This window comes from Globicephala melas, chromosome 13 (genome assembly GCF_963455315.2).
Source record: "Globicephala melas chromosome 13, mGloMel1.2, whole genome shotgun sequence".
NCBI classification, from domain to species: domain Eukaryota; kingdom Metazoa; phylum Chordata; class Mammalia; order Artiodactyla; family Delphinidae; genus Globicephala; species Globicephala melas.
The window spans coordinates 67538479-67783887 of record NC_083326.1 but is presented as its reverse complement, the minus strand read 5'-3'; the positions used below and the strand labels follow the sequence as shown (position 1 = coordinate 67783887).

Genomic DNA, 245409 nt, shown 5'->3' with positions numbered 1-245409 from the left:
TAGCCTATTCCCAGGGACTCCCAAGGACCTCCCCCATCACCTCAAGTCCTCAAGCCTTCGGGTGACTGTGAGGGAGTGGGGATCGGCAGTGGGAGGCGGGCACCAAGGCCCACCCCTAAACAGCCACAGACAATATATAAACACATGGCAGCTTGTATGCCAATAGAACTTCATTTATGGACACTGAAACCTGGATTTTGTATAACTTTCACATGTCACCAAAGTATTCTTCCTCTTTTTTGACTCTCCTCCAATAATTAAAACATGTAAATACCATTCTCAGCTCGGGGGCTGTAGGAAAACAGAAGGCAAGCCCACAGGCCAGCCCCTGCACCATGCCAACCGCTTTTCATCCTTTTGAATGCTTACAACAGCTGGATGGGTTAGACCTCGTTATTATCCCCATGTGTCGGATGAGGACACTGAGGCTCAGAGAGGTTAAATAACTCACTCAAGAAGCACAGCAATCGGGACTTGAACCCACCCCCAAGCCTGTTTGCTTTTCTGAGAGACAAGCTGGGTGAGTTTAAATTGTGGAGAAAGGGAAGGAAAAGGTGCTGGTGGGGCAGAAAGGGAGACCCTAACACACAGCAGCGCTTGCCCCCTGGGAGCACAAGGGAGGGCGGGGTGGGGATAGGGGAGGCTCTTTGCTTGAAAGGGCTGCACTGCAGGGGTGGCGACCAGTTTCCTCCTGAGGCCCCAGATCCACGACAGCTGGTGGCTCTCACATTGTTTTGCGTCTCCCAGGTTCTCTTAATTATAACTAATTTGCCACCCTCAGCAATGCCTTGTTCTCCTTTGCTAATACCCATGAGTTGGAACCATGAGCCAGACTCCCAGCCAAATGTTGGGCAAAAATCACTTCCCTTTCCCACGTAGGGAGCCCCAGTCTCTTAGAAACTGGCCTTCTCAGTGCCGCAAGGCGGGCAGGGCGGCCCTTTTGCATGTGGCCTTGCTTGGCTGAGATTTGCCATCAAATCTGTCAGCAAAGGGGCTTAGCAAAGAATCTGCTTAACTTTCTCCAACCCCTTGGCTCCCCGGCTGACTCTCGGGACAGGAGACTGGCTGCACGGGTGGCCTTTCTCTTTGGTGCTGTTCGCCTTTTCTCCATTCCCACCGAGTCATTTGCAACTTGGGCCCAAGTCTTGGGAACCCTCTACCCCAGAAACACTCCGGGCTGTGCCTCTGTCTTGTTTGGGGTGACAGGGACCGGAAGCTGGGACTGAGGAAGGCGGCCGCTGCTGAGGGGTGGGGGAAGGAGGCAGGCTTGCCAACATACCTGTGTAGGTAACCCTAGCCAAGCCACCTGGCTTCACCGAGGAAGCCTTGATTCCTCATCAGAGGAGCATTAATACCATGAGCTCTGAACTTGTGGGGACTGGGTTTAATACAGGCTCTGCTGTCACCAGCTCCCAGACCTCAGGCAAGTTATTTTACCTTTGTATCCTCAGTTGACTCATCTATAAAATAGGTCTAACAGTAGTTTTCTCATAGAGTTGTTGTGAAGATTAAATAACGTAATAAAGGTAAAGTGTTCAGCTCTGGCACTGGCATTTTAATGATTTTCATCAGTAAACTAAGGGTGGTGACACTCTAACCACACAGGTCTGGAAAGGGTCAGCATGTCAAGGGCCTGGTCCATAGTCCCAAACGGGAGCGGAATCACACGGTTCTGCAGCCAGACCTCCCGGGGACCACCAAGAGCATGGGACCTCAGATGCGCCCTGCCTTTGGGATTGAAACTCTGTTTATCAAATTCTAAGCACACAATGCACAAAGGGCAGTTCACTCCTTAGAAAAATAATTCCTGACTCGGTTCCTTTAAGTAGCTAATTTCCCCCAATATGTTCATTGTATGGCCCTATTTTATAAAAATATCTACTGACCATCACCTTCTCAGTAACGTTATCTATTGGGTGAAAATACCCTTCTCCTGCAGGCCTCCTGCCTGCAGTGGATTTCTTCATCTGTTGCTTCAGGTCAGGAACAAATGCAGAATTTTGATGTCCTTTTATTTCCCTCCTGGCCCCAGGTGGGCAAACAGGCAGGCTAAAACCCCAGGCCCAGCTCTTTCTCTGCTCGCCCCGACTCTGCCTCCCACGCCCTTGCTTTCATGGCAGGAGCCGCCCCTGCGCAGCCTTGCTCACCAGCGCTGCTCAGTGGTAATATCTGAGTGCTGCGGCAGAACATCAGCCCTGAACCGCCACCTCCATTGCTCTGGGCCCTAACCCTGTTGACTAACCCAGGGCACTCTCTCTCACCACGACAACTAGGAGCTCTCGGATTCTCAAAATGTCTGCTCAGAAGGCGAGTCCTCTGCGCCCTGACCCCACGGGACCCAACAACAGGAAGATCTTTATTTAAGAGCATCCTTTTTGTCTGCTTATAAAAGGAACACACCCCATCAGCAGGTACGTGAGCAGATGAATTATTCTACTTCCATACCATGAAATTCTAAGTCACTGTGCAACACATTTTATTTGATGTGTTTATATGTAGCTTGAATCTTTTATATTATTGAATTACATGTGCAATTTGGGGGGGGGGAAGCACATTGATTATTTTTTTTTAAATGGAAAGTGTAAAAAACAAAGCAACATTTGCCTCTCACTGGCATACCACTCAGAAGAAAGCAGTTCGTTCTTCTGTCTCTTCTGAAGAGTCAAAATGCTGGGGTGTGTGTTTCCAAGACAGACTAAGCCTGAGAGGTAGCACTTCCCCTGCTTGGGGAAGTCACCTGGGCTCCCAGGGCCGGGCTGAAGCTGCTAGCCTGCCCCACCCCAACCTGAGCCACCCCCAGAGGCACCTGCTTGTGTAGGGGGCACCTCCCAAAAGGTTCTCCCTGAGGCCAGCAGAATACTTGGGCCACAAGCCAAAAGGTTCTTCTCTTTGTTAACTACAAAATAAACAACTCAAGCCCCCCGGGCTACTTGCAGTACAAATGTTTATGCCTTTGGAAAGAGAAAAAAGAAAAACTCTTGAGAGTTCTGGAGCAGATGGGCGCCAAGTTTGTAATTAACCCTTAGCAATCGGGGTGTCTGATCTTCCGCCAAGGGGTCTGCAGCAGTTTGAGGCGGGTGGCTGATCTGGGCTTCTGCTATAACTTTGCTATTGATGGGCTTTTGAGGCCTTGGAATGCTCTCTGGAAATGACACCGGCTACATCTTTAAAACTCTGAATTAGGTACTAGAGACTCACCCTGAGAAAGAGCCTGACACCACAGCACCCGCTCCAGGTGAAGGGTTGTGAGCAGCTACAGCATTCAAACCACTTGGGGCAAGACCCCCTGATGATGGGTGTGTACAGAGTCAGGGGGAGCAAGGCCCACCCACCACGGGGCTAACATTTGCTGAAGAGCAGGTACTTTGTCATATCAATGGTGGACATTGATTAAATGCCCGAGGACCAGACTCTCTGCTAAACTCGACACACTTCATATTATTTCATTTGATCCTCCCAACCACCCAGTAGGGTGGGTATGGTTATATTCACATTTCACAGATGAGGAAATTGAGTCTCAGAGAAGTAAAGTCTGCTTTATTTTTTTTTTGAGTCTCATTTAATCCTGGCTGCTTAGGTCCTCCTCTTCAGATGATAGGTGTCCCTTGCCCGAGGTCATCGACCTGGTGAGTGGTGGCAGAGCTGGGACTGAAACCCAGGGCTTTGCAACTTCATAGTCACCTCCGGCCATCCCTGTCCATTTGTGTTCACTAACACAAATGACGGTTATCACCTTTCAGACTTCCAGAAGCAATGCTGAACTCAAAGGAGCTACCTGTGGGAGCTGAGTGCACAGACAAGCTCGCCACTTAGGGGTACCCAGCGGGAGTGAGAGGGGCAGCTGTCAGCCCCCAGGTCCCAAAGCCCATCATGAGAGGCTGGGGGATCTCAAAGGATCATCCTCCTCCATCTTTCCAATGGGGAAACTGAGGCCCAGAAGGCGGAATTCATGCCCAAGTTGCTACTATGACTTTGCCTCCACAGTCTGTGCTTTTCCACAGCTGCATGGAGCTTCCTGAAAAAAAACTGAAGGTGGTGGCAAGCACTGGACTGGGAAGATGGGGAGAAAGCTGATCTGGCATGTTCCCTGGGCCCTCGGTTTAGATGGAGGGCATCACCCAGTTGCCAAGGGTGTTTCTTCCTTTATGCAAAGTCAGCCGTGGACTGCTTCCATCTTTAGCTCCAGTATCTTGTGGATTCAAGGCACCCTTAATGTCACAAACAGGCAGGGTGGGGAGTGAGTGGGCAGAGGATCTCCAGGAGATTTTAGAGGCAGGACCCAAGAGTATACTCCTTCACTGTACTTCACTTCCTCCCACATCCCATTGGCTGTAACCAGTCACATGGGCTGGGCTGGATACAAGGGCTTCTGGGAAGTATAGTCCTCCTGCCGGGGAGGCGGTGTGGGAAATGAAATTGGTGAATCCACAGCACTGTCTCTGCCATAACTATTCAAAATCTCACAGTCGTGTCAGGGCCTGAAATGCCTCAAGATCTGAAGGAAGGTCCAGTGTGAGTGCTGTTCAGCATAGCATGTAGGAGGAGCAAGTGGGTGAGGCTGGAAAAGTGGGCTGGCCCAGCTTGAGAAACACCAGTGGAAAAGTAGCAGGGAGAGAGGGTACTGATCTGCAACCAAGCCCCACGTGGCTAAAGTCCCTGACATCAATTCAGCCACGGCAGGAGAGGGACATGATGGTGCCAGACACATATATACAACGGAATATTACTCAGCCATAAAAAGAAATGAAACTGAGTTATTTGTAGTGAGGTGGATGGACCTAGAGACTGTCATACAGAGTGAAGTAAGTCAGAAAGAGAAGAATAAATACCATATGCTAACACATATATATGGAATCTAAAAACAACAACAAAAAACTGGTTCTGAAGAACCTAGGGGCAGGACAGGAATAAAGACACAGACGTAGAGAATGGACTTGAGGACACGGGGAGGGGGAAGGGTAAGCTGGGACAAAGTGAGAGAGTAGCATGGACTTATATATACTACCAAATGTAAAATAGATAGCCAGTGGGAAGCAGCCGCATAGCACAGGGAGATCAGCTCGGTGCTTTGTGACCACCTACAGGGGTGGGATAGGGAGGGTGGGATAGGGAGGGTGGGAGGGAGATGCAAGAGGGAGGGGATATGGGGATATATGTATATGTATAGCTGATTCACTTCGTTATACAGCAGAAACTAACACACCATTGTTAAGCAATTATACTCCAATAAAGATGTTAAAAAAAAAAAAAAAAAAGATGGTGCCAGAGCAAGAGGCAGATGAATGTTAAGGGAAACCCAATAGCCCTGAAGATGTCCAGAGGAGGCCACACCAGCCAAGAGTCCTGGCTAGCTTTCCAGAAAAGAAGAGGATGCAAGGGGGAGCTGGAAAATGAAAATAAAGAACAGAGGAGAAAAGCAAACACAAGGCACTGGAGAGTTCTAAGACAACAGGGACTGGTGCCAGCAGGGCCCGCATCACACAAAGGCTACCTCTGCGGTGACACAGGGCCACACGTTCAGAAGGGTCCTGTGCTCGGCTCTGCTGTCACCATCTTGAAATTCTTAATAATTGTCAAAGAAGGGGCCCCATGTTTTCATTGTGCATTGGGCCGCACAAATTATGCAGCCAGCCCTATGTCTAGCGGTATCAGCATGATGACCCTGCCTCCAGGGCAGGGGTGCTGCTGAAAGAGGCTGCTTTCCAGCCTGATGGGATAGCAGGGCAACAGGAGATGGATCTAGAGGAAGATGGGGAGTGGGGGCTGGTCAGCTCAGGTGTGTCTTGTTCCTTAGTGTTCTCAGGTATAAATATTTAGGAGAGACTGGTTTCAGATTCCACTTGCTCAGGGAGCCAGATTAGGAGGAAACAAGTGCTTGCCGGTGAGAGATTTTTTTAAAAATTGAGAATGATGAGCTCTGTAAGAGATGTGATGTTGAGAATGACAGATGATAGATGAAGTCCAGGTGCCCAAATGGGGAAATGGGGACATTGGATTAAAGTGAGAGGGAGGGGCATTAGACTAGGAGACTTGAGGTTCATCCTAACTTTAGGAGCCTCTACCTTCATAGACAAAGAGACATTCAAGGAGGCCTGCCTGTATGTTTTTTAAAACCAGTCCTGGTGTTGGAGACATCACAAAATCAGGAAATAGGTTAACTAGTCCAAGATGGAAATGCCTGTGGATGGTGGTGGTGGGGATCCTCTTCAAGTCAAAGAGGGATTCAGACACAGCTGGCAAACTGATGAGACCAGCCCTCCATTGCATTACCTAGAACAGCCCACAGCCTAAGGGAAGAAGGAACCTAGTACAGGGAGCTCAACCTAGATACAAAGCTTGATTCCAAAGGAGAGGAGTGACTAATAACCGTGCCTTCCTATCATTTGTTGAGTACACGCAGTGCCAGACACTGTGCTGCACACATATATGAGTTATACTCTGCTGTATAACGTACCCCACAGTTCAGCAGCTTAAAACAATGAAAATGTATTATTGTCAGTTTCTCTGGGTCAGGATTCAGGAGCAGTTTAGCTGACTGGTTTTGGTTTAGGGTCTCCCACAAGGTTATAATCAAGATGTCAGCCAGGGAGGCCGTCATCTGAAAACTTGTCTGGGGCTGGAGGATCCATGTCCAGGATGGTGCACTCATGCAGCTGGCAAGTCGGTCCTGGCCCCCTCAGTTCCTTGCCTCTTAAACCTCTGCATGGTACTTCTTAAGCATCCTCAAGATATGGTAGCTGGCTACTGGAGCATGTGATGCAAGAGAGAGAAGGATGGAAGCCTCAATGTCTTTTATGATGTAGCCTCAGAAATCACACTTAGTCATTTCTGCAGTGTCCTGCTGGTACAGAGATCAGACCTATTCGGTGTGGGAGGCAACTACACAAGGGTGTGAATACCAGGAGGTGAGGATCATTGGTGGCCACTGTGGGGGCTGCCTACTACAGCATGTTGCTTGCATTATCTCATTTAATCATGACAACAGAGTTGGTAATAATATTTTCCCCTACTCGGAGGAAGAAAGTTTGTTCAATATCAAAGAACTAATAGCAGAGCTGGGATTTGAACCCAGCTGTCCCTTGGATATGTCTGAGCTCTATGGTGAGCAGGGATGATGTAAGCGAGGACTGACAGAAATGCTCACAAACCCTGTTAGACCCTGGCCTCCAAGCAGGAAGATGTTGCATTTCTCTCCTTTGGAGAGTCCCAAGTGGGAATGGCATCTTCTCCCCGACTCTCCCACAGGCCATTGGGAGCTTTGGCCCCGGGAGGGCACCAGTGAATAAGAGGTAGAGAAAGGGGCTGCATCTCTCCAACCCCTCCTCACTTCTCCCCAAGAGAGGGGGCTGCTACTTCGAATGAGTCTGATTCCAGAACAGTGACTGAGTAGAATTTACTAGTCACTGTTAGAAGATCTTTCACATACACATACACTACACACATGCACACACACACTGTCTCTCCATACACACCACATGCATGCATACAACCACACATGCACAAGCATGCCCACACTGTCATACAAATGTGCTTATCATGCAGGTGCACATCTGACACACACACATGCACACACACCACACACTCTTCTCTTAGGCTTTCTGCCTCTAAGTGACCACATGGTTCATTTTTTCCATAAATATTTATTGAGCAGCTACTTATGCCTGGCATGGTGCTGGGTACAAAGGATACAGTGGCATTAAAAATAGGTGTGGTCTCTCCTAGCTAATGCAATAAGACAAGAGAAGGAAATTAAAGGTATACAGAGTGGGAAGGAAGAAATAAAACTGTCTTTGTTCACAGATGACATGATCATCCATGTAGAAAATCTGAAAGAATCAGTAAAAAAAAACTCCCAGAACTAATTAGTGATTATAGCAAAGTTGCAGGATACAAGATTAATATACAAAATTAATTAGTTTCCTATATACTAGCAGTGCACAAGTGGAATTTGAAATTAGAGAAATAGTACTGTTTACATGAGTACCCCCAAAATGGAATACTTAGGTATAAATCTAACAAAATATGTACGAAATCTATATGAAGAAAACCAGAAAACTCTGATGAAAGATATCAAAGAATAAATAAATGGAGAGATATTTCATGTTCATGAATAGAAGGACTCAATATTGTCAAGATGTCAGTTCTTCCCAACTTGATCTATAGATCCAATGCAATTCCAATTGAAGTCTCAGCAAGTTATTTTTGGATACTAAAAAACTGACTCTAAAGTTTATATGGAAATGCGAAAGACCCAGAATAGCCAACATGATATTGAAGGAGAAGAACAAAGTTGGAGGAATGACACTACCTGATGTCAAAACTTACTGTAAAGTTATGGTAATCAAGACAGTGTGGTATCAGTGAAAGAACAGACAAATCAATCAGTGGAACAGAATAGAGAACCCAGAAAAAGATCCCCATAAATATAGTCAACTTCTCTTTAACAAAGAAACAAAGACAATATAATGGAGCAAAGATAGTCTTTTCAGCAAATGCTATTGGAACAACTGGACATCCACATGTAAAAAAAAAAAAAAAATCTAACCACAGACCTTACACCTCTAACAAAACTTAACTTGAAATGAATCAGAGACATAAATGTAAAATGTGAAACTATAAAACTTCTAGAAGATAATAAAGGAGAAAACCTAGATGACCTTGTGTATGGTGATGACTTTTTTAGATATAACACCAAAGGCATGATCCATGAAAGAAATCGTTGATAAGCTGGACTTCATTAAAATGTAAAACTTCTGCTCTGCAAAGACATATCAGGAGAATGAGAAGACAAGCCACACACTGGGGGAAAATATTTTTTTCCCCCAGACAAGCCACACACATCTGACAAAGACTGTTATCCAAAATATATTTACAAAGAACTCTTCAAACAACAATAAGAAAATAAATGACCTGATTTTTAAAATGGGCCAAAGACCTTAACATACATCTCACCAAAAAAGATATACAGATGACAAATAGCATGTGAAAATATGCTCCATGTCGTATGTCATCAGGGAAATGCAAATTAAAACAATTAGATACCACTACACACCTATTAGAATGAACCAAATCTAGAATACTGACAACACCAAACGCTGGTGAGGAGCAATAGGAACTCTCATTGCTGGTGGGAATGCAAAATGGTACAGCTACTTTGGAAGACAGTTTGGTGGTTTCTTACAAAACTAAACATGCTCTTACTATATGATCCTTGCAGTCATGCTCCTTGGTATTTACCAAAAGGAATTGAAAACATGTCCACATAAAAACCTGCACTCAAATGAGTATGGCAGCTTTATTCATAATTGCCAAAACTTGGAAGAAACCAAAATGTCCTTCAGGAGGTGAATGTATAAATAAACTGTGCTACATCCAGGCAATGGAATATTATTCAGTACTGAAAAGGAATAGTCCATCAAGCCATGAAAAGATGTGGAGGAAACTTAAAAGTGTTTTACTACGTGAAAGAAGCCAATCTGAAAAGGCTACATACTGTATGATGCCAACTATATGACATTCTGGAAAACGCAAAACTATGGAGACAGCAAAAAGGTCCAGCAAAAAGACAGCAGGGGTTAGTGGGGAGGGAGGGATGAGTAGGCAGAGCACAGAAGATGGTGAAAATACTCTGTATGATACTTTGATGGTGGATACATGTCATTATACATTTGCCAAAGCCCATAGAATGTACAACACCAAGAGTGAACTGTAGTGTGAACTTTGGACTTTGGGTGATAATGACATGTCAGTGTAGGTTCATCGACTGTAACAGATGTCCCACAACCATCTGACATGCTTGAGGCAGGTCACAACTTTCTTACCTCATCTGGGACCCCCGGAGGTCCCACTGTGTTCTCTCAGTGAAACAGCACACAGCAAGCCACAAATGCCAGAGCAGACAGAAGGAGGGATGCCCCAAAGGAATCCAGCCCTGGTCGCAATATGTTTTATCATCTGCACAAGCACATAAAGCCTTGTGTGGCTTGCTCAGGATCAATGGCCATAATCATTTAATGGCAAAGCAGGACTTGTCACTCGGTGACATCAAAGGCCCCCAAGACCAGTGCGGGCTCCTCTGAGACTATTCCAGAACCAAGTTATATATCATTTTTCTGTTTGTCAATGTCTTGGTGTGTATATTTCACTGGGCAACCTCACAGGAAGCAAGATTTGGGCACCCCGGACCTCCCTTCCGGACACCAGCCCTGAGGACCACAGTCCCACCATGCCTTCAGCCACAGGCTTTTGGCACCACTGGGCAGCCTGGGCACCCAGCAGAAGACAAGGGTAGTGGGTGAGAACAGGTGGAGTGTGCACCTGGTGGGCAGGCCCATGCATGCATGTAAGAGAGCCTGGAGGCCCTCAGACAGCACGTTGAGACTTTGAGGGAGGCTAACCACCCCATCTGTGGCCCAGGCCTGCCTAATTTACCTCTGGTTACAGATGCTTTCCTATATGCCAGGACCAAGTAATTTAAGTCACAATCTGGAATGTCTGTCAGAGCTGGAGGTCGTGCTCTGTCCAAGTGCAGGCACCCCCTGTAGCATCCTTAGCAGGTGGCCCTTTACCCCTGCGTTCACCTTCCTGCGGCAGGAAGCTTGTACCTCTGCAGGCAGCCGCTCCTGCACTTGACAGGTGTGACTCTTACCTATCCGGCCCTTGGACTCTTGTTGGCCCAGAAACGTGGGCCTTGTCCCAACCTTCCTCTCAATCCCATCTACTGCCCTTTATCCCTCTGCCACTGCCAAGGTCAAGCCAAAAACCACTCCTTGCTGGGTGACAGCAGTAGTGTCCTTGGTGGTTTTCCCTCTCCCATCCATTCTCCACCCTCCCACAGGGGGGCCCTCCTAAACCCAGGGCTGACCAGCTCCTTCCTGCCTAAACCCTTCCATAACCGAATACCAGCCCTAAGAACCCCAGTGCTCCCAGGATAACGGGGCTTCCTGGGCTTTTATGATCTGCCTTCAACTGACCTCTCTAACCTCATTATTAAGAAGAAGAAGAAGAAGAAGAAAAAGAAGAAGGTGATGATGATTGCCAACACTTAGCACCTACTGAGCTCCAGGCACTGTTTAAATGCCCCAGACTGCCCTGGTGACACCTTGGTTTTGGCTCAATGAGACCCATTTCCAACTTCTGACCTTTAGAATGGTAAGAGAATGAATTAGTGTTATTTTAAGCCACACAAAATTTGCGGTAATTTGTTACAGCAGTCATAGAAAACTAATACTCCTATTAGAAATTTAAATTGAGAACTTAAAAAATCTATTAATTTGTTTAAAAATAACAGTAAGTATATTTTTTGTTAGCATAAAACTATTTTTATTTTAAAGTAACTATATTTTAAAAAATATTAGTGAGAAGATGGCTTTTTAAAAAATATTTTCGTAAATCTTTTCATGTCTGGCTCCACAGATGATAGCTGGATTCCCATGTCTGCTCTTGCATTCTCTCTGTTGTGGTGTATTGTTTTGGTTGAAAATATGAAGAAAATTCAACCTCATACAGATAGGAAGGTGGAAAAAAAGAGGAGCATTTCAATAGCTTTTTCAGACAACAATGGCTATTCTTCTTTGATATAAACTAAAACACAAAATTGGCAGTTTTTCAAAGGTTAGTTGCAGTGTGGAATCTGAAACCATATCAATGGTCTTTGTTATGACGGCCTTTGAATGATTCTGGCCTTGATGCCCCTTTGCTACACAGAGGAGCTGACAGTCCCCTTGCTGGGGAGCCCAGGAAAATGCTGAAGGTAACTCAGCCCTAGTAGGAGCTGGGCCAGGGAAAGGACAGAGGTGACAATGGGGTGGAAGTGGCAGAGCAGTTTAGGACAGTGGCATTGGACACAGCCAGCTGAGACCTTTAGAGGCTGCCAATGACAAGCTGACACTGCCCCGTCCCCTCCCCATAGCCAATTACAGCTCAAACAAAACCAACCATAAGCTCCAAACCTTTGTGCATGTTGGAATTAAAATAGCTTCTTTCTAAATCTTCTGCTATCTTCTAGCCAGATTCTGGCTAAGTTTGTCAAAGCCCATCTCTGCTAATTGCTCTGGTCCTTGGGTATCCAGCCTGCTGGGAGTTAAGACAAGCTGAGTATGAGTGCAGGTCCTGCTATGCACCAGGCCTGTGGCCCTCGGTGTCCTCCTCTGTACAGCAGGTATCTTAACACCAGGGTTGTGAGGACCCTGAGATGAGGCTTGTGAGGCATTTTAGCCAGCGCCTGGTGAGTGCAAGTTCAAGTTTGCTGTTATTATTGCAGGAATGCAAGTGACCTTCCAGGTGCCTCCAACTGGCCCCTGCAGCCCAGATCTTTCAGCCAGTGCCCAGGGCTTAGTGAGGTTGGCTGAACTGTCCACTCTCTCCCCAGCTCCATAACCTGGGGTTTCCCTGGAAGCCTCAGGGCTGGGGATGGAGGTGTTGATGAAAATAATCAACAAACCATTTATAATAAGAATAGCAAAGAGTTTTATTTGAGCCAAACTAAGGACTATAGCCAGGAAGACAGCCTCTCAGATAACTCTGAGAAACTGCTCCATAGAAGCATGGTTTTCAGCACAGTTTTATGTCTTGTCAGAACAAAGAACATCAAACAAGTCAGGGATACATTCCTTCAAGTTTAAAAAAAAAAAAACAGATCAGCATGTACACATCAGGTCAGTATGGCCTTGGCACCTGGGAAGGGAGTCTTAGCACCAGAGGAGTGACATCCCAGGAGGGAGGCATTTAATCTTTATTTTTAACATGGGCATTCTTTACTTCTGGTCAAAGTGCCCCTTTCTTGAATCAAAGCAGATGTACAATGTATGTTTAATAGGCCACAAACGGGCTGTACTAGTTAGCATAAAATTCAAGTTAACTCATGTATAAGCCAGAATGACTTCCCCAGACCTCAATACATGAACATTTCTTTTATCAGAGGAATACAAGGAAATGTCTCAAACACAAGCAACTTTTCCATTTCCTCTTCCCGCAGAGCCCAGAACCACTGCAGCTGCTTCCAGAAGGATAGGATCTGGGAGGCCAGGGGGAGGAGGGGAGCAGGTCAAGGAGGCAGCACACTTGTCCCACAAACTTGAAGCTTGGGGTGGACACTCTGAGGGGGACTGTCCAGATCCCCCTTCCAGGCCGGGGCACCCAGAGCTCATCCCAGCAGCCCAGAGCTCATCCCAGCAGCCCGCCCCAGGAAGCGGGAACACATGGCTGGATGTCCTCATTGTCCTCCCTTGGGGGACCTGGTCTGCCTTCAGTGGCTCACTTTGCACAAGTCCAAAGGTCCATACCAGCAGCAGAGTCCCAGTGGCCAGCCAGCTCCCCCTGCCTAAGCCTGCCTTCCTGAGAACAAGCTCTTATAACCTGCTCTCAGATCTGGGGTCTCTGAGCTGCCCTCGGGGAGCCTGCCAAGGGACCTGGGTCCTGCTGGGTGGTCCAGGTGAGCCCCTCACCCTTCCCAGTCTCAAGACCTCCCGCAAGGGACTGGAGGAGCCTCTAGTTAGGAAGGGAATGTGCAGCCAGTGGCACATATGTCACACCTCCTTAGCAGACCCCTCCGCACCCCACCTGAGTCAGAGGCTGAGTCAAAGGAGAGGAGGGAAGTCTCCTTGAAACCTCCCAAGCATGCGGGGGAGAGGGGAGGGATGGAGACAGAGATGGGGATGGGGCCTCCTGCCCTTTCTGCAGACTTTGGGGACAATCGGCAGAGTGCTTGTTTCTTCTATCCAGCCTTTGCATCTTAAGGGGAAGAGAACCCTAACCTTCCCTGGTGGTAGAATGCCACCCTCAGCTGCAGATTTTCGGGAGGGGGTCTCTGAGGTATGGTGGTTTTGCCCGAAGGGGCAGTTCTGCCCCTGGCACAGGGAGGTGGACAGGGGAGCCAGGGCAGCCCCATGGATCTCTACTGAACTAAAAAGGGGAGTTCAGAAGGGAGATGGGTCAGACTACCCTTGGTTTCCAAGGGTTGGCCATAAAAGGCGTTGCAGTGCCTGCCTTCCTCTCTCTTGGATCACTCGCTCTGGGGAAAGCCAGCTGCCGTATTGTGAGGACACTGAAGCAGCCCCATGGGAGGCCTGAGTGATGAGGAACTGAGATCTCCAGCCAAGAGCCATGTGAGCAAGCCATCTTGGAAGTGGGTCTTTCAGCTCCAGTCAAGTCTTCAGGTGATGGTAGCCTTAGCCAATATCTTGACCTCAGTCTTATGAGTGACCTGAGCCAGAACAGCTCAGCTAAGCTGCTCCGGAACTCTTGACCCACAAGAGCAACAGATAACTAATAAAGAGTTCCTCAGAATTTGGAGATCTAGGTGTGGAGGAAACAGGTTCTGCTCCAACCTTTGTTGGTGGTTGGATTCTTCAGCCCTCAGATCCTCGGGCTGTGGCCTCTTGGCTCTGCCAGGAACCAAAAAGATCTGCATCCAGCTCTGCAGACTGGCTGAGGGTATGACTGGGCCACCTCCCTCGATGGGTAGAAAAGCTTGTGTGTGTGTGATGAGGGGATGAGGGGTGATGATTAATTTGCTAGGGCTACCATAACAAAATACCACAAACTAGGTGGTTTAAATAACAGAAATGTATTTTCTCACAGTCCTGAAGGCTGAAAGTCCAAGATCAGAGTGCTGGCAGGTTTGGTTTCTCCTGAGACCCTATTCTTGGCTTTCAGATGGCCACCCTCTTTCTGCCTCTCCACATAGTTGTCCCTGTGTGCATGTGCATCCCTGGTATCTCTTTGTGTATCCAAATTTCCTCTTCTCAAAAGGACTCCAGATTCGGGTCTACCCTAATGACCTTCTTTTAACTTAATTACCTCTTTAAAGACCTTAGGTCCAAATGTGGTTACTTTTTGAGATACTGGGAGTTAGGACATCAACATATGAGTTTGGGGGTGGGCATGGTTCACCTGATACAGGTGCTGAGAGCTTAGTTTTGTCTGAGCCAAGGGGCTGCTGGCAGTGGGGAGGAGCATAAAAGAACTGGGTGTGGGAACAGGACCCATGATCTGAGGAGGAAGAGTGAGGCTCAGGGTAGGCTGCCTGCCACAGATAACTTTCTGGGAAATAGAGGAGCCAGGACCCAAACATATAGTGCCTGTACCCCACCTGAGTGGACACAGAATCCAGTGGGGGGTCTCTCTGTGGCCAGAGTTTCATTGGTAGGCCCAGTGGCCACGTCAAGGCCTGGGGCCTTGATGAAGGTGGAAATTGGAACTTGGGTATCAGCCCAGCCCAGCAGGGGGGACCTGTGAAGGAGATAGCCAGGGAGGCGGCCATGAGGGCCACAATGCAGACAGGCCCAGGGCCAAGATGACATTGAACCTGCACCTCCCTCCTGGACCTCTCCTTGCCAGAACCAGGTGTTTACCCACAGACCCTGGACAGACCACCTCTGTACAGCCTCAGCCTTCCCTATGACTGAGAAATATTCCTGCAGTTTCTGCAACAACCCTTGACCTCTTCACTGCCTGGACTCATTCAGGGTTTTTCCACACTCTTTTCAACTTAACTGACATTTATACAACTTCCTACCCCAAAATAGCAGAATGCACATGGAACGTTTACCAAGATAGACCATATTCTGGGCTATAAAACAGACCTCAATGAATTTTAAAGGATTGGAGTGAGCTTTCGCCTTAAGAAACTAAAAGGCAAGAAGAAAAAGGAGAAGAGCAGAAGGAGGAGATGAAGAAGGGGGGTGGGGGAGGAGGAGGAGGAGATTAGTGAGACCCCAAGTAAGTAGAAGAAGGGCATAAAAATCAACATGGAAATCAAACAAATGGAAAACAGAAAAATAATAGAGAAAATCACTGGAAAAAAAAAACTGGTTCTCTGAGAGCAATAAAATTGATTAACCTCCAGCCAGATTGGCCAATAAAAAAGAAAGAAGACACACTACAGAAGTGACATCACTATAGATTTTATAGATATTTAAAAAACAAAAAGGGAATATTTTGAACAACTTTGTGCCAAAAATTTTGGCAATTTAGATGAAATAGACAAATTCCTTGAAAAGACATGATTTACCAAAGATCATTCAAGAACCAAGAAATACCCTGAATACCTCTTTATCTATTAAAGACTTTGAATTTATAGTTAAAATCCTTCCTACAAACAAAACTTGAGGCCTAAATGGATTCACTGGGCCCGCAAATCCCCCCCAATATTTAAGGAAGAAATAATACCAATTCCATACAAACTTTCAGAAAATTGAACAGGAAGAAATATTTCCCAATTCATTCTATGAGGCCATTAATTCAACTGATACCAAAACCAGACAGTAGTATTTTAAGAACAGAAAAATTACAATATCACTCATGAACATAGAAACAAAAAATTCTTACCAAAACGTTGGAAAATTGAATCCAATAGTATACAGCAAATTCTCTTGTTTTATTGTCTATCTGGGGATGTCTTTATTTCACCTTCAGCTTTGAAAGATAGTTTTTGCTGGATATAAGATTCTTGGCTGACATATTTTTCCTTTCAGCACTTTGCCTCCATTGTTTCTTTCTCTTTTTTTTTTAAATAAATTTATTTATTTATCTATCTATTTATCTTTGGCCGTGTTGGGTCTTTGTTGCTGCGTGCAGGCTTTCTCCAGTTGTGGCAAATGGGGGCTACTCTTCGTTGTGGTGCTCACGCTTCTCATTGTGGTGGCTTCTCTTGTTGCGGAGCACAGGCTCTAGGCATGCAGTCTTCAGTAGTTGTGACACATGGGTTCAGTAGTTGTGGCTCACGGGCTCTAGAGTGCAGGCTCAGTAGTCGTGGCACACAGGCTTAGTTGCTCTGCAGCATGTGGGATCTTCCCGGACCAGGGCTCAAATCAGTGTCCCCTCCACTGGCAGGCAGATTCTTTTATTTTTTTAATAAATTTATTTACTTTATTTATTTATTTTTGGCTGTGTTGGGTCTTCTTTGCTGCGTGCAGACTATCTCTAGCTGTGGTGAGCGAGAGCTACTCTTTGGTGTGGTGCACGGGCTTCTCATTGCAGGGGCTTCTCTTGTTGCAGAGCACAGGTTCTAGGCACATGGGCTTCAGTAGTTGTGGTGCACAGGCTAGGTAGTTGTGGCACGTGGGCTTCAGTAGGTGTGGCTCTTGGGCTCTAGAGCGCAGGTTCAGTAGTTGTGGCACACGGGCCTAGTAGCTCCACAGCATGTGGGATCTTCCCAGACCAGGGCTTGAACCCATGTCCCCTGCATTGGCAGGTGGATTCTTAACCACTGTGCCACCAGGGAAGCCCTGCCTCCATTGTTTCTGATGAGAAGTCAGCTACTAGTCTTATTGAAGTCCTCTTGTATGTGATGATATACTTTTCTTTTGATGCTTTCAAAAATTTCTTTTTGTCCTTGAACTTTTTTTTTATTATGATGTGTTTGGATGTGGATCTGTTTTCATTTTTCCTACTTGGAGTTCATTAAGCTTCTTGTATATGTAAATTAACGTTTTCATCAAATTTGAGGAGTTTTCAACCATTATTTCTTCAAAAAGTTTTTCTTCCCCCTTTTCTCTCTCCTCTCCTCTGGTGCTCCCATTATACATGTGTTGGTGCACGTAATGCTGTATCACATTTCTCTAACTCTCTGTTCATTTTTCTGCATTCTTTTCTCTCTCCATTCTTCAGATTGTATAATCTCTGTCAGTCTATCCTCGTTTGCTGATTCTTTCTGATCTGAAATGGGTGGGGGAGGGAGGGAATGTGCCATGTCTCAAATGCTACAGACTCTTGCTGTTCTGAGATTTACTAAATTTTCTTGAATAAATGTTTCTTTGTTTGCTGTATGCCCTTAAGGCAATTTCCAGAGACTTTAAGTGTGTTTTTTGTTTGTTTGTTTTACAAATAATTGTTATCAATTATAGTTGTTTATCTGGGGTGAGGGAGCCACAGAGTTCCTCACACCACTATTCCATAAGCCATCTCTGAATATATGACATGTAAAAAGAGTAATACATCACAACCAAGTGAGATTTCTCTAAAGAATGCAAAGTTGCTTTAACATTGGAAAATCAATCAGTATGATTCACTGTATTAATAGACTGAAAAATAAAAACTGTAAGAGCATCTCAATAAATGCAGAAAAACATGCATTCCTGTTAAAAAAAAACTTCAAGCAAACCAAGAATAGAAGGGAAATTCCTTACCTAATAAAGGACATCTACACAAAAAACACCAAGCAACAACAACAAAAATCCTACAGCTAACATCATCTTTAATGACGGAAAACTGAATACTAGCCCCCAAGGTCATGAACAAGACAGGCCTGTCTACTCTCACCACTTCTATCCAGCATTGTACGAGAGGTTCTAGCCAATATAATCTGGCAAGAAAAAGAAATAAAAGGCATCTGTATTTGAGAGAAAGGGGGGAAACTGCCTTTATTTGCAAATAACATGTATGTCTACATTGAAAATCTGATGGAATTTACAAAAAAGCTATGAGAACAAGTAAGTGAGGATGAAAGATACAAGATCAACATACAAAAATCAATAGTATTACTAGCAACAAACAATTGGAAATTTAAAAAAATTTATTTACAATAGTACAAAAATATGAAATACTTAGGGATAAATACAACAGAAAGTATGAAGCATTGTACAGAACATTGTTCCGAGAAATTTAAAAAGTCTAAATAAGTGGAAAAGTATGCCATGTTTGTGGATCGAAAGACTTAATATTGTCAAACATGTCAATTCTCCCTAAATCAATCTACAGATTCAACATAATCCTAATCGAAATCCCAACAGGGCTTTTGGTAGACATTGACAAGCTGATTCTAAAATTTATATGGAAATGCAAAGGATTTAGAATAGTCCTTTCAACAACTTTTTAAAAGAACAAAGTTGGAGGACTTAAATGCCTTCAAGATATTATAAAGCTACAGCAATGAAGACAATGTGACATTGGTATAAAAATAGACAAGTGATTTAATGGAACAGAACAAAGAATCCAGAAATAGACTCATGTATGTATATGGTCAATTGACTTTCAACAAAGGTGCAAAGGCAATTTCATAGAGAAAGGGTAGTATTGATATTTTCAACAAATGGTGCTAAAACAATGATAGTGTGCTGAACCTCCACCCCCAAGATACGTCCACATCCTAATTCCCAGAACCTCTGAATGTTACCTTATTTGGGAAAATGGTCTTTGCAGATGTAATTACATTAGGATCATGAAATTGGAAGATCATCCTGGATTATCTGAGTGGGCCCTAAATCCAATGACAAGTATGTTTATAAGAGACACACAGAGGAGAGACATACAAGGGGAAGGTGGTATGAAGTCAGAGGCAGAGATGGGAGTGATGTGACCAAGGAATGCCAGGCAGCCGCCAGAAGCTATAAGATATGAGGAAGAGATTTTCTCACAGAGGCCCCGAGGGAGCACGGCCCTGCCAATGTCTTGCTTTCAGACTTCTGAACTCCAGAACTGTTAGAGAGTTGTTTTAAGCCACCAAGTATGTGGTAATTTGTCATGGTATCCTCAAGAAACTAATGTAGACATCCATATGCAATTTTCTTTTAAAAAGAATTTTGATCCACACCTTGCACTGTATATAAAAATTAACTCAAAAATAGATCATAAACCTAAATGTAAAACCTGAAACTATAAAACTTCTAGAAGGAAAGATAGGAAAAGAAAATCTTTGCAACCTTAGGTTAGGCAAAGATTTTTTATTTATATGCTCCTGCATATCCAACACCGAACCTGAACTCGGGCTCCGAGTGGCCACTCAGCAAACGTGTGTGTGGGAGGAATGAGCCATTCCCTGTACAGGCCCGGGATGCTCAGGCCACAGAGCCAGCATTGAATCTCCTGGGGATTCAAGTCAGCCACGTTACACCCAGCAGGAAAAATTCAGAGCTGACATTAATTCAGACCCCACATACATGATTCTTACTGAGTGAGGCATTGAGACAATCTCGCCCTTTGTCAGAACTGTGGGAGTCTTACTTACACGTAGAGAGAAGCCAGTCTAAAATCAGTCGCTTTTTGAAACCATCAACTCAAGAAATTAAGGATTCTGTCAGCGTGCCCTGAATTTCTGAGCCCAGCAATTAATTCCTTCTAGATTAAAGGATTGTTGTGTTTCTAATACATTATTATGCGGAGTGGGCTTGCTGTGAATTTTAAAACTTTAGCTAGAATCCTCATTAACTGGGACCTTTTATCCGTGTGCAACTTCTAGAAGAGGCCAGTGGCTAGAAAGTGAGCTGACACATCCAAAAAGAAAAAAAAAAGCATCCAAGGGGGCGTCCCAATGCACATTCAGCCCGGGCAGCTGTCGTCTCTCCTAACGGTAACAGGGCCATTTCCTCATAAGGCACGAGGCCCAGGCTGGACATTGTACACCACCCCACGAATCCTCGCCCGCCCTGTCAGGTGAACACGGTTGTTGTTATCTCCAGTTTACAAATGAGGAGACTGGCTGCTGAAGGGAGGTGAGGACCCTTGCTCAGGCCCGTGGTGGCCCAAGTCTGCCTAACCTCCAGGCTCCATGCTTGGTCCCATTTTCCACTGCATCCCCTACTACCTGGACTGTGAAGATCGCTGTGCAGAAGGATGACCCCAAGGCCTTTTGAGTCCACCATCCACCTAAGAACCATTCCATTGTGGAGTGGTACCCAGGGCCATTTACATGCTGGGAGGGAGCCATGGAAATGCAGCCGTGCATGAGGCGGAGGGTGACCCAGAGGCCAGGGTCTCCATCCCATGTCTGGGAACCTCGGGATTCTTTCAGGCAGGGTCCAGCCTGGCTGCACTTATGGCAGAACCTGAACTCAGATGCAGCCCTTGAGGGGAGATTTCTAGGACCTGGGTCAGACGCTGGCTGAGCCACCCCACATTAACCTGGGTCCCCTCAGTATTTTAGTCAATCCTCGTTTTTAGTTCACACGGGTTCATATACATAATGTGTGTGCACCCAGCCATCTCCTCACCCCACCCCAGCCCCCGGCAGGCTGGGAACCAGTGCCCACCTCCCCTCAGTCCAGTGCAGGTCCCTGGAACCCTGGGGTCTCCTCCTAGAAACTTTAGAAACTCACAAGGGAGCGGGTCAGGAGCTCCAGCCCCCCTAATAAAATGCCCCCTTCCAGCTCCCCAGACGAGAGGTCGGGAGACAGGCAGCCCCGAGAGCAGACCCATCCGAGGGCCTCCTTCCTCTGGGCCCACGGCACCTACCTAAAGCAGAGGGGCTGCTCAGCACCTCCTGCCATGGTGGCTGGAGCTCACCACCGCACAAAGCCGCTCACAATATTCTTGTTGTGAGAAATAAAATCTAAAGGAAATTCCGATACATGCTGCAACATGGATGAACCTTGAGGACATTATGCTGAGTGAAATTAGCCAGTCACAAAAAGACAAATACTGTATGATTCCACTTATATGAGGTCCCTAGAGCAGCCAAATTCATAGAGACAGAAAGTAGAGTGGTGGTTACCAGGGGCAGGAGGGGAGGAGGGATGGGGAATTAGTGTTTAATGAGGATGGGGTTTCAGTTTTGCAAGATGCAAAGAGCTCTGGAGATGGATGGTGCTGACAGTTGCACAACAAATATGAATGTACTTAATGCCACTGAACCATATACTTAAAAATGGTTAAAAAGGTAAATTTAAATAATGTATATTTTACCACAATTTTTTTAGTAAATTTATGTATTTTATTATTTTATTTTATTTATTTATTGTTTCTGGCTGCGTTGGGTCTTCGTTGCTGCACATGGGCTTTTCTCTGGTTGAGGCGAGTGAGGGCAACTCTTTGTTGCAGTTCCCGGGCTTCTCATTGCGGTAGCTTCTCTTGTTGCGGAGCACAGGCTCTAGGCGCACAGGCTTCAGTAGTTGTGGCACATGGGATCAGTAGTTGTGGCACGTGGGCTCAGTAGTTGTGGCTCGTGGGCTCTAGAGCACAGGCTCAGTAGTTGTAGCGCACAGGCTTAGTTGCTCCACGGCATGTGGGATCTTCCCGGACCAGGGATTGAACCCATGTCCCCTGCACTGGCAGGCGGATTCTCAACCACTGCGCCACCAGGGAAGCCCTACAATATTTTTAAGTTAAAAAAAATATCTAAAATTTCCCTTCATCAAGCATCCTGCTATTCCCATTCTCCCACTGAATGCTGGCAGCAACATTTGGAAGTAACTTCTACTATTATTCTCATTTAATAGGTAAGAAAACAAAGACAAGGGAGGTGACATGAGTGGCCTGAGTTCACCCAGCAAGTAAGTGTAGAGCTAGGGCTTGACCCAGGGCCAGACTGCAGGACCTGCTGTCTCCCACCAGGAGCCCTGGCCACAAAGGGAGCCGCCCCTCCCTGATTACTTGCTACAGCTCTGCTCTGATTCCCCTGCCAGGGGCTGCAGACAGGATCCAGATGGTGGTTCCCCTGCTGACCAGGATGGGGCCGAATTGGAAAACCCCTCCTCCAGTGTTTCCAAATGCATCCCGGACTTCTGTCCTGGAAGCGCCTGGTGCCCTCTTGCTGGGACAGTGGGGGGCAGAGGGGCAGCCGAGCCTGGCCACTGGCCTGGACGGTGACTGTTGTGGACGACAGGGGTTGGCACCAACCCAAGTACCCCTACAGGCCCTGGAATGCCCAGTTTCCTTGGACCGTGAGACTCACCTTATCCTCACCTGAGTTCGTGCCCTGGGGCCGCAGTAACAAAGTATCACAACTGGAGGGTATAAACAACACACTTATTGTGTCACAGCTCGGGAGGCTGGGAGGCTGGGAGTCTGCAGTTGAGGGCTCAGCAGGTGCCTTTGTGGATTGGGAGGGAGAATCTGTTCCATTGCTCTCTCCACCTTCTGGTGGCCTCAGGCGTTCCTTGACTCGTAGGTGGCCTTCTCCCTGTGTCTTCACATCATCTTCCCTCCATCTGTCTCTGTGTCCAAATTTCCCCTTTCATAAGGACACGGCCGTAGTGGATGAGGACCCACCCCAATTACCTCATCTTAACTTGATCATCTACAAAGACTCTATTTCTAAATAACATCACATTTCAAGGGGTGGGACTTCAACATCTTTTAGGGGGACACCATCCAACCCATAACTCTGTTCCACTACGCTCTTACTCCTCTCAGCCTCCCTGGAGGCCAGTGGGGAAGGTTCTGAGGGTTGGGGACGTTTGCAAAGTGAAAGGGTATTTCACATACTCTCTAAGGTTTTGTGAATTTATAACCATCATCGCATGTACTGAATACTCACCGTGTGCCAGGCACTGGGCATACACATTCCCCCATCCTTAGCTGCAGGGCAGCTGTTACCATCCCATTTCACAAGTGGGTGACACAGCCCTCAGTTGAAGGAATGAAGCTTAGATCACTGCAGTTGGAGTAAAAGGCAATGCCTGGGAATTCGGGCAGGAGAGGCGGTGTGAGGGGAGGTTATTTCTACCTCCTAAAAATCTTCGGATCTGGTGACTTCTCTCCATCCCCACGTGCCTGCCTGTATCTGTGTCCTGGGGCTGCTGTAGCAAATGACCATAGACTTGGTGGCTTAAAACAACAGAAGTTTATTCTTTCACACTTCTGGAATCCGGAAGTCAAGATGTCAGCAGGGATCCCTCTGAAGCCTCTAGAGGGGATCCTTCCCTGCAATGTGCAGCTTCTGGTGGCTCCAGGCATTCCTTGGCTTGTGGCTGCATCCCTCTCCGATCTCTGCCTCTGTCTCCACATGGCCTCCTCTTCTCTGTCTCTCCTCCAGTGTCCTTTATAAGGACAATTTGTCCTTGGATTCAGGGCTCACCCAGGTAATCCAGGACGATGTCACCTCAAAATCGTTAATTACATCTGCAGAGAGTCTTTTCCAAATAAGGACACATTCACAGCTTACAGGACGTGGACATATGTTTTGGAGGTCACCATTCAACCCCTTCTTATAGTCCCAGCTGCCATCATCCAAGCTGGGCCACTGCAACTACCCCGTCTCCCAGCCTCCAGGGCGCACAGCCAGAGGAATCTTTCAGAAGCAGAGACCAGACCCCAGTCCCTTCCAAGTGAAAGCCTCACAGGCTCCCAGAGCCTCAGGAAGCTCCCTTGGCCGGGCCCTGCTGACCTCTTAGGCCTCGGGTCTCCCTGCTCCCCTCCCCACACCCTGTTCCCACCACACTGACCTGCCCTTGGTTCCTGCAAGCGTCCACACGCGCTCTTGCCTTCAGGCGTCCCCCGTGCGGTTACCGCCGCTCCCTCTGCCTGGGACTCTTCCGGTGAGCTTCACCTGGATGACTTTTGCTAGTCTACCAAGTCTGTTTAGAGAGATTCTCCTGCACTCCCCTTGACAAGTGAATCAGGGGCCTGAGTTCCCACAGCCTGTCCCCGTCAAGTCGTCCCAGGGGGTTATAAGGTGGGTTCACCTGTCTTTGGTCTCCGGACCGCGAGCTCGGCTGGAGCAGGGCCCACCTCACCCACATCCATCCTGCTCACTGCAGAATGGCCGCCACCCGCCGCAGGGCACAGCTGGCATCCTGCAGTGTGTCTGGGGGAGCATGGGGATCAGACAGGGCTGGAACTTTCCTCCCACCTCCCACCCTTGCCCATCTTCCTTCCTCAGAGTCTTTTTTCCCACCTTTAAAATCAAGTTCTGTTTGAATGTATGTATGTGTGTTTTCTATATAATAGCTTTATTGAGATATAATTTACATACCGTACAATTCACCCAAACTGTACAAGTCAATAGTTTTCAGGGTATTCAGAATTGTGCAAGCATCACTATAATCAACTTTAGAACATTTTCATTATCCCAAAAAGAAATCCTATGCATATGAGCAGTCACGACCCATTTCCCTCTGACTGCACCCCTTCCCCAGCCCCAGCCTCAGGCAGCCACTAATCTCTCTGTCTCCATGGAGCTCCCTATTCTGGACATTTCATACCAATAGAATCTTACAGTACGTGGCCTTTTGTGTCTGGCTTCTTTCACTTAGCATAATGTCTTCTAGATTCAGCCACGTTGTAGCATGTGTCAGCACTGCATTCCTTTTTATTGCCTGAATAATATTCCATTATATGGATAGACCACTATTTATCCATTCGTCAGCTGATGGACATTTGGGTTGTTTCCACTTTGGGGCTATGATGAATAGTGATGCTGTGAACCTTTGTGTGCAAGTTTCTGTGTGGATATATGTTTTCATTTCTCTTGGGTCTATACCTAAGTGTGGTGAATGTGTTTTTCTTAATTAAAAATAATTTATATTTTAAATTACAAACACAAAACACGAGAGATCACGGAAGCCACAAATTAGAAACAAGAAAATACAGACACACCCATAATCCCTACAAACAAAGATATCTGGTGTCCTGCCCTGGAAACATCCCTTTGCTCTTGTTTACTTATATGGATCGTGAACGGGAGGCCGTGTATGTAGAAACTGTGACAACTCCTGGCCCTTGCATTCAGCTTCCTCTGATCTCTCGTGTGACTATCAATAAAGAACCATGCAGCGCAGATTAGAAATGAAACCAGCTTTAACTTCAAAGGACAAACAGCTAAGAGTTTAGCTAACAGCTAAGAAAGAAGGAGGATTTTCAGCTGTCTGGAGGTGGGGGAAAGATTTTCAATGGGGCTGGAACTTCTCATTCTTTGGCCAAAAAAAAAGCACTAAAAAGAAGGGAAACCCAAACCCCAAACAAAAATCTAGGGAATCATTACATCAAGATAGATGGATTACAAGTGATTTATTTTCTTTTTCAAAAAATTTAATGATATTATATTATTATAATGTTTTACCACTGAAAAGATTCTAAGAAGGCTTTGAGGGATTACTGATGAAAAAGAGTGATTTTATAAAACCCAGCAATTCTTAAGGAGAGTGCAGCCAAAAAGGCCTTTTTTGTTCTTTTATAGTTTCTTCCAAGAACGGGCTCACTGAGACAGAGGCCGAGTGAGCAGACAGCCGCAGACTTGAGGGAAGCTGTGAACATCTCAACTCCAAGAATGAGAGTTGCCTGTGCGCACATAGGAAAAAGCAGGTAAGAAAAGGCATTAAAGGTGTCTCTCTTTAAAACGATTGTGGGGGAAAAATGGAAATTCTTAACTATTCATGACCGGTAAGAAAGGCTGAAACTTCATGTTTGCTTTCTTAAATATCTTGCTGCAAACCTTTTCCCAAACTATATGTTCATTATTACAAAAATAATTCTTATAAGCATCCCTTCTTAAGCAGAGATTAGTAATTCTAATATTCATGATCACGTGTTTTAAAGATTTCCACTTATTCTGAAAAGTATCATTAAACAGAAACACATTCTTGTCTACTCAGAAGCACAGTCTAGAGGCGGCTGGATGCCTGGCACAGAAGCTGCTGTTTTCCACTCCTTCACCCAGGGTAGACATTGCTAAGTGATCACAGCACTCTTTTCCACCAAACTATAGACTGTCTCTGTATCCCTATCTATTCTTCTCAAAAGGTAACTTCTAGGAGTGAATCAGAGGGGGCAAAAAACCAAAAAACAAAAAACACTCATTAATGTGCAAGTACAAACCCAAGGCTCCACCTAGTGGCAGAGCTTCCTAATTGCAGGCAGAGTACAACAAACTATCCCCAGTTTTAGAAAGAACCGGATCCCTGGGCCAGCAAAGCCAGTCACGATGATAGTAAATAAACTATTTAGTCTAGTCTTGAGTAAATACAGTAGCCCTCCTAGAGAAAAGTTTTGTATTTCAACATGGGTTTTCCTTGCTTTAGCCCAAGAGATTGGCCAATAGAAGAATGTCAGGCAACAACTAGTAGCAACAAAGGGCCTTTAGAAAACACCAAATTCTTCCCCAATATTCTCTTTGCCAAAGACTGACTCTTCTGTCTGTCAGGTTCCCAAGCTGCCCAGATTTCTCATTCTGCAAACTACATACACCATGCCTCAGAGTCACGTGGGTACTTTTTCCTGAGCAGAATATGCCAGGCCCTGCATAAGGAGCTCATCTGAATTCTCCTCTTAGCAACCTACCCTGAGACAAATGCTGCTATCCCCATTTTCCAGGCAAATACACTGAGGCTCAGAGAGGGGAAGCAACTTGGCCAATGTCACACAGTGAGGAAGATACAGGCAGGATTGAAACGTCCTCCTGGCCAAGCTGGGGTTACAGACCCCACAATGTCAGCCCCTTCCTGACAGCAGGCTGCCCTTCTTGCTGGAGGAGTCTAAGCAGGTCAGCTGTGCTCCTGGGAACGTACCACTGGGGCAGGGCACAGGCAGCCCAGATGGGCCAACGGGCCCCGTCAGGAGGGGGCTGGGCACAGTGCAGGCTCCCAGGGCCAATTTCGGACCTGGACTGTCCCGACCACCTGCTCCAAGGTTCTGCAGCAAGACATTGAGTCGCCCTCTGTGGTCACTCGCTGTGCAGTTTATCAGCCTCCCTGGCCTCCCTTTCCTGGGCAGAACACCTCTGCATGGGCAGCTGTGATAATGCATGCCGTCTGCAGGCACATAGATACAGGCTCAGGGCTGACTCAGTAGAAGACAGGTCATTTCTGCCCACCCCACTCCCCCTGCTCCTGTCCACCATCCTGTCCTCCTGCTGTCTCTCTGCTCTCTCCACATCGCCGTCTGCCTGTGTGGCTACTCTGAGCCCCACCTCTTTCCATGTCAGTCCCGGCTCCTCCCTGCTGACCGCAGGGCTCAGTCTCTCTGTCTCTGTGTGTTTATCTCTGTCTCTAACATTCTCTTTCTCTCTCTCTCACCCTCCTTTTCTCTATCTCTGTCTTCCCTCCCCTTCTCTTCCTCTTCTTCCCTCCCTGGGATCAGGGGAGGACACAGTCAACTTCAGCTTCTCGTGGCTCCAGCAGGCAGACATGGGGGGCAGCCCCGGCTCTCTGTCAGGTCCTTCCCTCTGGCCAGGGCCCCCACCTCCCCATCACCTCCCTGAACAGCCTCCACTCAGGTGTGTCATGAGTAACCAGAATCCTTGGGCCAGGCCTGCTGAGGACAGGGGCACAGGGTCCTTCCCGGGAGGGGAGGGAGGGGCCGCCTCCCAGGGTACAGCTTGTTCAGAGGCGCAGCTCCTGATCCAGCCCTGGCCCTTGTGGATCCTCTGCCTGCCCAGAGGTGGAGATCCAAAACTTCACCCCAGCACCCAGGGGCCCTCCCAGGATGAAGGCAATAGCAGCTTCCAGAGCTGGAATTGTAAGAGTTGCCATTTCATACGTGTGCATGAGCGGGCACACACACACACGAATTTAATTCTTAGGGCAGAGGGTGAATATAATATGTATACTTTTTGGTATTAATTTTTTTCAAACCATGCAAAAGGATTCACAGTGAAAACTAACACCCTCAGTCCCTCAGTTCACCTTCCCAAAGGCAGCCAGTTAGCAGTTTCTTGTGAATTCTTCTAGAGAAAGTAAGTGCATGATCTGAGTACTTACGGGTAGATATTCCTGCAATTTCCCCCCAGTGGCAGCATCCTTTACACACAGCTGCACTTACTTTTTTCACTTAACAACTGATCTTAGAAGTTCCATAATCTAGGGACTTCCCTGGTGGCACAGTGGTTAAGAATCCACCTGCCAATGCAGGGGACATGCATTCGAGCCCTGGTCCAGGAAGATCCCACATGCCACGGAGCAACTAAGCCCGTGCGCCACAACTACTGAGCCTGAGCTCTAGAGCCCGTGAGCCACAACTACTGGGCCTGCGTGCCACAGCTACTGAAGCCCACGTGCCTATAGTCTGTGCTCTGCAACAAGAGAAACCACCACAAAGAAAAGTAGCCCCGCTCGCTGCAACTAGAGAAAAGCCCGTGCACAGCAACGAAGACCCAACGCAGCCAAAAAAAAAAGTTCCATAATCTCCCTCATCTTTACATATGTAAATATATATATAAGCCTCATCTTTATATGTATATGTATGTATAATTCACATGCCACAAAACTCATTCTTTAGTATGAACAATTCAGTGTTTTTTAGTATATTCAGAGTTGTGTAACCATCGCCACTAATTTTAGAACATTTTCATCACCCTAAAAAGAAACCCCATACCCACTAGCAGTCACTCCCCATCCCCTGCCCCCAGCCCCTGGCAACCACTAATCTATTTTTTGTCTCTAGGGATTTGCCTATTCTAGACATTTCATATAAATACAATATGTAGCCTTTTGTGTCTGGCTTCTTTCACTCAGCATGATGTTTTCAAGGTTCATCCGTGCTGGAGCATGTATCAGTACTGTGTTCCTTTCAATGGCTGACTAATATTCCACTGTATATGTATGCCACATTTCACTTATCTCTGTTCTTTTTACTGGCAATACAGCATTCCACTGATGGGTGTACCTTAATATACTAGTCTCCTGCAAGGGGTATTTAGGTTGTTTCCAGTCTTTTGATACTACGTATAGTACTGCAGTTAATTTCCTTCTGTTCTTTGCAAATATACATGTAAGAGACTTCCTCACTGTGGAATTACTAGGTCAAAGGAAGACACATTTTACCTTCTATTACATATTACCAACTGTGCTCCAAAGAGGGCATATGTGAAGTGACAATTTCTCCACATCCTTGCCAACTCATTTTATCAAAGATTTTAAGTCCTTACCATCAGTTTTGGAAGGTGCTATCTCATTGTGGTTTTCATCTGCAATTTTTTCTTTTGAGTGAAATTGAATGCCCTTTCATTCTGAGTTGTCTGTTCATAACTTTTGTCTATTTCTCTATTGGGTCATTGATTGATGTTATTGATTTGTAAGAGCTCGTTATATGTGGAGGAAAATAGTCTTTTTTTCTGATTGATATGTTGAACATTTTTTCCACAGTTAATCATATTATTCTTTTTAATGCAGAAATTTTTATGTACCCAGTGTATCCTTTATGGCTTCTGGGGTATGTAGTTTTCTTAGTACTCTTAGAAAGATTACGGAAAGGGCCCAACATCTATTTATGATCCATTAGGGGAATCAGACAAATCAACAGATGGCTCCTGCATAGAACACTGTGAGTGGAGAAGCCCAGTGGACATGTGATCCAGTCTTGGATCCAGTCTTGGTATGGGACACCTTCCCAGAGGCAGGGAGGGGGTGATGTCTGAGCTGTGACAGAAGGGGGAGTGGGCATTGGTAGGCAGAGGGGATGGGATGGGATGGGAAAGCCCTGCAGTCCAGCTGGAGAGCACAGGGTTGGCTGGGAGGATGGAGACTTGCTTTGGTGTCCCAGGGTCTGGGACACAGGGAGGATGGGCAGGCCAGGACACATTCAGTTCCCACCCTGAGGGCAGCAGGGACACTGAAGGTTTCTCTCACAGGGAAATACCTCCAGTCACCTTTGGGAAGATCCCAAAAGACTGGAAGGGTCAGAGAGGAGGTAAGAAGCCACCAAGGAAACTGAGGCCACATCCCATAGATGGTGGGGAGGCTGGAAGGGACAGAGCCGAGGAGTGGGCAGATGGAGAGGATCCAGGCTTGGCACCGCAGGGCTGGACAGGAGGGCAGGGCAGGGAGAGCCTGGAGTCCAGGTGCTCCAGGGGTGCACATCCCCCATATGCTGTCCATCCACTTATGACTCCCTGGGCCAAGCCACAGGCTAGAAATCCATCTCTTCTGGGTCCAGCAGCTCCATCTGCCTAACAGTGCTTCCCAGGCACAATTTATACCAATGCAGGCAGCCCAGAGCCCATTGGTCAGCCAGTGCCAGGCAAGGGCAGCAGATGGCAGAAGGACCAGCTCCTGACTCTTAGGGGTTTGGGAGTGTGGGTCTGAGGGAGGCAGAGCCTGTCGTGCAGAAGATGGTGCTGGGCTGGCACCCTGGTCCTGCCCCCTCTGCCTGGTCCCCACAGGAGCTGAGACCAACAACCTGGGGTCCTCTTCCCCAAGTGCTCTTCTCTCTGTGTCTGTCTGTTTCTTTTTCTGTCTCTCTGTCTTTCCATCTGCCTCTCTCTACATCTCTCTGGCTGACATCTCTCCCTCTGTCTCCAGCTTGCTGGCTCTCTTTCTCTCTTTCTGAGTATCTCTCTATATCTCTATATCTCTCTCTGACTCTTTCTCCCTCTCCTCTTCCTCCTCAGAATCACTTCCTCAGAGTGGAACCCATTCATCCTGGGGGTGTCAGGTGGGGCAGGCCCACATGCTCCTGGCCCAGCAGGCACCTCCTGGGACTGGCAGGGCTGGCAGGCAGCTCCAGGGTCTCCGCTCTAAGTGGCTCCTCTTGCCTGTCCTTCGTGCCTGCCAGGTCCATCTAAACCACATGGACTTGTGGCCACCACTCCAGATGCGTCCAGCAGGGGGTGGGTTTCACCTCACTGTGGCCAGGAAAAGGACATTTTCCCACACAGAAGGCCCTTTCACTTGGCAGACCTTGTTCCTAGATCCTTGGTCACCAAGCATCCCCCTTACTAGCCTAGAAGTGATTACTAGCCCACTACTAGTGATTTAGGGTTTAAATGAGGAAGAATCCCTGTTAACTGGGCCCCAACATTTAACAACACTCAATATATCAGTCATTAACACTCTAGTGTAAATGAGCCAAACTCTACCCCCTCCCAGCTAGGTGGATGTTGCCTAAGGAGACCTCATTAGTCTGTTTTTGCAGGAGGAGAGATGTGGAAAAAGAAGCAGAGCCAGGGATACCCAAAGAAGGGAAATAGGGCAAAGGTGGGGGGCAGAAAGGAGGGGATTTGTGGGCAAGGAACCAGAGGAAGGGAAGTGGGACAAGCATTGTTAAGGAGAAGGCCTCTTATCTGTCCATTTCTTCACAGTCAACAAAGCACAGTCACAGGAAAGTCCCCAAGTCTTGTATCCCTCCCTCCCCCGGTTTCCAGATGGGGGCACTGAGGCCCAGAGAGAAGGGACTCACTGTAGATCACGCAGACATCCAGGTGTCCTAACTCCAAATACAGGTGCCCTGGTTGCCACCCTGTCGTCCTCCCCTGACCCAAGGTGCCGGTCTCTCCCCCTGAGGATTCCTGAGGAGGGCAGGAAAGCCCTCTCTCGGAGCCCTAATTTATGATTTTCCGACAGCTTCCTTCCTCCCATCACTCCTTCTAGCTCCCGTCCCAGCTTCATGAAGAAGGAATGAACTGGGTGAGAAGGGCAGCTCCATGGAGCATAATTAACTTGGCTGGGCAGCTGCAGGCTCTCTGGGTCCCCCAGCATCCCCGCCCTGGCCCAGTGAGGGGCCGCAGGGCCAGGCCTCCAGATCAAAGGCACAGAAAGCGGGCATTGTTCCCTAACCTGGAAGGCCGGCCCACTGGCCCTGCCCTTTGTCTGGGCAGAGGCTTCGATGGCGCTGGCGCTGACTGGGCCCCTGGGGGCTGCCGCCACAGGCTCCGGTACCCCCAGGCCTCTTGGGCTGCTCCCTCCCCTGTAGAATGTGCACGACATGGGTACAGATCAACTGGGGCACCTGGACTCACACAAGCTGGTGTGCAAGCAGGGCTAATTTTATGGGTCCTCCCCCACCCCGAGCTGGGGAGACTGTCCTTGGGACATAGGCAGAGGGAAGAGGTCCTTAGCACAGGCTCCAGGGGCAGTTCACAGGGAAGGGAGGCTGCGACCCAGGTTTGTTTGCTATTAGAAGAACAGCATTTCCTGTTTGGATTAGGCTGGCTGGATGTGTCAGTGAATACACACCAGAAGGGCTGTGTTTCCCAGACCCCATGGCCTGCTCCCGGTGGGGTGTGTGTGTGTGTGTGTGTGTGTGTGTGTGTGTGTTTATGCATGTGCTCCCTCTCACGGGAGTCTAAATCTGAGCTGAGTTCTCTTTTTGCCCAAAGAAACACCCTTGCAGGGTCAGAGGGCAGCAGTGTGGCCTAATGGGTAAGTGCAGAGGCCGGCACCCATCACTCACCAGCCGTGGGCCCCGCACCTGGGGATAATATGGAGGCCTCCCGGGTTTGGGAGAAGAGGGCAGGCGACAATGCAAGCAAAATGCTTAGCACAGCGCCTGGCACACGGTCAGCGCTCAGACCGGACCGGAAGCTGCTGTTGTTACTGGCAGTTGTGGTTCCGTCTTGGCAGCTGAGAAGATCAGCCCCCCAGGGAAGAGGCCCCACCCACAGGGGCCTTGAGCCAGCGGGCCCCTCTCCTCCCCATCTCAGCAAACACTGAAACCTCAAATGACCAAACCCAGGCCCCTGCAGCATTTCCTGCCCTTCCTGCTCAGTGGGGAAAGAGGACCAGAAAATAAGCTGATATCCACCAGGACAGTGCGCCCTCAAAAGGGGGCTTCATACTGTGCCCCAGGACCACCGCGCAGAGACCCAAAGCATTAAAAACTGCCTTGTTTTTTGTTTGTTTAATTGAAGTATAGTTGATTTACAACGTTGTGTTAGTTTCTGGTGTACAGGCAAGTGATTCAGTTATATATATATATTCAGATTATTTTCCATTATAGCTTATTACAAGATATTGAATATAGTTCTCTATGCTATACAGTAGGACCTTGTTGTTTATCTATCTTATATAAAGTAGTGTGTATCTGTTAATCCCAAACTCCTAATTTATCCCTCCCCCGCTTTCCCCTTTGGTAACCATAGGTTTGTTTTCTATGTCTGTGAGTCTGTTTCTGTTTTGTAAATAAGTTCATTTGTACCATTTTTTTAGAATCTACAGGTAAGTGATATCATATAGTATTTGCCTCTCTCTCTCTGACTTACTTCTCTTAGTATGATAATCTCTAGGTCCATCCATGTTTCTGTAAATGGCAATATTTCATTCTTTTTTATGGCTAAGTAATATTCCATGGTATATATGTGCCGCATCTTCTTTATCCATTCATCTGTCGATGGACACTTAGGTTGCTTCCATGTCTTAAAACTGCCTTGTTTTTTCAGGCAAGGAAATGAGGCTCCGAGAGGGGAGGTGACTTGTCCCGAGTCACACAGTGTCCAGTGGTTGCTCTGGAATTGACACCTAGGCCTATGGGGTGCTGAGCCTATGTGGTAACCACCAGGCTGCACTAGCATGGGGGTCTAGCTGTAGTTTTAAATAAATACCCTGGACCAAGGGACCCCAGCCTCAGTAAGGATAGGACCCTTTCTGATGTCCAAATGTTGATAACAGCTTTTCCTGGGAGCATCCATTGCTGGAGAAATTTGCAGTGGCCTGGAGCGCCCACGAGTTTGGTGATAAAGGAACATGTATGCCATTCATCACAGGAGCATCTCAGACACGTTGCAAAAAGATGTGGTAGTGCCTCCTCATTCTGTGGCCCTCCTGAGCCTTCCCAGGACAGAAGCCACTGCCCAGCACTTCCCCTTCCTAAAGAGCTGCATACCCTCCAAAGTGCCCTTTGGGGTGTTGGGTTTTGATCGTGGCCGCCTGACCAGGCCTCAGATGGGCCTGGGACCATCTCATGAGATGGCCCCTTGAGAGTGACAAGTTATCTAGAGGATTAAGTAACTGATCTAGTTGTGTCAAAAATAAGAGCTAACCAGAGAGGTGCAAAGCTGCTTTTCTTGGGGGTCAGACAGATGGCACATAGAGGTGCCCAAAAATCACAGGTGGAAGGGAGGGAGCTCCCCTAGGGGGGCAAAGTTGGCACCATGATGATGTGATGATGTTGTTGGAGGATGTGAGGAGCCCTTGGGGGAACCACGTGAAGCAGGGGACTGTGGGGGTCAAGGCATATCTCATTCCTGCACACACCCCATAAGGAACGTGCAACTGTTCTCCTTACAAAGAGAAACTGAGGCTCAGAGAGGGGCAGGCCTTGCCCAAGCTAACACGGGCAGAGGGGGCAGAGGGAGGGTTTGAACCCAGCTCTCACTGCCTGCCCCCTCGGGGGACAGGAGTCGGCTCTCTCCACTGGCACACCCTCCCCCCTCTGACTCAGCCCAGGGCCCTGTGCTGCTCTGGTGAGTCTAGGAGAGGTAGTCCCAGGAATCAGAGGTCAGGGCCAGCATGCCCTTCTTGCTGGAGTGTTTCTAGCAGAGATCCTAGATCTGGACAAGCCACAGCAGGATCCCGTAGGACAGGTCACCGGTGCACTGCCGGGGTGGTAGGGGCTTCACCAGCCTGGGACTGCCTGCTGCCCATCAGTTCTGGCAGAAGGGGGTGGGGGGGAGGTCAGAGACTGTCCTGGAGTTTGGGGAGGGTCTGGATGCCCTCTGATGAGAACATAAACATACTCTCCTGTCACAGACACATACACCACACACATGCATACAGGCATCACACATTTCACATGCCCCCATCACACCTGCACACATATGTATCACACACACATACCATACTTTCATACTCTTTGGTGGAATTCACATGTACCCCAGATGAAGTAACTCCACTGTAAGCCAGTCCTTTCCTTGTCACTGATGGGCCCAGAGCAACTGATGTCTGCACTCTTCCTTAATTGTGCTAAAGAGCTGACACCCCCTCTGAAGTCAGGAGACCTGGATTTGAATCCGAGCTCTTCCAACCACTGATGGGGTGCTTTAGGCAGATGACATCTCCTCTCTGCCTCAGTTTCTCCATCTGTAAAATGGTGATACAAGTGGACACTGACTTTATGGGGTCAGCCCAGGTCTTCTCCCAGGGGGACTACGAGTGCCTGGGCCTCCTTTTTTCTCTCTGTAAAATGGGGATAATTGTGCCCACCTCACCCAGAGTGGTTTGAAGATTAAACCGAGAGAGGATGTGAAGCGGAGGTGAGGTGCCCTGCACACAGTGGCGTTCACTGCTCAGGAAGCCTTTGTTGCATGGATGAACTGTCCCTCGTGGCTCGGGAACTGGAACCCTCAAAAATGTCGAGAGGGGATGAGGCCCCCGCATCATTAGCCCAGGCTTGTTGGGTTTGGGTCCTGGCTGCGTCTGAGACCATGGCCCGGCTTCAGCTCCCCACTTGGCAACACGTGGGAGGGCACCTCGAAACTGGCACTGCGCCCCCAAAAGGGCCACGCGGCGCAGGGCGCCAGGCTCAGGTGGGCACCTGGTGGCCTTCCTGGCGGGGGCGCCCGACCCCCGGGGCTTCTTCCGGGTTGGCAGCGGCGGCGCAAAGGGCGGGGGGCCGCGCGGAGGGGCCGGGCGAGGCCGGGAACGCGCGCCCCCGCCCCGCGCCCGCCTCCTGCCCGCCCTCCCGCCGCTGCGCTGGGAACCGGGATCCGCGCGTCCTGGGCGGCTGGCTGCGCGGGCGGGGACGCCAGGCTGGAGGCGACGGCGAGGGTCCGCGCGCGGAGGGCGCCGGGCGCAACATGGGCGGCCCGCGAGCCTGGGCGCTGCTTTGCTTCGGGCTCCTGCTCCCGGGAGGCAGCGCCGCGTGGAGCGTTGGGGGAGCCCCGTTCTCTGCACGCAGGTAAGGGCTGCCCCTACCCCCCGCACCACCTCTGTGCCCTGCCAGCCCGGGGTTGGGGACAGGGACTCCAGGAACCGCCCCCCTACAAACTCCGTGCAAGCCCGGGATTGGGAAAGGGACCCGGTTCCCCACCTCATTGCCAGCCCGGGTTGGGGCAGGAACCCTGGGCCTCCTCGCTATCTGGCAGAAGCTCCAGGCCCTGCGGGGGTCACCTACTTCACGTATACAGAGCCGGCAGTCCCCCGACAGCGTTCTCCACCCCCCACCACTTCACCTCCAGAGCCCCAGGGGGTGGTTTCCCCCGAGGGAGGAAACCACCAAGACTTCCCCCACCCTTTCCCTAGGGCCCCCTTCCTGCACATAGGAGAAGCCCAGGACATCCTCTAGCTGCCACTTGGGGGACCCTCCCCGCTTTACTCTGCTCCTGGCTTTTTTTTTAGTATCCCAGCTATTTATTTCTCTCAAAGGAAGAAGACTGGGGTGGAGTTTCACAGACCGAGGGTCAGTGTCGGCTCCCAGGGAGCTAGCATTTTGGACTGCGCTGGGAGCAAGTGCTCTGTCTTCCTGCTGCTCTCTCAGGAGCAGGGAGCATTCTATCTGGTGGTGTTTATGGAGCATCTCCCAATACCAGTGAGGGGGCCCTTTATGTGCAGTGTTCAAGGATTGAATGAGGTAGGGAACACTTGTCCCCATTTAGCAGATGAGCAAACTGAGGCCCCAGAGAATTAACATGATCTTCTAGGCTCATTGACCATTAATAGAAGAACTGGGATTCAAATCTGTGTCTTTCTGGCCTTGGTGACTCTGTTTGGACCTACCCAGGCCCCTGTTCTGGCTGTAGCCCCTGCCCCTGCCCCTGCCGGGGTCCTGTTTCGAGGGCCAGCCTCCGCTGTTGTCTGAGGCAGACAATACGGAGTAGCCAGGCCTCTCCAGGCCTTTTCATCCCATTCAAAGGCCTGCCCGGCCCCCACCCCCTACGGGCTCAATTCTTTAATTCTTTTCAGAAATTCCCTTTTCCCAGTGGTCAGGGGCCAGTGTGCCCCCTCTGGGCTAGCAAGAGCAGGTGACATGGGCAGGGCTGGAGGGCAGAGGTGGCCGTGGCATCAGAGGCCAGAGGAGCAGTTGTTTTGAGACAGGGGCTGACGGCTGGCAGATGTCACAGCCACCACCATGCATGCTGACCTGGGCTGGCGTTTCACCTGTACCTATACCCTCCAGAATCTTCCTAACTGCCATGGGAGGCACACATTTTTATGGTCCTCATTTCATAGAGGAGGAAGGTGAGGCTCAGAGAGGGGACATGACCTGCCTAGGGCAAGGATGTGAACCCCCAGGGTCCCCAGTGTCAAGCTCAGGATGATGGTTGAGAAGGCATAAGGCTTGGACTGCCCTTTAGCCAGTCCACTGCCTCCCAGCCTGGGCTCCTTGGCCCCCCAGGACTTGCTATGTGGGAGCAGGATGGTGTCTGTGGGCAGGTATCTGGTGGTCACGGGGGACTGTCACCCCATCTGGTCATAGAAGGCTCACAGTGGCCTGAGCATCACAAAAGCTCTGTAGGCAATGCTGTTGCTCCCATTTTACAGATAAGAAAACCAAGGCCAAAAAAAAAAAAAAGAAAACCAAGGCTTAGAGAGGAAAAGACACCTCAATCTAACTCAGTCAGTTTCCAGATCCAGTGTACTTTTCACTCCAGCAGCTCTCCTGGAGGAGGGCGAGCTTTTGTCAGCTTGGGGAGCTGAGAAAGGTTTGCAGGTCATGGTTAGGAATTAGGGGCTCTGGCCTCAGGTAGAGCAGCGTTTTATTCCTGGCTCTGTCACCCACTCAATGTGTGACCTCAGGCAGGTCTCTTCAGGGCCCCAGGTCTCAGTTCCCCTCTTTCCTCCCCTCATCCCCTGCACACAGGCCTGTTCTGAGGACAGTCCCCCACAGGAGGAACCAGTGCAGGGCCTGATGTACAGTGGTTCCTGCTATGACCAACATTAAGTGAGGGGAGGGACCCGTAGCCAGAGGAGTCTGGTTCTTGGCTGCGAGGACCTCCCCTTGTGGCCCCGTCCCAGCATCATTGGAGACGGCATGGGGATGTTGCTCCCCATCAGCCCTCCCTCCACCCCTATCCCGGTGCCCCAGGCACCCCTTGGCAGCCAAGAGACCAGAGGGAGAAAAGAGGCTTTGTGCCTGGGGAGGGGGAGGCCCGGGAAGGCATCCAAGGGGCCGCCCCCAGGCCCAAGAATGTGGCAAGACTTTGAGACCCCTGGAACCAGGGTGTCCAGGGCTGTGCAGAGCTGCCTTGTCTCGCCCTTGCCCCTGTCTGCCGCCCCAGTCCCTGCTGGGGGTGCTTCCTGCCCCTCTGAGGGCCCTTCCAGCCTTTAATGACCCATCTCAGTGTCTCAACGCTGTGGCTCTAGAGTTGAAGCCGTCACCGGTGTCCTGGTCCAGGCTTCTTTCCCTGCAGTACTGGCTTCCTTTGGGCAAATCTAAGAATCAAGGAGAGTGGAGAATTTTCTTCCCCACCCCCTCCGTTGGGAGCTCAGATCCCAGCGCTATACCCACAGGGGTGACCTGGGTAGGTGACTTCTCTTGGGGCCTCAGTTTCCACTTGGTAGAATGCAGAGCCTGACAATCCCTATCCCAAAGTCAAGGGGAGGACCTTGTGCGGAAGGTACAGTGCTGGTGTCCCTCAGGGAAGCCCCTGGACCACAGCCGCCTGGTGTGGGCCGTATGTCACGGTCCAGGAACAAGAACTACCAAAAGCCGTCAGCGCTGCGCTAAGGGCTTTACGTGAAACCTCCCTTGCAGGAGGAGTGTCTGCTGTCCCCATTTGCAGATGGACAAAGTGAGGCCCCGAGCGGGTCAGGGCCTTGTCCAAGGTCACCAACTTAGGAAGCAGCAGAGCCAGTGTGTGGGGTTCGCCTCTGGTGTGGGGTTCTGGCTCTGTTCACCCCACCCCCACCCTGTGGGTCTTCTTTCTTTCCTCTCCTTTTCATAGCGGCCCTTGGCCCCCAGCCCGCTTGGCTGCCTCCTGCAATTAGCCCCTATCACTGTTCCGGATCACAGCCCTGGGCCCCGTGGAGACAAAGTCCCCTGAGCTCCTCGTGGCAGGGGGTGGAGGGCAGATGTGGGGGGCCCCCTCGTGGGGGCGGCCAGTGCCAGGCCGAGCTGGTCTGGCCTGTTTTCTCTCCTCCCGGCAGCCTCTGGAGGCCCAGGAGGTGCTGAGTGGGCAGAAGTGGCAGGCCCAGGAGAGAAGTGCTGCCTCCTCCCAGCCCCTGCCATTGTCCCATCCCACAGGAGGTAACCCAGCGTCATCGGGTTCCTGGGCGGCTTATCACCAACCACGTCCCAGAAAAGAAGCTCCCAAGGGCAGCAGGATGGGGGCGGGGCCCATCCTGGGAACCTGGGTCTGCGCCCATCTCTGGGAACCTGGGTCCCGGCTCCTCTGCCCAGGGCCACTGTCTGTTCTCAGTCATTCAGCAAACCTCCCTGAGCGCCCCCGGGCTGAGCCCCATACTGGCTTGGTCCCCGCCAGCGCCCTCCCCCAGCGCCATCGGGGAAGAAAAAGCTCAGGGCTGCTGTGAGTGGCTGAGGGGGGCCCGTGCAGGTGCCCAACTGTGCCCAGATCCTCAGGACTGAGACCCAGAGGATGAATAGGAGTTTGCTGGAGCAGGGAGAGGGCTTTCCAGGCAGAGGAAATCTCCTATGCAAAGATCTGAGGTGGGGAGAAGATGCGCATGGGAGGGAGGGCAGGAAGGAGGGAGAGCAGCAGCGCAAGTGTGCAGGACCCAGCGGTCAGGGCGACGGGCAGCGTGGTGGGCTGTGGACTTCAGGCCAGCAGCGCCCCTGGAAAGTGGGTGGGTGGTGGAGCCAGGCTATGATCCTGCGGAGGAGCTCGGGCTTATCCTGGCAGCAGTGGGGCTGGGTCTTCAAGGCCAGGGAGGGGCAGCGTGTAATTATTGGTGACCCCCCAGGTGGAGGGCACGAGGGGCTGACCTTGAACCCCACCTGGCCAGAGTGTCCCCTCCTGTCTAAAATGTCTGCTAGCCGGCCATCAGCTCCGTGTCTCCTAAGCAGGGGATTCAAGCAAACTCCAGCTGGTGGGAAATAAGCAGGGAACCAGGCAGCAACTCACATGGGGGAGATTTTAAGTAAGAAAGAAGAAAAAAACTGTTTTCTCTGGCTCCTCCGTGGTCAAAAGAATTGCTAGGGCAATTTTGGGCAGTCACAGGCCCGCCTCCCCCAGTCCAGTCCAGGGGCTGGGCATGGGGTGTGTGTGCACACTTGTGTGTGAGGGTGCACAGCTCTGTATCTGCAGGTTTTGGCCCGAGTGCAAGTTGGACAGTCATTTCTGTGGTTATGTGTCCTGCTAGATTGACCTTGGTCTGATTGCGTGCTGTAGTGTGTGTGTGCATGCACACACTTATGTAGATCTGTGTGTGCACATGGACACGTGTGTCTGGAAGTTGTATATGTGAGCGTGTCTGTGTACTTTCATGTCTGCATGTGTGTGTGCATATTGATGTGTATGCATGTGTGTGAGTCTGTACACTGGCATGGAGTCTTCAGTCCGTGCCAGGGCCCTCCTCCTGTGTCCCATGCTCTGGCCATCCTCTGCCCAGGTTGCTCCCTCCCTCCCTCCTTCCTCCACTCACAGAGCCCCTGGGCTAGCCTGGGGGACATCACACAGGCTCAGGGAGCCCCTGAGTCCCCCTGAACTTGTACCCCACATTTTATGCATTTTTGGGGGGAGGAGCGACAACTCACATCAGTCTCCAAAGGGGCTTATGTCCCCCCAAACAAGATCCCAGTGGGTTTTAAACCACAGCTCTGGGGACCCAGAGGCTCTCACGGGTGGGGGACCTTTTTTTTTTTAACATCTTTATTGGAGTATAATTGCTTTACAGTGGTGTGTTAGTTTCTGCTTTATAACAAAGTGAATCAGCTATATATATACATATATCCCCATATCTCCTCCGTCTCGCGTGTCTCCCTCCCACCCTCCCTATCCCACCCCTCTAGGTGGTCACAAAGCACGGAGCTGATCTCCCTGTGCTATGCGGCTGCTTCCCACTAGCTATCTATTTTACATTTGGTAGTGTATATATGGCCATGCCACTCTCTCACTTCGTCCCAGCTTACCTTTCCCACTCCCCGTGTCCTCAAGTCCATTCTCTACGTCTGCGTCTTTATTCCTGTCCTGCCCCTAGGTTCTTCAGAACCATTTTTTTGTTTTTTAAATATGGAATGCTTCAGGAATTTGCGTGTCATCCTTGCGCAGGGGCCATGTTAATCTTCTCTGTATCGTTCCAATTTTAGTATATGTGCTGCTGAAGCAAGCACTGGGGGGCCTTTTTGAAATGCATCTTTTTAAACTTATAAAATCCCCACTTGCTCATTAGGAGAAACATTTCCAGCCTGTGGTTAAGAGCACAAGCCCTGGGGTTAGAAGAAGCTGAGTTCCAACCGTGACTGTGTCACTCATCGTGGGTGCCCGGGGCACATCCCAGACCCCAGAGCCTCAGTCTTCCCATCTGTAAAGTGGCACTTATAATTAGGTGTGTGGAAGGCCCTGGGCACAGCTCCTGGCATGGTAAACGGAGGCTGCTGTGAGCACAGGGGACTGAGTGGATGGAACTCATCTAGGCATGTGATTTTTCCTCACTTAATACACACATAGGGAATTCCCTGGCGTCCAGCGGTTAGGACTCCGTGCTTTCACTGCCAAGGGCCAGGGTTCAATCCCTGGTTGGGGGACTAAGGTCCCACAAGCCGCATAGCGTGGCCAAATAAAATTAAAAAAAAAAAAACACACATAGCTTTATATGTACATACATTTACAGTCTTTTGGCTTTCTCTGCTTTTCATGTATTAATAGAAATGTCATTGTCTTGGTCCACACATACTTTTTCCCCCTTAAGCAGGCACATGGAGACCTCGGACTCTGTCACAGCACCTGGTTCTCTGTGTCTAGGGGTCCCACTTAGGCTGTTCCAGTTTTGCGCCATTCCTGACAGTGCTGTAACAAGCGCCTGGCACCTCTGCTGTGGGTTCCCTGGCCGAGGGCTCTTTTGAGTTCCTGCCCCATCACTGGGCTGATCAGAGCCACCCTTCTCTGGCTTTCCCACCTCCGTGCAGTCGGCCAGGGTGTTTCCTCCTCCTGGACTGATTTCAGCGTGACACAGAACCGTGAAGGGACTTCTGCAGAGTCCCATAGTGAGTTTGTCAGCTGGTCCCCGCCAAAGATTCTCCTTCAGGTGGGCTGGGTGGGGGTGGGGCCGCAGCTGCAGGGCTGGGTTTCCGAGGTGGCAGGCACCTCCGTGATGGGTGGAACATTCCAGGTGCTCACCGGCCCTCAGCTCTGCATGGGGTCACGGGCCTGCGTTCTTTTGCTGGTGCTGGGAAAGGAGTGACCGTTTCAGGTGACCCTTCTCAGCTTGAGCCCCCACCCCACCAGACTTTCCTTTGTGGCCTGGAGCCCAGGGTCAGCAGGTTCCCAGGCTGAGGCCTTCACAGAGCCACAGACCGTGGCTCAGGAGGTGGGGAGGAGACGGGAGCTGACGGGGCCTCTGGGATGGAGGTGGGGGCCAGGCTGAGCCGTCCACATTCCTGGGTTCAAATCCAGATCCGCCATGCACCAGCTCTTTAACATGAACAATTGTCTTCCCCTCCCTGAGCCTCAGTTTACCCCTCTGTTAAATGGGGGGGGGGCGTTTCCTGGTTCTCTGTGGGAAGATGATGTAAATACCTTTAGCGTACAGTAGGTGCTCAGTACGTGCAGTGCAAGGTGATTATTTGTTGGCATTTGAAGAAGTCAGTCCTCCATGCTTGGGATATTGATTGTGCATCCCAGCTGTCACACAGAGGGGACCTGAGGATAAGTGAGACAGAGCTTCTTTCTCACATGCCTCAGGGAGGGAGAGGGCAGATGTGAATCACCAGCTTAATTCAGCATGACAGGGATACAGAGAGCTTAGGATCCCAGGCAGGGAACCATCGCTTCTACTCAGATGGGGGTGGAGGTGGAAGAGGACAAGGGAAGAGGTGACAGCACAGCGGGGCTTTGAAGGTAGGAGGTGTCAGGAAGAGAAATGGGGGAAGGGTGCTGCAGGCATCAGGTCCAGCATGAGCAAAGGCCTGGAGGTGAGGGATCCACAGCAGGAGTGGGAGCAGGAGACTTGGAGGGCTGAGGGTAGGGCTAGGCAAGGGACACCACCGCCAGGTTTCCATTGTCTGACCCTCCCTCTGGGGAGAGAGTGAGGGGAAAGACACTCACTCACTTCCCTTGTCCAGGTGGGAGGTGGGAGGCAGTGGTGGCCTGGAGGGGTCAGGGTTGGAAAGGAGATGCTGAGGAGGAAGAGCCCCAGTCAAGATGCCCTGCTCCCGTCTGGGCCCCTGCAGCTCATTCCCCAAGACCTCTGAGAGCACCCAGCACAGCTGTCCCCTCCAGGGTTCTGGAATTCACTGCTCAGCCACTTCAGCTCAGAGACTCCCACCAGGGTCCAAAGAACTTGGAGAGCTTAGGGGTCTCCCTGCCTGGAGACTCGGGGCTCCCAGAGAGAACATGGGCTGCGCGTGGCACCTGAGCTTCCTCTCTGCTGGTCTGTTTCAGGAACTGGTGCTCATACGTGGTGACCCGCACCATCTCGTGCCACGTGCAGAATGGCACCTACCTGCAGCGCGTGCTGCAGAATTGCCCCTGGCCCATGAGCTGCCCTGGGAACAGGTGAGTGAGACCGTGTGGAGTAGGAGCTGCTGGCGTTCCCACGGTGGGCACGGCCTGGTGGAAGAGCTGGGGCTGGGGCTGGAACCCTGTGCAGGAGATGCCTGGGACCCCAAGGGTGGGCGGACAAAGGGACCATTGTCCATTCCCAGCGCCTCCCCTTGGCTCTTGGGCCTTCCTGGGGGAGGGATTCCAGCATTCACCTGCACGCCTTCGCTCAGTGAGCGTTCACCGCTGGGGACAGTCTAGCCCAGCTCGCAGGGGCTTCCTGTCCAGTTGGTTTCTAGATCCCCCCGGCTGGGGGCTGGGGAGGGAATGGAAGGGCTGAGGCCCAGAATGCATAAGGAAAGAGGCTCCAGAGGGACCTGGAGGTGGCAGAGGACCCTGGAGGCTCTGGGCTTGTCCCCATGGATGGTGGGAGGGGTGGCGGAAGGCCCATCTGAACCGGGCCCCCTGGGCGCTCTTTCAGCTATAGAACCGTGGTGAGACCCGCATACAAGGTGATGTACAAGACAGTGACAGCCCGCGAGTGGAGGTGCTGCCCTGGGCGCTCGGGGTCGAGCTGCGAGGAAGGTAGGACTGCCCCAGGCGCAGCCCAGGTGCCTCCCCTCAGGTGTGTGGGAGGGAGCTGTAAACCGTAGCTGAGTCGGTAGGTGCTCAAGGGCGCAGCACCACACTTACCAGGGCTGCTGCACAGAGCTGCTGGCCAGACGCAGCTGGGCCACAGTGGGTGTCTGCTCTCCCACGGGTGTTGACCACCTGCCTCTTGGGACACTGTCAGGACCCCTGGAGGAATTTCATACATGCTGGGTAGCTCACGTCTTAGGTCACACATCCCAAGCCTTTCCTCCAAACTTGGGGACATTTCCATGGGAGGTGGTAATGGTGCAGGGAAGCAAAGCACCACTTAGTGCAGTGGGTCAGCAAGGTCGGGATGGCTACACCCAGTCTGCAGGTGAGGAGAACAAGGCTGTGTGATGGGCACACAAGGGCGTGTGATGGGCACACAGCTCCTAAGTGACAGGATTCAAACCCAGGTCTGCCTGGCTTCCCCCAGGCCCTCAGGGATGGGAGGACTCAGCTGGGCACCCTGTGTGCGGAGTGTGTCCCAGGCAGAGGCCCCCCTCTCTCCCCCCACCTCCTCTGCGTGCAGCTTGGTGGTTTGGGGCCAAGCACCCAGCAGGAGCGCAGAGGAGGCAGCCCGCCCCTCCCCTGGCCACACAGCTACTGGCAGTGCCGTCTCCTCGAGGGCGCCTACCTCTGCTGAGGGGTCCAGGCTGCATCCACCCTCACTGCCTGGCTGAACCCAGTGTGCTCCGAAGAATGACCAGAAAGAGGATGGACTGGCCTAGAGCCAGCCTGAGAACCAGGCCCGTAGGCCCCTCAATAGAAAGAGGCATTCGGGGCCCCCAAGTAGCACATTAATGTGACTATCGGTCGAAAGATGCATTCTGATTCCAGAAACACCGATGTGTGAAACACAGCCTCCGAATCAAGGGAAGGTGAGGCTTATAGCGCCATTCATAGGTGTTTCTTGAGAGATTTACACACTTCACCTCCCTGGGACCCCACAGCAGCCCCAGTTCACAGATGGGGCAACGCAGGCCCAGAGAGGTGAAGTCACACGGGGTGGGGGCAGACTCCCCATGGAGTGGGGCAGGGAGGGAGCCTGGTGGTTTCCATATGGGGTGGGAGAGCCCCCAGCACAGCGGGGGAGGAGCAGGGCGGCCAGAGGGAGCGGGGAGCTGCTCGAGGTCCAGCAGGGGTCCGGTACAGAGAGGCAGCCCTTTTTACGGATGGAGAAACTGAGGCTCAGAGAGGTGAGGGGGTTGACCTGCGGTCACGCAGTATGTGAGAGCTGGGACTGGGACCACCCTGACCAAGCATCCATGTGTCAGTGCCTCCAGGCCTTGGGGCTGGATGGCAGGGAAGGAGACTGGCTGAGACTCTCACCAAGGCAGATGTGGGAGGCTGGGAGGGGCAGACAGGGAGGGAAGGGAGGGGGCCAGGAACAGCGCCCTCCCCTGCATGCTGGGAGGAAGAGGGGCAGGCAGAAGGGCCCCAGGGGCAGGAGGGGAGCCAGCCAGGAGGGACTGTTGCCAAGGAGGCCACAGAGGAGCTGGTGGTAAGGAGGGGGCGAGTCCCCAGGGTACGGGGGCCCCCTGGGTGCAGAGCACCTGCCCATACATAGGCCACTCTGTCCCTGGCTCCCCTCCCAAGGGCAAACCTTCCCAGGTCTATGGGGCCGTCGTGGAGCAGGTGGCGGCAGCGCCCATGCCCTTGAGTGCAGCCGCTGTAGGCTGTGCATCCACGACCAAGCCAAGGGCTGTGGCTGTGCCGCGGGGGTGAGGTGGGGGTGCGAGACGAGGACTGGGGCCGGGCCAGCCCTGACGTCTCCCTCGGCAGGGCCTTGGGGTTCCAGCCTGGGGACAGCTCTGCCGCACACCAGCTGTGTGGCCTTGGGCCGGGTACTCCCCGTGCACCGTGCGAGTAGCTGTGCAGGGGTATCGGGCCGGGGGGCGGGGAGGCTGCAGTTCAGGCGGCACTTGTCTCGTGCCCTCTCAGAGGGAGGGGCACCTTCTCTAAAGGGCACCAGGCTGCCTTGTGCTCTTGCAACACCTGGGGCTCTCCTGCCCTGGGCCTCAGTGTGCTCACCTGTGAAATGGGCAGGATCATACAGTCGGCCTCCCAGGGATGTTGCAAGGGTGAAATGAAGCAGGTGGCGCCGCAGCCCATGGAGGGCAGCACGTGGCGTGATGCCCAGTGGGACAGGAAAGGAAGGGCCTCTCCACACCCATGAGGTTGGAGCCGAGTAAAGGGATGCCAAGGCCTGGATATTCTAGAAAACTGCTTTGCTGGGGCCCTGGGAATGGGGACGGGGAAGCATGAGGACATTGCTGACCCACGCCGGGCCCTGCCCTTCCTATGACAGCCAGCTTCAGGCTGGGCTCCCCCAGCTGTTTTCCCTGCTGGTGACTGCCCTTGCAGTCTGTCTGGTGTTGTGACATGACCTGAGGTCAAAGAGCTCCGTCACTAGGGGCAACAGGGCCCAGAGTGAGCTGAAGAGGGAAAGGAAACACCTATCATTCCAGAATCCAGCCTTGGATCAGCTGTGCTCTGCTGTGTGACCTGGGGCAAGTCACTTCACCTCTCTGAACCCCGTCTCTATCTGAAAGTCACCTCAGATGGAGAAGTGCCTGCCTCACACCTTATTATGAGGACCAGAGACATGCCTCCAACATAGCTACTGAATAAATGTCTTCCTTTCCCCTTTGGCCCCCTGTGCTGGGGAGTCTGCCCTGCCTCCCAGCTCTGAGACCCGATTTCTCAGTCAGCTGCTCAGCAAACAGGCCTCTACTCTCTGGACTGGATGTTTGTGAGGCGAGCAGACTTCATGACTTTTAGTTCTGGTTTTCCCATCTGTACAGTGGGAGTGTTCACTCCGTGATAATGAGTGAGGATGGTTTCTCTGATGTTCTTGACAACCGTGAGGAAGGGGCTAGAATGGGTCCCTTTTTACAAATGGAGAAACTGAGGCTCAGAGAGGTGAGGGGGTTGGCCTGGGGTCACTCAGTATGTGAGAGCCGGGACTGGGACCAGCCTGACCAAGCGTCCATCTGCCAGTGCCTCCAGGCCTTGGGGCTGGATGGCAGGGAGGAGACTGGCCCAGGCTCTCACCTGGCTGCCTGCTACCACCAGAAACAATGGGCAAGGAATGGCCAAGGCCAGAATGCATCATGTGGGCTGGTCCTGATCCCCTGAGTGGCCTGGGCTGTTGGGCTCTGCTGAGGGTAGGGCTGTAGTGATCACCCTGCCTCTAGGGGCTCCCTGCAGACCGATCTCTCACCCAACAACCCCATTGTCCAGATGATGAACGTGAGGCTCAGAGAGGGTATAGGTCTCACACAAGGTCACACAGCAAGTAAACATCATGGCTGGGATTCTCCCAAGGGCTCTGACCTGAGGTCTACGATGTCGCCCTGCCTCAGACCCTCCTGCAGTCATAATGATGTAGACTTTATGACTGCCACTGACATAAAGGGGGAGGAAAGCTGCCACTGTCCTCTGTGCTGGGCACCATGATTTGTACTCACCTGCATCGTGCCACCATGTTGTGGTACAGAAGGTCCAACTGTGGAAACTGAGGCTGGGAGAGAGGAGTGCCTTGCTCTGGGTTACAGCTGGATTCAAAGCCCTTCAGTCTGACCAGAGCCGAGGTCTTTCCTCTGCAGCAGCGCTGGCCAAGGACTTCGTGGGGCACGTGTTCAGACAGCTGGGACTGACGGAAGCCAGCCTCAGCCCCAGCTCCTCCCAGATAGAAAGATAGAGGAGAGGGGACTCCCTCACCTTCCCCTCCCCATGGGCTCCCCCAGAGCCGGGCTGCCTCCACTTACCCCCTCACTATCCCCATCTGTTCCTCACACCTGTGCCTTCCCCATCCATGGACCCCCACAGCCCTTGTCTTCTGTGGTGGGGAACAGCAAGGGAAGAAGTTTGCCCAGGGTCACATAGTAAAAAAGCTTAAAAGCAGACGGAGATTCCAGCCCAGCACTTCCTGGGCCCCTCGGCCTCTCCACCGTCCAGGGCTTGGCCCTTCCCAAACATGGCTCTTGTGCTCTAACCAAATGCCAGGTGCAGTGCCAAGCCTGTGCCTTACTCTGCGGATTCAGAATCCTGCAGGTTAAATGCTGTTGGAATTTGCCCATATCTGCCACCCGTCTACTCCACTCCTGTCTGGGAGGCTTAGTGGCCCCCACCTCCGACTCCCACCAGTGTATTCTCCACCCCCAGCTGGGAGGCTCCCCCTCTGCCCTCCCAGCTGCCCCAGCGAGGTGCCCCAGCTTTGCCCTCCCTCCGTTTTACCCGGGGCCCACTATGGCCTTCTCTCCCACCCCAGAGCCTGGGCAGTGGCTGTCCTCTCTGCCTGTAACCTTCTTGGCGCTCCCGCCTGGCTCCGAGGATCCCCACCCTTTCATCATTAATCCTGTCTCTCTGGTTCCTGGAACGGGTCTGGCGTTAAGTGGGTGCATGGGAAATGAGTGGGAACCTCATTTTACCCGCAGAGGGACCAGGACAGACACAGACCAGGGCTTCCCAGAGGGCTGCTGGAGAGTTCTTGGAGCTCCCAGCCCCAGCCCTGACCCCAAACCCTGACTCAGGCCAACAGTAGCAAATATTTACATTTGCAAAGTAAATTCCAGGGAAGGGAGCTGGGCAGGGGCAGGGGAGGCTGCGCTCATGTGGTCTGTGGTCACTGGACCCAGCAGACCTGGGGGGAGGGCTATGAAGGAATAAGCCCCTCAGAGAGAAAGTCAAGACTGGAGCCCAGGGACACCGCCAACGTCTCACACCCCTGTTCCCAGCTGAGGGTGGGATTTAAACACCATGCTCTGCTCCCCTCTTCTCCTGCCCTGGTCCTGCTGTGTGGACGGGCAGCCTCTTCTCTCTGGGCCTCAGTGTTCTGATGAGGATCTGTTGAGACGGAACATAAGACACTGGGCAGAGGGAAGGGCGGCTGCTTAGGGGGCACAGGACTAGAAACTGCAGATGGCACTGGCCTTGTGGAGGTCAAGATGGAGTGATGAGAGCTTGTTGGTGGGGGGCTTTGGTGGGTACCCTGGTCTGTGCAGGAAGGCTTTCTGGAGGAGGTGACATGGGGGCAGTGGCTGTGGGGATGAGGAGGCAGTGCGCGTGTGTGTGTGTGTGTGTGTGTGTGTGTGTGTGTGTGTGTGTGTGTGTGTGTGTGTGTGTGTGTGTGTGTGTGTGTGTGTGTGTGTGTCGGGCTGGCTGGGACCTCCCAGATGGTGGGAAGTGGCCCACAGTCAGGGTCCCAGGGTGGAGCCAGGGTTTATGGTCCTGGGACTAGCGGGGAGCTCCTTGGAGGGTGAGGTTGGGGCTGGGGAGGGGCCCTTCAGGGTGGACCACCAGGCTGGGGTGAGGGGGGCTCTCAGCCCACTGGGGCCCGCTCCAGGGGCCCTGACTCAACACCAGTGGGAGGGATGTGACATTTTTATCCTACAGGAGACCTCCCCCAGCCCTAGACTTTTTACGTACTGGAATTTTGTGTGGTATAGGGCCATTTACAACCTGGTTCATCCCTTAAAGTATTTCTGTCTGTTTCTTAGAATTTAGGGAGAGCTTGGGGGGCCATTTTTTGTGAATCTTGAATCCAGAACCAATATTTTCTGGTCTTTTTGACAGTTTTTGTTATTTAAACTTCCTTTTTTTTTTTTTAATTTTAACTCACAATTTCTTTGAGTCAGTTATGTCTGCACTGCTGGTCAGACCGTGCTTTCATTAGTTTTTCTAGTTCTCTCTGGCTCCCAGTGAAATGTCCCAAAGCAAGTGGGTTGAAAAAGAATTTCCAACCATATGTTCACAGATTAAAAACTTGGGGACCCCCTGGCGTGACATTAGAACCCTTATGTTCATTTTCAAGACAGTCATGTCTGCCGTCCACATTATTTTGCCTTTTATTTTGTTTGCTTGCTTTAAATTCATTTTCAGCCAGTGATTCATGCATTCCTCAACAAGAGGTTTAGTGAAGCCCTGAGGCCCTACTGCGCGCGGGGCACTTTCCCCAGCCACTCGCAAGACGGACAAGGTCCCTGCCTGGTGGAGTTCACGTTCCAGCCAAGGAGGGCGGAAGATCAGACCGGGGAACTGGCAAGCAGATAACATGTTAGAGGGTGGAAAGTGCCATGGAAAAAATGGAAGACGATAGCAGGGTGGTGCGGAGGATGGGCAGGGCGGACGCTCTGCCCAACTTCATCCCAGAGAAAACCCAAACTTCCATGGGGTTGGAGGGACGGCCTCTTCTTTTGGTTGACTTCCTGGAAGCAGTCATCCAGTGGCCTTTTACATCTTCACCTGGGAGCAAAGGAGATGCGGAGGGCTTACTGAGGTCGTTCTTCTAAGGAACCAGCATTCTTGACGGGCGCCAGGCCTCCCTGCCTCTGCCAAGGGGAACCTGGGGGACTTGCAGTGCCAGGTGGCCCAGGAGAGAGGAGGACGGGCCCTGGAGTTAGACTAACTGGGTTCCAGTCCAGGCTCCAGCCTTCAGCTGGGTGACCAGTCTCTTTACCTCTCTGCCTTGTTTCCCCCCAAAGGGAAATACTCATATTCACTCATCCATTTATCTGAGCACGGGGTGGGGGGGCAGAGGAGTGATAATACCAAGCTACTCTGTGCCCGTTTCCCCATCTGTAAAGCAGAGGGGTTACTAGCACCCACTCACAGGGCTTCGTGAGGACAGTGAGTTAAGACTGTTTATGAGAAGTGCTTAGAATGTGCCGGGCCCAGCATAAGTGCCGCACAAGCATTGGCTGTTATTATTATTACCTACCTTGTAGGATCGAGCTGGGCTTAGCACCGGGCGTGGCTCATGGTGGCATTATCACCCCCCCACTGCTGTTGTTCTGCCCACAGAGCCCCTAACCCCTGCCCCAGTCTTGGGCTGCCAACCCCCTTCCTCTATCCCAGGTGAGATTTACCCCCTGTGAGAGGGCAAGTCTCAGGCCCCCAGGGAGGGCATGCTGGGGATGCGGGCCCAGCCTGAGCGAAGGCCCCGTGGTGGGACCTGGAGAGGGTCTGGCAGCCACCCTGCTGGGGGTTGGCCAGAGGGACCCGTCTGGTTTGAATTCCCGGCGCCTCTCACTCCCTTCACCAACCCACAGCCTGGCTCTGAGCTGCCAGGCCCGTGCCTTATTTGGGTCTTGTCTCCCCCCAGGCAACACTTTGCGGCCTTAAAAGGCAGGCCGGGGCGGGGGGTGGGTGGGGCAGTTGCCACTGGTGGCTTCAGAGCCCCTCCAGCTGCACAACCCCCCCCCCCCCCCCGCCCCTGGCTTGGCCAGCCCAACCCTCCAGCTATGGAGAGAACCTGGTCCCCAAAGCCAGACCAGCCAGGATGGCCTGCTCCTCATAGGGGTGGCTGCAGGGGTGGCCTCCTGGAACAGGCCCCCCGTGCCCTCCCAGGCAGCCAGCCTCCCTCTGGTTTTCATTTAAAACCAGAGCTGGATCCACTTCAGTGTCTTCTTACCAAGTGGGGCAGGGAGAGGGTGGATGGTGACGTTGCTGTGTTTATTGAGCACCTACTGCATACCAGGCCCTGTGTGTGCTCATTAAGCCCTTTGCATGCATGTCCATCCTCAGGCCTCACGCCAGCCCGGGAGGTGTAGAGACCTTATGATCCCATTTTACAGATGGGAAAATCAGCAGGTCCAGGGAGGACAAGTCACATAGGTCAGCAATTAGCAGGGCTGGGACCTGACCTTGCATCTGTTGACTCTAAGCTGTTAACCCATGCAGCTTGCTGGGGTTGTTGGAGAAGCCCCCAGCCTCACCCATGGCCCCCACCCATTGCCAGCCCCCCTCCCCAGCCCCATCAGGTTGATAGCCTTGTCCCAGCTCAGCCCAGTTCATGCTGTGTGACCCAGGCAAACTGCCCCACCTCTCTGGGCCTCTCTCCCTTGCACTAAGGGGAGTAGGGATCCCTCTGTGACTGCAGTGGCAGGTGGGGGGCGGGAGGGGGACAGAACAAAATGTCACAGCCAGCAGGGCTCTGACCCTCACTGTCCCTCAGTTGTAGGCTCCTCTGGCTTCGTGGAGCCCAGGTGGTCGGGCAACACCATGTGGCGGATGGCACTTCGGCCCACAGCCCTGTCAGGTGGGTCCTGGGGCAGCTGCTTGGGGTCCCCCTGGGCTAGGGGAGGCTGGAGGGGCTGGTGGTGACTGTCCTAAAAACCAGCTGGGCCCAGCAGTGGAGGGTCAGGGATAGCACCCTGCGCTTGTCCACTGCAGGCTGGAAAGAAAACTGGAAGGTGGAGGAAAGGCCCCCAAGGGGAGTCTGACCTGGGCCCAGGCACCTGAGACCCAGGACCCCCAGAGTCTTGCAGACATGGGTCCAAGCCCCCACTTTCCTTTTTTTATTGAAACGACACTTTTCTGAGTGTCTGTAGGATGCGGGGCACTGTGCCAGGAGCTTTCCATAATCAACTTGTGTAAACCTCACCCCAGGAAGGCATCATTGTTGCCACTTTAAAGAGGAGGCTGAGGGTCAGAGAGGGGACGTGCCCTGCCGGGGGCCCCGCAGCCAGGAAGGGGCAGCGCGCTGGGCCTCGACCCAGGGTTTTTGCCTGTTACACACTCACTCCACCCTTGCTCTGAGCTCAGCCTTCCCAGGTGTGAACGGGGTGACACTTGTCCTAACACGCAGGATCATGGTGAGGACCGGAGAGGCGAGCTTGTATCGTGCTCGGTGGCTGCCCGGCACTGTTATGAATAACGTTGGGGTATCAGTGAGGAGGCCAGGGAGCTGGACAGTGGTTCTGGAAGAAGGGTCAGAGCGTGGCACCTAAGGCCATCCCAGTCTGGACTGTAATGTGTCGGTCCCCAAAGCTTCAAGCCGAGGCCAGCCCCGCCCATGTGGGATGCAGTCGTATTGGATGAGGAGTCAGATCCCTGGTCCTGCTCTGAGAGAAACAGTCCCCTTGGAGGCTCTGGAGCCAAAGGACACCCACAGGGCATGGCTCACCTTGGACAGGCTGTGACTCTTTAGCTCCTTCCCTGTGATGGGCTATCTCATGGGTTAGGGTCATCAGGTATCTGTCCCCTCCCTCCATCCTGCCCCCAGGGGCTGAGGGGCTCCAAGGGGAACCTGGGAGCCCTGGCCCAGCCTGCTTCCTCCCTGCAGGTTGTCTCAACTGCAGCAAAGTGTCGGAGCTGACGGAGAGGCTGAAGGTTCTAGAAGCCAAGGTGGGTGAACAGCTTCCGGGCCAGGCAGGCACCACCCTCCCATTCAGCTTTCTCAGCTTCCCTTCCAGCGCCCACCCCGGGAAGCCTGCGCACAGTCAGGCAGCCTGGCCTGCTCTCCTTCCAGGAGATCCATGAGGTTCTCCTATCCCCATCCCACCCAGAGACTCCTAGACACCCCCCCAGAGCTCATGGCTGGGTCCCCTCATTGCCCCGTCACCTTCATCCTTTATCCCACCCACCCATAATACCATCTTCCCAGTTCCAGAAAACAAAAACATCTATTGCGTGTCTCAAATTATCTCAAGATAAAAAGTTTTTAACCATTAAAAAGTAAGACATTCTAAATTTAGAAACATGAAAAACTCAGCACCATGAAAAAACCTACCAGAAAACCATTGGCCTCTGTCGCCTGTGCCCCCAGAGAGAGCGATTGCCAACATTTAAGCGTCTTTTCTTCCAGATTTTCTAAACACACATAGATGCATTTACATTAATCTCCATATCCATTCCCTCCTCTGGGAATTTATCTTAGGAAGATTAGTTGCAAAGATGTTCATCCAAGTGTTAATTAAGAGGGAAATTTGAAAACCAAACAACAGAAGGGGTGGTTGTATAATGAGCAAGTGTGGCTCAGTGGAATACTGGACAGCCATTAACAACGCCTCCATTTTCCAACACGAAAAGATGCCCCTGATCTATCAAGTGGAAAAACCAAGCTTCTAAACAGCATGGGTTAAAACCCCCGTTATGAGGTGTGAGCACCCTAGGAACCCCACCCTGCTCCCCAAGCTCCCTCCCAGGGGAAGCCGGCATGAGGGGCAGCTCAGCTCAGATCTGGGGGCTGGGTCTCAGTTCCGGGTCAGCTTCTCTCTGGGCACGTCTACACGGCCCCCCACTTCCTGGTCTGCGGACATTCCGGCCTCTCTTAATCCTCAGTAAGTGGCTCAGGGGACACCGCTGACCCTTCAGGCTCTCCCCTCCACTGGGTTTAAAAGTGGTTTTGTACACACCTCAGCACCTCTGTTTCATGCCAGACCCTCCCAAATTTCCCTTCAAATTTAGTAAAAATCCGTGCAGCCTGTGGTGCTTTAAGAGACCAAGAGAAGTTTAATATTATGTATGCATCTAAATGTATATAAATGTACTTATTAACATGCAGGTAAGCATAGGAAAAAGCGCAGGGCCCAGCACACACGAGGACAGCCTCAGAACTCAAAGTGGGTGACTGTGACGGTGTGTGATGACTTTTCTACAATGAATGTGATGAATTGTGCATTTTGAAAACCATGGTCACTTCTGATGAAGTTCGGGGCCCCTGTGAGTCCGGGTCTCCACTCCAGGCTGGGTTCTGCCAGCCACGTGGCCTCCTGCCCCCCAACACCAGGGCCCCGAGCTGGCCTGACCCTGGTGAGACCCTGGTACCCACCCCATCCCTATTGTCCTCTTCCTCCATAGGTGGCGGTGCTGACTGTCACTGAGCAGGCAGTGCCCCCGACCCCAGCTGCCCCTGAGGACCCCGCCCCGCTCTGGGGTTCCCCAGCTGCCCAGGGCAGCCCCGGGGATGAAGGCCTCCAAGGTGAGTGGGTCAGTGGGGAACACGCTCCCGTGTGGCAATGAGTTGGATCCAGCCCCCTCCCTGCTGCTGACTCCCAGCTTGGCCCCCTTGTGAGCCTCAGTCTTCCTAGTTTTCCCTTGGGCCTGAGGGGATGGTCTCCAGGGGCCCCTGAGCACTGGAGTCCTGGGAGGCCCAGCAGCTGGTGGAGCAGGGGTAGGAACTCTAGACACCACTGACCCCTGCCTACCTCTCCACCCCAGGGCTACCAGGAACCAGAGAAAACGTGAGGGCCCCTCTGCTCCCCCGAGATGGTAGGTGCTAGCGGGGCGGGCAGGGCCGGGGGCAGGCCAAGCGCAAGGCCGGAGCTGCGGAGCTGATGAACTTTCTCCCCCAGATCGAGTTGGTGCCCGGGGGCTTCCTGGGCCCTCTGGCCCCAAGGGAGACCCTGGCAGCCGGGGCCCAATGGGGATGAGAGGCCTGCCAGGTGAGTGCCCACAACACCGGCCCTTCCAGCTCCCCTGGCCAGCCCTGCTCAGGTGAGCCCAGGCTGGGGCCTTCCTTACCAGACCCTGCCCTCCTGGAGCTCCCAGATCATGAAGGCTAGTGGGGGTGGGCCTAGTAGGCAGGGGAGAAATAGCAGTGCCCACCCCATGTGACCAGGGTTCTTATGGGGGACGTTGCAGCTAAGGGAGCCCTAAGGAGGGAAGCCCAGACCCAGCCTGGATGGAGTGGGGGACGGGGAGGGCTTCCCAGTGGGAGCTACACCTTAGGTGAGGCCTCAGAATGACCAGAAGTGCACACCAGGCAGCGCCAAGGGAGGACTGATAGAGGGAGCAGCTCGTGCAAAAGCCTAGAAGAGAGAGGAGAGAACATTCTGGAAATCAGCGTCTGCTAGGCATCTGTTGTGTACCAAGTGTCCACTGTCCTGAAGCCCCAGGGGAGGGATGTGTTCATCCCCCTCATAGACGGCCAGGGAGGGAGTCTGGCCTGTGGCCTCTGGAGCCATCTCGTACCTGCTGCCCCTGGCTGCCTCATCCCTGGGCCACCCTGGGCCTCCCTGCCTCTTGCACACCCACCAAACCCCCTGGTTCCATTGCAGGTCCGCAGGGCCCCCCAGGGAGCCCTGGGCAGGCTGGAGCTGTGGGCACCCCTGGAGAGAGGGGACCTCCAGGCCCCCCAGGGCCTCCTGGCCCCCCAGCCCCACTTGGACCACCCTACGCCCGGATCTCCCAGCATGGTGAGTCCCTTGGGGTCACAGCAGGTCCAGGTGGTGATGGGGTGAGGCTGGCATGACCATCTGCCAGGCACCTTCTGTATACCAGGCTTGGCCTTGGGCCATAAGTCACCTGATCCTCCAGTGGGCGCTGTTGTCACTGATGAGGAAAACTGAGGGCCAGAGAGGGGAGATCACACAGCCAGGGCACAGGGGGGCCGGCTTCAGATCCATGAACCCTCCAGAGCCTGTGCTGGGAACCACCAGCATCAGGCCCTCCCACCAAGCCTTGGAGCTGGCCGGGATCCAGCCCTCAGAGCACTGGGAAGCTCAAGGCCTAGCAGCAGGACGTGAGCCCTGAACTCCCAAGGCCACAGCCCTGCCTCTGTGCTCAGAGAGGCCCTGCCCCTTCCGCCCAGCTGGGCCCTGACGCGCATCCTTCACCTTCTCCAAAGCCTGACTTGCACGCGCTGCCAGGGGTCAGCGCTTGGAATGCCAGGTTCAACCCCATCTGCATCATACCTTTGGTGCGTGACCAGGCACCATTCATTCATTCTCTCTCTCCAAGGGACTTCCCTGGCGGTTCAGTGGTTAAGACTCTGCCCTTCCAATGCAGGGGGCACGGGTTCGATCCCTGCTCAGGGAACCAAGATCCCACGTGTGGCGGGGTGTTGCCAAAAAACAACAACAACAACAAAACATTCTCCATCTCAGAGCCTCAGTTTCCTTATCTGTATGACACCCATGCACAGAAGCTTGGCACAAAGTAAGTGTCAAAAATGGTAACTTTTATTATTATTCCCATTAGGCACGTGACAGTACAGGCTCAGCAGGGTAGACACTTGCTGGATGTCACTGGCTAGACTCTGGCAGTGTCTCCCTGCTTCCTGGTCCTGCATGGCCAACAGTCTCCTGACTCCCCACCCTTGGAGTGGGTGCCTGGTGGCCCCAGCCATGCTGCAGGCTGTCCCACAGGGCAGTCAAAGCTGGCTTGGCAGAAGTGACAGGTTAAAACTGACTGCCCGGGCTTCCCTGGTGGTGCAGTGGTTGAGAGTCCGCCTGCGGATGCAGGGGACACAGGTTCGTGCCCTGGTCCGGGAAGATCCCACATGCCGCGGAGCGGCTAGGCCCATGAGACATGGCCGCTGAGCCTGTGCGTCCGGAGCCTGTGCTCCACGGGAGAGGCCGCAGCAGTGAGAGACCCACGTACTGGAAACAAACAAACAAAACAAAAAAACTGACTGCCCCACTCTGCCCCGCCCAGCCCAGCCCTGCTCACTCATCTTTCCTCCCCCAGGGGACCCATTTCTGTCCAACACCTTCACTGAGACCAGCAGCTACTGGCCCCAGGGACCGACTGGGCCCCCAGGCCCCCCAGGACCCATGGGTAAGTTGAGTCCAGGTCTAGGGTAAGGGGCAGGGTTGAGGGATGGCAGAGAGACTAGGGCTGGCTATCAGGAGGGAGCTGATGGTGGACTTCCTGGCATTGTACTGTTGAGGGCATCATGTCTTATTCCAGGTCCTCCTGGACCTCCTGGTCCCATGGGCATCCCTGGGAATCCTGGACATATAGTGAGTATTTCTCCAAGTACTCCCACTCTTCTGTCCGTCCATCCACCCACCCCCACCCCCGCACCCAACCCATCCATCCACTCACCTATCCACCCACCCACCCACTCAACCACCCATCCATCCATCATCCATTCATCCATCCTTTCATTCATTCATTCAAGCATTTATGGAGCACTTAATGTGCAAGATACTTTCCGTAAATCTTCTTATTCAGTCCATGTAACAAGAAGCAAATATTGTTATCACCTAAGGCCAAGAAAGGTGGAGATTCTTGCCCTAGGGCTGTGGCCAGCACATGGCAGCTTCCAGATCAATGCAGGGACTGTCTGACTCCAAGGCCATCACTCTGAACACTGAGCTGTATGCACTTCCTGTTGTGTGCTAGGCATTGGGTGTGTGGTGAAGGGCCCAGAAGCCCAGGGCAAGCTGGGGTGCCCTTCCCTACCCCTCTGCCCCCTAAGTCCCTGCCCCCTCTACCCTGCCCCAGCACACGGCTGAGGCCCTGTCTTGTTGCTCAGGGACCCCCAGGCCCCACTGGACCCAAAGGAATCTCCGGCCACCCAGGAGAGAAGGGCGAGAGAGTGAGTATTGAGGTGGCCCTGGGTGGAGGATTCTGGGGAGTCCTGGGCACCCTGGGTCAGACCCTCTGACAGCGCACTCCATTCTTCTCCTCCCTCCTACAGGGACTGCGTGGGGAGCCTGGCCCCCAGGGCTCCATGGGGCAGCAGGTAAGTGATGCTGCCCACCCTGCAGCACCCCCTCCAGGATCCCACAGGCCCAGACCCCTGCTATGGCTCCATCTCCTATGGCCAGAGCCCCTGTCCCTCCCTGTCTGGTCCAGAGCAACCTCCGTCTCCTTTCTCACCCCCCGTCTCAGGGTTCCATAGCCTCTTAGGATCAGGCTGCCTCCATCTCCCTCGCTCTCGCTCTGTGTCTCTGTACCTGTTTGTCTTTCTCTATCTTCCCTCTGCGTCTCCATCTCTCTGACTCTTTGTATTTCTCTCTTTCTCCATCTCTCCAACTATGACTGTAGATTTGTCTATTTCTCGCTCTAGTTTGGTCAGTTTTTGCTCCATGTATTTTGAAGCTTTGTTATTAGGTGCATACACTTTCAAGATTTTAATGACTTCTTGGTCCTTTTATCTGTATGAAATGAATATCTTTCTCTCTGGTAATACTTCTTGTCTTGAATTCTATTTTGTTTGATATTAAAATAGCCACACCAGCTTTCTTATGCTTGGTGTTTGCGTGATATATCTTTTCCAATCCTTTTACTTTCAACTTGTTTGTCTTTCTATTAAAAATGTGTCTTGGGCTTCCCTGGTGGTGCAGTGGTTAAGAATCCGCCTGCCAATGCAGGGGACATGGGTTCGAGCCCTGGTCAGGGAACTGGGATCCTGCATTCTGCGTGGTGCGGCCAAAAAAAGAAAAAAGACATACTTGAGTCTTGCTTTTTTTTTTTAAACAGCCTAACTATTGAGTTCATTTACTTTTTTTTTTTTTTTTTTTTTTTTTGGCCACACTGCCCAGCTTGCAGGATCTTAGCTCCCCAAAAAGGGATTGAACCCACGCCCTCGGCAGTGAAAGCATGGAGTCCTAACCACTGGACCACTGGACCAGGGAATTCCCCATTTACATTTATTTATTTATTTGGTTGCAATGGGTCTTAGTTGCAGCAGGCAGGCTCCTTAGTTGCAGCTTGCAGGCTCCTTAGTTGCAGTTCGTGGTCTCCTTAGTTGTAGCATGTGAACTCTTAGTTGCAGCATGCATGTGGGATCTAGTTCCCTGAGCAAGGATCGAACCCGGGCCCCCTGCATTGGGACCATGGGAGTCTTTTTTTTTGTTTTTTGTTTTTTGCGATACACGGGCCTCTCACTGCTGTGGCCTCTCCCGTTGTGGAGCACAGGCTCCGGACGCACAGCCTCCGGACGCGCAGGCTCAGCGGCCATGGCTCACGGGCCCAGCCGCTACGCGGCATGTGGGATCTTCCCGGACCCGTGTCCCCTGCATCGGCAGGCGGACTCTCAACCACTGCGCCACCAGGGAAGCCCAAGGGAACATGGAGTCTTAACTACTGTGCCACCAGGGAAGTCCCTCCATTTACATTTAGTGATGTATATTATTATTGATATGGTTCTGTTTAAGTCAACTATCTGGCTATTTGTGTTCTACTTACCCCAATGTCTCCTTTATTTCTTTTTCTCCCCTTCTTTTCCTGCCTTCTTTTTTTTTATTTTAGATTTTAAAAAAAATTTTATTGGAGTATAGTTGATTTACAATGTTGTGTTTCAGGTGTACAGCAAAGTGAATCGGTTATACATATACAAATACCTGCTCTTTTTAAGATTCTTTTCCCATATAGTTCATTACAGAGTATTGAGTAGAGTTCCCTGTGCTATACAGTAGGTCCTTATTAGTTATCTATTTTATATACAGTAGTGTGTATATGTTAATCCCAATCTCCCAATTTATCCCTCCTCCCCCCTTTCCTCCCTGTTAACCATAAGTTTGTTTTCTACATCTGTGACTCTATTTCTGCTTTGTAAATAAGTTCATTTGTACCTTTTTTTTTAGATCCCCTACCTTCTTTTGGATTGAGAATTGTTCTGTGTTGTCTCTACTAATGACTTTTTCACTATACCTCTTTGTGTTACTTTTTTCATGGTTGCTCTAAGGATAACAATATGCATCCTTTTACTTGAATTAGTATTATACCTCTTCATGTATACATAAGAACGTTACAACAGTATAATCCACTCCCTTCTGTCCTTGTGCTATTGCCATCATATATTTTACTTCTGTATTTGTTATAAATCCTCAATACATTGTTGTTATTGCTTTAAACAGTTGACTTTTAAAGAAGTTTAAAAAACAAAGAAAAATAGTCTTTTATATCTCATGATGTATTTATCATTTCTATACTCTTTATACCTTCCTGTAGATCCAGATTTTCATATAGTATCATCTCTCTTGAGCCTAAAGAACATCCTTTAGCTTTTTTTGTGGTGTGGGTCTGCTGGCAACAAATCCTCACTGCTTTTGTTATCTCAAACTGTATTTAACCTTAATTTTTGAAAGATATTTTCACTGGATATAAAATGATAGGTTGGCAGTTTTATCCCCCTTTATTACTTTAAAGATGTTGTTCCGTGGTCCTCTGGCTTATGTAGACAATTACAATTTCTCATGAGAAACTGACTGTCATTCTTATTGTTTTTCCCCTGTACATAATATGTCTCTTTTTCCTTTGGCATTTAAGACTTTCTCTTTACCCTTGGTTTTCATCAGATTGATCATGATGTGGATGGCTGTGATTTTCTTTGTGTTTATCCTGCTTTGGGTTGGCTGAGATTCCCGGATCTGTAAGGTTGCTGGGTTGTGTTTTTCGTTGGTGGTTTTGTTTAATGAATAAAATTCTTTTTTACAGCATTTTTTGAGTTCACAGCAAAATTGAGTAGAAAGTACAGAGAATTCTCATATACTCCGTGTCCCCACACGTGGATAGCCTACCCCACCATCAACATCTCACATCACAGTGGTGCATTTGATACGATTGATGAACCCATATTGTCATGTCATTATCCCCCAAAGTCCATAGTTTACATTAGGATTCATTCTTGGTGTTGTACATTCTATGGGTATTAATAGATGTATAATGACATGTATACACCATTGTAGTATCATATAGAATATTTCACTGCCCTAAAAATCCTCTGTGCTCTGCTTATTCATCCCTCTCTCCCTTCTAACCCCTGATCTTTTAACTGTCTCCACATTTTTGCTTTTTCCAGAATGTCATATAGCTGGAATAATACAGTATGTAGCCTTTTCAGATTGGCCTTTTTCACTTAGTAATACACATTTAAGGTTCCAGCGTGTCTCTTCATGGCTTGATAGCCCTTTTTTTTTTGAATAATATTCCATTGTATGTACCACAGTTCATTTATCCATTCACCTACTGAAGGACATCTTGGTTGCTTCCACATTTTGGCAATAGTGAATAAAGCTGCTATAAACATCCAAGTGTAGGTCTTTGTGTGGACATAACTTTTCAATTAATTTGGTTAAATGCCAATGAGTGCAATTGCTGGATCATATGGTAAGAGTATGGTTAGTTTTATAAACTTTTTTGTAAGTTTTTGTAAGAAACTATGGTCACCATACTATATCTTAGATCCTTAGATTAGAACTTAGTCATCTGGGAGTTCACTGGCAGTCTAGTGGTGAGGACTTGGCACTTTCACTGCCATGGGTTCAGTCCCTGGTCGGGGAACTAAGATCCCTCAAGCTGCACGATGCAGCCAAAAGAAAAAGAAAAAGAACTTAGTCATCTTATAACTGAAAGTTTGTACCCTTTTACCAACCTTTCTCCATTCCTTCCCTCCCCACAACCCAGTCCCTGGCAACCACCGTTCTACCGTTCTACTGTTTCTCTGAGTTCAACTTTTCTTTTCTTTTCTTTTTTTTTTTCCGCATTCCACGTATAAGTGATACCACACGGTAGTTGTCTTTCTCTGTCTGGCTTATTTCACTTAGCATAATGCCCTCCAGATTCATCCATGTGGTCACAAATGGCAGGATTTCCTTCTTTTTTAAGGCTGAATAATATTCCTGTGTGTGTGTGTATAACCCACATAGTATTTATCTGTTCATCAATCAATGGACACAGGTTCTTTCCATATCTTGGCTATCATGAATAATGCTGCAATGAACATACCTCTTCAAGACAGTGATTTCCTTTCCTTTGGATAGATAACCAGAAGTGGGATTGCTGGATCATACAGTAGTTCTATGTTTAATTTCTTGAGGAATCTCCATACTGTTTTCCATAATGGCTGTACCAGTTTACATTTCCACCAGCAGTATACAAGTGTTCCCCTTTTTCCACATTCTCACCACCATTTGTTATCTCTCATCTTTTTTTTTTTTTTTTTTTTTTTTTTTTTTTTGTGGTACACGGGCCTCTCACTGCTGCAGCCTCTCCCGTTTCAGAGCACAGGCTCCGGACGTGCAGGCTCAGTAGCCCTGGCTCACTGGCCCAGCCGCTCCGCGGCATGTGGGATCTTCCCGAACTGGGGCACGAACCCATGTCCCCTGCATCGGCAGGCGGACTCTCAACCACTGCGCCACCAGGGAAGCCCTCTCTCATCTTTTTGATAACAGACATCCTAACAGGTATGAAGTGATAGCTCAAGTTGTGGTTTTGATTTGCATATTCCTGATGACTAGTGATGTTGAGCATCTTTTCACATACCTATTGGCCATTTGTATATCTTCTTTGCAAAAATGTCTATTCAGGTCCTTAGCCCATTTTTTAATTGGCTTATTTGGGGGTTTTGCTATTGAGTTGTATAAGTTCCTTATATATTTTGGATATTAACTCCTTATTGGACATGTGGCTTGCAAATATCTTTTACGATTTCATAGGTCGCCTTTTCATTTTGTTGATGACATTTCCTTTCCTGTGCAAAAGCTTTTTAAATTGGGTTGTTTGTTTTCTTCTTGTTGAAGTTTAAGAGTTCTTTGTATATTTTGCATATACAGAGATACACCTTTGTACACCTTTATCAGATGTATCTTTTGCAAATATTTTCTCCGAGTCTATAACTTGTCTTCTAATTCTCTTGACATTCACTTTTGCAGAGCAGAAGTTTGTAATTTTAATGAAGTCCAGCTTATCAATGATTTCTTTCATGGATTGTGCTTCTGGCATTGTATCTAAAAAGTCATCATTAAACCCAAGGTCATCAAGGTTTTCTTCTATGTTATCTTCTACGAATTTTATAGTTTTGCATTTTACATTTAGGTCTGTGATATATTTTGAGTTAATTTTTGTGAAGAGTATGAGGTCTGTGTCTAGATTCATGTTTTTGCATTTAGATGTCCAGTTGTTCCAGCATCATTTGTGGAAAAGACTACCTTTGCTCCATTGTATTGCCTTTGCTCCTTTGTCAAAGAAAAGTCAACTACATTTATGTGGGTCTATTTCTGGGCTCTCTATTCTGTTCCATTAATCTATTTGACTATTCTTTAGCCAATACCACACTGTCTTGACTAGTGTAGATTTATACTAAGTTCCCTCTAAGCACTGCTTTCACCATCTCCCACAAATTTTGCTAAGTTGCATTTTTATTTTCTTTTTCTTTTTTTTTTATTTTTTCTTTTTTATTTTTTTGCGGTACGCGGGCCTCTCACTGTTGTGGCCTCTCCCGTTGCGGAGCACAGGCTCCAGACGCGCAGGCTCAGCGGCCATGGCTCACGGGCCCAGCTGCTCCGCGGCATGTGGGATCCTCCCGGACCGGGGCACGAACCCGTGTCCCCTGCATCGGCAGGCGGACTCTCAACCACTGCGCCACCAGGGAAGCCCTGCATTTTTATTTTCATGTAGTTCAGAGTATTTTAAAATTTCTCTTGAGATTTGTTCTTTGGTCCACCTGTTATTTAGAAGTCTTTTGTTTAATCTCCAAGTATTGGGGGAGTTTCCAGTTATCCTTTTTTGTGAGGGGGGCTGTGCCTCGTGGCTTGTGGGATCTTAATTCCCCGACCCGGGATCGAACCCATGCCCCCGGCAATGGAAGCTTGGAGTCCTGACCACTGGACCGCCAGGGAATTCCCTCCAGTTATCTTTTTGTTAGGGATTTCTAGTTTAATTCCATTGTGGTCTAAGAGCATACATTGTATGATTTTTATTCTTTTTAATTTGTTGAGTTATATTTTATGGGCCAGAATGTGGTCTATCTTGGTGAATGTTCCATGTGAGCTTGAGAAGAATGTGTAATCTGCTGTTGTTGGATAAAGTGGTCTATAGATGTCAATTTTATCTGGTTGATTAATGGCATTGGCGGATTCATATATTTCTCTTTGCAGTTCTATCGGATTTGGCCTCACATATTTTGATGCTCCGTTGTAAAGTGCATACACATTAAGGATTGTTATGCCTTCATGGAATGCTGACCCCTCTATGTCCGTGATAACTTTCCTTGCTCTGAAGTGTGCTCTGTCTGAAATTAATATAGCTACTCCCACTTTTGTTAAAAAATTAATTTATTTTATTTTATTTTTGGTTGCATTTGGGTCTTTGTTGCTCCGTGCAGGCTTTTCTCTAGATGCAGCGAGCGGGAGCTACTATTTGTTGCAGTGCGCAGGCTTCTCATTGCCGTGGCTTCTCTTGTTGCGGAGGATGGGCTCTAGGTGCGTGGGCTTCAGTAGTTGTGGCACACAGGCTCAGTAGTTGTGGCTCGTAGGCTCTAGAGTGCGGGCTCAGTAGTTGTGGTGCACGGGCTTAGTTGCTCCGTGGCATGTGGGATCTTCCTGGACCAGGGCTTGAACCCATGTCCCCTGCATTGGCAGGCGGATTCTTAACCACTGTGCCACCAGGGAAGTCTGAGGCTCTGTTAATTTTTTTTTTTTTTTTTTTGCGGTAAGCAGGCCTCTCTCACTGTTGTGGCCTCTCCCGTTGTGGAGCACAGGCTCCGGACGCGCAGGCTCAGCGGCCATGGCTCACGGGCCCAGCCGCTCCGCGGCATGTGGGATCTTCCCGGACCGGGGCACGAACCCATGTCCCCTGCATCGGCAGGCGGACTCTCAACCACTGCGCCACCAGGGAAGCCCTCTGTTAATTTTTTTAAAAATCTTTCTTCTCTCTGTGCTTCACTTAGAATTATTGCATTGACCTGTCAAGTTAGTTGATTCTTTCTTCTGTTATGGCACATCTTCAATTAATCCCAGCTAATTAATTTTTTATTTCTAGTATTATCATTTTTATTTCCAGGATTTCCATTTGATTCTCTTTTCATAATTTTCACATCCCTCCTGAAATTCCCCATCTCATCACCCATTGTATCAATTCCACTAGATTCAATTTTTTATTTTTGGCTGCGTTGGGTCTTAGTTGTGGCAGGCGGGCTCTTCACTGAGGCACGTGGGAGCTTTTGTTGTGGCACGTGGGCTTTTCACTGCAGTGCGCGCGATTCTAGTTGTGGTGTGCGGGTTTTCTCTTCTCTAGTTGTGGCATGCGGGTTTTCTCTTCTCTAGTTGTGGCATGCTGCCTCTGGGGTGCATGGGCTCTGTAGTTTGCAGCGTGCAGGCTCTCTAGTTGAGGCATGCGAGCTCAGTAGTTGTGGCATGCAGGCTTAGTTGCCCCACATCCCCTGCATTGGAAGGTGGCTTCTTTACAACTGGACCACCAGGGAAGTCCCTCCACTATATCCGTTAACATAGTTGTCACAGGTATTTTAATCTCCATGTCTGGTAATCCCAGTACCTGGGTTGGTTATGGGTCTGTTTCTACTAACTGATTTTTCTCTTGCATATGGGTCACATTTTTCCATTTCTTCACATGTCTAATAATTTTGTATTGCATCCTGGACAATATAGACAATATAGTGAAGACAGTCTTCCTCTGAAGAGTGTTGAGTTTTGCTCTATGGTGTGGCTCCAACTCAGCTCTGTGACTTTAGCATGGGCATTTCACGGACCATCCAAGGATTAGAGTGGAGTATTTATACAGATTTTGCTCCCCTACTGTGGCTCCCTGCTTTCCAGCATTTCCCCTCCGTTTCCTCCTTCTTTGTCAGTCTTGACCCCGACCTCTGATTCCTCAGGCCAATAAGACTAAAGCTTGCTGCTTGAGCTGTTTGCCAGGCAGAGGGGGTTGGGATGAGCCCTCAGAGGAAAAGCCATAAATATACTGATGTTACCCAGTGCAGTTCCCTTCTTTCTAAGGTCAGATATCCTTCAGTTACTGGCTGCTCTTTATCACTTTCCATTGCCTTCAAACAGTTGTTTTTTTGCATTTTTATCTCGCCCAAACGAGCTATTCTCTGTCTCACCCTTGCTCAGCCTCTCTTCCTCTCTCTATCCTCGCCTCTCTCACTGTTCCTACCTCTCTCTCCTTGCAGGGAGAACCTGGCCCCAAAGGAGACCCTGGTGAGAAGAGCCACTGGGTAAGCCACTAGCCCAGCACTGCCCTCCCGCTGCCTCCCCGCCCTGGACACTCAGGAGATTATTTGGGGGTGGGGGCACCCCATCCAGATCCCCTTTGCAACCTGGTCTCCAAGTGGGGAGCCTTGCCAGTTCTCAGCCCCAGCGTCCTCCCCTATCCTGTCCCTCCCCAGTGGGCAGGGCCAGCCGTATCAGCAGACCCTACATTCTTTGCCTCTGTCTTTATCCCTATCTCTGCCTTCCTTCTGCGGCCTTTCCAGGCCAGGGTGACCCTGCCAGTTCCTCCTGGGCAGTTTGGGCTGACCCAGTCCAGACTGCATCCCCTGCCTCCATAGCCCCCTCCCAGCAAGGGCTTTGGCTTCTGCTCCCCTGTCTGCAAAAGAAAGGGAAGCATGAAAACAATATCCACACAGAAGAACGGGACAGGAGGCCTTAGGAGAGCCATGCAGCAGAGGAAGGGAGTTGTAGAAACGCTGAGGTACACAGGAGCGCTTCGGTAAAAGGGACAGGGCACTAGACACCACCATACACATAGGAATCCGTGAATCACAGGAAGGGAGACCTGGAAACCACCGTGGACACGTTGTACATGGTAAATGAGGTCAGGGGACCTAGATCCATTGTACCCAAAAGACCTATAATTAACATGAGGTCCCAGACACCATCACATACACAGGAGACGCATGAGGAGTGGGAGGAGAGGCCTAGAAACTGCCATACGCACCAGAAAACCATGGAAAATGAGATGGGGGATCTGGAAACCACTGTACACAAAGGAAGCCCATGAAGGCTGGGAAGGGAGGTCTAGAAACTGTCACATACACAGCAGACATAGAATAAATGGGAAAGGGGACCTAGAAACCACATGTGGGATCCTAGAACCTTCACATCACGAGAGAGACTTGCAGTGAATGAATTTCAGGGCCTAGAAATCACCCACCCAGGAGACATGGGGGGAGGACTAAAAGCCCCACGGTGCAGGGACCTGGAAACCATCACTGATATAGGACACATTTGGAAAACTGGATGGGATGGGGGCAGACAGGAGAGGCAACTGGGGAGTTCTTTTGGAGGCTGGTATTGTGCCTCCCTCCCTCGTCCACCCCTCTCCCTGGTGCAGTCTGGCTGGGATGCCCTACTTCCTGGCAGGCATTAGTTAATGAAGACATGGGAAGCACCCAGCGCCTGCCCTGCCCTCTCTGCTCCTGATTGTGGGGTCAGTGATGGATACAGCCGTGGGAGCCCCCCACCCTGCACGAGCCCTCCCCCATGTCTTTCCATGACTTCTGGGGTCCTGCTACCTCTCGGGCAAGCCTCTCCCAGCCCTCACTGCCACCCCTCTCCCTTACCCACCCTCTACCCACTAGTGGCTCCAGAGCCTCTTAAGCATACTGCCTGCTTAGGCATGAGCTGGGCTGGGGCTCAGCTAGACCCATGTGATCCCAGCCCTCTGCCGCCTCTAGGCCCCTTCACTGGCCTCTCCCAGAGGCCTTTCATTTGGAAACACATTTTTCACCCCGCCTAGAGGAGGTGGGAGAGGTGGGATGAAGGCTGAATTAGGCTGGGGAGCCCCATCCCTATATGGGGGTCCCAACAGGAGAACAGATGCCTGAACTCTCCCAGAACAGACTTCAAACTCAGGACCACCTGTGGGAGGGGCCCCCACAAGAGGTAGCAGGGCCCCTGCCCATCCACCTGCTTTCCACTTACCCACCTGCACTTCTGCCCCTGCTTGCCGCCTGCCTGGGATGGGACCCGCTGGGCTGGGGGCTGCATGAGGCTTTGGGGGCTGGGGGAACAGCTCTGTTGGGGGCAGGTGGGGATGAGGTCTGTGTGGGGAAGAGGCCTGAGGGCTCCTATACACACTCCACCTACCAACCCCCACTTAGTGAAGCTTTTGGAGCCACTGACCTGGCTGTGGCTCAGCATTGACACCCAGTGGTCATGAGGATGCACTGCAGGCACTGCCTGGGAGTGACGGGGCTCAGCTGGCCCATCTAGACCAAAGCTCATACCCCTTATTCAGACAGGAAAAACTGAGGCCCAACTCCACAGAGTGAATTGTTGGCAGAGCTTGAACTGAAGCCCAGGCTTTTCAGCTCCCAGGACTGGGGGAGCCAGCTAACTTTCCCCAAGCGCCTCCTTGGTGGGTGCCAGGCCCCAGGCTGGGCACTGTGGACATAGATGTGATTTGGACACAGTCCCCATCCTCAGGGTGGTCACAGTGGGGTGGGGGGAAACAGACCAGTAACCAGCAGTGACAGGACAGGGGGAGCTCAGCTATGATTGTGGAGGGGTAGATTTAGCATCTTCTTGGATAAGGAGACCCAGGCCGAAGCCTGGCAAAGGGTGTTCACGCAGAGGAGAGGAAACATCACATGCAAAGGCCCTGGGGCAAGAGTGGGCCCAGGGTGTTTGAGGAGCTGCAAATACTTGGAGTGACAGAGTGTGACAGGTAAGGAGTGAGACAGAGGTCATAGAGGCTTTTAGGACTTGAGAGGCCATGCTGAGGAATTAGAACTTTGTTCTATGGGCAGTGGGGAGTCATTGAAATATTTATAAGTAGGGAAGTGACATGGTCAGATTTTTGTTTGCAAAAGATCCCTCTGATTGCCATGTGGAGAAAGGATGGGAGAAGGGAGCAGAAAGAGAGACTAGACAGGAGGCTGTCCTGGTCACCCTGGCAAGAGGCTGTGGGGGCCGGAACTAGAAGGGGGACAGTGAAGAGGGACAGATGTCAATGGAGCTGAGAGACACTTGGGTGCTTGTCTGGCTATGGAGGGGGGAGCGAGAAGTTAAGGGAGATGTTTACAATAGTAAAAGAGAGAAGAGAGCCAGGAGAAGCTGGCCTGCTGAGTTTTCTCCATGGAGAACGGGGAATGTCTACATGACAGCCGAGTGGGGGTGTCCAACAGGCCCTGGACACTAAGGCCAGGATTGGAGGGCACTGGGACGTCATTGGTGCAAGCAGCAGGCCACCCACCCAGAATATTTTTTTGGCATTTTCCCCCATATTTTTACTTTGAAAATTTTCAAATATATAGAAAATTTGCTACAATGACTATCCTTGTACCCTTCTTCTAGACTGACCAATTATTAGTATTTTGCTGCCTTTGTTCTTTCGCTCTTTATATATCTATAGATCTTTTTTTTCTAATCCATTTGAAAGTAAGTTGCAGACCTCATCCACATCTCCCCTAACACATCAGCATGTGTCTTGAAAGAATATGGACATTCTCCCAAAGAGCCACAGTAACACTGTCACACCTGAGAAAGCTGACATTAATTCAGTGAAATGATGCCACTTAATATACAGCTTATATATAAATTTTACCCATTGTCCCCAAAATGCCTTTTGTAGCTAGTTTTAAAAAAAAACAAGATCAATCAAGATTCATGTGTTGCATTTGGTTGTCACATCTCTAGGTTCTTTTTTTTTGCGGCACGCGGGCCTCTCACTGTTGTGGCCTCTCCCGTTGCGGAGCACAGGCTCCGGACGCACAGGCTCAGCGGCCATGGCTCACGGGCCCAGCCTCTCTGCGGCATGTGGGATCTTCCCGGACCGGGGTACAAACCCATGTCCCCTGCATTGGCAGGCGGACTCTCAACCACTGCACCACCAGGGAAGCCCTCTAGGTTCTTTTCATGTAAAATAGACCCCCTGCCCTTTTCTTCTTTCTCTTGACTTTGTCATTTTGTGACTATCCCACTGTCTAGATTTGTCTGACTGTTCCTTTGTGATGAGATGCAGGTTAAATACCCTTGGCAGGTGCACTAACTGGGGATGTGGTGCCCTCTTATTGCATCTCATCAGGAGGCTTATGACATTAGCTTGTCCCATTGTCGATGCTGGCAGTGGCTTAATGTAATTTTTGAAGGTCATCCATGCTTAGATGGGTGTAATACTTGAAGAGAGATTACTTTAGTGTGACCCGGTGACCCCCAGGCCCAATGGCCAGTCAGTGGCCCCATCCATGTGATGTGGACAGGACAGCCAGATCATAAGGGACAGTCTCAGCATGGCCACAGTGGGCTCACTCAGAACAGACATGTTGGGAGGACTCTTGATTGTTAGACGTTTTTGTGGGAACAGCTTCCTTGAAGGTAGTAATTGTACCAAGATGCATATTATACCTCATCCCTTCATTTAATCTGTACTAAGTGAAGCACTCTGAGAGACTCCCAGATGTGTCAGGGCGGGAATAGTTCTATTGCTATCCTGGTGCTCTGTCAGAATTAAGATATCTACATTCCAGAAATAGCTTTAGTCTGGACTCGGAAAGAGGAAGGAGTGAGGGAGTGTGGAGTTTTGGCAAGACCGCGGACCCTATGCTGGGGGAGGAAAGGACAGACAGACAGACACTGGGAAGAAGTGAAGGTGAGGGCCAGCTGGCGGTCCCTGGCCAGCACCGGCACCACTTGAGACAGGAGACCCCAGAGCAGGGAGGCCTAGGGGAGGGGTCTGAGGGCCACTGCCGCATCCCCGGGCCTGGGTGCTGGAGACTCAGCTGAGAAGAGAGGGTGGGGCTGAGGGCTGGGCTCCGGGATGTGCAGCACATGGACCTGGAGTAGTCAGAGCCCAGGGAGGGATGGGCTCAAAAGGGCTGGGGCAGGGGCACCTGGGCCTGAACTTCAGCTTTGCCGGCATTTTAAGCCTGGCTTCCCAACAGCGATGCCACACAAACATTTTCTGATTTTACTCTTACATGTTCATTTGGACATGAGTGGGAAGGATATCGGTAAGTAGCCTGATCCCACCAATGGAGTTAATTAGGGTGAGACAAATACAGTATTTAAGGCAAAATTGAGTCAGTTTAAAGACTGTTAAGTAAAGAAGAGTACAAGTGGCCCAGGGATGTGGCAGGAATCATGCAGATGATGTGAGACCAACTGGTTTCAGGCAACAGAGATGGAGGAGGGGCCGGGGCTCTGCGGCAGCGTCTGGGCAGGTTCTGTGGCAGGCTCTGGGACAGCAGTGCTGCCCCTGCAGACTGGCCTCCGCCCGCCCTCAGTGCAGCAGGATTTGCAGGGGTGTGAGGAAAGAGCAGCCAGCTGGGTGGGATCCTACTGAGGAGGTTGCATCTGCCTGCCTTGGCCCCCTCCCATCCTCTCCTGGTCTTGTCCCTGCTGTCCGTGGGCCCTGGGCTGTGGCAGGTGGTGTGGAGCTGCAGGTGCATGTCCAGGGTGGGGCATGGGCCTCCAACAAGCTTTGCAGGGCCCCCTCCCCTGCCCCCTTCACGGCTGCATCTGTCTCTTTCCTCCACAGGGGGAGGGGTTGCACCAACTACGCGAGGCTTTGAAGATTTTAGCTGAGAGGGTTTTAATCTTGGAAACAATGATTGGGCTCTATGGTGAGTAGAGACAGACAGACGGACAGACAGCCCAGCCCCCGCCTGCCAGGCTTCCCCAGGCCCTCCAGGGTGGAGCTGCCCGGGTCCAGTCAAGAGGCTGGATAAGGTACCTGCCCTTCTCCAGGTGGAGACCTGAAAGGTCAAGACCACCCATCTCTCAATGACTGGTCCCTTGTCCATGGGTGAAGGGGGGGGCCCTAGAAACCCAGGCCCCCACCCCTGTGGTAAGACCTGGGGCTCCAGACATTGTGGGTAATGTGGTTTTCAGGCCTGCAGGGGAACCAGAGGTGACAGATTTCAAGTCTGAAAGGAATTATGGGCAATGGAGCCAAACTCCAGAACTGCAGGGGACTGTGGGTAACAGAGCCAGACTGTAACAGTGCAGGGGGTTGTGGGTAATAACGTCAGAGCCCAGGCCCCCAGGAGGATTATGGGTAATGAATCCAGACCCCAGTCAGGCCTCAGCTCAAGAGAAATTGTGGGGAACAGAGCCAGTCTGCAGGCCCACAGGACAACAGGTCATGGGGCTAGACTCCAGAAGTGCAGGGGACTGTGGGTGACAGAGCCAGGCTCAGGTCCCAGGGGACTCTGGGTAATGTACCACCCACCAGTTCTGACCCCAGAGGCTCTCACTGGGCAGGCCATCCTGGCCCCAGGGTCCCCCTTTAGTGGCCTGAGAGACCCTCCCCCAGGCATTCACCCACCAGTTCTCCACCCATCTGGTCACTTGAGGAGACAAGTGAGCCCCATCCCCACTTAGAAGGAGCAGCCAAGGTCCCAACAGAGACTCACGCCCAGGCTCCTGCCCGGAAGCCAGAAGGAACTGGCCCCGCCCCCCACCCTCGGTGCCCAGCCCAGCCCCTGGAGGCCGGACACGCACCGTCTGCTCTTCTCGATCTCCCATCAGGCTCCTAGCTTACAGAGCTTCCTGCAGCAGCAGGCTCAGCTGGAGCTCCTGGCCAGACGGGTCACCCTGCTGGAAGCCATCATCTGGCCAGGTAACGGCAGGGTGGGCAGGCAGGGGCAGCCCCTGCCAGGAAGGGCCTGGGAAGGGCCTGGGGACACAGAAGGCACCTCCCAATACTGGATCCAGACTAGCAGACAGCCACTCTTCAGCCCTTCCATCCAGCCAGCAGACGGTGTCTGGCACAGAGGAGGTTCTGGTAACTAGTTCTTGAGTGAATGAGCACCTGCTCTGTGCCAGGTACCTTGCTGACACAGGCTCCAACAGATAAGACAGACAGGGTCCTGCTCTCATGGAGCTTAGGGTGCTGGGGGAAGCCCTGGAACTGGGCGTTAAACCTAGGGTGAGGAATACGACAGTGGAGTGAATACAGGTGGCCACCAAAGCCCACAAGTGCTCCTGATGCAGGCTGGGGGGTGGTAGAGGGCATCTCAGGAGGGCTTCCTGGAGGAGGAGGCATCTAAGTGGAGACCTGAAAGGCAAGGATCGGGGGCAAGTGAACAGGCAGAGGAACAGCATGGACAAAAGCCAGGAGACCAGAGAGAACCTAGAGGGACAGTTCCGTGAGGTTGCTGAGGGTGAGAACAGAGGCTAGAAGATCTGGTAGGGCCCCATTTGAGAAGGTCCTCGAAGGTAGGTCAGGGAGGCATGGAAGGAGGTTAGACACCACCTGGCTGTCACAGTGGGCCTAAGGAGGTCTCTCCACGTTAAACTGGAGCCTGTGGCTGGCCCTGGAGAGAGTCAGGGATCGGCCACCCCGTTCCTCACCTACCCGTGAAGAGGCCCCAGCCCTTCTCCCAGCTGCCCCATCTCTCAGCCCAGTCCTAGCGCATCAGTGCACACAGCCTCAGACATAATGTCCAACCTCCCATCTATTTTACAGATGGGGAAATTGAGGCCCCCAGCAGGAAGGAGAGCCAAGGTTAGAGCCAAGCCTCCTTCATTTGGCAAAACTGTAGGGCACACCTACTGCAGGCTGGGTCTGAGGCAGATCTCAGGGTACCCACCTTGGGGAGCTGCCCATTGGGTGGTGGGCAATCCTCAGCATCTATAGAGATGAGGGCCATGGGGTACAGGAGCACCAAAGGATGTGTGTGAGGAGAAGCCTTCCTGGAAGATGGGACCCTTGCGTTAGTCATAGAAGGTCCCTACGAGTGTGCCAGTAAGAAGTGGTGGGAGGGCAGCCCCCATGGGGACAAAGGCCTAGAAGTGGGAAGGTGTGTGGGTTCTGCTTCCAAAGCTGCTCTCGCCATGCCACAGGGCTTCCCCAACTTGTGAAAACTCAGACCATCTCCCAGACCTCCTCCCCTCTCCCAGAGGAAGGACCAAGGACCAAATCCCAGGTGCTCAGCTCCTTGTCAGGTGTCCCCCGACTCCCCTCTCAGGAGGATTGGGAGGGGAGCCAGAAGGGACACACTGTGGCCTTGGATCTGTGCTCCGCTCCCCTCAGCTGGCTCTGTCTCCAGCAGCCCAGGGAGGAAGTGCCAGGCACCTGGCAGTGTGGCCAGGAGGAGGGGAGTAGAGGAGATGGAGCCTTCCCCATTGGCCCATCATACACAGCAGGTGCTAACAGAAGACCCAGATGGGGCTCATGTTTAGATTATAATCAATAATGATGATAATAGTAACAGCTGTCACACATCCAGTCCACCTGGGCCGGGAAATTTACATCCATCATCTCCAGTCCTTGCAACAAGCTTTCTAGGTGGGCGACACTGTGCCCACTTCACAGATGAAGAAACACAGGTTCAGAGGGCTCGTGTGACTCCCCCGGGACATAGGGATAGTAGTGGTGAGGCCAGGGGTCCGCCCTAGGTCAGGTCTCTGAAGCACCAGCTCTTTGGGCTCCATCGGCAAAGGTTCCCTGACCCCTCTGCTTTGCTAGGCACTGAGTGGGGCCCGGGGGAAACCAAAGCCCTGAATTTGATCATGTCAGAACAGCATCTCATGACTGATTCACAGTGACCAGACCTGCAGGAGCCCTGGGTCGAAAACACACCAACCTAGTGACCATAATAATCCAACATTTACTGTGAAAACCACTTTCCACTCTTGGTCACATTGAACACTCTGCAAGGGTGTGACAACAGGAGTGTCATCCCACATTCCAGATGAGGCTTAAAGGTTCTGGGACTTGCCCAAGGCCACATAACTGGGACATGATAGGGCCAGGACTTGGCCTGAGCTGATGTTGGAACCTGAGCTTTGAGCTACCCTCCTCCTATGCTCCCTGTTTTAGGGCATGAAATGTTCCTTGGCTGTGATTGCAGATACCTGTCTGCCCCAAGGGCGCCAAATCTCAGCCCAGAGGTGCATGAGACACAGGGTCAGAGTGCTAGACAGTTATGAGTATGAGGGTATAGCTCCCTCCCTGGCATTGCCTTCAGTGGGAAGCTGGTGCTCACCAGAGTCAAAGTGTCTCTCCTGTGAACAGTGTTTCGAAGGCTCAGCCAAGTCCTCCATCCTGGGGCCCTCCCCCTGGAAAAACAGCCCATCCTTCCGAGCTGCCTAACCCCTCATTTAACGTTGAGAGGGACTGAGGTGATAGTTACATAAGGCTTCCTGGAAGAGGTAGGTCCTGATCTGCATTTTAAAGGTTGAGTAGTTTTCCAGGTGGGAAGAATGCCAATTATCCGGTTTTACTCTTGGGGGCCAGCTTATTTGCAGGTTGGGGCATATCTCACCATAGCTAAATCGAAACTAACTTCAGTAATTACTGGAGTTGGCCAGGGCCTCTGTATCTGGAACTGTCCCCCTGGTTTTAGAGATGAGACAGCTGAGGCCCTGACAGAGGTCCAAAGCCACACAGTAGGTCAGTGGCAGAGCCTGGCCTTCCTAAACCCTTCCCCACTACAGGTGGCCTAACCTGAAAAGAGAGGAAGAGTGAGGCTGATGCCTGGCCTTAGTTTACCCAGCTCTGAAATGGGAATGATTCAGGGCACACCTCTGCTCCAAGATATGTTAACGAAGAAAAGAGCTATACTGTTTATGGAGCATCTGCTACATGCTAAGCATTTCAGAAACATGGTGGGTTCATTGATCCCCACTTGACAGAGAAAATCAAATAGAGGCCCTGAGTGTTCTAGTTGGGTTAGGGGCTAATAAATCCTGCGGGGAGGGGCACTAACCAGCTTTGCAGACCCCCTTCTTTCCCACACCTCTGCCTCTTAGACTTGGGCAGAGCCCCACCCCCCACCCCCTCAGAGGGCCAAGGGAAGGTGGGCACCTCACACAGACGTCACTAACCTGGCCTCTTTCCTTCCCTCCCGCAGAACCAGAGGGGTCAGGGGCAGACCCTGCCGGCACGGGCACCCCCAGCCTCTTGCGGGGCAAGAGGGGAGGACACGCCACCAGCTACCGGATCGTGGCCCCCAGGAGCCGAAACGAGAGAGACTGAGTGTGGTGGTGGCCCCTTGGTGAGGGCCAGGCCAGGCTTCCCTTCCCAGCCTGGACTTGGCCAGCTGCCTCCAAGGTCCGCCATCCGTATTTATTAATATCCTCAGGGTCCCTTCTGCCACCTAGGCCTTTGGGGTGGGCATGTCTTGGTCCTGGCAGCCCGTGTGCATCTGCCTCCTATGAGGCTGAGCCGGGACTGGAGCCTGAGAGGGAGGTGTGGTCCAGGCAAGAGGCGAGGCTTTGCTCAGGGCCGTGGGCCTCAGTTTCCCTCTGTGAAATGGGGTGATGCAGGCCTGTGGGGAGGGGCGGCAGGTTTGGAGCTTCTGTCTTCTCATCAACTGCCTGGCCATCCAGGCCCCAAGCAACTGAGGGATTTGGAAGCTGGGGCTCTGCCCGGCCCTCAGCACACCCAGGGATGATGAGAGCGGGCAGTCTCACCTCCCCACTCCCCAGCCAAACCTGGGGGGCCCACCTGTACCCCTCGTCTCCTTGTTTTCTGGTGCTGGGTTCCTGACCCTGAGGTCAAGCTACCTGATCTGACTGGACATTCAGGGCTCCTTGTCTCAGTTCTGACCCCTGAACCCTCAGTCCTTCTCATGTCCCAGGCGGAGGGGGCATGGAGAGGGAGGGGCCACCTGCTCCCACAACGGCTTGTGACAGACACCAGGAGGTAGATGTGTATTGGCCAATAAAGGCCCCCAGCCTCACTGCCCACCAGCCTGGTCTCAGTGTGTGCTTAGATGAGGGGCAGCCGGGCAGGGCCAGCAGCCTTTCTTCTCAGTGGCCTTCACTATCCACCTGCAAAGCACAACTGTGAGGCCAGGGCTCCCCTGGCCATCACCTGGGCAGCTGGGGAATGGGGGTAGGTGAGCAGAACAGAGGCTCAGGCCATCCCCACCCCCTAGCCAGGTGTCCAGCAGGAGCTACCAGACCTCAGGGCAGCTTCCCTTCTCTGAGCCTGTTTCCTCACCTGTAAAATGAGGCTGATGGTGTAGTCCTCAGGTTTCCCAGTCTGTTTCTGGCCCCTGGCTGGTGACCAATGGCAGGGTCGGTCTCTGTGGCCCCTCCACTCTGGCCCTGGCCTGGGGTACAGCCTCACGGGTGACCAGAGCACAGGCCAATCCGGGGCCTACAGCCCCCTGTACTGCCCCTCAAAGTCCAGCTTCCCGGCCCCTCTGCCTTGCAGAGTTCCCATCGGTGACTCACACCCATGCCCCACCCTCTGTCCTCTAGGCTTTGGCTACACCTCCCCTCCCTGGGAGGGGGCAAGGACTGAGAGGGGCCAGGAGGGAGGAGCTGCTTCTACAAAGCTGAGGAAGCTTCTCCCCCACAGCACGCCCACATTGCTTCCTGCCCCCCGCCCGCCCCCCCCCCCACCGCAGGGCCCAGCCACCAGCCTCAGAGCCTGCCCTGGGGCTCTGGCCCTTGTCGCACTGAACTGGCCCTTGTCCAGCAGGGACACAGGGGGCTGTGGGCGGTGAAGGGATGCTGTTCCTGGCGAATCAGGGAAGGCTTCCTGGAGGAAGGTCTCCGTGTAGGCCAAGACCTGAGGATGGGTAGAAATTAGCTGGGAAACAGATGATAAATGCTCCTTGGCAGAGGGTCCAGCCCAACAAAGACCCTGAGGCGGAAGCTCAGTAACACTGTGTCTCTGGACATCAGGGAGCTGCTCTCCTGCAGTCGGCTGTTCATTCACTGCTCGTTCATTCTTTCATTCATTCATTCATCCCCCTGATGCTAATGTAGAAGAGTCAGACACAACTGCTGCCTCCAAGGAGGTCCAGGTTGAAAAGTGAACTGGTTTTTATTCTAAACGGTACCAGGGCAGGATGCTGGGGGGCCTCCTCTGAACCCACCCTGACTCTCAGCAGACAGGGCTGGGCTCTGACTTCCCACCCACAGGCCAGGCTTCTCACCTGAGAGCCTGCCTGTGCTAGGGGGGCCCAGGACCCTCAGGGTGGGTGGGCCCACCCCTCCCCTGAGTCACCAGCGCCTCGGTGCCCACATCCCCGCCGACCAGCAGTGACACGGCACCCTCCACACGGCTTGTGGCTGCCAGGGCCACCACCGCCTGCTCCGTGGGGAAGCCCATGCGCTCCAGTTGCTGCAGCCTGTGGGAAGGGGGGACAGGGAGGGAGTGTCAGGGCCGCTTCCAGCCCCCACACCAGGGGACCCCACCCCTACTTACCCCACCTTACCGCAGGGAGGAGACGGAGGACTTAGACAGCCGGAGTGGGCTTTCGGGACCCTGGACTGGCCCCTCGAGGAGTGAGGCCTGGATCCCCTTCTGCAGCATCTGCTTGTCTAGGGCTGCCCACAGCGGGGTCCCTGGGGGGAAGCTGGGCCCAGACCAGGCCAGTCCCACCTCTGAGGAGCCCTCCCAGAGCGGCTGCATAGGCCCCAGGCCTGGCGGGAGCGGGGCTGAGCCTTCTCTGAGGGGCCAGAGGCTAGGGGAGGCCATGTAAGGCGGTCCAGGGGTGGGCGGCCTGGAGGGGCAGAAGCAGAAGGCCTGACTGCCAGCCACCGGCATGGCTTCCACCAGCGGGGCCAGTGTCCTCGGCATCACCCTCACCTCACTCCGGCAGGATGGGTGACAGGCAGCTCAGCCAGGCCACCTGGGGTGGGAAGGAGCTGGAGCGGCCAGCACCCCGCCAGGGCCCTGCACAGGACACCCTCCTGCAGTGCCTGCAGCCGCTGCTCAGAGATCTCCAGCCACCGGAAGGCCCCAGCCGCGTCTGTCTGCCCAGGGCAGGGCGGCGGGTCAAGGAAAACCACATTCAGCCAGGGGTGAGCCTGCGCCACATGCCAGGCCCCGTGCCAAGTGTGTGATGGGAATTCCCTCCTGTCTCCTCACTGTGGCCCTGCCAGGGAGGTGTCATCACCCTCGTCAGCAGTGGAGGCTCAGAGAGGGAAAAGGGCCCCTGCCTGAAGCTACCCAGCCAATGAGAGGCAGAGCCAGATGTGCCTCATCCCAAAACCTGTCTCATCCCCATTCAGCTGCCCCCTGCCCGCTGTCCCCTGAGGCCTGTTGCTGGCCTGCTCAGGCCTGTGACCCCAGGCCCACCCCTGGGCCCTGCCCCAGCCAGGGCGACATGCTCCCCTCTCCAGGATTCAGCCGGGTGTCCCCAATCCTAAACGACTCCAGGGTCAGCCTGTACCCACTGTTCCCTCTGACTGCACTGTTGTCCCCGACAGGCATTAAGCATCTTTGGAGCAAAAGCCTGTTTAACACACCTGCACCACCGGCCACAGGTCGTTCCCCCTTTTGGTGCCAGGAGAGCCGCAGGCTCACGCTCACCCTGGTCCTTAACACCCTCTGTACTGTCTGCCAGGCCCGTGCTCTCCTTTTCCACTTCTCGTCACCTGAACCCCTCCTTCTGCATGGTCTCGGCGTAGACCCACCTCCACTGGGACGTCCAGATTAAGTGCCTCCTTGGGCCCCTCAGCTCCCAGGCTCTCCTTTAAATTGTAATTGGTACCTCTACATGGCCACAAGCCCCCAGTTCCCAGCCCAGAGCCAGGCGAGAGGAGGACTTGGAGACGCTCCTGGGATGTGTGTGAATGTGGGGGCCCGACCTCTTGTGCCAATTCCTTCCCAGGCACCCTGGGGGCCCAGCCACAGAACCCACACGTCCACATGAGCCCTGGGTCCAGGCAAAGGATACAGGCCAGGCCAGCCAGGAGGCCACAGAAGAGCTGCAGGAAGGGCGGCTCGGAGCTGAGCAGTGGTGTCAGGGCGAGCAGCAGCCACGGCAGGAGCCATGGTGGCAGTGCCCCACGGGGCCGTCTAGGGTTGTAACCCTGCCCCGCCAGCATGGCCAGGTGGACAGGCATGTATCCACAGCCCCCGGCTGCACTGGACACCCCGAGGCCTGCCAGCAGCACAGCCATCAGCCCGGAGGCCAGGGCAAGGAGGGTGGAGGCATGCAGGAACCGCAGTGTGCCCAGGTGGCACTCCTGCCGCCAGCCCAGCGTGGGCAGGAGCAGCAGGCTCAGCAGCAGCCCTGGGAGGGCCTTGTGGCCCAGGGCATGTGTCAGCAGCCGGTGCGCTGGGAGAGAGAATGGGCTTATGTGCCAGGTTAGTGGCCCTAACCCCCAAGGCTGGCCCCGGTGTGCCAGATGGGGAAACACCCTCCGCCAGGGCCGCCCACTAAGCCAGCACCCCCTCCCCGGGAGCCAAGGTCTGCCCACTGCCAGTAGTTTAATCACTGGTGGTGGGGACCAAGGGCTTCCAAACACTGTGACCGGCCCCCTGCTGCTTTAAGTAGAACAAGCCAGACCCAACACTCGGTCTTCTTAAGAACAACCAACCATGGATAGGTCACTTCACTTCTGTGAGCATCATTTGGGTTCCTCAAATGTAAATGGAAGCTGTCATTCTTGGGAAACAGGTGTTCAGCTGGGGTTACTCTTCAAACCCCTAGTGCCTCCTTCCTGTTCTTGGGCTTAGCTGAAAGTCTTAGTTTATTTTAAGGGAAAGCCACCCGAAAGGGGAGCCGTCTGAAAAGAATTCCTACTCACAGGCTCCCACCCCTGTGCTGGCCCCTCTGCCCAGGTCCTCGGCCCTCCCTTCTTGGCTGTAGTTGAGCTGGGCATGCTCCCGTCCAAGGCTGACCTTCCCCGGGGCCCTGGGTCCTGTCCTTGCCTGACAACTGCAGGATGCATGCTGCTCCTGCCAACTGGTCTCAGGCCCTACAGCAAGTCTCCTGCCTCCTCCAAGGGCCATGTGGCCGGCCCTCACCCTGCCAAGGGTCCAGCAGCAGCTCTGGGGCCAGGACAAGGCTGGGGCCAGCTCCCAGCAGCCACAGGCTGCTCATGAGCAGCATCAGGACAGAGGAGGCGAGAGGCAGCGCCGGGGTCAGTAGGCCAGGGGGACCTCTGGCATGCATAGCTTGTCTGAAGGTGATCAAAGGTGGTCTTGGGGCTGTGTGCTAGGGGTAAAGGAAAAACAATAACAAGTTATTATTGCAGCTTTTATCTGACTTCCTTTCGGCTACCATACCAACAGTACCATTTTACAGAAATAAAAACTGAGGCTGGAGAGGCGGGTGCAGCAACTTGGCCATAGAGGACCTCAGAGCCTAACCATGTGTTTAGCCATCTTGCCATCCCACTGATGTGTGAGGATGGGAAGAGGCCAGGCCAAAAGGTCCCTGAGCCCTGATGGGCCTGGAAAGGGGCCTGGAGTGGGAAGCACAGGGAATGGGAAGTTGAACGGGAGCCCTGGACTCCCAAAATTTTTTGGATTTGTGCAGCCCCCCAGGGCAAATTCAGAGCCATCTCCAGCTTTCCTCTGCCTCCCTCTTCCCTCAGGCTACAGACCAGCTACCTTCCTCCCTCCCTCCTCCCCTCCACTGACTTAGAGCTCCAGGTGGCCTGAGCTGCCCTTGACAGAGGGGGTAAGGCCAGCCAAAGGGCAGACAGATTAGGGAGGGGGTGGAGCAGAAGGGTTGGAGGAGAGGCAACAGGAGTCTCACACCCTGAGTGCACACAGTGACACTGGACAGAGACGTCCTCTTCCTCAAGCCCCAACCGCAGCCCCTCTGACCCTACCCTCCCTTTCACAGAAAGGTTTCAGTATCCACTCCACTTCTTCCTGCTGTTATCTCTCCCTGGGCAAATCTGGAGCCTCTCCTTCCTCATCTGTAAATTGGGGATTAAGAAAATCCATTCCTCATAGAATGAGAAAAAGGAATGGACTCAGGCAGTCCCACAGTTCCTGCTGGATAAACTGTAGCCATCCTGGCTGTCCCCAACAAGGGGAAGCCTGAACATGGAAGCAGCTGCTCCAGCCCTCAAATGTGCCAATTTCCTGCCCATGAGGCAAGGCTTTCTCTCCCATTCTCCCTCCTCACATCCAGCCTGTCCTCTAGGCCCTGCTGGAATCTCCTCACTCCTGTACCCTAGCCTGTCTCAGGACTCCCACTGAGCTGATTTTATAGGGCAGGAAGCAAAATCCCAGAGACAAGAAGGCTGCTTCATCTGCTCCCTTGTCATGGGCATCCTTGGCATCAAAACCCACCCGGCAGTTTCCTGCAGGAAAAATATAGGAAACTCCTCTGCCTGCGACGTCCTTCCCTTCATCTCTCTAACAGCAAACTCCTATTCACCCACTGAAACCCAGCTCAAAGGTTCCCTTCCCCTCCTCTGGTCCCTCCACATCTTGGAGCCTACCCTATCCAGTGAGCACCGCTTGGCCTATTTTTCTCTAGGCAGGTGGTCTGAACTCTGGGAGGAGGGGTGCTCCTCCTACTCATGGTCAAGTTCCCCAGGGTGCTCCTAGCACACAGCTTGTGCTTTATGTGTCTTCACTGAAAGAAAGACACTAGCTTTGCTCCAGGTCCCGCTGAAGGATTTGGTGAGCCCTGCCCTTCGCTGGGCCTGGGCACCTGCCTAGGGAGACTGGGTTGAGTCCAAGAAGTCAGGCAGGTGCAAGCCTTGCGGGGAGCCAAGGCACCCACTGCCAGCCTTCTCCTGCACCTTCACAACCATCCCGCCCCCCCACCCCGTGTACTTTAGCAAGAGTGAGAGACTTGCCCATGGACCAGCAGAACTGGGATCTGAACGCCCCAGGTCGCAGTCTCTTTATCTATAAAACGGGGCTGTGCAGCATCAGGCCCTGCCTACCTTACTGGGAAGGCGGGAGGACAGAATGTGAAGACAGGACGGGGACAATTCTTCCGGGTGATGGAGAGTGTGTGGGGGGGTGGGGGTCCCAGGCTGTGGGTGGGGCTCAGCTTTGTGACTTTAGGAAAAGTACCCCAAGTCCTTGGGCCTCAGTTTCCCCTTCTGTAAAAACAAGGATGTTAGATGAGAGGTGATTAAAGGGTCTTCTCAACCTCGACCGTTACTGGGGGGCTCTCGGGCCGGGCGCTACGTTCGGGGCCTCCCATCCAGCCCACCGGCCTTGGGCCCCTCCCCCGCGGACCGGGCCACGTGTCTGGGGTACTCACAGCACAGCGCGCCCCCCGCCCCCATAAGGCTGAGTGGAGCCCTTGGCTGGGAGTCCGTACTCTAGCTTCCCGCCGACACCCGAGCGCCCCGAGCCCATTCTGCTCGCCCTCGGGCGCGTGACCCGGGCCGACCGGTCGGCAGGCCACCCCCTCCTCCTCCGCCGCCGCCCGCCGATTAGTCAGCAGTTGTTCTAGGCCCCGGTCCCTTCCCCCAGCACTCCCGCCGGCCTCCGTTTCCCTCCAAGGCCGACTCTTCAGAGACGGTCCCTAGAGCCAGCGGGAGTAACCATTCCAAACAACCTAGCATCAACCGGAGAATCACTCCGACTTGTTACCAAGATCCGCTCGCCAGCCGCTCCCGCCCCTGCGGTGCTATTTTGGCCCACACGTCACATCCGGTGCTCTTTAGAGAGGATTAGGACTCGGTTTGCGGGCGCGAAAGCTGTGGTTCGTCCCTCCCTCTCCCACCCCCGTGGCCTGGCCCGATGGTAGCGCCCGAGGTTGCGGGTTTCGCGCCTGCGCAGTGCGGCGCCTAGAGGGAAAGCGAGAGGGAGACGGACGTTGAGAGAACGAGAAGGAAGGAGAGAGAAAATGGCGTCCACGGGTGAGTGTGGTGGAACTGCGGTCGCTCCGGCGACGGCCGGGATGCCCAAATTGGGGGCCGCTTGTTTCTCGGGGTGGCCGGGATGACTGAGTGGACCTGCCAAGAAGGGCGTGAGGTACCCGTCGCGGCTCGAGAAGCTCGAGGGCCGGCGTCTCCCTCCGCTCCCTCCCCTCCCCCAACTGGGCAGGCCGGTTCTGGAACCTTCCGGCGCCCCCCGCGCGCGGGGGGCTCGAGGCGGCGGGTACGCGCGGGGCCTGCTTTGGTCTCCATTGTGTGATGGCCGTCGGGCCCCGCGCCCTGGGCAGCCCGCCACGTGGGCGGGGCCTGTGGCCTCTGGGCCCCCGCGTGGGGGTGGGGGGAGGGTTCGGCTAGGCTTCGGGCCCGGCACCCCGAAACCGGAGGTGGGGGGGGGCCGGCGGCGGCTCGAGAAGCCGCAGGCCCGCTGACCCTCTGATTCTCCCCACCCCAACCCCATTTCCAGGGCGGTAGCCCAAGCCCGAGCGCTTCCTCTGCCTCACCGAGAAGATGAGGGAAAAAAGCAAATAAACAAAAAAGGTTTCGCGGATTTGTGAGCCGAGGGGCGCCGACCTATGAGCGGGAGCCCCGTCATTCTTAAAGCCGGGTCGGCTGGGGCATCCGGGGCCGCAGAGCTGCGTCTAAGGCGGGATCCAACTCCCAAGCCGAACTTCTGCCCGAACTGGGGTTTAGACGGAGTGCCCCCCCGCTTCTTTACAGCCCCCCAATCGGCTGCCTCTTCGGGATTCGGTTTTTACCGTTATTAATTCTCCTTACCGCCCCAAAAGGCAATTCCCAGAGCCATTTTTCAGCAAACGCCGAGGGAGATTTTTTGTATAAGGCCAACCCGGATCGTGTGGCCAGAAATCCCCACCGAAAGAAATTTCTGGCCTCTTTGACTTAGGGGAAACAAAAGGCCCCAGTCGGCGTTTGAATTATACTTAAGTAATCGTTTCGCACGTTTATTCGCTTAGGTTAAGCCGAGAGGCTTGTTTATTTCGTGGACTGATAGAAGAGAGCGGAAGGAGGCGCGAACTGGACTTTGAAAGCCCGGGGTGGGAGCTGGAATATGATGTCTGGGGTGGTCCTTGACGCCCGGAGTGTGTAAGAGAGTAGCCTAAACGTGACCTGCGGTTTGCAGCCTGTTCCTGCACTAACTTGTGGTTATTGGTTGAGTGGGGCATTTTTGCCTCCGGGGGTGTTCTTAGGCAGCCTGACTCTAGGCCTTAAGAAGCAGTTGGAGAAGATGGAAGATGGGAAAAGCTCTGGGTCCTTCAGAGTTTTAATTTGAAAAGGGTCCAGAATCCAGCAACGGAATGACAGTTTAAGAACTCTCTGCAACTATGTAGTCAGTAAACAAGCAGGTAGATGCTGGCTGTTAGTGCCAGGGTACAGAGTGCCCCTAGAAGGAAGAACTCTGAAATAACCACAGTCTTACACACATCTTGGTGGGAAATGGTTTCCTCAAAGCCCTTTCCACCTTCCTCTTCCCTGCAGTGTTAGGATTTTGTAAGGAGGAGTGCTACTCTCCCTTCCCTGTTAACGTTTGGGGAGTAAATATGAGTGTTCAAATTTGTGTGTGGCTGGACTTGCCCCTTTTTCGTTCTACTTTGCTCAAGCTCTTTTTACTGGTAACCACCACATACTATATTAGAATTACAATTATGGATTATGAAGACACACAGTAGTAGGCCTGGCTGGGGGCCCTTTGCTGGGGGGGGGGGTCACTAACTTATCTGGACTTTGGTTTCCTTTCAGTCCAAATGAAGGGGTTAGGCTAGACCTTTTAAGAGCTTTTTCAGCCTTTAGCTTCTGACCTTACAGCAAAGTATTTTGGCTCCCACAAAGTTGTCCCATAGTGACTTGAACTCATGATGTTAGTCTGAAGCTCTAAATCTCTGCAGTTTCTTGATCGTGACTGCCTTAAAGTATCTAAAAGCCACCACCTTCGGTAATGTTAGTTGTTTTTCCTCCTCATGTGTAGCATATATAGAAAAGTACCTAGAGTATATGTCCACTTTATCGAAGAATTACAACGCGAACTCCCAAGTGACCACCATTCAGAGCAAGAAATAGAACATTGTCAGCACTCTGGAGGTCCCCCACCCCCACCCCAGTCACAGCCCCTTCTCTCCTCAACCTGTCCTGTATTTTTAGTGTAGTCTTCAGCTGCAGATTTGGTAGTTAAAAAAACAAAACAAAACAAAATAACTGCTAAAAAATCTGACAAATGTGTAACTGTAGATTTTTGAGGCCATATAATGTTTGTATGCTGTAGGTAGATAACGTAAGTTCTCATGAAGCACATTTGCCACTTCCTGTAGCCCACCAATATGGGGCTAAATCAGCTGGTTTCCCATGGATCTGAGATCATTCCTTGTTCATGTCAGCTTCGCCACTTTGATGTTTTACATAACTGTTCTTGTGTAGCAGTCCTCTTGCAGACATTGAGCTTACATGTCAGCTATTTAGAATCATTTCTCATACAGAAGCCTCTGCAGAAGGTAGTTTGAAGTATTTGATTTTTGATGCTTCATTGGTATGTTTATTCTGTAACTACAACATGGAAGAAGTGATTTGCATTTAGTTTTTTATATGTCACATACAGAGCTAAGATTGTCTTGAACAAATCAATTTGTTCATTATACATAGCCTTTGGCCGTTGATTTGATAATGTTGATGATTCAGGGTTCTGAGTTAAGGGTGTACAGAGGAAGGAAAGTGGTCAAGTGAAGTGTAGAGAGATGAAAAATGAGCTAAGTTAAAGAGATGGATTCAGCAAAATGCTCTGGGGGCAAGCCAGGTGAACTGTGAAGCAGGCTTTGAATGGAGTGGGGTTAGAAACCCCTCCACAAAGAGCTGTCAACTGTTACTTTCAGGTGAGGGACTATTTTCTGATTGGAGAAGAAAGGACCCTTTGGTCTGCCTTAATGACAGTGTTGCCTTATAGAATAAGATACATAGTTCTTGTGGAGAGCAAAGAATTGGACAGAAAAAAAAAAGAATTGGGCAGGATTTTTTAAAAATAATTACTTTAACTTCTTTAAAAATATATGTTTGATTCAGTAGTGCCATGAAAACCTCTTAACCATTTTGTTCTCTGTTTTCACTACTTGCAGACGCCTCAGTGGACCAGAGGGGTTTTTTTGTTTTCATTTTTAGTCCTTTTTTGTGCGTGTTGTAAATTTCTTATGAAAAGGAAAGTTGTAGGAAGCTTTACTTAGAGAGGAGAGGGGAAGATAAGTTGTTTTGTTTTTTTTAAGTTGAAATCACTTGAGTTTAAAAAGATGAAGTTACCTAAAACCAAGTTATTCCCCCAAAGATTAAATGCTTTCTTCTCTGCCAGTTATCATGATTCTGCCTTGACTGCTTCACTTGTACTTACAATGTGTCTAGTTTTTTAATTATTCTACAGATGTAGCCCTCATATAGACAGCAAACCCTTTAAAACACTGGATTGAGATGATTGTCCTCTTGTTTTCTGCCATTTCATTTCACAGTCCTCCTAGGGAATTATGGTTGGTCTAACTTGCTAAAGTGAGGGAGTGATTTTTTTTTTTAACTAGTTTTTGAGGAGATGTAGCTACTGGTATAACCATTCTGGTGTTAAACATTGTTGTATTGTTGCATGCCTCCTTTTTATATGAAGGTAAAACTTCCGATCCTCTTGAGTTTATCTTGTTCTCCTGTTAGTTTTAGGATGATGATCATATATTTGAAATGACAGCCTACGGTTAAGGGAAGTTTGTAGTCATGGGAACATGCAAAGTATCTTTGCCAAATCAGATGATCTTGACCTCATTAGCTGGCACTTTGTTAAAATTTTCTGTTTAACTGGCTCAGATTTTTTTAGTTTGGTGTTGAAAGATAAGAGGTACTCATTTGGACCTGTGTTGTCCTGTAAGTCCTCTCAATACCGTGTTTTTTTTTTAATATATTTATTTTATTTATTTATTTTTGGCTGTGTTGGGTCTTCATTGCTGTGTGTGGGCTTTCTCTAGTTATGGTGAGCGGGGGCTTCTCTTGTTGTGGAGCACAGGCTCTAGGCACACGGGCCTCAGTAATTGTGGCGCACGGGCTTAGTTGCTCCACGGCATGTGGGATCTTCCCAGACCAGGGCTCGAACCCGTGTCCCCTGCATTGGCAGGCGGATTCTTAACCACTGTGCCACCAGGGAAGTCCCTCAATACAGTTTTTAAAATTCATCTTCCTGCCACCTGAATTCCTTCCCCCCTTTTTTCCTTTCTCCTTGTAAACGTTGGCTTCACACTATTTTCTCTCCTTGTTTTCTCTAGATTACAGTACCTACAGCCAAGCTGCAGCCCAGCAGGGGTAAGTCGAACTTTTACAGCAGTACCTTGGGTGTGATTCGTTGTTTTTTAGAGTACAGAGCCTCCTTTAATTGTAGAGGATTTAGTAATGGAATCTGGATTTCTATATTCAGTTCTTGCATTTAATTTCTCTTACAGCTACAGTGCTTACACCGCCCAGCCCACTCAAGGATATGCACAGACCACCCAGGTAATCTTTAAGATAATTATTTGTGGCTGCATCCCCAAGTTAAATATTTCCATCAGCCATTGAAACAATAGCTAGCACAAATCTTTTTCAGAAATTAGGTAGTAGAAGAGTATAATGTGCTTGTAATCATAAAATACACAGGTGTTTAAACTTTCACAGTGGGAGTGCCATTGTAATGAAACCATCCTCAAACTGGGAGTTGCTAGCTCTCCTTTCCTCCCTAGTATGGTTTCTCAAGTTCGGTGTTTTGCTCCATGCTTGTTCCTTCTACATATTTTGTGTTTAAATTTATTTAACTTAATCATACAGCAGTTCTGCAGAGGAAGGTGATATTATGACATTTTGCAGATGAAAAATTGCAGTGCATAGATATTACACCATTCGCCACTGGTCACACATTAAGTGATGGGTTAACTCTTATGGGTGCCTAACTATAGGGCTTTTGAGCTCTTTCTAGTACGTGAGTCTATTCTAAAGTCTAGGCTAACAGATACTAGAAATTAGCCACCTAGTGTTCTCAATATCATCTCAAGTTCTGAAATGGTCTGTGGCATAAAATGGATACAGTAGCTCTGCCATGGAAACATTATAGGACAGGCAGAATGTGATGTCTCTGGCTGATCTTACATAACTGGTCATTCACATCTAGAATGTGATCTTGCTAATACCTGAAAAAACAGTTCATTCCTTGCCAGGTTTTAAGTATTACTGATGTCCAGGTTCAGAAGACAGCAGTCTTGCTGTCTTAAGAAGACATGCAGCGTTCTTGTTCATTTTCTTTGAAGTGGTATGATAATTTTAAAAATTTTGTCTCAAGCTGAAAATATAGTTTTCAAGATTGTCTGACAGATTTTAGTCCCATTTTCATTTTCGTTGTTCATTTTATCTTCCTAGCATTTGTTTCCGTTTGCTAAAACTGCTACACTAAGTGCTGGCAATTATACACCTGTTCCCTCATTGTTAATCATTTGAGGGCATCTTGTTAATCTCCTGTATCGTTAAACTGTGGTTTTGCCTGATTATCTCAGGAACTTTTTTGTAGTTTATGAAAATATGAGTGGATTAGATAAGGAGAAACAAGCATTCATGATACTGCGATCACTTGTCTGGTTTTTTTTTAACCTTTTTATTAGAAAGCATATTTTTGACTTTGGTTTTCCAATTTAGGAACTTAGAAGTCAGTCCATTTTATTGCTAAAATGCAAGATTCATATATGAAGTTCTTAAATCCATTTTCTTTGAGCAGGCATATGGGCAACAAAGTTACGGAACCTATGGACAGCCCACTGATGTCAGCTATACCCAGGCTCAGACCACTGCAACCTATGGGCAGACCGCCTATGCAACTTCTTATGGACAGCCTCCCACTGGTAAGACTCTAGAGAGACTTTGGGGTTACATTAGCTAGGGTGTTTGCTAAGAAGCTTGTTACTTGTGCTCTTGGGTGTATATTCTGGTTGATACCTTGGTGTTTGGGAATCCTTTATTCTTAGGAGGAGCTGGGGGTTTTTGTTTTGTTTTTTTCCTTTTCATTATATTCTCCTTGAGGGATCTCTAATAGAATGTGGGTGGGATAAATTCCAAGGGAAAAAAGAACTTTTCATGCTAGCTATTTTATACAGTGTATTGAGTAATCTCACGACAAAATAGAGAGTATATAAGAGATTGTGCTAATGCTAATACTGGGAAAGAATGAGCCTTCTTAAACTGAGCTGCTTAAAAATCAAACTGATTTTCACATCTGTTTGCTTCATCTGATAGTGTGCCCTCTACTTTTTGTTTTGTGCTTTCCACAGTAGAAGGGACCAGTACAGGTTTGACTATCCTGCTCATTCTTGCATGGGAATTGCTTTCCATCTTGTCTAACCCTGTAATGTTAACCCTTTAGGTGTTTTCATTTGTTTAACCCTCAAACTTTCTAACATCACACACAATAAGGTGCTAATGGAAAACTGCTTCAGGTGCCATTCGCAGATTCATGTCCCTTTTCTTTATGTGATTTTGGGAAAGGTTTCGCTTTTTTATTTTACATTATTTTGTGTCAAGCCTTAATAATAGTTGTTCACCTTCTCAAAGGTATTTCAGGTGACTACTCCCCAGCTGATTTCCCCCTATTCCCTGAAGGATAGATTGCATGATTAGATTTATTCAGAGGAACAGATTGCCACCTTGCATGTATTATGTTTGTCTGTTGGTTGGCTTCCGGTCCAGACACATTTTATTGTCTGTTTAAATGTTAATGAATTATTTTAATCCATAGTATGTCTTAAATATATATGTAACAGCATTCCAGGGAGCAAAAAAAAAAATTATTTTAAGAATTAGAATAAATTGTATCCTAATACTGGGGTTGAAATGGAGCCTGTGAAAATTTTACAATAACTTTTTTATGTTTGGTGCTGTGTGACATTTCAGGATCCCTACCTTTAAGATGTAAAAACTTTGATTTTTCAAACTATCTTTAATCCCAAGTTATATATGGTCTATCAGAGTCATTAGTAGGGAGAAACCCACCTGTAATTTATCTCACTTCGTGACAATGTCCTGGATTTGATGGGAAGTATTTCCTAATCTATCTCATTAATGCATATCATTGAATAGGATGGGAAATGTTTAAACTTTCTGTGGGTGTTGGCAACTGTAGGAAGAGCTGGAACTGAGACTCTGCAGTTTGTATTTTTAGCACAGAATTTTGAAATTGTGAGATGAACTTTACATTTTCAAGCTATTATGTTTTTAATGAGATGTAATTGACATATAACATTAGTTTCAGGTGTACAACATGATTCAATATTTGTGTATGTTGTGAAATCACCACAGTAAGTCTAGTTAACATGAATTACCACACATCCTTTTGATGAGAACTTTTAGGATCATCTGTCTTAGCAACTTTCAAATATACAATACAGTATTGCTAACTGTAGTCATCATGCTGCACATTACATCCCCATGACTAATTTATTATAGCTAGATGTTTTGTATCTTTTTGACCTTAACTAATTTTAAAAATAGTATCATCTGAAGTAATACAGCTTAGATCTAGCCTTTGGAGCCTTTGGATCATTTTATAAGAACATGATAAAGTCATTTATAGGAAATACAGTAGTCTTCTAGATTCTGTGGAGCCATGTTTTCACTTTGTAGTTTATGGAAGACCCTTCATATCTCCCCAAATTCTTCCATCAGCTCTTGGAGTGTAGGAACTAAAATTAAACCTAGTGAGCAGATTGAGGCTGAACCAAACCAAGCAGGACCCTGACAGTAGTAAGTAGGTTCAGGAACACTTAATGCTTTTTTCCTTACCTCTTACTGTGTTTACACATAAAAGTCATTGGATAGGGCTTCCCTGGTGGCGCAGTGGTTAAGAATCTGCCTGCCAATGCAGAGGACATGGGTTCGAGCCCTGGTCCGGGAACATCCCTCATGCCGTGGAGCAATGAAGCCCATGCGCTGCAACTACTGAGCCTGCGCTCTAGAGCCCATGAGTCACAACTACTGAGCCCACGCGCTGCATCTAAAGCCCGCGCGCTCTAGAGCCCGTGCTCTGCAACAAGAGAAGCCACCACAATGAGAAGTCCGCACACCACAACAAAGAGCAGCCCCTGCTCCCTGCAACTAGAGAAAGCCCGCACACAGCAACGAAGACCCAACACGGCCAAAACTAATAAATAAATTTATTTTTAAAAGAGTCATTGGATAATTATTGAAAGAAATATATAAAAAGACACTTATAGAATATTTTAAAATTAAGATTCATGAGAGGGAGCTATATAAATCTCAACTCTTAATTGGAATAGAAATCTTAGACTTTAGTTTTTACCGTTGAAGTTGAACAAAAATTCTGGTTGGTTTGTGTGATGTTTCTTACTACCCTTTTCCTTAAATTTATCAACACATAGTAGATATGTTGTCTTTTTGCTATTGGTCTTTTTTATTGTCATTAAATCATTTTGCTCTGTTAATTTTTGCTCATTTTGATTGGCTGCTTGTGCGGGTACTACAATTAAAAGATTATTAATTTTTGAAAAAGATGATTAATTAACCAGTGTCTGTGTAATCTTTAGCACTGCAAGGCTCTGTTGCTGGATACTTCTATGACACGAGTTACTGCCCTTGTCACTTTTTTTTGTTGTTGTTTTTTAATTGTTCTTCTTATAAATCTTTTTTTTTTAACTGTATTTATTTATTTTTGGCTGCATTGGGTCTTTGTTGCTGCCTGCAGGCTTTCTCTAGTTGCCGCAGGCGGGGGCTACTCTTCGTTCCGGTGCGTGGGCTTCTCATTGCGGTGGCTTCTTTTGTTGCGGAGCACGGGCTTCAGTAGTTGTGGCTCGCGGGCTCTAGAGCACAGGCTCAATAGTTGTGGTGCATGGCTTCGTTGCTCTGCAGCATGTAGGATCTTCCTGGACCAGGGCTCGAACCCGTGTCCCCTGCATTGGCAGGCGGATTCTTAAGCACTGCGCCACCAGGGAAGTCCTCTTCTTGTAAATCTTATAGATGGCCTGTCATGTAGGGGAAAAAAAATCTGTGTAGGAGTAATAGGGTAGGTGGAATTAGATTCCAGTTAAATAAATGAGTGCTTTATGTGGTTGACATTAGGATTCTGCAAAGAACTTTTAAGTTAAATAAACAGTTCAGATGAATAATATGCCAACTTGAAAAACTTCCAGTGCTTGGGGCTCCCTGTTTGAGAAGGAAATATGTGTATAATTAATTTCAGAATTTCCCTAAAATGTTTGGGATGGAGAAGAAAGTAGTATACTCTGTGCTACAAAAGATGACACTTTAGATTGTACAAAGAGAAGTTGGTATTTGTTTTTGGCTATTTGTTGGTATTTGGCTAAGTTGGTATTTGTATTTATTTTTGTGTGTATAGTGAGGACACTTTATTCTAACTGAAGTTTAAGTACTAAAACATTTTTACTTTAGTGAGATTTGGGTTTTTCTTTGATGGACATAAATGCTGACAGCTAGACCCAACTTTTTATTGCATGGCTTACTTGTGCTCGTTGACCGTGAGGGAGGAGTAGGAGGGAGGGAAGCCAAGCACCAGGAAAGGTTATAATACTTCTTGTAGAAAAGGGACGCAAGTTAGGAGCTGCAGGTCCAGGGGTGGGAGTTGTCACATTCCAAGCCCAAGTTCCAGATGAAAGGGCATGGATCCCAGAAATTCCCTGGCAGTCCAGTGGTTAGGACTCCAGGGACTGGGTTCAGTCCCTGGTCAGGGAACTAAGATCTTGCAAGCCGAGCAGTATGGCAAAAAAAGAAAAAGGCATGGATCCTGCCTGGTTTGGCAGAGGCAGGAACTAGGGAAAGAGCCTAGCTTGGTCTCTGCACACCTGTGACAGCAGGTCTGTAACATTTGGTTAGGGAAATAGCAAGGGGGCTGCAGAGTCCATCTCCAGTATTGCTGAGCAGGAAAAAGACTCATTTGCTTGCGGTGGGTAAATAAGAAATGGGGTGGGTAATTTGATGACCGGCTTAGAATCTCAAATGGTTTTATTATGTGAAAAACATTTACCTTTTCATTGTTTATTTTGGGAATGTTAACTTTAATTTAAAATAATTTATCAGAAAAGTTAAATAGGGAAAGCCTTTGTTGGTCATGTACATAAGCAAATATAATTTGTAGTATGTCTTTATTACTAATGTGCCATTTCAAATCTTAGTGCCGGTAACAAGCATTTTCTTAGTTGTTTGTTACCGGAAACAAAATTAGCAGTTCTTAGAGTGTTTAATCAATTGTTAACATCTCACTGAAAATTAAACACATGTTCTCTGCAATTTCCAGTTTCCTTAAACATGAACTGCCCATGATGCTTGGGGTTGAAAGCAGATAGTTCCAAATGATAGGTTTTAATGCTAAAACTTGTACCTGGATCATTATTCTATAGCTACTTAAAGATGTTGTGTCATTTGCCTTTTACCTCCCTTTCTGTGACATTTTATTCCTGTTGGATTATAGAATTAGTGAAAGCAGACTTGTCCCCTATTGAATGCTTTCGAGGTGGGGGCAAAGGGAGCCCTTTTTTCTATACCAGCACTTTCTGTGGCCTACTCTCTCTCCTTTCTTTTAGGTGTGGTTTAGAGCAAAAGAGACAGTGCTTTGCTGAAAACTGAGTATTTTCAGAGAACTTAGGCTTTAAATATTGGTTTGTTGCTATTTTTACTGAAGGGGAAATATTTAAAGGAGCTAAATATCATGATGGTTGAAAGTAGGTGGTTTACAGATTGTCCTGTTAATGAGTGTCTAGGCAGGTCTCTGAGGAGCCAGAAATCTAACGTAGCTCTCCTTTATTCCAGGATATTCTACTCCAACTGCCCCCCAGGCATACAGTCAGCCTGTCCAGGGGTACGGCACTGGTGCTTATGATACCACCACTGCTACAGTCACTACCACCCAGGCCTCCTATGCAGCTCAGTCTGCATACGGCACTCAGCCTGCTTATCCAGCCTATGGGCAGCAGCCAGCAGCCACCGCACCTGCAAGGTAAGGCCCCCTCACCTACTCCTAACACAGCATCCTCAGGCTTTCAGAAAAGAGAGCAAGCCTCACTTAGAGAATGTATGACTTGGTTCCTTTGTAATGCTTACTCACATACTTAGGTGTTAATTAATTGTTCTTCACCCGCTACAGTCACACCACAAACAGTACTCTTCATTTAGTAGAGAAATGGTGCCATCCAGGGGCCAAAATGAGGAATGTCACTGAGTGGGTTGTCTAGTTTCAGAAGAGTGGACTTTTCGGTAGGAGGAAGCTGGTTATTTACTTTGCTAAACCCAGAAGAAAATTGAGTGTGGTTTCCTCACAACAGAACAACTGATAGAATTGTACTTTGATGCTTTTACCTTTGGTTTTATTGACCCTGTAAATGGGTAACACCTTTCTCTTTGGGAAGAACACTAGTTCACAGTTGGGATGGGGGTAGAATCATGTGGTTCAAGAAATAGTCACACGATCCAGTTGTCAGTAAAGGGTATATCCATATCCAGAAGTCAAACGTCGGTGACATGATTTTCTCTGTATTATGTATTGGGTTGGTAATCTAACTATCCCAGGCAAGTATAAATTCTTAACTGGGTGTCCTGCTATAGGGTGAATATTTGAGCAGAGTTCATACTCCGTGACTGATTAGCAAGTAAACAGTATTAATTATTACTTAACAGAAGATTTCAGGTCTTTGCTTTAGGCAATGCACTTAGGTGGCTTCTGCATACAGTCTTGAAGGAACATTGAATTCTGGTTTGAAAGAAGACTTTTTAGGGAGTAAACAAGAGATCAACTTGTAACCTAGACTTTTTGTCTGCTGTAGAGGTAAGAAATTAGCTCTGGCAAACACTCATGAGATTACTTCTAAAATGCACAGTGAGTAATCAGAGCTACTTGGTAATTTACCTCTTCTAGACAGCCTGTGCAGTGGTTAGTGTTAAGCTGATTCCTGTAGGGTCCCAATTCAGTTGACCTAGAGTGTTCTCAGATGTTTGAAGTCCCATTTGATGCTCCATTGCAACAGTATATCCAAGCCATAGCTGGGGGGCGGGGGTATATACTAATTGGTCTTTGAATAAATCATCCTTTTTGATTCCTTTTAATTTTTCGATCGTTAACACTTTATAACAGCTGTCTTGTGATCAGTGATAGCTACTCCCTTTTCCCCTAGAAAGAGGGGGCTTGTGACCCGTTTCAGCTCTTTGGAGAAACCAGTGCTTCCACATCCTCCCTGGTCTGCCTGCTGATTCTTGGGCTTTGCTTAAAATAGCATGTGCTCACTTTGCTACAACCCTGTTATAAACTGTTAACGTAAAGGGATAATAGAAACCTTTTTTTTTTCCTTGGGATTAAGATTGGTTTTCGTCATTTAACAAGGATATTTTCCAGTTCACCTGAGCGTGAGAGGAGTGTGTGTGTTTGTCTGTCTCCATCCCTATGTGTGTCCCTGCCCTACTCTGGTATTTCCATTATGGAGACTGAGGCAGGGTTAGATTAATTTATGGCAGTTCAAGTTAGGAAATGTTTTTTTCAGGTCTGTTCTTAATAGATGAGAAACATAAAAAGAGACATAAACCCACAGATTGTCCAAACTTATAAATGCCATGGACTTTTGTAAATGTTAGTCTGACCCAGAATTTGCATTATTGTTAAAGTTTCTTGTTTGTCTTTAATGGTCCTTTTTGAGAAAAGGCATTTTCTTACCGAACAAACCACGTCCCCTCCCACATCTCTTAAATGGGCAGCACAAAGTATTGTAACTGCCTTTTTTTTTTTTTTTTTTTTTTTTTTTGCGGTGCGCGGGCCTCTCACTGTTGTGGCCTCTCCCATTGCGGAGCACAGGCTCCGGACACGCAGGCTCAGTGGCCATGGCTCATGGGCCCAGCCGCTCCGCGGCATGTGGGATCTTCCCGGACCGGGGCACGAACCCGTGTACCCTGCATCGGCAGGCGGACTCTCAACCACTGCGCCACCAGGGAAGCCCGTAACTGCCTTTTGTAGCTGCTGATATGGAATGAATGGAGCATGTTGATGTCTCTTCTGTGGATGAGATTAAGTCTCCCCCATCTTTAGTGTTGTCTTCCAGCAGAAACAGTTGGACCGACATTGGGTTTTGATGTAGTTCGCTTTGCAATTGTATATATTTCCAAGCTCAATACTAACATTGCTTATTGCTCATAGATTGTAGAGTTCTTACCCAAGAATTTTGTGGTTGAGAAAAAAGAAGTCTCACTTTTTTATTTCTCCTTTTAGACCGCAGGATGGTAACAAACCCGCTGAGACTAGTCAACCTCAATCTAGCACAGGGGGTTACAACCAGCCCAGCCTAGGATATGGACAGAGTAACTACAGTTATCCCCAGGTACCTGGGAGCTACCCCATGCAGCCAGTCACAGCACCACCATCCTATCCTCCTACCAGGTCAGTCTTCTCATTCTTGTTCTTGCGTCCAGTGAGCTAGTAGAATAACAAAACAGATTTTTTTCAGGCTGACCAGCTTGCTTCTGCTTCCTCAGGTGGGCTATGTTATCTGACTCTCTCAGTGATAAGCCTGACCACATATTGTACATTAAAACCTCAGTCCTAAGTTCTGATAGCAGTGCCTGACAGTCAAAAACTCTTCTCTCTAAATACGTTTTTATCACTCTAGGTTTTTTCTTTGAATTTTTTTCTTTTAGTTTATTCAGTTGAGAAACAATGAAAGCAGGTAAACAGAACCACAGAAGCCACATTCTCCGATGCATTTGAGCTGGGTAAAGTGCAGGGCATTATTTTTTCGAAAAAAAGAAAGTTCACCTTAATCATTTTATATTTGAAGGTCCATTTATGCAGCAGGCTTTTTTTTTTAATAAATTTATTTAGTTATTTATTTTTGGCCGCATTGGGTCGTCGCTTTGTGCGGGCTTTCTCTGGTTGCAGCAAATGAGGGCAACTCTTAGCTGCGGTGCGCGGACTTCTCATTGAGGTGGCTTCTATTGCTGCTGAGCACGGGCTCAAGGCATGCAGGCTTCGGTAGTTGTGGCTCGTGGGCTCTAGAGCGCAGGCTCAGTAGTTGTGGAGCACGGACTTAGTTGCTCCACGGCATGTGGGATCTTCCCAGACCAGGGATCAAACCTGTGCCCCCTGCATTGGCAGGCGGACTCCTAACCACTGGGCCACCAGGGAAGTCCATGCACCAGCCTTTTAATGGTTAGGCCAAGGCCCTTCCTTTTGACTAAGAGTTTACTTGTTCTGTATTTTGTCTTACATTAACCACACCAGAAGCTACAATGTCCAGTTTTGGTTTCTTTAAAGTAGAGGAAGAACTGCAAGTTCTCACATTTAATTTGATGCAAGTTTTCAAATGAATTGTCTGAATTGTGTCCTAAAGTGTTAACTTAGTTTTGGTAGAATTAACAGTTCCCCTTTTTGTACTCATTTCATTGGTTTATACATTAAAGTACAGCAGACATGAGCAGGTTTATGAGCCAATACAGCTGACTGGTAAGTGTCTCTGTTCAGCTTGGAGCAGCAGTGGGCAGGGCTCTAGCAGTTCTTCCACAGGGCCCACCCACAGCTGTCATGCTGAGAGCACTTAATCTGGCTAGTGGAATAGGTGCACTTGGTGTGAAGAGAGGCCTTTGAATCCTTACAGCTGTGGTGAGGGAGGTGGTGATACTTAAAATTGTTGTTCTTAGAATTAAAATTGTAAAATGTGTTGTCTTTTTGGTTTTGCATTATGGTTCATCCAGAGTTTAATACCAGTTCTTTCAAGCTTTATTTCTGTGTAAGAATGTATCTTTGTTTAGTTTCCCTGACCTGTAGTTGACATGTGTGAAGATGAATATCAATGTAATAGTCATCTTTCATATAATGCCTTGATAGTGACGTTTCCTTGTCCATCTTTTCTTTATTAATGCCTGGATTTCGTAGATGATCAGGCATGTCTGAAAGTTTGAAACTGTATACATACCAAAGCAGTTTGAAACTTCGACTTATCCTCAAGAGAAAAGTGGCCAAACACACACCAAGTGGCCTTTTAGCTTCAGAAAAATTGTCATCACTCAAGGGAATTATTGGAGGCAGCCTTAGGACTGAATACCGCACTTAACTGCCTCATTTTTCTCAGTGCCTTTTTTGCTGGGGCAACCTTCCCTGGCAGCACATCTGCATATTCTCCCCTTAATACAGGAAGCACCTAAACTCCCCAATTTGCCTTGAATTTGGTTGAGAATAACTATTGTTTTCATGAGGCTGGGGGTAAAGGAGAGGCTCTAGGGTTATACATTTTATAAATGGGTTGTTTTTAATAATATCCCCTCCCTTCCATTCAAAGTTTTATTCTGAATACAAAAATATTTGCTTATTTTAAATTCATTGTATGTTAATATGTAGAAAGTAACTGCATTTTTAAGGATTTCTATGTCATGTACTATTTATGTCTCATGTTTAGGGGACTAGAAAAAATAACAAGTCTCTCCTTCCTAACAAGCTCTTTGTTGTGTTTTTTTTTTTTTTACTTTCAGCTATTCTTCTACACAGCCGACTAGTTATGATCAGAGCAGTTACTCCCAGCAGAACACCTATGGGCAGCCGAGCAGCTATGGACAACAGAGTAGCTATGGTCAACAAAGCAGCTATGGGCAGCAGCCGCCCACTAGTTACCCCCCCCAAACTGGATCCTACAGCCAGGCTCCAAGTCAATATAGCCAACAGAGCAGCAGCTACGGGCAGCAGAGTGAGTTGCTAAGAGAGAAAACCAAATAAGAATGGTTATGTTTGGAGTTTCTGAAATGGGGAAATGCTCTTTACTATTGTGTACTTTTGAACTCCAGGATGCATCTTGAAGGTATCATATCCTGGCTTTTCTCCAATTTAATTGTTATTAGTATGCCTTACAAGAAAAGAGAGTTTGTAACTGACCAGAGAAAATGTTGTAGACTGCCAGCCCTGCTCTCTTTGGGGAGGTTATATGCAGTGAGTGAAGCCAGCATTTCTTATGGCCTGCCCACCCCAGCTTATTAAGAGAGAGTGAGCAGGTAGCTATTGAAGACTACTGCAATTTTGATAGTTAACAAAATGCTATGTTTTGTTTTTATTTACATTCATAAAACAAACCAAAAAAAGTTTCACAGAATGCTTACAGTTTTATGTGGAAAAGCAACCAAAAACTCAAGAAACCGTCTTCACAGTTTAATCTCTTACCTGGATTGTTGTTGTCTTTTAACTAAATTCCATCCTGAGTATGTCTCATTATGACAATGAGATGAGTAGTGCTACTTGATGGAGACTACCCCTTAGCAACCCCCAAGAAACATGGCTCCATTTTTGTTTCTTGAGTGTGGTTTAAAGAAGCAACTTTTTAAAGACATCTTAGGATACAGAACCCTGTAAACTGTTGACCAGAGTCCTTTTTTTGTTTGGGAGTGGTTTATTCTAGATGAACTATATGAGGTTACTTCAGCCTTAATGAGCCAGTTGTTCTTGTTGAACTTTAAAAAGATCAGGGGTGCTTAATCAGGTGTAAAGAAGATGGTACCTTGGTTTGTGCCTTGCAATTGAGAATTCTATGATTCCAGGAGAAAGTACAACAGGCAGTGGTGTAAATGCTGGTCCACGGCTTACAGATGTGACTCTTTCCTCAGGTTCATTCCGACAGGACCACCCCAGTAGCATGGGTGTTTATGGGCAGGAGTCTGGAGGATTTTCCGGACCAGGAGAGAACCGGAGCATGAGTGGCCCTGATAACCGGGGCAGGGGAAGAGGGGGATTTGATCGTGGAGGCATGAGCAGAGGTGGGCGGGGAGGAGGACGCGGTGGAATGGGGTAAGAGCAAACCTTTTCTCCTTTTACCTAATTTTGTTTCATCCATAGGATTTTCAATGGAAAGAAGGGACTGAAAGACATAAGAAATTTATTTCTGCATTTCCATGGATAATCTGATGAGCCCAAGCCATCTTCCAAAACATGGAAATGTCATCTCTGTGGCATATCTAGAGGCAGTTTGCTTTTTTCAGTGCCAATCTACTTGGTTGGGATGGGGAGAACAAAGAATGGTTTTGAAATTAGAGCTTTCAGTTCCCTTCATGGTTTCCAGAGGTCCAAAGCCTCTGTGGGTAATAGACTTGGGATGGAACACACACAACTCTTAAAACAACCCTAGGTATTTAACTAATTGCTTCTGAATGGTTGTCTTGAAATACCTGGTATATATACTGCAAAAAAGGAATGCAGCTGTCTTCCACGATGTTTGTCCCCAACTTCTGTTTGTACTCGGAACTGTTGAACATAACGGTGAAGATCTTGGTTCCATAACCCTTGAACTATGGCCTGAGGTGCACCTGGTACACAAGAAGTCCAATAGCTTTTTGAAGAGTAATGTATATAATTATGGGATCACTCTTCCCATTGGAGATTTTGAGAAGTCTAAATCGGTTTGACCATTTTAATTGGTGGCACAATCTGGTTTAGAAAACTTTGTTTAGATCAGTAACATAACCCTGCTACCTGTGCCTACCCTTCCCCTCCCTTCTCCCATACCCTCTCCCCTTTCTGGTGTCTATACTTTGATGAAGGTGAGGTATAATGTTGGTTAACATAATCCAGAAGGCTTAGTTCTGTGTGTGTTCTGTCCCTATATAAATAGTAAAAAAGTTATGCAGAATGTTAATGTAGGTATAAATTGGATTTGGTGCCACTGTAGGTTCAAGGAAAAACTGAACAGAATTTCTTTAGAAATGTACTTCAAGATTAAAAAGTTGGTCTTTATTTTTTACATTAGCAATCTGTTTACTATTGAATAATACTGGTTTAAAATACTGTTTTGCATATTCTGCATAACTTAAAACGTCTTCAGTGAAATCTTTATTGGAAGAAAGTCATTTTACAAGAGCAAAAACTTCCGAATAATTTGGTATAAAGTAAAATTAATATTCTGATTTGAAGAATGTCATTCCATTATAAAGGTTTCACCTTCTTTATGGATGTTTTAAATAGATGTAGACACTTGAAATCACTATCATCACGTTTCCAATCACCTAGAATCCTAGTATTTTTTGATTGCAAAACCAATTTCAAGTTTATTCATTTTAATTCTCCAGAAGTAATAATTCTACTAATTTTGCTAGACTTTGCTAGTAGAGGGGTTCCCTCTTTCTGGGTGAGAAGTCTCTCCTGAAGCCATAGAAAACATCATGGCTTTCCTCATAGGTTTTTCAACAGACTGTGAAGCAGTCGGTTGGATCCTTTGGGGACAGGACAAGGGCTTTCCCCTCTCCCCTCTTTTTTATTGTGGTGTGGTGATGGTTTTCAGTGTCTTCTGCAGGTAAGGCACTCAATGTTGTTAACATGCCCTTTTCATTGCCTCAGTATTTTGATATTTTCATTGGCTGTTAAACGTGGAAACTTTTTAACATGCTTTGTCGCATTTATATGCTACAGGTTACAAAGTGAGAGCCTTGTATACACTTCAATACTTAAAAAGTACCCGTACTCAGTACTCAGCCGGCAGCATAATGAAAAGTGGGACTAGACACGGTGTCCATATGGAGAGGACAAATATACATAGAATATTTTTAACAAAATGTATTCATTGTATAAATGGAATCCTTCTGTAACTTTGGTAACTGCATACTTGTTGTTTGGTAATGAACCAGAGGAGGTATAATACTCTAGAATTGTGTAACATTAAAGTGTAAACTTTTGTGTTTAAAGAGAGAGAACATTTTATGGTGTGTACTTTTAAAAAGGAAACAAAGCTGCATGCAACAGCTTGAAATTGTATATTCAGGTATTAAAGGTGCAATACTGGTTAGAAAAAGCTCAGGGCCTCCCACTGAGGAGCTGCCTTTATTTAATTTTTTAAAAAAGAAACAGGCCCAATTCATATTTCTTCTCCCTTTAAAATACGTAAGGCGGTGATTTTATACTGCCATTGTCATTGTTTTCAACTGATATGTCTATAAAGTTGCACCCCCATTCCGTGGAGCCTTGGTATTTGTTGTAAATTCTCCTTTCACAGCTATTGTTAAACCCATTAGTGCCCTGAAATGTATGGCTTTATGCTGAAGATCGGCTGGATGCGTCCTCTGGTGTGTGTTGTAGGCCTTTACTTTGGTGTCTCCTGCTTTATTATACTGTGACTTGTTAGGAAGCCCAGGGCCTCACTTGGCTCTCCCCTGGGAGAGGTTGAGGGTGCACCTTTATGAACATGAAAAGATTCAGTTACCCCAGCTTGCTACTTCTCTCCACACCAAGCTCTCCCTGTTTTTCAGCTGACGACGGGGTGGGTGTTTGGGATGTATTTTTCCCCCAATTTGCCAAGTATTGCACTATTAATACCAGCCCCCCGAAATGAAAGGAACCAACCACAGTGGTGTGTACAATCAGACGAGCAAGGTTGTATATAAAGGAAATTTGAGCGAGCTGCCCTGAAGAAAGGCATAGTGACAAGATGAGAGAGATGCATTGTTTGGAGATGTGTTTAGCCAGTGCCCTTCTTCCCCACGAGCCCCCACAAGGCTCAGAGCGGTACTGGCTTTTAAAGGGAAAGGCCTTCATTTCTTCGTTTATCCCCCCAGCAGCGCTGGAGAGCGAGGTGGCTTCAATAAGCCTGGTGGTAAGTTTTTGAGTATTACCATGGATAGTGTTTAAAAAAAATACAGTCAGTATTTAGAAAACTATAATTTTATATTAGTTTCATAAGCGGTTTAAAAATGATCTGTACAAAAGAGACTAATGGGTACTGCCGGCATTGTCTTAGGGGTAATAAGGTTAACCTATGGTTACAAAACAAAGGGTAACTTGAAGTATTGAGCAACTGCTTCTGTAATATGGGGGAGAATACAGTTTTAAAGTTTGGTTTATTTGGAGGAAAAAATTTGACTTAAATTTAACACTAATTTGGCACATAAGCATTGAGAGTGTATTTGGTTAATGGTTTAAAAGCAAACCAAAGAAAAAGCAAACCCTAGCAAACCTTTCACAGATGTTAAAGGGGCACTGCTCCATTTTAGCAGTGCGGGTCATTTTGAATTTAATGAAGCCCCATCAAATGGTGGTGTAGTAGATAGCTATGTGTGTTTGTAAGGTTTGTAGCTTGCAAGACGTGCACTAACAGTATTTTATATGATCTTTCCTGGTTGGCAGGACCCATGGACGAAGGACCAGATCTTGATTTAGGTAACTCCAAATTCCTGATTTTTATATTGTGCTTTATAAATGAATAGCACAGAAGCAAGTGCGTGTTGGGGTTCAACAGCCTGGTAAATCAATGGGATTACTCTTGCTGTCAAGAGCAGTTTGGGGCTTCCTTTATGAAAAATAAACCAAGAGTTCCATGTCATTCTTATTAGTAAGGTTGGTAGTTCTCTTAGCACCAGTGGGCAGTAGTGACCATTGGTTAATAAGCCCTAATGGATACATGACAATAACTCCCTTTGTCTACTTTTCTCTGGAAGGCCCACCTGTAGATCCAGATGAAGACTGTGACAACAGTGCAATTTATGTGCAAGGATTAAGTGACAGTGTGACTCTAGATGATCTGGCAGACTTCTTTAAGCAGTGTGGAGTTGTCAAGGTAAGTAAAAGCGTGACCATGTGATCTGGCAGATCTTGCAACCACTTCCTTCTGGACTGTCCATATTGTGGTTTGCTCCTTAAAATACAAAAAGCAAAAAACAAAAATTTTTTATAGAAAAGAAATGCTAAACATGATTTAAGCATACTTGATAACTCAGGGTCATTTTTATAATTATCATGTTAATTGTAAGAATACTTAACACGAACATTACTTATTGTGAAATATAGAATATGACATAGTTTTAAAAATAACACTTACGTATCCATATCCCCAGCATAGGAAGTACGGCTTTATATGAGTACCTTTGAAGTACCTGGTATATGTCTTCCCAGTTTTACCCCTTCTCTCAACTCCCATCCTGAAATTTATCATTCCCTTTCTTTACTTTATAGATGTGTCCTCAGTAATATTTTGTTTTACATAGTTTTTGAAGAGTATTTATTAAACACTATTGTAAGGCAGTATACTGGGAACAAACAGATAAGAACCCTTGGAGTTTACGTATAGTGGGGAACATATTGTAAAAAGGAATATAGTTGTACTATGTTCAGTGATCGTGATTGTTAGGGAGGAAAATAAATACAGCAAGATAGAACAGGGATAAAATGAGGAACAGAGCCACTAGGAGCAGGGAAATAATTTCAGAATAGTGGAGGGAATAGTGAGGCAGGAGCTTGCCTGGTAAGCTCAAAGAAGCTAGTGTGGCTAGAATGGTTTGGTCTGAGCTGGTGTAATGGTGGTGGGGTTATTAATTAGATGAGGAAAACTAAGAGAAACTGGGATTTTGAGAAGGTGGGGGGTCCCTAGGTCAAAATTCCACAAGTCTGGGCATCTGTATTTCATTCATAAATACATCACAAGTTATTCATAAATTCTCTTAACAGGCTGTTTCTAACTTTTTAGTTTATAAGCCATGCTCCAGTGAATGTCCTTGTACCTGTCTCCTGGTGTGCTAGTTTCTCTATTGTGTATATACTTGATTCTTGTTATTCATGGTAGTTAAAATCATTATGCTGAGCCACTGTCCCCGGGGGAAGTATGTACAAATACACACATCTCACATATATTATAATCATAAATTCTAAAAAAATTCATCCTGATAGATCTACTCACTTCATTTTACAAAGAAAAAAAGATTCAGAAATGTGACTTGCCCAAGTTGGTATTCATATTCATCTATCTAGTCCCAGAGCCAGAACTTCTTACAGAACACTGCCCCATCCTCCCAGTCTCTGTCCTCTGGTCTTCTAGAGAGAGTTAGAATGAGAGGGGGAGAGCATCATCTTGTTCCTTCTCAGCTGGGAACATGTGCATCTGGCAACATGTGTTTCACGCTCTGTGCACGTCTGCAAGTAACCACAAAAAGTGCCCCAAGTGTTGATTTTGGTAGGCAAAATACTGATGAGTAGGCAGATTTGCAAATTTGAATCCACGGATAATGAGACCCCATTATGTCCAGGTGTAGAACTGCTGGTTCTTAAGATGTGTACAGTGTTTAACCTCAAAATAACTGTCTGGCTGACCAGCTTAGACTCCCACTGGCACTCTGACTGCACACCTGCCACAGCCTCACCGGGAATTGCCTTTTTTTTAACTTGGGTTGTTTGTCCTTTGTTGCAAATACAGGTCTCCCAGTTTGTGGCTCACTTTTTTCTTTTTTTTGGCCGTGCCACACAGCTTGCGGGATACTAGTTCCCCGACCAGGGATTGAACCTGTGCCCTCAGCAGTGAAAGAGCAGAGTCCTAAGCACTGGACCGCCAGGGAATTCCCTGTGGCCCACTTATTCATTTTTTTTTTTTGATGAGTAGAAGTTCTTAATTTTACTGTGGTTGAACTTAGAGGTCATTACCTTACTGGTTTGTGTCTTTATTTTTTTCCATTTGCAAGAGCTTTTATTCCGCAACATCTTTTGAAAGAGCCATCTTCTCCCTGGTGGTGTATAATGCTTTCACATAGAAAGTACACCTCTACCTGAAGCTGTTTCTTGGCTGTTTTGTATACTTGGTTAATTTGCATGATCCTATGCTAGTAGCACTGCTAATTACTCTATGCTCGATATTGATACCTAGTAAGGCAAATTCTTCTGTTTTATCCTTTTTCTTCAGAAATGTTTACTCCTTGCTCTATACATTTTATATATATATACATTTTAGAACCAGTTTATGAAGTTCCTTAAAAAACCCCAATTGGAGGAATTCCCTGGCGGTCCAGTGGTTAGGACTCCACACTTCCACTGCCGGGGGCACTCGTTTGATCCCTAGTCAGGGAACTGAGATCCCATATGCTGTGCAGAGCGGCAAAAAACCCACAAAAACCTATTGGATGTTTACTGAACCTGTAAGAATTTTATTTATTTTGGCTGCATCGGGTCTTCGTTGCTGCATGTGAGGGCTCAGTAGTTGTGGCACACGGGGTTAGTTGCTCCATGGCATGTGGGATCTTCTCAGAGCAGGGATCCCGAACCCGTGTCCCCTGCATTGGCAGGCGGATTCTTAACCACTGCGGGGAAGTCACTGAATCTATAAGAATTTGACCCATTAACATTGTATTTCTCCATTTATTAGGTCTTTGGTAAAGCCAATCTCCTTAAAAGTTTTGCAGATCTTTTTAGATTTAGATTTATTTTTTAGTTAATGGTATATTTTGAATGGCATTTTCTATCCAGCGATTTTGGTAAATCTTAAATCATATAAGGAGATTTCTCTCTACTTGTGAATATGTTTATTTGGGTATGTGGGGTTTATGCGTAGTTAAGAAAGCAGTGTTTACTATCAAAGTTTTGTAAAATTACAGATTTTAAACTGACATACCCCATCATTCATACCACTATTTCGCCACATTTCCTTTCAGTGTTTATGTGTATGTCCTTTATAAAAACATACGTATCAGCATACATATATATATATATATTATATATAACATATATATCGTAATTTATCTATAAATGCAGATAAGAGTTTGATCATATGCAAAAAACACATAAAGCCATATTCTTGTGCAGTGTGGCTCTTGAAGTCAAGCCACTTGCATCTGGTGTTGAGCTGAAAAACTAGCCATCTGTTCTGTCTCGAAAAACTGGCTGTGTTGAACTTGAGATAACCAAGATCCTTTTAGAGCACTCACAGCCCTGTATGTTGTACTTAATGATAGTAATTTTTACTTTATGTGAGATGTGTCTTATATGATGGCATCAAAGCCTGCCTGAGTCCTAAGAGGTGGCTGCTCACTGGGTGCCTGTTAGTGTGACCTACAGGGTGTTGGGGCAGGTGCAGGGACACAGGAAGGAAAAGGTGGCTGGGGAGGAATGGGACCTGAAAAGTTCATTTACACAATTTGGAACTTTGGTTTTATGATAAAACCTATTTTGGTTTTATGATAAAACACATCTAAGGGAAAGTCTTCTAAGTACAGATTTGTGGTAGCTATTTAGGAAATAAGTCACCCATAATTCCACCACTCAGATAAACTATAACATCCTTCTGAATGTGTGTCTGGAAAATTGACTGCTTTTTGACAGTAGAGAACTTGGATGGAAAAGAAAAAGAAGAATTTCACATGGATTTTCCCCTGAAAACTATATTCTGGTCACAGCTTCATTATGCTATTTTACGCCTAGATAAACAAGAGGACTGGACAACCCATGATCCATATCTATTTGGACAAGGAAACAGGAAAGCCCAAAGGCGATGCTACTGTATCCTATGAAGACCCGCCAACTGCCAAAACTGCTGTCGAGTGGTTTGATGGTAGGAACCCTAGGTCAACAAGGGTGTACTCCTAGCCTTCTTAGCTCTGCCTCCTCTGGGGCACACAGAAGGTCTGGTAGCAAGTGTTGCCTGTGTCAACTTGTGGGTAAAGAAAGGGTCTTGCTCTGATGTATTAATTCTGGCTGTTAAATGTTGTTCTCTTAAAGTGGTTCTAGGGACCGGGGACAGATAGGTTCTCCCTCTGTGTGGCTATAGGACATGGCAGGAAGGAGGACCTCAAGAGCCAGAGGAGCAAGAAGACCCTCTGTCTGCTCCTGGAGGAGCACTGGATGGCTGCTGGGAAGTGCTTGTCACGTGCTCCCCTCAGCCACGTGAGGGCCCGGGCGCTGACCATGGGTTAAGAGATCCCTTACTTTCAGTCATTGTTGTTCAAAGCCTCATGCTAAAGTTGTAATTCTTCTCTAAGGATGTCAGAGGTGCAGAAAGTCCCACAGACACCTCAGCCGTATACATTTGCGTTTACATATATATGTGGCTTTGACATTGATCCTGGAATTTCACTTCGCACAAAAGTGTCAGAAAGTTCTGCCTCTCCTATTTTTTTGTTTTTCTGTTTGTTTCTTTTAAAGGCTTTTCTGGCCTTGCCTAAAAATCTTAGGGAACATCATGGGTGGGCACACTTGATGAAGCAGGAATGGTTGGTTTGATATAGGGGGCGGGGTTGGTGAAAGGAGTCATCTAACCTTGCCTGGTCCCTCAAGGGGACTAAGAGTTGGAAGGTTGGGAGTAATTGGTGTTCTGTTACCTTGTTTCAGGGAAAGATTTTCAAGGGAGCAAACTTAAAGTTTCTCTTGCTCGGAAGAAGCCTCCAATGAACAGCATGCGGGGAGGAATGCCCCCCCGTGAGGGTAGAGGGATGCCACCGCCGCTCCGAGGAGGTATTTACTGGATGCTGTCTCTGGGCTCTTTCTGTGTTGCTTTGGAAGTTTTTTAGTACACTTGTCTTTGAGGAACTTGGTTTCTAGAGTGAAGGCAAGCCCGTTAGCAATACTGAAAAGGTATCTAGATCGATGACTATTGGGAACCACACTGCCTGGGGTTTAGCCCTCTTCATCTGCCCTCCTCAAGTTGTTGTGGAGCTAACTGCAGTGACTAGCCCTTGGGCCTGTGGGAAAGTATGGGCCAGGTGACGGGGCAGCGAGAGCTGTGATCTCTATTTCTGTTTCCCTTCATGAGATGTATGCCTGTAGCAAATCTGGTGCTGCAAAGAGGTGGTTTATGCTCATTGCAGGTCCAGGAGGCCCGGGAGGTCCTGGAGGACCCATGGGTCGCATGGGAGGCCGTGGAGGAGACAGAGGAGGCTTCCCACCAAGAGGGCCCCGCGGTTCCCGAGGGAACCCATCTGGAGGAGGAAACGTCCAGCACCGAGCTGGAGACTGGCAGTGCCCCAATCCGTATGTACTTCTCGGGGCACACTGATAGCCTACTAGTGCAGTCTCCCTACATCTTGCCCCATTCCCATTCTGGGGAGGCCTGCTGGATTCTTTTCATCCGCAGGAGCGTAATGATGACCATGATGGCTCTGCTGGGGGCGGTGGTGGTACTCGGTCCTTTACTGGCTTGGAGCCTTAGGGAGACGGTCAGAGTCCACTGGACTCAGGCCCACATGGTTTGACTTTGCTGGATCAAACTCTGGTGCTATGTGTGTTGCTGCCTGAGGCTCAAAAGCCGTTTTCTGTGGACTCAGTGATTATGGTGGTTTCTGCTCAGGTGGTGCCTTTACTTGTTCACTTAAGTGATACTGTTGTGATGTAACTTTATGCAGGGGGTGTGGAAACCAGAACTTTGCGTGGAGAACAGAGTGCAACCAGTGTAAGGCCCCAAAGCCTGAAGGCTTCCTCCCACCACCTTTCCCACCCCCGGGTAGGTACCCTCAATTGGCACTAACCTCTTGTGTTGCCCAGACCAGGTTGGTGATTTCAGCAAGTTCAGCCCTGGACACTGGGGCTCTTTAAGTTACACGGTTGACCCTTGAACAGTGCGGGGGTTGGGGCGCTGGGCCTCTGTGCAGTCAAAAAAAATCCACTTAGGGGCTCCCCTGGTGGTACAGTGGTTGAGAGTCCGCCTGGTGATGCAGGGGACACGGTTCGTGCCCCAGTCCGGGAAGATCCCACATGCCGCCGAGTAGCTGGGCCCGTGTAGCTGGGCCCGTGAGCCCTGGCCGCTGAGCCTGCGCGTCCGGAGCCTGTGCTCCGCAGTGGGAGAGGCGACAGCAGTGAGAGGCCTGTGTACAGCAAAAAAAAAAAAATCCACTTTCAGCCCTCCCTCCACATCCTCAGATTCTACCAACCTCAGATTAGTACTGTAGTTTATATTAGTGGGAAAAAATCGATGTATAAAGTGGACCCATGCACCTCAAACCTGTTGCTGTTGTTCAAGGGTCACCTGTAGTTCCATCAGTTCTAAACTGTGACCCCAGCAGATCCTGAGGGGACCTCTGCGTTCACCCATTCTCTCTGTCCTCTCCTGTACTTTCCCTTACCTTAGGCGGTGACCGTGGCAGAGGTGGCCCTGGTGGCATGCGGGGAGGAAGAGGTGGCCTCATGGATCGAGGTGGTCCTGGTGGAATGTTCAGAGGTGGCCGTGGTGGAGACAGAGGTGGCTTCCGTGGCACCCGGGGCATGGACCGTGGTGGCTTTGGTGGAGGAAGACGAGGTGGCCCTGGGGGACCCCCTGGACCTTTGATGGAACAGATGGGAGGAAGAAGAGGCGGGCGTGGAGGACCTGGAAAAATGGATAAGTATGTGGTGGTAGAAACAGCTGTGGAGCACAGGGCCCATTGGGCGGCAGGTCTCACCTGTTCTGTGGGAATGAGGCAAGCAGCTCAGCTCAGGGCTGTGGAAGGGCTTCCTTTCCTCTCCCCATTTTTAACACATTGCCCCTTTTTCCTTTTTGCCCTGCAGAGGTGAGCACCGTCAGGAACGCAGAGACCGGCCCTACTAGACGCAGAGACCCCGCAGAGCTGCATTGACTACCAGATTTATTTTTTAAACCAGAAAATGTTTTAAATTTATAATTCCATATTTATAATGTTGGCCACAACATTATGATTATTCCTGTCTGTACTTTAGTATTTTTCACCATTTGTGAAGAAACATTAAAACAAGTTAAATGGTAGTGTGCCGAGTTTTTTTTTCCTTCTTTTAAAGATGGTTGTTTAACTAAAAGACTAAACAATGGGAATCCCTTGTGAGCATGCTCAGTATCATTGTGGAGAACCAAGAGGGCCTCTCTAACTGTAACAAACAATGTTCATGGTTGTGATGTTTTTTTTTAAAAATAAAATTCCAAATGTTTATAAACCGTCATCCTTCTCGGCCTCTGTTCTGCAGCCACCGCACATCTACTTGGAGCATGTCCCCAACTCCCCAGATCACAGCTCATTCAAGCGTCATGTGTGAGGAAATCTGTACGGTCAAGATGTGACACTGCAGTGTTGGTCACGGTGCTGCTGGCAAGGAAAGGGGGTTCGAGTGTCACTTTGACCCTGAGCCGTGTCTCAAGGGGACGTCATAGCCCAGGTCTGTCGATTTGCAGTGGGGGGGGGGGGCACTGTGTTGGGTATCCATGGCTGGGAGCCCTCTGAGGGAGCTTTGGGTCACAGGGCCCTCTGAACGCCCCTCCCAGCAGTGGCGGAGTTGGTGGGCCTCTGAGCCTCCACACACTTCAGGACGCAGGTCTGCCTTAGTGACAGTAAAGGAGGGGAACCGTTTTTATATTTCCTACTTAAGTGGTAGTGGTTATTGTGCTTCCTTGATGTTATGGGGTTAGAGTTTTAAAGTTAGGTAAACAGCCTAAAACTAAAATGGAGGCCTTGGTTAAGACTGCCTTGGTTGCCTTGTGTGGGGTCAGAGCACATTTCTGTTGTCGGGGAGGAGATGTGAAGAGCCGTAGACCCATCACCTGTTGGCCTTGTGGTCAGTCTGGTCTCTTCTTGGAGCCGCATGAAGGTAAGTATCCAAAGCAGGCCAGTAGGTTTCAGTCATTCAAAGATCCAAGGCTCTTATCACGTCCATCTGGGAAAAGCCATTTTCCAGGTAAGCAATTGTAACTTAGTCCATAAATGTGTCCCCAGGCAGATGCTCAAGAAACAAACTTAACACACCCACCCAGTCAAAGACAGCTAGTGTCCTAAGGCTCAAGGAGAGATTGTCACCTTCAACCAGGGGAAGGGGCAAGGGTTTGGAGTGAATTTTCCCTACCATCCCCTGCCCAGAGAGAGCAGGGCCTGGGGAAGTGGGTACACTGCTCACAGCACCCTACTGGCCCCACGGTCTGACCATTCACCCCGGGTCTTCTCTCTCCCCAGCCCACCTGGACGTACTTTACATACAACTAACTCTGGTTTCCCGTTTCCTCTTTTTCTGCATTACCAGCCCATTTCCCAAATGAATACGCATTGCGCTTGCACCTTTGGAAAACCCTCCCTTACCCCTCGTTAATCCCCCTCCAGCCACCAAGCCATTTTACTCTTTCCTTGGCATCCACCTCTTCTCCCTTTCTAGAAACCACTTCCAATCGGTCTTGCCTCTGCGGAGACAGTAGCAACCTCCATGTCACCAGATCACTGGTGGTGCCTTCCCAGCCTCTGCTGCCCTCCTTCTCTGCCTGACCTCTAAATACAGGGGCTCCCAGGCTGTGACAGGGCTCCTCTGACCCCTCACTGCTTGGCTGACTGCCCACCCTTCTCCCAAGTGCCAGCTCTTCCCGGGATCTGATGGGCTGAAAGGGCTGGATCCTGCCCCGCACCTCCCTCCACCCCATTCTCAGCAAGTGGAAGAGTTTGTTCCCTCATCCTGAACCTTGGAGTTCCTCATTGACTCCTGTTCTCTCAGACCCCAAAGTAAACCATCAGGCTCTCCAAGACGCAGCACCAAAAACACCCATGCCTCCCACGGCCCTCTCGCAGGGCTCCCAGCTTCCCTCCACCCCTCTAGCCCTTACCCCATGGAGGCTGACCGACCTCACCATTCTCAAAACCCTCCGGAGGCTCCTGCCACGCTGGCTATGACCCATGAGATCTGGCCTCCCTCAGGCCCCCATGACCCGAGCTGCCCTCTCTGCCTTCCTCCCCGCAGCCCCGCCACACAGGCCAGTGCTGTTCTTGCAAGGAGCCAAGGACGCTCCCACCTCAGTCTTGGCAGGTGTCAGAGCCAGAGTTCACACTCCTGAGGCCTGAACGCACCCACGACATCACCGGGCTGCATCGTGCCAAGTGCACATCAGCCCCTGAGGCAGTGTGAGCACCCCGTGGCTCAGGTGAGGAGATGGGACTTGCCTTCAGGCCCGAGGGGGCTCCTCAGAGCTCTCCCCCTGCGCTCTCCCCCTCCTGACCTGCCGCCCACAGGCATCCTATTTCTAAAGGGCTGGGTGCCCGGTCCACCCCCTCCCCAGCCTGCAGCCCAAGCTAGGGGATCATGAGCAGCCCTCCCAGCAGCTGCTGCAGGGACAGCCACGGAGTGTGACAGGCGTTGCCTAACTCCTGCCCAGAGCTTGAGGACCCCGCGGGGGCAGCCTCGCGTCCCTGGCGCCTAGGCCCAGGGTGGAGGTGCTTATGTCAGGCAGGCCAGGTCCTCTCAGCCAAAAGAAACGTCTGGACTGCACTGACCTCAGATGCCCTCAGGAGGCGTGGGTTCCAAGCCCTGTCTCAAAGGGCCGCGCAGAGCTGGCTGAAGCCTGGGGATGGGGTGGGGAGTGGAAACCGGGTTCCTCACGCTGCTCCCAATTCTCAAGAGCCCCTGGTCAGTCACACTTAGGATAAAAATTTTCCGCACACCCTCGTGGTCCCACAAGGCCACACCCCGCAGACCCAGGCCAAGGCTCAGGGGTCAGTGGGAGACCGATCTCTGCCCCTACGCGTGGACAAAGGCTCACAGGGAGTGGCTCACCTCCAAGGGAGGAAATTGGAGCCAAGGACAGTGCAGTGACAGGGCCTCCCCTAGGCCCAACCACGGGCCCTGGAGCGCCCCATCCTGCCCCGCTCCTGACAGAGCTGCTGGGCGCAGAGTGAGCATGAGCAGAGAGATGGAGGCTGGTGGGAAAGCGGGCGTTCCAGGCTTTCTGGTCCTGCTTCTCCGGGGCACAGGAGGCAGCTCAGGGGAGCTTGGGGTCACTCACCCCGCAGCCGGGGCAGGAGCAGTCGTCATGATTGGACCCACATCTGGACAAAGCATCCTGAAGCCCCCGGCGGGTCACCAACTCATCCTGGGCCATGCTCACAGGTCAGTCTAGCCCAGAGGGCATCGGATGGAACCAGCCAGGATCTGAGCTGCCCAGTGCCAGGGCTGGGGCCTGCCGGCAAGCCCATCGTCCAACCTCCGGCTGCAACCGAGGCCAGCAGGCTGCACCCTAGCACCCAGCAGCTGAGGCTGGAAATCCAGCCATGTGCCCATCGCCCAAGGGCCAGCCCGAGCCTGCACTGGAGCCACAGCATTCTGTACTCAAAGGTGGCCTGTGGGGTCTGTGGGGATGGGCTCAGGACAACCATAGCCCAAACCTCTTGTCCCACCAGTGGTGTCTGTACTTCCCTTGGTCCTGCCAGGAAGAGGAGAGGACGCCTTACGATACAGGGGATCAAAGCCAAGGCCCTCCATGGCCTGGGCCGTGGGTCTGGCCACACCAGTGGGAACCGCACCTGCCATGTGTCCTAGAGTCAGAATATTGGAGTCTCTGGTCTGCAGTGGGCCTCTGTGATGGCAGGCCACAGCTCAGGGGACTGGAGATAGAGAGGAACAATCCCCCCTCGGCTCCTCCTCCTCAGAGGAGCCGTGGATGTATGCCCTGGCTGCACTCGGCTGAGTAATAACATTTTCACAACTCTGTGGTGTGACTGCTGTTGTCCCATTTTACAAACAGTGCAACTGACTCAGGGAGCTTAACCATCTCACCCAATGACCAACAGAAGGGCCTAGGTTCAGTCTGACCTCTCCTGTGTCCAGGGCCCTGCAGAGACACGAGGTAGATATGAGCAGGGGTCAAATTCCTACACAGCTGCTGACCACACACATCCCTTGCCCTCTCTGGGCCTCAGTTTCCCAAAATTGTAAAAGGAGAACACAAAAAAGCATGGAGAATTTAATTACTTAGTTTCCACACCCTGATCTTCCCCTGCCCCATCTGCAGCAATCCTGTCCTCCCCAGGTATCAGCAGCCCCAAACCTGTAACTCTGTCCTCACCTTCACACCCGATTCACCAGCATATTCTATCCGCTTTCCCCTCAAAATACAGCCAGAATCCAACTCCTCTCAACACTGGCACCACCTGGTTTCCTCCAGGGCCCCTGCCCTGTCCACCACAGTACCACAGGGAACCTGTTATGACCTAAGTCAGGTCACACCCCTCCCCTGCTCTAATTCCCTCCCTGGCTCCCAGGTCCCTCAAAAGAGGTGTGGCCCTTCAGCCCCACCTCCATCTGCCTCCATCCAGCCTCACAGACCCCCTCCCTCTTTCTTGAACACACCAGGCACCCGCCTACCTTGACCTTTGCCCTGGCTATTCCCTGAAACTGAAACACTCTCTTTCCAGATATCCACACAGCTCCCTCCCTCACCTTTACTGTTCACTGATCAAAAATTACAGGCCTGGGACTTCCCTGGTGGTCCAGTGGCTAAGACTCCGTTCTCCCAATACAGGTGGCCCGGGTTCAATCCCTGGTCAGGGAACGAGATCCCACATGCCACAACTAAAGATTCCGCATGCTGCAACAAATATCCCTCCTGCCGCAACTAAGACCCAGCGCAGACAAATAAATATTTTTAAAAAAACAAACAGGGACTTCCCTGGTAGCACAGTGGTTAAGAATCCGCCTGCCAATGCAGGGGACAGGGGTTCAATCCCTAGTCTCGGAAGGTCCCACGTGCCGTGAAGCAACTAAGCCCATGAACCACAACTACTGAGTCTGTGCTCTAGAGCCTGTAAGCCACAACTACTGAAGCCCGCGCACCTAGAGCCCATGCTCTGCAATAAGAGAAGCCACCGCAATGAGAAGCCCTCGCACCACAATGAAGAGTAGCCCCCGTGCGCGGCAACTAGAGAAAGCCCTCGCACAGCAACGAAGACCCAACGCAGCCAAAAATAAATACTAAATAAATAAATTTAAAAAAAAAATTGCAGGCCCATCCCACCCCCACTCCTGCTCCCCACTCCCTTCTCCCCAGTGCCTTGTCCCTGTTGCAGCCCAGGAGCCACCTCTAGACTGTGAGCCTGGGAGCTGGCTCTGTTTTGTTCCCTGCTTTTTGCTCTTGGTTTTGCAGTGCCAAAAGACACAGCACCCAGTAGGCTCCATGTCAATGTCAGCCGTTAGTTACTACTTCTAGACACGGGCCTTCCTCACTCTACAGTGGATGGAGTGGGCTGTGGAGAGGGTAGAGTGGGACCTGCACGACCTGGGTATTGGGGTAAGAGCCCACCTTTTGAAAGGTCACAAGGACTCAGTGAGATGATGTGAGCAGCCTGCCACCAGGAGGTCAGGCACATAGTAGGTAACAAATGCCCCCATCCTTGAATGAAGGTATTCCCATAATAGTCATTGTTCAAATCCCTGCGCCACCAGCTACTCTCCTGACTCAGCCCAAGTTTGGGCATGAGTGTCCCTCATAGAGGTGACTCATTGTTTCCTTCAGGTCAAGGGCACACAGCTGGCCTGGCACACAGTAGGAGCTTTATTAAAGCTCTGAGCATTGGGCGGTTGGTGGTGGTGCTTCCCCGCAGCAGCCCCGCCTGGCCAGTGAGGCTGCTGCCCAGCCAGGCCTGGTGTCCCCGCCCAACGGCAGCAGGGGCAGGATTTCCCGCTGGTCCCAGCCAGGTCTATCCTGTGCAGCTTGAAAAGAAACCAGTGGGTCTTAACTCTCCAGAGCCAGGCTGCCGCCTAGCCTCTGCCGTTTATTCCATGGCCCACCCCGATAGCCAGAGGTGGTCCAGGACTGGCCTGTCCCCACTGCAGTGTATGGGCCGCAGCGTCAGAAACGTGGGCCTCAGCCACGGATTCCCCTAACCTGAGGGAGCATTCGATAAGGAGCCAGTGGTTAAGTGGGGGTAAAACGGAGCCATCCTCCCCCTCCCCCAGGCCGGCGTTGCTGATAGGAAGTCCGACACCCAAGGCTGGACGGCCTCATTTATCTGAGCTAAGGAGGTCCACTCCAGCCGGAGGTGACTTGCGTCCCCGGGCCCCTATCGCTTCCTGAGTTCGTCTTGGGAACTGCCCGTTTGTGCTCACCCGGGGAGGCCACTATCTGGGGAGGCAGAGCAACTAGAAACACCCAAACCCCTCCCCAGGAGACCAAGGAGGGTGGAAGGGACCGTGGGGACTAGCCTGACTGGGGATGGGACTTCTGGGCTGGAAGGGTCGCCTGGGGGCCGTGGTCCCGCCTCCGCTCAGGGCTGGGCCGAGTCCCTGGCCCGCTCCGCATCTGGAGACTCCAGCCCCTCCACAGGCCGGGAACAGCGCGTCCCCTTTAAGAGAGCGCGGCCCCGCCCACCCCCTCCGGCCGGATCCAAATTCCAGAGAGGCGGGGCGGAGACTGCAGGCGCTGAGGACGCGGTGGTGGGACAGGGATCCGCTGTAGCTCGGGCGGCGCCTCCCTGCGGCGGCCCGGCCCGGCTCCGGCCCCGCCGGGGCGATGCTCCCCGAGGCCGCGGGATGAGCCAGGTGAGCGCGGGGACCCCCAGCACCCACTGCCCGGCGCACACTGAAGGGGACCTGGCGGCGGCAGCCGCGGGCCTCTGTTCCCCAGGGCTGTGTGACCTTGGGCAGCCCCGCACCCTCTCTGGGCCGAAGCCCAGAGGACAGCCAGGACTGGCGAAGGCCCTTCTGAGTCCCGGCTCACAGGCACCAGCCTGGGGCGCTAGCGAGGCTCCTTGGAGGAGGCGGGCGGGCCAGCCGGCTGCCGGATCAGCAACGCGGGCAGGTCGGCCCCGGCTCCGCCACCCACTGCTCTGTGACCTTGAGCGAGCTCTGCGCCTCAGTTTCCTCATCTGTAAAATGGAGATAATATCACTGCACGCTCAGACCTGGCCAAGGTCACTGCGATTACTTTACTACTGCTGCTGTTCTGTCGTTAGAATGACACAGTCCTTACGGAAGGGAGGCTGAGGGAGGACCTAGGATCTTTCCGGAGGAAGTGGGATCGCCACCAGCCCTCAGCAGTCGACCTAACCCCTCTCTGAGGTCGGACCGGGGTTCCTACTGTGAGTCCAGGGCCGTGGGCTACATCTCTCTAGGGCTCATCTCTTTACCTATCACAGGGGCAGTAAGGATGGGTGCCTCCCTGCCTGGGCAGGAGGACTCTGCCAAGTCTTTCAATCCCCCCTCCCCCAAAGAACCAAGCAGCAAACACTTATGGACACTAAGTCATTTATAAAAATCATCCCATTAGTTCCTATGAGGAAGGTACTATTATTGCATCCATTTTGCAGATGGGAAAATTAAGGCGAAGAGTTTCTCACAGCCAGGGCTCAAACCCAGGCATTTGGTCTGAAACGACAGGCGGGTGCAGGTGGTCAGCGGCATAGCCTGTACTGAGCGCCTGCTGGGTCCTCACAGCCATCCTGACCCGTGTCCCTGCCCACAGTGACTCGGCTGGCCTGGGCATGGCAGACCCCGTGGTGGGCATCGCGGGCTCGGCAGCCAAGAGCGTGCGGCCGTTCCGCTCAAGTGAGGCCTACGTGGAGGCCATGAAGGAGGACCTGGCCGAGTGGCTCAACGCCTTGTATGGCCTGGGTCTGCCCAGCGGTGGCGATGGCTTCCTGACGGGGCTGGCCACGGGCACCACCCTGTGCCAGCATGCCAATGCCGTCACCGAGGCCGCCCGCGCGATGGCCGCCACCCGCCCAGCCCGTGGGGTGGCCTTCCAGGCACACAGCGTGGCACCCGGCTCCTTCGTGGCCCGAGACAATGTGGCCACCTTCATCGGCTGGTGCCGCGCAGAGCTGGGTGTGCCTGAAGTGCTCATGTTTGAGACCGAGGATTTGGTGCTGCGAAAGAACGAGAAAAGCGTGGTGCTGTGCCTGCTGGAGGTGGCGCGGCGCGGGGCCCGCCTCGGCCTGCTGGCCCCTCGCCTCGTGCAGTTCGAACAGGAAATTGAGCAGGAGTTGTGCGCCGCGCCCATGGCCCCCAACGCCCCCAGTGCCGGGGAGGACGCTGCCACCGCTGCTGCTGCTGCTGAGATCGCCACTGCCCCGGGGGCTCCCTCCCGCGGGCCCCGCATGACACCCAGCGACCTACGCAACCTTGATGAGCTGGTGAGTCCCCGAGTGCGTATGCCCGGCGGCCTGGCTTACTCTCCCTTTACCCAGGGACCAGACAGCAGGGTGGTGCCTGCAACCTCCGGGGGCCTATCCTCGTATCTGCAGGACAGCCTGCCCCATGGAAAGAGTGCTTATGTTGAGCACCAAGTGGATACCTGGCCCCAAGGAGTTGAGCAGGCCCAGAGAGGGAGAGGTGCTGGGTGAGGTCACAGGGCCCAGCACGGCCTGGGAGAAAACTCGGGTCCCATTGCACGATCTCCCTGCTTCCTTTCTGTGGTAACCATGCACCAGATAAGTGCTAGGTGTTCCTTCATCCTGGGGGCCGTGTGATTTGAGCCCCTCCTGTATGCCCTCCCTGCGCTCAGCTGCTAGACATTTGCATTCACACCATCACTGAGCTCGAGGTTGAATGGGTGCCTGTGTTGTTTGGTCCTGGGCAAGGCGCTTGGCACACAGTAGGTGCTCAGTGAGTGCCTAGGGAAGCTCCCAGGGGCTCTGCAGGTCCCTCCTTCTCTCCAGGGCCCTGCACACATCACTTATCTGGGAACCCAAGCCTGGAGTAGCTGCTGCTACTGGGGGCTAAAGTCCTTTCAGGAGCTGCAGGATTAGTTCTACCCTGAGCATAGGAGGTGCCAGACCATGACCCCAGCTTCCTCCTCCTCTTCCCGGGACCTAGGTGTCCCTAACACCCACACAGCCGGGCCAAGAGTTTCCTTCTTATCAGGAGGTTAGAACATGATGTCCCCTTCCTGGAGGCGGGTAGCCGGATGGCTGTGGGCAGAGGTTGCCACCCCACCCCATCCTGCACCAGGGTCACCAGAGGCTCCACCTGCTCATTTTCTCAGCAGCTCCGCTGTGGGCAAGGAGGCAGGCGGGCCGCCCACACAGCCAGCCTGGCAGCTCCCAGCCTGGGGGAGCATGTGGGCAGATGTATGCTAGCTGGGCGGGTGGCCTGGTGTGCACGTTGGTGTATGCGTGTGCCCCATATGTCTGTGGCACTCCTGCCTCCATGGGGTGTGGGTCCTGCCTCCACCCCAAACCTGGCCTCTCTGTGGCCTGCCTCCACCCCACACCTGGCCTCTCTGTGGGTCTCAACATTCATGTCTGTGAAGTGGGCGAGGGGGAGTGAGGACTCCCCCAGGGCTCAGGGACTTGAAGAATGTGCCTTGTTGGGGTCCCAGGCCCTGGCCCAACCACAGTCCCTCCATCTTTTCCTAGTCAGCTCCCTGACCCCTGGTAGCCAAAGGGGAAGGAGAGCTTCCAGAAGGACTTAATTCCTTCTGACCCTGGAGTTGCTGACATTGGGCCAGGGGAGGAGTGACCTGACCCCTGACCTCCAGCCTCTCTCTGGCTTCAGGTGAGAGAGATCTTGGGGTGCTGCACCTGCCCAGACCAGTTTCCCATGATCAAAGTCTCGGAGGGGAAGTACCGCGTGGGAGACTCCAGTCTGCTCATCTTTGTGCGGGTGAGAGCCAGGGGCTACCTGAGCAGGTGGCAGCCTGGGAGGTGGGGGGGCAGGCCGTGACCTGCCCACGCTGGGCTGCCACAGGTGCTGAGAAGCCACGTGATGGTGCGCGTGGGCGGCGGCTGGGACACGCTGGAGCACTACCTGGACAAGCACGACCCCTGCCGCTGCTCCTCCACGGGTCAGTGCCCACGGCGGGGGCGGGGGGGGGGCACCTCTGTGGCCCCACCTCTCATGCGCCACCCGTCCTCTCTCCCTGCAGCCCACCGCCCACCCCAGACGAGGGCCCGCACCTTCTCCCCACAGCGGGTGTCGCCCACCCGAAGCCCCCGAGCTGGTAGCCCAGCCTCCGGGGGTGAGCGCAGGGGCTCCCGCCCGGAGGTGACACCCATTAGCTTACGCAGCTCGAAGGAGGGGCCCGAGACCCCGCTCAGGTGAGAAGCAGGAGGACGCGGGGTGAGGGGTCCAGGGGGTGGGGGTGGGGGTGCCCGCCCTGGCCTGGATGACTGTGCTCCGTGATTCACACCCTGGGAAAAGTTCCCGGGGGTGGGGAGGTGGCGGCAGGCCCGGCTTCCCGTCTCCATGGCAACCCAACCAAACGAACAACACAGCTGGGCGGGCCTTGGGGGCTGGGTGGTGGCCAGTCCAACCCTGCTTCCCGATGGCCTGCCCAGGAAACTGGAGGCCCGGGGAGGGGGAGCTTAGGGCCTTACTTCTTCTGCTGCCTTGGGGCGGCGGGGGTGGCCGTGGCTGCAGGAAGCTGTGGCAGAGCCTCTCACTTCTCCCTGGAAGTCCCCAGGGCAACAGACACCCTTGGCACTCCCGTCACCACACCACAGGTGCCTCTCCCACCCCCCGCCCCAACCACGCGGCTGCTGGTTCCTTACTCTTCCTGCCCTTTCTGCACGCCAGTCCCCTCCGCGTTGCCCCAGCTCGCTCTCTTGCTCCCCTGCCCCAGGGCCCGGGACCAGCTGCCCCCCCACCCCCGCTCCCGCCGCTACTCCGGGGACAGCGATTCCTCAGCCTCCTCAGCCCAGAGCGGCCCCCTTGGTGCCCGCAGTGAAGACTCAGGCACTGGCCCCCGACGGGAACGGCCCAGCCGTCGGGTGACCACAGGCACTCCGGCCTCCCCGAGACGCCCCCCCGGCCCGCGCAGCCAGTCCCGAGACCGGCTGGATCGGGGGCGGCCGCGTGGGGCCCCAGGAGGCAGAGGAGGCCAGCTGTTGGGCCCCAGCCCTGCCCGGCGGGCCCGGAGCCAGAGCCGTGAAGAGCAGGCTGTGCTGCTGGTGCGTCGGGACCGAGATGGGCAGCACTCATGGATGCCACGGGGCAGGAGCAGCCCCCAGACTCCCCGTGCCCACAGCCCCGCAGCCCCCCGGCCTCCCCGGGTCCCCAGCCCCAGTCCAGAGTTGAGCACCACCCCGGCCAGTGTCTTCCGCACACCCCTGCAGCTTGACCCAAAGGAGGAGCAGCAACTATTCCAGCGCCTGGAAGAGGAGTTCCTGGCCAATGCCCGAGCGCTTAAGGCTGCTGCTGGCGGGACCCCGACGGGACCAGCCCCTGACCTGGTTCGGGCCCCAGACCCTCCAGCTCCTGACTCAGCCTACTGTTCCTCCAGCTCCTCCTCTTCGTCCCTCAGCGTTCTGGGTGGCAAGTGTGGCCAACCCGCAGACTCTGGCAGGATGGCCAATGGGCTGCCCGGGCCCCGAGGCCCAGCTCTGTCTAGCTCTTCCGATGAAGGCAACCCCTGCCCCGGTGTAGGGGGCCCACCAGATGCACCTGGGAGCCCCATGGCCGGCCCAGAGCCCCTGAGGACCTGGGCACGAGGCCGGATGGACACACAGCCAGACCGAAAACCCTCACGCATCCCCACCCCGAGGGGCCCCCGCCGCCCATCTGGACCCACGGAGTCCAGGGCCTGGCATGCCCTGCAGTCAGTCAGCCCAAGGGCTGAGCCAGATTCCTGGATGTGATGGACCAGCCCAGCTGCCCCCAGTCCCCCATTCCTTCTCCTTTTCCTTTGTGGCCTTAACCCCTCTGCATCAGGGAGTCCCCCCTGCCTCTTGGGGACCAGACCTCATGGGACCAGACCCCTTGGGACCACATGGCACAATGGGACCTCTGTTGTACATTCCGGTTGGGGGATGAGCATTGCTATTTAATTACTAATATTATTGAATGCCTTAGAGGGGGCTGGGCCAGCCCAATAAGGACCCTTCCTGCGGTCCTGTGGCCCTGCAGAGCCTGACAGTAAAGTTTTGTTCCAGCTACTTGCGTCTGCTTCTTGGGGACTCAGCCTTGGGGCCATCACACCCATTTGGGGGCCCTCATTACAGGTTGGATTCTGGAGTTAATTGCCAGGGGGCAACGCCTGGCAGCTCTGACCTTCACGCTTAAGATTATCCTGCCATCCCAGAAGTGCCAGGTGCACTTGAGTTGTTTCCCCCTTTATTTCCTCCTGAGAGGCGGGATTTAACTGTTTGTCCAATGGAACTCCAAGAGCAGTCTGAGAGCTTCCAATCAGATGCATAACCACGTCCCTTCCATCCAATGGGATCGTGACCCAATGAGGTCCCAGAAAGGACTGTCCAATGGGGCCTAGCTGGGTCCAATGAGATTCAAAGAGAAGCCTGTCGCCCAGGAGACTGGGTGGGAGTGTTCCTCAGCCAATCAGAGAGGAGGCTGTCCTGTCCAATCCGAGAGAAGTTGGGCAATCTCGTCCAATCCGGGTCCCCAGTTGTTCCAGTCAAATGGAGGACCCCTCCCCGCCATCGGTCGTGTCGTCCAATTCAATCACATGAGGCTGCAGCGCGCCGGATGCAGCGCACCCTGCAGGCGCAGAGCCGGATGCGCAGGGCGTGCGCGCACCAAAGCGCAGCGCAGCAGCTCGCGGAAGAGACGCAGCACGTGCCAATTGTACTTGGCCGAGCACTCGAGGTATCCACAGCGCCAGCCCCTGCGCACTAGCGCAGCCAGTGCGCGCCGAGGCCCGAACCGCAGCCGCTGCCGGTCCCGCTTGTTGCCCACCACAAGGATGGGCGCCTCGGGTGCGCCCGCCGGCCTGGGGGCCAAATGGGAAAAAGGGTCGCGGTGCCACGGACCCCATGGCCGGAGAATCCCCCCAAGTGGGTATATACATTCCCCTCTTGCGGCCAGAGACCCCCCAGCAAATTACCAGAACCACAAAGACACAAAGACCCAGGCCTAAAGACCGCATAGGGCTAGAGGCCAGGCCCGGAAGGCCTGAGACCAGGCCCAAGATGGCGGAAGAACCCCCTCACTCACCTCAGGCAAAGGCCTGGCCAGACCCGCAAACACTCCCCTCCGCCCCGCTGCTCACCTACCTGGTCTCCGCGATGCGCTGTCGCAGCGCCTTCACATAGTCAAAGCTGTCTGGGCTGCAGATATCATAGACGAGCACGAAGGCGTCCGTGTCCTGCAAGCTCCAGTCTTTAGGGTCCGGCCACTCCTGGGGGCGGGAGGCAAGAATTTGCCGGAGCCCCCCCTTCCCACTCTCCCATGTCCAGTCCTCCAGCAGGGGCCTTGACGCTAAACCCACTGTCCTTACGGACGCTGGGGTATGAATTTCAAAACCGTGCCTGAAGCCGGTCAGCCCTCAACCCTCTTTCACTCTGGGTCTCCTCTCCCCTCACTCCTATCTTCTTCCTCCTCCTCCAGTTTCCCACAGTTCAACTCGGGACAAACCCCACCCCTCCCCAGACCCCCTCCTTGGTAGTTATGCCTCAGCCTAATTCCAAAGCCCTTGGCCGGTGTTCCCCCAGCCCGCAGAGACCACTAATTAGCGGCAGCTGTACACGTTTAGGCCTTTGGCCTAAGCACATGCTGCTCTTTCCACCTGGAATGCTTCCACTACTTCTTTTCATCAAAAGTTCACTCATCCTTCCAGGTTTAGCCCAAATGCCACCCCCTCCAGGAAGCCCTGCTTAATCCTGCCTGCTCCTTCCTCTTCACCTCTCGAAGGCATCAGCTCCAAGGATTCAAAGTCTGTCCTGGACTTTGCAAAATTACTAGACGAGTCTTTGCTGCAGGTCACAGGAATGAGGGAACAGAGAATGATCCCCCTAGAAAGTACACCACTATGTCTGGCTTCAACCTCTCCCAGTGCGGCTCTGCTCAAGGCCCCAGACCCACAACGCTCACCCTCAGGGAGGCAGGACCATGCTCCCCCACGCACGGATCCCCACCCACCAGCGGAGGCAGGCAAATAGAGAGGCACTTAAGCGAGCTAGAAAAAGCCACCTTGCAAACTCGCCGGGTCTCGGGCCTGATTTTGGGCAACTTCAGGCCAGCAGAAGGGGTGAGACACACAAACGCAAGGACACACATTCATTCTTCGGCCCATGAACACAGTCGGGCACCCCTGGGCCGTCCACGCGGACTCGCACGTGTGTACCGAGCACCCACACACATGCTGTCACACGCCCCTGCCCACTCCTCGAGCTGCTACCTCTAGCCCCCCGGGGCTCTGACCGGGGCCAGCACCGTCGCCGTCGCGGATGCTCAGGTCGTAGACGGCGCCGTCGAGCAGCACCGCGGGCCGGTAGAGGCGCGGCCCGTCCGTGGGCCGGTGGCGCTCGGGGTAGTCACCGAACAGGAACTGGCGGATGATGGCTGTCTTGCCCACGCCCGGGGCGCCCAGCACCGCCACCCGCAGGCTGCCCCCCATGGCCCGCGCGTGCTGCCGCGCCCCGCGCTGAGAAGCCTCATGGGCCGACGCCGCTCGGCGCGCGCCGCGCGCACTGCCCGGTACGCCCCGGCCCTGCCGCGCTCCTCATCGCCCCTCGGAGCACCCGGGGCCCAGGGAGGCCAGGCCGGAGGACGCAACTGGCGGTGGGCGGGCAGACAGACAGCAGAGCAGGCCGACGGAAGACGTGAGAGCAGCTCCGGCGGGTGCCAAGCTCGGAAGAGAACAGACCGAACGCGCCGCGCACAGACACGGCCTCCTCTCGCAGCGCGACTGGAGGCGCCGCCCGCAGCGCGGGGCACCGAGGTCGGACCCCCTGCTTGGGTCCCGCGGCGGAGAGGGGCGCTGGGGGCGGCACTGCCTCTCGGCGCCTCCGTCCCTCTGTCCTTATCTGGCTCCGGCGCCCGGAGTCGCCGCCCCAGCCGGCGGCGCGAGAAAGCGAGCGAGCGGAGCCTCCCGGAGGCGGCGATGAGGTAACCGCCTGCCCGCCCGCCCCTCCCACCTCCCCCCTACCCGCCCGGGACGCCCCTCCCGGGAAGGGTCGCGGGAAGGTGACTGGGACTCGGGGAGCCCGGGGAGGGACCCAGCCCCCTCTGCGTTCCGCACTCCTGTCACCCGCTCCAAAATAGAAGTCCCTTCCCGCCCACATCCTTGTCCCCTCCTCCAAACACCGCTCCCCCAAGCTGGCTCCTCACAAATCCGGCCCGCTGGAGTCAGGGCGCCCGGGTCGGATCCAGCCCAGCTGTGTGACCTTGGACGAGTTGCCGCACTGCGCCGGCTCTGCTCCACATCCATCAAACGCAGACACCGTTTCTTGAGAACCTACTACGTGCCAAGCCCTATACTAAGATATGTGATCCTTGAATCAAAGCCTCAACCTGGTGTCTCTGAGAGAGGAAAAGAAAACTAAGGCTGGAGAGGGGACTCTCCGAGGTTGGGAGGCAGTGGGTGGCCCCTGACCCGCCGCCCTGCGGTCTCTTCTGAGGAGTTCTCCCACCTCCCTCCTGCCCACAGGGGTAAATGGCCAGCACTAAATAACATGTCAAATGGCATCATGGAGGGCGGCGTGGGACAAAGGGTGCTGAACCCGGCATGCACCAGGTCCCAGCAGCTCAGCCCCAAATCCCTGTCCCAACAATGCTGAAAGATCCAGAAATTGGTCGACACCACTTTCGTCATAGCTAAGGCCAAATTTTCTGCCTATGTCTCCACTGTAGCTTCCCTCAAACCCTGCAGCCTCCACGCCAGATTCTCAGAGCCCAAATCCCTCCCTGGAGCTGGCCGGAAGCTCCTTCCCCATCAAGGCTTGGGAAGTCTGGGTTTACCAGCCCCATCCTCTGCCTCTGCTTGCCTACCCCCTACAGTGGGGGGCTCCCACATCTCTGATGCCCAGGTACTGGGGGAAATGCACAGGCATGTCTGTTTCTGCACTGAACAAGGGTTTTTCTTATCTGTCTCTTCAACAAACATCTCCAATCTTACTGCTTGCCAGGATGCTGAGATAGGTTTTTTAAAAAGTCCTGCCTTAAGAGAGAACGTTCTAGGGATGGGATGCAGGAATTGTAAGAGCACAGACAACATGCCCACCCTAGCCTGGGAGAAGTGGGAGAGGGAGAAGGAGCTGAGTCTTGAAGTGGAGAGTGGGGTTCATCCTCCTGGGAGCAGGCGATGGTACCTGGATCAGGGATATGGGTCTGCTCTCACTATTCTTCTCAGCCACTAGGGAGAGCAGAGCCAGAGTTGTGGCTACATCTGACAGGTGTTCTAGGTCTTCAGGCCCAGTGAGTGGGGACCCTTGGCTTTATTTTACTTTCTGCTGTGATTTTTCCCTTCACCCGATTTCCCCTCTGACTTTTTAACTTTTCAGGCATCTGGGTTTTGTGAGCCGCCTCAGTTCCTTTGGGGAACAAGGCAGGGAGTAAATAAACTAGGCACCACTTTCCCTGTTGGCACTCAGCAGGGTGTGGGGCTGACATCATTATGGTCTTCCTTGGGGCACTCGGGACCACCAACCCCTGCCTGGAGCACCCTCCCTCCCACACGTGGGAGCCAGCTCTGGGTGTCCTGGAAACCTTCCTTGCTTCACTTTCTGACAGAGAGCCCTTTTCTTGGGTAGGGCTTCTTTGGGAACCACAGACAGGGCTGTGTGTGAGGCATCTCAGGGACCTAGCGTGTGGTTTTTGGAGTGATGGAAGACACTCTGGACAGAGTACGTCCAAAAGCTCCCACAAAGTCGTCCACACTCCACAGGGGTGACACATTCCCAAGGGAAGTCTCCCATCAGTATCACTAGCAGCCATTCCCATTTATCAAGGACCTGTGGGGAATTCCCTGGTGGTCCAGTGGTTAGGACTCCAAACTTCCACTGCAGTGAGCATGGGTTCGATCCCTGGTCGGGTCGGGGAAATAAGATCCCACAAGCCACAAGGTGCAGCCAAAAAAAAAAAAAGGACCTGTGATGTGCCAAGCCTTGACTGTAGCTATGCTCATTGAGGCCCAAAGGGATGAGCAGGAAAGTGGCAGCACAGGGACCAGAACCCAGGACCTTAGGCCACTGAAGCTGACTTTCTGAGAAGCCCAACTTCATTGGGGCTCAGAGACCAGAAGGGCTTCAGGAGGAGGTCAGCTGGAGCCTAGGGCCCTGTAGGGAGGGACTCTGAGGAGGCCCCTGTCACTGTGGGAGCTGAGCTGAGACAGAAGTGGGCCGCCCAGGGCCAGGCTTCCCAAAGACTAGCTAGCCAGAGAACTCGGGCTGCCTGTTGGCCACTGCCTGACATTTGCCCAAAAGGTTTCTTCCCATCCGGCCTGATTCCAGACCTTCTCTGGGGTTGAGCACCGTGGACCATGTCCAGCTCCCAGGGGTATTTGCTCTGGACTCCTCTCACCCAGCCATCTGCGTCAGTCCACTGACCATTAATCATAGTCTGTCCTGCCTGTTAATCACTTGTCCCAGCTTAACTCACTCCCCCAGAGTCCTGATGGGGGGAACCCTTACCATTTGGATGCCTCATGCACAGTGGGTCCTTGGTGGCCATCGTAAGGCTGCCCATTGATTGTAGCCAGTCAGCTCCTTGAATGCCATGGGGTTTTATAACCATCAGGACACAAGGAGGCAGCACAGGGCAGGGCTTCCAGGCCTCTGGAGTGAGACCTCTAGGGTTTGAAACCTCCTTCCTGGAGGGGTGTCATCTGCACAAGTTATTTAAACTCTCTGAACCTCAGTTTCCTTCTCTAAAGGGGATAATAATGGTCTTGACTTCATATAGTTGTTGTGGGATGAAATGAGATGATACAAAGAGGAAAACAAGACAATTTAGTAAGGCTGGTGGGGGGACTAAGTTTGTACATATAAAATAATTTCATTTTATATGCTAGTTTACAAACTATAACGGAGGCATATGTGTGTACACACAGGTAAGTATGTAGACAGATATTTCCTAGTTCTGTCTGCCGAAAGGGCCTAGAAGTGCCACCCCAAGAGCAACACACACACCCAGCACCCAGATCTTGGTTTCTAATTCTGTTCTCCAGGCTTCCTGGAAAATGGCTGATGCTAGGGTTGGAGCAGGATGAATAAAAGATGAGCCTGGAGCATCTTATAGTACTGGAAAGTAAGGAAGTGCTCAAAAGAAGCCAAAGGATGGGGGCATGTCAAAGAGACACAGAGCCTACTTGAAAGAGCTCCCAATAGCCAAAGCTTAAAAAATTTAAGCAAAAAAAATAAATAATGCACTTTTGGATTAAACCCAAATTATAAAATAAATATCCATGAGTCCAGACTGATATAAAATGATTGAATTAATACATAAATGCAGGAGAAGAAACAAATTTTCCTTACAGAAGAATTCCAAACATTTTATGTAGCTGCTCCCTGCCCCCACGCTCTTTCCCAGAGTGTAGGCTGCACTTCGTGACTTGCTTCTGAAGAACAGTGTGTGGAAAGGGGAGAAAGTAACTTCGCAGTGGAGACCACTGGAAACACTACCTCGGCAAAGTGATCCAGGCTGATGTGACGGCGATAACTCACGTCGATAGTGTGGACCCCTGATACGATGGGACGAGAAGGGCGCCTCCCTTGTCTCCTTCCTAAAAACCTGTAACCCCAGTCTAACTGTGAGAAAAACATCAGACAGACCCAAGTTGAGGGACAGTCTACAAAATACCTGACCAGCACTCCTCGGAATGGTTAAGGTCATGACAAACAAAGAAAGTCTCAGAAACTATCACAAAACTAAGGAGACTCAGGAAACATGACAACCACATGGAACGTGGGATCTGGGAACAGAACGAAGACATGAGTGGGAAAACTAGTGAAAACTGAATAAAGTCTGGAGTTTAGTTTTAAAATTATATGTTATATAATTTGTTATTTATTTTATATTATAAATATATATTATTCTTATTCTTGTGTATTATATATTAATAAACATTTACATCATAAACATATATATATAGAAAAGAATAGAAAAGATCCCATTTACAAAAGGAACAAAAAAATAGAAAAAACTCATGTATCTATGAAGAATAAATGTGCATGCAAGACTTTTTTTTTTTCTGGCACACCACAGCTTGCAGGGATCAAACCCGGGCCCTGGCAGTGAAAGCGCCAAGTCCTAACCACTGGACTGCCAGGGACTTCCGCATGCGAGAACTTTTAAATGAAGAAAACTTAAAAGGTTATAAAGGACTTCCCTGGTGGAGCAGTGGTTAAGAATCCACCTGCCAATGCAGGAGACACGGGTTCAATCCCTGGTCCAGGAAGATCCCACATGCCACGGAGCAACTAAGCCTGTGCACCACAACTACTGAGCCTGCGCTCTAGAGCTCGCGAGCCACAACTACTGAGCCTGTGCTCTAGAGCCTGTGCTCCACAACAAAAGAAGCCACCGCAATGAGAAGCCCATGCACACAATGAAGAGCAGCCCCTGCTCGCCGCAACTAGAGAAAACCCACGCGCAGCAACAAAGACCCAACGCAGCCAAAAATAAATAAGTTTATATATAAAAAAAAAAAGGTTATAGAGACGTAAAAGAAAGCATGAACCAATGGAAAGGCATCTACTCCTATATTTGGATGTACAGAGTAATACTATTATTATTATTTGTTTTGGGTTTTTTTTAAAATTTATTTTGTTTATTTGTTTGTTGTTCCACGGCATGTGGGATCTTCCCAGACCAGGGCTCGAACCCGTGTCCCTTGCGTTGGCAGGCAGATTCTTAACCACTGTGCCACTAGGGAAGTCCAGATTAATATTATTAATATTATTATCCTCACATCGTTTTGAGGATGTCAATTCTCCATAAGTTAATATAAACATTTGATGTGATCCAAATAAAAACAATACCATCATTAAAAAAAAAGAAACTTAGTTCTAAAGTTCAAATGGGACCAAAAGGGTGAATAAGAGGGTACTATAAATTATGAAAATATAAAGGTACAATACTTTTTAAAAAACTCAGTGGTGGGGAGTTCTCTGGTGGCCTAGTGGTTAGGATTCTGGACTTTCACTGCCATGGCCTGGGTTCAATATCTGGTTGGGGAAGATTCCGCAAGCCACACGATACAGCCAAACAAAAACAAAAACAAACAGAAACAAATGCAATGACCGATGAATAGACAAATTCTCTGGTACTGAACAGAGTCCAGAAAAGCACTGATATATATGTGGAAATTTAGTATATGATACAAATGATATTTCAGATCTGTGGGGAAAAGATGAATTATACAGTAAATGGTGTGGAAACAACTACGTAACCATCTGGGAAAAGAAAGTTGAATCCCTACCTCGTTCCTAACATAAAGCCCACATGGAACAGGCTCAAAATGCAAAAACTGAGATGAGACAAGCACTGGGAAGAAAGAAGAGATTAGGACTTCCCTGGTGGTGCAGTGGTTAAGCGTCCACCTGCCAAAGCAGGGTACACGGGTTCAAGCCCTCGTCCAGGAAGATGCCACATGCTGCAGAGCAACTAAGCCCGTGTGCCACAACTACTGAGCCTGAGCTCTAGAGCCCGTGAGCCACAACTACTGAGCCCGCATGCCAAAACTACTGAAGCCCACACGCCTAGAGCCCGTGCTCCACAACAAGAGAAGCCACTGCCACGAGAAGCCCGTGCACTGCAACGAAGAAGTAGCCCCCGCCTGCCGCAACTAGAGAAAGCCCGCGCACAGCAACGAAGACCCAACACAGCCAAAAATACATAAATAAATTTATAAAAAAAAAAAAAAAAGGAAGAAGAGATTAAAAGAAGACAATGCCCAACGCAATTTCAGCATGGAAAAGTAAAAACAGTAACAAAATGGGGAGAAATAACGACAAATCGGGAAGAAAAGGACCAATAACCATGTCAAAAAAGGGCAACAAATAAGAAAACGGCTCACAGAAAAGGACACACAAATGGCTCGAAAACACACGAACGGAGGCATGTTTAAAACACAGTAAGGTACAGTTTTTTGCCCGTCACTTAAACACACCGCGATATGCTGAGTGTGTGAGGGTGTGGGGAAACAGGCTTCGCATCTCTGGTTGGTGGGTGTGTAAACTAGAGAATTTTTAGCAGTAGCTATCAAAATGATTAACGCACCTACCTTCGAACCAGCAATTTCAGTCTGAGGAATTTACCGACATGAAAATGAATGTTCTTTGCAGTATCAGTTGCACCAACACCACCAAAGACACAATTAAGAGGACATCACGGCGAGGACTGGTTCATCATGGTGCCTCCATTCAATGGAAAACCACACGGCTGTTATATAAAGGCATGAGGCCGCTCTCTATAATGGGCTAATAATGGAAAAGTCTCGAAGATACAAGTACGATGCAGATCGGGGTGTATTCCATGCTACTCTTTGTGTATAAAAAGGGAAAAAATCGTATTAGACGTCATTGAGTCTCTTTGGAAGGTAACACTGGTCCCTTTAGGGAGAGGAATGAGAAGGATTATTTCACTTCTACATTCTTTTTGCCTTTTGGATTTTGAACCATGTGAATTCATTACCTTTTCAAAACAAGAACTAAAATTTAAAATGTGAAATGCTTATACCCTCTGGTCCAGCAATTCTGGGGCTAGATCCTATAGCTGCATTTGTGTCTACGAGCAAGGATGTCTAGAAAGATATTCACTGCACCTTTGCTTGGACTCCAGAAGATGGAAACAGCCAGAATGTCCGTCTGCAGACACCAGCCCATCTGCACAAGAAATTCCAAGGCCTATTTGTACTGATAGGTAAATAAAGCAAAGTGCTGGTAACATCTAGGGTGTGCTATTTATTTAGTAAACACGTTCCTGGATTTGCTTTATACAGGCACAGAATTATTCCTGGAAAACCAAAATGTAGCAACGAACTTTGCCTCTAGGGGGGAAAATAAGAACTGAGGAAATGTGGAAGGGAGAACTTTATCCTTTGTGTGACTGATCTCACCGTGATCCAGAATCACTCTCTCCATAAAACAAACCACTAGTTGAAGATAAAAAAAATGTACAATGAGGTCACGCCGCAGGCCTTGGCAGGGTGTCTGGCACACAGGGAACCCATCAGGCCCCTGGGTGTTTGTTGGACCCTCTCAAATAACTGGTTGCTGTGTTGAATTCCCCGACTGGCTGGGAAGGCTCAGGACCCTGGAGAATCTTCTGCAAGATGCCAAGGCCCCTGAGAAGCATCGAGAGCTGAGAATAAGGACACCTGAGCACACCGGGACTGGGGAGAGCACGTGATGGGTGTCACTGGGGTGAGGGAGGCACAGGAAAGCTGGAGAGGGACAAAATCATGGTAAGTTTCCTCCCACAACCGCCTGAGGCCCGAGCACATGAACCCAAGGTGTCTGATGACAGTCCAAGGGCCTCTGTCTGGCCAGGACAGCGTTCCTCACTGGCATTTCCCCCTCACCTGAGGGGCTTGGTCCTGGGCCTCATCATCGCCCCACTGGGGAAAGCAGTGCACTCACAAGGCTGGGTGGGCGTTGGGCCTCAGCAGGTCAGGACGGCAGGCGACAGGGCAGGCTGCGGTGAGTCCACAGACGCAGGGGACTCCAGCTGCGTTTGTGTGTGGCCTTCTGAGCTGGGGACTTTCAGATGAGGCGAGAACTGGGGTTGTACGGTCAGGGGCCTTGGTTGGTTCTAGACTCTGGGGTCCCAGGGCAGTATGGTGACACCCCAGGGGTCAGAGGTGGGGCAGTGGAAGGCCAGGTGCCCCTGCCAATGCCTACAGCAGTGTGTCCAGCATGGGCAGGGTGCAGGGAGTGGCCATGGCAAGAAGGGGCTGAGGGCCCACCAGCCATGAGGCACTGAGAACCCACTGGCAGCTCTGCCCACAGAGCCCTGCCCAGAGTCCCCCCACCTCCCTCCCCACCCCGGGAGCCAGGCCAGTGCCAGAACTGGGGCCACATGAGGTGTCCCTGGTGGTGGCTGGGGAGGCCGCTGCAGATGCAGGGCGGGGAACAGCCCGCCCAGACAGGCCTGGTGCTGGGCCTCCCTGCCGCTCCCAGGAGCTGAGGAAAACCAAGATGCACTCGGCCCTCCTAGCATCTAAAGGCAAGACGGCATGGGCTCGGGTGGAGCTGGGGTCAAGGGTGGGAGAGGTGCTGGGAGACCAGCAGGCCTCAGCAGGCAGTTTCCAAGGACAAGAGAGGGAAAGGTACTGTCAGCAGGGCTAGGCAGGGGCTGACACAGCTCAAGCCCTTGACCCTGGACCCCAGGAGATCCAGGACCCTGCCCAGAAGAGCCTCAGGACCTGACACACTGGCCAGGGACACACTTGATGTCATCATTTTTATTCACTTTCTCTTTTTGAAAATAAGAGTAAACATACAATATATAGTCTCTATTTATATATATTAGACATCGTTACTGCAGGGCTCAAGAAAACCATCCTCAACCACTTGGAAGCAGTTTTTAATTCTGACATTCGGTGGAAGAGGAAAAAAGTGTCCGTGATTGCCAAAAGCAGAATCTTTCTTTATTATTAAACAGCAGTAACAGGAAAACCTAATGCTCTGTCAGACACAACTGAAGGAGGCCAGGAGGGGGGCAGCAGATGCTAAGGAGAAACCCCAGACAGGATGCACCACGCTCGCCCACATGCCCCACCTCTCAGCCGTGTCTCCGCTCCAGGAACCCTGGACACATCGAGGAATGTATCAGAGGCAGAGACCGTCCTCGCGGGCAAGAGGGGGAGCGGGCGGGCGTGTCTGCCAGGGGAGCAAGAGCCCGGGGGGGCTCTGGGAGCTTCCACATGGTCTTCCCCGAGCGGCTCAGTGCTCGGGAGGGTGGGGTTGTAGGCCCTGGGAGCCCCAGGCCCTGACAGAGCAGCTCTCCTGGTACCCAGTGGACCCTCCACACACGCCAGGATGCCTGCCAGGGTCCATCCCAAGAGAGAGGCGGTGAGCAGGGCACCACCAAGAGAGACTAACACCAGCCCAAGAGAGACTGGGGCAGGGGGCTTCCTGGGCTGGGAACCGAGGAGGGAACTGCGTGCTCGCCCTCAGGTGCCGGGAAAAGCAAGAGAAGAACCCTGGATCTCCCCGTCCAGCTCTTGTGCCGCTCTGGCTCCTTTGGTCCCCTCCTCACCTGACGCTAAACGTCAGCAGCAATGGAAAGAGGGGGGTCTCAAGCACGCGAGTATCCTGAGGACCCAGGCAGGCCCTACTGTCAGGACCAGGGAAGCCTGTGGGTGCCAGGAGCCTCGCCCGGTCCCTCCCGGGAGAAGGAGGTGCTGCCACCTCCCAGGGGGCTCCTTGACGCGGCTGGTGGAAGGCTGGAGCGGATGCTGGATGGGGCCTCAGTTCTTGAGGATGGTCTCATAGGCCTGGTACACGTGCTGGGACACCTCCGGTGCTCGGCACTTCAGGGACAGCTGCAGGGAGAGAGGGGTCAGGGGACAGGGAGCGCTCATTCCCGGAGCTCCTCTCCAGGGCTGGGAAGGAACAGGCGGGGAAGGCAGAGAAGGAGGGAACCAGATGGGAGAGTGTGGTGCGCACACGTGGCCTGGTGGCAGCAGTGGCTGGGGCTGTTGTGTGGTTTAGGTGAGGGGGCGGCCGCTGCAGCCAGCCGGGTGGGGACCAAATTTACTCGCAGCCCACATGCCTGCTGTCCGCCCACCACCATGGCCCTCTGCAGCGTGAATCACGAGCCCGAGGCTGCCAGGCAGTGCTGGCTGCACCCTGCAGAGCTGCCAGGCCCCCCACAGCCCATGGAGGGCGGAGGAGGTTTGGGGCCAGGAGGGAGGCCATGGGGACGCTGGGTGGTCTTTCTGGTTTCTTGCACAGGAAGCAGGCACATCAGACTTGGCTCGGCTCTAACTGTGGGAAGAGCCTGGAGAGCCCTGGCAGCGGAGACAAGCGCAGCCACCCCTCCTGCCAACATCACTGCTCTGAAGGGGGCCGTTGGGAAGGGGGAGGGGCACGTGGCGCTCTAGCAGTCAGGGCCCCAGTCTCCTCTGAAGGGCTCTGTGCACACTGACTGTGGGAAGTGAAGGCACCAGGCTGGGGAGCACAGGGCAGCCAATTCCCCTGCCTGCAGCCTGCATGCGTGTCTGCCCGGCTTTGGGGAGCAGCGGGGTGAGGCCAACTCAGGAGAGCCGGGCCAAGAGATGGGGTGTGCGAGGTACAGCTGGGAGGATGGAGGGGAAGAGGAAGAGAAAAGCAATCCGCTAACCTCCAAGTCCTGCACCACGGGCACCAGCAGGGAAGGTGGACATGCAGCAACCGAACACAGGGAGACGGAAATTACCACCACCGAAGCCACCGCCGAGGCCCCACCCGACCTCTGCACCCACACCACCAGCGGAGCCCAGGGAGCAGCCTCTGGAGGGTCATGCCTGCCCGAGACTTGGGTGCAGGGAGAAGCAAAGCCTGGGCTCTCTGGGGCCTGGAACAGCAGCTTGGCCTCTGGGAAGCCAAGTCCTGACTGAGGTCTGACTCAAAGGTCAGGAAGGATGAGTTGCTCGGAATCCACATCCTCCCAGGAGGACACTCAGGTGGGGAAGAGACGGAGGGCCAGGGCCGGGGCCCAGCGGAGCCACTTCCCAGTCAGACGGGCCTTGGGCCAACTGGGCCGCCTCACAGGGCCCAATTTTACAGAATCTTCTGGTCCAACTCACTGTTCTGAGACCCAATTTGGTGTCTTATCTGAGAAACTAGATGGGACTGAGTTGAAAGCTTTCTAAGGTCAGAATTCTGATGCTCCTCCAATGCCAGGCTCAAAGGGATCCCAGCTCAGCTGGGCTAGAGTGCCCCCCGATCAGGGCCGACCCCTGGCCCGGGAAGGAGGGGAACGGGAGAGGCTGCCCAGACAAGAAGGCAGAGGCCCCATGGCAGGCAGGCAGGAGCGGGGGCCCTCACCATGAAGCTGGGGTTGCCGGGCTGGATGCGCAGCTCCGCCAGCACCCAGATGCCATTGGTCAGCTTGAGGGACTGGTAAAGCATGTCCTGGCCCTCCACGTTCCTCTTGGCGATGGTGAAGATGTTGCTGCTCTGCAGCCTACTGCTCACGGCCTCTGGGGGTCAGAAGGCCCCCAGTCAGAGATGGGGAGGCCTGGGGCACAGGCGAGGGGCAGCATGGAGTGCGGGCGGGGCTCAGGAGTCCTACCCGCATTCAGGGGGCAGTCTCTGATCTGGAACTGGGCTTCGTTCTCATTGGGAATGTCCTTCCACGTGGCCAGGAACATCTGCCGGTCTGGAGGGGTAGAGGTGGGATCCTGATACACCTTTGCTCCCGCTCAGTAACCCTCAGCAGGAAGTGGGTCGGGGGGCAGTGCCACCTTGCAGCTGAGGACAGGACTGGCTCTGCCACAGCCCCTCCTGCTTCCCTGAGCAAACCCTGAGCTCTGTGAGGGTGGCCACTTGTGCTGTTCCCAAAAGACCCAGGGTTCCTGCCTCTGGGCCTCGGAGCTCTCCCCACTACCACCCAAATCCGACCTCCTGCTGCTCTGGAGCCGAGCACCCTGCTCATTAGTCACAGCGGTGTTACAGAGCTTCTGATGTGACAGAGATGACGTGGGCAAAGCGCTCCATGCCCTATGGGTGCTGGGATGAGTCTTCCCAGGGGTTCCAGCTGGGGCACAGGGGATGGGCATCAGGTGTGACACATGGCCGAGGCTCCCTGCCTCGGGGGGCCCATGCGACGACTGTCTAGAGGCTGCAGGCAAGACTGAGGGGCAGAGCTGGCCAGATAAGACCCTGGGGGCCCCGGTGAAGTTGTGACCCTCACTCCAGACTCTGCAGGGGAGCCGGTGACTCATGGAGTCTATCGTGGGGCAAAGCCAATCCATCTGTTCTAGGGATCCCAGGGGCACCCTCATGACTCACCCATCTTCCCATCCTCCACAAAGAGGATGTGCAGCGGGTACAAGGTGCTGAAGTAGAAGACGTCAATGTTGTTCTTTACGGCCACCTAGGAACAAGGGGGTCCCCGATTAGTCCCTGATGCTCGACACCCTGAAGGCCCCAGGAAGTGCCTGCTCCCTGTGAGCCCACCTGAGCAGGTTCCCTCTCATGACTTCCCCGGTAGCCATGCCCAACACCCCCTCCCACCAGCCTCCCCCACTCCCCATCCCTGCCCCCAGTCTGTGTCCAAGAGCAAGATTCCACAGACAGCCCTTTGCCAGCACCAGCCAGGCCCCAGACGGTTCCCCCAGGCTCCTCCCCGGGGCAGGTGGGTAAGGACTGGGGTGCCAAGCCCTGCCTGGAACATACCTGGAGGTTGTTCAGAGGCTCCATCTTCATGACTGAGCCCACCGTGTTGAGAGGCAGGGAGATCTCCACAGTCTGGTTGGGGCTGAGCGGCGCATGGACCTGGAGGGGGGCGGCGGGGGCCAGGCCAAAGCTGGGGAGAGACAAGCCCCCGTGGGGGTGGCAGGGGAACAGGTGCTGACACAGGACAGGTGGGCTCCTGGGGCTCCGGAGCCTGGGCAGCAGCTGGCGAGAAGCCTCTCCAGTGAGCCGGCCTCATCCCAGGCCCAGACCCAGGCCTGAAGGACAAGCTCCTGACCCCCACTCCCCAACCCTCAATGGCCACAGGAACAGGAAGAGAAATCTGGGACAGCTGAAGGCCTGAAGCCCATCTCTGTTCCTCTTTCTCCTCTGGGTGAGGTGCTGGGCAGGCCCAGGTAAGAGTGCCCCTGCCCTGCCCTCAAGGAGCTCCATTTAAAACCAGGGGAAAAAACGACAAAACAAAACAAAACAAACCAGGGGGCCTTTAAGCTTCTTTTAATTTGAAAACTCTGTGACTGCCCAACTCTCAGTGACCGACCTCCATCTCCCAGGAGGGATGTGACCATCCCAAACGAGACACTGGGTTTTACTGTCTGGGCCAGAACTGGCTAGATCATAAGATGGCCACAGAGATTCAGAAAAGCCCTGCTTCTTGGTATAGCAGCATGTGAGCAAATCAGGAGGATGCCCAAGAGCGTAAGAGACACTGGAGTGTTTCTGTGGCCTCTAGGGTCTCCCTGGTCTGACAGAGGGTCGGAAACCACTGGCCCACAGGCTCACCCTGAGGAAACAGCCCCTTCAGTCAACTTCTTAGAGGCTCAGTTTGCTCATCACTAGAGCCGCTCAGGAAGAAGGATCATCAGGAGAGGCTGCTGGGGTCCCCCAGAGAGCCCTGGACTAGCTGGCCTGGTCCATGAAGACCCTGATGGTGCCAGACAGGAGAACTTCCCTGGAAGGGGACCTGGTAGGGGTTAGGAGCCTGGAGCAGCCACCATTCACAGAGGCCCTGTCTGGTGGTTTAATCCTGCCACATGGGGGAGGCTGGGGGGCAGGCCCACTCCCCATCCTCCTTCTTAGAGACTCCTGAGACAGGAGCTGCTCAGATCTGGAGATTATGTCAGTAAAATGCCCCCGGGGCAGTGGGGGAAAGCAAAAATAAAGGGAGGTGCGCTGCCCCTCCACCTCATACTTTGGTGTCCACATAAAGAGGTTACTGTGGGGAAAAATCACTGCTTTAGAGAGTTTTGGCCTGAGATGTGGTTGTGAAGAATATCCTCCTTCACCAGAAAGAGGCTCCAGGCCCACAGCCCTCAGCACCTGCCTGCAGTCACCAGCGTGGGCTCTCAGCAGGCTGGCCTCAGGGAGCTCACCTGTTGCGGTTGAACTGGATGGCAAAGTCGGTCATGACCTGCAAGGCCTTGTTGGTCAGCTGCAGGTCCATGGAGATGGAGCCCACCTGGCGGGTGAAGGTGCCTGAGATCTCCAATCCTTTGGCCTTCATAGCTGGGAGCCAGACCTGCAGGGAAGACGATGGGAAGGGGGCTGGTGTTCACCATGTCCCCAACTCCATAGCCCACGTGAGGGTCCTTCCCCCACCCCCCCTTCCCTCACACCTAAAGGGGCCTCTCAGATGGATCACACCTGCCTTTACCATCAGGGGACGACCATGTGAACCGTAGGAAGGGAGGAAGACTCCTGCACAGCCTGCCCAGGACCCCCGAGCCGTGTGGCCACGTGCTGGAGCAGCACAGGGCAGGGAGGAACTTGGTGTGCCCAAGGCTGAGCCGAGTCTCCGGAGGTCAGAGGATGACTCAGAAGCAGGGTTGAGGAAGGCGATGAGACAAGCGGGCCCTGCCAGCCTCCTGACGAGCCAAGGAGAGTCGAGAGCCAAGGGCACTCTGGGCCTCAGCCAGAGCCTGAGGCCTCCCTGGCTGTCACAGCCTGCCCTTCCTCGCAGAAGGCAGGGCTGGCCTTTAATTGTACAAACTGGCCTGACCAAGGACAGTACTAAGAGCACCCCTCGCCTGGCAGGTCTTCTGCTGCTTGCTTGGCTGCCCTTGTCATCCGAGTCTCAGCTCAAGCCCACCTCCTCCTGGAAGCCTGCCCCCAGGTTCCTTCTCCAGGCTCCCGCTGCAATGACGTTTTAGCAAATAAACTGTCTTCTCGGTCCCCAGACAGCTCTTCGAGGGGAGGGCTCTGCTTTTCTGTCTTTGCATCCTTGGCTCGGAGCCTCGTGTGAGATTGGTATGCAGGGAACGTTTGCTAAGCGAACAGCATGAATTAAAAGCTGTGCCCGTGAGGGACACCAGTAGGGGCCATCCTGTGGACGCGCAAATGCCTCTCAAGTTGCCATTCTCACCAGGACAGCTCACAGCCCCGCCCCAGGCCAGCTTCTCCAGGTGCCCTGTGTCAGTGAACGCCCCACTGTCTCTCAAGTCGCCAACACCAGGAACCAGAGCATCTGGGCACCAGCCCTCAGCCCACCCATGACCCCCATGGTCATGCAGCTCAGGTCCTGTCAACACCACCTCCTCCCATCTGCCACCACGTTCTCTGCTCTCCCCTCTCCACAGGCACTGCTTGCGTCTGAGCCACCATCAGAGATCCCCAGGTAAGATGGCAGCCACCCGCATAGCTGCCCAATTCTTCTATCCCCAATTTCCACAGCAGCCAAAGCCATCTTTTAAAATGCAAATCAGATCACAGCACCCTTGAACCCCCTCAATCCTGCAATGCTTCCACTGCCCACGGCCTCCGAGGCCTGGTGCCCTGCTCTCTCTGGGCTCTGGTCCTCACACACACACTGTTCTCCCTCTGCTTGGAAAGCATGCCTCACCCTAACCCCGTCCTAATTGCTAACTCTGATCATGCTTTGCTTCCCCCAGACAAATCTGTGAGAGCAGAATCTCATGGCTTTAGCCATGAGCTGTGATTTGGCACACAGCACTCAGAGGGCTCCCACGGTGACTTCCCTGCTCCCTGCCCTTCCAAGGAACCTGGCTTCCTTTCCCAGGTTCTTGCAAAACTGGCTCTTTCTGGCACTGTCACCATCCTGACTGCCGAGGGTGGGGACCTCATCTCTCTTGGTCATTGTAGGTTCATGGAGTCTAGAACTGTCAGCATCCACTGGCCCAAGTGCTTGAGGAACTCCAAGTTCTTGTACAGAGAGTCTCATTCCCCTTGACCAAGAGGAGCGGGGAATGCACGCAGGACAAACTATTCGAGGTAGTCACAGCGCTGTCAGGAAAATGTAGCCCGCACGCCACTGCTTCTGGAGGGAGAGCACACCCACATCCCAGAACCCGCCTGTGACTACGGTAGCGGGAGGGAGAAAGTCCTGCCCATGTTGCAAGGACTCCTCCTCCAGGCAGCCTGCTCTGATTACTCCTAACCTGGGATCCCTTCACCTCTCCTTCCAGTTGGTACTCTCATCTGGCCCTCCACTAAGACAAAGCAGTGATAATACCTGTTAAAATGAACCCACATGTAGAGGGCAAGCTCCCTGAGGGCCAGCTGATTCTGACAACCCCTGACATTAAGATAGGCACACTGAGGTCCTTAAACACTTTAAGATCACATAAGGGGGACCTCCCTGGTGGTGCAGTGGTTAAGAATCCGCCTGCCAATGCAGGGGACACGGGTTCGAGCCCTGGTCCGAGAAGATCCCACATGCTGCGGAGCAACTAAGCCCGTGAACCACAACTACTGAGCCTGGCTCTAGAGCCCGCAAGCCACAACTACTGAAGCCCGCGCACCTAGAGCCCGTGCTGTGCAACAAGAGAAGCCACTGCAAAAAGAAGCCCTCACACCACAACGAAGAGTAGCCCCCGCTCACCACATCTAGAGAAAGCCTGTGCACAGCAACGAAGACCCAATGCAGCCAAAAATAAATGAAATTAAATCTTTAAAGAAAAACAAAAAGATCGCATAAGGGTTGGGGGCAGAGGCTTTGGTGCCACAGCCCTACATTAGTTCCAGACTCTGTCACTTACCAGCTATGTGACCTTAGGAAAAAGCAATCAGATTTCTCAATTGCAAAAATGGGAATAACAGCATCATAAGGCTGCTGGGAGGACTTAGTGGGATGGTGGCCATGCCATGTTCATGCAGTACCCGGCACGGAAGTGTGTAGTTGCCAGCACTAGACTTGCCGTCTGCTGGGGGCCCCTCAGGCCCAGATCCTGCCAGGAATCCTGGCTGGGGGCTCTGGCCACCACCACTGTGGTGTAGTGGGCAGGGCAGGGCAGGTGCTGGCTCATAGCTCCCCAGTCATGAGGGAGATGTCCCTGTGCCCCTGAAGCCCTGCTGTGTCTTGCTTTGGGGAGGGGACCTTGGAATAGAGAGCGGCTCTGGCTGGGAACGAAGCGGCAGACGTGGTGTGTGACCTGAGTGTCGTGAGGGATCAGGCCACATCTGTCCCCTCTGGCAGCTTCCTTGAGGCTAAAAGCCTGGCCCACACTGTGCTCTCCTTAGTGCCAGGCCCACATGTTCTCACACCCCGAACTCAGCTCTCCTTCCCTCATCCTGCCCCTTGCCCACTGTTCCAGCTGGAAGCCCCCTCCCCGCCAGCCCCATGTCCTGCCACGTCCTGCTACGCCTGCCTCCAGTCCAGCCTCCTTTCCACCCCTACAAGTGCCTTGCTGTCCGGCAGCCATCAGCCAACTCCTGCCAGTCTCCCCACCGGCTCCTTGCTTCTGCTCTAGCCTTTCCAGTCTGGCCTCCACATGGTGGCCAGAGGATCGCTATCAAGTGCAAATCTGCTTCATCCCTGCTTAAAACCTTCCAATGTCTCCTGCTGCACCAGGATCAAGAACAAAGGCTCAAAGCTGGTGCAGCCGACCTTGCCAGCTTCCTCCCTCCTCAGCTCTGGTCTAGGCAGGAGTCTGGGGGTAGGGGTACTGCCCTGGGTGGCCCAGTGGGCATTCTGAGGCACCGCCAGGCAGGCAATGGTGGTGGTGGGGGGACACACTGTGTTTAGTGGGCTGGGGTCAGGGATGCTGCCTTGAGGACAACGGTCTTCACAATGAGCCACTGTCCTGCAGCCCTTGAGTATTTTCTGCATGGTTTCAACATGCCCTGAAATTTCCAGGAAACTAATGATGGTGAAAATCAAGGGAAGCCTGTTTCTTGTTTTGTTTGGAACTTAACTGGAAGTCAGTCACCATTTCAGAAACTAATGGCACCTCTGGCCACATCACTCATGGCACGTGAGCTACAAACACTCTCTATAGCTGTGGTGTCACTGTGACTCTGCACTGCTGCCAGCACCCAACAATGTGATCAGATCTGGGGCGGGCATGCCCAAGCCTCCACAACACTGAAATACATCATTTTACTCTCTTCTTTTTAAGTCTCTCTCTCTCTTTTTTTTTTTCTTTTGCTGTACACGGGCCTCTCACTGTTGTGGCCTCTCCCGTTGCGGAGCACAGGCTCTGGACGCGCAGGCTCAGCGGCCATGGCTCACAGCCCAGTCGCTCCGCGGTATGTGGGATCTTCCCGGACCGGGGCACGAACCTGTGTCCCCTGCATCGGCAGGCGGACTCTCAACCACTGTGCCACCAGGGAAGCCCTTAAGTCTCTTTTATGCGATGACAACATCTTACCATTTTTGAAATTATATGTATAGGTAGGATGTACAGTCCACAGATCTCATTTATTATTAAAGGAGGGGGCATTAAAAAACCCCTGTTATCAATTAGGAGCATTGGGTAGGACAGCACTGAGAACCACTGACCCAACTAGATGGGACTTTTGCCAGTTTTCTGGAAGGTGTGGGCTTTCCCTCAACTCTGGGCCTGGAGCCCGCTCCCCATTTTTGCCTTGCTAATTCTGACTTGATCTGAAGGCCTGAGCTCCAGCAACACCACCCTCTGTGAAGCCTTCCCCAGGCCTCCACGCCTGACTTAGCATCCCTTCCCTGTGCTCCCTGCTGCCCTCAGCATCGTGCTGGCCAACTGCTGCTCCAGGAGCCCATCCTGGCCGGCCAGGGCCGATCCCACACAGTGGGCCACTTAAGGAGCCACACGTCCTGCCACGAGAGAAGCCATGGCACTTACTGCTTTGGGAGCCACATATGATCCTGATAAGTTGCCCACGCCACTGGTCAGGTCAAAGAGGTCACTCAGGCCACTGCCCATGGGTGCTCCTAGGTTGGCTGGTACTGCTGCTGCTGGGGGTGACACGAAGTTGGAGGCCCCAATCTAGAAAGGAAGGGAAACAGGTCAAAGGCGGGCATCAAAGGCAGGGACATCAGGGCCCCAGGATGAGTGTGGCCACCTGGCCCTTTAGAAAACAGGGGGGCAGGCCAGGAGGGGGTATTGCAGGGCTGCAATCACATCAACTCTAAGTTGCAGAAACAAGACAGAGTGAGGTGGGTGGAGAGGAGAGGCCGAGCCCTCCCGTGCTCCGCAGGCCCTGAGGGAAAGGGCTGGGGACACTCACAAACTAACAGCCCATGGATAAAGGGGTACTTGAGACACAATGCTGTGAGGGGGCTGTGCTCAGCAGATGACAGCACGCACCCCAGGATGTCAGAGACGGGTTGTGGGGACTGAGAGGGCCGGCGAGCCTCAGGATGACAAGGCAACTTCATTGTAGGGTAGTGAGGATGGGCTGAGGAATTAATGGACATGGGGGCCCAAGGGCAGCTGGATGCTGGGCAGTCAATGCGGAGGATGCCAGGACACTGGACAGAGGCCAGGGCTAGCAGGGAGGAACTGCTTTGACATCACCCGACCCTTGGGATGCTGGGGGCGCGATCTAGGAGCAGCAGGGTTGGTGGCACAAGGGTTGAACCATACCCCTTCAGGCTCATCCCCCATCTCCAAGCAGAAGCAGGCAGGGTGAAGAGAACAGGCAGCCACATGCAGAGAGAAAAGCCAGGAAAGAAGACACAGAGAGATAAGAAAGAGAGGGAAAGAGGGAGAAAATTAGTCATTGCTGCTCCACCCAAAAGGGGCCTGGTGTGAAGCTGTGCCGGGCCTATGAGGGGCCCACATTGTCTCTACGAAGGGCATGACCCACTGGCCTCACTTGACCACCCTCGTCCTTCCTACCCTTTCCTATGCTGTGGCCTTGGGGACCTGAGACAGGCATAGCCAAGTGACAAGGGCCCCACTGCCCCCTCCACCCGGCTCTACCAGCTGCCTGAAGAAATCCCAGGGAAACACCCAGACCAGTCTTACCACCCCCTTTCACAGGGGAAGAGGGACTGTCCCTGACCTCTCATGGGCCTCTCTCAGGCCTGCTGGGCTGCTACCCCCAACCAGTGCAGCATGTGGGGTAAGTGGATGCAGGTATGGCTTACAGGGCCGAGGTGCCAGACTCAGGGGAAGGGGCTAAGACAGGCCCTACACTGCTCCAGGTCTCTTGGGGTTCAGCAGCCCGGCAAGGGGCTAAATCCTGTGTCTGCCACTTAGCAGCTGTGTTCTCTTTGGAAGGAAGGTCACCTGACCTCTTTAAGCCTCAGTCTCTCACCGATGTGTAAGGAGCTACATGATCACCTTCGCAGGCAAATGTGCCTGAAGCCCTTGGCTGGCGTCTGGCAGAGAGGGCGTTCAACGATCGGTCCTCCAGAGATCACTATCAACCTCATCCAGAGGGGGCCCCAGGACATACCAGGCTGTCGAGGCCGCTGCCGAGAAGGTCCACAGCTCCCATCTGCACCGAGGAGGTGGCCAGGGGTGGGCCACTCACCGGAGGGCCAAGGTCCAGGTTGAGGAGGTCGCCCAGCAGGTCGCCCTGGGTGGGGATGACATCCAGCTGCTCGCCAGCGGGCGCTCCAGCAGGGGCCGTCTCCGGGCTCTCTGTGCTCTCACTCCTGTCAGGACAGGGAAAAAGGCTCAGCAGGGTGGGGGGTCAGGCTATCTCAGGGAGGCCAGAGCCCCCAGTCTCCAGGATCCACCCTCAGGAGAGGCACCTGGGTCTCCTCATTGTCCCAGAAGCCTGTCTATATCCCCCCTTCCTCCGCCTTCCGACGCCTGATCCATCATGTTGGCTCTCCGAGAGATCCAGCTTCACGGGCTGAGGGAAGGGAGGGCCATCCGTATTCCCCTCACTCAGCCCACTCTAAAGAGAAGAGCGGGTGCTGGTCCCCAGAGGACTGGACAACCAGGCCAACAACCCTGGGAGCCGCAGAGCAGGAAGGCGAGAGGAACGGGGCTCTGGAGTCAGGCAGAATCGAGTCTGAGCCCAGCTCTGCTGCCTGGGATGCTGCACCAGGCACTCAAGCTCTCTATGCCTCTTGTCCCCATCTCTTAAGAGGGGACATCTCTCAGAGCTGTTGTCACCGAGTCAATACCTGGTATGTAGTAAGCATTCACTAAAAAGTTGCTAGAATCGTAATTTTGCTCAGACTCAGGCCCGAGTGCTTGTGCTACTGAACCGAGGAAGCAGATGGGGAGGCTCAGGCCAGCGAGTGGCCCCTGGTACTCACGAGGCGGTGCGGGGCGGCAGGCTCTTGTGCACGACGCCCCGGCCCCCCTCCACAAAGGCACTGGGCGGCTTGTGGTAGACGGAGGCCAGGGTGCCGATGTAGCAGATGAGCTCGTCCAGCAGCGTCGGCTCGATGAGGTCTGTCTCCTCCGAGATGAGCGGCTTCTCCGCCAGCACCACCTCCTTGGCAGCCACGGGGTCCGTGGAGAGCAGGCGCCAGTAGATGTAGCCGCGGTCTCGCAGGTCCGGGTTGTCTGAGTCCTGGGAGGTGATGAGAAGCCAGTGAAACTCGGAGCAACCAGGTGAGGGGAAGGGGGAGCCCCATCCGTAGTCCCACGACATGGAGGGGATCACAGGGTGACTGATGATGGCAACCTGAGCACTGGCGGGAGCACACCTGTAAACCGCCTGAATAGATGTGGCCCAGCCCCCCGGTTTCCCCCCAGCCCGCTCCTGCCTCCGTTCCCTGCGTCCTCCACCGTCTGCCCTCCCGGTTCTCAGGGACTTCCCTCTCCTCTCTCATGTATGGTCTGGCTCAGTCACCACCTGCCCCTGCCCCACCTCTATTTGATTGTGACTGAGCTCCTTGAGCAGGGATCCTGGAATGCTCTGGGACCAAATCCCAGTGGTGCCAGTTTTAGGGGCAGGACCACCCAGGTCTGGCTCCTTGGACTGAAGCTCCCTCCGTGGAACAAGGGCTGTGCTGGGCACATCAGGCAGGCTGCGCACCCACCTGAGTGGCCAAGCTGAGGACCTGCTGCACCAGCTCCTGAGTCTCTGTCGGCTTCTTCAGAAAGAGTTTCACGATGGCTGTCAGCAGCTGCAGCTGGACCTGCAGGAAGACAGAGAGGAGGCGAGGAAGGAGTGTAAGCTTCTTGTGGGGACAGTAGGAAACCAGGTGAGGACCTCAGAGAGGTAAAACGATGTTCAAAGGCTGAGAACAGCTTTCCGGGGTTTGGGGTTGGCCACACAAACAGGCCAAGTCCAGCAGGGGAGAGGTAGTGCTGAGAAGCCTGGACCTTCGCCCGACCGCTCAGGAAGGAGCTGCCCACAGTGCTATCTGGCAACCCCAGGCAGGTGGGGGCTGCTGCCCAGTGCTAGGGTCCCAGAAACCCATCAGGGCTCCAGGCCTCACAGCCTTCAGGAGCCCGCAGCTTACGGAGGCAACACATGTGCCTGGTATGCTTATTAAAGACCATCTGCCAACAAGTGCAACAGGTGCCAGGGATGCCCAGCAGACTGGGGCAGCAGGGCCCACAGTCAGCCTGTTGTGAGGAACTGTGCTTCCACCAGAGGACGGGAACCATTCCTGCCCCGCCCCCACCAGCCCCACCTCTCACCTGCCACTGTCTTCACCTGAACGTACCTCCTGTGCCCCCTCCCCACTTCTGTAGCCTCCTGTCCCCCTCACTGGCACCACCCCACAGTACTGGAGATGCTTTCCAGCCACTGGGAAGCCCTATGGAGAGATCCCCTTGAGGTCAGGGATCGTGTCTGTCACTGCTGCATCCCTGGCTATTGTTCATTCTAGTGCCTGGTGTGTAACGGGCACTTAGGAAAAACCTGCTGACTAAAAACACACCTCTGAAAGAACAATTCTGTGCATAGACCTTCCTTAGCCCCATCGCATTTTGTCAGTCCTGGGACAAGAGGACAGCCTGAGGCTCCCCAGACTGTGCTAGGGACAGGCCTGCGGCAGAAGGGTGGCAACAGGGCTGGCTGCACCTCCTGGGCCTGTCCGGTAGGAGGGCACTTACAAAAACAAATGGCTTAGCTGCCCTGGTATGCAGGATTGAGGGGATGCAGTCTGTTTCTGGGACTAAGCATCCAGAGTCCCTGCAATTTGGTGACACATGGGCCAATGGCAGAGGAGCAGGCTAGCTGTGTCCAAGGCAGGAGGTGGCTCGGGGACTGGCTTCCAGACCTGGCTTGAGTCGCTGGCTGGGTAGCCTAGAGAAAGCCACTTACCCTCAGTCGTTGAGGGAGATGTGTGGCCTACCTCAGGGGGTCCTTGTGAGCTCTGAAGACCAATCTATGGCAGCTTACTTGGAGCCAGAGTTAGATCACACCTCATTTGAACTCTGATTCTATGCCTTCCCAGCTGGTGACCCTGGACGAGCCATTTAACTTCTGAGTCTGTTTCCTCATCTATAAAATGGAGGCACCACCTCACAGAGTTGATGGGAAGAGTCAATGAGACAACAAACGGAAAGAACTGTGTCCTCTGCTCAATGCACAACAGCTGTCATCATCGTCAACGTCACCACAACTGCCACACAGGGACTCTTTACCAAGTTCTCCCCAATCCCGGGCAGCTGGCTGCCAGCGCACATTCATCACTGTCGGGTCTGCAGTGCTGCCTGGGAACAGGGCCGCCTCAGCTCCCTACCTCGTCTCCCCACACACACACTGAGGCTCCCGTTAGCCTGCAGGTCCGGGCAGTCCCCCTGCCAAGATGCCGCTGCCCCTGCCCTCAGACAGGCCAGACGCAGCGCTCCCTGTCCACGGCTGGAGAGGCTTAGGAGCCAGGACGAGGGGGCTCAAAGAGACAATCTAAAGTAAGTTCCTAGGACTTCCCTGGTGACGCAGTGGTTAAGAATCTGCCTGCCAATGCAGGGGACACAGGTTTGAGCCCTGGTCCGGGAAGATCCCACATGCCGCAGAGCAACTAAGCCCGTGCGCCACAACTACTGAGCCCGCGGTCTGCAACAAGAGAAGCCACCGTAATAAGAAGCCCCTGCTCGCCGCAACTTAGAGAAAGCCCGCGCAGCAATGAAGACCCAATGCAGCCAAAAATAAATAAGTTCCCAAACTGCAAAGCATTAAGTATTCTTATAAAAGCTCTGAACTGTGCTGTGAACCCAGGAGGCAAAGGAAACAGGCCATCTAATTAAAACACCACCACCACCCAACTACTGTTTGCTGAGCACTGGAGCGGGCAGTTTACACACAACATCCAATAAGCTTTGCAGGAACCCTGTGCCAGAGATGAGGAAATGGGCTTGGCGGGTTGAACGCTCCAGACCCTACAATGGGGGAGGAGCCACAGGCAGAAACACCTCCACAGGGCATCCTCTGCAGTCATCCCAGCAGGACCTGACTACAGGAGCAGAAACCAGCCCAGACTGGGCTTTGCTTCTCTGACAAGGGAGGGAGGCTGGTGCGGTGGAAGTGGAGGCAGCCCTGGGGCAGGCTGCCAGCTGGACGTGGCAGGTGGCAGTGGGAGTCGGTGAGAATTACTATTATTATTTTGTGACAGACACCTGTTGTTTTTCCCACCCAGCATCCATTCGATCTTCTGGCTTTGAAACGCTGGCTTTCCCTCAGAGAACTGTCCTTCTCTCTGGCCCTCTCAATCCACGGAGACAGGGACTGGCTCAGGGTAATGCAAACAGGCCTGAACTGTTGCTGGAACCACTGAGGGGAAGGCAGTTACGGGGTTGCTAAGTGAGAAGGACGTAGCCTGGAAGCACTGACACCTCGCAAGCTTCACTGGTGGGGAGCCTGCCCAAGGGCAATGCCACCCAAGGAAGGCAGAGACATCCCCACTGCCACCACCCACGCACCTTCACCCAGGGGTGCAGAAGAGAGAACGCTCCTTGGACTCAGCTACAGGAACCTAAAGGTCCCGTTTTCTGCCTGGACAAGTGTGCTTTTAAACCAATTCCGACCAACACTGACACCACCATTAATGAGTGCTTCTAATTTAGGGGCTGCGCACGTGTTAGGGACATTACACAAAGCATCCCATTTAACTTTCACAGCACAGGATGAGGGAAAGTCTTATGACTCTCATTTTGTAAATGAGGAAACTGAGGCTCAGACAGGTAAAGGGTTAGCATAAAGGCAGCAAGCCAGGAAGGGGCAGAAGAGGGGTTTGGACTCTGGTATCTCCGATTCAAGGTCCAAAGTCTGATCCACTGGGTTCCACTGCGCCAGCTGGGCAGCTAAGATTTCTGTGCTCACAGACATTTTAAAGGCCCCACGTGCATGAGCACAGTTCACGTAAGAGGGAATACAAATGTACAGATGTTCAACCCCACTCAAAACAGAAATGCAAACAAAACTATACCAAGGTACCATTTGTTATCAATCAGATAGGCAAAAATAAAGTCTGAGCATGCACTAGGCTGGCAAAGGAGGTAAGGAGAGGACTCTCCCACCTCTGAGACAGGAGTGTAAACCAGAACAATCTCCACACCAAGGGAAATCTGCTACAGCAACCTGAACCTGCAATGCACGGGCCCTTCTACCTAGCATCGTGCTTCTAAGAATTCACCCTCCAGCTGCACATGCAGGTGTGCTTTCCACAGGTTATTCACAGCAGTACTGTTTAAAAGAGCAGAAGGTTGGACACCTAAATATCCGTCAGGGGAGGCTGGTTAAACAAACATCGTCCTTCTGCATGAAGGACTCCTCTGAAATTGTAAATTAATAATGGCACAAATTAATAATTAATAATGGCATGGCCTTCCAATGTATTTTTAAGGGAAAGATGAAAGGTACTGATCAGTTTCAATTTGTATAGTTTACTATCAGTATTTAAAAATAAGTGAGGGGACTTTCCTGGTGGCGCAGTGGTTAAGAATCCGCCTGCCAATGCAGGGGACACGGGTTTGAGCCCTGGTCTGGGAAGATCCCACATGCCACGGAGCAACTAAGCCCGTGTGCCACAACTACTGAGCCTGCGCTCTAGAGCCCGCAAGCCACAACTACTGAGCCTGTGTAGCACAACTACTGAAGCCCGTGTGCCTAGAGCCTGTGCTCTGCAACAAGAGAAGCCACTGCAATGAGAAGCCTGCACGCTGCAACGAATAGTAGCCCCTGCTCGCCACAACTAGAGAAAGCCCGTGCACAGCAGTGAAGACCCAACACAGCCAAAAAATAAATAAATATTTTAAAAAAGTGAGAAAGAAATATATATATATATATATATAGTTGATCCTCATTATTCACAGAGGACACATCTGCAAATTTGTCTGCTTGCTAAAATTTACTGGTGACCCTGAAATCAGTGCTTGTGGCGTTTTCACGGTCATTCACAGACATGCACAGCAGTGAAAAATTCGAGTTGCCTGAAGTACACATTCCCAGCTGAGGTCGAGTGAGGCGGTGCCCTGCCGTCTGTCTCAACTCTCATACTGTAAATAAGTGACTTCTTCACAGTCTACTTAGTGCCATGTCTTTCACATTTTGGTGCTTTTTGTTGGTGATTTTGCTGTTTAAAATGCCCCCATCCCACCCCCAGTGTAGTGCTAAAGCGCTATCTGGTGTTCCTAAGCGCAAGAAGGCTGTGATGTGCCTTTTAGAGAAAATACATGTGTTAGATGAGCTTTGTTCAGGCATGAGTTACAGTGCTGCTGGCTATGAGTTCAATGCTAATGAATCAACAGTAATATATTAATAAATAAGGTGTCTCTAAACAGAGACACACATAAAACAAGGTTTACCTTGACCAGCTGATAAAAATGCTGTGACTGGGGTTTGTAGGAACCCAACTCTATATTTCTCCTGGAAGCAATGGTTTAGCACTTACTAAATCAGTGTTTGACTTTATGTAATATAAGTACCACAAACGATGAAAATTGACTATTCATGTCTCTGTAGAGGAACTGGCTGGTGTGTTCCTAAACTCTCTCTCTGGAAGTACCCGCCAGAAACCAATAAATAACATGGTGTTCTCCAGGAGAACTTGTGACCAGGAAAGTGGTAGGAAATAGAATTTTCACTATATATCCTTTTGTGTCTTTTCAATTTTGAACCAAGTCAATGTACTATACCTATCCAAACATAAATACAAAATTAAAACAAAACCAGAAACTTTTGCAGTCTTCAATAGCCACCACCACAGAGTGTCCTCACATGTCCCCCTTAGGTACCACAGTGTGGGAGGCAAGGAGCCACACCTGTCACCCATACAGCACTCCTGTGTCTGTCTGCACCGTCAGTGCAGTTTTAGGAGGGGCAGGGCCCTGAGGCCTCCTGGCTGAGAGGAGGGTTTCAGGGCAGGAGGGACCGCAGGTGCTGAGCTGCTGGCCATGCCCAAGTCGGCCACCCAACATCTCACCTGGGTGCTCTCGTCATGGAAGCCCTCTAGGAAGCTCTCGAGCAGCTCATCCGCGTTGTCTATCCGCTCGGCGTACTCGCCCACTATCCAGATCATGGCGGCCCGGGCCTCAGGCTCGTCCAGGGAATCCAGGTTCTCGCACAGCGTGGCGATCACGCTCTCATACCTGGAGACCAGGGCACGGCCGGCACGTGAGCACTGAGGGAGCCCGGGCCACCCAGGGGAGGCCCGGGAGGGGCCAACAGAGACGGGCAGCTGTCCCACAAGAGCCCGAGAGGCTGGCAAGTAACAGGATTTGAGTTTTATCCTTTACATTTCAGTTCTTATTTGGGCCTGGGGAGCAGAGCAGGGTCGGCTCAGGAGAAATAAGCAAAAAATAAAGGGTTTCTTTTGAGAATGCTGTTTACGGCAGAAAAATAAGGAAGAGGGAGAGGCTCCTCCTTGCTTTTCCTCCCCACCAGCCCGTCCCTGGCAGAGCCACAACACCCTCATGGGGTGGGGGGGCAGCCACATACTTGTTGGGGTACTTGCGGAAGATGTCCTTGATGACCACGATGGCTTCCTGGACCACGTAGTTGACCTTGGTCTGGATGAGATCGAGCAGTGTGCTCACGCAGCGCTCGGCAGATTGCTGTGTGGGAAGAGGAGAGTGTGGGCAAGGCCTTGCACCCACTTCCAGCAGAACCTCTGACCAACATGCCTTGGTCAAGGGCTCAGTCACACCTTGCCCACCTTCCTTTTCACAGCAGGAAAACAGGAGGACCCTCTCTGCAGGTAACAGGTGGGAGAATGAGTACAAAATGATGGTCCTGGGATGGCAGGGACACAGGGAGATAGAATTAGACTGAGGAGAAGGCCAGTAGAGCTTCTGAGAGCAGGGAGGGTCTTTGGAGCTCTTCTAGGCCAAGCCCTGAGAGCAGGGTTTCACTTCTACTTGTTCCACAAAATGGGCTCCCGTGACCAGAAGCATTTAGGAGGTCTCTGCTTGGACCAGCCCTCCCCACACCCCTCTACTCCAACACGCTGCACTAGGCTCTATGGGAGAGATTTCTCAGACTGCCATCACGGGTGCCAAATGGAAAACGTCTCAAGGGGCTGGGCTAAAGTGACCAGCTGTCCCAGATCCCCTAGCCTCCAGGAGACCCATTTAAGGAGAGTCAGATCAGTGATCAAGGAACCTCTCCAGAGGCAAAGAATGGGAGGGATGAAGTGCCAGGACACAGGGGTCTGAATGACCCTTGGGAATTTGAAGATAAGGGCACATGGACAGCTGAATCATGATATCTGCCAAAACGTCCAATAGGCAGAGCCCCTGCCCCAAAGCTCCACAAAGTGAGGGCTAAGTCTACCAGGGCCACCACCAGCTTGGGCTGCCACACTGTCTTAGCTAATGCTGCAGGAGACCCCTGACGATGATGGGCTAATTTCACCTGCAGCAACTCAGAGGCCCACGGGAGATTACAGATGAGAAGGAGCCCAACCAAATCTGTACCGTGGGTACCTTGGGGGCTCCAGTTGTGACCCTCAGGCCTTCCTGGACCATGAGCAGCTGGCAGATTCTGCTGGAATCAGACTGGTTTCCTGGTTTCAGCTTCCTTTCCTTTCCTCCTTCCCCCCGCCAAGGACAGAGTCTCAGAGCCTCACCTCCACCTTGATGGCGCAACGGCCAATGGCTCGCACAGCCTTCCGTACAAAGTCCACATCCACCTCTGTAGCGTACTCTTTCAACTCCGCCAACACCTGTGGCCCAAAGATGCAGTTGGGGGGATCTGGCAGGGCAACCTCCTGGAACACCCCTGGGCTGTGGGTATGCACACACCCCTAGAAGGGTGGGATTCTGCCTCCTGTTCGAAGTGGAAGTTCCAAGGGAGGGAGAGAGCTGTCACAGGTGCCCCAAGAGGAAAACAGGAAGGACTAGTTGGCAGGGATGGACAATCCTTAGTTTGGTTGATCTAGCTAACATATCCACCTAACTACCACTTCAATGGATGTGAAGTAATAACAGAGAGAACAAACTCTTTAATCACAAAAATATCAGTTAACATTCATTTGTGGAGAGCTTGCTCACAGAGCCCGGTGCGCTGGGCACCACCCTCTGCTGACCTGGGCGATGTTGGCCTGGGAGGCCAGGCGGATCATGATGTCCAGCTTCTCCAGCTTCACGTAGATGGGGTCATTGTACTTCACAAAGAACACCTTCATCTCGTGCTTCAGGATCTCAGGCCTGGTGGTGGGCAAGTTGCCCGAAGAGCAAAGAGCAAGTCACAGGCCCTGTGAGAAAACCCTTCCATGTTTGCTGGGACATTTCTGGGGTCGGACATGGAAACTGACATCCATGAAAGTAGTCGCCCCCATGGCTGCACGCTCCTGGGCACAGGACCTGCCAACCAAGGTTCTGACCGGCCCCTGTGTGTCCAAGCACATTCCAGGAAGGGAAGAGGGAATATGAGCAAGAAACAGTTCACATTCAAGAGGCCACAGGCATCAGGCAACAGGCTTGGGAGTCAGGCCTCAGTTCCAATCCTAGCTGGTGACCTCAGGCCCGTTTCCTCACTCACGAAATAGGAAGCGTTCTGTGTCAGAAGCATTACCTTTGCAGGCCCGAGTTGCCAGTCTTAGAAAGGACTGGCATCTGGGAATTCAGCTTTTGGGAGTGCTCTCACCATTCCCTAAATGATAAAGGTGGTTAACTGTGCCTTGACTGTTTGTATAAACAACATGGTTTTTGCTGAACACCTGCTTTCCTTCTAGGAGCCTGGAATTTTGGTAGGTGTCAGGCAGAGGGTGCCTTTATGACTCGTCCCCCCCCAAAAAAACCCAGGGTGCTAAGTCTCAAACAGGCATCCCTGGGCAGAAACATTACACACATGCTGCTGCACTGTCGCTGGGGGAGGAACATGCTCTGTGTGACCCCCCCATGGGAAGCCTGCACGAGGATTCCTCCAGACTCCACCTGTCTTTCTCCCTCATGATCCAGCTGTGCAGCCCTACGAGGTCGATGATAAACCTCAGCTATGAAAACAATGATATGCTGTCTCCTGTGAGTCCTTCTAGTGAATCTCTAAGTGTGTGTGTGTGTGGGGGGGGTGGTCCTGGGGATCCCGGCACAGAGACCTACATAACAGGGCTGTTGTGAGAGGTAGATGCAAAGCATCTAGCATGATCCGTATCTGCCTCAGAGAAGGCACTTGCTAGGCAGGAACTGTCACCAGTGTCATTGCTCCTCCCTCACCGGCACCACCCACCTCATTTTTCTTAGCTGAGGAAAACTGAGGGGGGAGGGGCCTGCCCTAGGTCACACATCTAGTGCTAATAAGGGTGAGAGCAAGATGAGAGTCACCCCCCCTACCTGACTCCTACTCCCGCACCCTTCCCAGAAAAGAGAGCAGGAACAAAAAGGAATGAGGACAGATGGTGAAGAGGCGAGAAGACCCAGCAAAGAGAAAGGAGGGACCCTGCCCAGGATGGTCCTCAGTGCTGCTGAGCAGGCTGCGGGGAGGTCCTGGCAAAGCGAGGCAGGATCCTGAGCTGGGCGGCAGAAGTTGTGATTTCTGCCATCAGGACTCGGCACAAGCTACCCAACAGCATGTTGGGTCTGGGCCTGGTAGTGCCTCAGCAACAGGGTCAACTTCTTAGGAGGTTTGCCTTGTTAAATATAGCACAGGGAGCCCCTCCTGCTGATTGGGATCCACAGGTCACAACACCTCACTAAACCCCACACTGCAACTGTGAATCCCTAGTCTCATCCCTTTGTTCAGGCACTCAGAAAGCTTGCCCCAATTTACCTCCCAAACCTTCGCAAATGTCTGAATTCCACTGATTTTTCTGGGCCCCCATGTGTGTACTAAGAACCAGACTGAAGCTATAAAGACAGGGAGCATGTGTGGTCTTCCACACATGCTCCCTGTCCACAAGAGGCCCTTGTTCTGCTTTTGAGTTAGTTGCTGATCCAGCCATTTGACCAAAGAGGCTGGAAGTAGAACTGCAGAGTCTGGCCCCACTCCATGGAGCTGCCCGGCACCCTTACTGGATTGGTCCTTGTTTCTTAGCCCAACCCACCCCGGTGTCAGGTACCTTCCCTTAAGCAGTGGCTCACTACTGTGGTCATTCCTACTGGGTGGACTGAAACTGGCTGCTCAGCATTCTGAGTGGCCCTGAGGCTAATGCAAAATCCATGGTGCCTCATCTTGGAGTCCTCCAGCCTCTAGAGCTATGGACTCTTACCGAGGAAAAATGAGTGTGCGCACACGTACACGATCTTACAGCCTGTTTCAGGAAGGCTGTGTGGACTGTGGACCATCCATTCTCCAAGGTTAAGAAGTGCATGCTAGCTTTTATCCAGCATGCTACCTGGTTAGGCTAAGCCGAGGTTTCCCAACCTCAGCACTACAGACTTTTTGGTATGGATAGTTCTATGGGGGGGCAGAGCTGTCCTGTGTACTGTAGGATGTTGAGCAGCATCCCTGGCTTCCACCCACTAGATGACAGTAGCAGCCCCCACTGTGACAACCAAAAATGTCTCCGGACATTGTCAAATGTCCCCTGTGGGACAAAGATGCCGATGGCTCAGAACCCCTGGGTTAAGCTGTTGAGACATCCTGCACGGTGACAGGTCACTTTCCCTTCAGAGCCCCTGTTCCCAGCAGGAGATCCCCCCCCCCAGGGCACACACTACCCATATGTGGTGGTCCCAGTACCTTTTCTGCACGATGAGGTTGATGTTTCGCAGGGCCACGTACTGCAGCTCCGGTTCGGCCGACAGCAGTGTGACCAGGGGCGGGGCCAGCTTCTTGAGCAGCGTGCCATAGTAGTCCAGGTCCTTGGACAACATCTCCATGAACTTCATCAGCACCTTCACAGCAGACAACACTACAGCGGAGTTGGCGTGGGAGAGCCTGGGGGTGACCCGCTCACAGATGCTGCGGTCCATTCCGAGGGGGACAAATAGGAGAGACAAGCAAGGGGAAACACCCTGTTTTTAGTTATCAAGATAGCTTGTCTTCTGTAGGAGGAAGACCTAGCTCCTGGTTCTGTTTCCTGCTAACTGACCCCAAGCAGCTTAAAACCACTCTGAACCTCAAGTTTCCTCATCTAAAAAAATGGAGATGATGATGCCAACTTCACACGGTTGCTGGTGGCTTAAATGAGGCAATGCATGTACAGCACTGAGCACAGTGCCTGGCAGTCAGTAAACACTGGATGAATGTCAACTCACGCCCTTCTGTTGTGAGGGCATTCAAAAGGGGCAGGAGGGCTTCCCTGGTGGCGCAGCGGTTGAGAGTCCGCCTGCCGATGCAGGGGACATGGGTTCGTGCCCCGGTCTGGGAGTATCCCGCGTGCCGCGGAGCGGCAGGGCCCATGAGCCACGGCCGCTGAGCCTGCGCGTCCGGAGCCTGTGCTCCGCAACGGGAGTAGGCCACAACAGTGAGAGACCCGCGTACCGCAAGAAACAAAAACAAAAAAAAAGGGGCAGGATACCATGTTGGTTAGGACCAAGAGTCAGGGGAGACCCAGCTGGGTGACCTAGGTGATTTCTTCCACCTCCCTAAGTCAGAGTTTCCCTACCTGTAAAACGGGGACAGTGATGGGGCTGCCTTCACAGAGTTTCTTTAAAGATTATCTAACGCGTAGGAAGCACCCAGCAGAGTCCCAGGCACCCAGTAAGAATTCAACGAGTGGTGGCTCTCATGCTGTCCACCTCTTTCCTCAGCCCGCAGTGACCAAGATCTCTGTCAGCTCCCAGGTCAGGCCCTGGCTTCTGTTCTGTGCCCTCAGTGAGCAGTGCGCTGACTGCCTGAAGCAACACCACTGTCAACCTGCTGGCTCTGTGTCTGAGGATGGTCTGTGGGGCAAGGCCTGGAAAGAAGCCCCCCGGAGGCCTGGGGCCAGCTCATGGTTGGAGCCTCCCACCCCAGGGCCTGGCGAGGCTGGCAAGCAAGGGCAGCCTCCTACCTCTGGGCCTCCCGGTCGTCCTTGGGTGTGTAGTTGGCCAGGCAGTCCAGGATGAAGATCTGGCCCCACTCGGTGCACTCGTTCAGGGCTGTCAGCAGCTTGTTAATGGACTGCGGGTTCAGATCGAGCAGGTTGCTGCTGGGGTGAGATTCGGCGATCTCCGAGAGGGCAGCCACTGCGTTTGCCACCACCTGGTTGAGAGGGTAGAAGGGACAGAGTCTGGGATGCTGCTCTCAGGTCAGGGAGGTAGTGAGGCTAATGATGTTGGCCAGTCAGAGCTAAAACATCCTGAAAGGAATATGACCTGAAGGGCAGGGTCTGGAGCACCGAGACCCACTCCAAGCACGCACCCTACTGACTCCTCTGTAAGCTGAAACTAAAGTCAGTGCACCTGACAATAAAGAAAAACACAAAACAAGAAAGATCTAGCTCCAAGTTCCTGCAACAGATAGTGCTCCCTGCTACCTAACACGGAGTCCCGCTCTACCAGCTACAGCAGCTCACTGTGGGAGCTGACAACTGTGCTTCTCAGAGCTAGAAGGTTCCTCCTGCAGAGCCCCTCAGGGGCTGGAGCACAGAGGGGTTGCCAGGTGAAGCTCTGGGGCTGCAACCCATTTCCACCAGAGCAGCTGTTTTTATGTGTTTTCTGCATGGTTTTCAACTTTCCCGTAATCAAGCAATGCTCCCACGGTCATCGTCATACTGGCCACTCGGCACCCGCATGGGATCAGTGTTTCAGAGGGACACAGAATGACACGTCTGGGCCGGGTGGGTTGTATACTTCATTTTAAACATGGCCCTACCGAACTGTTCTCCAAACTGCTGCCATCACCAGCCGTGAGGAGACCAGCTCCCCTCCCAGCTGCTTTCTGGTCCCCTGTCCTCCAGGCTACACTACTTCAAGGGTGATTCTCTACAACCCTGCAAAGAAGTGAGGAAAGGGAGAAGTACCTCACATTCAGAGCTCTCTGACAGTCTTGGTGAGAGGACGGTGACAATGACAATGACTGGAAGGGGAAGGAGGGTACTAGTCTTGGGTGCACACCCACTGTGTGCCAGGCTATGCCAGGCACATTACCTTAACGGCTTAAGCCTCCCAACACCCCCGGCAGTCATGCAGAATTAGATCCATCTTACTAATGAAGAAAAGAGGACTCTGGAAGGTTAGGTAGGATGCCTGAGGTCACACAGCTCCTTAAAGAGGGCTGTGCAGAGAAGGGAATCCAGGTCTAGCTCACTCCAAAGATGGCGCCCAAACCACTGCGGGTAGGAAAACAGCTAGCCCACCCCGCAGGACTCTGACTTCCAAGAACTGGGGCTGCCTGGTGGAGGGTCAAGCAGAGGTCTTCCCAAGCAACCCTGGAGGTGGTGGAGGTGGCAGGGTGGGTGGCAGAGACTTACCATGGGGTTAGAGTCAGAGATGAGGTCTTTAAGGGTATCCAGGAAGCCCTGGTCCTCTACCAGCTGGGCATTGATGTCGTGGAGCTTGGCCACGCACACGGCCGCCGTCTTGCGCACATATGGGTCCTCGTCCTTCAGGCACTTCCGGAGTGGCTCGCATAGGTACTCTGTGATCTTGTCAACGCGGATGCAGCCCATGGTCCGCACAGCCAGGGCCCGGATCAGGGGGTTGGGGTCCTCACAGTCCTGAGGGAAACCAGCCATTGGCCGAGGGCAGGGGCGAGCTGAGCAACATTAGACAGCTGCTGTGGGATCTCCCACCGACTGTGGCCAACAGCACCAAAAGTAAGTGCCGTGTGTTTAGCACGTAGCATCTGTCAGATACCAGGCTTTGTACTGTTCCCTCTGATCCTCACAGCAGACACACAATACTGTTCCCATTTCACAGGTGAGGGAGCTAAGGCCCTCAGGAAGGTCAGGAGCTCACCCGGTCACAGAGCAGAGCCACAATTCAAGCCGCGTCCACCCAGCACCACAACCCTCAATCTTCCCACTGGGCCACAGAACCCTCATTCGCCCACACCTAAGCATCGACAGGGCTGGGGAGCTAAGGTTTTAAAGGTGCACAGAGCTGACGACGCAAGTCCCTGTTTCTCCTCAATCTGGAGGACAGAACATGCAGAAAGGAGCGAAGTCTAGAAGGGCAATACGGAAGCCCTCAGACACATGCTGCATCCTCAGTTGGCAAATGACACAGGGCCATGGCTCACCCCAGGGCACACGGGGATCGAAAGGCCTGGGGCGACCTCACATGGAATGAGTTAGCAGGGTCTGTAGCATCAGATTTTCTGGAGACAACGGGAGCCCTCTGCTGGAGGAAGAGGCCCCCAGGCTGGAAGTCAGACGGCCTGGAAAGGATCCTCCGTGTTTCTACCCAGGGCTGTAGCGCCCCACCCCGGGAGACTGAGGGGAGATGGAGCAGTGAGCACCCAGCCCCACACCAAGCTTCTACTTACCTTCACAAAGGTGTTGACGGCCATGATGGCCATGTCGGGCTGACTCTTGGCATAGTTCATCAAGTACAGGTATACCAGCTTTTTCAGCTCCAGGTTGTCCGTCTGCATACAGTTCACCACGTCGGGGAAGAGGGCACTGGCAGGTCAAAGTAGCGTCAATGTGGGAAAGGTGAAAAAAAGAAGAGGAAGACTTTTCAGGCAGCTAATGGGGGCTGGGGAGGAGGGTGAGTGGGAAGGAGGGAAGGAAAACATAACAGGACTTCTTAGTAAAAGGCAGGGCAACAGCTCCATTAACGTGAACATCGTTGGTAGAAATGGAATTCCAAAGGGTGATTTTAAAACCAAAGAAGTCCTCTGTTCTTTACACAGGGTTCAAACATGAGCTCTAGAGCCCATCTGACCTGGCTCAAACCCAGCTCTGCCTCTTGCTGGCTGAATCAAGTTGGGAAAATTCTTTTATCCCCAGTTTCAGTTTCCTCATTTGCAAGAAAGATATAACAAAACCCCATTTCACAGGGCCCTTGTGATAATTGAAAGAGACAACATACTTAAGGTATCTAGTCCTTGACATCTAGGAGGTGCTACAGAAATGAAAACGATTGTTTTTCCTTCTCTGATACTTGACATGGCCACTTATATTGGGCTGCTGGTTGCAGAGGGCTTAGGGGAGCAGGGGTAGGCTGGGCTGCAGTCACTACAAGGCACCCACTAAGAACCAGCCCATGTGTACAGAGCACGCGCTACACACCAGGCTTGGTGCTAGGGGCTTTACATAATGATCTTGTTTAACAGCCCTGAGAAGTCAGTGGATTATCCCCACTTTATGGAAGACAATACTGAGGTTCACAAATATCAAACAACTGCCTAAGGCACCAGGTCTGAGTCACAGCCCATGCTCAGGACCACTGTTATACTGGGCAGAACCCTTCCCAACATGGTACCCCACAGTCCCGGGGTCACAGGCCCCTTGACATGTGAAATATGGTTAGTGGTCAATTTTCTGTCTCTGGAATTATCTATCACCCCCCTTCTCAATTTTCGTGATTTTATGGGCGAGGACCCAGTAACACAGACTTAAGAGGTCAAAGTGAATTTCCTGAGCCCCGACAGGCAGGAGAGTCCAGTCAGTGCTGAAGCTGATGCATCACCTTGGAAGATGACGAACCAGGAAAGGGGGGAGCTGAGAGGCCTGACTTGCTCTTTTGGGCCCGTCACATCAGCAAAACAAGCTCATTTGAGATGACAGGGGTGCCTCCTCTGTGACAGGGGTGTTCTAGTTGAAGGAAAGCAGCTTTGTCCTGGGAAGAATCTGTCTTGGAAGGAGGCCCAGTTTTCCAGCAGACACCTGATTCCTTTGCCACTGTGTCCTCAGCAGGTTTCTCTGCAGAACTGTTTCTACTGTGCGCTGTCAGGAGGCCCCTTGATGAGCATGGCAATGGGACAGGGAAATCCATGGAGAAGTCCGGAGCTGTGGGTTCCTGCTGAGGGATTCAGATGGGGAGCTGCTCCACGTCAGCACCCAGGCCTATGAGGCACAGGACTGGGCACCAAAAGGGCCCAAAGGAGAGGGAATGGGGGAAAGCACCCTGGGTCTGGATTTCAGAAGGGCTAAGCATGAGTCCAGTTCCTCCATTAACCACGTGACCATGGGGCAGTCATCGTTTCTGGTTTCTTTGGCAGGAAAAATATCCTTACCTACAGTATGGGAATTGCTAGGAAAATATTTAAAAGCGTTTTGCTGACTCTCAAACACTGTGCAAGTGTTAAGTTGTCACAGAACCCAGCTCCTGTCCTTGGGGACTCAACAATGTGGTGGGCAGGTAAGCACAAGTATACATAAGAAGAGGACAGTCTACAATTAGTGCCAGGCGACAGGAACACAGCAAATGCTGCGTGTTCAGGGTAGTCAGCCGGCATGATGAGGGAGGCAGCAGTGTAAATGGACAAGGGGAAGGGACGTTCCAGGCTGGGGAGATGTGTGAGCAAAGGAGTGGCCACAATTCTACATGTGATGTGCTCTGGCAACAGATGCACACCAGGGGATGCAAACTGACAACAAATTTAACAAGCCCAACATGCAGGTGTGTTTTACTTGCACAGTGTTTATTTGTTTGTTTAGTATTATCTGGCAATTTTTTTTTTTTTTTTTTTGCCGCACCACATGGCTTGTGGGATCTTAGTTCCCCGACCAGGGATTGAACCTGGGGCTACAGCAGTGAAAGCGCCAAGTCTTAACCATTGGACTGCCAGGGAATTCCCTCATCTGGCAATCTAAAACAAGGAGATTTAAAATGAAAAATCCAGATTCCCCGTTCTTTTTAAAGACCTGGTCCCACTGGGGTCATTTTCCCCAGCAGGCAGCATCCTCTGGAGTTCCTGACAGGGCTCACAGCACATCCACTGCATTGCCTGTTCCCTTTTCGACCTAGCCCACTTCACTTGCTCCATTACTGCCTGACCCCATCAACATCTGAGCACATGACCCCTCTGCAAACAAAACCTTCTATTTGGAAAGATCTGCGAAGGGAGCTACACCAGGGGAGACATGGGTCCCTAGGGATATCTTAAAGGAGGAATCGAACTGGACCCAAGCTCAAAAGCTTCCCTCTGTCAGCTGCCTCCAGCTGCCAGCCAGCCTACCCCTGCACACCTGACATCTTTGCCCACGGTCATGGACGCAATCACTTTCTTCACCGCCTCCTTCTTCTTCTCCTTCTTGTCACTGTTCAGTTCTGCCTTCAGCTCGAAGATCTCCCCTAAAAAAGGAGGCAGCATGAGTGATCCATTTCCACTCTGCCAAGGGGCGCTTCCCAGTCCCCAACTTCCAAAAGAATGGGAGGGAGGCAGGGAAGACACTCTGTGCTGCCCGCTGAAGGCAGCTTCAGGCCCTGGCCCTGGGTGGGCAGGCAGAAACAACTGAATTATCAGGAAGGAAGGTTGGAGATCACTTCAGATCGAGGGGAGAGGAGCCATGGAAGCTACAGAGGTTCTGAGGGAGACAAAAAATTTGCTGCCAGGTCCTGCTCAGCCAGATGGCTAAAAACATGCCGAGGGAAGCAAAGCTCTCCTCAGCCACCCACACCCAAAGCCCTCAAAGCAGTGTGGGATGGAACCTGGGGACTTAAGGTTTGAGGGAAAAGGGCAGGATTTGCTCAGGCTTTTCCTGTTTTCCTAGCGCTTCGAGTTAAAAGAGCTCACTCAGGGTTTCACTTCCTGATCCACAAGTGGTTGCTCGGCTCTGAAAATGGGAATTCAGCTGTCCCACGAGGGCTCTAGCATTTAATAAACTGTTCTTAAGAACTTGATGATCTGGAAAAAGCAAACAAGGAAGTAGGACTGTTCAGGGCCCTGCCATGGAGAGGTAGTCAGGGGCCTGATAACCCCAATAACAGGTTAAGAGGGCAGATGCTGGAGTGAGACAGACCTCCTGCCCTTAAACCAGCTGCAGCCAGCCTTTCCTGAGCCTTTCTCTAAGCCAGGCACCTCCCTAACTTCTTCCCACACCTTTTCTCATTGCATCCTCACAACAACTCCACACTTGCCCGCATTTTGCAGATGAGCAAATGGAGGCCAGAAGAGGTTCAGGAACTTGCCCAAGGACACAGCCATGAGGAGGAAGGCTAAGATTCAAAACCAGGTCTGCCAGCTCCAAAGCCCATGTGCTCTGGCCGACCCAGGACATTCACCCTGCTTCTCTGAAACCATTTCCTTGTCTGTACTCTCTGCCTTGCCTGGGGCCTTGACTCTTCTCATGTAACAGATGCAAAACGCTCAGCTCAGTGCCTGGCACTCAGTGGCCTGCATTAAACGTGGTCACTATTATTACTAATTTACCACGTGAACCTCTGTCTTGGCTCCCTCTTTTGTAGGAGAGTCCCGGGCTTCCCTCTCAAGTTACTTGGGTTGGGGGTGAAGCAGAAACTATCATGTGGGGGGAAGTGCTAGGAGAAGTTCTAGATGGATTTACAGTGAAAAAAAGAAAACTAACAGGGTTTTTTTGTTGTTCTTTTTTGTTGTTGTTGTTTGTTTTGTTCTTTTTTAAAAAATTTTTTTAATGACTGAACAATGTGGTGTTCAGCAAAGACTTGAGATGAGAGACAGTAAGCAGGTTAATTAAGAACAATCATGCAGCACAGCCCGGGCAAGGCCACATTGAGGATATTGCTCAACAGAGCCAGAAGGAATCTGCAGACCTTGCAGTTCAAATCCAAGGCTCTGGAGAGCTGAAGGAACACACGCCCTTCTCCTCCAAGGAACTAAGGGGGCTGTGTCCCTGCTATGAGATCCAACAGACCATGTGACTGACCCTGGGCCTTGCTGCTGGGCTGCCCCTGCTTTGTTTGAGGTGTTTGGCCAGATTCAGTACAACTGGCAGTCAACTGATGGATCTAGGCCCGAGTCACCTTGGCCCCAAGAAGGCTAGTGAGGTGATCCCAGGATCTGCCTGCTTCAGAAATGCCTCCTTCCTATAATGTGCCCCAAATCCAACCAGTTACCAAGCCTACCTCCTCAATCACATACGAGGCATCCAATTCTATCCCCAACACCCCTGCCTTCCTCCCCAGCTCAGGGAGCATCATCTCTCATGCGAACTGTGGTTCTGATCTCCCTGCCTCTCCACAGCCTCACCCACTTCGATCCTTGATTAGAATCTGCCTCTGACCTCCCCCTGCCTAAAACCATCAATGATGTCAAATTTGGTCCCAGATATTTCTCTAGACATTCTCCTCAAAAGAAAACCCATTAAAAAAACCCCACTACTGACACCTCAGTTTACTCGGCACTGTTCACCCACTTTGACCTGGCTCGCCAGGCACCACAAACCTCTCCAACCTTTCTTCCATCACACTCTTCAGTAACTTGTGCCTAGGCTTTCCTTTCCCTGATGGACCTGGGACAGCACTCACTCCACCCCATTTTATCTGTCTAGCTCCACCCCAACCCTCCCACGGGCCCCGCCCCTCCCTTATCACAGCACCCACTGCCCTTTAGAGTGATCACTACTTAATAAACTGTCCTCTCAGGCTTCCCTGGTGGCGCACTGGATAAGAATCTGCCTGCCAATGCAGGGGACACAGGTTTGATCCCTGGTCCGGGAAGATCCCACAGGCCGCGGAACAACTAAGCCCGTGCGCCACAACTACTGAGCCTGCACTCTAGAGTCCGCTCGTCACAACTACTGAAGCCCATGCGCCTAGAGCCCGTGCTCCACAACAAGAGAAACCACCACAATGAGAAGCCCGCACACCACAACGAAGAGGAGTCCCTGCTCGCCACAACTAGAGAAAGCCTGCGTGCAGCAACGAAGACCCAACACAGACAAAAATAAATAAATAAAAAAATTTTTAAATTAAAATAAATAGATAAATAAATAAATAAACTGTCCTCTCTGCCCAAGGGCAAGCAAAGCCAGGTCAGAGACTCCATTTGTCTCCTCCACTGCACATGGAAGAGACACAGGAAAACTGGCTGGACTGAGAAATGAACCACCTGATGAGGGGACTGCAGGTCCTGGCTCAGCTGACCCAACAACAAACTCTCCTCATCTGGTCAGCAGGCGAGTGTTAATCTCACTTGGAGGGAAGGAAGGAGGAAGGAAGGGCCAGCCAGAAAGATTGCTTACAGGGTTAAAGCACATTTGTCAGCCACTACAACCAACTCCATTTTCCGAAAAGCAAAATCAACTGTAATACCCAAACAATACAAGACTAGCTTAGCAAATTTTGATGCAGCAACTCAACAGACTGAGTCTTCAGAACTGTGGGGAAACGTTTATGATAATGCTAGATGAAAAACAGGATATAAACTCTGACTTCAACCACGTAAAACATGTGCCCAACGATAAGGACCAAACATGCACAGATACCACTGTGCAGTTGCTGACAGGATTGTGTGCTTTCTTTCCTCTGGGCGGTGGGGCGTCATTTTTCACAATTTAAAGCCATAGGGAACAAAAGAGGGCTTTTTTCTATACGTGGAGCTAATGCTTTTTCCTTCTGGAATTCTGAAGGTAGTCATACTTCTTACACCATCCGCAGTTCAAATTTCCGGATCCACAAGGTTCAAAATGCTCTCAGTGATTCTTGCCACTTGCTTCCAGGCCTCCACACGCCCTCAACCCCCCACTACCACAGGGAGCAAGCAGAAGGGTCGGGCAAGGAAAGAAGAGGATAAGACCCCACAATGGGGATGTCCCTGCTGGCGCAGTGGTTAAGAATCCGCCTGCCAATGCAGGGGACACGGGTTTGAGCCCTGGTCCGGAAAGATCCCACATGCCACAGAGCAGCTAAGCCCGTGCACCACAACTACTGAGCCTGCATTCTAGAGCCGGCGAGCCACAACTACTGAGCCCGCGTGCCATGACTACTGAAGCCCACACGCCTAGAGCCCGTGCTCTGCAACAAGAGAAGCCACTGCAATGAGAAGCCCGTGCACTACAATGAAAAGTAGCCCCCACCTGCTGCAACTAGAGAAAGCCCGTGTGCAGCAATGAATACCAAAGGCAGCCAAAAAAAAAAAAAAACAAAACAAAAGACCCCACAATGAAACAAACAGTACCTTTCTTGGTTGTGGTGAAATATTTTGAGTCCGTCATTTTGGTCCCTTATCTGTGGCCAGACTCTGCAAGACAGAAAAGAGGTAACTTGCCCTTGTGTTCCATTCTTCATTTCACAAGAGGGGAGAGGGATCCAGTGCATGCCTGATGAGGGGAGATAGCTTCTCATCTCTTTACTGGGCAAATGAACTGTTAGATAATGGCTGATTAGATTTTGGAGGGTAATTCCGAAGGATCTATCAAATTTTAAAATGTGCGTATTCTTTGACCCAGGGATTTTACTTCTAGGAATCTCTCCCACAGAAATATCTGCACAGGATAAAAGGGTTTTATATCCTGCAGCACTGTCCATAACAATATACCACTGGAAATAACTTAAATGTCCATCGGTAGGGAATGGCTCAATACTTTGGAAGAGTCCACAGATTAAAAAGCACTGAACAATCATGGTTACAGCAGTCCCTCTGTGGTGCTCACTCTGCCCAGCACTAAGTGCTTCTCACATGTGAACTCACTGAAGCCTCATCACAGCCTCATGGAAGTACTATCGCTATCATTGCCTATATAGTCAAAGGAGCTTGGAAAACGCCAAGGTTAAAAAGCTAGAGAGATTTCTTCTCTACCCAACTTTTCCAAGCTTCTCTAAACAGTGATAGGCACTATTCATCTCTAGAGAGGGCTAGAAACTACACACTGCAGACTCTACAGCACTCCCCAAATCTGACTGGTCAGTTTTCTCAAAGCACCTCTCAGGACACCTCCTAGGGTAAAACTCACACTGTGAAGTACTGGTCTAAGGCAACAGGGCAAAGAAAGTACCAAGGCCCTCTCATTCATTCAACAATTTGCTGAGCATTTACGATGTAACTTCAATAGTTATTCTTGGTCAACAGATGAGAGATATAAGAAGCTACACAGGAGCCAAGTACCCTGGATGCATGGCAGAGGCTTCAGGGGTTGTTCTAACATTTATTAAGAAGCTATCATTTACTGAACCTCTATTAAAGCTTTACAAACATTATCTCATTTAATTCTACCAATAAAGTAATTGCTTTTACCCCCTTTTTAGATGAGGAAACTGAGGCTCAGGGATGTTAAGTAACTTGCCCAAGGTCACATGGCTTGTAAATGGCTGGACTGGGAGACAATTTCAGGTCCATCTGAGCTCAGGACCTGTGCTCTAGAGAGGAGGGAATTCTGCTTCCCCATCTGAGAGAAAGGACAGAACCCTGAGAGTGACTTAAGGACTCAGTCCAAAAAGCCATGAGACTTTCAACTTCCAGTCCTACCTATAGTTTCACATGGTACATAAAACCACACAACCCAAAGAACAGACATTTGCATGGAGAAAACTCAGTCACTTGGTCCCTTCTGTTGCCTCTATAGAAGAGACTCAAACATGTAAACCATTAATATCTTCTTTCAATTCATTGCTATCAGTAGGGGGAGATTAAGGTTACTCTTGCGATGGATGTGAGGAGTCAAGGAACATCTCAAAAGTCTCTGGAGGGACTTCCCTGGTGGCGCAGTGGTTAAGAATCCACCTGCCAACGCAGGGGACATGGGTTCAAACCCTGGTCCGGGAAGATCCCACATGCCGCGGAACAACTAAACCAGTGCACCACTACTACTGAGCCTGAGCTATAGAGCCCATTGGCCACAACTAATGAAGCCCGTGCGCCTAGAGCCCATGCTCCACAAGAAAAGCCACCGCAATGAGAAGCCCATGCACTGCAACAAAGAGTAGCCCCCCCTCTGCACCTAGAGAAAGCCCATACGCAGCAACGAAGACCCAACACAGCCAAAAATAAATAAATAAAATAAATAAATTTATTTTATAAAAAATCTCTGGAAACAATGGCAACACAGCTCCCCTGCAGCCCAACTGTATTTTTCCAGTTTAAGCCTGTATTTATGGCAGGATGGCAACAGGGCTGTTTCCCAACTGAGACACCTGCCCATAGGTTTTGTTTCAGTAACCAACAGGGAACCGATAAGTACTGCCTCAGGGCTGCCTTAAAGCCTTTGTGGATCCCATTAGGATAAAGGAATAAAGGCTTCACTGACAAAAGTATAAAGAAAAAGACACAATTCCACATTCCTTTTGCTTTGTCAGGTTGAAAAGGGATGATGGCACTTTTCTGTGGGAGCTGTGGGAAAGACCAGAAGAGACCCGTGTCTGCTGATGCCAGTGCCACTGTGGGGCCACTAACTGCCAGTCTCAGCAGCGGGAGTCAGGGCTGCAAACAGATCCGCAAAGGCAAGGACCCAAGTCGGCCTGGTCCACAGCTGCATCCATCCTCCACACAAGCGTGGCCAGGGTTCAGTCAATAGTTGTTGAAAGAAATGAAAAGTAGCCACTGAAAAGCCCAGGAACCCTCAGCCTGCTCTCCGACAGCTGTGAGGTAACTATATAAGCATTTGTTTCCTACCGGAGTTTACATACATTAAAAATAATTTCATTTTGAGCACAGAGAAAGCCATTTTCTCAGAGAAACCTCACCAACCTAGAGGTTCTTTGTGGAGCTCTGAGAATGAGCAGGTAAAGAAGGCAATGGCACGCCTGTCACACAATAAAAGGCTGTATGGCTTCAGAAGTCACAGGCCTGAGAGCATAACCAGAGGTATCCAGAATAGGAGAGTACCTTGGGTTTCCCAAGTTAAATTTAGTTGAAGAAGAGGGATCAATGAAGGCAAGAGGGGCTAAAAATCACAGGCCAAAAAATCACAGAAAGTAACGTACAAACCCCTCCAACGTTAAATCTAGAAGGAAATCAAAGTGAACAAAGCAAAAACTACCTTAGATGTCCAACTTCAGCGCTGCCCAGAAATTCTTCCTTCTCTGGTAGAGGAGGGTGTCACAGGTGTTCCCCTCATCTGCAGGCACAACACAACATCCAAGGGCCCTGAATTCCCAGAACACAGCCTGGCAGATCTGTGTTGGATGCAACCACCCAGATGGAGAAAGGGTGGGAAAATTTCTCTTTGGGGGATTAAAAAAAGCAAGAGAGCTGCAGGGTCAGCTAGTGAAGCCACCACAGCTGCTGATGCCCCTACAGCTGGAGCTTTTGATGACACTCTTCCTTTTACAGGTGCTAAGCAACTACTCACAAACTTAAACCGCCATCCCATGTGACGGCTGGCGCTGGTGGCCTCTTTCCTCCGCAGTATCTATTTCGCATATCCCTCTGCAGAGGGCCCAGTGGGACTGCTGATGCAGAAATTGTATCCCTCTGAAGTTGTTTCACATACAGGAAATTAAGGTAGAGGAGGAAGGAGAAGATGGAGAGAAATGAAAATGCTTTTGCAAAGCCACCCCAGAGCACCGATGAAAAAACCTCACCTCACCATGAAAGATCACCAGCACCATGTGGATCTACTGAGGGTGGCTACCTCCGCATGTTCTTTCACCGCAGTTGCCTAGGGTATCAGCGCAAGAGAGATTTTTCATTCTCTCTGCAGGAATGGAAAAAACCCTACAGTTCAGTCAGACTTTGAGCTCAGACTTGCAGATGCCACAGGAAAGACTGGTGCTTTTCTTGGCCCTGCTCTCAGCTGTTGCTATGCATTGTATCCCTGCTAATGGAGGCCACAGGGGCCAAGACTCTGACCATGTACATGAGCCACAATTGAAAGCAAGCAGCCAATTTAGGCAAGAAAAAGCTTAGGGTTTGGATTCCATCTTTGGAAGTGGCAGAGCGCATTAAAAAAAGCAATAATTGGAGGGAATTTTTGTTTCAGAAGCTGCTCTGGCCAATGTGATGAGTCACTTCTGCTAAGGATACAGCATTCTATGCTGGGATACCCCTCAGTTTCAGTATTTACAGGCCAAGGAATGCCTAAAGGGGATGGCACTGTCCAAATTCAAAGCGGGGCACACCTGGGACCAGTTTGTCTTTGGAGGAGACACTGCTGCTGTCCCCACCTCTGTCCTCCCTCCCCACATCCATTCTCAGTAGATGACTCTGATGCCACAATCCCAGGGCCAGTTCCTGTTAATCTCACTTTTTTCTTGGTTTTAAATCCTATTGACAAGGGCTGCTTCCCTTGTCACTAGGTGTAAAGAAATGAACTGAGTAATAAGGCCTGAAACAGAGTAGTTTTCTCCTACGTTTTCTAGAATTATAAAGAAGTCCTTGGTGAGAATCACTGACGTACTGGCCAGGGACAAAGATGTAATTTAAGAGTGGAAAAATGAGGCCCTAGGAAGAAAAGGAAAGGAAAAAAACTCACAAAAAATATTGTCAGCTAAAGACTGAATTTTAGCAACTGGAGTTAGGGTTGGGTTTAAGAAAAAAAGTCCTCAACACTTTTAAAATTTTTGCGTCATCACAAATCTAAATGTAATTTTATGACCAGGAGATTAAAAATATCTTTCTGTGTTTTAAGCTAACAAAATGAATTTAAATCTATTAAAAAACACATTAAGGGACTTCCCTGGTGGTCCAGTGGTTAAGACTCCATGCTTCCAGTGCAGAAGGCATGGGTTAGATCCCTGGCTGGGGAACTAGGATCCCGCATGCCGCATAGCGCCACAAAAAAAAAAAAAAATTTTTTTTTTGAGAAAATATTGAGGGACTTCCCTGGTGGCGCAGTGGTTAGGAATATGCCTGCCAATGAAGGGGACATGGGTTCGATCCCTGGTCCAGGAGGATCCCACATGCTGCAGAGAAACTGAGCCTGTGCGCCACAACTACTGAGCTGGCGCTCTAGAGCCCGTGCACCACAACTACTGAGCCCACATGCCACAACTACTGAGGCCCGTGTGCCTGGAGCCCGTGCTCTGCAATGGGAGAGGCCACCGCAGTGAGAGGCCTGTGCACAGCAACGAGGAGTGGCCCTTGCTTGCCGCAACTGGAGAAAGCCCGCACGCAGCAACGAAGACCCAACACAACCAAGATCAATAAATTAATTAATTAATTTTTTAAAAAAGAAAATATTGAATATATTTCAACTTTTCTCCAAGGTCTCAAACTTGCTAATAATAATTAACTGAAGAATACTGAGCTGAGGTTACAGTTTACTTCATCTCTACAATTCAACTTCATCTCTTAAAAATGGGGAACTCAGGGACTTCCCTGGTGGCGCAGTGGTTAAGAATCCACCTGCCAACACAGGGGGCAAGGGTTTGAGCCCTGGTCCAGGAAGATCCCACATGCCGCGGAGCAACTAAGCCCGTGCGCCACAACTACTGAGCCTGCACTCTAGAGCCCGCGAGCCGCAAATACTGAAGCCCGTGCGCCTAGAGTCCGTGCTCCACAACAAGAGAAGCCACTGCAATAAGAAACCCTCGCACCGCAATGAAGAGTAGCCCCAGCCTGCCACAACTAGAGAAAGCCCATGCACAGCAACGAAGACCCAAAGCAGCCAAAGATAAATAAAAAAATAAATCAAAAAAAAAATGGGGAATTTACCACGGACGGGATAATGTGAGAATGAAAGACACTGACAACTGCAAACATAAACATCGTAAATATGAAATTCTAGAATAAGCAGAAGAGGCAAAATTAACCTATAGTGACAGAAGTCTGATCAGTGGATGCTTCTAGGTGGGAAGGACTGATTTATGCGTGGGTGAAAGAACTCTAGGGGTGACGGAAATGATCTGTATTTTGATGCAGATACTGGCCAAACTGTACACGTAAGAGCTGAGCATTTCACTTGGTGTAAATTAAACAAACATTAATTATTTTAAAAAAATAACAAAGTAGAACCCAATGCTGGAGAAGAAAAATAGAGCACTGTATAATCCAAAGGAAATAAAGCCTTTCTGAGTATGACATAAAATCAAGAAGTCTTAAAAGACCTATGAATTCAATTATATAAAAATCAAGTTTTCCTGCATGGCCAAAACCAATAAAAACCAAATGGCGTACAAAACAAAAGAAACACACACACAAAAAATGTTGCATCACATCACAAAAGCTTATTTTCCTTAATACATAAAAAGTGACTACAAAGAGAATGGCGAAGGATGTGACCCATTCATAGAAAATGAAATACAACGATTTAGGCTTACTTGTAAGAGAAATGGAAATTACAATGAAATACCATCCATCAGCTATTGGATTGGTAAAGGCCCAGAAGTCTGCTAACACTCCTTGTTGGTGTTGATGTGGGGAAATAGATACCCTCATACGATGCTAGTGAGAGTCTAAATTGCTACAACCTCTATAGTAATTTGGCAACAGCAGCTACCAAAATTGCAAAGGTACTTACCCACTGACCTAGTAATTCTGCTTCCAGGAGTTTCTTCTATATGTATAAAACTATGTAGATACAGTTACTCATGTGGCATCCTTTATAATAGCAAAACACTGTAAACACCTTAAATGTCCTCCCACAGAGGACTGACTGGTTTAAAAAAGAAACGAAATTGAGCTATTTGTAATGAAGTGGATAGACCTAGAGTCTGTCATACAGAGTGAAGTAAGTCAGAAAGAGAAAGACAAACACCGTATGCTAACACATATATATGGAATTTAAGAAAAAAAATGTCATGAAGAACCTAGGGGTAAGACAGGAATAAAGACACAGACCTACTGGAGAACGGACTTGAGGATATGGGGAGGGGGAAGGGTGAGCTCTGACAAGGCGAGAGAGAGGCATGGACATATATACACTAACAAATGTAAGGTAGATAGCTAGTGGGAAGCAGCCGCATAACACAGGGATATCAGCTCAGTGCTTTGTGACCGCCTGGAGGGGTGGGATAGGGAGGGTGGGAGGGAGGGAGACGCAAGAGGGAAGAGATATGGGAACATATGTATATGTATAACTGATTCACTTTGTCATAAAGCAGAAACTAACACACCATTGTAAAGCAATTATACCCCAATAAAGATGTTAAAAAAAAAAATTACGGCACTACATACAGACATGGGGAATACTGTGCAATCATGAAAAAGAATGAGGCAGTTCTACATGTACTTGTATGTAACACTCTCTAAGATATTAAGTGAAAAAAAGCAAGATGAAAAACTATATGTAGTATACTACCATTTCTATTAAAAATTAAAATATTAATAAAACATAAATACCAAGTGTTTGCAAATGCATGGACTATCCTTGAAAGGGTAAATAAGAAAAGTGGACAGTGGTTGCCTCAAGAAAGGAAGCTGGATTACCAATGGTTGGGGTAAGAGACTGACCCTTCATCGTTTACCTTTATCTTGGGAATTTTATATCCTATGCATGTATCATCTCTTTTAAACATAATGCAGTTTAGAAAACAATGGTGCATCTAATTCAAAACACTATCCCCACCCCCGGGCTCCTCCTTCAGTCTTTGCTCAAACACCATTGCCCCAGAGGACCCCTCTCCAGACCCAGAGGGGCAGAAGCCTCCTCGACATTTGAGTCAATCATACTGTGGACTTCTCCATAGCCCTCCTCACAACTCTAATTTAGGATCTTTCCTGTTTAATGCTGTCAACCCAGTGACTGGCACAATGTCTGACATATTCCAGGAGTTCACCAAATGTTTGCTGACAAAATGAAAGGACAGGTTCCCAGAGAAGCTAGAAAACCAAGGGCCCATAATAGATCAAAACAATAGGACTCCCTGATGAGTGCCAGACAGCGACAACTGGGCAAACCGGGAACATGAGGCTTTGCAGCTAACTTTCCACAAACATGGCACGGCTGATCCAATGCCAAGATGGCTGCCAGGAATTCTAGCTTTGCTACCAACAGCTGTGTGACCCTGGGCAAATACCCCCCATCTCTGGGCCTTCCTTTCTCCAATTGTCAAACAAGAGAATTCAACCACATCAATGGCTTTTCAAGCCCCACCCCCCATCACCCCATTTCTAAATTGTTTAAAATAAAAGTGGAACTGCTCTGATTGAAGTAACGGTGAGGGCCCAGAGCCTGACTCATTTCACTATGCCCACTTTTCCCCCTCCTCACCAGGGGCCCTTCAGACACCCCATAGTTCCACAGAAAAAAGTTTGAAGACAAAGTTTAAAGGACAAGATCCCTCCTGCATCTCATGTTCTATGATTCCTTGCTAGAGGTGGAATCCACTTCCTCACCAGAGTGTTCTTCCTGGGTATCAAACAAGAGAATATGGAGCATGATCATTCACAGAGCACGACAGAAAATGTTTCCAAGGGGACAAAAAAGAAAACAAATTCAGAATGCAGCCAGGGTCAGCAAACCTCATTAGGTCTTCAGTAGAAGGGAAAACAGTAACAAGCCAAGCAATTCCCCAAATGGCCAGCCAATGGCCAGGGGAGGACTTTTCTAGTCTCAGGGCAGTGGTTCATGTCAGAGCAGCCCATACTCTGCAGTCGGACAAGAAGCATGAAGTTGGCAGCACCAGCACAGTGGACTGCACGCCATCGGCATCCAGTGATGGAACCAGGGAGACTATCGGTGTAGTGAGACCAGCCAGAGAAGTTGAGGAAGCGAAACGGGGAGAAAGACATCTGACAAGGTCTGATCCAGCTCCCAAGACCCATCTCTGAATTCAAGGATATCCGGGCAGGGAAAACTGATCCTTAAAAGTCTGTGTTGGTGGCTTCCAACTTCAGTGCTGAATTTTACTGTTAAACCCTTGCCTGATGAATAGCTTTCAGAAACCTGCTCAAGGACAGTCAAGACTAAGCTAGGGGGACTTCCCTGGTGGCGCAGTGGTTAAGAATCCACCTGCCAATGCAGGGGACATGGGTTCGAGTCCTGGTCCAGGAAGATCCCACATGCTGTGGAGCAACTAAGCCCATGTGCCACAACTACTGAGCCTGCGTTCTAGAGCCCGCGAGCCACAACAACTGAGCCTGCGTGCCGCAACTACTGAAGCCCATGTGCCTAGAGCCTGTGCTCCACAACAAGAAGACCTCAATGAGAAGCTTGCACACCACAATGAAGAGTAGCCCCCGCTCGCCGCAACTAGAGAAAGCCCGCGCACAGCAATGAAGAACCAACACAGAGAAAAATAAAATAAATAAATTGAAAAAAAAAAAAAAGGAAAAGGTCCTCACAAGTCAGTACTCAAGTTCACATTACAGACAGGTAAACAGGTAAGGCCACCTTGAAGATTAAAAGGTGAGTCAGGGGCTTCCCTGGTGGTGCAGTGGTTGAGAGTCCGCCTGCTGATGCAGGGGACACGGGTTCCTGCCCCGGTCCGGGAAGATCCCACATGCCGCAGAGCGGCTAGGCCCGTGAGCCATGGCCACTGAACCTGCGCAACAGGAGAGGCCACAAGAGTGAGAAAAAAAAAAAAAAAAAGGTGAGTCAGCAGTAGAGAAACCAGATTTCAGACTTTCTCTCTGAGACAATGTGGTCACCAAACTCAGATAGGCTCTTTCAAGCCAGTTCAATTACTATGAGAAAATACTGTATTCTCCTTTGGGCTTGGCACAAGAATTGAAACAAAGGTGGCGATGGAAGTGGTAATGACAGATGGATATGTGCTATGGGCCAGAAACTACGTAAACAGCTTTACAGTAATCTGTGAAGAAGGTATTGATAATATCCCAAGTTTCATATAAGGAAACCGAAGCCCAGAGAGGTCAAGGCATTTGTCTGGAGTCACACAGCTAGAAAATGGTAGCGCCGACACACTCTACTCCTGCTCCATAATGAGGTCACACACATCTCACTGTGTCCAGTGAGGCAGCTCCTCCTCTCTGATGAAACCCTGGCAGAAACACACACACTCTAGGCTAAATGGTATGTGAAGTATGTTGCCACACATCCCTGCCGAGTCCCTCGAAGGTTGAATTACAGGTTATTTTAGGGCCAGCCCATCCAGTTTGGACAGCAGGGATGTCAAGCTTGGTAATGTGCCTAGTGAAAGCCTGTCTGGATGAGATCACCCAGTTATGGGTCTCCTGGGATTTGGAGGAAAACTGACTAGTCAAAGTCAATCTTCTGAGACCCACTAGCAATTAAAGTCTCAAAATGAAAAGGAACTAAAGGCAGGCAAATGGTACATGCAAACGTTCTTCTATCAGCACTGAGTCTCTAGGACTGAATTCTAGCATCAAGGGCCAGTTCTCGACTAATCTACAAGCAGTAATGCATGGAAAGATCTGCTGCCAAGGAAAAGTTCCTTAAAAACGAAATAACAAGGACTTCCCTGGTGGCGCATTGGTTAAGAATCTGCCTGCCAATGCAAGGGACACAGGTTCGCACCCTGGTCTGGGAAGATCCCACATGCCATGGAGCAACTATGCCTGTGCGCCACAACTACTGAGCCTGCGCTCTGGAGCCCGTGAGCCATAACTACTCAAGCCCACATTCCTAGATTCCTGCTCTGCAGCAAGAGAAGCCACTGCAATGAGAAGCCTGCGTACTGCAATGAAGAGTAGCCCCCGCTCGCCGCAACTAGAGAAAGCCTGGGCACAGCAATGAAGACCCAACATAGCCAAAAATAAATAAATAAACGAAATAATAGGGGCTTCTTCTGAACAATCCTTAAATCAATGAAGATGAGGAAACAGAGGCCAAAGACTAAAGAACTAGGCTCCTGAGACCTCAGTTTTCCCGCCTATACATTGGGAACACTTTCTGAAAATCTGTCACATTTTGGATATAGCATGTTTAACAGTGTGGAGCACCATCAGCTCCAAGCCTGCAACTGCGCCCCACACAGGAGCTCACACACAGCAGACAAAGAACAATCTTTTCCTGATGGCTCCTACAGATTCAGAGGGCAGGTGAAGGACTTCAGGGGAACAGCAGAGTAATCGTGCCCTCCAGATAACTGCCACCAAAGCTCTGAGGAGGAGACTTTGAGATGAGTGGAGCATCAAAGGAAGCCCTCTTGGATTAAAAGGGGCTTGGCTGGACATGAAAATATGTGTCGGATTTGGAAAGGGTGGGGCGAAGGTGACATGGAGAAGACCCACAAGATGACCACGTAACAGGGAGTGAATTGAGAATAACTAAACAAACACAAACACTGGCTGGGGCACAGGTTCTGTGCTAAGTAATTTAGAGCCCCTGTGTCATTTAATTCTCCAGTAACCTATTTAAAAATGAGGAGTTAGAGATGCTGAGAGAGGAGTGACATATCCAAGGCCAAAACAAGCACACATATTTAGGAGTCTGTGAGACCCCTGCTTGGCTGAAGGCAAGATCATGGCAGGGAAAGGAGCAGATGAGGTTAGTCAGGGAAGGATGAGATTCAAAGACAGCCTTGGATGCCAGGGTGAGTTGGACCCTGCCAGCAGAAGACGCAGTGATCTTATGACAAGTCTCATGCTAACAAGCATTTGATGCTACTGATCACTCCATCCTCCTTGAAACATTTTCTTCCCTTGGATTACAGGATGTCATGCTCTCCACTTTCCCTTCTACCCCACTGTCTAGTCTCCTTTGTTCCTCCTCCTCTCCCTCTCCTTCAACACCTGGAGTGACCCAGGGCTCAGGCCTGGTTCCTCTGCCCTTTCCCAGAGGCCCTCTTCCCTCCTCCAGCTGCTTGCTTCATCCAGTGTCATGCCTTTAAGTACCATCTATGTGCTGACAACTCACAACTTTACATCCCCAGGCCCAACCTCTCCTCTGAACTCCCAGCTCATATATTCAAATTGCCTGATATCACTGGAATGTCTATATGGCTAACAGGCAGCTCAAACTTAAAATGATAAAAACTGCCACTTGCTTCCTCCTATCCCCCAACTGACTCATCCTGCAGTCTTCATTATCCAGTTATTACCAAAACCATCTTTGACAGGTTCTCAGGCCCAAAACCTCAGTTACCCTTGATAACACACTCTCTCTCATATCATATATCTAATCCATCAGTAATTCCTGTCGGGCCTAACCTCAAAATGAATTCCGAGTCCACGAAGGGGGCTTCTCACCAGCTCTATCACTACCACCTGGCCCCAGGCCATCATCCCCTCCCACTGAGATTGCTACCAAAGCTGCTTCCACACTGCACCTGACAGCCCATCCCGGCAACAGCCAGAATGGTCCTATGACAGTCTAAATCACACAATGGCACCCCTCTGCTCAAAATCTCCCAATGGTTCCCTGTCTCACTCAGAGTAAAAGCCAAAGTCCCTACCATGGCCTCATGGCCCACAAAGCCCTATGAGATGCATACCCGCTTCTGTCTCTCACACACACACCCTCCCTGTCATTATCTCTTTCAAACTCTTCTTCCACTGTTCTCCCCATCACTCCCTCAGTTCCAGCCATACGGGCCTCTTTGCTGATCCTGGAACACAACAGGCATGTTTCAACCCCAGGGCCTTTGCACATGCTGTTCACTTTGCCAAGGAGGCTCTTTCTCTATAAAGTCTCATGGCTCAGCTCCTCATCTTTTTTCCCCCCTCCAGTTTTATTGAGATATAATTGACATACAGCACTGTATAAGTTTAAGGTGTACAGCATAATGATTTGACTTTCATACATCATGAAATGATTATCACAGTAAGTTTAGTGAACATCCATCATCTCATATAAATACAAAATAAAACAGAAAAAAAATGTTTTCCTTGTGATGAGAAATCTAAGTTTACTCTCAACAACTTTCATACACAACATACAGCAGTGTTAATTATATTTATCATGTTGTGCATTACATTCCTAATACTTATGTATCTTTTAACTGGGAGCTTGTACCTTTTGACTGCCTTCATTCAATTCCCCTTCCCCCAACTCCCACCTCTGGTAACCACAAATCTTATCTCTTTCTCTGTAAGTTTGTTTGTTTTTTAAAGTATAATTGACCTACAACACTATGTTAGTTCCTTTTACACAACATAGTGATTCGATATTTATACATATTTCCAAGTTATCACCACTGTAAGTCTAGTTATGATATGTCACCATACAGATATTACATAGTTATGGACTATATTCTCCACGCTGTACATTTCATACCTGTGACTCATTTATGTTGTAACTGGAAGTTTGTACCTCTTAATCTCCCGCACCTATTTCTTTCCTCCCCCCCACCCCAGTCCCTCACCTCTTTTTTTTTAATATCTTTATTGGAGTATAATTGCTTTACAATAGTGTGTTAGTTTCTGCTTTATAACAAAGTGAATCAGCTACACATATGCATATATCCCCATATCTCCTCCCTCTTGCATCTCCCTCCCACCCTCCTTATCCCACCCTCCCTATCCCACCCCTCTAGGTGGTCACAAAGCACCGAGCTGATCTCCCTGTGCTATGCAGTTGCTTCCCACTAGGTATCTATTTTACATTTGGTAGTGTATGTATCCCTCACCTCTTTCATGTCTTGGCTCAAATGTCACCTTCTCACTGAGGTCTTCTCCAACCACTTTATTTAAAACTGTACACACCCCCAACAAATCCCCCACACTTCCTATCCTTCTTTCCTCTTTCTGTTTTTTCCTCTAAGTACTTATCACCAACATAGGATAAAACACTTATCTATTTTTTTCCCCTCCATAATGAAATTCCATAAGGACAAGGATTTTGTTCATTTTGTTCCCTACTGTATTCCTAGCTCCTAGACTGGTACCTGGCAAGTAGTAGGGGCTCAGTAAATATTCAAATGACTGGTGCTCAATCCTCCTCTTAGGGAAATTTCATGTTTTGTAAACCAACCTCAGCTAGAGAGCAGCTTCCCAATGTTGATTTCATGGTGTTTGCCAGGGTCAGAGCTACATCTGTTCTGGTTGTCAAGCTATTTTGAAATTGAGAATGCCAAACACCCTAGCCCATTTTACAGACAGTAAATGGAAGGTAAGTAGATAAATGATAAGAGAGAGAAGAAAGGGCAAAGGGTAGACGGTCAGGTGGCAACATCTCCAATGGGAGAAATGTTCAGGCCACTTCCTTCAGATCACCATCAGATCACTATCCCCAGCCCTGGGCATCAGCTCAGGGTGACCAGAGCTGCAGGAAGTGGGGAAACAAATTACTGGGGGAGGTGTGCAGAGGGGGTTCTGACACAGGCTATGATGTGAGCTCAGCTAGGCCCTTCCTTCCGCCTATAACCCTCCAGGCCCACAGCCTTCTGTGTTCCTCTAGTTGACAAGCTCTTCACTGCCTTCATACTTGCTGATCCTTCTGCCTGGATTATCTCTCCAGCTTCTAGATTTATCCTTCAAATCTCAGCTTAGGTGACATCACTTCAAAGATACCATCCTTGCACGCACTAAGTAGGTATTTTTCTGTCCTCATAGCCCAGTACTCCTATTCACATATTTACTGAGCCATAAATAGGTTTATATGCTGGGGATGAAGCAGTGAATTAAACAGACAAAAACCTTTCCCTTCATAGAACTTACATCCTAATGGCAGACAGGAACTACAAGCAAGATAAATAAGTAACATATATAGTATCTCAGACAGTGATAAATGCTATGGAGAAAAAGAAAGCAGGGAAGGAGGATAGGGAGTGTGGGGGAGGACGAGTGGGAGGTTGAAATTTAACCAGGGTGGCCACAAAAGGCCTCCTTGAGAGGTGACACTGCCTGGGGAAGAGCCTTCCAGGCATAAAAAATAGTGCAAAGGTGGGAGTATGCCTGGCCTGTTTGAGGAACAGCAGGGAAGTGATGTGGCTTGAACAGAGTGAGCTGTGAGGGGGGCAGTGGGTTATGAGGTCAGAGAATGGAGGGGGCCTTACAGGTCAAGGTAAGGACTCTGGCTTTTACTCTGAATAAGCTGAGTGCCACTGGAGGGTTTTAAGCAAGAGTCCTGAGATCTGGCTTACATTTTAACAGGGGTGAGCTGCTCTGCCTCATTTCCCTCATGATTTATCTGTTTTTCTAATTATAACATTTGTTTTCTATTTCTTCTTTGTCTCTCTCCCCCACTAGAATGTGGTAAGCAATCCAAGGGCAGAAATTGTCTGGCTTGTTTACCTGTCACCACATTTAGCCCAGTGCCAGGGGCACAGCAGGGCTCAATAAATACTGAATGAATGAAGGAACGAACAAACGAATAAATGAATGTTGGGCATATGAAGGCTCTGTCCTCAGTGTCTCAACATCCAGCCACCCAGCCCTTAGAGATCAAAGAGTGAAAACCACAGAAAAGACTCAATAGCTTGCTATAATGAAATTTTGTCATTCTACTCTAAATATGCTTAGGACCCTAAAAGCAATTAGGGTGTGATAAAAAGTATGTCATCCAGGCTTCCCTGGTGGCGCAGTGGTTGAGAGTCCGCCTGCCGATGCAGGGGACGCAGGTTCGTGCCCCGGTCCGGGAAGATCCCACATGCTGCGGAGCGGCTGGGCCTGTGAGCCATGGCCACTGAGCCTGCGCGTCCGGAGCCTGTGCTCCGCAATGGGAGAGGCCGCAACAGTGAGAGGCCCGCACACCGCAAAAAAAAAAAAAAAAAAAAAAAAGCGTATGTCACCTAAGGCTAGTCCTCTATAGAGCTCAGCTGTAACAAATGTCTTCACTGCTGAAAACCAACACTGAAGGGCTGGTTTTAAAACTTTTTTTTTTTTTTTAAACTTTCTGGCCACGCCACACAGCTTGTGGGATCTTATTTCCCATACCAGGGATTGAACCCGCACCCCCTGCAGTGGAAGCGTGGAGTCTTAACCACTGGACTGCCATTGAAGTCCCAGTTTTAAAGCTTTTGAGACCTGACTTCCAAACCTACAAATCTTGCAGCTCAAGTCCACAGAGGAGACAATGGATCAATGACTAAGGCATCCTGGCTGATGATGACCTCTGGGCATTCTGTAGTCAACCAACCATACTGTTACCTTAACTAGAGAAGGCCTCCCAACTTCAGGGAGACCCTCTTAATGGAGGTCAGAGGTCAAGCCCAAGGCCAAAAACCCAAAAAGCATGAGGCTTGGGAGGCTAGAACCATAGCCAAGCCCTTCCTCAGCTCCATTAAATAACAGGAGACAATTCAAGAACAACGGATTGGGAAAGGAAAGGTGGCCACAGAGGGTACAACATGGGCTCTCAAGGGGTCTACACAACCTAACAGGCACAACCATACCACAACTGCAAAACGAGAATTACAATGTCACATACTTGAGGGGTTTGTGAGGCTAAAACAAGTGAATACATGCAAAGCCCTCAGCAGTACCCAGCCCACCAAGTGCTTGATAAATGTTAGCCACTTTTACTACTACACAGGGAGAGCCGTTACCACCAGCACCTCCTGCTGCTCTCCAACCCCCAGGTCTCTGGAGGCCCTGAAGCACTCTGATGGCTGGCTGGGTGGTAGCAGTAGTTCGAGAGTAGTTATTCCCACCATTGGGCAGATTTCTCCCTACCTCCCTGGGGTGACATGATGATGGACAGGAGATCATCTGGGAAGTGCTCTGAATTCCTTAGGAGTCAAGGAATCCTAAAAATTCAATGTGATATTCATTCATTCATTCACCAGACATTTACTGAGCACCTACTATGTGCCAGATATTTCACTAGGTGCTGGAGACACAGTTAAAACAAGTCCTCTCCAGGGATTAAGAGCTGTTTACTTAGAAGACAGCCAAGTACACAGACAATGACAACCCACTGTGATCAATGCCACAGGACAACCAGTTCAGGCTTGCAAGGTGCAGGAGATGATCAGATGGGAAGCACCAAGTAGTGGTCTAGCAAAGAAGTGGGTGTGTGTGACAGGAACTGGTGCTCAGGAGGTGGGAACAGCACAAAGCAAAGACACAGAGGTAAACAACTGGGGATGGCAGAAGTGGCAAGCAGTTGAGTTTGACTGGAACTTGGGGAGATGCTGGAAGTGAGTAGTAGGAGAGATGAGGCAGGAGAACCCGGCAGAGGTCAGAGCTCAAAAGGCTTTGACCGCCACGCTAAGGAATGTGAATTTCAGCCTGAGAGCAATGAGGATCCACTGATGGATATTCAAGCAGAATTTTTTTTTTAAAGGATTTGCCACTTGCCCAAGTAATACTCTCTCTCTGGAGTTATTTGTTCCTCTCTGTGTGAAGCGAAGAAGAACACAAAAACCATTCCTGTGCTCTGATAACTTATCAGTGACCTATCTTAGGCAAAAAGACCTGTTCAGGGCTTCCCTGGTGGCACAGTGGTTGAGAGTCCGCCTGCCGATGCAGGGGACGCGGGTTCGTGCCCCGGTCCGGGAAGATCCCATATGCTGCGGAGCGGCTGAGCCTGTGAGCCATGGCCACTGAGCCTGCGCATCCGGAGCCTGTGCTCTGCAATGGGAGAGGCCACAGCAGTGAGAGGCCCACGTACCACAAAAAAAAAAAAAAAAAAGACCTGTTCAGAAAAAGAAATACCTACAAGCAACAGATGCCCCTTTAGCTTTCAGAAATACACCAAAGCGCGAAACTCATAACCAAGCAATGTTTGCTCACCATCAGCACATCAGGCTTTGGTGCCAGGCGTGGGGGTTTTCAGGAAGTGAGCAGTCAAGACATACAACAGCTTCAAAGGATGACTAGAAAAAGATGAAAGTCCAAGCCCAGAGCCAGGAGGACCAACAGACTGAATTTCTTCTGAAACACTTTTAGGAAGTGAAACAAGAAGGATGGGAGAAGTCCTGTGTACATAAAGGTCTCTGTCTGCAGATAGAAGTAACACCCCCAAAACCAGGCCCCCAGTGGGCATCAACTGCCTAGGGTCAAGGCACCCACCACCACAACAGGCTCTGACAAATGTCCTTGTCCAGCCCCGACATATGCCAGTGTTCGGTGGTGGGGGGGTGGGGAGGGGAAGGTATTATTTGAGAGCTGAGGTAAAGAAGGCTCCAGGTCACACTACCAAGAAGCTGCTGAGCTGGGACTGGAACCCAGGGTTAACTGATGGGGAGTCGAGGAGTGCTTTTTCCATCACACCTCTAAGATATTCACGTCGCTCAGGTGAAGCCTCTGCTCAAACCACACTCAACAGATAATCTCTACACAACCTCTAAGGGATCTGAGTCTTTGTAAACTAGTGAAGTCACTCTTCATGAAGCTGCTCTAAGAGGTCGAAGAGGCCTGGTAGGCTCAACTCAGGACAGGGAGCCAGATGCTCTGAGCTCTGCTCATGTTCCTACCATCTGTGACAAGTCACTTCATCTCAAATCCTCCCTTGGAAAGACGGGGATAAGGTGACAATATTAAGTTTCCGTGAATTCAATGGAACTAGGAGAACAGATCATAGAGTTTAAAAACAGGCACTACAGTAATATTTATATCACAGCTTTCTTCAGAAGCATGTGGAAACCCTCAAGGGTTCGTTAAGGCTTATAATACCTAGGAGTGGGTAGGAAATCAGCAGCTCTGTGCTGCTATCAGGGAAACTGAGGCAGAACTGGAGCAAGTGAATGTCTCTGCAAAGGAATAAGGCTCAGACTCACAAAGCCTCATCCTCTGGCCATGAAATCACCTTACCAGCTCCTGGACAAGATGTGGCTCCCCAGTCAAGAAGCCATGGGACCTGTACTTTTCTCAGAGATACAGACCCTTCCCTTGGGAATGTTCTTCAAGAACCCAGGGCCAAAAGATCCCCTAGCGGTCACGTGGTTCCTCTCTTCACTCCAAAAAGAATGCAGCTCAACCACTCTCAAGAGAGGTTCTGGATATTGTTTTTTTCTTTTTTTAAAAAAAATTAATTTCTTTAGTTAGTTTTTTGGCTGTGTTGGGTCTTCATGGCTGCGTGCAGGCTTTCTCTAGTTGCAGCAAGTGGGGGCTACTCTTTGTTGAGGTGCGTGGGCTTCTCATTGTCATGGCTTCTCTTGTTGTGGAACATGAGCTCTAGGTGCGTAGGCTTCAGTAGTTGTGGTGTGTGGGCTCAGTAGCTGTGGCTCACAGGCTCTAGAGCGCAGGCTCAGTAGTTGTGGCACATGGGCTTAGTTACTCTGCGGCATGTGGGATCTTCCCGGACCAGGGCTCAAACCCGTGTCCCCTGCATTGGCAGGTGGATTCCCAACCACTGCGCCACCAGGGAAGTCCTGGATATTCTTAAATTCATTTCATGGCCAGCCTGTTTTATGTCTCACAGTTCTCAATAGTCAGGAAAAACTTCCTCTCTTGCCCTGAAAGGTAATCAGTTATAGCAATAGCCTACAGAACTGTTTCATCCTGAAGAAAGTGAATCAAATACTCCTTATGAAGATCAGACGAGAAGCAAGAAGGCTACATCTTTATATAGGTGCAAATTTAATGGTAGCTAAAAATATTAAATAGCCCCTACACCCCAACCTTGCTCCAGCCTCTCCTTTGTCTCTGCACTTACAGGTCCGTGAGAGCCTGGGTGGGAACCCTGGCTCTTGTCTATACTACCCAATTGACCTTACAGGTGTGATTTAACCTCTCTGTGCCTCAGTTTCCTCGTGGATAAAATGGGGATAACAACAGTAGCTACCTCACAAAGGTTGCTGGGAAGCTTAAATGAGGCATTATAAGTGCCTAGCACAGGGCTTGGTACACAGTAGGAGGAGCTCAGTAACCAGTAGCTAGCATTTCCATCAGTACTTTTGGCATTATTACAGGTGTCCCCAGTTAACTTGTCCGTGAGGCGCCTACGGACAGACCAAGCCCAACCCCACCCCAGAGGAGGCTGCGCCAGGCCATTTCTTAGTTTTTCTTTTTTTCCTTTTTGAACCTTGGCAAAGAGATAAGGCCCTGAACGACGAGGAGGCCTCAGGATAGCCACGGGGGTGACTGTGCAGGGGGAACCAGTACCCAAAGAGAAGTTTCCTGTCTGGCCAGGCGCAGGCTCCCTCAGGCCTAAGTCTAGGAGTCTCTCCGGGAGGGCGCCCTGGGAGGGAATGCGGACTTGGGGTGGCTGGGGTGCAGGCCGGCGGCCAAGGAGGCGCGAATGAATGAACCCGCAGCCCTTCTGCCTCGTCCTGGCTTGGGAAGCCACTCTAGTCCCTCCAGCTCCCTGTCCTCTCCGTGACCTTTGACCCCAGAAACCCCTCACCTCAGACCCCTGACTCCCCGCCCCACCACTTCTCCGGCCTCGTCAGGCTTCCCGTTTCCTCACCCACAGGTCCGAACGGCTCCCGGAGCCACGGCGCTGCTCGACGCGGCAGTAAAATGTCTGCGGCCTTGTCCCCCTGCTCTCCCCGTGCGTCCGTGCCGCCGGCAGCTCCGAGCCCCACGACTGTCACCTGCCGGGCGGAAGTGAGCTGCCCGCGCGCGGGCACTTCCGGTGGACGCACGGGCTGGGGGCGGGGTCAAGGGTGCACTGGCTGGGGCGGGGGTTGGTGCCCGAGGGGTGGGGCTAGAAGGGGCGGGGCCTACCGGAATTAACTCCGCCCCCGACACGTCCTTCTCTGCCCCTGTCTTCGGTAGAGCGCGGAGAAAAATTAGGCCAGCTAACCGTTAAGCAATTGAACGTGATGGAGATGAAAAAGTTCGTAGAGACTTTGAGGTCCGTTTCCCTTCTGTGTTACAGATGGGAAAACTGAGGTTCTGAAAGGGGCAGGTGTTGCTCAAGAGCACTTACCTTGTGAAGGGAAGAGTTAAACTAGAGCTGTAAGTCTAGTCTAGCGCTTGCAGCCCTTCAGTGCAGCCCTATAGGGGAATTCCGCGTTTTACGGGAAAACCTCAGACCCTCCAAGGAGAACTTCATAATGTCCCATTTCCCCTTTTGCTGGGTCGGCCAGGACCTCAATTTCTATAGCTATCTCGCTCCCAACTCTGGTACTATTAACTTTCTCCTCCTCCTAGATAATTTCTGATTATTCTCTTTAAAATATTTAAAATAATATTTGCATTGTAGAGAAATGGAAATATACTAGTAAGCAAAAGGAGATAAAAAATCATCTGCAATCCCACCGACCTGAGACAATCATTTTTAACATTTTGGTGAATACTCTTCCAGACTCGACATATCATGCGGTATTTTTAACTCACCAAGATATTGGTAAAGCTTTCCCAAAACAATAAATACATTTCTATTTGGTGCTTTCCAATGCCTGCATGGAATTCTACAGTATGGGTGGCATCACTGGTCTAAAAAACAATCCCCTACAGCTGAACACTTAGGTTGTCACCAAACTTTTAATATTATAAAATATATTGATAAATAAGCACGCACAGCCAAGTCTGTATGTCCCATCTAATCCAGATATTACTGTTTTAATATTTAATATAGTTTTCTATGTTTAATCAGCCTGAACTACTTTTTTAAAAAATTTATTTTATTTATTTATTTTTGGCTGCATTGGGTCTTCACTGCTGCGCGCTGGCGTTCTCTAGTTGCGGCAAGTGGGGACTACTCTTTGTCGCAGTGTGCGGGCTTCTCATTGCAGTGGCTTCTCTTGTCGCGGAGCACGGGCTCTAGGCGTGTGGGCTTCAGTAGTTGTGGCACACGGGCTCAGTAGGTGTGGCTCACAGGCTCTAGAGCGCAGGCTCAGTAGTTGTGGCACACGGGCTTAGTTGCTCCACGGCATGTGGGATCTTCCCAGACCAGGGCTCGAACACGTGTCCCCTGCATCGGCAGGTGAATTCTTAACCACTGTGCCACCAGGGAAGTCCCTCAACTACTTTTTATAAAATGTTATTTTTAAAATAATTATAGACTTACAGGAAGTTGCAAAAATAGTACACAAAGGGTATCATGTACCCCTCACCCAGCTTCCCTCCATGGTGACATTTTATATATTGGTAGTATAATATTGAAACCAGGATATTGTCATTGGAACAATACCATTAACTACATTACAGACCTTACTCCACTTTTTAAATCCTCTTCTGAAGTAGACAGGAAACAAATAGAATTCTATATGTACATGCCATGTTCCATGTGCTATATACAGCTGTCTGGAGGAACCACCATTCCCCTAATGATAAATGTTGGCAAATGCCATCAGCCTCATTGGAAAACAAAATTTCACTGGGAATGTGACATGGAAAGAGAGGAATTACCCAACAAAACAAACCAAGGAACTTAAAGGTACCAAGCTGGACAGCTTATGTGAAAGTGACAAGTTAGTGGTAGAAGCAGTCAGAGATGGAAGATTTCCAAGGAGACAGAAGTCACAGCGTCAGTTTGCTCAGGAAGGATATCCTGAGGAAAGTGACATTTGTGCTAGGCTTTGCCCAATAAGAACACAGTTGCATGGGCTGAGACAGAAGGAAAAGGTGATCCAGGGACAACAGTGTAGAGGCAGGAAGGCAAGGGAACCAGACATCTGGGTCCTTCAGAAAGCAGTTCCCAAGTCCCTGATCTGAATCATGCCCTGGACTGGGTGTTGGATAGTTGCATGGCTGAGGCAAAGGCCCTGCTCTTGCTGACCCTACTGTTTGTCTGGGGAGGATGACAGAGCAGCAGACACGAGTGTGATTGGTGCTGTGGTAGGGGATGGGCTGGGGGCTATGGGAGTCCAAAGCAGGAAGTGCAGAGCAACAATGAATGTTTATGGAGCACCTCTGGTGGGCCAGGCAGTGTGCAGAGGGTCTCATTTCCTTCTCACTTCAGCTCCACTTTATCCAGGTGGACGGTTGTTGCAACTCCAAGAGCTTAAGCCAAACAGTGTGTGAGTGACAGCGCTGAGGGACTGGCCCCAGAGCCCTTGGATATGTGCTCTCACAAGTCCCACTCATTCACCTAAAATATATTTGTCACTAAACCAGCCATATTGGGAATACAACAATGAGCAAAAGGCAGCACGATCCCTCCTTGGGGCTACGGTGGAGTGTGGGAGAAAGACAGACAAAGGGATAATTATAACACCACTCAGGGTGGCTTCCTGGAGGAGGTGACATCCAGCCTGAATTGTGAAGGATGATATTCCTCCTACTAACAGTTACTGTGAACGAATCACTGTGCTTGGTTTTTTCACATATTAACCCACTGAACTCTCCCAACAATTCAATCCCATGACTGTCTCCAAGGAAAGATGAGAAGACTTAGGCCAGTGGGCAGAGCCGATTTCTCCCCGACTCCCCTGTGGGCCTGGGCCTTCTCTCCCACAGCTCAGCCTGACAGGAAAGCTAAAAGGATGCTACTAATAAGAGGAGGCCAAAGGCCGTATAGTTACAGCTTGCAGAGGTGGGAGACGGAAGCAGGGAAAGGGTGCGTTTGGGGGCTTCCCTCTCCACCGCCACCACCAAACCCAGCTGGCCACACGGCCGAGTCACACTCACCATCAAACGCTGACCGCTGTGTCTAGAACAGTTGCTCCTGGGACCCTGGCCCTCTGAGACTCCAGGATGGGTGGAGCAGAGCCGATGATGGCGAAGCCCACCTGGAGAGAGAACCAGATTCTCCCAACAAATACATCATTACTAACAACATCACCTCCTGATTGGAGGAGGACGTTTTTCATTTTCTACCCTGCCCTACTGAGCTGGCTGATGTTGGACAGGCCTGTGCACCTCTTTGGGCCTCAATTTCTCCACTCTAAGAACTCTGAACCCATTATGGGCCAAGTACTTTGTATACCCTTGACCTCCATCACTTTATTTAACCCTCACTGTTCTCAAGAGGTGGGTGCTACGATAACCCTCACTTTACAGGTGAGCACACTGAAGCCCTGAGAGGCTGAGGAACTTTCCCAACTTCACAAGGCAACAATGTGCCGAGCTGGGAGTCCAGGCCAGGGCTGGTGACTGCAGGGCCCAGGCTTTCCCCCTTGTCCCATCTTCACCTGCCAATGAGGTCTCATCCAATCAGAGGAAGGTGGTGTCGAGAATTGACCTGGTGCTGTGTGACCTTCAGCAAGTTCCTTCCTCTTTGTGACACACAGAAACTGAGAGCACGCTCTTCCCACCCTCTCTCCACACTGGTGCATAATAAATAAAGGTTGAACAAATTAAATATTCTTTCCGTCTGTGCCCACTAGAGGGCGCACGGGTGACATTAATTGCCACCCTTCCCTTCCAATGGAATTGTTGCATGGGCAGCCTCACGTCAGCCTTTCTACGTCTGGACCTTCTTTCTAGATTCTTCTTCCTGTAATTACTATTCCTCTACTTCAGTTTGTGTGTGCTTGTTTTTTCTGTTGTTTTTATCTTACACATTTCTAAAAGTTGCTGCAGAGCCTTTCTGGAAGGAAGCAGGAGGTGACTGTCCACGAGCCTCACTGACTAGGCCAGTGTCCCACCTGCTGAAGGTGGGCAGCTCCAACTCCCCCCGCCCCGCCCAGGCCAGGACTGGCACAGCTCCCAGGGCAGAGGGGCTTAGAGTCTGCCCAGGACCCCTCCTCCGCTGCCCCCATCTCCCTCTGCTGCAAATGTTCTCATTACACCATCCCTGGGCTTCCCAGTAACAAAATGCTGCTCAACCCTCCTGGTTTCTCCGCCACCACAGGCTGCTTCTCAAAGGGCTCTGCTCTCCTCTCTCAGGTGCCCCTGAGAGGGCTGGATGACCCTCCACTGGTGCAATCGAAAAGGCCCAGACTCTGAAACACACCTGGGTTCAAATCTCCAGCTGGACCTCATTTTCCAATTTGGAAAATGGGGCTGATTAAGCCTTCGTGCAAAGCTGTTACAGAGATTAAATTGTACAACTTCTGTGGAGTGCTTGGCAACCTAGAAACCCTCCTTCAAGGCAGCTGTTATTTGTGTTAATATTAGTTCAGCTCAGCCACTTCCTGACTGTGTCTGTGAGCACATGACGTAGCTTCTTTGAGCCTCAGCTTCCCTATCTAGAAAGTGGTACTAATACTCTATACAGATGTCAAGAAAATTACAGTAGATGTTGTAGGTAATATTCCTAGAGCAACAGCTAGCAGGCACTAAATAAGCATAGTGATTACGTTTATTAAAGGCCATAGATTAGGGCACAGAGAAAATGTCAATAAATTATAATATAGAAGAACTGGAGTTCATACATCCTTCTTTGATAACAATCTACAAAACTAGAAATTAAAAATAAAACCAGAAAACTACCCCTACACCTGGCAAATAAAACCCTTTCTTTTAAACAACTCCCGAGACTTCTGGGTCAGGTAGTGGATTCAACATGGGCATGTGATTCTGCTCCTTTCTGAAATTCTACTAAAACAACAGTAAGGGAACTTTAAAATTTTGACAAACTATAGATAAAATAAAATTTGCCTTTTAAACCATTTTTAAGTGTACACTTTAATGGGATTAAGTAGATTTACATTGTTATCACCGCCATCCATCTCCAGAGCTTTTTCATCTTTCCAAACTGACACTCTAAACCCATTAAACGCTAAACTCCCCATTTCCCCCTTCCCTTAGCCCCTGGCAACCACGATTCTACTTTCTGTATCTACAAATTTGACTGTTCTAGGTACCTCCTGTAAGTGGAATCATAGTGTTTGTCTTTTTGTGTCTGGCTCAATTCACTTAGCATAATGTCCTAAAGGTTCATCCACGTTGTGGCATGTGTCAGAATTTCATTCCTTTTTATGGTTGAATAACATTCCATTGTATGGATAGACCATATTTTATTATATTTATCCATTCATCCATCAGTTGACAGTTGTGTTGCTTCCACCTTTTGGCTATTGTGAATAATGCTATAGAAATATTGGTGTACAATGGGGGAAACAGACTCCACTCTTGGAGGGCACACACAAAGTAGGGTGCGCATTGGGACCCAGGGCAAAGAGCAGTGACCCCATAGGAGACTGAACCAGACCTATCTGCTAGTGTTGGAGGATCTCCTGCAGAGGCAGTGGGTGGCTGTGGCTCACCGTGGTGTCAAGGACACTGGCAGCAGAAGTTCTGGGAAGTACTCCTTGGTGTGAGCCCTCCCAGAGTCCGCCATTAGCCCCAACAAAGAGCCACGTAGGCTCCAGTGCTGGGTCACCTCATGCCAAACAACCAGTAGGGAGGGAACCCAGCCCCACCCATCAGCAGACAAGAGGATTAAAGTTTTACTGAGCTCTGCCCACCAGAGCAACACCCAACTCTACCCACCACCAGTCCCTCCCATCAGGAAGCTTGCACAAGCCTCTTAGATAGCCTCATCCACCAGAGGGCAGACCCCAGAAGCAAGAAGAACTACAATTCTGCAGCCTGTGGAAGGAAAACCACATTCACAGAAAGGTAGACAAAATGAAAAGGCAGAGGACTTTGTACCAGATGAAGGAACAAGATAAAACCCCAGAAAAACAACTAAATGAAGTGGAAATAGGCAAACTTCCAAAGAAAGAATTCAGAATAATGATAGTGAAGATGATCCAGGACCTCGGAAAAAGAATGGAGCAAAGATCGAGAAGATGCAAGAAATGTTTAACAAAGACCTAGAAGAATTAAAGAACAAGCAAACAGAGATGAACAATACAATAATTGAAATGAAAAATACACTAGAAGGAATCAATAGCAGAATAACTGAGGCAGAAGAACGGATACATGACCTGGAAGACAGAATGGTGGAATTCACTGCTGTGGAACAGAATAAAGAAAAAAGAATGAAAAGAAATGAAGACAGCCTAAGAGACCTCTGGGACAACATTAAATGCAACAACATTCGCATTTTAGGGGTCGCAGAAGGAGAAGAGAGAGAGAAAGGACCTGAGAAAATATTTGAAGAGATTATAGTCGAAAACTTCCCTAACACAAGAAAGGAAATAGCCATCCAGGTCCAGGAAGTGCAGAGAGTCCCAAGCAGGAAAAACCCAAGGAGAAACACGCCAAGACACATAGTAATCAAATTGACAAAAATTAAAGACAAAGAAAAATTATTGAAAGCAACAAGGGAAAAATGACAAATAACATACAAGGGAACTCCCATAAGGTTAACAGCTGATTTCTCAGCAGAAACTCTACAAGCCAGAAGGGAGTGACACGATATATTTAAAATGATGAAAGGGAAGAACCTACAACCAAGATTACTCTACCTGGCAAGGATCTCATTCAGATTTGACGGAGAAATCAAAAGCTTTACAGACAAGCAAAAGCTAAGAGAATTCAGTACCACCAAACCAGCTCTACAACAAATGCTAAAGGAACTTCTCTAAGTGGGAAACACAAGAGAAGAAAAGGACCTACAAAAACAAACCCATAACAATTAAGAAAATGGTAATAGGAACATACATATTGATAATTACCTTAAACGTGACTGGATTAAATGCTCCAACCAAAAGACACAGGCTCGCTAAATGGATACAAAAACAAGACCCATATATATACTGTCTACAAGAGACCCACTTCAGACCTAGGGACACATACAGACTGAAAGAAAGGGTATGGAAAAAGATATTCCATGCAAATGGAAATCAAAAGAAAGCTGGAGTAGCAATACTCATATCAGATAAAATAGACTTTAAAATAATGTTACAAGAGACAAGTAAGGACACTACATAATGATCAAGGGATCAATCCAAGAAGAAGATATAACAATTACAAATATATATGTACCCAACATAGGTGCACCTCAATACATAAGGCAACTACTAACAGCTATGAAAGAGGAAATCGACAATAATACAATAATAGTGGGGGACTTAACATCTCACTTACACCAATGGACAGATCATCCAGACAGAAAAGTAATAAGGAAACACAAGCTTTAAATGACACAACAGACCAGATAGGTTTCATTGATATTTATAGGACATTCCATCCAAAAACAGCAGATTACACTTTCCTCTCAAGTGCGCTTGGAACATTCTCCAGGATAGATCACATCTTGGGTCACAAATCAAGCCTCGGTAAATTTAAGAAAATTGAAATCATATCGAGCATCTTTTCCGACCACAACACTATGAGATTAGAAATCAATTACAGGGAAAAAAACATAAAGAACACAAACACATGGAAGCTAAACAATACGTTACTAAATAACCAAGAGATCACTGAAGAAATCAAAGAGGAAATCAAAAAATACCTAGAGACAAATTACAATGAGAACACGATGATCCAAAACCTATGCGACGCAGCAAAAGCAGTTCTAAGGGGGAAGTTTATAGCAATACAAGCCTACCTCAAGAAACAAGAAACATCTCAAATAAACAATCTAACCTTACACCTAAAGCAATTAGAGAAAGAAGAACAAACAAAACCCAAAGTTAGTAGAAGGAAAGAAATCATAAAGATCAGAGCAGAAATAAATGAAATAGAAACAAAGAAAACAATAGCAAAGATCAATAAAACTAAAAGCTGTTTCTTTGAGAAGATAAATAAAATTGATAAACCTTTAGCCAGACTCATCAAGGAAAAGAGGGAGAGGACTCAAATCAATAAAATTAGAAATGAAAAAGGAGAAGTTACAACAGACACTGCAGAAATACAAAGCATCCAAAGAGACTACTACAAGCAACTCTATGCCAATAAAATGGACAACCTGGAAGAAATGGACAAATTCTTAAAAAGGTATAAGCTTCCAAGACTGAACCGGGAAGAAATAGAAAATATGAACAGACCAATCACAAGTAATGAAATTGGAACTGTGATTAAAAATCTTCCAACAAACAAAAGTCCAGGACCAGATGGCTTCCCAGGTGAATTCTATAAACATTTAGAGAAGGGCTAACACCCATCCTTCTCAAACTCTTCCAAAAAATTGCAGAGGGAGGAACACTCCCAAACTCATTCTATGAGGCCACCATCACCCTGATACCAAAACCAGACAAAGATACTACAAAAAAAGAAAATTACAGACCAATATCACTGATGAATATAGATGCAAAAATCCTCAACAAAATATTAGCAAACAGAATCCAACAACACATTAAAAGGATCATACACCATGATCAAGTGGGATTTATCCCAGGGATGCAAGGATTTTTCAATATATGCAAATCTATCAATGTGACACACCATATGAACAAATTGAAGGAGAAAAACCATACAATCATCTCAATAGATGCAGAGAAAGCTTTTGACAAAATTCAACACCCATTTATGATAAAAACTCTCCAGAAAGTGGGCATAGAGGGAACCTACCTCAATATAATAAAGGCCATATATGACAAACCCACAGCAAACATCCTCAATAGTGAAAAACTGAAAGCATTTCCTCTAAGATCAGGAAAAAGACAAGGACGTCCACTCTCGCCACTATTATTCAACATAGTTTTGGAAGTTTTAGCCACGGCAATCAGAGAAGAAAAAGAAATAAAAGGAATACAAATTAGAAAAGAAGAAGTAAAACTATCACTGTTTGCAGATGACATGATACTATACATAGAGAATCCTAAAGGTGCCACCAGACAACTACTAGAACTAGTCAGTGAATTTGGTAAAGTTGCAGGATACAAAATTAATGCACAGAAATCTCTTGCATTCCTATACACTAACAACAAAAGATCATAAAGAGAAATTAAGGAAACAATCCCATTCACCACTGCAACAAAAAGAATAAAATACCTAGGAATAAACCTACCTAAGGAGGTAAAAGACCTGTACTCAGAAAACTATAAGACACTGATGAAAGAAATCAAAGATGACACAAACAGATGGAGAGATATACCACGTTCTTGGATTGGAAGAATCAATATTGTGAAAATGACTATACTACCCAAAGCAATCTACAGATTCAATGCAATCCCTATCAAATTACCATGGCATTTTTTACAGAACTAGAACAAAGAAATCTTAACATTTGTATGGAGACACAAAAGACCCCGAATAGCCAAAGCAGTCTTGAGTGAAAAAAACAGAGGTGGAGGAATCAGACTCCCTGACTTCAGACTGTACTACAAAGGTACAGTAATCAAGACAATATGGTACTGGCACAAAAACAGAAATATAGATCAATGGAACAAGATAGAAAGCCCAGAGATAAACCCACGCACCTATGGTCAACTAATCTATGACAAAGGAGGCAAGGATATACAATGGAGAAAAGACAGTCTCTTCAGTAAGTGCTGCTGGGATGGGCTTCCCTGGTGGCACAGTGGTTGAGAATCCGTCTGCCAGTGCAAGGGACACAGGTTCGAGCCCTGGTCTGGGAAGATCCCACATGCTGCAGAACAACTAAGCCCGTGTGCCACAACTACTGAGCCTGCACTCTAGAGCTCGCGAGCCACAACTGCTGAAGCCTGTGTGCCTAGAGCCCATGCTCCACAACAAGAGAAGCCACCACAGTGAGAAGCCCGTGCATGACAATGAAGAGTAGCCCCCACTCACCGCAACTAGAGCAAAGCCCGTGTACAGCAACTACGACCCAGTGCAGCCAAAAATAAATAAATAAACTTATTTTAAAAAAGTGGTGCTGGGAAAACTGGACAGCTACATGTACAAGAATGAAATTAGAACACTCCCTAACACCATACATAAAAATAAACTCAAAATGGATTAGAGGCCTAAATGTAAGACCACACACTATAAAACTCTTAGAGGAAAACATAGGAAGAGCACTCTTTGACATAAATCACAGCAAGATTTTTTTGATCCACCTCCTAGAGTAATGGAAATAAAAACAAAAATAAACACATGAGACCTAATGAAACGTAAAAGCTTTTGCAAAGCAAAGGAAACTACAAACAAGATGAAAAGACAACCCTCAGAATAGGAGAAAATATTTGCCAATGAATCAACAAAGGATTAATCTCCAAAATATATAAACAGCTCATGCAGCTCAATATTAGAAAAAACAACAACCCAATCAAAAAATGGGCAGAAGACCTAAATAGACCTAAATTTCTCCAAAGAAGACATACAGATGGCCAAGAAGCACATGAAAAGCTGCTCAACATCACTAATTATTAGAGAAATGCAAATCAAAACTACAATGAGGTATCACCTCACACCAGTTAGAATGGGCGTCATCAGAAAATCTACAAACAATAAATGCTGGAGAGGGTGTGGAGAAAAGGGAACCCTCTTGCACTGTTGGTGGGAATGTAAATTTATACAGCCACTATGGAGAACAGTATGGAGGTTCCTTAAAAAACTAAAAATAGAATTACTATATGACCCAGCAATCCCACTACTGGGCATATACCCAGAGAAAACCGTAATTCAAAAAGACACATGCACCCCAATGTTCATTGCAGCCTTATTTACAATAGCCAGGTCATGGAGGCAACCTAAATGCCCGACAGATGAATAGATAAAGAAGATGTGGTACATATATACAATGGAATATTACTCAGCCATAAAAAGGAACGAAATTGGGTCATTTGTAGAGATGTTGATGGATCTAGAGACTGTCATACAGAGCGAAGTAAGTCAGAAAGAGAAAAACAAATATCGTACATTAACGCATATATGTGGAACCTAGAAAAATGGTACAGATGAACCGGTTTGCAGGGCAAAAATAGAGACACAGAGGTAGAGAACAAACAAACGTATGGACACCAAGGGGGGAAAGTGGCGGTGGTGGTGGTGGTGGTGGTATGAATTTGGAGATTGGGATTGACATGTATACACTGATGTGTATAAAATTGATGACTAGGGCTTCCCTGGTGGCGCAGTGGTTGAGAGTCCGTCTGCCGATGCAGGGGACACCAGTTCGTGCCCCGGTCCGGGAGGATCCCACATGCCACGGAGCGGCTGGGCCCGTGAGCCATGGCCGCTGAGCCTGCGCGTCTGGAGCCTGTGCTCCACAACGGGAGAGGCCACAGCAGTGAGAGGCCCGCGTACCGCAAAAAAAAAAAAAAATTTAATTCTAATAAGAGCCTGCTGTATAAAAAATAAAATAAAATTTAAAAATTTAAAAAAAACCCCACAGATATGATCTAGACTAGTTGCTGCAGACACATAGATTATTCTGGAAGGAAACATCAGAAACTGATAACATTGATCCCTGTGGGGAAGGGACTTGCATAGCTGAAGGACACCAGAAGAAAGGAGATTTCCCACTGAACTTCCTTTTCAACCTATAAAATTATTTTAAACTTTTCATTTTGAAATACTTTTAGACTTACAGAGAAGTTACAAAAATAGCAGTGTTCCCATTTACCCTTCACCTGGCTTCCTCTAATGTTTATATCTTACCTAACTGTAGTACAAGGATCAAAACCAAAACATCAAAACTGTTCATACGGTGCTAGTACCTAAATGCTAGGCTTTATTCAAATGTCACCAGTTTTCCCACTAATGTCCTTTCTGCATCAGGATCCAGGATGCCACATTATACTTCACCATCATGTCTCTTTCAACTCCTCTGGTCCGTGACAGTTTCTCAGTCTTTCCCTTAATTTATCAACGTTAAGCATCATGCATTTTTGGTAATACCACAAAAGTGATGTGCCCTTCTTGGTACGTGGTATCAGGGGATACATGGTACATGATGGCCATAGGTCTTATTACTGGTGATGTCGACTATTGTCACCTGGTTGAGGTTTTATCTGTCATGTTTCTCCACTGTAAAGTTACTATTTTTCCTTTGTAATTAATAAATATGTTGTGGGGAAATACTGTGAGATTATACAAAATCCTATTTCATATCGCACTTTTCCCCACTAATTTTAGCATCCCTCACTGGTTCTTGACTGCAACAGTTATCACTATGGTGTTTGCCTAATGATGATTTTCTATTTCCCTCATTTCTTCTGTATGTATTAATTGGAATTCTACTGTAAGGAAGAGCTGCCCTTTCTTCCCCATTAATTTATTTATTCAATTATTTATTTCTATTCATATTAGATTTTTAAATTTAAATCCAATTATTAGCCTTAGGAACTCATGAACATTTTTTCTGAGTTATAATCCAATTCTGTACTTATTTATTTTGTGGATCATTTTGTCCAGCTTCAGCCTTTGGGAATTCCTTAAGGTTGGCTCATGTCAATAGCCCTCATCTTTTTTTTCCAGCACTTCCTTACTTTCTGGTACTGCAAGAGATTTCCAGGTTCTTCATCAAGAGATGAATGAAGAAGTGGTATACACACACACACACACACACACACACACATACACACACACATACACACAATGGAATACTACCCATCCATAAAAAAGAATGAAATTTTGCCATTTGCAACAACATGGGTGGACTTGGAGGGTATTATGCTAAGTGAAATAAGCAGACAGAGAAAGGCAAATACTGTATGATATCACTTATATGTGGAATCTAAAAAATACAACGAACCAGTGACTATAACAAAAAAGAAATAGACTCACAGATATAGAGAACAAACTAGTGGTTACCAGTGGGGAGAGAGAAGGGGGAGGGGCAATACAGGGGTAGGAGATTAAGAAGTACAAACCATTACGTATAAAATAAGCTACAAGAGGGCTTCCCTGGTGGCGCAGTGGTTGAGAGTCTGCCTGCCGATGCAGGGGACACGGGTTCGTGCCCCGGTCCGGGAAGATCCCACATGCCGTGGAGCGGCTAGGCCCGTGAGCCTTGGCCGCTGAGCCCGCGCGTCCGGAGCCTGTGCTCCGCAACGGGAGAGGCCACAATGGTGAGAGGTCCACGTAGCGCAAATAAATAAATAAATAAATATAAATAAATAAAATAAGCTACAAGAATATATTATACAACACAAGGAATATACCCAGTATTTTCCAATAACTATAAATGGAGTATAACCTTTAAAAATTGTGAATCACTATATTGTACACCTGTAACATATAATATTGTACAGCAACTACACTTCAACTTAAAAAATAGGGTTAAAAAAAAAGGAGTCTTTGTTCATGGAAGATCCAGTGCTCCAATAAAATCAATACAACTTTGGATTAAAAATCTGAAATGCGGAATTCCCTGGCAGTCCAGTGGTTAGGACTCCGAGCTTTACTGCCAAGGGCCCGGGGTTCAATCCCTGTTCGGGGAACTAAGACCTTGCAAGCCGTGTGGCGCGGCCAAAAAAAAAAAATATCTGAAATGATGTCCCGTCCCATCAACCACAAATTAAGCTTTGAGATTATAGAGTCACAACCTTTCCCTGGCAAACCCCTCAAATATCCAGCCACCTTATGAAAGAAAAACTGTTCAAAATGTAATGTTACACATTTTGATAATATTAAACATTTCTTCTGTTAAAAAAAAAAAAAAGAAGTTTCCAGACCCATCTTGTATTTTCTCTGCCCCAGCACTGGAATCAACCATTTTTCCAAACAAATTACCCTGGGCTCATGATTTTATTAACCACAGATTAAATTTGTTCATTATGCTTTCTTTAGGTTAATATGAACCAGGTTACCTGAACACAGCATCCTGGGTGTGTTATGTGCATTATCTTCAATCCTCATATTACTGCTGCAGGCAGTGTACTATTATTACTGCTGTTTCACACATGGGGAAACTGAGGCTCAAAGCTCAGTTCGTCCATCCAGGTGGAGAGTTTGAGCTCAGGTCTGTGGGCCTCCAAGCCCAGGCTCTTTTCCCTGATGGAGACTGGAATTTAGGGAGGGCACGAGGGAACTGACAGGTCCACATCAACATCTAGAAGGATGGTGATGGCTGCCTCAGAGGCTGTGGTGGACGTGTAACGTGTCACTCTGGCTAGACTGAGTGACATTTCCCACAGCTCCCTTCCCTGGGTGGGTCACAGGAGAGGTCCTTGCATGCCTGCCACTGGCCCACCTTCCCCAGGGTTGGGCCTTCAACTTCAACTCCTAGGCCGATGATGTGTGTTTGGCTCTTTGAGGAGCAGTCTGGCAGTAGAACTGACCTGGGTTTCAGCCTGTCTGCACGGGCTTGTGCCTGTGGATTCCAGCACGTTCTTGCTCCCCCGCCACCTGCCCTTCCGACAGCCTACCCTGTGGCTTCAAGCTCCAGCAACAGACTCAAGGATACAGCCTTCCAGAGACAGCTTAAGATGCCCCTACAGTCACCCTAAGTTCAAACACTTGTGACAAATCCTTTACTCTCTGTGGCCAGGTGTTTCCACTTGAGCCCTAACTGCATCAGAGGAGAGACAGTGGTTCAGAGCAGGTGGGCCCTTAGAGCTCAGGGCCTCCAAGGGTCACCATCATCGGGGTCCTCCCGCCAGGCCTGCTCAGAGTCCAGCTTTCCTATCTGTCCTGCAGCTATCAGTGGAGGAGGAGGACAGAGTTTCCCAAGCTGATGCTGACAACAAAAAGCTGCAGTTACGTACTGAATCTTACATAAAAATCAGATGCTCTGTGTCATAGGAGGTATTTTGGTAAATGGGCATCCTGGAACTGGGGCACCCTGGGGACAAAGTTGGTGCTGTGACTCCGTGGGTGGGTACCACCACCAGGATGGGGTCATCCGCTCCCCAGGAGCAGGGCTGGGCCTCAGCGTCCAGGGTGGGACCCTGCTCCGGAACTCAGCTGGGTAAAGAGACACAGGTGAACTGGACATCTGTGATGGCCAGACTCTGCAGCTCAGGCTTGGGGTGGCCACCAGGGGGCGCTGAGGCCATGCTCAGATGGCAGTGATGTCCCTAGGGGTGTCAGGGTGCCTGGGAGTTAGGAAGAATCCAGGGTAGAGGAATGGGGGTCTCCAAGGTTGAGCAGGGCAAATGCCCACCGTATCTGTAGGAACCCTGGGTGCTTTGGCTCCACCTGCTCCACCGTGGGCAGCTGGAGTACAGAGCTGGGTTGGTGCCACCTGGGACCCCCCAGGAGGGCTACACTTGTTGGAAGGCCTGAGGCCATCACCATGCAGGGTGGGAGGCCGGATGTGGCAGGCCTCAACTGCGTGAGGATTTCTGTTACTCCTTCACTGCTTACCGATCATGTGACCCACCGACCCCTGTTTAGGCCTCAGTTTCCCCATCTGTACAATAAGGGGGTGGATTGGAAGATCATTCAGGTGACTCCCAGCTTACCAGTAATAATAGAGATGATGGTGGCGATGGTGATGGTGGTGCCACTTGCCAAGAATTCATCATGTGCCGGACTCTGCACAAAAGTCATTTAATCGGGACTTCCCTGGTGGTCTAGTGGTTAGGACTCCACGCTTCCACTGCAGGGGGCGTGGGTTTGATCCTGGTTGGGAAACTAAGATCCCTCATGCCACGCGGCGCAGCCATAAAAAAGGAAAAAGTGGGACTTCCCTGGTGGCGCAGTGGTTAAGAATCTGCCTGCCAATGCAGGGGACACGGGTTTGAGCCCTGGTCCGGGAAGATCCCACATGCCGCGGAGCAACTGAGCCTGCACGCCTAGAGCCCATGCTCCCCAACGAGAAGCCACCGCAACGAGAAGCCACCGCAATGAGAAGCCTGTGTGTCGCAAATAGCAGCCCCTGCTTGCCGCAACTAGAGAAAGCCCGCATGCAGCGACGAAAATCCAACGTAGCCAAAAATAAATAAAATAAATTAAAAAAAAAAAAGGAAAAAGTAATTGAATTGGGCTGTGTCCCTTACTCTGCATGATGACCCCATAGGGTGGGCACAGTTGTCATCCCCATTTCATAGGTGAGGGCATAGAGGCTCACACAGCTGGAAAGGAGCTGAGCTGGGAGACAGCACAGCTGGGAAGAGTCTAGCCCAGGATCACATGGACCTGGGCTTGGACCCAGGTTCTGCCATTTCTGTCTGTGTGACTCTGAGCAAATCACTAGCCCTCTCTGTGCCTCTGTGTCCTCTGATGACCACTCCACAGGGCAGCCATGAGGACCAAAGGAGGTCATGCCCAATGCCTGGTGCCCAGGGAGCACACCGTGGACATCGACCATTGTTCTAGGCTAAATGCATCACTGTCTGTGGTTGAGGTTGAACCACAGTTCACTGGATCCCACAGCCCTGGCTCTCCACTCTCTGGGTAAATCCTTGCAGAAGCAGGAGGTGAGATGCTGCCTGGGTTGGGAACTCCCATTTCATGACAGGCTCAGGTTGTCCCCTAGAGGAGCCAGGTCGCCACAGCTGCACATCAGGCCTGCTGGGCGCCTAGGAAGCTGCCTGCCCAGCTCCCCAGCCAGATGTGGCTGCCCCCAGGCTGCACAGGTATTCTTGCCTCACCTGGGCAGCAGCCTCTGCCATCCCATCCTGGCAGTCTCAGAGCCGGCCTCTGTCCCCAGGATCTCACCAGACTCTCAGCCCCCCTGCCAGGCCCAGCTCGCATCCCACTTCTCCACCACGTCCTGGGAGAGCCCTATGACCAGACGCCCAGCAGCTGCCCCAGCCTTGGGGGTCTCCAGAGCTGCTGACCCCAGACCGCCAGTGCAGGATGGGAGCTGCCTCTACTGATCTTCTGCAGTTGTTAGAGAGTGAAAAAGACTTGGAAGATGCTGAGGAATATAAGGAGGACGCTTAGTACTGGATTCAGTGAAGTTAGAAGCCTGATGTTTTTCTGTACAGCGTGTCTTTGGCATTCAATCCTGGGATCCATTCCACATTCATTATTTTTGACCATTACTGAGTGTTCAAGGAGTATGAGTATGTGATTCTTTTTACACAGTGCATATATTTTTCTTTGTCTGATTTAATGTGCCAAGTAAATGAGTTCATCTAATAAAATTGCTTCTTTTATACTTTAAAAAATGGTAAATGTTATAATATGTGAATTATATCTCAATTTTATAAAAGGAGAAAGAGGACCTGGGCTACAGTGCTGACCCTAGCCATGTGGCCTTGGGTGAGTTTCTTACCCTGCTGGTGCCTCCTTTCCATCCCCTATAAAATGGGGACAAAATGTTTCCCTTTGGAAGTTGCTGGGAGGATTTACCTTATAATGAATGTGGAGCCTCAGCACAGTGCCTCACCTGCGGTGGGTCCCCAGTGATGAACGTGGCCACTGTGGTGCTGGTGAAGCACCAGGATGACGTCCACCTCAGCTCCTGCCAAGCCACGGCAGGACGGCCAAAAAGAGGACCCTTTCTTGGGCCACTCACTGTGCAGCAGGATGTCAGAAGCCAGATGACCTGGCCTGGCTGTGTGATTTGGGGCAAGTCACTTGCCTTCCCTGAGTCTCTGTTTCCTCATCTGCAGAGTGGAGATGATCATAGCACCCTCCCCACCTGCTGCATGAGAAGATGTGGACAAAAACCCAAGTGTGAAATGCCACGTGCTGCGTAGACCCCTACACTGAAAATAGCTCTGAGATGGGAAAAGTGTGCTCCCGGCCGTGCTGGCTGGTCCTCTTTGTCAAGCCCACCCCCTCCCCCATATGCTCACCTATTCCTTCAGCTGCCTAATCTCAGCCTCCCTGTGGTCTACCCACAGGCACTAGTTCTGGTGGCAGAGCTCTGGCCTGATAGGATCCAGTGGGGGGACAGCACGTGGGGCTGCAGCATGGGGGACACACTGTGGATGCTCCAGAGGCTTGGACAACAGGGCAGGAGAGCACCTCCCAGGCCTCACCAGGGTGGCAGAGTGACTTGAATTCAGGCCAGGGCAGGAATGCACACAGCCCCACTTCTTTGTTGAGTGTCCAAGGTGAGAAGGCATTTGTCTGCTGGAGCCTCAGTTTCCAGTTTCCCAAACCCACAAATAATGGAACCCCTCATAACTTCTCATGAGCTGCCCTTTAGAAGATACTGCTTTAGTGTCCCCCCAGCCCCAAACTCCTGCCCGATTCCTCACCCAGTAACCCCCAAACTGGCGGATCCCCTTGCCCCAACATGGCTTACCTGCCTGGGTACTGAGGAGATACTGTTCTCAAAGAGGACGTTGCTCGCATCCACGCTGTGTCCCTTAGCAGTAGCGTCTGGCGGATGCCATCAAGGGGTGGGGCTGGTGGTGTCCCTGGTCTCCCCAGTCCCCACCACCTGGCTGCTGCTGGAGCTGCTATCCTTTGCACACAGAGTCAGGGCAGCCCCCTGGTAGTACAGGGTCTGCTGCCTGCATTCCTCCCTGAGGCCTCGCCAGTGCTTAGCAGAGCAGCTGGGGCTCATGAGAGTGATGATGAGTGAATGAATGAATGAATGAACTAATGAATAGTAATACAAGGCTGCATTTGGCCTGTGGATCTGGGGGACTTAGGGGCTCTCAGTGGAACTGGGACCCTGGATTTGGGTCCTGGCTCTGTCTGCCCCCACTCAGAGGCCGTGGGACCTTGGCCAAGGTTCTCGACCTCCCCAAGCCTCAGGTTCCTTTTCTGTAAACCAGGGAGAGTAACAGTCCCAACCTCCCGGAGCCACCGGAGAGAAGCGAACACAGCCTGGGGCTATCACGATTACCCACTCCAGCCAAGGCCCACCTTCCTGAGACACCTAGGCACCACCACCTGGGAGCTAGAGGTGGGTTTGGAGGTGAAGTGGGGATGCTGAGCTGCTCTCAAGGGTACTGGCATGAAGCCTTGGTGAGGAGGCTTCGGGACCCGTGGCAGGGAGCCAAAGAGTGACCCCCCCCAGCCTGTTCTGTGGCCCCTCTCTGTCTGCACCCAGCCCAGGGTGGCACACAGCCACCCAGCAGTGCCTCCCCGCCACCGTCGCATCCCCAGCTCCCCCAGATCCAGCCTCTGTCAGAAGGAGCCTTCAAATACTGCCACTGCCTGAGCCCTTCTCAGAACCTTCCCTGGTCCAGCTCTCCACCTGGCACCTGGCCCTGTGACCTCTGCAGCCTCTCCCCCTCCTCCCCCGCCCTCCCACTCTGAGCTCTGGCCATAGGGACCACCTGTTGAATTCCTCATGTCCTTCTACCTGTGCTGGTCCCTCTGTCCTTGAGAACACTTCCAAGGTTCCCTTAGACTCAGCTCAGCTGCATCTCTTCCAGGAAAGTTTTGCTGCCCCTCCACTGGGCTCCCCTACCACCCTGTGCCTTTGTCCACTTAGCACGGCCCTTTCCACATTCCTCAGTGACTAGATTTGTGGTTCTAAATCAGAACCACCATCTACTGAGTCTCAGTGTATGCCAGGCACTGAGCTGAGCTCAGTGACCTCAGACAAGCCCCTTCACATCTCCTTAGAAGGGGATGCCAGGACCTCCTTCACGGGGTGTGGGGTGGGGTAGAGGGGCTTATGCTTGTCAGGTGCCCACACAATACCCAGCATCAGGGTTGTCCTGGTTACCAAGGGGCTAGTCCCAGGGCTGCCCTCTGACATCCACCCCCCAGTGGGGAGAACTCCCCAGATTCCCTCCTCTGCTCTTCCTGCCCCCTCCCAGGCCACGCAGCCAGCAGGGAATTGTCCTCTGCGGGGATGTGCAGGCTCCTTTTATATTTATTTATTTACTTACTTACTTATTACTTACTTACTTACTTTTGGCTGTGCTGCGCCATTTGCAGGATCTTAGTTCCCCGACCAGGGATGGAATAGGGGCCCCAGCAGTGAAAGCGTTGAGTCCTAAGCACTGGACCTCCAAGAAATTCCCTGTCAGGCTCCTTTCAAAGCCTGACTTTTAACCACCACCCTGAGCTGTGCGCGCCTGCCCCTCCCATGTCACTGCATACTCCTGTCTTAGTGGCTAGGAGCACGCGGTCTGGCACCAAGCGGGGCTAAATAGAGTCTGTTGGGCTGAAGGAAGAAATGACGTGATTAAGCAGCAGCTTAGGGTGGTCTGGATTCGCTGAAATGCCTGGGCCCCCACCATGGCTCCTGCCTCCCATGTCACCCTGGCCCTCTGTCCACAGCGGTTTCACCAACAGTGAGCAGGCCTTGTTGCCTAGAATTTTCTGCTCTTGGCAGTGTTCCAGAAGCTCTCCTGAGCTGATCTTATTCTAAGATCAGCTCACACTCGCCCACATTTCTGAGCCTTTATCTAGGCTGTACACCCTTCCCAAGCCCCCCACCCCACCCCTACCCCACCACAACCCCAGCAGCCCATAAGCCTCCTCAGCCAGGAAGCCCACCCTGCTTTGAGGCCAGGAACTCAGGGGAAGAAGCTTCTCCTGGCCCAAGGCTGGGTCTGAGGAACGTGGCACCTGAGAAGGGCGCCCATGGGCAGGAGGCCTGTGGTGTCCAGCCTCAGTGGGCCTTTATTGGGCCCCGCATGTAAAGCACTAAGCTGAGCTATTTGCTAGTCATTTCAGAAATACAGATTAAACCAACACGGACCTACTGTATAGCACAGGGAACTCTGCTCAATATTCTGTAATAACCTAAATGGGAAAAGAATATGAAAAAGAATAAATACATGTATATATATGACTGAATCACTTTGCTGTATACCTGAAACTAATGTAACATTGTTAATCAACTATACTTCAATATAAAATAAAAATTAAAAAAAAATACAGATTAAAAAAAAATTTTTTTTCCCCTTAAATACAAAAGTGATGTGTACTTGTGGTAAAAAAAAAAAAAGTTCAGGGACTTCCCTGGTGGTCCAGTGGTTAAGACTCCATGCTCCCAATACAGGGGACATGGGATTCCATCCCTGGTCAGGGAACTAGATCCCACATGCTGCAACTAAGAGCCCTCATGCTGCAACGAAGATCCCGCACGCGGCAATGAAGATCCGTCAAGCCGCAACTAACACCCGGTGCAGCCAAATAAATAAATAAATAAATAAATAAATAAATATATATATATATATTTTTAAAGTTCAAAAACAACAATAACTCCTCCACCCTCACCTTGTATAGTTTATTCCTGCACCAGGGTGCGGCTCCCTGCCCCCGCTCCGCCCAGGGAGGGCAGAGGAGAGCAGCTCTGGTTGAGGACAGGGGCTCAGGCACCGGGCATATGAGGCTCACATCTGCACGGTGCCACTGCTGACCCCTTGGCCTTGGGTGGGCTCTTAGCCATGCTGAGCCACTGTGAAGTGGGGAGAATAACAGGAACTCGCCCCAGGGGGTTGCTGTGGGCGTTGAAGGCTGGGGTACACAGGCCCACATAGGAGATGAGACCGATGGATGGTGCCCATCGTTACTGGTGATATCATACCCCACCCCTTCCCACCGCGGCAGCTGGAAAAGTCCTGAGCAGCCCAAACTCTGTGGAGCCTGCTGGCTGTACGAATCAGTAACAAGAGCTGGCCAGGCCCCGTGCTCAGCACCTTCCTCAGGGTCTGGGTCCCAGCACAAGCTCTGTGTATGTTTAGGGGAGAGGGGGTGTTTCTGATCCCGACAGCATCCTTTAACCCCTCCCCCTTGCCCAACCCCATGCCTTCCCCTTGGAGGGCTTTTCTGAGCCTGGAGGAGCCAGGCCTGCCCAAAAGCTGGCCCACTGCAGGCACTGCAGGCAGCATACTTCCAAAGTGCTGCACCAGGTTTTTCCTGTACCCTCCCCAGCTCCTAGTGGCTGTAAATCTTCTCCCCACAGGGACTGCAGAGGCGCTGCCCGGCAGCTCAGGCAGGGCTGACTCCCTTGCCCTCCTCCTGGCTCTGTAGGGCACAGCTCCTGTCTGTGGCCCAGACAGGATGCCCAGGGCAGGCGACTGCAGCTTTCTTGCCCTCATCCTTCCAGGCCATCCCGCAGGGCTGGGTTCCCCACTCACCACGCCCTTCCCTCTCAGCCAGCCTCGCTTTCTCCATCTGAAAAACAAGAGGCTTGGGTCTGAATCTTTTCTAAAGATCCTCACCTGAAACTAACACAACATTGTAAATCAACTATGCTCCAATAAAAATTTTTTTTAAAAAAAGATCCTAATGAGAGTCATAATCACTATCCCTAAAAAGTGCTCACACACAACACACAGTTTTGCATCAAACATTACCAGCTGCCTCCTCCACCAGATCTGCCACAACTCTGGACTCCGCCTGGTTAGGAACCTCTGTGTCTCCAGAGCTACTGTTATTTTCAAAAAGCAAGCTGCAAAACAGAATGTATCGTATCATCTTTTTAAAAACATAAATATTAGCATTTACTTGTAAATGCATAGGAAAATCTAAAGGAATCTATATAAGAAATTATTCCAGAGCTTGTCTCTAGGGTGTGGGGTTTCAGGAGCTTTTACTGTGTACCTCAGACATTTTTGGAACTGAATATTTTTGTAACAATTGTATGCTTTTAGGGATTTCTCTTATTCTCATTTAAAATATGATCCTATTATAGTATCACCAACAACCCCGAGTTCACCAGGCCATTGTTTCTTTTGTTGAGCACATTGAGTCAACCAGGGACCCAGATGGTATTGAGGACTCAGGCTTCTGAAGCGTGATAAGCAAGGGATCAACAGGATTAAGACCATGACTTGACACTTAATACTGGGTTCCTACGGGCAAGGTAATTAACCTGTCTAGGCCTCAGTTTACCCTCCAAAATGGAGTTTATCCTCAGTTCATGCCTCAAAGGGTTTCTTACTTTGCTAAGAAGGAAAAATAATTAATTTATTTACTTATTTTTAATAATTTTTTTTTAAAGAAAAGACTCTTGAATGAGGCAGGCTCTTAAAGACGCTGCCTGGGTCCCCAGAGGAGTCACTAGGTCTTGGTACCATTTTCATTGCCCCCCCAAATTCTTCCCAGCTGTTGGGTCTCAAGCTGGACCCCCAGAAGGTTCCCACAAGACCAGGAGCCCAGAGGACGAATGTGGCTAATGGAATCTGGCCTGGACTCTTTTGTGTCTGGCACCCGTTCAGCAATGGGGATATAAAAAACCCAGACATCACCTCATCGCTGTTTCATCAAAAAAGGAGACTTTCTCCCTGCACATTCCTGCAGAGGACAAGTCCCTGCTAGCTGCATGGCCTAGGAGGGGGCAGGAAGAGCAGAGGAGGGAATCTGGGGAGTTCTCCCCACTGGGGGGTGGATGTCAGAGGGCAGCCCTGGGACTAGCCCCTTGGTAACCAGGACAACCCTGACGCTGGGTATTGTGTGGGCACCTGACAAACATAAGCCCCTCTACCCCACCCCACACCCCGTGAAGGAGGTCCTGGCATCCCCTTCTAAGGAGATGTGAAGGGGCTTGTCTGAGGTCACTGGGCTACACCCAGGATTTGCCCCAAGTCTGACTGACTCCGGAGCCGGTGCTCTCTGCTTCCTAGGAGTCCAGAGGCCCGTGGCCTAAGCACACCTCTCTTCAAACAACATGTGCAACCTTGGGTAGGTCTGAGACCCTTCCTGAATGCTTCCATATCCCCCAAAGCCTCTGGATTTTCAGAGGAAAACTCTGGGCCATCTAACCTCTTCCTCCAGGTTAGCTCTGCCATGCGTTTACATGTTGGGCTTTCCTGGAAGAGTTGATCTGAACACAGGGCCTGACAGCCTCAGAAAGTGAACTAAAACAGCAACCAAACAGACAAACAGAACCCCCACGGGCCCAGACAGTCTCCAAGAGCTACTATAGGAAGGTTCCCACAGTCCCAGATACCCAATGCACTCTTTCTAGGGGCCAGTCCTGCCCCGCAGGCCCCTCTGGCTGCCTGTTCAGTCTACCTGGCTCAGGGTCCTCACGCTTCCCCCCCTCTACCCCACTCTAGAGGACCTGGGTCCCCTCATGCCTCACTGAGTGCAAGTCAGAATACTAGGGACCCTGGGCGTCTCAGGACTCCTCAGCAGGGCCCCCCAAGGCCAGTGCACCAGCACGACTAGGCAGAGGTGGGCCTCACCACTCCCCAACCCCCATCTTCCTTTCTTCACCCACCTTCTTTGGGGTGATTACTGGAAAAACGGGCACAAGGGTGTCTTAGGAGAAGCTATAAATTCAGATTTTTATGCTACATCACCTGGTTGTTTTCTTTTGTTTTTGTTTTTTGGCAGTGCCACGCAGCATGTGGGATTTTCATTCCCTGACCAGGGACTGAACCTGTGCCCCCTGCAGTGGAAGTGCGGAGCCCTAACCACTGGACCGCCAGGGAAGTCCCCACCTGGTTGTTAAATGTAGACAACAGTTCTGATCATTTGGTATGTGATCTCAAAACTGCCCTTCCGCGGCTCTGCTTGGCATCCCGGGGGCTGACCCTTGTGAACTACATTTCCCAAGTTCCTTTGCCAACTGGCCCTGGTTTGGTTCAGCCAATGGGAGGCACTGAAGGGAGACTGGAGGGTGGGAAGAAGCCAGGGTATTTCCCCCTCTCTGCGCAGTGGCTGGGTATCCTCTGAAGCTCCACTGCCCCGCCTGCAGCCCATTCTCCATGATCCCAGGCCAGGAGTTCCAGTAACCACTCCCCCATTTCCTGTTTGGCTTTTCAAAATTGCCCCTATGCAACCCCTTAAAGTGGGCTCTGGTTTTCTGACTGATACAGTAACTAATTCAAATCCTCTTTTTCCCCCCACATTAAAAAAAAAAAAGTGGTAAAAAATATGACATGAAATTTACCATTTTAATTTTTTTTTTTTTTTTTTTTTGCGGTACGCGGGCCTCTCACTGTCGTGGCCTCTCCCGTTGCGGAGCACAGGCTCCGGATGCGCAGGCTCAGCGACCATGGCTCACGGGCCTAGCCACTCCGAGGCATGTGGGATCTTCTCGGACCGAGACACGAACCCGTGTCCCCTGCATCGGCAGGCAGACTCTCAACCACTGCACCACCAGGGAAGCCCATTTTAATCATTTTTAAGTGTACAGTTCAGTGGTTTTAATTACATTCACAATGTTGGGCAACCATGACGACTATCCATTTGTAAATTAGAGCCTTTTAATATCCTTGGGGCTGAACCAAGCTGGTCTGCAGCCTACATCAGCCTGCGTGTCCTTCACTTTGCAGGTGGCAAATACCCTCTTATGAATTCTCCCACCTGAGCATCCCAAAGCCCCTGATGTTAATGGGAGAGGGAAGATGACCTCCATTTCACAGAGGAGGAAACTGGGGCTCAGGCAGATCAAGGCTACTGACCAAGACACCCGATTCCAAGCACTGTGCTCTGTCCTCTTAGCTCCCCCAGCTTTTTGTTAGCTCCCCCCCTCCCCACTCTCCAAACCCCTGCACATACCCCCTGCTGCCCTGCCCCCCATCAGGGGTAAACTCCTGCCACTGAGCTTCCCCACAAAGTGTCATCCCAGAGAGTTGGGTGGGGGTGGGGGTTCTTGGGGTCTGCACACCCAAGGACACCACAGAGCTGGGCACCAAATAAGAACAATGACAACAACAACAATAATAATACCACCTAATGTTTATTCACACTCAATTCCTTCTGCATGTGGGAAGGAAGGAAGAGTTCTGAGGGTCTCGTGTCTGTGCTTTTCAGCGGTCAGATATAAGAAGGGGGTGGTGGAAAAGCTCAGAGCAGAGGCTTCCATAATTGAAACAACCCAACTAATCACTTATCAAGGGCCAACTACATTCCCCAGTTTGAGGTACTTTGTCTCTTAATCCTCATGCATGAGAAAACAGAGGCTCCTCAGGGAGGTGGACTCACCTGGTTCCACAGCAGAAAGGGCTGGAGCTGGGACCCACACCTAAGTCAGTTTGGTTGCCAAAGACCAAGGCTGCCCCGCCTGCCCTGACACTCCACCTCTGTTCACTCTGGCCTCCCAGCCTTTGCACAGGTTGTTTCCACACACTGAGCAGCGTCCATGAGGGATAATGAAGTGGGTCTCAGATTGGGCAGAAGAGATCTCCCCAGGCCTGCCGCAGCCCTTCCCAGTCGCCGGGCAGGGCCCTGGACCAGAGCCCAGGCTCTGCTGCAGCCTGAAGAGAAGAGGCAGTTGCTGGGGTGTGGGGGTGGGCACAACGGCAGCGGGGAGAGCGGCCCTGGTGGGGGGATGGAGGCCTTCAGTGACCCCACGTCTCCACCAGGGCATGACAGACATTCTATGTCAAGCCCTGAGCCACTCACAGACCTGGGTTTAAACCTGGCTCTGAATAACACACATTCAGGTTTGCCTGTGAACACACAGTCCTGCTCTGAAGGACACTTGAGAATCATCCTGGTTGCCTCCAGGGGAGGAGCTGAGTGGCTGTGGATCAAGGCAGAGTAGGCAGACTTTTCACTGTCTACCCTTTGGGCCCTTGGACTCTTGAACCATTAATAAATAATTTAAAAAATTTAAATCCTGGATTGGTAAATTACTGTGTGACCCTGAGTAAGTCACTTAGCCTCTCTGAGCCTCTATTTCCCCAACTGTAAAAGAGTGTTAATTATAGCACTTACTCCATAGGGTAAGGGTAAAGCATAAATAAAAGCATGCATGCAAAGAGTTAAGCATGACACCTGACACACAATAAGAGCTCCTAGAATGGGATTGTTATTATTATTATTGGCCATTTGCCTGACAGACCCCAGGCAAGGGCTACTGCCACAGTCCTCTGTCACCTTCCAGGATCTCATCCTCAATATGGAGGCCATTCCAGCAAACGCCAGCTCCGTTGCCACTAGCTCTGTGACTTGTGTAGATTATGTCACTGCTCTGTGCCTCTGTTTTCTCCTCTGTGAAACAGAGACACTAGAACTTGCCCACTATCCACAAGACTATTAACAGTCAAGATTGGTCATTCAACATTTCCTAGCGATCTCGGTACCGCATATGGTGCCCGACACAGGGTGCCAGGGTAAGGGTGAAGGGTGCACAGTCTGGTGGGGGAGGGAGGCAGATACATTAACCGATGCTTACAAAAGAGAGACGTGGTGGATGAGGGAAAGAGAACTAAGAGAGGCCAGCAAAGGAGCCTAACCCAGCCCGGGGAGGGAAGGACAACAAGGAAGCCTTCCTGGAGGAGGTGTTGCCACACCTGAGCACTGAAGGATGATCAGGGGTTGGTCAGTCAGTTAAAGGAGAAAGGGGGGACTTCCCTGGTGTTCCACTGGTTAAGACTCTGCACTTCCACTGCAGGGGAAACAGGTTTGATCCCTGGTCAGGGAACTAAGATCCCGCATGCCGTGCGGCGCAGCCAATAAATAAAGAAAATTTTAAACATTTTTAAAAAGGAGAAAGGGGGTCAGAAAAGGAAATGCAGGCAGAAGAAGCAGTAAGAGCAAGGGCTGGAGGTAGAAGACCCAATGGGTTGTTCCAGAACAAACAGGAAGGAGGCTTGGTGCTAAGGGCAGTGGGAAGCAGAGGAAAGTCTTTTGTCATCGACCTTAAAGAATTGCCTGGTTTCAGAGCCCAGCTCTACCTCTTATCAGCTGTGTGACCTTGGGCAAGTTACTTAACTTCTCTGTGCCAAATGAGGGGAACAGTGCTTACTCCATACTGTTTCTGTGAGGATAAAAGTGAGTTAATTCATGTAAGGTGCTTAGGACAGGACCTGGCACACAGCTCTGTTCAGCTGTCTTCTGCTGGCCCAGGTACACAGTGGCCTTCAAGGAGATGATGCTGCTTAAATATTTGCCGAGTGGATGAACAAATGAGCAAACAGGCTGCCAAACCCTTGCACAGTCCCATGGCCCCTTGCCCACGCCCAGGGTTGGGGCCTGCCCTGGCTTCTCCACTTCCTGACCACTGAGCAGGGATCACAGATCGCCTGGAGGCTCAGTGATGCCCCCCCCACCCCCCCACATCTGGGAACCACCTTGGTCACAACATGCCCACTGCCAGCCCATCCCCCATCTCTGACACAGTTCACAGGGGCCTGGACTTGACCACCCCAGGCTGAGGGGGCTGCTCTGGGCCTCAGAGGGGAAGGAGGCCCTTGTTTATTGTCACCTGCTAGTACCATGTCTGGCACAGGGATACACCTCCAATAACTCAGGTCTGACTCTCAGGGAGGTGAGGACCGGCCTGGAGGAAGGGGAGCCCTGCCCTAGACCATGGGGCTCCGAGGCTGGGCTTCTCCACCATCCCCATCACCCATCCTGTCCTTCCTCTCCCTTGTCTGCCTGGCCTGGCTGCCGAGGTCCCTGTTCAGACACAGAGATTCAGTTCCAAGGTGAGAAATCCAGGGTTGGGGGAGGTGAGGGTAAATCAGAAGCAGGATGCAGTGAGGACACCTTCAAGATCATTCACACTGTACAAAAGGGGAACCTGAGGCCCAGAGAGAATCCGTAAGTCACGTCATCAGGCTGCCCAGCCCACCTACGGCAGGGCTGGGATGGGACCTGCTCCTTCCTCCCAGTGCTCAGGGAAGCTCCGCAGGCTGGGGCCTGAAACAACCTGGCTGTCTGCAAATGGGAACCAGGAAAAAGGGGAAGGAGGGAGTGGTTTGCAGGCAGTTTGCTGGAGAGAGCCTTGGGGGAGCCCTATAACTGGCACTGCGGCTAAGGGTCCGGAGCAGGGAGTAGTGCCCAACAGAGGAAGCAGCCGCCACTCCCTGCCACTCCCCTCCCCCGACCTGTGCCTGCTGCTACCACAGCAGTGGGGATGCTGCAGAGGCTGCTGCGGCCCTGGCCGAGTCCCCAGCCTGGCCTGCAGCTCTGCAGAGGGAGGGACGTGGGAGGAGATGCTGAGTCGGGCTCTGCCACTCCAGCTCCAGCCGCAGTGAGAGCAGAATGCTCAGAAAGGCCCGCTGGGGGGTGGCCTGGTGACCTTACCCTGCAGCTGGGCGGAAGGAGAGGGCAGGAGTTGGGCTTTCATTCCCTGCCTGGTCAGGCCTGCAGGCCCCAGGGCGACATGGCTTTAGTGGCTGGGCCTGAAGAAAGGGGGCAGAAAGGGGGCCTGAGGCTGCGCAGAGGAGAAGCTTCTTCAGGCCTGGGGGCTGGGTCTGAAAGGGGGCATCCAGGCCCTGCCCTGAGGGAGTTGACTGATGGCCTGGGGCAGGGACAGGGGAGATGTAGCCCTGACACAATTCACTGTGTGACAAGATAGCTGAGGTGGGATGAAAAAAGGCACTTGATGGATGAGGATAATGACATTAATCATAGCAATCGTGACAATAATGATTCAGCGCAGGTGCTGGGCCAGTCACTGTGAGGCTCAGCACAGCCCTGTGAGGGAGGCATTATTTTTCCCCCTTCTACAGGTGAGGTAACTGAGGCCTGCATAGCTGGCTTGCTCCATCCTCGCCCCAGAGACCCTTGTAGGCCTCTCCTCCTGGACTCTGAGCTCCGGGCAGGGGGGGCTCTGACTATTTTGGCCCCTGCTCTTTCCTCCACCCGGAGCCTTCAACCCAACCTGCACTCAAGTGCACAAGATAAGTGGATGCAGGAAGCCAGCCCCGTGGGGGGCAGAGAGAGGGCACACCCACCACCCTTCCCCACTTCTCCATGTAAGTGGAGACACGTCCAACCCTGCATTTGTGTCTGGCAAAACCCACGGTCTGATCTGAGCCTCATGGTGTCTCAAGAGGTGGCCAAGGCCTGGAAAATCACCCCCAATTCACTGATGAGAAAACTGAGGCTCAGGGAGGTTATGTGCCTTGCTTAGGGCCCCAGCCAGCAGTGGTGGGCCAGGCCCCTTCTCCTCCTCCTCCCAGAGCCTATCAGCCCTCTGTGAGGGAGGGCCGGCTTGCTGCCAGGAATAAACGATGCCAGTGGTAGCTAACGTTTAGGGAGCGCTTACAATGGGCCTGGTATGTAGCATCTCATCTAATTCTCCCAATAACATTTTGGGGTTTTGGTGACAGTTGATTAAGGTATAATTCACATAGCATACAATTCACCCACTTAAAGTGTATGAGTCGATGGTTTCTAGTATATTCAGAGTGTGCAACCATCACCACACGATAATCAATTTTAGACCATTTTCATCACCCCCAAAATAAACCCTGTACTCTAACTATCAGCCCTCAAGCCCCTCATACCTACAGCTCCAGGCAGCCACTAATCTACTTTCTTCCCTGTAGATATGCCTGTTCTGGATATTTCATATAAATGGAGTCATATAATATCCAGCAACCTTTTGAATGGGGTGTTATTATTGCTCCTGTTTCCCAGATGAAAGTGACTGAGGCTTGGACAGGTGAAAACCTTACCAAGGGCCTCAATGAAGCAGTAATGGGAAGGATTGGAACCCAGGCCCACCTGACTCCAGAGGCCCTGCTCTTTGTCCTCAACTCCCCCAGTTAGGGAGCCTGGGAGCTCACTGAGTACCCCACTCATCCCCTCCCTTCTACCTGAATCCAGGGCCCCACCCCCAAATTCCTCCATCACACTCAGGGCTTCTGCCAGGGAAACCCCAAGCCCAGAAATCACACACAGTTCTCTCATGACCCTTGCTCTCAATCCTTCAGGCCTCAGCTATGCCACCCCCTCTGAGAAGCTTTCCCTGACTGCTCACTTTCTTGGCACTCCACTGCGCATGTGCCTTTGCCCACAGAAGACCGGGCAGCCTGGCTCCCTCTCTGTGGTTGGGAAATTGAGGCCCTGGGGAGGTGTCTAGGGTCACCCAGTGAGACAAGGCAGAGCGGGGAGCAGGGCCAGACTCCCGACTCCCACACCAATGCTCTTCCTCCTGGCTATTCCAAACAGGAAGCCCTCATCTCCTCCACCCTTATCCCATCCTGAAAGTGGTGTCATCAGGCCCACGGGCAAGAGGGGGAAACTGAGGCTCAGCAGAGTTAGTGATCTGCTCAAGGCCACAGGCACTGAGCCAGGACTCACCTGCTGACTCCCCAACCTCCCCCACCAGACGAGCTGAGTCAGGAGCCGCAGCGTGTGGCTCCCATGGCTCCTGGACTTGCCCCTCTACCAACCCTCATAAAATCGGCTCCTTACTTGGTGATGAGGGGAGCTGGGATTCCCGTCTTCTTCGTGGCTGTATTCCCAGCGCAGTCCTGAGCCTGGAACAGGTTCAGGAATTGTTTGTTGAATGGATGATGGAAAAAGGGAAGGAAGGTAGGAGTGCGGGTGGGGCGGGAGAGGGTGGTGTGGGCCGTTAAACCGCCTGCTCAGAATCGCAGGATGCCTTTTACTAGAATCGCAGTGTCTTACACCAATTCTTCTGACTCCTGAATCTAGAACTCCTTACATCTGTGGGTCTATGCCTCTTGGGGAGTCACCCACACAATCCTGTGCCCAGTTTTGAGGGCTCCTGGCCCACTAGAGCTCACCCACAGGCCTCCAGGAGTCGAGTCTCTGTACTGCAGGTTGAGAACCTTGTACAGGCTACACAGCCCTGTCCTGGGGACACAACTGACATGAACACACTTCACCAGAGCCTGAAGCACAGCACACTGTCTCCACCTTAAGCCTGTGTGGAGCTGCAGCCCCTGGCACACAATGCAGCAGTTCTGACACCATTCCTCCACCTCCTCCCTCCTCACTCACATGGCCCACTGTCCCTCCCCAGGGGCTGCCACCAGCCAGGGACGTGATGGAATGCTTGTTAATGCTATTTAAGCCTCCATCAGGCCTGGCAGCCTACGCCCTCAGCTTCCGGGGCAGGGAAGCCTGCATCCCACATCTGGGTCCCCCGATAACTCAGCAGGACCCTGCCTCTCTTCCCTCGACCCTAACACCATCTTGGTTGTATGGGGCAGAGGATCGGCAGGGTCCAAGGCTCAGGAACTCTCCCAGTGTCCAGAATGGTGCGGCAGACACAATTGGTAACAGTTGTGTTTGTTGAGGGTTTTCTAAGCCAGAAATGGTGTTAGGCTTTTTGCATATGTTTTTTCACCAAATCTCAAATGAAGCTGGTCCTGTTACACCCCGTTTTACAGATGCAGAAACCAAGCCACAGAAAGGAGAGTCACTTGTCTGAGGTATCCCAGAGGGAGTGCAGGCATTCAGTCTTGGGTTGGTCCAAACTCGAGGGTGGATTCTGAACCATTAGTTACTGTTGATTGTTCCCCTTCACCTGTGTAGGCATCTGTCCTTGGAAGCCCGGCACCAGGAATGTTCTGTGTGGGGTGGTAGATTCACATTCATTACCATTTCTCAGAGGATGCAGAGTCTGCTGAACCTCAGCTTGTCTCTTCACTTGCAGTCATAAAATATTAAAGCCAGAAGATGCCCTGGTGACTGGGATTGTCTAGTCTCCACATTTTATGAAGCGGGAAGCTGAGGCCCAGAGATCCACACGACTTGGACAAGGTGTTCCCAAGTCACAGGTAATTAGGAACAAACCCAGGACTCCAGATGTCATGTCAATGCTCCCTAAAATCAAAGAATGTGAGCTCAGGAAACAACGTCCAGGGCCTTCCAGCCCAAGCCTCTCATTTTACAGAAGGGGAAACCGAGACTCAGAGAAGAGTGGGGTCTTCTAAGAGTGATATACAGGCAGGCAGGGTGTACCATCAATGGACCCAAAAGTCCCAGTTTTGTACTAGCAGTGACCAGACATATGAGATGACCTATCAGAGCCTCATCTGTGAAGTGGCAATAATAAAACCTATAGTATAGGCTCACTGTCAGGAGTATAAATGATGCTGGACCTTAGGCCAGCACCCAACACATACTAAGTGCTCAATTCACGGTATATTTTATTAACACTGGTAGGCTCTTGTCATTTTCCTCCTCTGCCATCTGCCTTCCAGGTCAAACGTTTCTCGGTACAGTACAGTGGGTAAGACTGTGGACTACTGCTTCAGCCACTTGTTAGCTGGGTGACTTTGGACTGGTTACTACTTTGTGACTCTGGGCTTCAAATGTCTCATCAGTAAACTGGGGATGGCAAATACAGGACCTACCAGGCAGGGCTGTTGGGTGATGGAAATAATACACGTGACAGGTTTAATGCAAAGCGAGGTATATAGTAAGTGCTCAACATATTTGAGCTACCACAATTACTTATTACTTTCATGGCCATGTCGCATGTCTGTCACATCTCTGGCTGCAGGGCGCCTGCTCCACCTGGAAGGATCTGGTCCCCAATCTCCAGAACTCTCCAGTGTCAGGAGTGCTAACGCAGCAAGGGAAGGAGATCTCAGAGCTCTGCGCCTTCACGGGGACGCAGCTCTAATTTCTCAGTGCCTGCCTGGAGACGGGAATTCTGGAAATGCTGGACGAAATTCCGATTTTTGCAGTTGTGGAAGTGTCCTGGAAGAGACCCCCATTGTACAGGTGCAGAAACTGAGGTCTGGGGAGGGGAAGGTTGCTGCCCACAGATGCACAGACGCCCGGACACAGGCCCGTGGCATGACGCACCGGTGTCCTCGCTTGTGGCACCCCAGGGACGATGCCCTTCCCCAGGAGCCCCCGCCCCCGAAGAGCGCTGGTCGGGCCCCTCCCAGAGCCCTGCCCCCTGCGTTCGAGGCTGCTCGTCCCGCCCTTCCGGTGGCCTCTTCGCCTCTGTCCCGGCTTTATTTAAGACAAAGGGAGCGATGGCAACCAAGGCCGTCGCCACCTTTCTGCGGTCTCCAGGGATAATTTTTTTTTTAAATAAATTTTATTTATTTATTTACTGGCTGCGTTGGGTCTTCGTTGCTGTGTGCGGGCTTTCTCTAGTTGTGGTGAGCGGGGGCTACTCTTTGTTGCGGTGCGCGGGGGCTACTCTTTGTTGCAGTGCGCGGGCTTCTCATTGTCGTGGCTTCTCTTGCTGCGGAGCACGGGCTCTAGGCACGTAGGCTTCAGTAGTTGTGGCACGTGGGCTCAGTAGTTGTGGCGCACGGGCTTAGTTGCTCCGCGGCGCGTGGGATCTTTCCAGGCCAGGGCTCGCACCTGTGTCCCTTGCATTGGCAGGCAGATTCTTAACCATTGCGGCACCAGGGAAGCCAAGCCCTCCACGGATGCTTTTGACCCATGACTTCTGGCCAAGGCTGCTTGGGAGTTAGGTCCGAGTTGTAGGGAGCACTCCCGGCTTCTCCGAGCCCGTGCTTCGGAGAAGTGCTCGACAGTCTTCGGAAGCCGGAGGGAGCGCTCGGGCATTTCCGGCGCCGAGGGGCGAGGCTGATGGTGAACGCAGGCGTACCCGCCCCCGCCTGTAGAGTCTGTCAGGCCAGAGAGCCGGCCTACGTATTAGCAGGCACAGAAACAGGCTCTGTAACCCTGGAGCCTCCATTACTTCCTCTGGAAAATGGGCTGATGACAAGTCTTGTGAGGCTCCAATGGAACCCCGATAAGTTTTTGAGAGAAACTAGAAGACACATGGGTAAATATCCACGCTATTTAACTTGCCTCAGTTTGTTCATTGTAATTAAGGGTAATTGTACCTTCCTTTCCTGTGTAAATTGTGAGAATTGCAAACTGTGGGAAAGATACATGTAAGAGATCTGGCACCTTGTAAGCACCCAGTAAAAGGCAATGATTGTGATAATGGGCAAAGCACCCTCCTTGCCAAGACAGGAAAGAAAGTCCACGTGTCTATTCCTGCTTCCAAGGACCTTCAGCCTCAGAACCAGAAGCAAGGTAGCTGTGAGCCGCAGTGAAAGCACTGGCTGGGAGTCAGACCTGCCACGGACCACTTGGCCTCAGTTTCCTCATCTGTACAACTGATGGCCTTCAAGGCCCTCTAGCCTGGCTTCCTTGAACTCTGGGTTGTGAAACGCAGTCCAAGATGGCTCTAATTATAGATGGATAAGGTGGAGGACAGTCTATAGGAAGTCACCGTGGACTGGCATTTATTCATTCAACAAACTTCACTGAGGTAATACTCTGGTACCAGGTCCTAGGGAAGCAACATTGAATAAGAGATGCCTGTCACCCTTGCCCAAAGTACAGTTAGGAGACAAATAGCCCTTTAGAATACAGTGTTAGGCTAGAATGAGGGAAAGGCAGGGGGCTATGGGAGCCCACACGTTGCGGGTAGGGAAGGCTCCCTGAAGGCAGAGTTAACATGGAATAGCTAAAGCATAAAAAGAAGTTATGTAAATGGGGGAAGTGAATTTGGGGTGGGGGAAAGGATGTCAGAGAAGAAGCTCTGGGTACAAGAGATTATGGCAGAATCAAGAATTTCATGGAGGGACTTCCCTGGTGGCACAGTGGTTAAGAATCCGCCTGCCAAGGCAGGGGACACGGGTTCCAGCCCTGCTCCAGGAAGATCCCACATGCCACGGAGCAACTAAGCCCGTGTGCCACAACTACTGAGCCTGTGCTCTAGAGCCCACGAGCCACAACTACTGAGCACGCGTGACACAACTACTGACGCCCCCGCGCCTAGAGCCCGTGCTCCGCAGCAAGAGAAGCCATGACAATGAGAAGTCCGCACACTGCAACCAAGAGTAGTCCCCGCTTGCCACAACTAGAGAAAGCCCGCACACAGCAATGAAGACCCAACGCAGCCAAATAAATAAATAAATTAATTAATTAAATAAAAAAAGTTTCATGGAGGTGGGCCTGGAAGGCAGGAGAGATTTGGGCAGAGAGGGATGTGGGCAGGGGAGGGCATACCAGCTCTCTCTGTCCTTTCCATCCAGCCCTGCCCCCTCCAAAGCCACCGCCAGGAAACATTCTTGTGTCCTTCTCTCTGTGCCTCAAGTGTTTATATCCCCACCATATGTTCACCCACTGCACACATCCTGAGTGCCCCAGTACAAGGACCACTCCCTGCACTCATGGACTCATGGTCTAGGAAGGATGTGAAGACACAGGCACCAGGGACTCCAGCACATGCCATCACCTAGGTCCCAGGACAGGCACCTAGGTGATGAATGGGGTTCAAGGCAGCAGGAAGGACATGGAGGAGGAGGAAGTCTCGGACTGAAGAGATGAGGCGGGCCAGCATTCCCAGGAGAGGTCCAGTTGTGAGCAAAGACAGGGAGGTGGGACCGGGTGGCCATGTTCTAGAGCCAAGTTTTGTGCTTGGCAAGTGATTTAACCTCTCCAGGCCTCAATTTTTCTCACCAAAACTTCTTAAGAGTGGATGTGACACCTAAATGAGATAAGGTATGTAAAAGACTTAACAGCAGGGCTCAATCAGTGAACTTGGAAGGTTGGTCAAGGCCAGATCAACACAGGCAGTACTGCTGTAGGGACACTGGTTCAGGATGTACATCCCCAGGCCCCTCCACCAGAGATTCTGACTCAGAGGTTATGGGCGGGCCGGGGGATTTGCTTTGGTGACCAGCATTGTGGCAGAATGTTTTAAATTTTTAAATAAAAAGCACATTTTCTCCACTAACTGCCCCTGAGAGAGCAAAGACCTCAAGGTCAGCTCTGTCTCCTCCTTCCTTCACCACTAACCTCCCCAGAAGCCAGAAGGCGGTTCAGATGCCCAGCAGAGTTTTTACCGGCGTGTGTGACCGAGTGCCCGGTCCAGGTCTGCTATGGGCTCCCGCAGTCTTCCGTCCACCCATCCGTGGCAGGCGCCTGGCTCAGGGCCGAGGAAGAGGTTTTAGAAACCTACCTGGCATGTCTCCTCGCTGCTGCCGTTTGCTACTTTTGGGTGGTGCCAGGCTGCTGCCAGGCCCTGTGTGTCCTCATGCAGACTGACTTCAAAGGGATGGGCCAGGATGTGGCTGCCCCTCAGCAAAGCAAGCTTCATGTCCCCAGAGCCCTGGCTGTGCCCATTTGTAGGGGCCTCTTTTAAGGCCCAGTAATGCCTCATCTACCTGCCAACACCAACCATCAGAAATGAACTTTTATCCAACTGATAGTTCTCCCCCTAAGCCTCAACACCCCAATTTAAACTCATTGGCATAGAATCTTTCTCAAATGTCCTATGGACAGCCTTCTCCTCCAGAATAAAGAGATGAAGCAACACGGAAATGTTTTTTTCTGAGAGCCGTTGTGGATCCCAGGAAGTGCAGGTGGCCCTGCTGTGAGCCACAGCCTCACCACCACCTTGCTCAGTGACCTTGGCAGGTCACTTTCTCTGACTTAGACGTCCTACTCTGTATTGGGGGATGACCCTGCGGACCTAGGGCAGTTGTTGCAGACACCACATACATAGGGGGCCAGCACACAGCAGGCAAGTGCTCAGCACACAGAGGTTGCCAAAATTGTTTTCTTGATGACTCAAGATCTACACTGTGAACATTAATCATGGTTCCATGACTGCTGTCTAGTTATCTGTCTCCTCAGGGTAGGCCATCCAGAAAGCTGCCAGCTGTCATTTCAACTTCCTGACCATACTGCCTTGGGGGCCTCCTTCCCCAAGACAATGCCAGTTCTCAACCCCCCTTGCTTCCATCAAGAGGCTGGAAGGAACTCCCAGAGCAAAGCTCCAGCCAGTGTGATGGGACCAGGAAAGTGCTGGGTCCAGTTCTAAAGCAGTGGTCCTGTGGGAACCTAGCTGGGCCTTCCTATGAATGTGAGAGGTGATAGCACAGTCTTGTAGTTGAGCATACTTGCTGTCGAGCCCATCAGACCTGGGTTTGAATCCCACCTTCACCACTTACTAGCTGTGACCTGGGGCAAGTTTCCCAACCTCTCCGAACCTCCATTTCCCAAACCATGAAGTGGGGATAGTAACCGTCTCTATTTCATAGGGTTGCTGGAATGAGAGAGGCCAGGTGTAAAAGAGGCCAGGTGTAAAAGCAGAGGTACCTCACAACTATACTCCAATAAAAATTAAGTTAAAAAAAAAAAAAGAGGGCTTCCCTGGTGGCACGGTGGTTGAGAGTCCGCCTGCCGATGCAGGGGACACCAGTTCGTGCCCCGGTCCGGGAAGATCCCACATGCCACGGAGCGGCTGGGCCTGTGAGCCATGGCCGCTGAGCCTGCGCGTCCGGAGCCTGTGCTCTGCAACGGGAGAGGCCACAACAGTGAGAGGCCCGCGTACCGCAAAAAAAAAAGAAAAAAAGAAAAAGAAAAAGAAAAAAGAAATAAACAAAACCAAAAAAAAAGAAAAACTTGCATAATGAAATTATGATGAGATGGACATTTTTGCACGTATGTAAAATTTCAGTTGATGTGTCATACTCAACTGAAATAATGATAAACATGTTTTGAAATAATGATGAATGAACATGACTGGTTCAAAGCTTTAAAGAAAATATTTGATGATCCCTGCAAAAATGTCAAACCATGCAATAATGCTTTTTTTATGAAATCATGTTAGTTAAAGCACAACTATTTGATTTCCATTACTGAAGCAAATAAAATGCATCCAAAAAAAAAAGCAGAGGTACCTCTTCCCCTCCTTAGCTGAGAGCCTTGAGTCCTATTACTGCTTAGCCTCTTGCACTAGATAACAAGAATAAAACAGCCCTAGAGCGCGTGTAACTCCGAATGCCTCATCCAGTTGCTAGAACTTTTTCCTTAGGGAAAACGAATGAACCGTCTCACCCTCAGACTCGGGAACCACAGCCGGAGAATCATTCATCCATAATTGCTCGCAAAGGGAACCAGGGCGGGAGACATGGGGCGGATCTGTAAATCCACCCACCAGCTCCTGACCTTTGTGGCAGAATTCAGCTTCCCACACGGTGTCATCCCAGGGCGGCAGACAGATGGGTGGGCAGGCAGACCTGCTGCAGGCTTTCATCAGCTTTGGGCCAGTCCCCTTGTGGTTACAACTATGGGCGGATACTAGGAGGGGGAGGCTTATGCAAAACTGCACGTAGTTCAGTTTTTGCTGTCTGTTTCATAAAGGGAGTAGGGGGAGGGAGGCTGCCTCCCCTTTACTATAAATCAAGGCCTGCAAAAATAGGACAACTCTAAGGAGCGGGAGGAGGAAGAGGGGAGGAGGAAAGGGATAAGGAGGACAGAGAAACTGGGGGTGGGGGAGAGATGGAAGAATGTGATAGAAGAAGGAACAGAGAGAAGGGAAGGAGAGAGAGTATGTGAGGCATGATGAGCACCAAAGAGAGATAAGGAGAAAGAGAAATGCTTGGCACTTCACAAATACATAAAAGTAATTGAGGAACTCAAAAAGGAAAAGGTATTACCGAGGTGAGTTTGCAAGCAATGCAGTGGGCAGGGCTTGAGCCCCAGCAAAGGTGACCGCGCGCAGCTCAGGCTGGCTGGGTGGCTCCAAGCCTGCGGCGGCCACGCTCCAAGGGCTGAGCCGGCCTGGAGCTGTCCAGATGCCTGGTGCTGAAATGACCAGGTGCTCACCAGCTTCTCAGGCAGGACTGCTCAGGTATTCGACTACTTGTTAAACACCTACTGTTTGCCAGCCATTGTTCCAAGGGCTGAGGAAAGCTGTACTGAATAAGACAGGCAAAAGTGTCTGTCCTTATGAAGCTTAAATTGTATGGGAGGAGACAAGATAGTAGAATTTTCCATGTTAGAAAAGGTCAAGTTCTATGGAAAGGAGGAAGAGAATGAGTTTAGCAAATGCACCCCCAAACAGTGGTCACAGAGAGGTGACACAGTGGTGCAGGATGCCCAGGGGGGAGTGAGCCCCCACGTAAAGGATGTGCTGACATTTGGTCACAGGTCACAGAGGCTCTCAGCTGGGCGATCTGTCAGGGGCCAGACCCCAATTCCAGCCAGCTGCCTGTTCTCTCTCTGGGGGCCTCTCATTCCTCCAACCTCAGGCCATCTGGGCCCCGACTGTGCCTGAGAAATGGATTTCCACCCACAGTGTACAGCACCAGCTTAAACTTGGATGATTTGAGACCCTGTCACTGGGTCAACTCGGGCAACTCACTACCTTACTCTGGCCTTCATTTACTCATTTATAATAGGGACAGCGATCCTTGCCTAGTGATCCTTGCCAAGTTTGAGGAGGTACCAAGGAGAAAGTGGTGGCCGAGTTCTCTCTGCTGTACACATGGGGGGATTCCCCCTCACTAGGGTCTCATTCTTCAGAGTCCCCACTGCTCACCACAGGGTCTAATCCTGTAGACACTGAATGAATGAAGTAAGTGGCAGCAATGCTTGGCTGATATTCACCGAGGGCTGTACTGCTTTACCCTTCACACTGCAGCCCTGTTCCTGAAGAACACTAACCTTGGGGGTACGCAGGAGCCCAGATGGCAGCCCAGGGGGAACAGGGGCTGAAGCCCATGTCTGAGCGGGTTCTGCAGTGAGGGCCGATGTGGGCGACACTTGGGGACAAGAAGGGCCTGTGGTCTAATAAGTTTGGGGAAGTCGGCACCTCTGGGAGATTCCCAATGCTCATCACCACGTCCAGGCTCCAAGGGTTGCCCCAAGAGCCCTGTTTAACTCCTTTAACTGTGAAATTCTTCTTTTCCTCTCCTTTTTGGGGAACACTTATCACCATCCTCAAGAAGTTGCCCTGGGAAATGCTGCACTGGGATTTGGGAAGGACTTGAGAACCCTTGTCCCAGGGAGGCAATTTTAGAGGTTTATGGGGTTCTGAACCTCCGTGTTTTGTGTGTGCCTATCGCATAGCAGGCACTCAGTAAACATGTGAAGAATGGATGAATGAATGAATGAATGAATATGTTGTTCTACTCACTTTCAAATGGTAAGAATTGAGGGCAGGAAGATGAAAGTGATTTGAGACTCAAGGACTCAGGGCAGGATCATTTTTAGTCCCCTCTAGACCACAAGTTTGGCTGGAGAACTGATGGAATTTATTCATCCATCCATTCATTCACCCAATGACAACTCGGAGTGGTAAGTGTGATGTGGTGGATTAGCACTGGGGACCATGGAGGGGATAACTGACTACATGTAGGGGTAAAATGGATGGCTTCCTGGAGGTGAGCCTGAAGGGCCCTTTGGGGGGCACTGACCCCAGGACTCCCACCCTCATGTCATTTTGCCCAGCCACATGAATCATGCTTGGGACTTCTTGCTTAGAATCTCATGTTTGTGGCCCCACAGGCTTGGCAGAATCCATCTTGGCCCCTCCCCTCTTTTACCCAGCCTCTGCTACCACTCTCCCTTGCTGTCAGCTGCTTGTCAGCCTCCCCACACCCAGAGGATGCATCTGCATTATGCAGATGACTGAAAAGACCCAAAGGAACTGGGCTCTAATGGCAAGATTCCAAGCAGAATGACAAGTAATGGGGAGCCATGTGAGAGCATGGGAGTCCTCTTGAGCCCCCCAAATGCCATTCTCAGAAGCCTCAGACCAGACACTCACCTCCATCCTCCACCAACTGCAAAGGTGCCCTTCTGCCCCCTGCAAACTGGAGCATGGCTGGATCTTTAAACAGGGGAAAAATGCTTCATCATGTTCTGCTTCTCCATGCAAAACCAGAAACTCCCTTCCCCCTCCCTCCTCCTCCCCAGCGCACTCTCCTCCCTGTAAAACGTGGTTAAAGGGACAGCGCCATCACTTCCCCGTCTCTGAGGGTCTGCTTAGAACCAGGGGTCTGGGAGTGAGGTGGAGGGCAAAGAGAAAAGAACTGGCATAGGTCTTTCCTAGGGTATTTTTCTGTCCCCATCCTGGGGATCCTACAGAATGAAAACCATGTTAAACTGGAAATGTAGTGGGGTTTGGGTTAACTGCCTGAGGGAGGCTCAGGTCTGGGAGGGGAGTCTACACTGACTCCCCAGGAGGTCTCAAGTTTCCCTCCTGGCATCTGGCATCTAGGGGTGTCCCTTCAGCTCCCAATGGAGAGGCAAGACAGCCCAGGTGTGTATGTGGGAGAACGTCACAGAAAACAGGGGACCGGATCCCTAGCAGAAGGTCAAGGAGCTGGGTCTCTGGCTGCGGGTGTTTCTCCACTGGATCATTCACCCATCCCTCCTAAGCTCCCTATCTGCATAACACAGGGATCAGGCAAGGGGGAGATAGCATTCCTCCGTCCCATCCCTCAAGGGAAAGGCAGAGGCTAATTAACCCCTTCCTCCCCAACAATGAGCAGTAGGCCCTGTCCCTGGTGCTGAAGCACCAGCCGCAGCGCCGCCCCCACTCCCAAGGCACTTGACAGGAGCCAAACCCAAGAAAAAGCCAAATAACCACCAGCTGTTGCAGGGCCCTCCAAATACCAGGGTCCTCTTTTCTACGTGAATTAGGGTTTATGGGGGTGAGGGATTCTGGTACCCTGAAAGCATCCCATCACTTCTCTGGGGGGGAGAAGGGAAATCTATCATGGCACCCACTTGTCTGTTGTGGGTGTTGGGGAGAGACTACAAGTTGAAGCTGAGGAGATGGGGAGGGGAGAGGAACAAAGATGGACTTCCTAGTTGTGGGAAAGTGGCTGCTATATCCACGGGCAGTAGGAGGTTCTCCTCCCCCAATTCTGCCAGAGATCCCCCAAGTCAGAAGCTGCTGGGGGAGCAGGGGGTCTCAAGTTGCAGCCTGACCCAGGGCAAGGTCCTTTCTCTGTAAAGATGGGAAAACCGAGTGGGGGGGATGGGGGACAACTTGTCCAAGGTCATTTGCCAGCAACTGTGGAGCTGACCTCAGTGTGCAGACCCTGGCCTGAGTGACTCCTAGCCCTCCTGTCACTTCCCCAACTCCCCACAGGCATCAACTCTCCCAGCTTCATGCCAAGTTCCCCGCAGCACGCCCACTCTTGGTTCTCTGACCCTCACACACCCTGCCTTTACAGGGGACCCTCTGCCACTTCACTGAGGGCCCTCCTTGCTGGGGCCGGTTGTAGGGTCTCCTGCCTCCTATCCTGCGGAGACCACTGTGTTCCCCAATCCAGGCTTCCCTTCTCCATCCTCTGCAGTGTCTCCCACACGCCCAATTCAGGGCAGCCTTGTCGCCCTCCCCAACTCCAGGTCCTCCCCCTCTATTCCGGAGCCGGCTGCAAAGTTCCTTGAGCCCTCTCCTGGTGGCCCCTCTAGCTACTAGGGGAACAGTGTACCTCCACTCAGGGGTTTTCTACCTCTACCCTCTGTAGTGCCCACTATGCTTCCATTCAGGATTACTTTTCTCCCTCCCCTATTCCGGGCCGGCTGCAGACACTCTGCATTCCCTATCCTGAAGGTCTAACTATGAGGAAAAACCTGTGCTCCCTCTCATTCGGGGGTCCTCTCATCCTACCGAGTTTTCTATCGCTCCATCCCGAAGGCATCCTGCCCCTATTCCCATCAGGTCTCCTTGCCCTCCCCCCATTTCAGGCTCCTTCTTTAATTCCGAACATAGTAGCAGGGTCTCCCGACACGCACCAGGGGGCTCCCCTTCGGTCCACTCCGGGAGTCCTCTACCGCCTGACTGCTTCGGGGGTGCTTCTCTGACGCTGCGTCGTCGATTCCCCTCCACTCCTTGGTTTCCCTGCCCCGCCCCTCTCACTGCGGCGGAGCCAGCCGGCCCCGGGCCGCTGGGGGAGGAGGCGGAGAGGGCGGGGCCCTCCTCCCCTGCTCACCCCCCCAGCAACTGCTGAGGGGCTGGACCCCGCCGGGCTGCTATAAAAGGGCCGGCCGGCCGGGTGCTACCGCAGTGCCGCCCGCCCCGTCCCGGCCTCGGGTTCCCACTCCGCCGGCAGCCGCACCTGCTCCGGCCAAGATGAGCTTCAGCGGCGCTGAGGCGCTGCTGGGCGCCTTCGCGCCGCTCCACGGAGGCGGCAGTCTGCACTACGGGCTGACTCGCAAGGGCGGCGCGCGCTCTGCAGCCGGCTCCTCCAGCGGCTTCCACTCATGGGCGCGGACGTCCGTGAGCTCCGTGTCGGCCTCGCCGAGCCGCTTCCGCGGCGCGGGAGCCGCCTCCAGCACCGACTCGCTAGACACGCTGAGCAACGGACCGGAGGGCTGCGTGGTGGCGGCGGCGGCGGCGCGCAGCGAGAAGGAACAGCTGCAGGCGCTGAATGACCGCTTCGCGGGCTACATCGACAAGGTGCGGCAGCTCGAGGCACATAACCGCAGCCTGGAGGGAGAGGCGGCGGCGCTGCGGCAGCAGCAGGCGGGCCGCGCCGCCATGGGCGAGCTATACGAGCGCGAGGTGCGCGAGATGCGCGGCGCTGTGCTGCGCTTGGGCGCGGCCCGCGGCCAGCTGCGCCTGGAGCAAGAGCACCTGCTGGAGGACATCGCGCACGTGCGCCAGCGCCTAGACGACGAGGCCCGGCAGCGCGAGGAGGCTGAGGCGGCGGCGCGCGCACTTGCGCGCTTTGCGCAGGAGGCCGAAGCGGCGCGCGTCGAGCTGCAGAAGAAAGCTCAGGCCCTGCAGGAAGAGTGCGGCTACCTGCGGCGTCACCACCAGCAGGAGGTGGGCGAGTTGCTCGGCCAGATCCAGGGCAGCAGCGCCGCGCAGACTCAGGCGCAGGCCGAGGCGCGCGACGCCCTCAAGTGCGACGTGACGTCGGCACTGCGCGAGATCCGCGCGCAGCTGGAAGGCCACGCAGTGCAGAGCACGCTACAGTCCGAGGAGTGGTTCCGAGGTTCGCAGGCGAGCGGGGACAGGGAGGATGGGGCGCCCTCTGTTGGTCGGTCAGTGAGGGGAAGGGTGGCGTGACAGGGTGCTGGTGGACTCTGCATAGAGGTGGCTGGACTGGATGGTGCGCTGCTCAGCTTCCTCCTGCAGAGTGAATGCCCCTTAGTTAAAAAACAGTTTTACTCTGGGTCTCTTGTGGAACACCCCCCTTCCCCGCAACTCTAGGTTCTCCTTTGGCCTTCTCCAGGGTCCTTATATCTGTCCTTCAACTCTGGGTCCTCTCTGCTCCTTCTCCCGAGTTTTGGTAACCCCACTATGAGGCCCCTTTTCATCAGGTTCCCTCTACTGCTCCAGAGCGGTGCCGGCTTCTAGTCGCTGGGGCGCTCTTTGCCCTTCAAAGTAACATGGCTTCCCTGTCCAATGCTGCCCGCCCCCTTTCTTGCACACTGCAGGGAACCCTATTCAGACACCTATCGGGCTCCTCCCCACTACAGTTGGGGAGGGTGGGTCATTCTCACATTCTTTCTCCCCAGGGGGACCACCATTACAACCAATTGGTGCCTGAAGCTGAAGTGGCTTGTGGGCCCTTTAATGTCCTTGCTCCCCTTTAGAAAAGCCGGGAGCCTCCCAAACCCATCTCCCTCCCCCAACTCCGTGCCACCCCGAGTCAGCTAGTTTGCAGCTGCAGCAGCTCTGAAGCTGTGCGCAGCACCTGCAGGGTGACTTTGACCAACACTTGCCCTCTCTGGTTTTCATTTCTTTTGGGGTTGAAAGGGGGGTCGACTAACTGGGCTTCTTACCCTGGGGAGCTCCATGAGCCTTCCTGAAACTGTCTGTAAAACTTCTGCATTGTTCTTGGGAGAGGGTACGAGGCTTCAGTGATTTTCAGACAGGTCTGTGATCCACAGTGCGTAAGAATCCTCACCCACTTGGATGGTTTCTAAGTCTTTGCCAGTACTAGCAGAGAAAAACCAGAAAAGCTGGGATTTTGATGCATTGCTTTTCCAGTTCCTTCCTCTCCTCTGCAGTGGCAGAACCATCCCCTCCCCCATCTCTGCAGCAAGGCTCCTCCCAAAGCAAACCTCTCTGCTCTCTTGGGCGTTGCCCTTCATCCATCTCAGGACTTCTGGACCACCCAGCTGGCATCCCTTCTTCCTCCCCCACTCCCAAGACTCAGGTCCTGAATGTCATTATCTCAGGATTCAGGATGTCCACATTCAGGAGGTTCAGACTAGCCTCCAGACCCCCACTGGTCCCTGAAAAGTCTTCTGGGAACCTGCAGCCCATTGCTCACAGGGGCCAGGGTGTGGCTGCCATTGGCACAGGGGCTCCTGTGCTAGAGAATGCACAACAAGGGGGAGGAAGGGACAGAGGAGCTGGCACGCAGGCCCCAGGCTCTGCAGTGACCTTGGTCTCTGCAAAGCAGAAACCTGCAAGGAAGGGGCTATGGCTACATGGTGGCTCACGGCGCCCTCATGCCTCTAAAGGTCACAGACTCATTAACTTGTTCAACCACAAGCTCAGAGTTAAGTCCCATGGGTCAGGTTTCACATATGACCCTCAGCACTGCCAGCCTTTGCTGGGGAGCTGAACCAGGAGGACCAGAAATGTGGGCTTCTTTTGCCCTGCAGAGTTTCCAGATCCTGAGTTTGGGGAGACAGTGTGATCTTTAGAGCCAGATAGACACTAGATCTGAATCCCAGCTCTGCTGCTCAAACTGGCCTACCGGCCTTGGGCAGTGGTCATTTGCCTATCACAAAGGATACGGTGAGTTAAACATCCAAGATGGCACCGGCACTCAGAAGGTCCTCAACCCATGTGTGTCACCTTCCAGATCTGGGCAGTAGAATCCAAATCCAGTTGTGTCTAACCCTGTGCCCTACTCCCTTCTCTCCCAGTGAGACTGGACCGACTGTCAGAGGCAGCCAAGGTGAACACAGACGCCATGCGCTTGGCACAGGAGGAGATAACTGAGTACCGGCGGCAGCTGCAGGCCAGGACCACAGAGCTGGAGGCGCTCAAAAGCACCAAGGACTCACTGGAGAGGCAGCGCTCTGAGCTGGAGGACCGTCATCAGGCTGACATCGCATCCTACCAGGTGGGCAGGGGTGGGGCAGAGAGCCAGATTGTCTCACCTGGTTGGGTGACCCTGGACAAGTCATTGCCCCTCTCTGAGTGGGGTCATCGTAGTTAAGACCATGGGCCTTGGAGTCAGACATACCAGGGGTACCAGTATGTCTTTCTAGCCGTGTGACCCCAGGAAAGTGTCTGCCTCTCTGACTCTGAATTCCCTCAATGCAATGGGGAAAAAAAAAGCCTCCTTTGCAGAGCTATGAAGCTTAAAGAGAGAGACGAACTTTTCACGTGAGGAGTGAGTGTGCTCAGCAGGGTCTTGGTCATAGTGGGCATTCAGTAAACAATAACCAGTGTCTATGAGTGAGGGTAGCCTGGGGAAGGCCTTGGCAGATACCTCCCGTTAAAGACAACCACCAAAAGAAAATATCGCTTTTAAAGAGCTTATTATGCAAGTAATATATGGTGACTGTAGAAAAAGGAGGCAATAAAAATCAGCCATACTGATTCACTCCAAGCAGTGGCTAAGTGGCCTTGGGGTCAGGGGAGAAGCTTCAGCTCGTATTGAGTGTGCTTCTGTGTATTGTCTCGGTTAACAGATGCCTCCCAAGCCTGTACTGTGTGGCAGGCACTTTGGAGCACTGGGGAAACGATAAGGAGCCAAAGCAGACAAGGCCGTGTTCCCACTGAGCCCTTTCTAAGCTTAAGATCTGTAAAAATTCACCCATCATCCCACTGACCTGTGATGACCATTGTTGGTGTCTGGTGTGTTTCGTTCCAGACCACTCCCCAGGCTGAGGTTATACACACAGCAGGAGTTTTGTGCCAGGTGGCTTTCACGTCCATGAATGAGATCCGTAGCTTTCACCGGGTGGGGGTTGGCCCCAGCACGCCTGGCTGAACAGGACTACGTTCGGTTTGCGTAGCCCGCCCCAGCTCCTCCGGTGCTGAGGGCCAGAATGCTGACTGGCGCGTGACATGTATGTGACTTCTCCTCCCCAGGAAGCCATCCAGCAGCTGGATGCTGAGCTCAGGAACACCAAGTGGGAGATGGCAGCCCAGCTCCGAGAGTACCAGGACCTGCTCAATGTCAAGATGGCTCTGGATATTGAGATTGCTGCTTACAGGTGAGGGGCCAGGGGGCCTTTGGGTGGTGCTTCTTAGAAGGAGAAGCCTTGGATTTTAAGCCCCACAGTGAGGTAGCCTGCCAGTCTTAGAGACAAAAAAAAATTTTTTCTTTTCGTATTGCGGTGAAATGTATATAACAGAAAATTTACCATTTAACCATTTTTAAGTATACAGCTCAGGGGCATTAAAAATATTTACATTATTGTGCAATCATCACCATCATCTATGTCCAGACCGTTTTTCATCTTCCCAAACTGAAATTCAGTGCTCATTAAACAGTAACTCTCCACTCCCTTCCTTTCCCTCCCCCCAGCCCTGGCAACCACCATTCTACCTTTTGAGAGACAAATATATTGAGAGTGACTTAGTTTCATTCTGACAGTGATTCAGAGGGTTAAAGCTCCTCACCCTCTTCCCAAATCCAGCCAGCTAGAGGTTGGCTTGGAGGGAAAGGAGGTACTTCAGTTGTCAAGGGCCTTCACAACTCTACCTCTTAGAGATTCCTAGCTCTCTGAGCAGTTGTTTCCTGGAGAAATAAAATAGGGGTGATAATAACAGTACCCACGTCCTGGGATTGTTGGGAGGAGGTGCTAATCCTGTTCCTGAGCTAATCCAGGTAACACAGGTACCACTGGGCGGCCACAGAGAAAGCCCTCAGTAAAAAGTAGCCATGAGAAAGCCAAGAGACCTCCCAGCTTAGCAGTTTCCTGCTAAGGAACAGGGCTGACCCCGTGATCCCTGGGTGATTTGCATGCCGTTAAATTTGCAAAGCACTGGTCTGTATGGGTAACCCCTACACTTACTCTGAGGTAGGTATTGCCAGGTTTTTTTAATTTATTATTTCACTGAAACAACCCTCTGAGGTTAGGACTCTTAATGACCCTGTTTTTACCAATGAGGAGACTGAGGATGAAAGAGTTTGAGTGGCTTAGCTAAAGTCACACATCTAGTGAGTAGGAAAGAGTGGAAACTGCCCCCACCATGTTCCTAAAACCCAAAGGATGAGACTATAAGGTAACAGGAGACCCTTGAAATTCAAATGGGAACATTCTAAGACCTCTTAAACCCAGGTTTATACATGTGGAATTCCTTGCTCATATTCCCACCTTTCTCTTGAATAACATTTTAATTGAGGGACAATAAGTATAAATGTTGTTAATATAGGTGTTTTCTCTTGAGGTCCATTTTTCAGGAGAGAAAGTTTTATAAGTTGCAACCTTAGCTGCATTAAACAAGAGCAGTGCCATTAGGGTGTGGATTCTGGGTGGTCCCTGGGATGATCTGCTAAGTGACCTTCTCCAGTCTCAAAGTGCCCACCATTCACACCCCTTCCTCCACCAAAGTGCATATCACTGGATGCGGTGGACCTTCAGAGTAGCTCAGGAAGCCCCCTAACTTATTGATCGGCTCTGAGTTAATAGTAACGTGTTCCATTATCCATTCTGCAGAAAACTCCTGGAGGGTGAAGAGTGTCGGATTGGCTTTGGCCCGAGTCCTTTCTCCCTTCTAGAAGGACTCCCCAAAATCCCTGCCATATCCACTCATATAAAAGTCAAAAGCGAAGAGAAGATCAAGGTGGTAGAAAAGTCAGAGAAGGAAACTGTGATTGTGCAGGAACAGACAGAGGAGGTCCAGCTGACTGAGGAAGTGACTGAAGAAGAAGAGAAAGAGGCCAAAGAGGAGGAGGAAGGGGGAGAAGAAGCAGCAAAATCTCCCCCAGCAGAAGAGGCCGCATCTCCAGAGAAAGAGGAGGCCAAGTCCCCAGTGAAGGAAGAAGGCAAGTCCCCAGAAAAGGCTGAGTCCCCTGTGAAAGAAGAAGCAAAATCGCCAGCTGAGGCCAAGTCTCCTGAGAAGGCCAAGTCCCCAGAAGGAGTGAAGTCTCCAGAGAAGGCCAAGTCCCCAGAGAAGGAAGAGGCCAAATCCCCAGAGAAGGCCAAATCCCCTGTGAAGGAAGAGGCCAAATCCCCAGAGAAGGCCAAGTCCCCAGTGAAGGAAGAGACCAAATCCCCAGAGAAGGCCAAGTCCCCTGTGAAGGAAGAGGCCAAATCCCCGGAGAAGGCCAAGTCCCCAGAGAAGGAAGAGGCCAAATCCCCAGAGAAGGCCAAGTCCCCAGAGAAGGAAGAGGCCAAATCCCCAGAGAAGGCCAAGTCCCCAGAGAAGGAAGAGGCCAAATCCCCAGAGAAGGCCAAGTCCCCTGTGAAGGAAGAGGCCAAATCCCCAGAGAAGGCCAAGTCCCCAGAGAAGGAAGAGGCCAAATCCCCAGAGAAGGCCAAGTCCCCTGTGAAGGAAGAGGCCAAATCCCCAGAGAAGGCCAAGTCCCCAGTGGAGGTGAAGTCCCCAGAGAAGGCCAAGTCCCCAGAGAAGGAAGAGGCCAAATCCCCAGAGAAGGCCAAATCCCCAGTGAAGGAAGAGGCCAAATCCCCAGAGAAGGCCAAGTCCCCAGAGAAGGCCAAGTCCCCGGTGAAGGAAGAGACCAAATCCCCAGAGAAGGCCAAGTCTCCCGTGAAGGAAGAAGCAAAGTCCCCGGAGAAGGCCAAAAGCCCTGTCAAGGAGGAGGCCAAATCCCCAGAGAAGGTCAAGTCTCCTGTGAAGGAGGTCCCAAAGAAGGAGGAGGCAAAGTCCCCCATGAAGGAGGAAGAGAAAGCCCAGGAGGTGAAAGCCAAAGAGCCCCCAAAGAAGACAGAGGAAGAGAAAGCTCCAGCCACACTGAAAACCGAGGAGAAGAAGGACAGCAAGAAAGATGAGGTGCCCAAGAAGGAGGCTCCAAAGCCCGAGGTCCAGGAGAAGAAGGACCCTGCTGCGGAAAAGCCCAAAGAACCCAAAGCTGAAGCCAAGAAGGAAGAGGCTGAAGATAAGAAAAAAGCAACCACCCCAGAGAAGGAGGCTGCTGCCAAGGGGAAGGAAGAAGCCAAACCCAAAGAGAAGACTGAGGTGGCCAAGAAGGAACCAGATGATGCCAAGGCCAAAGAACCCAGCAAAGCAGCAGAGAAAGAGCCGGAAAAGCCAAAGAAGGAAGAGACGCCAGCGGCACCTGAGAAAAAAGACGCCAAGGAGGGGAAGGCCACAGAGGCCAAGAAGCCTGAGGAGAAACCCAAAGCAGAGGCCCAAGCCAAGGAGCCCAGCAAGGAGGCCTCCACACCAGGCAAAGCCAAGGCAGAAAAGGCTGAGAAATCCTCTAGCACAGACCAGAAAGACAGCAGGCCTCCAGAGAAGGCCACAGAAGACAAGGCCACCAAGGGAGAGAAGTAAGGCAGGGAGAGAGGAACATCCAGAGCAGCCAAAGAAACTCAGGAGGGTCTGGGAGCTCAAGGGTCGGTGTAACCAATTTTCATTTTTTCTCCCTTTTCTTTAAGAAGAAACTTTGCTTAGACTATGGGCCCTCCTTCACCAAACAGGAATTTCTTTTAGCAATGTGTTAGCAAGAGAGGGTCCTTCCAAACCCCGGCCCCACGCCCCAAACCCTCCCTAGGCGATGGACAATTATGTTATGATAGCTTATGTAGCCGAATGTGATATATGCAGAATGCCACATGTAAACACTTGACTATAAAAACTGCCCCCTCCTCTCCAAATAAGTGCATTTATTTCCTGTATGTGCAACTGACAGATGACCGCAATAATGAATGAGCAGTTAGAAACACATTATGCTTGAGATGTCTTAACCTATTCCTGAATGCCTTCTGTTTTCCAAAGGAGTGGTCGAGCCCTTGCCCAAAGCTCTCTGTCCTGGAAGAGCTGGATCAGGTGGGGCTGGGCGCTGGCCACTGAACCATGCCAGGGCGCACTTTTCCACTGGAGTCCACTTTCAATTGCTTCTGTGCAATAAAACCAAGTGCTTATAACATGAAAATGCTGCTGTTGTTATTTATTCTTTTCCCATGGGCAGGCTGGGGGATGGGCGAGGGAGGTCTTGATCTCACTCTTAAGAATGCACAGGACTGAATGGGAATCAGAGGTCTTGTGCGGGTCTGGGACCAGTTACAAGACCTCTCTTGGGCTATTTCCCGGGCACAGACCATGTGCCAGGCAATGTGCTCGGTGCTTTATCTTTAAAATCTTGCAGACAGGTGGCCTGGTGTGTGGTTTCTCAGTGAGGTCCGTGGACCACCTACATGAGCATCATCTGGGAGCCTTATGAATAGGCACACTCCTTGATTCCACCCTACACACCGAATCAGAATCCGAGGGGTAGGCCTGGGACAGTGAATGCTTCACCAGGTCCCACTTGATTCTAATGCACGCTGAAGCCTGGGAACAGGTGAGGTCCTGAGGACACTAAGCCATCTATTTAAGAGTTCTGCATGTGTCCTTTTTTGTAAGGAGGGACGAGCTTTCTGAATAGGGGCCATATGTAGCTAATTCACCTGTAGTGAAGACTATAGTCACCACTATTGGGAACAATTTGTCAATAGTCACTTAACTGGACTCCAACATGCTTCTCCAGATACAAGTTTGAAAGCTGTGGTGCTCTTGTGGATTTACGTGGGGTCTTTACTGTAAAATTTTGACCTCACGACTTACTTGTAATGACTAGAATATGGCAAAATGATGAGATGTCATTTCTGAGAGTAGATTACAAAAAGATTCTGGCTTCTGTTTTGCTTATTCTCTCTTGCTCATTCTACTTGCTCATTCCAATGGAAGAAGGAGAAGCCTACATGGCCAGGAACTGAAAGAGGCCCCTGGCCAACAGCCAGTGAGGAACTGCGGTCCTCAGTACAACAAGAAACCAAATCCTGCCAACAACCACACTGTTGAGCATAGATGCAGATTCTCCCCTGCTGAGCCTTCAGCCCCAGACAACACACTGGCTGCAGCCTTCTGAGAGACCTTAAGGAAGAAGCACCCAGCTAAACGGCACCTGGATGATAGATGTTTGTTGTTTTAAGCCACTAAGTTTTGGGGTAATATGTTACATAGAAATAGATGACTGGACTTCTCTGGTGGCACAGTGGTTAAGAATCCGCCTGCCAATGCAGGGGACACGGGTTCGAGTCCTGATCCAGGAAGATCCCACATGCCACGGAGCAACTAAGCCCGTGTGCCACAACTACTGAGCCTGTGCTCTAGAGCCTGTGAACCGCAACTACTGAGCCCGTGTGCTGCAACTACTGAAGCCCACGTGCCTAGAGCCTGTGCTCCGCAACAAGAGAGGCCACCACGATGAGAAGCCCATGCACTGCGAGAAAGAGTAGCCCCCACTCGCCACAACTAGAAAAGCCCGCTTGCAGCAACGAAGACCCAGCGCAGCCAAAAAATATAAATAAAAGAAAATAGTTAACTAATACAGCTTCTCTCTCAGGAAGGCCTTCTTTTCATGGAGATCCTAAGTAGCTATGGGCTTGCACCCTTCCAGGTACAAATCAGGGAGAGAGAGATTGTGTCCTCACCAGTTCAACCAAAGTCTGAGAACTGAGTCTCATTACATGGTCAGGTTATGTGCCCATCCTGAAATTAATGGAACATACTAATTGGACCTGCTGGGTCACATGTCAAACTCTAGATCCAGGGTGGAGGCAGCCATCTGAATTATATAAACTGGACCTGACATTTCAGAACTCAGGGAAAGAGAGGATTCTAAAATCTTCTAGAGAGAGAGAGAGAGAGGAGGAAAAAAAAAAAAAAAGGATCAAGAACAAGAATGGTCCCAAACTTCTCAATGATGGGAAATGCCTAGAAGTCTATACTGATAAATCAAGTGTGAGGATAGATAAAGGGCAATTTAAAGCATACAAGGTCCCAAAAGGTTACTTCCCATAAACCCTTTCTCTGAAATCACTAGGGGGACATGCTCCGACAACAGGAGACTATAAACCAAGAAATAGAAAATCTAAGAATACAGAAAACAGGGACTATAACAAAGAAGAGACAAGAAGGGAATCCCCAGGATGACGACAGAGAGTTGTTGGACAAGAGCTGTGCAGCCCTGTCTAGACTAGAGTGGGTCTGGGGAGAGAAGGGGGGGTTCCAAGAAAAAAATTAAACTGATAAATTATTTGACATGATCCACCATGTATAAAATTGAATTGAAAGCCCTTTACTGAACTATTGGAGAGTGTGGGAAAATTTAGTCAATTTCAAAGAAAACAAAGTAACTCCAAGAGAAACAAAAAAATTACGTATAAGAGGAAGTGTAATTATAACACATTAGTCAAATCAACAGGTAACAATATTTACATAAAAATAACAAAAGCAATGAATATGGATTATACCAAAAAGCAAGATAAAAAATGGGAAAGGGAAAATGGAGTGTGTAATTGACAAAAATACTCATCTCTTATACTCCTCTGGAGAAAATGCTTAATATTGATAAATGAAAAGAAAGACTGAGAAACTATCACAGACTAGAGGAGACTAAGATGACATAATGACACAGGGCAATGTGGAACCCTGGACTGGATCCTGCAACATTTGTGGAAAACACGGTGACCTCCAAATAAAGTTTGTAATTCAGTTAATAGTAATGTACCAACATTAATTTTAATTTTAGTTTTGACAAATGTACCATGATCATGTAAGATGTCAACATGAGATGGAGCTGGGTGAGAACATTCAGGAGCTCTCTATGCTGTCTTTGCAACTTTTCAGTAAATTTAAAATTACTTCAAAATAAAAAGTTTAAGAAAAAAGTTTAAGATATATCAATAAATTGTATATGATTAAAAACATGGAGGTAAATACCAAAACCTAAGAGCTATGGTTGAAAATAAGAATAGGGACTTCCTTGGCAGCCCAGTGGTTAAGACTTCGACTTCCAATGCAGGGGGTGTGGGTTCGATCCCTGGTCAGGGAGCTAAGATCCCACATGTCTCCCCACCAATAAACCGAAACATAAAACAGAAGCAATATTGCAACAAATTCAATAAAGACTTAAAAAAAAAGAAAGAAAATAAGAATAGATGGGGTTGGGAAGAGAAGGCAAAGGCCCCTGTATATTACTATAAGTAAATCATAACCAGTCAAAGCAAATAGGGACCCAAATAGCATCTAGTCCAATCCCATTATACAGATGAGGAAATTGAGGCCAGAGAGACAGGAGCCTGCCTAAGGCCCAACAGCCAGTTGGTAGCAGAGCTACATTTTCCTATTTGTTCTATAGAGAAAACATGAATTACATGGATATTAATTTTTTTAAGAATCTGATTTTTTAATAAATTATCCTCAGTGACCCTTACTTAGAAAATCTACATTTTCTTAGTTTTGAAACCACAGGGAAGACATGAAAGGTATTAGAGCTACAAGGGCTCTCTCTCATGAATCATTGTCTCAGCTGATGTCCACAGAAGAAAAGATGGGACTTGTCCAGACTAGAATCCATGGTCACCACTTACTGAGCATCCCCAAGGACTGGGCCCTGGACTATACACTCTATGTCCACAGTCTAAAGCAGCCAGCCTAATGAAGTGAGCACTATTGAACCTGCATTTCTCAGTTGAGGAAACTGAGGCTCAGAGAAGCAGACCTTGCCCAAAGTCCAGAGCCAGGAAGAGGTGGAGCGTGGATTTAAATTCAGGCCTGCCTGACCACAGAACCCAGGCTCGTCCTTACTCTGCCATCCTGCCTCCATCCTCTCCAGGGACATATTACATGGCCACCCCTAAACCAGATGCTGAAGGTATTTAGAATGCCAAAAGCCCCAGCCCTCCTTGATGATATCATTCTCATGGTGGCCCTAAGTGGCACAGGCAGGGCAGAAGGATCTGACCAGGATGCCCCTCCTTTTTTGCCCTAACTGGACGTGTACCCAATGCTGTAGGCAGGATTCGCTGGCCAGATACCAGCCAGACTGACTTTAACCATCTGCAAACAAAATCATCCTCCCTCTGGGAGGATAACAAACCTTAGGAAAAACCAATAGAGTCAATTTGCTATGGAATTGCTTGTCAGATGTTAGAGGCCTGGGGGACAGAGACGAAATGTGGAAGGAGCTGACTGCTTTAGGATGTGCCCTTCCTGCTTGTTAGCTGTTGGCCCTGCAGATACAGCTGAGCTGATGAAAACCATCCTTCATTTTTTTCCCAGGGGGATTGTTTCAGAAAGAAGAGGTTAGGATCTGTCTATAATAATGAACAACTACATCTCGGTGGCTTAACACAAAAAAAACATCTTTCTCACTTATGCTATACACTCTGGGTAGGTCAGCAGGGGTCTCTGTTCATAATGGTCATTCAAAGGCCAAGCTAATAGGGGATCCATCTAGACCCAGGCTTCCAAGTTCACTAAGGCAGGGGCGAGAGGATGTGGCACACCAGGCACAGGCTCTTAAAACTTCTACCTAGAAGTGATACAGGTCTCTTCTGACAACATTTCATCAGCCAAAGCAATCCACACAGTTATATCTAACATCAGAGGGGATGGGCAGAGCAGTCCTACCAAGTGCCTGGAGGGAGGAGAGTAGGGACTCTTTTAGGGGGAATCAAACAGAATCAAACTAGTTTAAGCAAAATACTTGCTACTGATAATAATGATTGATATAACATATTAGCTTACATAACCAAGGAGTTTAAGAAGGTTGACTTGCTTCAGATACAGCTAGAGCCAGGAGAATTCTCAAGTAATGTTCCCCAAGATCCTGTCACTCGTTTCTTCATCTCTCAGCTGTTTCCTTTTGTGTAGGCTTCATTCTCAGGCAGGACCTCTCCATGTGGTCTCCAGAAGCTTCAGGCTTACATCCCACCTGTTTAGGAAACTTGGGGGGGAAAAAGAACTCTTTTTCAATATTCCAGGAAAAGTCCAGGGGTTGATTCTCATTGGGGCCCTCAAACTGAAACTGAGAGTTTGTGAGGTGTGGTTCCAAAAGAAAATTAGAGGATGGTTAGCAGAAGAAAAAGGAGTGGATGCTGGGCAGCAACAATGATAACTGTCCACAGTGGCTTGAGTGCTTGTAGCAGAAGATCCAAATAGGCAGTAATACCCAGTGTTTGTGGGTGTGCAGAGAAACTTGAACTTTCTGACACTAATGATTGGAATGAAAATTGACAAAACCTTCCTGGAAGGCAACATAATGAGACATATTAAAAGCCTTAAAAGCTTAGACACTCTAACCAAAGTATGCCACTTTTAGGAATGTATCCTAAATAATCAGGTCTGTACAGAAATATTCAAATACAAAATATATTCACTTCGTTTTATGTTTTGAAAAATGGAAAATACTCTGAATATACAATAGGAGATTGGCTAAATAAATTAAATTACCTCTATTTTTTAAAATATTTATTTATTGTTTATTTTTATTTATTTTGGCTGTGCCGGGTCTTAGTTGCAGCATGCAGGTTCTTTTAGTTGCGGCATGTGGACTTCTTAGTTGTAGCATGCATGTGGGATCTAGTTCCCCAACCAGGGATCAAACCCTGGCCCCCTGCATTGGGAGCATGGAGTCTTACCCACTGGACCACAAGGGAAGTCCCTAAATTACCTCTATATTAGTAAACATGTTGCTGCAAAAAAGAAACAAGTTTTTAATTTTAAAAGTAATTTATATCAATGAGACCTAACAGATATCTATAGAACACTGCATGCAACAACAGTAGAATACACATTTCTTCTCCAGTGCACATGGAACATTCTCCAGGACAGATCATATATCTTAGGCCATAAACAAGCCTCAATAACTTTAAAAGGATTGAAAATGGAGGGACTTCCCTGGTGGTCCAGTGGTTAAGACTCTGAGCTCCCAATGCAGGGGACCCAGGTTCGATCCCTGGTCAGGGACCTAGATCCCACATGCCGCAGCTGAAGAGCCCACATGCCGCAATGAAGATCCTGCATGCGGCCACTAAGGCCTGACACAGCAAAATAAATAAATAAATATTAAAAAAAATAATAATACAATAAAAATGGGAGATAACAAGTGTTGGTGAGAATGTGGAGAAAATGGAAACCTTGTATCATACATTGCTGGTAGGAATGTTAAATGGTGT

The 245409-nt window shown here is 50.7% G+C and overlaps 7 protein-coding genes and 2 non-coding genes across 29 annotated transcripts; 4 read left to right on the top strand and 5 right to left on the bottom strand.

The window, feature by feature from the left end:
• Positions 1–36030: 36030 nt before the first annotated feature.
• On the top strand, positions 36031–77365 carry EMID1 (EMI domain containing 1). 4 transcript variants are annotated; one of them, XR_009566375.1, is made up of 17 exons: positions 36031–36198; positions 43799–43912; positions 44379–44482; positions 52491–52574; positions 53601–53662; positions 55118–55238; positions 55478–55528; positions 55612–55701; positions 56317–56454; positions 57728–57817; positions 57950–58002; positions 58521–58583; positions 58686–58730; positions 66903–66947; positions 72212–72296; positions 73204–73294; positions 76533–76580. XR_009566375.1 is itself a non-coding variant. In XM_060310372.1 (16 exons), the coding sequence occupies exons 1-16, from the start codon at positions 36098–36100 to the stop codon at positions 76655–76657; spliced, it is 1377 nt and encodes a 458-aa protein (XP_060166355.1). In that variant the 5' UTR covers positions 36031–36097; the 3' UTR covers positions 76658–77365. The 4 variants fall into 4 exon arrangements, 3 of the variants coding, with proteins under 3 accessions (XP_060166355.1, XP_030716593.1, XP_060166354.1); XM_060310372.1 differs by lacking the exon at positions 72212–72296 and having other exon boundaries at positions 76533–77365; XM_030860733.2 differs by lacking the exon at positions 73204–73294 and having other exon boundaries at positions 76533–77365.
• Positions 41423–41529, bottom strand: LOC115855566 (U6 spliceosomal RNA). Its single transcript, XR_004040500.1, has one exon. It is a non-coding gene; the product is annotated as a U6 spliceosomal RNA (small nuclear RNA).
• Positions 77366–78447: 1082 nt separating the features above from the next.
• Positions 78448–84065, bottom strand: RHBDD3 (rhomboid domain containing 3). Of its 8 annotated transcripts, none has more exons than XM_060311134.1 (7): positions 83945–84065; positions 83284–83445; positions 81398–81587; positions 80322–80705; positions 79229–79391; positions 78855–79142; positions 78448–78767 (listed from the first exon to the last, which is right to left on the bottom strand). In XM_060311134.1, the coding sequence occupies exons 3-7, from the start codon at positions 81543–81545 to the stop codon at positions 78590–78592; spliced, it is 1161 nt and encodes a 386-aa protein (XP_060167117.1). In that variant the 5' UTR covers positions 81546–81587; positions 83284–83445; positions 83945–84065; the 3' UTR covers positions 78448–78589. The 8 variants fall into 8 exon arrangements, with proteins under 8 accessions (XP_060167117.1, XP_060167114.1, XP_060167116.1 ...); XM_060311131.1 differs by having other exon boundaries at positions 83610–84043; XM_060311133.1 differs by having other exon boundaries at positions 83670–84043.
• Positions 84066–84155: 90 nt separating this feature from the next.
• Positions 84156–111871, top strand: EWSR1 (EWS RNA binding protein 1). 4 transcript variants are annotated; one of them, XM_060311129.2, is made up of 18 exons: positions 84156–84213; positions 88524–88560; positions 88698–88749; positions 89996–90119; positions 90549–90563; positions 95050–95236; positions 97490–97657; positions 99742–99953; positions 100861–101041; positions 103798–103832; positions 104363–104395; positions 104674–104792; positions 108413–108542; positions 109319–109441; positions 109795–109957; positions 110329–110426; positions 111051–111303; positions 111467–111871. In XM_060311129.2, exons 1-18 carry the CDS (start codon positions 84201–84203, stop codon positions 111504–111506), a joined length of 1983 nt encoding a protein of 660 aa, XP_060167112.1. In that variant the 5' UTR covers positions 84156–84200; the 3' UTR covers positions 111507–111871. The 4 variants fall into 4 exon arrangements, with proteins under 4 accessions (XP_060167112.1, XP_060167110.1, XP_030716590.1 ...); XM_060311127.2 differs by having other exon boundaries at positions 84157–84213; positions 90546–90563; XM_060311130.1 differs by having other exon boundaries at positions 84186–84213; positions 88704–88749; positions 90546–90563.
• Positions 111872–118057: 6186 nt separating this feature from the next.
• GAS2L1 (growth arrest specific 2 like 1) lies at positions 118058–123543 on the top strand. Of its 4 annotated transcripts, none has more exons than XM_060310717.2 (5): positions 118058–118210; positions 119133–119802; positions 121166–121273; positions 121358–121707; positions 122232–123543. In XM_060310717.2, the coding sequence occupies exons 2-5, from the start codon at positions 119152–119154 to the stop codon at positions 123244–123246; spliced, it is 2124 nt and encodes a 707-aa protein (XP_060166700.1). In that variant the 5' UTR covers positions 118058–118210; positions 119133–119151; the 3' UTR covers positions 123247–123543. The 4 variants fall into 4 exon arrangements, with proteins under 4 accessions (XP_060166700.1, XP_060166701.1, XP_060166699.1 ...); XM_060310718.2 differs by having other exon boundaries at positions 118064–118749; XM_030860726.3 differs by having other exon boundaries at positions 118065–119802; positions 121358–121454; positions 121536–121707.
• On the bottom strand, positions 123305–126478 carry RASL10A (RAS like family 10 member A). Its single transcript, XM_030860743.3, has 3 exons — positions 125742–126478; positions 124618–124742; positions 123305–124334 (listed from the first exon to the last, which is right to left on the bottom strand). Exons 1-3 carry the CDS (start codon positions 125958–125960, stop codon positions 124067–124069), a joined length of 612 nt encoding a protein of 203 aa, XP_030716603.1. The 5' UTR covers positions 125961–126478; the 3' UTR covers positions 123305–124066.
• Positions 126479–134732: 8254 nt separating this feature from the next.
• Positions 134733–229232, bottom strand: AP1B1 (adaptor related protein complex 1 subunit beta 1). 5 transcript variants are annotated; one of them, XM_060310024.1, is made up of 23 exons: positions 229109–229232; positions 191080–191180; positions 168115–168177; positions 164207–164312; positions 161557–161692; positions 160541–160786; positions 159140–159330; positions 157885–158106; positions 155291–155411; positions 154832–154927; positions 153703–153818; positions 153188–153353; positions 147854–147952; positions 147122–147381; positions 146305–146506; positions 145488–145508; positions 144744–144887; positions 140058–140203; positions 138670–138799; positions 138283–138367; positions 137564–137650; positions 137317–137471; positions 134733–135830 (listed from the first exon to the last, which is right to left on the bottom strand). In XM_060310024.1, exons 3-23 carry the CDS (start codon positions 168149–168151, stop codon positions 135756–135758), a joined length of 2841 nt encoding a protein of 946 aa, XP_060166007.1. In that variant the 5' UTR covers positions 168152–168177; positions 191080–191180; positions 229109–229232; the 3' UTR covers positions 134733–135755. The 5 variants fall into 5 exon arrangements, with proteins under 5 accessions (XP_060166007.1, XP_060166008.1, XP_060166006.1 ...); XM_060310025.2 differs by lacking the exon at positions 191080–191180 and having other exon boundaries at positions 229109–229147; XM_060310023.1 differs by lacking the exons at positions 191080–191180; positions 229109–229232 and adding an exon at positions 187970–188108.
• On the bottom strand, positions 139471–139567 carry LOC115855562 (small nucleolar RNA SNORD125). The gene has a single exon (XR_004040496.1). It is a non-coding gene; the product is annotated as a small nucleolar RNA SNORD125 (small nucleolar RNA).
• Positions 229233–231320: 2088 nt separating the features above from the next.
• Positions 231321–239339, top strand: NEFH (neurofilament heavy chain). The gene is made up of 4 exons (XM_030860950.2): positions 231321–232295; positions 234187–234386; positions 235364–235488; positions 236938–239339. Exons 1-4 carry the CDS (start codon positions 231428–231430, stop codon positions 238736–238738), a joined length of 2994 nt encoding a protein of 997 aa, XP_030716810.2. The 5' UTR covers positions 231321–231427; the 3' UTR covers positions 238739–239339.
• The last annotated feature ends 6070 nt before the right edge of the window (positions 239340–245409 follow it).

Excerpts from the sequence above, each read along its gene's own strand:
- EMID1 (XM_060310371.1), top strand. The coding sequence starts at position 36,098 with ATGGGCGGCCCGCGAGCCTGGGCGCTGCTTTGCTTCGGGCTCCTGCTC. Across the intron at positions 56,455-57,727 it reads CGCCCGGATCTCCCAGCATG|GGGACCCATTTCTGTCCAAC; the intron begins GTGAGTCCCTTG and ends TTCCTCCCCCAG. Across the intron at positions 58,731-66,902 it reads AGGGCTCCATGGGGCAGCAG|GGAGAACCTGGCCCCAAAGG; the intron begins GTAAGTGATGCT and ends CTCTCCTTGCAG.
- RHBDD3 (XM_060311134.1), bottom strand. The coding sequence starts at position 81,545 with ATGCATGCCAGAGGTCCCCCTGGCCTACTGACCCCGGCGCTGCCTCTC. Across the intron at positions 80,706-81,397 it reads GCTGCTGGACCCTTGGCAGG|CGCACCGGCTGCTGACACAT; the intron begins GTGAGGGCCGGC and ends TCTCTCTCCCAG. Across the intron at positions 79,143-79,228 it reads ACCCATCCTGCCGGAGTGAG|GCCGCCCACCCCTGGACCGC; the intron begins GTGAGGGTGATG and ends CTGCCCCTCCAG.
- EWSR1 (XM_060311127.2), top strand. Across the intron at positions 108,543-109,318 it reads TGCTGTCGAGTGGTTTGATG|GGAAAGATTTTCAAGGGAGC; the intron begins GTAGGAACCCTA and ends ACCTTGTTTCAG. Across the intron at positions 110,427-111,050 it reads ACCACCTTTCCCACCCCCGG|GCGGTGACCGTGGCAGAGGT; the intron begins GTAGGTACCCTC and ends CCCTTACCTTAG.
- GAS2L1 (XM_060310717.2), top strand. The coding sequence starts at position 119,152 with ATGGCAGACCCCGTGGTGGGCATCGCGGGCTCGGCAGCCAAGAGCGTG. Across the intron at positions 119,803-121,165 it reads TACGCAACCTTGATGAGCTG|GTGAGAGAGATCTTGGGGTG; the intron begins GTGAGTCCCCGA and ends CTCTGGCTTCAG. Across the intron at positions 121,708-122,231 it reads GGGCCCGAGACCCCGCTCAG|GGCCCGGGACCAGCTGCCCC; the intron begins GTGAGAAGCAGG and ends CCCCTGCCCCAG.
- RASL10A (XM_030860743.3), bottom strand. The coding sequence starts at position 125,960 with ATGGGGGGCAGCCTGCGGGTGGCGGTGCTGGGCGCCCCGGGCGTGGGC. Across the intron at positions 124,743-125,741 it reads AGAGCCCCGGGGGGCTAGAG|GAGTGGCCGGACCCTAAAGA; the intron begins GTAGCAGCTCGA and ends TCCCGCCCCCAG. Across the intron at positions 124,335-124,617 it reads CAGCGCATCGCGGAGACCAG|GCCGGCGGGCGCACCCGAGG; the intron begins GTAGGTGAGCAG and ends TTTGGCCCCCAG.
- AP1B1 (XM_060310024.1), bottom strand. The coding sequence starts at position 168,151 with ATGACGGACTCAAAATATTTCACCACAACCAAGAAAG. Across the intron at positions 155,412-157,884 it reads AACCTCATCGTGCAGAAAAG|GCCTGAGATCCTGAAGCACG; the intron begins GTACTGGGACCA and ends GCCCACCACCAG. Across the intron at positions 153,354-153,702 it reads TTCCGCAAGTACCCCAACAA|GTATGAGAGCGTGATCGCCA; the intron begins GTATGTGGCTGC and ends CCTGGTCTCCAG.
- NEFH (XM_030860950.2), top strand. The coding sequence starts at position 231,428 with ATGAGCTTCAGCGGCGCTGAGGCGCTGCTGGGCGCCTTCGCGCCGCTC. Across the intron at positions 232,296-234,186 it reads GTCCGAGGAGTGGTTCCGAG|TGAGACTGGACCGACTGTCA; the intron begins GTTCGCAGGCGA and ends CTTCTCTCCCAG. Across the intron at positions 235,489-236,937 it reads ATTGAGATTGCTGCTTACAG|AAAACTCCTGGAGGGTGAAG; the intron begins GTGAGGGGCCAG and ends TCCATTCTGCAG.